Here is a 201,938-nt window from a genome sequence, read left to right on the forward strand (position 1 = left end):
AATTAGAGGGAACACTGCCTGGGCCATAGCTGTAACTGAATTGGGAGGGTGGAGGAAGAGACAAATGTCCCTGGACCCCTGAAGAGGAGAAGGCCCACAAGCTTACTCTTCACTTTCTTCCTCCCACCTTTCCAAAGAAGGCAGCAAGGAGATTGGGGTGGTGGTGGTGGCAGCGGCTCATCTGCACTTTTTGCCTCAGGGTCCACTCCAACCTGGCTACACCCCCTGACTATGAACTTGGTCCCGACAATGAGGGAGGCTCATTGCACGCAGGACAGGGCCTTCTCAGTCATGGCCCCCAGACATTGGAATGCTCTCCCCATGGACATCCACTCCCCAGTCTCCATCACAGTTCTTAGAAAGCCAGTAACCTCTTGGCTTTTTACCCAGGCTTTTAAATGAGTGGGGTTTTTTTGCCACTGTCTTGTATCTTATGGTTACTGTACATATTTTTTTAAACTTTTAGTTAGACTTGTATTGTTATATTCCATTTTAATGCTTATTGTGTCATTTGTATGGTTTTATAGTTTAAATGTTTTGTGAACCGCCTTGAGATTCTTTTAATGAAAGGCGGTATAGAAATTTAACTATTATTATTATTATTATTATGACATTTATATCCCGCTCTTCCTCCAAGGAGCCCAGAGTGGTGTACTACACACTTGAGTTTCTCTTTCACAACAACCCTGTGAAGTAGGTTAGGCTGAGAGAGAAGTGACTGGCCCAGAGTCACCCAGCTAGTTTTATGGCTGAATGGGGATTTGAACTCAGGTCTCCCCGGTCCTAGTCCAGCACTCTAACCACTACACCATGCTGACAGACAGACAGACAGACAGATAGATAGATAGATAGATAGATAGATAGATAGATAGATAGATAGATAGAAATATACTGACAATACTCATGCCCCGAGAGTAGACCCCATTCTCTGTGCTGCTTTGTATTTCCTTCCCTCCACCTTATCCCCTCTCATCTACAACTCCAGGGTCAACTAAAAGCTAGCCTATACAGGGGTGCCCCTTCCATGAGGCAGGGCAAGGGTGTCACCTCATCTGCAGACACAAGTGGACACTAGTGCTGCCCTCTGCTACTGTGAGCGCCACACCACAGGCTTTCTTGCTGCCAAGTGCCACTATCCTCCTTCACCCGCACTGGAGCATGCTTTTTTCATTTCCATCTCCTTCCCTGCTGGGCATGCTTCTTCTTTCCTCAGTATGACTTGGGGATGCTTCCAGCGGCAGCTGGTGGGCCACTGTGCGAAACAGGATGCTGGAGTCACTAGATGGGCCTTGGGCCTGATCCAGCAGGGCTGTTCTTATGTTCTTATGCTGAGCATCTGCCCAAAGATGGGGCTGGGGTGCATTTGATTTATCTGTCATAGTTCTATGCCACCCTATTTCCAAATCTCACGGCAATTAACAATTTAACCAAACACCGAAAAGCTAAAAAAAATCATGCAAAAACATTAAAATTACCATAAATAAAACCTTAAAACATCAAACAAAAAGGCCTGATAAAAAAAGGTATGTTTTCAAAAGCTGTTCAAAAACAGCCAGAGAGGGATATTGTCTATCTCTGGCAGTAATGTGTCTGGGACCATCCCTGACCTATATAAACAAGAATATTACATGGAAAAGCTATTCCTGGAGTGTACGTATCATTTCAGACTGCAGATGACGGAGTGCGTGCTTTAAAGCTTCTGCTTAAAAACACCACAATCTTTGTACACAGAAAACTAATCAAGGAGAGGTTCTAGCCACGCCTTCCTCCTGACATGCTAGTTTTCTCTGTTGCAGGGATCTCTCCCTACCCCATGGGAGAGCAACCAACCTTGTAATCCTCCTGACTTGCAGTCTGAAGTAATATAGTCCAGAAACAGCAGCTGACATCCTGACTAAACTACTCAGTAGAAGACCAATGAAAATTAAGTAGTCCTTTCGAGAAGGGGTTCCCAACCTGTCCAAAAAAATCCAAAAAAATGTGCAGGCTTGACTGAAGGTTTGGTTCCTGTCCAGATGGAACCGGGGTGGGGTTCGGTTCAATCCTGAACCCCTGAACCTCCAGACCAAACCCCCAAACCTTTGGACTGGTCTGCACATCCCTAACCTGTGGTACTAACCTGTGTTACTGTGGTTACTGAACTTCAACTCCCATCACTCCCAGGTTGGGAACCCCTGCTTTAGAGCAACATAGTGGCCACATTCACATGCAACTTTCAGGAACGCACGTTATGCGGGGGGAAATGGACCTGCAGTTTCCCTCCCCGGACTCTGATGTGTACCTTTGGTTTGAATAAGATTGTGCCACCTTTACCTCTGGTTTTGCAGTGCCAGCATTATGTCTGAATGCTGGCACCAGAGCACCAGACCCCTGCTAACTGGAAAAAGAGGCACCTTTTACTGTGGTGATTCTCTTTATTTAGCAGAGGGAGAGCAACTGGCACTATCCATCCCCAGCACAGTACTTCCAGTGACTGTTGCTGGTGTCTGTCTTATGTTTCGTTTTAGAATGTGAGCCCTTTGGGACAGGGAGCCATCTTATTTATTTATTATTTCTCTGTGTAAACTGCCCTGAGCTATTTTTGGAAGGGCGGTATAGAAATAGAAATTATTATTATTATTATTATTTCCCCTTCTGCAACTGGAGTTGAGGGAGGAAGCTCCTTCCTCACTCTGGCTGCTATTGGCTGCTGGGGCTGTCCTTCAGTAAAGGAGGCGGCCCCAGCAGCCAGTTCTCCCTCCTCTCTGCAGTCAGTGGCACAGCAGAGATGCAGCTGTCTGTTTCGCCTGAATTCAGATAGGAGAGTGAAGGAAGGGGAGATGCAGAACTGTGGGTTCACTAGACCCACATCTAATGGAACTACGGATCCATGTTATGTCTGAAAGTGGCCAGTCTGGAACATAAGAACAGCCCAGCTGGATCAGGCCCAAGGCCCATCTAGTCCAGCATCCTGTTTCACACAGTGGCCTACCAGATGCCGCTGGATAGGGTTGTGCATTTTGTTTTTTTCCTGTTTTGTTTTTCGCCCAAATCCGAAACACCCCCATTTTGTTCTTTGTTTGAAATTGCAAAATCCGAATCCGAAACATTTTGGATTTTTAAAAATGGCCCCAGGGCAAAACTAGTGGGTGGGGGTGGTAGTGCCCAGTGGGTGGAAGCTACCACCAACATTTCAGAGGAACTGGGCAAAGGGCTGATTTTTGGTGAATTTTTGAAGTTTACGACTTTTCCCATAGGGAATAATGGAGGTTTCAGCAAAAGTATACTTTCATGTTGGGGGGAAGGGGTGGCCCAGAGCAGAGTTGGGTGGGTGGTAGTGCCCAGTGGGGGTAAGGAAGCTGCCAGAATTATTTCAAAGGAATTGGGCAGAGGGTTGATTTGTAAAGATCTAATGGAGTTGACGCATCTTTAAGGTTCTTCCCATAGGGAATGATGGAGGTTTCAGCAGCCCCATAACTGCACTTGGGGGGCACCAGGGTGGCCCAGAGCGAGTGGTAGTGTAGAGCACAGAGGGTGCCAACCACCCCCATGTTGTTTTTGAGATGTTTTGAGTGTAGATTCTCTAGTAGCATATGAGAATGGATTCATGGTTTGTTGTTGAAAATCTCATATGCTATCAGAGAATCTACACTCAGAACACCTCAGAAACAACAGAACCCAGCACCCCATGGGTTAGCAACCCATGGCGGTGGTTGGCACCCTATGTGCACTACAACACCACTCACTCCCGGCTACCCCTGTGTGTCCCCCAGGTGGAGTTATGGGTCTGCTGAAATCTCCATTATTCCCTATGGGGAAAAACCTTAAAGATGTGTAAACTCCAACAATTCCTAAGAAATCAGCCCTTTGCCCTATTCCTTTGGAATCTGGGTTGTGGCAGGCACCCTTTGGGGCAACCCAACCCACTGTTTTGCCCCTCAGACCTCCTTTCTGCCCCAAAGACATGTAAACTTCAGAAATTCTTTTTAAAAATCAGTCCTTTTCCCAATTCCTTTGGAATCTGGGTGGCAGCAGGCACCCATTGGGTGCTACCACCTGACCCACTCTTCTGCCCCCAAAGCCCCCTTTCTGCCCTGAATCCACCCCAAATAACATCAACATCACACATCAACAACAGCAGAGCTTTGCAAAGAACCAGGCAGATTTCCAAAGGTCATGCACATCCACCCCCCCCCCCAGAAATGTAATTGATCTACACACAACAGTGTGAAAGAACAATGAAATGCACACTGCCCCATGCAGTGTGCACACTGCCCCACTGGCCAATGGAGGTAAATGCACACTGCCCCACTGGCCAATGAGGGTAAATTTTACCCTTAAATTTCCTTGAAAGGAATAAGGAGCCAATTGCCAGCAGATCAACCCATGCTTTCGCTGGCCAATCTGCAGGCTGGAAGGACTGGAAATTCAAACAGATGTCAAAACTCAAAATGGAGAGTGAAGGAGAAAGACTTTTCACGATTTCAAAATGGAGTTCCAAAACAGCTGAAACAACAAAATGTTTTGTATCCGAAAAAGGGATGTTTTGTTTTGGCTACAAAATGTTCTGTTTTGAGCATTGGGTGTTTTGTTTTGGCTACAAAACAGCCGAAATGGCCTGTTTTGTGCACAAAACATTTTGTATCCGAAACAAAACGCACATCCCTACCGCTGGAAGCCAACAGGCAGGAGTTGCGGGCATGCCCTCTCTCCTGCTGTTACTCCCCTGCAACTAGTACTCAGAGGCATCCTGCCTTTGAGGCTGGAGGTGGCCTATAGCCCTCCAACTAGTAGCCGCTGATGTAAAAGTGGAAGTTAGCCACTTTAACCTTGTGATCTGCTACTCATGTAGATTGATCCAAAGAGCAGATGCAACGTGAACCTTGGTTAGATTCACAATGGATATGTCTCGAATTCCTCCCCACCCACTCCCACTCTTCCGAATGCCATTTGCAGCTTGCTGAACTAGTACTAGAATATACCAGCATCTGCATCAAGTCAAATGTGGCATTAGACTGACATCACACAAGTGTTAATATTGGCAGAAATAGCATAGAATCATCATAACCTTTCAGAGAACCAGTTACATATAGTAGTCCTGCTTGTGGGCAAATATTCGTTATGACAGGCACAGGAGAGCCAGTTGGACTACCTTGCTAAGCCATCATTATTTGATTTTGAAAATGCTTTTTGGTCAGAACAAATAAAGGATTTATGCAACTCACAAAATCCTCTTCATATGTAGACTGGCAAATATATAGAACAGTTGCATATTCTATCACCTATCATTGTGAACCGTCTTTCTGACTAAATTCATGCCTTACCCTCCAGGCACCTTTTGTGTGCTGTGCCTTATTGGTCTCTGTTCACTGCTTGAGTCACCATATAACCTGGATGATTATAGGTTATGGACTTCCATTATAGAGACTAATCTGTGCTGCGATCCTGACTTGTAAAGGCTTGAACATCGTAGGTTTCATGCCTCACCACATCCATACAAGTTCATATTGGCTCAATAAAAGAAGAAGAGTCGTGTGTCAAACGGTACTAACTGAACTTAGCCACTCCTCCAGAACTGCAATTTTCTAGCAGAACAAATAGAGCATGACTGGTCCATTCCAGTTTGGAAGCAAACCATTGGCTCAACAAGATCAGTGTTACCAGAGTATGGGCTGTTACTCATGACCATTTGAATGTCAGTTGGAGGCCAGCTAAGATTGGGAGCAAGGCAGAACACGGAGGCAGAATCTCCACTGGCACCCATGTACATGTCTCTTTATGTACACTCTTACATGGTCACTCAGTTCCCTAAGACTTATCCCATTGTCTTATCTTAAATGACCTTTCTGGTTAGCCCACTTAGGTTCCCCGCCTTAGATGAGGTTAGCAGATCGAGTGCTCCACTAACGCCATTTGACTGAGCAACCTCCTGGCCAGGGTGGATTTGATTTAAATCAAATCGATTTAAATCACAATTTAAATCACTAGTCAGTAAGACTAGATTTAAATCATGGTTTTTTACATAAAGACTCATTCTTGCTGGTATAATCTTAATATTTACAACCAGATGAAGATTTCATTTTTGGTCCTCTTCTAGATAGGAAAATTGCCCAGAATAATCTTACAGAAACCTCTGGAAGAGCATGACATTGTGAATGGATTAATGGAATTCATTTACCAAAAAATTTAAACATTGCATATATACAGCCTCATGCTACATATTTAAGAGCTAATCCTTATTTCACGATGAATACTTTTGGACTATAATGTTTCACCATTTGCAAAGGACTCAAAGAAAAAGATGTCTCTTACTTCAGGGGTTCTCAAACTTGGGTCCCCGGATATTGTTAGACTCCAACTCCCATATCTCTCCCCTCCAACAATGGCATTTATAATGTATAATGTATCTAAAATGTATCTATATAATGTATCTAAAATAGAAAACTATCTTTAGATAGATTTTTTCCCCTCAAAAAGCATTTTATTTTTTAAAAAAATCAATTTAAATCCAAAAAATCTTATTTAAATAAATCTGATTTTTTTATTTTTTATTTTTATCCACCCTGCTCCTGGCACAGGGGTCTCCCCAGAATAACACGTGCACTTGTGTGGAGCATCCTGGAACTTCCAGGGGCCAGGTGGCCCCCGATCCCCGCAACTCCAACCAGCTCCGTGACGGTAGTTGTGTGGGCGGCCAATCTGGCCTTCCAGGGCGAGCGCTCTGCTTGTGTGTGGGGAGAGCAGGCTAAGCCCGCTCTCCCCACACACTATCATGAGGCGCTTCACTTTGATAGTGTGAAGCGCGTCACTAAGTCAGACCGTTGATCCATCTAGCTCAGTATTATCTGCACAGACTGGCAGCGGCTTCTCCAAGGTTGCAGGCTGGAATCTCTCTCAGCCCTATCTTGGAGATGCTGCCAGGGAGGGAAATTGAAACTTTCTGCATGCTAACATGCAGGTGCTCTTCCCAAGGTGGCCTCATCCCCTAAGGGGAATATCTTACAGTGCTCACACATGTAGTCTCCCATTCATATGCAACCAGGGTAGAACCTGCTTAGCAAAGGGGACAAGTCTTGCTTGCTACCACATAGTTATTCAATAGCATTATAGTACCTTCTGTTTAATTTCAACCTTAATTTCACTGATAATTCTGCACAGAAATTTTGCCTTCCCTTCCAGCCCACTATCTTCTAAAGCCAACATCTTTAGACAATTCTCTTTCTGAAGCCAAGACAAACGTGGGTACCCCCAGATGTTGCTGGGCTTCAACTCCCATATCCCCCCCCCACCAAATGCCATTGTTGGAGGGGAGAGATATGGGAGTTGGAGTCTAACAATATCCGGGGACCCAAGTTTGAGAACCCCTGAAGTAAGAGACATCTTTTTCTTTGAGTCCTTTGCAAATGGTGAAACATAATTTACTGCTGCTATTATTGCTCTCATGTTCAGATCTTAGGCACAGCTAGTCTCCAATGCAGCTCCAGAGGGGGGCAAGCAGCCCCTTGACAAGTAATTTCCCCCCAATCCTCCGCACCCCCATTCTGTTTCAGTAATCTAATGTGTGGGACACAGCTTGCCCACCCATAAATGCAAGTGGCCACTTCTGTGCCCCCCTCAATTTGTTTCTGGTGCTGCCACTGTCCACAACTTTGGATGCAATGGTATTAAGCATTTTTTAAAAAATTATTACAAAGAACCATCAGTTTGCTGTTTTCTCATACTTAAAACATTTTAGCAAGATGTGGCTGACATTCAAACTAAGTTACTCAATATTACTACACAAGAGTTACTCTAAAGGACTATTTAAAGGACTGTTTAACTTAATAGGACTATTAGGTAATTTAGTTACAATGTTAGTCACGGAGGCTCTACACACGATTGGTGTGTAGAGCTGGGAGGGGTTTGGTGCGGAGAGCGGGTCAAGCCCGCTCTCCCCGCACATGAGCGACTAGCCCGCCCTGGGCGACCAGATCAGCTGCCCACACGATTACCGGCGCCATCAAGGAGCCAGTAGGGGTAGCAGGGATCCGTCCAGCCCCCGGCAGTTCCAGAACACCCCATGCAAGTGCACAGAGCATTCTGGGGAGCCCCCCCATGCCAGGAGGCTTGTTGTAGCCTCCCAGGCGGGGGTCTCCTCATTAGCTTCCACAACGCAGAGCCGCGCCGAGATTCAAAATCAAGAAAATGGGGTTAGCCGAGCACTAGCCACCGTTGAATCACCGGGCTCACCCGAGAGCCCAGTGGTTCTCACAATGGAGGGAAACTGGGCTGGGCTCCCTTAGCCCATTTTCCATCATGTGAATAGCCTCACTGCTTCTAAAGGCCAATTCACAAAAGCAAAACAACACAGTGAAAATTATAATATAAGGAAAGGAGAAAAAGGAATAATCTAGCCAGTGGGAAAAAGCATTTCACCGGCTAGAGAGGGTGAGAGGCTGCCACACACTCATTCCCAGTGTCATCCATACTCCCTGCACTGGTGTGATTATACAGGGGGAAGGGGCATGGCCAACTTAGTGGAAGAGCTTCTGCTTTACATGCAGAAGGTTCCAGGTTCAATCCCTGGCACCTCCAGATAGGGTTGCGGGGGCGGGGGGATCCTGCTTGAAACCTTGGAGAGCTGTTGCCAGTCAGTGTTGACAATACTGAGCTAGATGGACCAATGATCGGACTCCATATAAAATTTCTATTTTACTTCCTATTTTCCTATGACTGTCCGTTCTAGACTCAGAAATCAATTTATCTATCATATTTGTATACCGCCTGACATATGCATCCCTAGGCAGTGTACATAAAATGCAATAAATATGAAAACAGGATAAATGATTAAAACTATGATTTAAATTAACTGAAATTAATTAATAGCTTGAGAAAACAGGCACATCTTGAGGGTCTTTTTAAAAATATCCAGAGATTGAGAAACTCTTATTTTAACAGGGAATGCATTCCAGAGCCCTGGGGCAGCCACAGAGAAGGCCTGGTCCCAAGTAGCCACCAAACAGGCCAGTGGTAGCCATAACTGGACCTCCACAGATGATTGTAATAGGTGGGAGGGTTCATGACAAAGAGGATCTTTCACCTCTAAAGATCCTGCAGAATTAAAACACTAGCAGCAGCCTCCAATACACAAGTCATTTTCACAAGGCATTCCCAAATGGCAAAAATTGCGACAGAGTAGGTATACTGATTTGATAGGACAGATGGAAAAAAGATAGGGACTATCCATGGTAAATAGTCTTTCTTGGAATGTATGTTCTGGTTCACACAATCATTTGCATCTAGGTTTAATGTGGGTTACTCACATTAGCATAATTGTGTGAACCCACAAGGCAGGAATCTCAGATTCATTCTGGGCCATAAACCACTTCATTGTGGGTTCACAGAATCATGCTAATGTTGGTAACCCACATTAAATCTAGATTCTAACTATTGTGTAACAACACCTATGTTTTGGCAAGTCTCTTGGGAGACTGGGTGCTGTGGGTTGATTTCAAAGAATGTACACTGTAATGGGCATGGAGAAGACAGTCTTTCCTGTATAGTGGGCCAAACCAGCAATCCTTTCTCCCACAATGCAGTTTGCTGCATCACTCTGCTGGTGGACCACTTTGTCTTGTTAATTCATAAAACCTGGGCTGATCAATTATGTCTAGCACTGCACACTACTGGAGTAAAAAACAGTCCCAGATGTTCTCCTGGCTCCTCTTCATGAACAAATCAAACCCAATTACAAGAATTATTCCAGAGGGGAATTTTTTCCTTATTTGCATTGTCTGCTAACTCAATGTCATAATTGATAAATTAAATATTAGCATAACACTTTGGAAAGTATGAACAATTACAAATTTCATCATCTGGTGGCATGATATACAGCAAGAACAAAAAGAAGGAGTTTCCCACTATGAAAATGTACGCATGTCCAAACATTAATGTATTCTTGCACAATCCCCAAGGGCCTTCACCAAATCTCTTCCTTATTGTTTTAAGGCTCTGGAGGAGGGTGAGGAGGAGAGGATTTTAAGGACATGGAGACATTTCTCCAAAGCAAAAATTCTCTCCAAATTTTTGGAGTCCTCCCAAGAAGAAATTTCAAACGATTTTCTCAGCTTCTTTCTCCACGTCCTATCTTAGCCCATATCCTTACTTGGTGGGGGCCTGCCGAGTTATGCATGTTGCAATATTTAGCAGCTGCCGCCACCAAAGAATGACTAAGATGGGGGAATAACCAATGTACCTATCAGACAGCATAACCAGGCTAATAATAATAAACCAATCACTAGCTGGGAGAGAGAGGGCGTAGTGGCACTTCCATGCTCCAATGCTGGCCATGCCCTGTGTCTACATCAGAAGCCAGGGCAACAATGAATGAAGTGTACTCTCTCCATGGAGTAATCTTTGGAGAACATTCCTAACCATTTTCATTTCCATTCTTCTGACAACATGGATGCAATTGTATAGTAGTGTTTGTGTTTTGAGAACTCTTCAAAGCTTTTAAGACACCATTGCAAATGGGGCCACTGCAGACTTAATGATCTGGAGAAGAAAAGCATGATAACATACTGGAAGGTGATAGCATTGCAATACTTTCAGCTGTTTTCCATTTGTTGGGGTGTAGACCTTGTCTAAAATCACAATGAATATTCCTCCCCCCAGATAGTACTGACCACCCCAGCTGGTTCATGTAATGGGGGTGGGGGGAGATTTCTGAGATGCTTTTTTTGAAAATGCTGTTAGTATGTCCGCATATGCACTAGCAAGCACTCCCATGCCTTCCGCTTCTCCTTGTGTGCGTAGATAATAAATATTGCTGAATGTGTTTAACTTTGCAGCTCTTCTATAATGAGCACAACCAGATCCACTCTGCGATTAAAATCCTTCCCCTCCACCGCCAAGAAGAAACAGTTGTGGGGCATACACTGGCATACTTGCTTCAAGCCTGTGCAGGATAGGCTTTTAAAGAATAACGGGATGGAGTATACAGCAGGCAGCAAGGTGTCAATAGTGGGGTGGAGGTTCAGAATCCTTTGTGTGAGTATTGGGGTATGTCAGGCTTCCTCTTGGTCTGCAGCAGCTCCAGGGCGGGCTCGGCTGTAGCTGAGGGGATTGCCGCTGTCTCTGGAGTCGGGTGAAGAACTGGAAGAAAGGGAGTCGGGGGAGAGGAACTGGAAGTGGGGGGAGGGCCAAAATCTCACAAGAGCTTAGGAGCTCATAAGGTGGGCCCCTGGACTCTCCCAAGGCATATGGAGCTGCCAGGAGGTATTTAAATGCCATTGGCATTGCCAAGCCAATGATGAAGCAGCCATGGGGTGTGTGGCAGCGACTGTGGGGTCGTAACTGACTCACCAGAGGGCACACAGAGTCAAGCCAGCTGCTGTTTCGGGGCGACGAGGACCCAAGTGAATAAACCTCCCCACTCCCCTGCTTCCTGAGTCAAAGCCACCCTGAGAAATCAAATCAAATCAAATCAATAATCAATCCTCTGTTGCCTGCTGAGGCTGCATTAAGCCTACTGGGAGGAAGAAGCATCCCCAGAGGGTGGCGGGTAGCGTGGAACCAACCCAAGCCACTTACCAGGTATTACTCATGCTATTGTTTTAAGCTGTGAAACATTAATGGGCGTGCAGCACTGGAAGAGCTAAGCATAAACATTCACATTTATAGTTAGAAAGGTTCCAAGACTTTGCAAGGCTTTTGCTCATTTGGCAGCAACCTTTGCCCTAGGTTAGAACATAAAACGTAGCATCGTAAGAGTCCAAATTTACACTGTACAGGAGCCTATGAGTGAGGCTCAATGAGGTAAAAAGCCCCTGGATGGCTGTAGTAGCTAGTGACTCCGACAACTGCTACAGTCACCTTTGTAAGGTCTCTTTTCAGCCTTATCTTAGCAGTGCTAATAGAGGCCAAGCGATGGGCAGGTGGCGACAGCACTAAAAGAGGGCTGCAATGGGTTCTCTGTAGGTCTCCATCGTAGCTGTTGGCTCCCCTAGCTACTGCAGTCATCTTGCGGCATCTCATCATGTTCACGGTCTCCCTTCTTCTCGTACACATGCAGGAAATGGAAAAGGCTCCAGCCCAGTAGTGCACATGCCTTGAATTTACAAGGCCCCAGGTTCAGCTTTTGGCCAAGCTAGGTGCTATTTTAATTATGATGCTGGAATGCTTGCTTTTTCCTTATGTAAATATCACGCATGGAGGGTGGGGTGGGGTGTGTGATCCAGATTGCATTATGGTGGGGGTAGGAGGATTTAAACATGTCACCCCACTGTGGTCCCATCCAGGCTGCTCATCTGCATGTGCTAGTGGTCTTGGAGAAAAGCCTGCCATTGGAGTCAATGGATGTTAAAAAGACCTTAAGTAGCAAAGCTGGAGAAGACCTCTAACTGGGACCTTGGACCTCCCCTGCAAGTCTTAGCAGACAGTACCAGGGCAGATAAACAAATGAAGACCCAACTTGGTATAAGGCAGCTTTATATGATCAATGATGTGACACCAGTGATCATATATCATCATTGATCATCATACATAATCCACTTTGGGGATGGAGCCAAGATGGAGCCACTCTGGGAAGAGCAGAAGGTTCCAAGTCCACCCCCCCCGTCATCTCCAAGATAGGGCTGAGAGAGATTCCTGCCCACAAGCTTGGAGAAGCTGCTGGCCAGTCTGTGTAGACAATACTGAGCTAGATGGACCTATGGTCTGACTCAGCTTCCTATGTTCCTACATGCAAAAGGCTAACTTGTGGCATAAGCTTTGGTAGGCAACAAGCAGCTTCTTCAGATGCCCATCTTGCATCTCTGATGGTTTTGTTATTGGAGGTTTCAAGATGTTGAAAAGAATGAGTACTTCTCCATCCATTTGACACAGCCGGAAGATGAGACGCCAGAGTAAGACTCACCCAAAGGTAAACTGCAAGCAAGATTAGTCCATAATTGGAATGGCAGATATCAAGCTCACATATGAGATGCCTCTAAATTCCAGTTGCAGGGAAGTAGCAGTAGGAGAGAGGGCATGCCCTCACCTCTTGCCTGTGTGGCTTCTCAGAGGCATCTGGTGGGCCACTGTGTGAAACAGGATGCTAGACTAGTGGGCCTTGGGGCTGATCCACCAGGGTTTGTCTTATGAGATCCTGTTCCATTTGCAAATGAATTATTTACGGATCCAGTGAATCCTACTCTTCTGCACCCACCCACCTACCCCACCATCCCGCCACCTACATCACACACATCTCATTGGTTTATGTACTGGGTATGACCCAGTACATTAAATGCCTGACCTTGGAAATGTTTCACAAAGGATCAGTTTTTCCAGCAGTGTCTGGAAGCAAGAGTTGCTCATTAAAGGACTTGAAGCAGAAACATGCCACTGATAAATAGCCATAAAGCAGGCTTAATCATTCAGCCTGCTGTTTTGCCAGATGCTTTGAGCCCTAGTTTAGCAGTGGCTGCAGCACAGAGGAGGACCTAAAAGTTCATGATATTATTGTGGGAGCTGCTCTCTCCACAAACACGGAATCATGGAAAGTATGCAAGGAATGGGACATGTGATGGGTATATGCTCGAGTCACACCAAACACAGGAGAGCCTTGACGTGCAGCTGAAATGCAAGCCTAAGAGAGCAACAGTTCACAGCCATTCCTGTTGCTAACATGAGGACGCTCCGGATAGGTCTGTGCTCCACATGACTGTCAGCCCAATGCTGAACACTGCCAAGAGGAGCTGATCACAGAAGAGTTCGCAGCTCAGTTTTACATGCTGACTTTAAAGAGAAGCGTGGGGGTTGCACCTATAGCTACTGACAATTGTCTACAAGACAGACAGTACTTTTGCCTGCTCTTGGCTCAGTGTCAGAAGCATGGGAAGCAGGTCCCAGCAAAATACAGGCCCCTGTTTTTTGCCTTCTTATAACACTACCAAAGCCATGTGGACTGCCTGCAATGGTTCAGGAATTAATTACAGCCTAGACCATAGGCCAAAGGCAGCAGCCTATGTGGGTACACAACTGAGTGTGTTCCAAATTGATTTTGGAATGTTTTCTGGGAGGCCAGCCAAGGCTTGAGAGGGGGAAGGGGTTGGCAAGAAAGAGGCACTGCATCTGTCAGTTTCCTCTCAAAAAGTTGGCTTCAGTAGGAACAGAGGAAGCTGCCTAATACCGAGTCAGACCATTGGCCCATCTAGTTCAGTATTATCTACACCAGGCCTGCTCAGCTTAGCCCTGCCCAGCTGTTTTTGGACTACAAGTCCCATAATCCCCAGCCACAGTGGCCCATAGCCAGGGATTATGGGAGTTGTAGGACAACCTCTGCAGGAGGGCCAAAGTTGAGCAGCCCTGGTCTACACAGACTGAGAGCACCTTCTCCAGGTTACAGGCAGGAGTCTCTCCTAGACCTATCTTGGGGGTGCCAGGGAGGGAACTAGGAACCTTCTGCATGCAAACATGCTCTTCCCATAGCCGGCCTGATCCCCCTAGAGAAATATCTTATAGTGCTCACATGTCTCCCATTCAAATGCAAACCAGGCAGACCCTGCTTAGCAAAGGGGGACAATTAATGTATAGAGGGAAGTGTAGAACTGGCGTTTTGGGTGGTATGTAAATGTATTAATTAAACAAACAAACAAACAAACAATGTAGCATGGGGTACCCAACCTGTTGCTGTTCCCAATCACAATAAATAAAATAGCTGGGGGTAATGAGAGTTATAGTTCCGCAACATCTAGAATGCCACAGGTTGGGAACCTCTGATCTAGCATATAGAGACCATGTTCCATTCCTCGCCTGCTTTCCTACCACTGTGTAGTAACTCTTTCCGACAAGTTATTCAGTTGTTTATGCTAAAGACAAGCTGGAATTTAGCCTTTAAGCCCACCACATCCTGAGGTCTGAGTCATAATGTACATATTAAATTACCAATAATATTACATGACCACTTTCTGTATCTCTTTGAGAGGACAGTAGTTCTGGGGTGCATTAATTGGGTTCCGGCTACTTTTGGAGGAGAGATCACTGGAGGTTTACGACTTCCAGGGGTGTAGATCACCCTTTGTGGAGTACCCACCCACCCCCCACACAAATTTTCTTCTTCCTCCCCCTCAAAATTAAGTGAGGACTTGCTCCTCAAGCTTTCCCTCAGTCTGCACCAGTCTTTGTCATACTGTGTGCATTTAAATGCATATGCATGAGATGGAGTTGCAATAGCAGGGGACTCCTACAAATCAGCAACAGATCACATCTGTTCCCAGAGAGCAAATTCTGTATATAGCAATAGCAATAGCAATAGCACTTACATTTATATACCGCTCTATAGCTGGAAGCTCTCTAAGCGGTTTACAATGATTTAGCATATTTCCCCCAACATTCTGGGTACTCATTTTACCGACCTCAGAAGGATGGAAGGCTGAGTCAACCTTGAGCCCCTGGTCAGGATCGAACTTGTAACCTTCTGGTTACAGGGCGGCAGTTTTACCACTGCACCACCAGGGGCTCTTATATCAAGGTACTTCAGCTCTCCACCCAGCTTCCTCGTTCCAGACTCTCTAAAATGTGGTTTGTGTCCGTCTCCCACCTGCTGTTTCATTTTTCACTGGCCAAAGACACATGCACACCCCTGGCTGTGGGGTGTGTGTGTGTGTGTGTGTGTGTGTGTGTGTGTGTGTGTGTGCGCGCGCGCGCGCGCACTGGGTGTGTGTGTGTGTGTGTGATGAGCCATCATACACACTCATATCAACTCCTCTCTCATCCTCTCCCATCAGGTGCAGATATTTCGACTCTTGATGGCTTCCGCATCAGGGCCCTTCAGGGCCGTTAAATGCTTCATTCGGAAACATCCTCTGGCCTCCTGGACTATTAGCCAGTTATCTTCCTAAGAACAGAGTTGGCCAGCTAGACAGTCATGTTCATAGACTCAAATTCATTACAATAGTTTGACAGGAGGAACATAGGAAGCTGCCTTATTCTGAGTCAGGTTCATCTAGTTTAGGACAATCTTTACTGACTGCCAGTAGCTCTCCAAGATTTCAGTCAAGGATTTCTCAAAGCCCTACCTGGAGATGCTGAGGACTGAACCTGGGGCCTTTGGCATGCAAAGCAGATGCTCTACCACTGAGCTAAGGCTCCATCAAAAAAACAGAATTGGGGTGAAGTTTAAACCCAGAGGCAGGGAAGTTTAAAGTAGAAACCATTGCTTTCTCTGTCATTAAGAAAAATGCAGGCGAATCAGATTAAAAGGGGGGAGGGACCTTAGGCTACATCAGGCTGTAGTTTCCATTCTGCATAGCTAAAGCCTATGTTAAGACCCGCATTTTGCAGTTTGTTCTTCCATTTAACTCAGGAATTTCTCCCTCCCCCTCCCCTGGACTCCCTCCACATAATTTCACCAATCTGCTAAAAACCCTTTCCCCCTCTCCCAGTGCTTGCAACTGCAAATACTCAGAGCAGTCCATACCCAACAGCTGTCAAACTCCCCTTCAATGAGTTTTGAAAAATGCCACTCGACACATCAAGGGAAAGTGATGGGGCATAACAGGCTTTTTTCAAAAGCCGCTGGAAATAAAGGATTATTTTAAGTCGGACATAAATCGGGCTAAGCCAGAATGCACAGGCTCAATTCAGGGGTGGGGGTGGGTGGGACAGAGTTCTGTCTGTACTGGTCCCTGATAGCCCGAAGTGACTTTGAAGTAAAGGCGGCTGATTTGTGGACTCGCACTCTTCATCCCGAAGGAGATTCAAACCAAAAGCCATGTGTGTAAAGCCTCCAGGCTGGGAAGATTCCCCCTTTCACTCAACACAGTTTGTGGCTCAGCATAAACTGCATCAGCAAAACAAGCCACTCTTTCTGCAACTCTTACTAGGGCAACCCTCCGCCCTTTGCCTCCCATAATCTCATGTCCTGAAATTAAAACAAAAATCACTTACACAAAGTATATAGTCGCACGCAGTAAGTATCCCAGTCTTGCAGTTCTGTGAAGTTGTTACATTTCTCTTCGAGGAATGTGCACATCCCCTCTAGAAGGGCTGACACACACAGAGTCAGGGGTTAGAGCAGGGATGGGCAAATTTGGCCTTGAACTACAGCTTCCACCATCCTCGGCCACAATTTGTTGTGGCCAGGAATGATGAGAGTTGTAGTTTAACAACAGATGGAGGGCCAAATTTGCTCACCCGGGGTTGGACTTAACCTGAATGCCCATGCTCGGTTATGAAATTCACTTGGTGATCATGGTAGCAAACATTCTCAGCCTATTCTATCTCACAGGACTGTTGTGCAAGGAAAAGGGTGTGCATGCCAGCTCCTTGGAGGAAGGCTAGCATTCAAGTGCAATAACTAAAACAAACAAACAAACAAACTTGAAAATTTATATTTAATTTCTTTTTACATTTATAATCCACTCTTCCTCCAAGGAGCCCAGAGTAGTGAACATGGTTGTGTTTCTTTTCACAACAGCCCTGTGAGGTAGGTTAGGATGAGAGATGGTGTCTGGCCCAGAGTCACCCAGTGAGTTTCATGGCTGAATGACATTTGAACTCAGGTCTCCTCAGTCCTAGTCCAACACTTTAACCACTACACCACACCGATTCTATATAAATTAGCTACTCTAGCCAAAGCAATGCAGGTAGCCTGTCTTCCCTACCTCACCCCCAAGTTGCATGGGGAAAGGACTTTGTGTGACTAATGGTGAAATGAACCTACTCTGAGTATATTGCAGAATATAAAATGGATTTTATATTTCTGTTTCTTTTGATCATCTGGGAAATCCCTTATTTGTCTTCTAAAAGTGGCATAAGCATCCATACTGTATCAATGTGTTTAGCGCTGCAGTTGTTTACAGGGTCACTCAGAAAACAGGCCTGAAGTGCATAGAAGAACTGCGTTTCATCAACACAGAAGTAGCGAGCAAAACCAGTTGTACAGATTTCAAGAGGCTTAATTTGCCAAGTGTCTTCAGTTTGCCAAATACAACAAGCTTCACAATGGAAATCATTTAGGATCAGTGGCATTTGAGAGGATGCATAACAGAAAGGGGGGGAAACATGCAAACAATACTCAAAGAGCAGAACTGTTTAACTTTTCCACGTTCTCATTTCCCAAAGTCCACGTTGCTCTCCTGGCCTCACCCAAACTCCACATAAAATCTTCATGTGAACTGCAGAATGTGTAGAAGGCCCTTGAGTTGGAACTAATAGTTTAAAATTGTTCCCCCTTCATATAAAAGTCAGCTCATCAAGCACCAGCCATACTTCAGAAATGGGTACTAACCTAGCAAATTCTTTTGAACCCTGGCAAGAAATCAATGTACTTACACCAGCATTCTTCATGGTGAGGCCTTGGACCCAGTAACAGTTTCCACTGATTCTAAGCACTTTTCCCAGTGCTGGTGGGGCTCCTTTAAGGGCAATCGAGCCCCCTTACCATCTTTGAAGACATGCATACAATACAGGGAAGTGTAGTCCTTTCCAATGCTTTCCCCACAGAGCTCTATGGGAAATGTGCTGGGAAGGACTACATCTCCCAGAGCTCTGTGCACATCTTTCAAGATGGCAATGGGACTCATATCTCTTAAGGGGCCGCCCTGGTGCTGGGAAAAGCACCACACCTGGGAAATGGCCATCACAGTGAAGGTTTGTTGCCCAAATGGCCCCTCTTGAAAAACAGGGACAGTCACAGATGGACTTAAACCTCAAAATGCACCTCTGTCACAATACAAAAGACTGGCCAAATCTCTGTGGCAGAATAGGATACAATTTTTGTCCCCAAATTGACCCATGGCTTGCTGAAGTTTAGCACACCACATTAAAACATTGATCAATGTTCCATATTTGATGAACAGAACACACAATCTTTACATAACCTGATCTTAATAACAGCAATGCAAGCCTTTTATAGCAGAATAGGTATCTGATAGGATATAGCTACTTACCTCCCCCACCGCGCCCCGCCAAGAAAACACTTGCTTTTGAAAGATACCTTCTGTGTAAGAGAAGTAGCAGTTTAGTATGTCTGCCTGCCCATATTTTAGTACTTTTCTTTACTGGAATCATGCAGGATAGTTGTGCCAATTAGGGCAATTTAATGCAGGTGCCTTATGTTCCCAGAACTGTCTACAGACTGGAACCAAAGGAACATGAAGATCCCAAACTGGAGGTGTTTCCTGAGAACAGACTGTGACAAGTGATGCTTGAGGGAGTTTGGACACATTGGTCAAAAGACTAAGAATGTGATCCAGTTAAGGAAAAAAGGAAAGGAAAGGTTGTGCCATCAAGTCAGTGTTAACTCCTGGCAATGACAAAACCATGTGCTTTTCTTGGTAGAATTCAGGAGTGGTTTATCATTGCCTTCTCCTGCGCAGTGTGAGATGATGAAAGGGATCAGCACCTTTCTATATTGCTGCTGCCTGATATAGGAGTTTCCCAATTCTGGGAAACACACCAGCAGGGATTTAAACCAACAGCCTCCTGCTCTCTAGGCAGGTTGCTTCCCCGCTGCACCATTAGGTGGCTGATCCAGTTAAAATGAAGTTTTATTAATCTCAGTGAAAGAATTATGGAGCCTGAGCCTATGCACATTTGCTTAGAAGTATGTTTCACTGTATTCAGTGGGGTTTAATCCCAGGGAAGTGTGTGTAGGGTTACAGCATTTGCTTCACTGTCTCCCCAACTGAAATAATAGGTCTGGGCCTGGCCAATGCCTGGGTGGGAGACCACTTGGGAATCCCACTTACACAATGAAGCTATGCCCATGACCAGGAGAAATCGGGCTAAGGGAACCTAGCCTGATTTCTCCTGGTCGTTTGCTGCAATGGGAGCTGTGCGGCTCCTGGCAGCAAACCTCCAAGAATACCCCCCCCCCTTAGACAAGGTTAGTGGAGTGCGTGTTCTGCGAACCCCGTTTACCTGATTGTGAGTTGCAGCAGCTCGGCTCCGTGCCGTGGTGACTCACGAGGAGACCCCCCACCGGAAGGCTAAAAGAAGCCTCCTAGCCTGAGGGATCTCCCCAGGATGCCCCACACACTCATGTGTGGCATCCTGGGACTTCCGGAAGCCCGGAAGCCCCCAATCTCCACCGCCCCTACCGGCTCCATGACAGAGCCAGTAATTGTGTGGGCAGCCGATTCAGCTGCCCAGGGTTGGCTCCCGGCTCATCTGCAGGGAGAGCAGGCTAAGACTGCTCTCCCCACAAAGCCCAGTTAGGCTCTCCACACTGCTCGTGTGGAGAGCCTCCTTGAGTTTAAGGGTAGAAGAAAGGTATGATATCAATGACTGTGCTAATCTAGGATCATAATAAAGATTATGGGTCGATAACAATGACAGAACCAAGCAGCTTGGGAGCAAGGTTCCTGAAGAAGAATAGATGGGCATATGAACCTGCCGGGTTTCGAAACTCCTTCTATATCAGGTACTCCTGCCTTCATTGAGGAGAGCTGGTCTTGTGGTAGCAAGCATGACTTGTCCCAGTAGCTAAGCAGGGTCTGCCCTGGTTGCATATAAATGGGAGACTTGATGTGTGAGCTCTGCAAGATATTCCCCTCAGGGGATGAAGCCGCTCTGGGAAGAGCATCAAGGTTCCAAGTTCCCTCCCTGGCTTCTCCAAGATAGGGCTGAGAGACATTCCTGCCTGTAACCTTGGAGAAGCCATTGCCAGTCTGTGAAGACAATACTGAGCTAGACCAACCAATTTTCTGACTCAATATATGGCAGTTTCCTATGTTGCTATGTTGAGGCAGGTAGAGCCTTTGCAGTTCTGAGGTTTGGACTCAGGAATGCTGATATTCTTTTGACTCCCTGTGAAGTTCTTTTTATTCGATCAGGCCCTTTAGAGGCAGATTTCTTATATAATGTTGTAATTGGACTCATCTCTCTTTCTGCTGCTACTGTTTTATGTTGCTTTTATACATTTGTTGCCCTCATTTTTCTTTCATTACTTGTATGAAGAGGTTTTACCATCGCTCAGCACCTCACCTAAGGGACGGCCGCTGTACTTGGGTTCCTCCCTTTCTGCCCTTGGGATAGTGAAAAAGTCCTGCAATTCTGGATGGGAGGGAATAAGAAGTGCACAGCTAGGTAATGGTCCCCCAGTTGCCAGAAGTCAGAGATCACGATGGGATAGAAGTTGATGAGAGCAGCCACAGTAACCTAATGGGAACTTGGGTCTTGGTGGAAAGATATGTGACCTCAGAAGAATACCTTCTGTATGTGAAGGTAGAGGCAGCCCGCATGTAAGAGGCCTTTTATTATGTACATAAACTACTTTGGGGGTTCTTCTGGAGCAAAAGAAATGATGGAAATGTAAGCAAAGACATTAGTCTGGACCCTGTCCAATAAAATGTTCAAAACCTTCCTCCCTTCACCCTCACACCCTCTTCTCCAAAAGCCACTCTAAAAATATCAGGAGACCCTCCAGAGCAGCTCTCCACAGGTCCAGCAGGGCAAGGCAGCGGGAATCAGGAGCTCAATGAAAAAGCTGTTGGACTCGCAGTCAGGAGCCTACCCCACTCCTTGCTTGAGCTTAAGCTGGCTCCAGTCCAAAGCAGAAGCCAGATTGTAGTCAGATTGTAGGGAGGCCTCAAGTCACTAGGTGAACACCTCTGGTGCTGGAGTTCAGCCCTGGCATGGCATCTGCTCTTGGGGCTATTGAGGGGGGGGTCTAGGGTCAGAAGAGGAGCCCCAAAGGGGACACCAGGTCCCCATAGCTGTAGGGCTCCTCCACAGAGGTTGACTACAGAAGGGGCAACAAAATCTAGTTTCTCAGGGTCCATTGGATCAAGGGGCTTTCATCAAAGCCCTGGTCTTGACTGGGATGTGTTCCCTTCAGAGAGTGTCTTCTTCTGGTTGGAATTCAGGTAGGGATGTGCATGAAGCGGTCCGGAGGCCATTCTAAAGGCCTCCGAACCAGTTCGAAGGTGGTGCCTGCTCGAAGGTTCAACGCTGGGGGGGGAGGTGCCTCTTTAAGGGTGGGGGAAGGTGCATTTACCCCTTCCGCCGCTTTTCCCTCGCTGGCGCTCCATTTTTAGCGAACTCCATGGTGCGGCAGCATACCTCCCTGCCGCCCCTTCCCCCGTTCTTGGCCAGAAGTATTGCCTGCGCGTGCACCCATCGTAAGGCACCCCTACTGGCATTGAACTGCACCTCTGTGGTTCCATGCACATCACTAAATCCAGCGGGGATTCTGACAGCAGCCTCCAAAGCTATCACTAGAAGGAGAACTCCAGCAAGTGCTACTCTCCTTGAAAAAGTGGATCTTGAGCATGCGTACAGATCTCTTTGGGTTCCGGCCACATTATGATTTTAATTATTTGTGTCCAGTTTTAGTGCAAAAAGACTCTTAAGTGGCCTATAACAGTAAAAGAAAAAAGAATAATAAAAATCTTGCCATTATAATCTGGAGATTAATGCAGCAACAAGTGAAATAAAATAAAATCAGAATATCTCCTCTACACATACGGTATAGGTGTTGCCTCCCCCATTTTAAGATAAATGTTCTGCCAAGTTGTTTGAAAAAAGAAAGCTCTATTCATTTGACCTTTCAGTGTTTTCATTTAGTTATTACAATCCTAAAATAAACTGTTGCACAATTTTGCAGGGTTTGTCTCCATGGCATAGATAGAATTGAGCTCAGTGGGGTGACTTATTTTTTAAAATGCATTTTACTAAAGAATATTCATTTTACAAACAAAAATTAAAAAGCAATCAATTTTTCTCCAAGCAGACGATTTTCAGTTACAACTTCACATTTTCACTTCATAAAATAAATACTGAACTGAATCCTAATGGTCTCTTATGTAACGTTTTGCAGAATCAACATAAGAAAGAAACAATAACCATGTTTCGAGGAAAATCATCAGCATAAAAAAGATTACTTGTCTCTTTAATTTGATTTGAAATCTTATCCTAAACTAAACTTTCCCAAGACTCAAACCATTATTTAACAGTTGTCAGTGCCTACTCTTCCATTTTAATGCTTATTTGTGATTACTAGAAGCAAACTGTCAGCAAAACAGATGCAGAGGACATTTTGAATGATGAAGGATGTCCTTGCTCATTCATAAGCAAGGACATTTGGAGTTTTGAGTGAATGCATTATTTATTAGGAATTGACTGGCTTTGAACAGTTCCTTGTACTTAAGGGTCTCTGTGTTTCAGACAGACAGTATTCCAACATTTTCTAAAAGCACAAGTAGGGAAGCAGCCAGAGCAGGGCCAAGGATGCATGGCTACATCTGTGTGAGAGGACAAATTCATATACTGTACTGCAAAGAGTAAGTCAGCCTAGTAATGTTGCATTTGCACAATTAGAGTAAGTTGCACAAATGCAAAATTTGCAGAGATTGTGCTGCACATGAGTAAGCCCATTATTTCCAATTGCAAATTGCAGAAACACACCATTACTAGGTTGGCGTGTTCTTGTGCCATACGTGAGCTAATGTTCTAATGCTGGTTGTATAGCACTATTATCTGCTGTATTGTTTATATTATCTGCATTTATTGTAAGCCAGACTGTGAGGCCTGTGGCTTTAAAGGCAGGATGATAGATCGCTAAGTGCACTGGAATCCAGAAGGAGTGAAACTGGGGGCATCATGGTTGACATCTGGACTACTGCAGCACCATTATTTCGGAAGAGTTCAGCTCACACATCTCCACCACTTATGCAGAAGGGTGAGGAAATTTTGACCACCTCCCTTCCCCCAGGAATGCCCTGTGCCACCCAAAATATATATCCCTGAAGGTTGTGCAGCCTGTGGGGACATTTTCAGGTGGCCCAGAGTGCTTCCATGGGAAGGGGAGGTCAGTGCTCCTCCCTTGGCATAAGCAGTGGTGCAGAATACTCTTCAGAAACACTGGTGCTACACTGGTGTTGCACCAATGAAGGAACAGAATTGGGAAAATCCACTCATTCCTAGGTGTGAGGCTGTTAAAAAGATACAAGGTTATCTGGGTTATGAGCTGGCAACCTTACACCTTGGGGCTATTAACATGACCACACAGGCAGGTGATTGGGTGGGTTGTAGGGGAAGGCAGGGTTCAACCTACCTTACCCCAGATGATCAATGTTAGTTGCTTTGGCACGCAAGCTGCACGCCCACATGACCTGCGCTGCCGGGATCAGTGCAGGTCATTATCCATGCTGCTCCCAGCAGCGTGGATCGACAGAGGCCAGGACTTGTTTTCTCAGCCTCCAGATATCCCACAAGGCACTGTGCAATGATTGCAATGCCTTGGGGGATTACCCCATTAGATGGGCACTCGAGGCGCCCATCTCTATCTCCTCGGGCTCCACGGAGCCCGAGGAGACACATGATCCCAGCAGCTGAGTTAAAGGAGCGCTTGGGAGTGGGGTTAGGCTGGGTGGGAGCAACCGGATCTGCACGGATCCTGGCTCTCCACACAAGCAGCCTAATCCAGGCTGTATTGTTTATATTTTCTGCTTTTATTGAATGCTAGATTGTAAGGTCTGTGGCTTTAAAGGCAGGGTAAATATGGACCTTCATGTGGAATATTTTGCTTACTGCCATCGTATTCTTTACTGATCTCCATTATTTAAAATGTCCAGAGAGACAATTATGCTGATGCAAATAGCTGGTTATGTATTGCTGTCAGCTCAGTGATGACCTTTTTTTCATAATGATGCAGGTACTTGGTAAAAAAGCTTCTTATCCTAATGAGTTGTACCGCATGAGGGTTAGGACAATAAGGTTGAGCCTATATCTGCTAATAAGACAAGCAGAGGAAATATCTGTATAGTCAGCATCAACACATAATGTAGTGTTGCATACCTCCTCTGACAGCTGAAAAGAACCTTCTAGAAGAGAGCGCATTCCCTACAAGGCATGCCTGGAATTGATAATACCTGTGCACTAACTATGAATTAGGGTATTTCATCATAAGCACAGTCTCTTGAGCAGTGAAAAGCAGTATCACTTTTTTTTTGGAAAGAAAACAGGCTGCAACCCTATGCATTAATATGTAATAATAAATATGCAATGGAACCCTTGGGAATAAGACTTATTAAACTTAATAAAGCTTACTTCTGAGCAAGCATGCATATTTATTTATTATTATTATTTTCATACCACCCTTTATCCTAAGACCCTAGGGCAGTTGTTAACAAGGTAAAAACAATAATAAATCTTCACTTTTACAAGCTGATAAAAACAAAACAAAATGCCAGGCCAGCTAAGTTAAAAAGAGAGCTGGGGGCCACTCACTGGCCAAAAGTCTGTATAAAGAGTGTGGTCTTGAGTTTCCTCTGAAAAGCTGGAATCAAGCTGCACTTTGAGGGCAAAGAGGAAAAAGCATTTTTGAAAAACATTTAAATGTTTGGGAGTTTGACTTCATGAATTTCCATTCGTTATTAAAAGGGGGGGGGGAAGAATCACAGCGCAACTAATTTTACAAGTCTCCAGAGGCAGCTGAAAGGTTACCATCCAATCAGCCGCTGAATATTTGCTTGGTTTGCCTTATGAGGAAGTATGCATTTGAAAGTTGAAGCTTTTAGGAGCCCAGCACTGTTTCTGGCAAATATAAATACACAGCATCAAACACAAATCTAAAGTATGATTAGGAGTGACTGTCTAAAGTGGCAAAGCATATTTATTCGCAATTGTGCTTTTTTAAATACATAGCACATAAGCAGCTCAGAGCACGCTCAGCTAAGCAGTGGTGCTGTACAGCTTCCATCAATTTCAATAAGGATGATATGGGTTTCTTTAGTTGTTACTGTGGATTGTCACAAGACTGACCTCTGCTGGAAAGACCTTTTTTTGTTTCATGAAGTATCATGCAAAATAAAGCCAAAATAACATACCTAGAGTCACTGAGATAGAGATTAAAAAATCATTCCTTCTAGCCTCAATCTGCAGGTCCAGAACCAAAAGATCTCCATTTTTTCAGGGGCAGGAAAGCTAGTATTACATGGGAAATTACCAAACATGAGACTTGCTGGCCAGCAACCATGTGATGGTTGGACCATGTGACGGTCTCTGCTTACATCGTGTTCTTTATGAATCAGCATTATAACTAAGCAACTGATGGAACTTCGTAATGGGTCATCATTTAGCACCAGCTCTCCAAAGATGCCCGGATAGTACTGAGGACACCTGGAAACAAACAAGATAAAGAAAGCCGGCAGAAGAGGGGCTGCTCAGAGATTGCCTTTCGCCACCAGATGATTTTAGAGACCAAACCAGCCCTGTTTTCCTGTGATTAGTTTTAGCAAGGCCAAGCAGTGCATGAGAAACGCAGAAAAGTCAACTTACTATTATTATATTGCACCTAAAGTTTTTGAGATGTTGTACAAGGCTTTACAAACCAACACAGTACCTGCCTGCCGGGTTACAGTCTAGAAGTGACATATTGACATTCTGCCTAGGCAGGCCAACTACAGCAAAAGGGGTTCAACAGGACATTCCCCCTCATTATTATCCATTACATACCTGTTAGCGACGGAAAAATGGTTCTGAAACAAAGACCTGAAAACCATGAAAGATTTATTGCCTGAAATGTTTTAGACATGGCAATTTGGGTACGTGCAAAACATACATTTACAGTCCAAAATCTATTCTGCACAGCAGTCACATTGCCCAAATCTTGTGCCTCACCTTTCATTATGATTGCATCCTATATACAGTACCTCTACTTTTATAAGGGGGGAAAGACCCATCACATGCAGCTTAAACACCCACAATGCAAGTTTCTGTAGTGGTATGAACCCTGCCCTGACTTCCTTGGAGAAAGGGCAGGATAAAGTAGTTACAATAGTACAGTAATTGCATTTCTTGGCATCAGTAGTGTCAGGGGCACTAAGGAACCTGAGCCTATCACTCAGTCATGTTCTCCCGGCAGTATCAATAACAACAGATATTCTAGTGGGGACAAAAGGGAGGTGGAAAAGAGGCAGAATCAGCAGCATCACAATCAGATTATATTGTAGCCTTGGGTTCTCTGCAGCAAATGCAGGACTGGAAGGTTTTGGGATTTATGTGCATGTATCTACATGGTCTTTGTTCTTGCCTCTGATGTATTATATGCATATCTGCATGCTTGTGCAAGTGTTTATAATGTTCGTGTCAATTATCAGTGCTGTAGACTGATTGGTCAGTTTGTATTTCTTACGGGATGCTTGAAACTATTATTTTTCTGTTAGGATGATCTTTCACTCAGAGTACAACTGTTGTTTATAATCTGGTAATAGTTAAGTAATAAACCTTAGTAACTTTGTTCAATAACAAGCCAAAATTTCTGCTCTGTTACACTCCGCTGCAGAAGGCAAATACCGAAAGCACCTGCAACAGAATAGCTCCAAGTGGGCGATCTTCTTACTCCCCTCCCCACCCCAAACAATATCTACAGAAGCCTACATGCACAAGAGATAATGCACAGCTCTCAACAGATAAAGCAATCCAGGCACACACTCCAGGCTGTGACAAACAATTCATACACACACGCATGCAAGTATGCAAGACAGGAAACACCAGAATACATTTTTTCTATCTACCCCACAAACCAAAATATATCTCCACAAGTGGTGTGGCAATATATACTCAAGACCACAGGCTGAACATGTGCATTTCAAAGTCCCTTTCTGAAATGAGTGGCTGACATCCAGAGGAATGAACTGCATGCGGAATGAGCACAGTTGAGCTAGGGCAAGAATGTGGCTTTGTTGCGCTAAAAATTGAGATTTGCAGAATTGTGCCATAGCACTATTGTGCAAATGTTCCCAAACGAGGCATGCTGCAGATGCACAACTGTTATACAACAGCAAGCAGTCTTGTAGTTGTGCAGAACTAGTCTGGAAGGCAATGTCCAGACTTAGTGCAACCAGCTAGAGCAGCATTCTTCTTTGCGAGGCCTGGGAGCCAATGGCAGCTCCCAACAACTGTGAGTGCAGCTTAGTGATGTACAAACAGGTTCGACGTCTAATGTGTTCAATGCTGAACCTGTTCAGTTTGACTGTTCATGGTTGAACTGAACCATCCCCTGTTCGGTCCGACCCTGGACTGAATTGCCCCCCGGCTGTTTGCAGATTTATTTATTTTTTTAGTATGTTGTAAATTTAAAAAAAAATTTTTTTTAGAACTTACCCTCTCCGGGGGATTTGCTCTAGGTGGTGGTTGTGGGTCTGCAGGGGTTCCCCTTCCCCCCATTGGCCTCTTTGCTTCCCAAACCGTTTGGTCGGCCTTCCCCCTCCGGCGTGGTGGCCATTTTGGAGGCCGCAGCGCCTGCACAACCGGCCTCCAAAATGGCCTGCCATGCAGAGGCTGATCGCACAGGCACAGCGGCCGCCAGAATGGCTGCCATGCCAGAGGGGGACGGCTAGCCAAACAGGCCTGTTGGGGAGGCAAGGAGACTGGCGGGGGGAAGGGGGAAACCCCGCGGACCTACCATCACCTAGTGCAAGTCCCTTGGAGAGGGTAAGTTTTTTTTTAAAAAAAGATTTACAAAAATAAAAATCATGACCCCCGCCCCCCGAACCGAACTAAATCAGGATGGGGGTTTGCGGGGGTGCCGGACCGAACTGGCCCGGTCCAGATTCTAACCGGGCCAGCCAGTTCCGTGCACACCCCAGTGCAGCTCTCTGATGAATTGTATATTAGGCCTGTACAAGCAGTGCTGTGCCTTGCTGAGTGCCAGTGAGGCTCCTAAGACAAAAGGAGCCCTGTTGAGGCCCAGCACCATCCTGGAAGGAGCGCACAGAGCACTAGGAAGGGTAGTTCTTCTCAACGCTTCTCTCATACAATTCTATGGGGAAAGGATGTGGAGGACTACACTCCCCAATACTCCACGCATGCCTTCCAAGATGGTATGGAGGCTCAATAGACACTTTCTTTAAAGGAGCCCCACTGGCCTTGGAGAAAGCACAGCACTGCCTGGGAGGGCAGTATGGTGGGAAATGGATATCCTACTGAAGGGTTTTTCAATGTGGCCCCAGCTTGAAAAATAGTAAAGATCACTGAACTAGAGCAACAGCTTGGCGCTAGCGCAACTTTCTCCTCCATGCATTATGCTGCTCTGGATGTCGGCCAATGTTCAGTCTCAGGCACGTAACTGAGAAGAGAAGCTTTCTGCCCCTTGTTGAAATCAGTTGTACAACATTTAGCTGGCTATCTGATCTACAGAGAGCCAGGCAGAACAAGATCCAGTGTTTCAAGTTCATTCAAGTATTTATACACCCTTCAGAAGTTCAACAGTGCTTAGCATACACAGTTTACCCTTCTCTTAAGGCTAACACTTTTCCAACTCATAAAATGACAATCAAAGCAGTAGTTATTACATGCCGTTAGCCAACCTTGACTTTGTGTGGGGGTTTTTAAAAAAAGACAATAGATTAAAAAAAATAAAATACTGACAATGGCTCAGCATAGCAGTTTGCTGCCCCAATTCTCTTCCCCGTTTAAAGACATTTCAGTAATTTCAGGATTTCCAGCTATTCCTGTTGTACAAATTTGATCATTATCAAGATGTGGTTCATTCATAGCCTTACATCCGAAAACTTCTTGTTCTTTGAAATGGTTGGAAAGGCCTTTTCAATGCCCACGCCAACAGTGTTGGTTTCTGTTTACTCTTTTCTGGAAACAAAACTGCTTCACTTTCAGAAGTAGGAAATCGCTTCTTGTAGACATCAGGATAAGATTTCTGGAACTAGAAAAGAAATGCATTGGAATTTGTAAACTGATGTCTTCTGGCTATTTAAAATCATTCAAACAGAACAGCCTCTGACTACAATTTTAAAAATTGTGCTTTTTATTTCATTAATCTTTTGTTTTGCCAAACGTTTCAGCAGAGCAGCTTAATTAACTTTTAAGTACTTACCATATATACTCGAGTATAAGCCTATCCGAATATAAGCCGAGGTACCTAATTTTACCTAAGAAACCAAAAAACTGATTGACTCGAGTATAAGCCTAGGGTGGGAAATGCAGCAGCTACTGGTGAGTTTCAATAATCAAAATAAATGCCAATAAAATTACATTAATTGAGACATCAGTGGGGTATATTGTGACTAGTATGTACTTTATTACAGGGGGACATTTTAGCACGGGCAGATAGATGACTCGAGTATAAGCTGAGGCTGATTTTTTCAGCACATTTTGGGTGCTGAAAAATTCGGCTTATACTCGAGTATATACGGTAAGCTGTTTTTAGTGTCTGTATCTCTAGCAATACAACACACTTAAATTCACCATGCTACTTGATTTTGTTTCTAAATATAGGCTTTGTTCACATTATCATGGTGATCTTGGTTAAAGAGTTTACCAGGATCACTGAGCCTTGTGGAGCTGATTGTGAGAACCCAGAATTTCTGAGCAATCCTGGTCAAACTGCTGTAGTTAACCCACATTTAACCAGGATAGATATCTTCAGACAGATGATTTCAGATCCTAGTTATCTATCCTGGTTATATGCGGGTTAACCACAGCAGTTTGACCAGGATTACCTGGAAATTCTGGGTTCTCACAATCAGCTCCGCAAGGTTCAGCGCTGATCCTGGTTAACTCTTTAACCAGGATTGTTGTGATTTTGTGAATGCAGCCATGGAAAGACTACTGCACCAGTCCAAAGGCTTCCCACATTTTCACTTTCCTCAAGCAGCAATGAAAAACACACATCTGGATCTAAGTCATGAAAGACAATCGTTTGGGGTTTTTTAGGGTTATGAAAGAAAAGAAAGAAAGAAAGAAAGAAAGAAAGAAAGAAAGAAAGAAAGAAAGAAAGAGAACTGGCATAGCATTTGTGCTAGCCAGTTACACTTTTATGGGTATAGAGCCCCTACTTTATAATAAAAATAGCTTATACCTGTGGTTCTCAATACTTTTATTTGGGAGCTCCATACTCTTGTAAACCAGAAGCCCATAAAATAGCTATTATACTTGGATCCAGTAACGATTTATGAAAGAAAAATACCAGAAGCCTCTGGGCTACATTGCTGCTGCTACTGATATATAAGGGGACTATACTGACTCATTTCCAATTCTGCTTGAGAAGCTGGGGAATGAGGGAAGCTTCCATTGGGATCTGATTTCCTAGACAGGATAAGGCTGAGCTGATACACATGACTTAGAGAGAGCTTGGTCTACATTTGACACTTCGTTTGTTTCCTTTTAGGTGCCAAATACTTTTTGTTTTCAGTTGCCCAGGCCTTTTGCAGCAAGAGTGTCCATGACAATGTTTTCTTTCACAGACTTCATGCTTTTGGTGTGGTACTTTCACATACGGAAATATTTACACATGTAGTAAGTTTAATCTCCCAGTCACAGCTTAACACACCCCAGTGCTACAAATATTTACAAATGTTTAGTCCCATGACAACCTTTGATGAGTCTGCAGCATCAAGAGCCACAAAGATATGCAAAAGTACACTTAAAGGGGGGAGAGAGAGAGAGAGAGAGAGAGAGAGAGAGAGGCGGGGGAGAGAATAGAAAAAGCAAATATGATCAGAAGACTATTATCCCATGGCAGGTATGTATCTAGATACATCAGGCGATGAGGACATGACAAACAATCTGTTTCAAAAATATACAGGTTGTAGAGACAACTTTCAAGAGGAAGCTTTACAATTTCCTTTACCCGTTTCAACTTCTTCTTCTTTTCTTTGATGGAGGTTTTTGTATCCGTTATTATTTCTTCCAATAAACCCACCAGTGGTTCTTGACAGCTGTTGGTTCTTTGATGTTCAAATTCATCAGTGCTGATTTGGTGACAGAATGATGGAGCCGGCAGAGTTGTATCAGTATCAGCTCCAGGATATTTTATCTGCATTAAGCACATAGGAGTAATCACCTTAAGTGGCACAGCGGGGAAATGTTGACTAACGAGCAGAAGATTGCCGGTTTGAATCCCCGCTGGTACTATATCGGGCATCAGAGATATAGGAAGATGCTGAAAGGCATCATCTCATACTGCACGGGAGGAGGCAAAGGTAAACCCCTCCTGTATTCTACCAAAAGAAAACCACAGGGTTCTGTGAGCGCCAGGAATCAAAATCAACTTGACGGCACACAAGGTGGTCCAGTCCAGTCCTTCAAGCACATAGGAAGCTGCCTTATATCATCAGACCATTGCTCCATTTAGCTCAGTATCATCTGTACCGACTGGCAGGTGGCTCTCCAAGGTTTCAGGCAAGAGTACCTCCCAGCCCTACCTGGAGATGCCAGGGACTGAACCTGGGACATGCAAGCAGATGCTCTACCACTGAGCTACGGTCCCATCCCCTAAGGCAGGGGTAGGCAACCTTGGCTCTCCAGCTGTTGCTGAACTACAACTCCCATCTTCCTCAGCCTGTGGCTGAGTTGTAGTTCAGCAACAGCTGGAGAGCCAAGGTTGCCTACCCCTGCCCTAAGGGGAATATCTTACAGCAGACAAGGCTCACATGTAGTCATCCATTCAAATGCAAATCAAAGCAAACCCTGTTGAGCAAAAGGGACAATTTATGCTTACAATCACAAGACTGGCTCTCCACCCCACATGGGAGGTATGCAGAGAAGAAACGCAGATTTTGCATTCCAGCATAAAACAATCCACGCAAGCATTTTTCCATGGCTAATAAACATTTTGAGATGAGATCCAGAGACAAAGCCCTTCTTCAAGTGTCACAGTTATCTGCTGTCTTTCCTTGCCTTGCCCTGCCCACCTGCTACCTTTGGGAAATGATTTCCTTTCCCAAAGAGTACCTGCCTCTGTCTCTGCCTTTCCTCCTCCTGTTACTTGTTTCTAACCTCAGCTGAGGGTTTTATTCTCTTTTGTGATGTGTTGATGTTGAATCATTAATGTTAGTCTTTAGAATGATTATTGTAAACCACATAGGGAACATTGTTGAAAACTGGGATATAAATGTCGAAATAATAAATAAAGACTAGGTGATCATCCACAGAGCATCTGTGCAGTAGTACACTCCCCTTCCCCCCAAGCGCTCCCGCCCCCAGCTTTTACCCCAGTCTCTGTTCCCCGATGCCCGCCCACTTCTTCCCCCACACTCCCTGCCAGGCCCCTTCTCCCCCCCAGGCCACTTTCCCACCCACTCCCCGGCCGCGGTTCATGGTTTCTGCAGCCGCTTCATCACTGAAGCTGCCCGCCACGCCCTCCTCGCTGCAGCGGGACCCACTGATTTGTAGAAAGCACAACTGAAAATCATACAGAAAAATCTATTCTTAAAACAGCCACACCCTCAAGCTTCCAGGAGAACCTCTTAAAGAAGTCTAGCAGCAACACAGATAGAAATAATGTCTGGCAAGAAAATACTTAAGAACAATTCTGTAAGAGCAATGTCAAGCTACTTGTTCATTGACTTTTTGTTCATGAATAATTTATTTAGTTTTAAGAAGGTGGTAAAAGTTGCTTACCTGTGATCTTTTGGTGGTCGAGTATCATTTACAATGTGGGCTTTTGTGACTGTGCAATAGTTCCTGTGGAAGGATTCACAAGCTCCACAAAGCACTCAGAAGCTCCGCCCTTCATGCATGGAACACGCTCAGTATCTTTGGCACCAGAGCACTCTATCTCTCAGTTCCTGAATGGCCACTGTGTCAACTGGAGTTCTTCTGTCACGAAGCAGGTAACTAGGTAAGTACATCTGTCAGGTGGGGAGGTTGGGTGGATGTTGTGAATGATACCAGACCACCAAAAGATCAAAAATTACAGATAAGCGACCTGTTTTATCTTTGTGGTGGTCCAGTCCAGTATCCTTCACAACATGGGCGATTAGTGAGCTCCCATATAAGGTTGTATAGTTCCTTTGGATAAGAGCTATTGTACCTCCGCTAGTAGCCACCTAATGGCACAGCGAGGAAATGACTTGACTAGCAAGCCAAAGGTTGCCGGTTTCAAATCTCCACTGGTATGTTTCCCAGACTATGGGAACTATGACTATGGGAACTACCAGACTATGTTTCCCAGACTATGGCAAACACCTATAGAGGGCAGCAGCAAGACAGGAAGATGCTGAAAGGCATCATGTTGTGCTGCACAGGAGATGGCAACGGTAAACCCCTCCTGTATTCTACCAAAAACAACCACAAGGCTCTGTGGTCGCCAGGAGTCGACACCGACTCGGCGGCACACTTTACCTTACCTCCGCTAGTAGAGTAGGGGTTGCAGGGGTGTTTTCTATTTCCAGAAGTGGGAGGGAAGGGTGTGCAACCAGTGGCGAGGATACTTAACACGAAGGCATCAAATGTGATATGACGCCAAGGTGCTAGGAAAGGGGCGAGCCGGACAGGCAGAACTGAATTTCCAAAGGCCAAGGTGACTGACTGGGAAGTCAAAGGCTCCATTTAGATTGGTCCTCGTTTTCGGGTGTTATGTCTGTTTTTGTGGGATAGATCACCTTTGAGAGTGTTGGAATGGTTTGCAATATTCCTTGTGCTCTGATCAGTTGTATTGGAATTTAGGTTCGCCATACTTCCTAAACCTTTGTGAATATGATTGTGGGGTAGAAGCAGTAGTAAAGGTTCTAGCCGTGAATTTGGATTCCCCCCCCCCCGCCCATATGCTACATTGTTTTGTAGGCTTCGGCACTGAATAAGCCTTCTCCATCAAAAGGGAGATCCTCTATTTTGCCCCGCACATCCTGCTGGAGAGAGGAGGAATGTAGCCAGGCATGCCAATGGAGGGAGATTGCATTGGCTACTGCAGGGGCTTAACAAGGCTGGAGTGGGCCCAGAGACAAAATTTTAAAATGGGCCCCTCGCTGATACACACACACACACACACACACACACACTTCACAATATATAGTCATGTGACTTGCCTCTGGGGGGCCCTTTGAGGTGTGGGGGCCCCCAGGCAGCTGCTTCCCCTTGCCTAATGGTAGTTACGCCCCTGGGCTACTGTGTGGGACTCTGTTGCTGTAAGATGTTTCACAGTACTTAAGACTTTGATGCATTATGTCAGCTGATTTAGAAAGCAGTTCTCTAAATCTTGTCTGGATTGCTTCAGGAGCATTTTTATGTCATCTCTGAAGCTCTTCTACACTGAGTAATAGTACTTGGCCATGCAAGCCATATAATTCACTATTTTCATAGAATGAAAAGAGGAGGCATAATTGTTGCGACCAATGGAGTCCAGCTTCCTGCCTTCCTTGTCAATTGGGTAAGAGTGTTTTCGGCTGGAACTATTGCACAGTCCACTGCAACTGAATTAGGTGGAGGGTGTTTAAAAAGGAATTTGCAGTTTTCCTCCTGCACCCAGTATCCTTCACAATACTTGACTTCTTGGGATGGTGACTTAAGTTCTAGGTGACTTAAGTTCTAGGCCAAACACTTTGGCCATCTCTGTTACCCGAGATGGTAACAGAGATTATAAGACTTTGTCTCCTCAAGAGATATCAGGTTGTTTGATACATTATCATCAGGAGAAGGGTCTGATGGGTTCTCTGTTAGCATGGAGTCATCATTCGATTCAGAAGTGGAAGTGTAGTCATCATCTGAATTTTGTTTGTCAGGCACAGAAGGCACTTCTAGAAGAGTTGGGGGGATAGTAGGCTGCTCAAGTAGAGTAGGAGGTTGGACTGGACTAGCAGGCGGTTCTGCCAGAGGCTGTGAAACTGAGGGAGGATCCAGAGGGTGCTTGAAGCTGGGCCGGTGTAGAGGGTGACTGACGGGTCAGTGTTGAAGATGCAGCCATGGTTGGCTTGTGCAAAGTTGTTGATTTATTTATTTGATTTCTATACCGCCCTTCTAAAAATGGCTCAGGGCGGTTTACACACAGAAATAACAAATAAATAAGATGGATTCTGTCCCCAAAGGGCTCACAATCTAAAAAGAAATATAAGATAGACACCAGCAACAGTCACTGGAGGTACTGTGCTGGGGGTGGATAGGGCCATGTCGATGTTGATGATGTCAACGTCACTGAAGTTTTGCAGTATTTTGGTTGTGGCGAGGAATTGCCTTCTCTGTTTTTGTGATTCTTGTGATGCTTATAATAGGTCTCCTTTGGGAGATCCCAAGGTTTTTTGAAAGCACCATGCTCAGCCTCCTCCAGGGGAGACTTAGAAGCTAAGCTCTGCTTCAACAATGCTGAGGTCAATGACGTCGATGGCATTGGGGTTGAAGGGCATAAAACAGTTTCATATAATGCAGCCCTCAAGCATAACTCCCTGCTCCTCCTAGTTTGCTTAGAAAAGCATAAGCAAATCTTGCTGGCGTGAATGTTGTAGTCCTCTCTGAGGTAAAGGAGTCAAAGGTCATGCCTATTGGAGGAGGGCAATGTCCTGTCACAGAAGGAACACTGCTTGAAAGTTTTTCTAGAGTCCATTAGACCAAGAAAGGCAGATAAAACTGAGATGCAAAGAGTACTCAAAAACTACCCAAAGTTCAATAAAACCAAGTAAGCAAACATATAAACTTTTGTTTTCCAGGAGCCAAGGATGACTGAGGAGCGAATCCCGAGGGAAGCACATGCAATGGATGTCAGAAAGGAACTGAGACTCAGAGCACTCTGGCGCCAAAGATACGGAGCACACTCCACATGTGAAAGGCAGAGCTTCAGAGCACTTTGATGAGCTTGTGAATCCTTCCACAGGGACTATTATGACTATTGCAAAGGCCCACGTTGTGGAGGATACTGGACCACCACAAAGATGTTGTATCATGAACAACACTTTTATCCTACAGCCCCACCTGGACCCTTTGGAGATGAGCTATGCGATCCTCTACTGCAGCTCTCAAAGCAGAAGGAATATTTAAGATCTCTTGATAGTTGTCCATCAAGAATGACACTAGTTTAGTAGCTAGTAGCTCATTTAAGTCCACTTCATCCTTGGAACAAAGAATACAGCGAGAAAAAGCTTGAACCATCTGAAACAGATGAAATAGATCAGAAAAAATTATGGTAACATATGCCAACATTACATTATATACAGTACTTCCTTGTTAGTTTGCTAATGCTGTTGATGGCCTTGTAATGTGGGAAACCAAGTAGTTAATTTACTTTGTGCTATCTGTTTTTAAAAGGTAACATGCAGTACACAGCTCAAAATATTTCCCAGAACCTTCTGCACATACAAGTATATTCTTATTCTAAAGGACTGCCAACTACAATATGAATCTGCCTTGTTATTAAAGAGCTTCTTCCGTGGTTCTTCTCTGGGTGCCCCCACCTTCAGAGTTTAGGCAGGTGGCAACTGGGGCTTTCTGTGGCGGCACCCACATGTGGAATACCCTCCCCAGAAATGTTTTCCAGTCATCTTCCCTGTTGCATTTTAGGCACCAAGTCAAAACTATTTTATTTGTCTAGGCTTTTAATAACTAATAATGATATTGGTTTTAATGCAGTCATGGCATTTTACTGTATTGTAATGTTGTTATCAGCAGAGCACTGCTCTGATTTTTAGCCTGCTTACTGAAGGGAAGGTTATGAGATCACCATGTCTCTGAGTGTGTCCATGACTACTCCTAATAACATTTGTGTTTACAGTCTAATGCAAACCAAATTCACAGCACATGGGAGAGAGAACTAGAGGAGCCCAACTAGGGCACCTTTTTGCTGATCTTGTTTCAAGAGGGCGGCCACTCAGAGTATAAGAATCATCCCTCTATATCCCATGTGCAGACAGTAGGATTAAAAACACACAATCAACAGCTCATGGAAGGAGATCCTAAGGTTCACCAATGGGGATATTTTGTTCACACACCCCACCTCTACCTCCCCCACTGTATTAAACAGGATTCTAGTTCTGCTGCACTGTAAGCAGCTGAGAGAGACAGCCAAAAGGATTGTGGGGGGAAATTAGTGGGAGAAGCTGTAGCTACCAAGTCTTTACTGATTAAGAAATTTAGGAGCTGTATATAATGTCAAAATCCAGGTTGCAACCTGGTTTAACTCTGAATTCAAATTATAGCCGGGCGGGGGGGGGGGGGGGAATAAATCTTCAAGCCATGCCCTATATTAAACTGAATGCTGCTATTTTCTAAACATGTGGATCGCAACAAAGGAAAGTCTCCCCCAAAGCCAAGTCAAAAGTTTTTCAAAGTCTGATTAGATCTCTCCATTCCAGACAAATGCATACCAGTATTCTTGTGCCTACTGCATCGCAGAGAGGGGGCAGATCCTTATTTACGCTGATTCTAGCCATCATAGTCATCAGTAGATGTAGTTTTCGACGATTTTCCGGTGGCAAAAGGATGCAGCAAACTTGTAGTGCTTCAATGGCCAGTTTCTCTTTCTGTTGAAGACCTAGTTCAGAACGTTTTAAAAAACCTTATTTCAGTATAAGGCACTCCATATAGCTTATTTTGAAAGGAAAAAAGCAGCTTAATGTCCCCTCGTTGTGGCCAGGAACTATGCTGCCAGAACTACCAACACAAACTGTGATGGAAAGGGGAAAAACAGGTGGAAGAAGTAGTCTCAAGATTCAGATTCACCTGCCATAATCACCAAGCAGGTTTTGGGTATGTTTACTCATCTCTTTCTCAGGAAGCTGAGAACTAGAATACTACTATGCAGAAGAGTTGCAAGGACAAACTGTGGTAGAAGTCCTGCACCTGCGTCATATCACCAACATGAATGTATTCCACACTTGTATAAGCTAGTGGAAGGAAGGTTCCAGCATAAGGACTGAACAGGTGGGCCTCCTTACTCGCAGATTCATTATCTGTGGTTTAGCATATCCGTGGTCAGGGATATGACACCCAACCTTGGCATACGTGGGGCGGGAAATGAAAAAACACACATTTTAGTGGGGGAGGGGGAAAGACCATTTTCAGCCAATTTGGGGCACAATGTGATTCATGGGGAGCAGCAGACAGGTAAGGAGCTTCCCCCCACCCACCCACCCCCGGCGGAAATCGGCTGGTTTGGGGGCATTTTCAGCCTAAAATGGCCAATAGGGAATGGAACCCCTGCAAACCCATAGGAATCAATGCTTCCTTATTCATGGTTTCTGTATCCACGGAACAGAACCCTCGCAAATAAGGAGCTCCACCTATATACTGCTCACACAGTGATAAATTATGAAAATAAAATAGATTACAAGTGTTGATTGTCTGAGGAAAACAAACTGATGTAATTCTCTGCCTTGCTCTGATGTTACACTAAATAAATACTTTTCAATAGGAACTTGAGATTATCATGCTTCCCCTTTCCTGCCAAATTATTTTTTTAAAGAAAGTGCTACTGTGAAAGTTCATACCCGAGTCATCACAACCATACTGTCATCTGAGAGTTGAGTAACCCCAAACAGGAACAATTTATTGATTCAGTTTATATTCTGCCCTTCCTCCAAGGAATCTAGGGTGGGCACATGAATTTTATATACACCAAAACCTTGTTAAACAGAAACTGACTCTCATCTTTCAATTGACTGTCTATATACGAGTACCCCAGCCATGTGGAATCTCTGAATGAGCATCAGATGCAGCAGATAGAAATCAGAAAGTGTCTACCAAGGAAAATCACTATGGTGAATTTCAGGCTTTAAGTTCAGCTGGGCTCCAATGCACTTGTAGCAAACAGCTAAAGCAGAAAAAGAAAGTTGGATGCAGGTGTAATGCTACCAATCTCTTAACCATGGTTAATGAGCTGGGGACTCTCTACTACATTCCCTTGACATAGTTCATAATTCCCCTAAGCATAGTTCACAATTAGGGATGTACCTTAACTATGGCTAATTTATTTATTTATTTAGTCTATCAAATTTGTACACCGCCCCAAACTTCCGTCTCTGGGTGCTTAACAACAGCATAACACAAATTAAAAACATATACAAAAAACTTAAAACAATTTAACAATTTAAAAATAAACCAGTGATTAAAACCTAAAAAAAAATTAGGAAGCTGAGAAAGCTTAGGAGAAAAGATGGGTTTTCAAGTGTTTTTTGAAAATTGCCAGAGATGGGGAGGATCGTGTCTCAGCAGGGAGTGCATTCCACAATCTCGGGGCAGCGACCGAGAAGGCCCATCTCTGTGTAGCCACCAAACCAGTTGGTGGTAACTGGAGACGGACCTCCTCAGATGACCTCAATGGGCAGTGGGACTCGTAGTCAAGAAGAAGCTCTCTTAGATACCCAGAGCTTAAGCCATTTAGGGCTTTACAAGTTATAACTAGCACTTTGTCTCTTGTCCAGAAACCTATTGGCAGCCAGTGTAGTTCCATCAGCAAAGGACTAATGTGGTCTCTCCAAGATGACCCAGAGACCAACCTGGCTGCTGCGTTCTGAACCAACTGAAGTTTCCGGACTACGTACAGAGGCAGCCCCACGTAGAACGCATTACAGAAGTCAAGTCTGGAGGTTACCAACAGATTTACCACTGTTTTGAGTTCATTGATCTAAAGAAACAGGCGCAGCTGGCGTATCAGCTGGAGCTGATAGAAACCACCCCTGGCCACCGCCTCAACCTGAGAAACCAGGGAGAGGTGTGAATCCAGAAGTACTCCTAGACTGCAAACCTGTTCCTTTTGGGGAAGTGTGACCCTATCTAGAACAGGCAGATCAAAATCGTCTCTAGAGTTCTGACCCCGCACAATAAGTACCTCCATCTTATCTGGATTCAGCTTCAGTTTATTCTCCCTCATCCAGCCCATTACTACTTCCAGGCAGGCATTCAGGGAGGATATGCCAGCTCCTGAAGAAGCTGACATGGAAAAATAGATCTGGGTGTCATCAGCATACTGGTAACGGCCAGCTCCAAATCCCGATGATCTCTCCCAGCGGTTTCATGTAGATGTTAAAAAGCATTGGAGAAAGTACAGAGCCTTGAGGGACACCATACCTAAGCTCAGATTTCAAAGAGCAACAATCTCCAGTCGACACCATCTGGAATCTATCCGAGAAGTAGGAGCGGAACCATTGTAAAACAGTGCCTCCCACCTCCAACACCCTCAGGTGTTCCAGGAGGATACTATGGTCAATAGTATTGAAAGCAGCCGAGAGATCCAAAAGGACCAACAAAGTCACACTTCCTCTGTCGATTCCCAATTGGAGATCATCCATCAGGCCGACCAAGGCAGTCTCCACCCCATTGCCCGCCCGAAAGTCAGTTTGAAATGGGTCTAGATAATCAGTTTCCTCCAAGACTGACTAGAGCTGAGAGGCCACCACCCTCTCAATTACCTTGCCCAGCCATGGGAGGTTGGAAACAGGCCTATAATTGCTCAATTCTGAGGGATCTAATGCAGGCTTTTTTAGAAGAGGTCTAATGATTGCCTCCTTAAGACAAGAAGGCATCCTGCCCTCTCTCAGAGAAGCATTTATGATTTCCACCAGGCCTCCTACAACAGCCTCCCTGCTAGATAGAACAAGCCATGTTGAACAAGGGTCAAGAGAACAAGTGGTAGGCCTCACTGCTCCAAGCAGCTTGTCCACATCCTCAGCAGTCACAAACTGAAACCGATCCAGTCAAATCACATAAGAGGAGTTGTTGGGCACCTCCAGTTCGGACATCAAAATAACTGTGGAGTCTCCATCTAGGTTGGCCCAAATCAGAGAGATTTATTTGCGAAAAACTCTTTAAAACACATCGCAGCAGGTAACTGATGACTCCAAATTCTGGTTCAAGGGAGGGGGAGCAAATACCAGTCCCCTCACAACCCTGAACAACTCCACTGGACATGAACTCACAGAGGCAATACGGGCAGAAAAGAACCACCTCTTTGCCGCATGTATTGCCTGAGGACAGATCTTTAGATGTGCTCTATGTCGCAATCTGTCAGATTCGAGTCTTTCTCCACTTGCGCTCCAGTCGCCTACCTTGCCGCTTCAGCCCCCGTAGATCTTCTGTATACCAAGAAGCCAAATTTGAAGAGGGTCGGAGGGGACGGTTGGGAGCAATCGTGTCTACTGCCCTGGTGAGCAAGCTGTTCCAATTCTCAACCAGGGCATCAACAGGATCACCTGCAAAGCCAACACTGAATCCCTCTAAGGCTTCTAGGAATCTTACTGGATCCAATAACCTCTTCGGGCGGACCATTCTATTAGGACCCTCGCCCCTGCGGAGGTGGGAAGTGGTTGTTAGTCCAAGCTTAACCAGATGGTGGTCCATCCACGACAATGGGGAAATCACAGGGGTCCCCACCCACGGAACACCACCCTGATCAGAGTAAAAGACCAAATAAAGCGTATGACCTGCAATATGCATCGGTCCAGAGACCACATGGGATAGGCCCATAGTTGTCATGGCCGCTATGAACTCCTGAGCTACCCTGGACAGATTGGTCCCGAAGTGAACACTGTAGTCTCCCAGCACCAAGAGTCTGGGAAACTCCAACATGAGTTCCGTGACCAAGTCCATGAGCTCAGTAAGGGATTCCGCTGGGCAGTGGGGCAATCGGTACACCAACAGAAGTCCCAATCTATCCCTGGTCCCCAAACTCAAGTACACACAGTCAATATGGTCTGATACCCTAACAGGGTCCCTGGTAAGGTAGATGTTATCCTTATAGACCACAGCCACTCCACCTCCCCGCCCACATCCCCTCACCTGCTCCTCTACAGAATATCCTGGAGGGAGAAGCTGGAACCAGACTGCACCACTAGCCTCCCCCAACCAAGTCTCGGTAATACATACCAGGTCAGCCCCTTCATCCATGATCAAATCATGGAGAAGTTCAAGTTTATTTTGGACCGAACTGGCATTACAGAGGAGCAGAGTAAGGCTATGTAGGTTGTTGGCAGAGCTCCCCGAGGTCAAAGAGCTGGCAGAACAGCTGGAAGGGGAGACAGCTATTAAATTTCTCATTACCCTTCCCCTGGAATGGCCTGCTGACCTGCCAGTGTTACTTCTTCCATTCTCCAACACCATCAGGATAGCTGCCCCATAGTCAATGAAGGCACCCCTGTCCCCCCATCTCCAGACGAACCCAAACACATTACAACAATTTCAACCCAAGTCCAAATCAGCTTAAAACTGATTAAACAGAAGCCCTTGCCCTGTTCTCCCTTGAAGTGGCTCCCCCAAAGGGATCCCCTTTGATGTCGCCCCTTCAGTGGTGATCCTGCTGGTGACGGTCCCGCCGCCACAAGGAGCCTTCCTATAAAGCCAAAAACTGAGCAGGTAACCCAAGGAACAGCTGAGTCACTCAAGGGCTGGTCCCACTCCTGCCCATACTTCTCAAAGATGTTACCCTGAGGCTGCAGCTCCACAGGGGAAGCAGAAGCAGGCAGGCAACAGTAGAAGGAACCCCAGCAACCACCTGGTTTCTCACTCCAGGCAGCACTGGGTGGGAAGTGGAAGTCCTCTCTGCTGGGCTTCTAACACCAGAAAGATAACCATGATTTGCAAGTCAGTTCAAACTCTGATTATTATGATGGGAAACTACAGGTTACTCACCAGTAACATAGGTTCTTCTAGTGGTCATCTGTACTTTTACACAAATGGGCTATGTGCCTGTGCAGAGACCACATCGGAATCTAACAAGCTTGATTTCTCCTGCTTTGGCAGGAACCCCGCCCCCAGCCGCTATATGCAGCTGCACCACTCCTCATCCCCTCAGTCACAGAGTCAAGTTTCAGTGACCCAAGCGGGGAGGACGGTAGGGTGTGTAGATGACCACTAGAAGAACCAATGTTACAGGTGAGTAACCTGTAGTTCTTTGACGTGGTCTCTGTCTTCTAAACAAATGGGCGCATAACAAGCAAGCACCCAAGGAGGAGGGGGAAACCTAGAGGCAAGAGTTAAACAATCGGGAATATTTTTATTTCAGGACAAGCATATTAACCAAAAATGGACTGCAGGACACTCCTGCCAAATACATCATCATTACGTGCTCTCACATCAATAGCATAATGCTGCATAAACGAATGGGGTGAAGCCCAAGTAGCTGCCTGACAAATAGTATCCAATGGTACCGCCCGATCAAAGGCCACAGAGCCCTCAATGGACCGGACCTAACAGAGTTAGCCTTTACGGTAGAAGGCAATTGTTTCTGTGCCAGCTGGTAACACAATTCAATAGTGGAAACTATCTACCTAGACATGGACTGAGCCGACACCTGAAGTCCCTTTCGAGGCCCATCATACAGGATAAACAAAGAGGGACACTTCCTCCATTCAGCAGATCTCTGTACGTAAAAGGACAGAGCCCTATGCACATCCAAACGGTGTAACCGCCTCTCCGCATGCGATGAAGGATTTTGAAAGAACACAGGTAAAATGAGTGGAGATAAACGGTAAAACATGTACACCACTTTAGGCAGGAACTTGACATCTGTCCTGAGTACAACCTTGTCCTTATGGAACTGCAGGTATGGATGGTCAGCCCACAGGGCCCGCAACTCACTAACCCTCCTGGCGGAGGTAACTGCCACCAAAAAGGTGACCTTCCAAGTCAATAGACGATGGTCAATAGAAGCCAGAGGCTCAAAGGGTGGCATGAGAAGACCAGCCAAAACTACAGACAGATCCCAGGCCAGGGCCATAATAGGGTCATCTGGATACAAGTGTGTCAGACCTTTTAGGAAACCTTTAACCACCGGCTCTTTGAACCAAGAGGCCCGGTCCAAGGGAGAATGTGCTACAATGGCAGCCAAATATACTCTAATGGAAGCAAGCTTCAACCCAGACTCTTTAAGAGACAGAAGATAGTTACAAATGTCTTGAACAGACGGGTTATCTACATCAAACCCATGAAGGCCAACAAAGGACCTTGTGATCATAGGACATTCGCGTGGACGGCTTCCTAGCCACCAGGATAGGCCTAATCCAACAGATTGCTGAGCTGAAAGACTCACGATGCTCGCTGAAGCGTGGACGAAGAAAGACAGAAGGGATGAGGAGTGGCGCAGCCGTATATAGCGGCTAGGGGCGGGGTTTCCGCTCAAACAGGAGAAATCAAGCTTGTTAGATTCTGACGTGGTCTCTGTGCAGGAACATAGCCCATTTGTGTAGAAGACAGAGACCACGTCGAAGAACCAGGTTAGTATTAACCATGTTTAGCACAAGGGCATTTCGATGGTTTTTAAAAATCTAAACTTCTATGATTCCTTAAATATTGATATCCTTAAATATTAAATATTCCTTAAATACTGAAAAACTTGGCAAGGGAGGAAGAGGGAGCACATGAGTCTGTGGTCTTCCCTCAGTCTCATAATCATGGCTTAACAAGTCAGCAACATTATATTTATATAAGGCTAAAGTCAGTAGGAGGAATATGTAAAGTTAATATTCACTGCAGAACCATTATGGCAAAATAAAATGATGGGCACATATTGATGTGTCAAAAACACTCTTATTTATGTCTATAGGATATGCTAGAGGACTTCTTTATTACCAAAGATAAAAATTGCAGGATGTTAAAGCACATTCCATTCTACAAATAGCATTTAGGTGTACAGTTAAAGTGCTTTCTAGCAGGCTTTCAGCACTGTACTCCATAAATCTAAATCAGTTCTGTAAAGAGAGAAGTTAATTTCAGCCTCAATGAGCTGTCAACATCAATGGATTTACCATAAAAACGCAGTTGTTGTATCTAATGCATGCAGCTTTAGAAATTATAGATACACTTTTCATCTACATCCTTTATATTTCTTGTTCTTATTATAGCCCATAAAAGTTCTAATTGATGGAGAGGGAAAGCCAAACTATACTTTAATTGCATGAGAAATAAAATCTAACTTCTTAAATGCACCATCATAAATAATATTATAGCAAACATATGATCTTTATTTATGACCTGTTTTCTCATAAAATATCTCAACCTTTGTTCCGAGAGCCAAATGATTAATGCTATTGAGGGTCAATCCATGAACTTGCCCTACTGCACTGATGGGCCCCTAGCCCACCTCAGCCCCAGTGAATCCTGGAAATACCTAGGCAGTACCGTTCCCTCTAAGCCGTGCGGCTGCAAGTGCACACACAGACTTCATCCCTTGCACAGCGATCCCAAAGAGCCACTCACTGGCCCTCTTGCCGCCACTGTGGCTGCTGCTCCCAACCAAATCCCCTGGTCCTTGCCACTTGCTTTGTGGCTGCTGCTCCTGCCTGCGCTGCCTTTCGCTGTTGCTTGTTTTCCCACCCTCCACCTTCGCGGCTCTGCTCTCTCCCCCTCCACCTTCGCCTTTCGGAGCCCACATGGCGGCAGCAGCAAACAGGCGAGGGGACTCGGAGTGGAGGCTGGAGCCGATTCCCCTGATCTTGCCCTCCACCTTCGCCTTTCCCCTGATGCATTTCTGGCTTGTGGTGCTGGGCGTTGTGGGGTGGGGAGCTGTGTGGAAGGTGGTGCTGCAGTGCGGTGGCAGAACTCCCCCTCTGCAGGGACAAGCGATGGGAGGTGTGATGGTGAGAGGGGGTGGGCGGCTGGGGTTGTGATTGGGAAGCTGGTGGCTATGCCAGGCTCCACAAAAGCCTGTCCCTCTGCAAGTGGAACATCATGTTGCCGCAGAATTAAGATGAGCCTTCTTGCCTTGCCTCTTCCCCCACCCCCCGTGATTGAAATGGAAATCTTGATTTGGGAAGAGATGCTGATGCAGGTCCCGGGAAGTTAGGAGCGTGGGGTGGGGGTGGGCGGTCATGAGTGGGGTTGGATGACATTAAGTAGCACCATAAAATAAAGATGAAATCACTGCCCGAAAACAAGAAGCCTGGGAAGCTCTCGCGTAAGATTGCTGGTTCTCAATACAGTCCACATGGGTTGCAAAACAGGCGTGGTTGGTTATCCTCTGGTATCCCTTTGCCTGCCTGCCTCCCTCCCTGCCCTTTGCTCTGAATATTCACTCTGCTGCCCTCCATCTCTTTGCACCAAGCGGCTGGGAGGAGGAGATGGCTCAGGCTTTCTCCCCCCGCCCCCCCGACTCTTAATACCTCAACACGTTTGTGCAAAAAGATACTAGTCTTGGGGAAGGGTGGGTTGGGTAGGGCAATTACCCCTGGCAGTCTGGTGCTTTCTGAGGATGATGTTTATTAAAATGACTCACTTTTCCAAGCCCCTTCTCATTTAATCGATATGGCAAGTATGGGTGTGTAATTGTGGGTGTGCTTGTGTCTCTTGGAAAGCAATTATTTTTGAAAGCATGATTCTGCATGCATGATGCTGCTGCCACGTGGGCTTCAAAGCGAAGGCGGAGCGGGGAGAGCAGAGCAGCGAAGGTGGAGGGAGGGAAGACAGGCAACGGGGAAAGGTGCGGGGAGGGGGGGAGAGCAGCAGCCGCGGACCAGGGAATTCGGTCTGGCCAAGGGCTTTATCCCAGTTTTTCCAGGTTACGCTTGTCCAGACTGGCACAGTGTCTTCCCTTCCTTTCCCATTGTGTGTTCCTTCTCTCTCTCTTGCTCCCCAATCCCTTTTTGCCTCCTTTGCTCCCTCTTCCTTCATGTATTGTGTGACAGCCATTAATTTCTCACCCCCTCTTGTATCGTTTCAAATCTTTGGTGCTGCAAAGATTGCCAAATAATGTTGTTCGCACTGCGCTTCTGTAACCAAAGAGTCTAGGCTCCTACATGCCAGCATGATCCGACATCCCTGCTTTTATTCCCAGTTTGTGTTCATTGCCTCCATGCACACATAGCCTCTCACCGGTGATCTCTTTAAATTCTCTTTACTATCTCTTATACATTTCCTCTAACCTAACATAATATTCTCTCTTTAAATTCCCTTTAAATCAATATTTGTATTAAATCAAATATCCTCTTGGGATTTTAACTACACATGAATGTGGTCCATTCATTTGTTACTAGGGTGCCCAGTGTGTCAGGGTAATGTTGATGCTCTACCATTATACATGCAATAATAATTTAAAAAGAAATATATATAATGACTAAAATTATTACATTTCTATAGAATAAAGTGTGAACAGCATTCTTCATTTCAGATTAGTTATGCGAGAGTATCTAATGGTTTAAATCCAATGTTATGTTTACACTATACTGCAAATGTATGACTGGGAGGCTATTTTAAGAAATATTTATTAAGGAAATTACCACCCACATACACTTCCTTGGCTTTTCATTTTACGATGTTTGAACTGATTGCTGAATGTACATTTCTGACTTTTATAGGGGTTTATTAGAGGCACATATATATATTGAGACAAATGGACTCTGTGTGTGTGTGTGTGTGTGTGTTGTATCTATAGTGACACATAATAATGCACATGTGCACACATTGCTTTGATACTGCCACTCAGAACAAAACCCATTCCACTCATGGCTGAAAAAAATTAGAGGGAACACTGCTAGGCAGTGATCTTCACTATTTTTCCAGCGAGAGTCACTCTGGCAACCCCCCCCCCCCAAAAAACCCCCTTCAGTGTGAGAGCCACTCAGTACTACACTGACCTCTGCGCTGTGATTTCCCCAGCAGGCCAGGGGGGTGGGGGTCTTTAAGAGAAATTGAGTCCTGTTGAGCTCCAGCTGCAGAGCTTTAGGGAAAGTGCTGGAAAGGACTACATTTCCCAGTGTTCCAAATGCACCTTCCCAGATTTCACTAAGGCTCAACAACGCTCCGACTCGCTTATATGGCTGTGTGTGCCCCCCGCCCAGCACTAGGAAATGCACAGCATTGCACGGTGGGCACAGTTGCCTCTCATGGTGCCAGGGGTGTGTGCACAGTGTGGCATATTCAACTTTGGCTGAAGTTTTGCACAGGCCTAATAAACCATTCATCAAGGAGCCACACTTAGGGATGATGAAGTCACCATTGGCTGCTGGGCCTGGCAGTGTGAGGAACTGACCTAGAGTCTAGACAATGCACAGCCCACAGCCTGTAAAACAAGAAATACAACTGAGGGGACTGGCTGCAGCTCTTGCCCTAGCTTCTCAGACAGAAACCTGGTCTAGAGTGACTGTAATGGCTCAAACCACTTGCAAAGATAATTAGCAGTTGCCTATAGCAGTGTTCTTCATTGCAGGGGCCAGGGGCCACCCCCATCAACCCTAAGTGTAGCCCCCCTGGGTCACTGTGACGCTTCAGCCAAAGCGGAATACTCTGGCACCAAGCAGAGATGACCATTCTCATGCCCAGCACCACAGGGACTTCTTTGAGGGAAACACACCATCTTGGAAGGTGTGTACAGTGGCGATTATCTTATATTTAGCAGGAGGAGAGCATCTGGCCCTATCCAACCCCAGCACAGCATGCCTCCAGTGACTGTTGTTGGTATCTGCCTTATGTTTCTTTTTAGACTGTGAGCCCTTTGGGGACAGGGAACCATCTTATGTATTATTTATTATTTGTTTTCTATGTAAACCACTTTGAGAACTTTGGTTGGTATAAATATTTGCTGTTGTCGTTGTAGTTCAGAGCACTAGGAAGTGTAGCCTTTCCCAGTGCTTCCCCCCCCCCCGAGAGGTCTCAAGAGAGGGCTCCATCTCTCTAAGTGTCCTCCCAGCACTGAGAAAAGCACAGTATTGTGTGGAGGTCAGCACAGTGAGAATTGCCTCTCACACGGAAGGGGATTTTGGCAAAGTAGCCCCCGCTTGAAAAATAGTGAAGATCACTGGCCTATAGGCAATGTGGTACCCAGATGGGAGGGGACATCACTCAGCAGTAGAGTACATGCTTAGCATGCAGAAGGTCTCAGGTTCAATCTCAAGTCTCGCAAGTTTTAAAAGACTGTCTGGCATTAGGGGTGGGAAAGACCCCGCTCCGAAACCCTAGAAAGCTACCGCCACTCTGCAGTCAGTACTGAACTAGATGAATCAATGGTCTGATTCAAGATAAGGCAGCTTCATAGGATCTCGGATGTAGCACTGCTTACTATTGGCATTGGAGGGGATTAGCCCAGGACAGAGATGTTGAACAAGTGCTGTTTGCAGCAAATTCAGCTGCATAGGCTACATGCATAGGGCCAACTTAGAATTGCCAAACCAGTCTCACAATGGCAAGCAAAACCAACAACAGGAGCCAAGGATTTTCCATTTCATTGTGCAATATAGCTATTTGGCATAGTTTGCTGTTCAATAAAATTAGCAGAAAACAAGGGCTGACATACAGAGCAAGGATGCACGAGTGCCGAGGGAGAGGAGCCTAACAGAACTTGCCAACTAACTGCACAGGCACAACAGCAATTGTCCATGCCATCACCTTCCCCAGGAAGCCCTCTGTGCCACCTGAAAATAGGGCTGTGCAACCCTCAAGGACATATTTTCGAGTGGCACAAAGGGCTTCCTGGGGAAGGGGAGGGCGTCAACGATTGCCACTTCCCTGTTGCTGTTAGTTGGGAAGTTCTGTTGGGCTCCTCTCTCACTACACAGGTGCATCCCAGCTCTGTACATCAGCCAAGCACTTTCAAACACCAGAGGAGATGTTTAAGATGATCTCTAACTGGAAAAAGGGGCATCTTTTAAAGTAGTGGCTCTCTTTTATCTAGTGAGGGGAGAGCAACTGTCCCTGACCAGTTCAGCGCAGCATCTCTCCAGTGGCTGTTGGCTGGAGTCTCCCTTGTATCTCTTTTTAGATTGTGAACCCCTTGGGACAGGAAGTCATATTTGCTGCTTTGAGAACTCTTGTTGCTGTTGAAAAGTGGTATATAAACATATTTTATATTTTTCATTTTGGGCAGCCAGTGCCACCACCAAGCTGCGTTTGCCAATACATTTAATAATGGGATCTTCATTTCTTTAGCTAGAGTTTCAAGAACATCATATTCCAAATCAGGGTGCTTCATTACAAAGCCCAGGAGCCAGTGGCGGCTCCCACTGACCCGAAGTGCAGCTCCCTGACGAAAGTGCAGCTCCCTGACGGAAGTCATATTTGCTGCTTTGAGAACTCTTGTTGCTGTTGAAAAGTGGTATATAAACATATTTTATATTTTTCATTTTGGGCAGCCAGTGCCACCACCAAGCTGCGTTTGCCAATACATTTAATAATGGGATCTTCATTTCTTTAGCTAGAGTTTCAAGAACATCATATTCCAAATCAGGGTGCTTCATTACAAAGCCCAGGAGCCAGTGGCGGCTCCCACTGACCCGAAGTGCAGCTCCCTGACGAAGTGTTTATTAGGCCTGGGCAAAGCTTCAGCCAAAGCCAAATATTCCACACAGCTCCCTCTACACCATGCAGAGCGACTATACCCACCACGCAGTGCTGTGCTTTCCCCAGGACTGGTGGGGCCCCTTTAAGGGGAACAGAGCACTCGTGAGCCCCAGCGCCACCTTGGAAGGTGAACATGGAGCGCTGGGAAGTACAGTCCTTCCCAGTGCTTTCTCTAAAGAGCTCTATGGGGAAAGTGCTGGGAAGAAGGATTAACTTCCCACCAGTCCCACTAATTGCATATTTTAATAAGAGGGCGCAAGCACGGTTTGTTTTATTTTATTTCTTTAAGGTATTTTTATACCGCTCAAAACTCATGTATCTGGGTGCCTGCAGCATTACTCTGTTGCAGCATTACTCTGGAACTCTTCCAAAGCACTGGGATTACATTGGTGCTTCTCACGTAGTGCCAGTGCTTTATTAATCTGGATGTAAGGCCATGAATCTAGTGGCCAGAGACGACAGTTGCAGACTTAAATCACAAATCAAATAAAATCCCTGAGCCCATTCAGATGACTGGGTAGGAGGAGAGGCGGGCAGGAGGAAGCCTGCACTCCACTTACCTCCCCCACGGACATTTTTGAAGTCTTTGGCGTGCCGCCACGCGGCCAGACAATCTGTGCTGCTCCGCTGAAGTGCAGAGCTCCAGAGGCCAGGACAACGCATCCCGGCCTCCGGGTATCCCACAACGCACCTCACACTAAGCAGGTTGTATTAGGAGATTCCTGCAGGAGGCAGGTGCACTGGGCACCCGTCTCTGTGACCACACGGGCTGCAAGCATCCCACACTGTCACATGACCACGGTGCCTGGGTTAAGGGAGCACTGGCTGAAAGCCGGGCCAAAATGCCAGGCTAGGCGGTGCTACCCTGCCGGGACTGGGCCTGAGCTCAGCAGTTCCCACACACAACTTAACCCAGGCTCGGCTTCCCTAGAACAGCCTCACTATGTACATGTGAAAAGATGCCAAAAGAAAGCAGTTAAGGCTATCAGCATGGATCTGATTTACATTTCCATCTGTTCACATTGTATTTGAGATTAAGGCCAATACGCTTCTGACTTCAGTGTGACCTAATTGCCTGACAGTCCTATCCTTGCCTACTGAAAGCCTTACAGGATGCTGGTAATTTCTGACGAGCACAAAATGATCCATCATCTGCTACAATAAAGCTATGCTTTCAGTTGGGAGTTGCAGCCAATAGGCAAGTTCTTGCTTTCTGCTGCAGAACGATTATTCTGTCGTCACTGATATGTTGATTATTCCATCATCATTTTGAATTGGATCAAAATCATTGAAAATTTAGCAACAGATACAATATGGTTTACTGCTAGTCACCACCTTGTAGCATAACTTACCTAGCACACTGACAAAGACATCAAAAAACTGAAATGTTAGAAGAGGCTCTTTCATATGGCCATAGTAATCTGCTATGGTTCTGAAGACATCTCTTTCAAATCCTGAGTAAGTCGGCTGTTTCACATCTGGATACCTGGGCCCTAGGGACATACAGAGAGAGAATTAACTCATGGGTTGTGCTGACTGCAGAAACATCACCAAGAGCATTTCTACTTGGGGAGGGGCCATAACTCAGTGGTAGAACAACTGCTTTGCATGCCTAAAGTTCAGTCCCCTGCATTCCCAGGGACGGATGGGGAAAAGCTCCTGCCTGAAACCTTACAGAGTCATCATTATTTGGAGCAGTCAGTACTGAGCGAGATGGACCAGTGGACTCAATCAGTATAGGTCAGCTTCATGTGTATTCAGTAAAGAGGAATTGCCAGCAAAATGACACACAGCATGTAAAAATATCTGGCTAGTAGTAGTGGAATGTGAAGCTGTCAATTAACTTCGGTTTGTGCCCTTCTAAAGTTCCCATTTTCTTACTACCACCCTCCTGAGGTAGTTTTAGAGACTACTCAGTTATTTTCAAGACAGTGTTGCATTTCCCAAAGACACAATTCAAATGTGCAGACATTGCTAAGGTGCAGTCCTCTCACTCAGAAGGTACACAGGGACCACCCTTTTGAAAGTATCCCTGCAACATAATTTCTCGCCCTAGAAAGCCCTGATCCATAACATGTATCCCTGAAGGAAATGAGTGAGGGGTGGTGGGCACTTCCTCTACATCTCTTTTTCCTCTAGGTTGGCAATGGGAGACATCCTTCAGTTGACATCCTTCAGGGAAAGAGATTTCATTCAGGGGCCTCTAGTTCATTATTCCTAACATAAGCTTCCCACATGGAGGGAGATGCTTAGACAGCTTCCCTCTGCTCATTCCAAGTTGGTATTCTTGCCCGAGGATACTGCATATTCGAATCAGCTATGAGTGACTGCTGAGAAATGTGATACAGTACAATGTACAACATGGAGGACAAAGTGGCTTCCAATGGTGGAGGAGATACCCTACTGCACAAGGAGGTCATTCACACAATCAAAAACTGTGTGCTACCCAGGTTTAGGAGCTGTGTGTGCTCGCAATTTTCGGTTGTGTGGAAGCAAGGTAAGAGGAAAACCTACTTCCACACAACCAAAAATTGGGAGCACACACAGTTCCCAAACCAGGTAGAACAACGTTTTTGACTGTGTGAATGACCTCAAGGTATCAGTAACTGTTGAACAACAATATTCCCAAATAAGCAGTAACTGTGCAACAAGGCAAACCACAAGCACTCTCACACTCAAGTAATTTGCTCAGATTTTCCAGCCCTCTAACTTGACAACTCCTGAGAACACAGAAACATTCTAAGCCATTTCATTATCAAATCCAGAGTAGGCTGAACTGCTTCCAGATGTACTAGGAGTAAGTGCCTACCCAACACAGTGAGACTATTCATACGCATGTGCAAAACCGGGCTAAGGAAGCCCAGACCGGTTTTGCACACTCGTGTGAACCGCTGGGATCGGGCCCGACTCCAGTGGCACCACGGCAGCAAACCCTCCTATGGAGCCATGCTTTAAAATGAGGTTAAGGGAGCATGTGTTCCCTTAACCCTGTTATTCTGCTGGCAGTCTCAGGGAGCGTGGGGAATCCCTATAATGCACTGCACACTCACACAGTGCATTATTTGAGCTCTGTGGGGGAGGGGAGGAGCGAATCAGGGCAGCACATCCCAGCACCCCATCTGGTGCTCGTCTGGGAGGGCGATCCGCCCGCCCAGGGATGGCAGAATGATTGTCTGCAGGGAGGTAAGGACTTTCGGGCTTCCTCCCCACAAACCAGGTATCCCTTTCTCACTGCTCATGAGAAAGGGCTCAGTATGTGCCTACAACAAAGCCAGCTCTTCCTTGATTGGGCTGTGACCACTCTGCCTCCTCAAACCCATGGCTTAGGAGGAAGCAAAGTAGTAGCTAAGACACCCTACCTGAAAGATACAGAGAACAAACAGATTTTAATTGGGTCTCTTGGAGCTATTTAGGTAAAAGCTATGAAATGGGAGCAATGGTGCTTTCCCCACAGACACTAGGAACTAGAGAGAGAAAACTTCTTGACTCTACCTCTAGGATGTTTACCTTGACTTTGTTTTGCACTGCTAATTAACGTCACAACTCTGAGATCAATTGGAAGACGTCTACTTAGTGTATCTTTTTCACAACAACATGGCTTCCAGTTCCTAGGCTTGAATGAAGCTGGCATGGGGTCCTGGTGTGGACTGGCCAACTCTCAGGTGACCTTGGATTCCCAATGTTATCGCATAGAGTGAGAATAAAGCTATTACAGTGACTCCCATGCTGCAGAAAATACTGGCAAAAGAGGCCCACTTACTTACTGCACTGAGATCAACCCAATACTTACAGTTTGCCAGACACTTCATTGCCGACAGCACCCAGTGAGGCAGCTCCTCTGCATTTAATATAGATTAAACAACAAAAAGTTGCATTTAATATAGATTAAACAACAAAAAGTTAGCTATATCAGCATGGACTGTACACAAAACAGAGAGATGAATTTGCGAGATACAGTAAAAACCCAGGGTGTATTTTACATGCACATCAGGCTACCCCAACAATTCAGCCTAACTTCTTCAGTCAGGGAAGTATCCACAAACCATTCAATTGCCCCTTTAGTCTTAAGCTACAAAAAATAGAATTGGGATCCGTATGTGGTTCTCTGTGGACAGGAATATGCACCTTGCATCTCTGAACAGTTTGCACACTGGCTGCTGCTCACTTCTGTACTAAGAGATGCCATGTATTAATTATTATTGTTGTTGTTGTTTAGTCAGACAGGTGTTATTGACTGCCATCCCAGGTCCTTGGTAAGGACTCGATGTCTGGATAAAACAAACCAGTCAATAACACCTGTGGGTACAGGGAAGCGCTGTCGCCCGTGTCCCGCACCCCCCTGCTCCAATAATGCGTTGTGCAAGTGCGCGGTGTGTTATTGGGATCCCCCCTCCCCCTGAGTGTGCTAGCCAGGTGTGCAAGCAGCCACGGCTGACACACGAGCAGAAAAATGAGGTTAAGCGAGAGCGCGCTCCCTCAACCTCATTTTAAAGGGAGGCTACATAGGCGGGTTTCACACGCACGTGCAAAACTGGGCTGGGCTCCTGTAGCCCAGTTTTGCACGCGCATGTGAATAGCCTCAATGTGTCCCCAATGAGTCTTTTTTAAAGGCAGGTACATATATAATATATGTATAATATATGTATATATAATAAATATGGTCAAGCTCTCAAAGAGGAGGAGAGGAGAGCTGGTCTTGTGGTAGCAAGCATGACTTGTCCCTGTAGCTAAGCAGGGTCTGCCCTGGTTGCATCTGAATGGGAGACTTGATGTGTGAGCACTGCAAGATATTTCCCTGCCTGTAACCTTGGAGAAGCCGCTGCCAGTCTGTGAAGACAATACTGAGCTAGATAGACCAATGGTCTGACTCAGTATATGGCAGGTTCCTATGTTCCTATGTAAATGACTTCTCCCATTGTGTGGAGTTTCTTTAGTTCAGTAGCTCTGAGCTTCTCCAGCTGTGCTGGTCCTTAAAATCCTTTCTAAACACTCAGTTTGCCCACAAAGATGATGATTTAACTCATCCTCCCATCCAATGATACCTAATTGCATTCGGTTCTGTTCAGCCCTTTCCCTTGCCATTCGTTTCCACTCTGTCAGCATTCCAGTTTTAAGCTCCTTGGGATAAGGACTGCTGGTTTCTGCTAGTTACTCTGTTAAATATACTTAAAGGAGCCATGTCCACTCCTGGTGCTTTGTCCCCTGGGCACCTTTTTAAACATCTTTTCAGCATCAGGCTAAAATTGTTTTATTTACCAAGGTTTGGTGGGTTTTAATTCACAAATGGTTCTAGTTTTCTTGGTGCTGCTGCTTTTTAATCAAAATGAGACTATTGAGGTTTTAGTTTGAGCTTGTTTTTTTATTTTGTTTTTTAAATACTATGTAAGCCACGTTGGACACCAGTTTAATGTAAAGGCAGGAAACCTGACTTTTAACTAAACACATACATTTTGAAGATATCCGTTGATGGTCTGAAGTCATTTTATTTCTCCTCTGGGGAGAGTGGTCAACATTAGAGCAGCGTACCACCAGTGCTCCTAATATCTTGTGGCACACAGCCCTAGCCTCTGGGCTGTTGTGTCCTCACCCTGAAGAGTAGGCACCTTTTGCACAAGAGCGCAAATACTTTCCAGAGCTAACTTGCACTCTAGAATAGGGATGTGTAGAACCGGTTCACTTGCAAACTTGACTGGTTTGGGTGGTCTGATTGCAAACCGCTTCAAGCTGGTTCATAGAGCCAACTGGCCTATCTGATCAGTTCAACCAAAACTGTTTGCTTTGGTGCAGCTCGGTCCAAATTTGAACCGAATTCGGACTGAATCGTGCCAAATGGTGCGTGCACACCCTTACTCCAGAAATGCTCTATTAGAGCGAAAACACGTTGCTGAGGATCAAGTGACATGTTCCTGCTATAACAGAGCACTTCCAAAACTTGGCTGAGCTCCAGAAAGTCAATCACTTTATTACAGTCAATGGCCACAAACAAAAAACAAAGACAACAACCCAGACCAGACAATTCACTAACTAATTTTCCATACCTATAAATTTTCTCTACACATTAACTCCATATACATAACTAACTCCACAACCCAACTACTACATATCTTACAGGCTGCTGCACAGAATTTAGCCACCTTCAGTTTAATTTCCGAGTTCTGCCCAGAGAGCAGAGAAGTGGCATAATAGGCTTCAGAGTGACCAGGACAAGATGATGACAAGATGACAGAAGAGGGGAAATGGAAGAATTTCTTCTCTCTGGATAAAAAGTATGATTGAGAAGAATACAACTGATTCCACCACTCGTGAGTTGCATGGACAGACTCTTTCATGATATGGGATTGTTTTAAACTTCCCAGACAGCACTGCAGAGGGTAAAACATTCCAGTGTGCCAAAGGAAAAGCCCTTCTGTGGCTAGGAACTGTCAGCTGATAGCGCAAGAAAGTATTTATGCTCTTGTGCAGAAGTACCCATGTACTGGAGAGAGCACACAGCAATGCACTGCTTGCCCCTGGACGTTAGGAGAACCAGTGCTGTGTTGATCTGGATGTCGGCCACTATACTTTAGATGGCTTCTATCACAGAGTACGGTCAGACATATTGTCAAACCATTGTACAAATGATCTTGGGAGCACACGTACTCTCTCCTCCCTCGCACAATTCCCACCTTCTATTTCTGGCCTATGACAAACCTTAGTTCAAAAATAAGAATCAGAAGGAAGGAATCTCAGCACTTTTGTACTCAGGATGCCTCAGAGTACCAGTTGCAGGGGAGTAACAGCAGGAGAGAGGGCATGTCCTCAACTCTTGCTGTAGGCTTCCAGCGGCATCTGGTGGGCCACTGTGTGAAACAGGATGCTGGACTAGATGGGCCTTGGGCCTGATCCAGCAGGGCTGTTCTTATGCTGCAAAGTGCACACAAAACCTGAAGTTTCTTGATTCTCACTCATGTCATGCCAAATAATGGTCTAGCATTACACTGAACAGATCAAGGATCTCATCACCACTGAATTATCAGATTAAGCAGCAAAAATACTGGGGAACAGTGTTTCCTCTGAGGCATGTGCATGTGCATGCACACACAAGTTTTAAGAAATGTTCACTCAGTTAATTTTGGATCCCACTCAGACTGAATCAGAAAGGCCCCATTTTGAATGTACGTGCGCACGCACTGCTTTGATACTGCTGCCCAGAACAAAACACATTCTGCGCAGAGATGAAAAAAAATAAATAGAGGGAACACTGCTGGGGATGGGGAGGACATTTATAGCAAGAGATAAATGAATCACTTACTTGATTTATCTTCCAAAATGACAACTCCCTGCTTGTTGACATGATATACATTCTGGATTATGTGCTTTGGATTCACAAGTTTAGTGTCCAGCATGTCATCCAAAGAATCCAAGCCTAACACTTTTTGCAAGCTGTATAAAATTAATATATATATTTATGTATATACTTAGATCAAAAGCATAGTGAGTTGGAGGAGAACAACAAATTACAATAAGCAGTTCATATTTTCATTGAAATGCTGTGACATAAGACTGATGGAATATGGTTTTAATTTGCATTGTAAGCTGCTTTGACATAATAGTGGCTTACAATGCAATAGTGGCCTGCGGGGGGGCAGCAGCAACTCCACTAAAACATAGAAACGGGCACCGTAACTGGCTTACATACCAAGCAGTGAACTACACCTTCAAGAGGGATGCAGGCGTGCTGCTTCCGTAGCACTCAGCAGAGCATCAGCGGTCCTAGCAAAAGCAGGAGAGACTCCTGGCTGTTCTCACGAGCAGCCAGGACAGATCTAAGGAAGTCAAGCCCGGGCTTCGCGGCCCTTGAGAACTGCCGGGTGCTGTGTGGCTCCCGGCAGCAGACCCAGCCATGAAGCCTGGCTGTTAGAGGTTAAGGGAGCTCCCTTAACTCTGTTTAACTGACTGTGGGACGCCAACCATTGTCGTGGGGGAGGGGGGAGGGATACCCACAAAGGGGAGCATTGTGGGATTTCTGGGGGCTGGGATGACACCATGAGTCCCAGCTCCCGCGAGTTCACACTGCCTGGGGCAGCAATGGATCAGCTGGGCGTGCCCAGCAACTGGGACCCAGTTGTCTGCAGGAGAGATAAGCTTCTGTAGTCTTTCTCCCTGTGCACCCTCCCGCCTGGGTCCCTGATCGTGAGAAAGGGCCCTGTGTGTCACTGATGCTGCAACTACTCTCAGCAGCGATAATGCACAGCGCCATTCACATGGAGGCTTGCCAGCCTTTGCTGGGATCACTGATGCACTACGGAGTGCCGTGAAAGCAGCAAGGCCGCAGCCCTCTCGGATGCGTGGCTCACTGCGTAGTACGTAAGCCAGTGTGGCTATTCTCATGATCCTCTTCAGGGTAGGAGGAGCAGCTGGGCTGCGTTCGGGAGCCCTGCACACTCCCAATTGACAATTGTGAGAATTCTACAATCAGGGTGTGTGTGGCGGGGGTCGGGGAGAAATGATCACCTGCAAGCTGGGTATGAAGGTGGGAGACGTGTGGAGTGCTTTCCCTTCTCTCTTGCTCTGGAACTGGATACAAGTTCTGGACTCACTGCTGCCACCAGCGTTCATATCCAGCTTGCAGACTACCATTTCCCCCTTCTCCTACCTTGATTGTAGAATTCTAGCAATCACCAATAGGGTGTGTACAGGCTCCCATACCCAGCCTTGCTGCTCCTCCAAACCAAATAAGGATAATGAGAACTGGCCCACTGTATGCAGCAGACACAATGACAACTACATGCTCAGTGGCTTGCAGTCTTTCCCTGAGGTTTAAAGGCGGGGGGGACACTCATGGAGGAGACAGTCTAAAGAGAGAGAGAAGAGCCTCAATCATTTCCCTTCCAGCATTTTTAAAAATGCACCCCCACTAGTTGCTGTTCCATATATATATATATAGAGAGAGAGAGAGAGAGAGAGAGAGAGAGATACACACATACACACACACACACAACTATATATAAATATATAGTTTTATAACTATATATCTATATCTATGAGAGAGTGTGTTATATAGTTATTTATATTCAGCGTGGCCTAATACTCCTCTGAAACTGTTCATACCCCACTTCTCCACACAGTTGCTCCATTTTTTTAAAAAGGGAGCAATCAAATAAAAATATGCATAGTATTGAAGAATAATAAACATTTTATAACTTATTCATACTAACACTGAAATGGTCCTGATGCACAAAGAACAGAGATTTCTCACTAAATAACTTTTCTCTTCACACTGCATCTACCCAAGCTTCCTGTCACTTCTTTTCTGTAGGTACATGCACATATATTTTTTCCAGTGTGCTTTTTGTCGTGCTCTTGAACAGTCGTACTATACACCACTTGTACCGTCTGGATTTTTCAAAATGGTGGTTGTTTTTGGCCAGATTATTACAGGGAACTTCATACTCAGGATGACCAGGCCTCAAAGCAAGACAGCATCTATGATGTCACAGCATAGCCAACTAGAATTTTTAAGCCCGCTAAAATAACGGGCGCTAGTACCTTTTTTTGTTGTTGTTTCCTTTAACCTTCTCCTTCTCTCTCGCCCTCCTTTCCTTCCTTTCCCCCCCTTTTTCTCTCTCTCTCTTTCATTCCTTCCTTTTCTCTCCCTCTTCCACTCTCTCCTTTCCTTACTTTCTTCTCTCTCCCTCTCCCTCCTTTCCTTCCTTTCTTCCACCTCTTCTCACTCCCATCTTTCTGTTTTCTTTCTCTTTTCTTTTCTTTCTTTAACGGGCTCGCTCTTTGGGGCTGGCTGCTCCTCCCTCCCTTCTGTTTTTTTTTGGTCCTTCTCCCTCCCTCCTTTCTCCTTTTTCTTTCTTCTTCCTTCATTACTTCTCTCTTTCTTTTCCTCCCTCCCTCCTTGTTTCTTTTGTCCTTTTCCCTCCCTTCTCTCTCTTTTCTCTCCTTCCTTCTTTCCGTCTTTCTATTGTCCTGTCTCCCTCCCTCCCTCCCTGCTCTCTCTCTCTTTGCCTTCCTCCCTCAGTCCTCCCGATCCCTGCTGCCGTCTCTGCCTTCTCCGTAGTCCGTTCTGCGCCCGCCGTTTTTCTCCTCTCTGTGGCCGGCGCTAGAAGGAGGAGGAGCCCGCCCACGAGTAGCTCTCTCTCGGGGCCGCCCGCTTCATCGTCAGTCTGCCTGCTGCGCTTCCTCCTTTTGGGAGCGCTTTTAGCTCCTCCAGCCGTTGCCTGCTCCCGGGACCTCCATGGCCGGCTGTGGTGGGTTCCCTCTCTCCCCGCCACCCACTTCCTCTTCCCATGCCGCCGCCCATCGTCACCCCGCCAGTCCTCTTTCCCCCGCCCGGCTTCGCCTCCCGTTCCCTCCGTCTCTGGCGGGGCCGAGTGTGGCCGCCGCCGCCAGTGGGCCCAGTCCGCCGCCAGCGGGCCAGGCCCAGTCCTCTCCCCGCCGCCGCCACCATTGGCCCCAGTCACCCAGCAGCGGCCACCGCCGCCAGTGGGCCCAGTCTTGCGGCCACTCAGCCATACCCGCCACCGCTGCCTCTGCCCTCCCCGATCCCAGCTTCTCCCTCCCCGTAGTTCCTTCTTGGCCTGCTGCTCCCTCAACATGGCCACCGTGTCCCTGCGGCCGTATCTTTCTCAGACGTTCTGGGCATGCGCCCCGCGCATGCCCAGAACGGCCAAGAAAGACACGGGCAGGGACACGGGCGCAGATTCAAGCTCTTTATTATAGAGGATGTGGCTGCTGCCTGTTTTGGGGTCGTGGCCATATAGGAATTTCAAGCCTTGATTTCAACTGCATATGAGCAGATTTCAACACACACACAAAAGTGACTTCTAATCACATTTTGGTTAGAACTGAATGATTTTTTTTTTTTTTTTAAATGGAGACATCCCCATTTAACATATTTACTTTAAAACAGAAGGGTTCACACAATAAACTTACTGTGACAATGTCATGGATTTCCATATCTCTTCTAGATTTGCCTCCGATAATTGACGGCGGTGAACAAGTCTGCATGTCGGTACTTCTCCAATTGCTATACTGTGACGTTTGAACCACATTTCAGAATTCTACAGCAGAAGAAAGAAAGCTAACAATTTTCACGTGTAATTTTATTCTTTATTAAATACACTGCTCTATAGCAATAATATACTGGCTCCAATCCAGATACAGTGGGTTTAAATTAAGTCCCACTGAAAGCAATTAGACAAGTTTAGTACAATCACAGATTCTCGTTCACCCATTACTTTTCCAAACAAAAATGCAAATAAGGTAATATTCTTGATTTACTGTAATTTATTTCCTTCCAAAAACCACCTTAAGTGGTACAGCAGGGAAATGCTTGACTAACAACCCCAGCACAGTACCTCCAGTGACTGTTGCTGGTGTTTATCTTATGTTTCTTTTAGACTGTGAGCCCTTTGGGGACAGGGATCCATCTTATTCATTTATTATTTCTCTGTGTAAACCTCCCTGAGCCATTTTTGGAAGGGCGGTATAGAAATCGAATAAATAATAAATAATAAAAATAATAACAAGCAGAAAGTTGCCGGTTCGAATCCCTGCTGGTGTGTTTTCCCAACACATATATTGGGCAGCAGAGATATAGGAAGATGCTGAAAGGCATCATCTCATACTGCGCAGGAGGAAGCAATGGTAAACCCCTCCTGTATTCTACCAAAGAAAACCACAGGGCTCTGGGGGTGCCAGGAATTGAAATTGACTTGATGGCACACTATATTTTACTATTTCCTTCCAAAGAATTAGCTGTCCTTACAACGAATCAATATGTATGTGAGTGGAAATCTTACCAAGACAATGGGTTTCACTGGAATGTGTTCCTGGAAACTATCTCTTTCAAGGTCATTCCAGTTTGGAAATTTAACAATTTCTTTTCGGTATGAAGATCGTTTAGGATATGGTTTCAATGGTGAGAAGGGAGGAAACCTAAGATTAAAAAGAACATTTTTTTAAACCTTCATGAAGTTCACCTTGTGAATCTTGAAAAGAACTCTCACCAACACATTTGTGTTTTATTGCTGTAACTCAGCTGTTCAATGGATATTTACACATGAACATAGCAACCCTAGGAACAAGTAGGTGATTCTAACTGGTTGCCTCCAGTAGGGATGTGCATGAACAGCTCGTGCACAGGCTGGCAAGGCGGAAGAGGTTCCCTTAAAGAGCCAGTAAGCAGGTCCTTACCTGCTCCGCTGCTGCCCCACCGTTTTTTCCTGGGTGCAGCACTCACCCTAGCAACGGCTGCACGGAGCTGTGGTCTACAGCCTACATGAGCAGTGTCGATACATACATGGCATCCATGCATACACAGGCACCATTTGAGTGGTCAGCACAGTGTTGACATGAACCACATGCACAGCGAACCACATGCACATAAATGTGCGTGCCAACACTGCGCGTGTAGGCTATAGGAACAGAACTGCAGCCCCGTGCAGCTGTTGCTAAGGTGAGTGCATCCTGCCCCCGCCCCCGGAAAAATGGTGAGGCGGCAGCGGAGCAGGTAAGGATCTGCTTACTGGCTCCTTAAGGGAACCACTCCCTGCCCCGCAGATCCAGTCTGGCTGTGTCTGCCCAAGCCAATTCGGTACTTCCCAAAGGAGGCGCCAAACGGACTTGTGCACATTCATAACCTCCAGGCTCAGAGGCAGGATGCCTCTGAAAACCAGTTGCAGGGGAGCGGGCATGCCTTCATCTCTTGCCTATGGGCTTCCCAGAGGCATCAGGTGGGCCACTGTGAGAAACAGGATGCTAGACTAGATAGGCCTTCAGTCTGGGCTGGGAAGGCTTTTCTTATGTTCTTATGCCAGAAGCTAGTTTGTTCTCCTAAAGAACAATCTTGTATTCTATCTAGCAACCTTTCATGTTTTGTTAATTACAGGTTTGTCTCTAAGGGGATCCTATTGTCAGTGTGTGGGGTGGGGTGCGAAATAAGGGGAGGAAAAGAGGAGGAGAAAAACTGAGTTGTTCCTGAATAAAGATCAGTTAATCTTGGTGGCGACCCAGAACCGGGCTTTCTCTGTGGCTGCCCCAGGGCTTTGGAATATGCTACCTGATTAAATAAGAGCATCTCCTTCTGTTTTCAAAAAGACCCTCAAGACTCACCTGTTCTCTCAGGCTTTTAATTAGAATTAATTTTAATACCGTTTCCCCGAAATAAGACCTACCCTGAAAGTAAGACCTAGCAGTAATTTCTGATGTACCGCTAATTGCCCTAGTGCTAAAATTAATATAAGACACTGTCTTATTTTTGGGGAAACACGGTAGTGTGTTTTAATAATTGTTTTTTGCTACTTTTTTTTTTAACTGTCTATCTGCTTCATGCAACTGTTTTTATTGTTTTGTGTATTTTAATCTGTGTAGATTTTTAAATATTGTTTTAGATTTTGTACATTACCTAGAGATGTACATATCAGGCGGTATATAAAAAAAAGATGAACAAACACTAGCTGACATGCGCCCCTAGTTCACCGCCACCTTCTCCCCCCGCCCCTTTTTTGCCTGCCCCGTCTCCCCACCCCACTCGTCTTCTTCTCCTGCCACCCACAGCCGCCTTCTTCTTGTTCCATGCCCACCCCCATCTCCTTCTTTTGCACCACCCAGTCAACCATCCGGCTCTGCCTTCTGGCGGCCTGCTTGCCTGCCAGCCAGCCAACCACCAGTCGCAGCCCGCCCATTTTCTTTGGCCAGCCAGCCCCCACCACCACCGCCATATTCTTTCTCTGGCCTGTCCCGTGGCTATCCGGCAGCTCTCCAAACTCTTGCGAGAGCTGCCACACATTGTATTAGCCACGGGTATGTCTGCTTTGTGTTTACAAGGGAGGCAGCTATAAAACAAATGTCTATTTGCATTCTTAATTATGTGAAGATGGGGGAATGTAAAATACTCAACTGCTCAACTTTTAGTTCTGTCTTGCAAGCAAGAAACTACATCAAACAATTAAATGCTTTTGAAAGGATGGCCATCACATAGCCTGCCCCTCTGGCAGTAGGTAACAGGGTTATCCATGCACTCCACTTCCGATTCTTTTCAACATTCTTCTCACAGCACCATCAAGCCATCATAGCCACAGGGTGACTTGGCTACTGTCCCTGTAGGTTACCCCCCAGTTTCTTTCATGCTTTTTCCTGGGCTGTTGAACAGTTTGTCACCTAACCCCTTCCGTCTGACCTCCACTAACATTTAGGTGGTTAAATGATATAATTTTAATTGATTGAATAGTTACTTTATTAAATATCCACACCCCTAGTGCTTACAGATTTACATATCTGCTCTTAAACAAAACAGTTCATAAGAGAATGTTATGCTTTGACCCAGGATCAAGTCCAAGCATATTCCCAGCAGATACCTTCCATCCTCTTTTCTACAGCAATAAACATGGGAAGAATGAGACAAAGTGCAGACTTTCAGACTTCACGTCTTGCAGTTTGAATAAACTTCCATTACTACATAGGTATCAGAAGTCAATATGGTTTGAATGAGTGTCAAAAGAACTCTAGTCTGTAATTATAATTGAAAATAAAATACAAACTTGTTACACAATAATACAATGGTCCACTAGAGGGTGCTCCAATATATTAACTGCTGAAATTTCACAACGATGAAATACAGTGTTGTGGCATATAGTTTAGATCTTTGAAATTGCACATTGGAGTTTCATACATTTGTCACTAGCAAACATTTTACAGTACAAGTTATTGCTCTACAGGATAACCATACAAGATTCTAGAGTCTTTGCAAAAGCTGCATGGTTGATGTTCATCTGCTAAATAGTAAACACCAGCCAGGGCATTTTGTGGTGAATTCTGATCACTTTTCAGAAATTCGAAAAGCAGGGGGTGATGGGCTATACTCCTGTATAATCTCCCAAGAGCACTGACAAGACCTGTCCCAACACTGGTGCACTGGGAAGCCTAGTCCCCCCTCTCCAAAACACACACACTCTCTCTCTCTCCTTACAGTATTTATCTGAAGAGGAAAATAGCATAAAAGTAGTAGAGCTTGTCTGCATTACTGGAAGGCTGTAGCCTCCCGGGCATGGGGGTCTCTCCAGGATGAGGAACAAGCAGCCTCCCGGGCTCAGGGGTCTCTCCATAATGCCCTGTGTACTTGCGCGGGGCATCCTAGAACTTCCGGGGGCCACGCAGCCCCCAATTCCTGCAGCCCCCCACCGGCTCCCTGACAGTGCCAGCAGGCGTGTGGGCGGCTGATCTGGCCGCCCAGGGTTGCCTCTTGATCATCTCTAGGGAGAGCGGGCTAAGCCTGCTCTCCTCGCAGAACCCCCTCCGGAGCTTCACATTGATCATGTGAAGCACCTTACTATAAGTATGTGTTTCAGGAAGTGGGTGGAGGAGAAGCTTCTCACTGCATCATCGGCAGGGCAGAACTTCTGGGTGTACTCTCAGGACACTGTACAGAGCGTCCTTTTTCTTTAATGTGAACAGGGCTCTAGTTTATTTATTTATTATTTCTCTATGTAAACTGCTTAGGAAACTTTTGTTGAAAAGCAGTATATAAATATTTATTGTTGTTGTTTCATCTTTTCTGAAGGGAAATTGAGAGCTAGAAGGCTGGTTTCCTTGTAGTTCAAGAATTTTAAGCTGAAATCATATTTGAATAAAACCATGTTTCTCATGTGATACAGCCAAGTGCTCTTCTTAAGGTACTAATTTTTTATTTAGCAAGCAAGGCTGTGAAAAACATTTTATTTAGACAGTAGAAAGGCATGCCATTACTGTGACTTGGTTATTGCTCCAGGCCTAGCTACCAACATCCCTCAAGATACCATCTTCTTCCCCTCCCCAACCCACCTATTTCCCATTCAACTGAAAGCCTTATTCACACATCATGTTCAATGTATGTACAATTTAGGTGCACTGTACACATGTTGAGATGTGTACAGATGAACAGTTATTCACACATAATGTTGAATTTCTATACAACAGTACACTTCCTATCTGTACTCAACATTTTGGGGGTCTCTGTTCCCAGATTCATTTTAAAAGTGCACATTTGTATAGTCATCAATACAAAAACACATACAGTATATACCTCAGAAGAACTGGATGCTTCAGGTGAAGGCCCCAGTTCTACAACATTTCTAGCTATACCCTGCAGTCCCATAATATTCATGAAATTATTTCGCAAAAACTGCATGACCTTTCTCAGACTTTTAATTAAAACTAATTTTAAAATGATTAATTGTTTTATTCTGTAAATTGTTTTTACTCTGTGAAAGTGTTTTAATTGTTCACTTGTTTGTTTTATTTTTATACTGTAACTTGGATTATGTACACCACTGATATATATAGATAGATAGAGATCTATATCAGGCAGTATATAAATATGATGGATGGACGGAGGACAAAACAATGAGGGGTCACCACTGAGCATGTTCCAAGCAGAGTATTGTTCTGACCCTGTCAGCCACAGCAGCACACTCACTAATCATGAAATAAAACAATTTGAATGTCACTGAAGCCAAGGTAAACACCAAGATGGTGACAAACTCTTTTAAAGTGTTTAGAGCTCCTTGCATGCAAAGATGACAAAGTAAGAAATCAAGACTGGAGGAGCCAGCATGAAGAATCAGGTAGTAGTACCGGAGGCCCTTATTAGCCACAGTTTTGTGGATTATGGTTTCATGTATGCATGGATGGGTCTTAGAGACCCAGTTTCTTTATCCAAAGCATGAAATATAGGCAATTTTTGCCTATCCATGGTTCCTGAATGGCCAGAAATGACTTCCAATGTCAACTCCAGCCGCCATTTTGAAACACAGAGCCATTTTGTTGCCTTTTTTTTTAGTGTCAATGAAAAATAAGAGGATTTGGGGACTATTACTGTAGAACAAGGTACTATGCTTTTCTTCTCGTATTTCTGTCCCTCCCCCGCTTTTAAAGCATTTTTTTAAGCTCAAGGAACCTAACCCCCAATCCCCATAGGGTTACAGTCCCTTTATTTGTGCTTGGGTTATCCACGGAAATGGGCAGGAATGGAACCCTGGCAAATAACGAGGGCCACCTGTAATCACATGTACTCATAGAGAGGAACCTCTTAGCAATGTTAGTTTAAGAAACCTGTTTCCTTCATGCCAGGAACTATTGCTGGCAGGCTACTGAACTAACTACAGTCACAGCAATTTTAATTTTAAAATGGTACAAAATTATGCATAACAAAATGACGTACATCATCCTAACATTATCAGTCCTGAACAGAGCCACACAAGGAGCAGTCTTTCCCAATAATACCAAAGGTCAAACCTGGGTCAGAATCTGCTCAGAGTCCCAGAGAATCAAGAGAATCTTTTCAGATGCCACATTTCCCACAAGTACAGTGGTCCCTCTACTTACGAAATTAATCCGTTCCGAATGCACATTTGTAAGTCGAAAAATTCGTAAGTTGAAAAGCGGTTTCCCATAGGAATGCATTGGGAACGGATTAATGCGTTCCGGAGCCTAGAAAAAAGACCCAGACCCCCAGTAAGGCTTGCAAACTGCACAGGAACATTTCTTTTCAAGAATAAACAGGCAGTAAACAGGCAGGCAAGTCAAGGAAACCGCATGTAAAATTTGTAAGTCGAGGAAACCCCATCTAAAAATTTGTAAGTCGAGGAAACCCCATCTAAAAATTTGTAAGTCGAAAAAACCGCATCTAAAACCGGATCTAAAACTGCCGTTTGTAACTCGAAAAATACTTATGTCGAGTAGTTTGTAAGTCGAGGGACCACTGTAGTCCTGAGTAAGCAACAAACCTAATTACAGATTCTTTCCCATAATATTTTGCTTTAAGTGAAGCTAAAGCAAAAACTAGCCTGTTAGAGGCTAGTACCTCTTACTGTAAGAGGCTAGTAGAGGCTATACCCCTGCTAAATTGGCAAAGAGGCACCTTTTAACATGGTGATTCTCTTTATTTAGCAGGGGTGAGAGTAACTGGCCCTATCCACCCCCAGCACAGTACCTCCAGTGATTGTTACTGGTGTTTATCTTATGTTTCTTTTTAGACTGTGAGTCCTTTAAGGACAGGGATCCATCTTATTTGTTATTTCTCTGTGTAAACTGCTCTGAGCCATTTTTGGAAGGGCGGTATAGAAATCAGATAAATAAATAAATAAATAAAGAGGGTCATAGCTCAAAAGCAGAGCACATGATCTACAAGTGGAAGGTGCACGTGATTTCATGTAGCAAGGCTAGAAAATACTAAGGATGTGCACAGAACCGGTTCTGTGCACTCCCAGGAGGGTGGGGGAGATTGCTTAAAGGGGCAGAGAAGGCGCTACCCACCTGCCAGCCCGCCCCGCCACTTTTCCCCTACCAGTGCTCTTCTAAAAAGCGGGTGCGCAGGGCTGCAGCGTACCTGCTTGCAGCCGGGATCACCGTCACCACACAAATGGCTGCTGATCCTGTAGCGACGCTGCATGGTGTTGATCCTGTGGCAACGCTGCGTGGCGTGGCAATGCTGATCCCAGTGGCAAGCAGGCACGCTGCATCCCTGCACACCCACTTTTTGGAAGAGCGCACGTGAGAGGAAAATGGTGGGGCTGGCAGATAGGCAGTGCCCACCTTCCCTGCCCTTTAAAGCGACCCCCCGCCCCTTCTGAACCAGTTCAAACATCGCTTGCCGGAACCAGTTTGCGCTTCTAGAATGGAGCACCAAACGGTTCCATACACATCCCTAGAGAATACCTGTCAGTCAGAACAGAAATTTCTGTCTAAGTGCACCAATTTTATATTATTATTATTATTATTATTATTATTATCATCATCATCATCATCATCAACATTTTATATCCTGCTCTTCCTCCAAGGAGTCCAGAGCGGTGTACTACATACTTGAGTTTCTCTTTCACAACAACCCTGTGAAGTAGGTTAGGCTGAGAGAGAGGTGACTGGCCCAGAGTCACCCAGCTAGTATCATGGCTGAATGGGGATCTGAATTCGGGTCTACCCGGTCCTAGTCCAGCACGCTAACCACTACACCACACTGGCTCACTTCTTCTGTTCTCTGCTGGGAATTTTTTGGAGTTGAACAGCAGTTTAGGGGCAAAGGGCTGCTAGAATGGAATTAAGATTCCTTAGGGTTAAATAACTGGCTCACCAGATGAGATCTCATATAAGTGCGTAAGTAGTGCTTTTAAAAAAAACTATTAACTATACTGAGCGGACAGAGTGAAAACAGGTGGCAACTGACAGAAAATGTATATACTTATACCTTTCAGTTACACTTCCATTTATCAGAACACCAGCTTAATTTTACAAAAAATGCAAGAATTGCTGTGGATATACAAGTTTACAAATTCTAAAGCTGGCTTGTTATTCTGATTTACCCAGATAATCCTCTTATTGGGTGATTTACCTATATAAGTGACTGTTGTCCTCAAAATCTTCTTTGCCCCATCTCCCTTTGATATCTTCAATAACATGATTCTTCAGGAACTTTTTAAGGAGCTGAACGGTTTGAGTACGAGTTACTTCTGGGCTAAAATTCTGGTTGTGCCTTAGCAGACTGTGTAGCCAATCCACGGCTTCTGAAGCGGTGAAGCAATGCTCATAGCTTTTGAAGTGACAACGATGCTTGCGTAATGGCATCCCACCTCGAAAGTGCTCAATAGTCTCATTCCACTAAGAAGAAAGCAGATAATGACAAAAACCTTTGCTAAGCATTATGTTAATAAGGTTAAAGGCGTGATGAAGATCTAGCTGCACCAATATGTTGATTAGAACAAGCAACCTGTAAGCAAAGATTTGGTGTGTTGTTCTAGTCCTATTCAAACATTACGTCTGCGCACTCATACATGTTTTTGTGTGAATGGCTGTACCTGCTTTCATTTCAAGAGTGAAACTGAGCACAGATCCCTCAAATGCAGGGTACAGATAAGAAGTGTGCTGCTATACCTATGTTCAACATCATGTGTACAGAACTGTACCTGCTTACATTCTATACAGATTATGACTGAAAATGTAATATTCAGCTTTCTGCACTTCGTCATTTTCCTACGTGTTTTCTTATGGTCTCCTCGGAGCATCTTGTGGTTTTCCTCAGAGCTCCCATTCCCATAGCTTCTTCCTTTCCCCTCTATCCTGTGTTCTTTGTCTCCCCCGCCCCCCCAAACACCACACAGCTCAACCCCAGCCAAACCAATCTCTCTCACATCAGCTATCCCAGGGATTCTCAAACTTTTTGATATTGTGACCCTCTAAATCAGGGATCTAAATGTTGGGTCCACAGATGCTATTGGACTTCAACTCCCATAATCCCCAACCAAAGGCCACGGGGGCTGGGGATTATGGGAGCTGAAGTCCAATACCATCTGGGGGCCCAACATTGAGAATCCCTGCTCTAAATAATACTTAGAGCTATGCGATCTCCCCCAGTACTAGCTCAGCATTGTCTACACAGACTGGCAGCGGCTTCTCCTAGGTTACAGGCAGGAGTCTCTCTCAGGCCTATCTGGAGTTGCTGGGGAGAGAACCTGGAACCTTCTGCATGCATTATGCAGGTACTCTTCCCAGAGTGGCTCCATCCCCTAAGAAGAATATCTTACAGTGCTCGCATATAGTCTCCCATTCAAATACAAACCAGGGTGGACCCTGCTTAGCAAATGGGACAATTCATGCTTGCTCCCACAAGACCAGCTCTCTTCCCAGAGCCCCGAAATACATTGCTAAAGTCAAGCAATGTGTTCCCAGGCTAGCAAAGCAGTCCCAGAGCGCAGGCAAGCTCTGGAATGTAGTTGTGCTCTTGCACAAGAGTGGAAGAGTCCCCTCACTTGAGAAGCATGGCAGACTAGAGCAGGGGCTGGTGCTTCACTGATGTTAGGAGCACAAACCTTAGCTAGTCAGGATGTCCACCACTGATTTGATTAGCTAGAGGTAAGTAAAGCACGTTTATCTTTTAAATAAGGATGAGCTTGTTGGCGCCTACTTATTTTTTTAAAGCCTGGGTTTTGTGTTTGAGACTGCCAATCTAATTTTGGGCTTGAAGTTATTTTCACAAAGTATTTGTTTGTAGGGGAACATTCCCCTGGTCCATCAACCAAAGAAGGGCCACTGCTGTGCCCGCCCTTGGCTATGAGAGAAGCAGAGGAGCCAAGTGATTGTCGGCGTCTGTCTCCATCTGCCCCTCCCATGGTCCCCGACTGTCTCCATACCTTGTACATGTCAGGTAAGGCCTCTGCCCTCCTGAAGGTACCTGGGGTTGTTTGAGACCCCCTGGGGGAGCCCAACCCCCTGTTTTGAGAAACCCCAACTGTAAGGACTGTGGGCTGGCCGCCACAGCAATCCTCAGGCATGGCATTTGATATGTCACAAAACTAATATTCTGGCAATTGATAAGGGGCCACAATTCCAGGAAAACTGGTGGAAAGAACAGCTGCCGTTTCCCTGTCATCTAGCCAGATCAGGAATGATAAAGCACACTCTGGGAAGGTCTGCCATAATTGCACAGTGCCAATTGATGTGAATTCTCCTGGGTTTCCCCCCCAAACTGCATCAGAACTATTGAACAAGCTGCTTCCAGTAACTTCTGAACAGCTCCAACATCTTTCAGAAGTGGAGGCAGTTCTTTTAATTTGGTTGAAATTTGTATGACAAGGTAAGGATAACATTTAGTTGCAAGGGACACCATCCACTTAGCATATGGATAGCCATAATTGGTGAAAGGGGTGTGTGATTTGCCCAGAAAAAAATTGCCAGGGATGTCGTGATGGCCACCAGCATTAATGATTTTAAGCAGAGCTTAGCTGAATTCATGGAGGACAAGTCAGTCATTGGCTACTAGTCCTGATGGCTGCCGGCTACCCACATGTTCACAGCAGGATACCTCTGAATACCAGTTGCAGAGGAGCAGCAGCTGGAGAGGGGGCATGCCTCCTTCTCCTGGTTGTGTGGCTTCCCAAGGCATCTGGAGGGCTACTGTGTGAAACAGGGTGCTGAGCTAGATAGGCATTAGGCCTGATACTTTCCCCCAAAAGGCCCATGGATAGTGCTTGCTTACTTCAGGCGCAGGCAGCACCACACAAGAAGCAGACAAGCAGGTGATACCTGTGTATCTTCAGGGGTCAAGAAATGTTGGCTCTATTCAGCAGCCAGACAAAAAGCTTTTACTCATTGAGCTATATTGATACATTACTCATCAGGATTTTTTCACTCGCCACAGACAAGTAGACTAGTGGATTTCCTGAGCCCTGTGATTCTTGATGAATCTGTAAAGTCACACACCTTCAGGCTTTTCTACACACATCCAGAAGCTTTTCCTTTTAATGAAAAGCTGAGGGTTGGGTTTTGTTTTTGCTTTTTAACCACAAGAAACCATTACAAACTGCAGTAACTAGCAATTATACTGCATGCATTCTCAGTGCAAGTTTCCCTGCAAGTTACAAACATTTCAAAGCAGAATATTTAAGAAAAAATCATCCCACGAAGGGTAAAGGGATGGGAATGGAGGGGAACAGATGTATCTTCTTGACAAGAGGTTGGTGGGGTTGGGTGAATCATTTTTTTAAAAAAATCTTAATCACACGTAACATAATCTTGGGACTGCCCCAATTTAACATTAAATGCTAAATTTATTGTTAGCAATTTATATTCAGGTGTTTAAGCAGTGGCTAGTTTTTGACCTTCCTCCACCAAGTCTGTGTGTGTACCAGCAATTCTAACAAAGACAAGAGCTTGATTCAGACGACATTCAGACCTGGATACAGGCCCTTCAAATGCATGGTACAGACAGGAAGTGTACTTCTGTACCTGCACTTAGCATAAAATGTGAATGACTGTACCTGTGTACAGATCTGTACCTCTGTACACTCATTGTACAAGTGTTGAACATAACAAGCAAATGGGCCTTTGCTTCTGAGGAGAGGGTTGATAGGAGGACGTGCTTGTGCACACAGAGAGGGGAGCTGGTCTTGTGGTAGCAAGCATGACTTGTCCCCTTAGCTAAGCAGGGTCTGCCCTGGTTGCATTTGAGTGGGAGACCACATGTGAGTACTGTAAGATATTCCCCCTTAGGGGATGAAGCCACTCTGGGAAGAGCATCAAGGTTCCAAGTTCCCTCCCTGGCTTCTCCAAGATAGGGCTGAGAGAGATTCCTGCCTGCAACCTTGGAGAAGCCGCTGACAGTCTGGGTAGACAATACTGAGCTAGATGGACCAATGGTCTGACTCAGTATACAGCAGCTTGCTATGTTCCACACTTCTGTGCGCATGTAAGCGCTATAGTATAGAATCTTCTCCTCTCCAAGATAGCTCCGCCTTTGGTTTCAAGAATCTGCTGCTGGCACCCTTGAGCAGAATGCTTTTCAGCAATCTTCCCAGCGCTGCTAGACTGGGCGGGCTGAGACTGTACGTGATAATGGCAGGCAGGTAGGTCAGGAGGGCTTGAGATGCCGGCACTTGAGCGAAGCTGTCTCTCGCCGGACCCTCCGCTGCAACTTGGGGACCAGCAAAGTTCCCAAACGCGGAAAGACCACAGGAGGAGGGGACACGCCACCCGCCACAGTTGTGTTCCCTCCATGGTCTTAGAAGGGGCAATCCCCCAGTAATAGCATCCAAGATGTCACCATGAGGGTTGCTAATCGTCCAGGAGTAACCTGGCGTCTCCAGGAATCAGCATCCATCTCCAGATGATTATTGGAGCTCCTGAGGATGTTAATAGATTGATGATGTGAAAACTATTAGAAAAATCCTCCAGGAATAGCTTAAGTCGGGGTTGGCAACCCGAACTCCCGCGGTGACTCTGCGCATGTATGGCAAACAGTCAGAGACCCCATTAACAGCAAAGGCGGCGCTGACTATTTGAACTTTTGGACGAAATGCTCGGCAGGGAGGGGAGTAGCATCCTGGCTACCAGACCATCCTCACGAATCCCCCTCGCCAAGTTCCCAGTCTCCAAACTAATCTCTTCCTGTAAGGCTTCGCTGGAGGCTGGCACAGCCGGACCCTATTTCCAGTAAGGGCCTATTGGGTAATATCAAGGCAAGGGTATCCCCGAGCATGTGCAGAGCGCACCTTGCCCCAATATATATAAGGGAGGACGGCTAGAAGTGCAGACACAACTCATACAGTGGACGGAGCCCCAGCACTCAAGCGTGATCTCTTCCGAGCCACCGGTTACTTACCAGCCGAGTCGCCCGATAGGGCCCAGGCCCCACAAGTCGGGGTTCCATGGGCCGCCACGACACAGCGACACTCATAACAGCGGCCTGTTTCCACGGCGACCGGCGCACAAGCTACAGCACCCCTTCCAGGCAAAAGTTTGAATCGGAAGCGAGAAAATTCTGATTGGGCCGAGTTTTGGTCACGCGGTTCTTTGGAAGCATCCGATTGGAGGCGGCTCTTTAAAGAACGCATCTTAACCTCTCCCCTCCCTAACGGGTTAAGGGGGGCGGGGAATAAAATATAGGTCCGCCTCCGGCACATGTTCTTTCCACCCCCCCAAAGTGATTGGCTACCTGAAAGAGATTCCCGCTGTGTGTAAGCACCCCGTGTTTTACGTAGGAGGCGATAGTGACCAATGAGCTTCCATTTCCTCACTCCATTGCTTGGCAACGGCTGCGAGGAGGGAGAAGACAACAGAATAACGAGCGTGTGACGTATCGGAGAACTCGGACTATCCCTATTTGCTTGCGGGCGGGCCAGTTCTGAAGGGCAGCCCCTTTAGCCTGCTGCAGTAAAAAAGAAGACTAACTAATTTATTTTGCTGTCACCACCAGTGATATAGTTGCAGAATTGCAGGAGCTCTCCCTGACAGCCCCCATGGCCATACCCACCCCAACAGCCAGAGAAGCCCAGGAGTACCAGCGCTCCGTCCCTGTGTGTCCCTACCCCCCCCCCCCCGCCCCACACCACCACTGGATCGCCTGCATGAAATGTCCTCGGTAGGTATATGCACACCTACTGGTGCATAGGAAGAGAGGAGTAAAACTCATGTAAACCGAGCAGGCGACTAGCTATGAAATGTAATATGCATTGTCACAGACAAATGGTGGTGAACTGCAACGCCCATCATCCACAGACAATGTATTGTGGCTGGGAATGATGAGACTTGTAGTTCAGCACCATCGTCAGGAGGACCACAGTTAAGGTACTCCTGATGACACTATAATGGAAGGAATTCGTTTTCTCCAAGCTTTCACTACACAGCACTCCACTCGCAGCTGTCGCAGGAGTTCCGCTGCCAAATCCTGGACATGCAACAGCTAAGAGAATTAATTATATAGATTTTCAGTTTTAACTAGCTTTAGTAGTTCAACCAAATGGCATGAGAACAGTGGCCTAGATCCACACATCCTCTTGTAATTCCTCTCACACAAGCCCTGCTCCATTTCTACCAGTTACCTCACTCTTCTGCTGCAGCCTTCTGCACCATAGAAAATGCCACTGCAGAGAGTTTTCCAACCCACACCAGTGGTTTTTAGAGGCGCTAGAACAGAAGAAAATTCACTTGCACTTTTTAAGATCCAGGTCAGTTTTGCTGCCACCTCACTTTAAAAAACCACACACACACACACACACACACTTCCATGCCATAAGAAATCTTAAAGTTACACAACAATTTTTCCAGACTTCAGAATCAGTCTTTAATATGGTTCAGTTTGTATAAAACACATTAATTGTTTTTACAGTATATGTATTAACAATGAGGTCTATAGCCCACATAGATCATTCAGGAAATTGTATTCCATCAGTTAAAAGTAGACTGCAGTCCTGGTAAGTCGTGACATTCATTAAAACAAATGTATCTTTGTCAGTGTTCAAAGTACTGTAGTATACTTATCAGACACACTTCATATTCATAATGAATATTTGTGCACAGAGTGCCATTAAGTATTCATTTCTTTGATACATTGGGGGGAAAGTCTATGTACAAGGTTGCTAAAAACTGCAGTCAGTGGTTTTTAAGCAGTAGGTTTACCCTTCTTCCTACATAAAGATTAAATCCCAAATAATTTATAATAAAAATACATATTTTCCTTTTGTTTTGGAAAGTCATATACAAAACACATAGTGTGCTGTGCACCAAAGCATCTTGATTGTCAAGTACTACAAGTCAGAAAAACACATGCGTGTTTCTGGCAGAGTGCTTTATTCAGCTTTGTTTTTGCTAATCCCATTTTTCATAACCTTTGGCGGTCTTTGGCCTCTTGTATAAGCATGGTACCAAAAATGCAGAAACAGGATTAAAAACAAAAAGCCATATAACCAGATGATGAACATGAAGATTGGATACTGATAAGGGCAATTATCCATGAAGTAGATTTGTCCTATGTGGATGGTAACCATTAAGAACTGGATCTGTAACAAAAGAGGATGAAAAATAATCAGTCATAGCATACAGATAAAAAAGGTAAGGCAGTGTGAGGAGGAATTAGAAAGAAAGGAGATGCCCAAAGCTGGGAGCTCTTGTCCTTCACTCCTGAAAACACCATTAATGGCCTGAGATAACAGTAATTTGTAAATCTTATGTTATTTGTTTATTTTTAATACTGTAAACTGTATTTGGGGGCCTTTTGTCAAGGCAGAGAGATGGCATAAAAATGCAACAAACAAATATTTCCCTATAAAGCAGTAAGGATAGTCCTACAAAACTAGACAGCTTGTCCAAAGCAGAAAAATATTAATAAGCAGTGTTCTAATAACTTCAGGTTGCAGTTACCTGTAACTTTGGTTCTTCTAGTGGTCAATGGGCTATGCGCCTGCACAGAGATCTCGTCGGAACCTAACAAGCTCAATTCTCCTGCTTTGGATGGGAACCCTGCCCACAGCCACTATATGCAGCTGCACCTCTCCTCATCACAGTCACAGAGTCTGGCTTCAGGAGACTCTGCGGGGAGGATGGGAGGGTGTGTAACAGGACAGATGACCACTAGAAGAACCAAAGTTCCAAGTAAGCAACCTGTAGTTATTCAACGTGGTCTCTGTCTTTCACACCAATGTGCGCATAACAAGCTAGCACCCAAGGAGGGAAGAAACAGAAACAATATGTAATCTGCCAGAATTATTTATTTCAGAAACAAGTACATCAACTGAAAATGGATGGCAGGACACTCCTGCCAAATACAACATTATTTTGTGCCCCAGCATCAATAGCATAATGGCGGATAAACGAGTGGAGCAAAGCCCAAGTAGCCTTGGATGACTGCATCCAAGGGGACTGCACGATCAAAGGCAACAGAGGCCGCCACGGACCTGACCGAGTGCGCCTTAACTGCTTATGAGCCAATTTATAACAAAGCTCAATTGTCGAAACTATCCACCTGGATATAGATTGAGCAGAAACTTGGAGACCTTTACGTGGCCCATCATACAGAACAAACAGAGAAGCAGTTTTTCTCCACCCAGCAGACCTCTGGACATAGAAGGATAATACACTCCTAACATCCAAACGATGTAATGTATGCTCTGCATCAGAGGAAGGGTTGTGGAAAAATACAGGCAGAGTGAGTGGGAAAGAACAATGAAACAGGGAGACCACCTTAGGAAGGAATTGGACATCCAGCCTGAGCACAACCTTGTCCTTTTGAAATTGAAGGTATGGCAGATCAACCCTCAGGGCCCGCAATTCACTCACCCTCCTGTTTTGCCACCTGTACAGCCTCGTGGAGGAATACCTTATCTGGATTATGCTTGTCCTGTGGCAGAAGATCCAGAAAGGGAGCCACTTTTCCCCACAGAAAGTGGTTATAATGGGCATTTTAGGCCTGATACTTGGCTACCCTTAAGTGGAGAGCTGAGGCCTAGTAAAGCCTCCTCCCGAAGGAGTTTTCTGCCCTCCTTCTCACCCGGTGCCAACTGGCTGTGGCCACTGGTCTTTTGCAGAGATGCTTCTATGATGATAGAATTAGGGGTGGGATGATTCTTTAGAAAGGCCGTATCATCCTGCAGCTGCACCCTATAAAAATTCTCCAAGCAACTATTAGGTTGAGACAGAGTCGCTGGCTTCTTCCAATGACCTCGCATGACCCCCAACAATGCAGAGTTAAGGGGTAAAGTGGCCGGTGCCTTGGCCTCCACATTGATAAGGCTAAACAATGGGTCCAATTCCCCTTTCTGTTGCGTACTGAGGTTCACGCCCAGGGCCGAAGCCATGCAGGCCACATATGCAGAGTACTGCTTAAGGTCCCCCGATGGAGAAACAGGCTTAGAATCCGACTGTATGTCCAGAGGAGACGAGCCCCAGGAAACACCCTCCGATTCTGGAGAGCTAGGATCACTCTCAAAGTCAGACTTGGGAGAAGCCAAAGAATCCTTGGTCAAGGCTGCCAAAACTGTAGGGGATTCCGGCTTGCTTCCCCTATCATCCAATACCGAGGCAGGAAGCTCTGCAGGCTGCACCTGGGCAGGCAGCAAAGTTTGTTGCAGAACAGGAGCTGTAGAGGGTGAGTCATGCCACACAGGCCGATCTCAAGGGGAGCCTTTTGGGAAGAGAGAGCGCAGCCTCTCTTTGGAGTGTGCGGGGGGCTCATGCCAGACCCGAACATTTCCAGGTCTCCCATATGCGGGACCATCCGGGTATTGAGGGACATAATGGGGCCTAGCATAGTCCGAATAGTCCAAATGATAGTCTACTTGGTATCGCCCATAAGACCCTGAGTCCCGGCACCAAGCACCATAAGAGGGCTCAACCTCATCCAAGGGCAAACTGTGCTCCAGTACACAGCACCGATCCGCATACATGGGCTCACGATGGTCCTAGTCCCGATCCTGTCTGTAATCAGAAGAGCGGTCTTCCAAGTCCCAACAGGAGCTTCAATCCCTAGGAGGGAGATGCTCCTGGCGCCGTCAAGGGGAAAAACGACACTGAGGCAACCACAGTGCATCTTCTGCAGACTTGTCCAGTGAATAGGCTTCCTCCACAGATGAAGTGTATCCAGGCTTATCCATCGCCACCGACTGTTCGCTACTCAAGCGGGCACGATCAGGTGTCATGTCAAATGAATTCCCAGCCAGTGGTGAGCTAGGCTGAACAGAAACTGAAGACTTCGGTACTGGAGGGGCTGACACCCCTGTTGATCGATCCAGGGACGTGTGATCCCATCCCAAATTCAACTTAGGCTTCTTGGCCAACAGGCCCTCTGACGTAGAAACCGACACAGCCTTCTTCTTCGGTATAGGAGGGAGGTGTTGACCCGCTGGCAAACTACGATGTAACTTCGACGCCTTCTACTTTTTCGGTATCGACGCCGAAGGAACCGGAGAAGGTTCTGGCACTGCTGGAACAGGAGACTTAGGGAAGTCATCAGAGCACACCAACCCACTCTCAACTGTAGAGGGGTTAGCAATGGGAGACGCCGAAACCGGTACTGAGACCAGGTTTTCAACCTCTACAGGAGCGGATTCTGAGTGCTCTGACTGTACCGAAGAAGCCATTTTAATGGATTGCTTCAATGCTAAGGCTTCCGAGGACCAGAGAGCCAAGTCCCACAGGGCTGCGCGCAGATGAGAAGCCCTATTCTTGTAAGCCTGCTTCGTAAACCTCTGGCAATGAAGACAGGTCTAGACAATGTGAGATTCCTCCAGGCACAAAAGACACTCAGTATGAGTATCGGGGGAAGGGACCTTAGATCCGCAACGAACACATTTCTTGAAGTTCATCGTGCTCAGCATAAACGGCGTAGGCCGACCAGCCACCAAGCTCCGTCCCAGCCAGGATCGGAGCTCCAAAAAAGGGGAAAACCCATTAAAAAAACAAAATGCCAAGGAAAAAATGCTACTAAGTGAAAAATAAGAAAGAAATAAGAAAGAAAGCAGGAAGAAAACAACAAGGGGATGGATTATAATCCTACTCGTTGCCAAGCTGCAGATTCCACAATGCTGACTGAAGCGCAGACGACGAAAGACTGAGGTGATGAGGAGTGGCGCAGCCGCATATAGCGGCTGGGGGTGGGGTTCCTGCCCAAAGCAGGAGAATTGAGCTTGTTAGGTTCCGACGAGGTCTCTGTGCAGACACATAGCCCATTGGTGTAGAAGTACAGATGACCACTAAAAGAACTGCTGGAATAAAGGTGGAGCTAGAGAGATATATCACTTCTGGGTGAATTACAGGGTGTCTATACTCTGTCTAATGCATTAAATCAGTCACCAGCTATATCATCTCACTGGAACCTACAGCACTTGATAGGGGGCTCAACTGTTGAGACTGTATGAGAAAATAGAAGGGATTTCATCTTCTTGTTCACAGCTAGTTACCAGGAGCTTTCCCAGACAGCAGGCTTTACCACGGGTTTTCCAAGAGGTTTTAGTGAGAGTTCAAAGTTGCCCAAAAAAAACCGATGGAAAAAGGGAGGGTTTTTTTTACCCTGAATATAAATCAGGCTGCACTCTTAACACCTGATGAAAAACCCGAATTGTGTGTGAAGTACTCCCTGATAGCTTGCATGGACTTTGGGGTAAGTTTGACTGATATGTGAATGCGCACCTACATTCCGGAAGGGATGCGAACAAAAAGCCGGATGTGAAAAACTTCCAGGTGGAAAAAACCAACAAAACATTTTTCATCCCTTACAAGCTGATTTGCTAAAAAAAAAAGAGGGGGGGGCGGGACTCTTGGTCATGAACAAAATCAACACAAATGAAAGGATCACCCAACTAGACTTTTGAAGATGACTCCTTAAAGAAATAGTCCACATTAATTAATTATTTTATTTATTCAATTTATATGCCGCTCTTCCTGAAGGGCGGTTTACATTAAAATCAAACACACAGAATAACGCAATTAAAACCAAGAAACATTTAAACCAGATTAAATCTCATTAGTCAAAGTTAAAACTAGATATTAAAGCCAGGCTGAAGAGATAGGTCTTTAAGGCTCTCCTGAAGACCTCCAAGGAAGACAGTCTTCTTATATCCATGGGGAGTGCATCCCACAATTCAAGGGCAGCAAGTGAGAAGGCCCAATCCCAGTGTCAGGCCTTCCTGTCGGCTCCCAGTGGGGTGGGACACTTACCCAGCTGAGAGACAGACGAATCAACAGCCCGGATGAGCTCGACCCAGTACAAAACTGGAGGCGCCCATTCTTGGAGGCAAGGGAGGACAACGAAGCTGGGAGGGCACCTGGGCCAGAGTGGCCCGATGGGCCATTGCCTGGCTACAGCCAGGAGCTGGTGAGCCATGCCCCTCTGCAACATCCCGGTGTGATGATGTGGGGAGAGGGGGTATGGCCCTGGATAGCAGCCTGTTTAAAGGCTGTCAGGCAGAATGAAAGAGGGCTGAAACAGTGGGTTGGGGAATGGTCAGGAAAGGCGACAGCTGATTACATTGTATATAATCAATATTGAAGCTATATAATCGGCCTTGGGCTAGTGATGAAGAGGCCAGTGGAAATGGAGGGTGGCAGCCTGTATGGGCTCCTGGTGAGGATCAGGGCATTCCCTCTCCCTGTCAGGTGAAGGAGGACCAGGGTGCTGCTTGAAATCCCCTTCCTAACCTTCTGGGGCCTGTGTGCTCTCTGGTGTAAGAGACCTGCCAAGGAGGAGAGCCACACCCTGGTTGCCACCAGATGAAATGGTGGAACTTGAAGATGGATTCCTCCTGAGGATCTCAATGAGTGGTGGGGATCTTGTAGAAAAAGGTGTTATCTCAGGTAACCCAGACCGAAACAATTTAAAGCTTTAAAAGGTAATAACCAGCACTTTGTTCCGTACTTTACCCAGAAACATATTGGCAGCTAGTGCAACTTTTTAAGAGCAGGCATAACGTGGTCTCTCTGGAATACCCCAGAAATCAATCTGGCTGCTGCATTTTGAACTGAAGTTTCCGAACTGTGCACAGAAGCAGTCCTACACAGAGCACATTGCAGTAGACCAGCCTGGAAGTTACCAGCTAGTGTACCATTGTTTTCAAGTCATTCTCCTCAAGGAATGGGCAAAATTGTTGAATCAATCACAGCTGGTAAAAAGTATGCCTGGTCACAGCCTCAACCTGAGACAACAGAGTAAGACCTGGATCCAAGAGCACTCCCAAGCTATGAACCTGTTCTTTCTGGGGGGAATGTAAACTTGTCTAGCACAGGAAGATCTAATTCATCCCTCAAATTCTGATCCCCCACAATGAGCACCTCTGGCTTGCTTGGATTCAGCTTCCATTTATTATCCCCCATCCAGCCCATTACTACCTGTAAGCAGGCATTTAAGGGGCTAATGCCATTTCCTTATATCTATGACAAGGAGAAATAGATTTCAGTGTCATCAGCATATTGATAACACCCAACACCAGATTCCCTGATGACCTCATCCTATGGTTTCATGTAGATGTTAAAAGATATTGGTGCCAGAATTGAGCGGAACCACTGTGAGACCAATCTTAACCAGGAAGTGGTCTGTCTATGACAATGGGGAAACTACAGGAGACCTAGCCATAGAACACCCCCCTGATCTGAGCAAAAGACCAAATCCAGCATGTGACCAAAAACATATGTAAGTGCTATGAGCTGCAGCAGGCAAGCTAGTCCCAAAGTGGACGCTGAAATCACCCAGCAGCAAAAGCCTGGGTGACTCCAACACCAACTCCGCAACCAGCTCTATCAGTTTTGTCAGCTCAGTGAAGGAGTCTGTTTAGCAACAGGGTGGATGGTACACAACAGAATCCTCAATCTATCCCGAGTCCCCAACCTAAGGTACACACACTCAAAATAAGTAAATTCTCTCACAGGAATCCTGATAAGGGAGATGTTATTTTTATGGTCCATAGCTACTCCCCCAGCCCTCGCCACCCACTTCTCCTAACCTGATCAGCAGCAAAGTACCCTGGGGGAAAAGGCTGGCCCACACAGGACCACTACCCTCCCCCAACCAAGTCTCAGTTACACAGGCCAGGTCATCTCCTTCATCCACAATCAAATCGTGTATGATTTCAATCTTATTTTGAAACAACCTAGCATTACAAAGGAGCATGGTTAGGTTCAGTGGGGAGATAGAACTACGCCCCGAGGCCTGAGCACTGACAGGGCAGCCAGAAAGGAAAACAGTAATAAATTACTGGACTCCCTTCCCCTGTAACGGCATGCTGGCCTGCAAATACCCAATCCTCTATTCTGCACCACTACTGAAATAGCTGCCCCAACCTCATCGAAAGCGTACCCTGCTCTATCCTTAACAAGAGAGCCGAGACACATCCCAGTAAACAGCCTGGAACAATCCACTAAAACAAAACCAAAAAAATCTAAAAACTAAAAATTTATTTCATTATGGACTCAGCAAAAACAATCCATAGGAGATGCTTGCATCTTAACTCAATCTCTTTTTGTAATATGAAAAGGAGATTTATTTATTGACCAATTTGGTCTGGATTATAATTTTGGATGAATTATGGACTTTGACATCATTTCTAACCTGTCGCATAAAGAAGCTTTGGTTATTACTTGTCCAATAAACTTGAGTAGTCTTCAATAATGAATTTTTTTTTAAGGGTACTAGGCTGTTCACCTGTTAGGTAGGGATGTGCACAAACTGGTTTGGCGCCTCCTTGGGGAGCATCAAACGGCTCGGGCACCTGCAGCCAAACCAGTTCGGTGGGCTGTTCCCTTGAGAAGCAGGTCCTTACCTGCTCTGCTGCCATCCGGCTACTTTTCCAGGCACGGTGCTCTCTCTACCAAAGGCACTAGTCTGCAGGTCTCAGGTGCACAAGTCTTACTACCCCAGAATGAGACACTGCACAAGTGTGGATATACTACAGAACAGTACCCCCACCCGGAGTTCCTTCTAACAGGGATCCCCAGATGTTGTTGACTACAACTCCCAGAATCCCCAACTGCAATGACTTTGCTTGGGGATTATGGGAATCGTAGTTAGCAACATCTGTGAAGCCCTGTTAGAGGGAACACTGTCCCCATCCCCCAAAATGAACTCCTTTTGGAGATGTACCCCAAGATGAAAGTCAGGAGAGAACATGGCTCAGTGGCAGAGCATGTGCTTTGCATACAGAAGGTGCCAGATTCAATCCTTGGCATCCTCAGTTAAAAGGATGGCAGGGCTGGAAAAGACCTCTGTCGGCAGTATTGCCGGCCCACAATACTGGGTGAGAGGCAGGGGCCTAGCAAGGTTGGAGGTGACATTAGGAGTGACCCTAGGTCCTCCGGTCTTGAAAATGGGCCCTCCCCAGTGGCCATGCCCCTGACGCTGATGTGAGGAAGAGAAAGCAAGCACGCAGCTGGCGAACAAAGCCCTAGCAGCTGGGAGAGGTGGGCGGGAGGCATGTCTGCCACGCCCCTTGCCCTGGTGCCAGAAGCACTCTGGAATCAAGCGGTGTGGCTGGCGTGATATCACCCCTGGTAAGATTATCTGACTAATGGTCTGAGCAGCTTCCCAAAAGCCCTGGTCCAGGCAGAACTTATTTTCTATAGACATGTTGCCAAAGTGAACCTGAGCAGGTATTACAAGTCCTTTTAAATAAATGTTGCATAAAACAAGGGGGCAGGTATAGTTAGATGCATCTAGTCCCCACTGAAACCAAATGATATGTGAACACCCATGCGCTTCAGACTAATTCATGGACTTACTTGTCTAACTTGTTCTGGATTGTGCCCATTATGCATGAGTCTGGTTTTAACAGTTTTTAAAAAATTATTTCTTGTTTACACAGTCAGACAGGTGTTATTGACTGGTTTGTTTTATCCAGACATCAAGTTCTTCCCAAGGACCTGGGATGGCTGGATTTTATCATCAATACTGTTGGTTATTATAGATATCGTCGCATTATTATTATTACTATTATATCTATATCCCACTCTTCCTCCAAGGAGCCCAGAGTGGTGTACTACATACTTGGGTTTCTACTCACAACAACCCTGTGAAGTAGGTTAGGCTGAGAGAGAAGTGACTGGCCCAGAGTCACCCAGCTAGTACCATGGCTGAATGGGGATTTGAACCCAGGTCTCCCCGGTCCTGGTCCAGCACTCTAACCACTATACCACGCTTATGCTTTTGTTTTTAAAGTTCACCGCTGTCAATTTTTGGATATGACAAAATGCTTGCAGTGATCCTAGCCTGTCTCAAGATTCTAAGGATCAAAGCAAATAAGAACCAGCCTACTGAAAGAGTAAAAGTCGTCTAGCTCAGCATCCTGTTTCCCACGGAGGTAATGCTTCTGGAAAGCCCACCAGCAGAGCATAAAACAAGGGCAGACACCGTTGCCCTCCAGCTGACGACTTTTACTCTGTTTCAGCAGGCTGGTTCTTATTTTCTTTGATCCTTAGAATCTTGAGACACGCTAGGATCACTGCAAGCATTTTGTCTTACCCCAAAATTGACAGTGGTAAACTTTAAAAACAAAAGCATAAGAAAATATCTGTTTAAACCAGACTCATACATAATGGGCACAACTCCAATCTACCCCAGACATAGTCAGGGATAATGGGGGCTGTAGTCCAACAGCAGGTGGAGGGCCAAAGCTGTGAAGCCCTGGCATAAAATCAATACCCCTGCTAAATGAATAAAGAGACACCTTTTAGAGCAGTGTTTCTCTTATATTTAGTAAAGGGAGAGCAACTGGTCCTATCCAACCCCAGCATAGCATCCCTCCAGTGGCTGTTGCTGGTATCTGTGCCTTATGTTTCTTTTTAGATTGTGAGCCCTTTGAGGACAGGGGACCATCTTATTTATGTATTATTTATTTTTCTATGTAAATTGCTTTGAGAACTTTGGTCGAAGAGCGGTATATAAATATCTGTAGCAACAGCGGCAGCCCCACTGTTCTCTTCCACCCACCTCCATATAAAAACTAGCATTCAGATCCACACTGGCTGTGAATGAAGGTTGTAGTCTGATATTGTCACTAATAAATACCAGGGCCGACAAGGACCTGCCCTCCATGAAGTAACAAGGTTGTGTTTACCTGTAACCACTGTTGAACGTACCAGCTGATTAAGCTACTTGGTACATATCAGACCATTGGTTCATCTGGCCCAATATGTTCTATACTGATCTGCAATAGCTACCCAAAGTCAGGCTGAAGCCTTTTGCAACTTTGTTTACCCAAGAGACTTTTAACTGGATACCAGGGACTGAAGCTGGGACCTTCTGTGTTCAAGTCTTTAACTGAGCTTGTGGTTCTTCTTTCCAGCTATCCAACCACCACTGGGTTCTTCTGAAGTTAAAGCTAAAAACTAAAAAAGCTAGAAACTTATTGAAAAATCTCCAGGCCCAAGTGAGAACATAGCTTGCAATCTAAAAGCCATTGGGACAATGATGTTTACCTTATAAAACTGAAAAGATTCCTTTGCGCACTTGGAAATAGTCCAATATAAATTACAGAATATTTAATCCACTATCAACATTTGCAGCAAGTGGATGTGGTCTTCTCTTTTGGAAAAGCCAAACTAAATGGTAGCGGTAAAGGAACGGGAGTGGTGAGGGAGTATATAATTTGTTCAGCAAGCTTCTAAAGACCTCTTATAGCATACGGGCTAGTTACATAAGCATATATTTACCGTATGCACCTCCGAGGTTCAATGGTTGACATCCAGCACAGCATAATGTGAGTGGTGCTGATCCACCAGCACTGCTGAAGGTGCACAGTAAAGCACTGGCAGTGTTGCACTCTTGTGCAAGAGTGCAAAAACTTCAATTAGCGTGCCTACACTCTGGAAGCACTAGTTAGATCAGAAACACACCACTGATGGTCAAGTGACATACTTCCAATCTAACAAGCACTTCTGGAGTTCAGGCCCAGTAATCGAACTATTTGTGCAAAAGCGCAACACCCGCAGTGCAAGCAGACTGGCAAAGCCCACATTGTGCTGCACTGGATGTCAGCCAGTAAATATAATCTAACCCTAATATCTTATATTTTCCCCTGATCATGTTCTCAAAGCTACTCACCAACTGCAGGGTTGTCAAATATTTTTTCCACCACAGGTACTTATGAAAAGCTGGTCCCAGTGTGCAAAGCCCATAGTAGCTGTACATGGCTATGTGCACGATGCAGTTCAACATGCCATGGAATGTCCCTAAACCACCTGTGGGGAACAAGATCAAGACTGAGTCAGTTGTGCACTCACCCAACGTACAACCAAAGAGCAACATAACCAAGACAGAGAGATGAGCTGTGAAAGGCCAAAACTTGAAGCCACCTTAGGTAACACAGTGGTGCAGTTATCGTTAAAGGCACACACACAGTTCTGTGACTCAGAAGCTCCATGCAACTTCTGTAGCATACATACGGTTCAATTGCAGCACTAGTACATTAGCACAAAGGAGACACTCTATAAGGGACTTGTAGTGGCATCAGTACATGTGGGAAGTCCTCCACATGCATTAAAATCACAGTGGTGGCCTCTGTTTCACAGAAGTATTTCATCAATAGACACAGCAACATACCACATGTCCCAAATACAAATCCTTTTATACAACCAACGCTGAGTGGGAAGACTGCAGGTTTTCAAGGATTTAAAAGTTTTAATTCACATCCAGTAATCAATCCAGGGGCTGGCAATAAACAAACAAAGAGTCAGCTCAAACTGCTACCTTGAAAATTATATCTCAAGTCCACAGATTGGAGCTATACACAATATGTTGCAACTAAAATCAGCCTAACTTGTACATCTTCAGATAAGGTGAATGTCAAAACATGCTCTGAAGGTCTTTGCCCAGTTTAGAATAGGGCTCTTCTGAGATTGTTATCTTCAGATGTCAACACCTGAACCAGTTTTTGGAAAAATTCAACATAGAAACTTGGAATAGGGCCAGGCTTATTTTCATTTTCAGGCTTCTTACTTTGTTGGCAACATATTTTTAAGTATTTCTCAACTCTCTCCCCACCCTCATTTCTACGAGAATACTAGTATTTTAATAATAGCCTGTGGAATGATCATTTCCCACCCCATTCAGCCTAACTTGCAGAGTCATGAACTTAAAACTATTCAACAGTGCTTTATTTAAAAAACACTATTTTCTATGTCAAGTAAATTAAGTATCTTTTTGTAAGAGGATTATATACTGTTGAAAGTCGTAGCTTTTGCTTGAGTCTCTTAATAGGATATGATCTAAGATGCAATTTCTTTTTATTTGATTGATTGATTAAGTGCCGTCAAGTCAGTGCTGACTCTTAGCAACCACATAGATAGATTCTCTCCAGGATGATCTGTCTTCAACTTGGCCCTTTAAGGTCTCTCAGTGGTGCATTCATTACTGTCGTAACCAAGTCCATCCACCTTGATGCTGGTCACCCTCTTCTTCTCTCCAACTTTCCCCAACATTATGGAGTTCTCAAGAGAGCTGGGTTTTCGCATAATGTGTCTGAAGAATGATCGTTTGAGCCTGGTCATTTGTGCCTTGAGTAAAAATTCTGGATTGATTTGTTCTATGATCCATTTGTTTGTTTCCTGGCTGTTCATGGTATACTCAAAAGTCTTCCCCAGCACCAAAGTTCAAACGTGTCAATACTTTTTCTATCTTGCTTCTTCAAAAGTCCAGCTTTCGCATCCATAGAGTGTCACAGGGAAAACCATTATCCGAATGATTCTAATCTTTGTAGGTATAGACACATCACAGCATCTAAATATCCTTTCCAAGCCCTTCATTGCAACCCTACCAGGTGCTAGTCTGCGGCATATTTCTTGACTGATGGATCCTTTACTGTTGATAGTCGATCCTAAAAGGAAGAAGCTATCCACTACTTCAGTGTCTTCATTGTCAATTCTTAGGCTGGTTGCTGTAACTGTTGTCATTAGTTTGGTCTTCCTTACGTTTAGTCGTAGTCCCATTTTGTCACTGTGCTCCTTGACTTTCATTACTAGAGCTTGCAGATCATCCGCATTCTCAGCTATCAGCGTAGTGTCATCAGCGTGGTGCAGGTTATTGATATTTCTTCCTCCAACTTTAAAACCAAGATCACTTCTTCCAATCCAGCTTCTCTCAGTATATGTTGAGCATATAAATTGAATAAAGAAGGAGAAATTATACAGCCTTGTCTTACTCCTTTGCCAATCTGGAACCAGTCTGTTTCACCATGTTCCGCCTGGAATGTGGCTTCCTGTCCTGTGTATAGGTTTCTCATTAGAATAATGAGATGTTCTGGAAAACCTATTTTCCTGTGGATATTCCACAACTTGACATGGTCAACGCAATCAAAGGATTTTCTGTAATCAATAAAGCACATATTGACTTCTTTCTGGTATCTTTTGGCTTTCTCAATTATCCAGCGTGCATCAGCAATGTCTCTCGTTCCTTGGCCTTTTCTGAAATCAGCTTGAACATCTGGCATTTCCCTTTCCACGTAGGGCTCTAATCTGTGTTGGATGAACCTGAGCATTATTTTGCTAGCATGTGAAATTAAGGATATTGTGTGATGGTTTGCGCAATCTGTTAGTTCTCCTTTCTTTGGTATGGATATGTAGACTGACCTCTTCCAATCTGTTGGCAACTGTGTTGTTCTCCAAATTTGCTGGTATAGTTTGGTTAGAGCCTTGACTGATTCTTCTTCTGTTGCCTGCCACATTTCTGTAGCTATTCCATCAATTCCTGTAGCTTTCTGACTTGGCAATGACCGGAGTGTTGATCTAACTTCATCTTCCCGTACTAGAGGTTCTTGCAAGTAGGGAATATCTTCTAAAGCAGTGTTTCTCAATGTTTTTGGAGTCATGGACCAGTACATTATTCGTGCACAGTTTCCCAGACCAACAGTTAGTAAGGGGGTCATCCCCCCCCACCCCCACCCCCAGGCACCCCCTCAAAAAAACGGGCAGCTCTCTGGAGCTCATTTCCAGGCAGCCATCACTGCTGGATAATGTTCATTTCAAGGAAGCGAAATGAACGTTATCCAGCAGCGAGTCCTGCCTGGAAATGAGCTCAAGAGAGCTCTTGGCGGCCCCCGCCGGCCCAAAATTTGTTTTTTAGGGGAGAGGTGATTTTTATTAGTGATACCTCATGGACCGGTACCCAACTCCTTGAGGACCGGTGCTGGTCCGCGGACCGGTGGTTGAGAAACACTGTTCTAAAGTATCTTGGATGTTGACGTCCCTGCTGTACAGATTTTCAGTATACTCCTTCCATCTCTGTTTGATCATCTCTGAATCAGTTACTATCTGTCCTTTGGCATCCCTTAACATAACAATTTGAGGTTGGAACCTCCTTCTGAGTTCAGAGATCTTTTGGAAAACTTGCCTTGTTTTTCCAACCTCAAGGTCTTTACAAATGTCTTTGTAGTACTGCTCCTTGTCTCTTCTAACAGATTTCTGAAATTCCCTATTAAGTTCCATCCTGAGGTCTTTGTCTTTCTTGACTTTGGCTTCTCTCCTCTTCTTGGCAATTTCCACCGTCTGTTCTGACATCCATTTTGCTTTCTTTTGTCTCTTGGTCTTTGGCAGTCTCTTTTCACATTCATCCTTAACTTCTTTGATTTAATTCTACAGTTCCTCTGGTTCCCTATCTATGAGGTTCAGAACTTCAAAGCGGTTTCTGATGTTCTCCTTGAAAATTGTGGGTACATTCTTAAGATTATATTGTGGAAGCTGGATAGCTCAGTTTTTCTGCTTTAGCTTTACTTGGAACTTGCACATGAGGAGTTCATGATCTGTTCCACAATTGGCCCCCAGCACGTCTTTGCTGTTATAACGGAGCTATTCCTCTTCCTTGCACCAGTAATGTAATCAATTTGATTTCTTTGTACTGCATCTGGTGATGTCCATGTGTATAGGCACCACTTTGGTTGTTTGAAGATTGTATTAGCAATGAAGAGATCATTGGCTTGGCAAAAACTAATAAATCATTCTCCTGCTTCATTTCTGTTTCCTAGGCCATACAGTCAGACTGTGTTTTCCTCCTTACCATTTCCAACTTTGGCATTCCAGTCTCCAGCCACCAGAATCACATCTTGCTTGCATGTTCTGTCAATTTCAGACTGAACTCTAGTATAAAACTCATCAACTTCCTCTTCTTCTGCATCAGTTGTTGGGACATAGATTTGAAAAACTGTCATGTTAAAGGGTTGTCCACGAAATCTAATTAATATGAGCTGTTCACTGACCGCATTGTACCCAAGTACTGTCATTGCTGTATACTTCCTGATTATGAAAGCAACACCGTTCCTTCTTTGTTTTCCGTGTCCTGAGTAGTAAATGCTATGATTTTCTGAGTGAAAGTGTCCCATTCCAGTCCATTTTAATTCACTGATTCCCAAGATGTCAATCTGTAGTTGATTCATTTCATCTTTCATTGTCTCGAGTTTTCCCATGTTCATGCTTCTTACATTCCACGTTCCCACTGTAATTCTGTCTTTGCAGCTTTGGATTCTCTTTTCCTGCATGGCAACAACAGCCGCTAGACGTCCAAAAAGCTTTAATCTAACCGCATCATAAACACCACCGGTACTCAGAGATCCTCAGCTCTTCCTCAGTGGCATGCTGAGTACCACCCAACTTGGGCCCATTATCCGGCACTACATTGACAATCATTCTGTCTTGTCTATCCATGTGGTTTTCTTGGTAAAATACAGGAGTGGTTTAGCATTGCCTTCTCCCGTGCAGTATGAAATGATGCCATTGTCGTTGTCACTGAAGTGATTGTCCGCCTCCAGCACCTTTCTATATCGCTGCTGCCCAATATAGGCGCCTGCTTGCTTTAGCTGAGCAGCTGTGATGACCTTCACGCTTTGGGTGACCCTGCTGCGAGTATACCTCCCAGCATACTTCACTCATCCCTCCCACGAACACACCCCATCCCCCACCATGATGAGGCAGCATAGCAGGACTTGGCAGGGTGTGTGTGGTTTTTTCATTCAAAAAGTCTTTAATAAAAAGTATATTTTGAAAAAGGTATTCTGCACTTCTCATTTCAGGAAATGCACATATAGGTTTATCAGGAAAAAGCAAAGAGGATAAAAATAAATTGGTACAGACATAGGAAGTAACTTGCCTAAGAAGCAAGAGACGGCTGGTTCAAATACCTGCTGGTATGTTTCCCAGACTATGGGCAACACCTATATCAGGCAACAGCAATATAGGAAGGTGCTGAAAGGCATCATTTCACACTGTGCAGGAGATGGCAATGGTAAACCCCTCCTGTATTCTACCAAAGCCAACCACAGGGCTCTGTGGTCGCCACGAGTCGACACAACTTTACCTTTACAGACATAGTATTGACTGGAAAGATTAAAGCAGGTAGTAGTGAAACAATATGCAATAGTAAATACTTCATACATTTGTTTCGAGGGTTGATTTTTTTAAAACAAGTTTTGTGTTTTTTTACAAATACAAATTTTGTTTACTTATATACTATTATTATTAAAGTTAAATAAGTTTTATCAATAATTTTAAAAAGATACCAAGAAGTGACAATTCAGTGCATACAGAACTGGCATGAATCCAAACAGATCGTTACGTGTGCTAGAAATTTTTCTGCAGAAAATTTTCTGGAAAATCTTCCAATACTTTACGTTTTCATGGATATTTTTCCATTTCTAAAATTTCTACTTGACTACTTGAAAAACTTTTGAAATACGATGGGAAATTAATATGGTGGAGTGTTGTTTTTATAAAAACCCTGTTTAAATAGGTCATGACATGTCAAATCAGGTCACAATCTATTTAGGACATCAGGGACATTTTCATAGCAAGTTCTTTCTTTCTTTCTTTCTTTTTTGAGGGAAAAACAATGCAAATTTTATGCAAATAGAAAAAATTTACATGAGGAAAATTTCTGGAAAAATTTCCAGTTTAGATTTTTCTGGAAAAACAACATCTCTGATATGCTTGTTTGGGGTCCTGCTCAGAGTTGAGAGGTACAGCAGCTCCTGGTTACAAAACTAGATTACCAAGAACTCCCATGTATTTACTGGCAACAAGTTAATTAAGTAGCTTTCATCATTATGCCTGACAAGGCTGTCTATTTTTGACATTAACATTATGTGCCGAATGGATGGTACACCACACTCGTGGGAATCACAGTTCTGGTTCAAGAGCATCTGTGCCTGTAGTTAATAATAATAATAATAATAATAATAATAATAATAATAATAATAATAATAATAATAATAATTTCTTGTTTACACAGTCAGACAGGTGTTATTGACTGGTTTGTTTTATCCAGACATCAAGTCCTTCCCAAGGACCTGGGATGCCAGAATTTTATTGTCAATGGTTATAGATATCGTCGCAGAATATAGGCTGTTCCCAGTAAAGCCGCTTTTTGTAATTGGCTGATGGTGATTTCTGTGGCCCCTATGGTGTTGAGGTGCTCTTCAAGGTCTTTTGGGACTGCACCCAGGGCGCCAATTACCACTGGGATTATTTTGGTCTTCTTCTGCCACAGCCTTTCAATTTCAATTTGTAGATCTTTGTATTTGGTGATTTTTTCTATTTCTTTTTCTTCTATTCTGCTATCCCCTGGTATTGCTATGTCGATTATTTTGACTTGTGTTTCTTTCTTCTCGACTACAGTGATATCTGGTGTATTGTGTGGCAGATGTTTGTCTGTTTGTAGTTGGAAGTCCCATAATATTTTTACATCTTCATTTTCTTCAACTTTTTCAATTTTATGGTCCCACCAATTCTTGGCTACAGGTAGCTTGTATTTTTTGCAGATGTTCCAGTGTATCATCCCTGCTACCTTGTCATGCCTTTGTTTGTAGTCAGTCTGTGCGATCTTCTTACAACAGCTGATTAGGTGGTCCACTGTTTCATCTGCTTCTTTACAAAGGCGGCACTTGGTGTTTGTGGTTGATTTTTCGACTTTTGCTCTTATTGCATTTGATCTTAGTGCCTGTTCTTGTGCAGCCAGTATTAAACCCTCTGTTTCTTTCTTCAAGTAACCATTCTTAAGCCTTTGCCAGGTCTTGGTGATGTCTGATTTTCCACTTATATTGTGTGAATATTGACCATGCAGGGGCTTATTTCTCAATTTTTCTGCTCGGTTCTTGACTTGTTCTTTCTTGTAGGCCTGTTTTGTTCCATTGGTGTTGAATAGTTTCGCGTTCTTGACCATTTGAAGTGCATCTTCTTCACTGTCCTTTATATATTCTTCAAGGCCTCTTTTCTCCTCCTCTACTGTTTGATGGACTTGCAGCATTCCTCTTCCACCTGAGCTGCGAGGGAGGTAGAGCCTATCGACATCACTGCGGGGGTGCAGAGCATGATTGATGGTCATGATTTTCCTGGTCTTACGATCTAGCGTCTCCAGCTCTGAATGGGTCCAGTCTATTATTCCTGCACTGTATCTGATAACAGGTATAGCCCAGGTGTTTATGGCTTGTATGAGGTTCCCGCCATTGAGTTTGGACTTGAGGATTTTTCTGACTCTCCTGATGTATTCACTTCCAATTCTTCTTTTAACTTCAGTGTGTGCAATGTTATCAGCCTGGAGAATGCCCAAGTATTTGTAAGGGTCTTTCTCTTCCAGGTTCTTGATCTTGCTTCCATTGGGCAGTTCTATTCCTTCTGTTTTTGTTATTTTCCCTCTGTTCATTATTAATGCAGCACACTTGTCTAGTCCAAACTCCATTGCTATATCGCTACTGAATATACGGACAGTATTTAGCAGTGATTCGATTTCTGACTGGGACTTTCCATACAACTTCAGATCGTCCATGTACAGCAGATGGTTGATTTTACTGGATGTTTTAGATGTTTGGTATCCGAGGCTTGTTTTGTTTAGTATTTGTGAAAGTGGAGTCATGGCGATTACAAACAATAGAGGGGATAGTGAGTCCCCTTGGAAAATGCCTCTTCTAATGCTAACCTGTCCAAGTGTCTCGCCATTGATTGTTAACTGTGTACTCCACATGCTCATTGCTTTTTTAATAAATATCTGAATGTTTTTGCTGACACCAGTTGTTCCTAAACATTTAAGTATCCATGTGTGAGGCAATGAATCGAAGGCTTTCTTGTAGTCAATCCATGCAACACTTAGATTTGTTTTTCTTCTCTTGCAGTTTTCTAAAATCATTTTGTCAATCAGCAGCTGGTCTTTTGTGCCTCTGTTGTTCGGCCAATTTCCTTTCTGTTCAACTGGAAGCTGTTTGTTAGTTAATAAGTGTTGCATCACTTCATCTGCTATTATTCCAGTTAATAATTTGAACATGGTTGGCAGGCAGGTCTATAATTACTTGGAACTGCACCTTTTGCTGGGTCTTTCATAATGAGATGAGTTTTCCCAGTTGTTAGCCATTGTTCAATATCACCGCCTTTCATAATGTGATTGAACTGTTTTGATAGTTGTTTATGAAGGCTTGTTAGGTGTTTAAGCCAGAAGCCATGCAGTTCATCGTCGCCTTGAGCAGTCCAATTTTTAATTTTCTTTGCTCTTTCACTTATTAATTCTGGTGTTATTATTAGATCTTGCATTTGTTGGTTACATTTTTGACCTCTTTCATCCAGCCTGCTTTTTTATTATAATCTATTGGATTGTCCCATAATTTCCCCCAGAATTGCACTGTTTCTTCTTTATTTGGTGTTTCTACGTTTCTTGCCGTTTCTCCTTCTATGCTTTGGTAGAAACGTCTCTGATTCGACTGGAATTGGAGATTCTGCCTGTGTTGTGTAATTCTGGCTTCATATCTGCTAATCTTCTTTGACACTGCTGTTATTTGCTGCTTTATTATTTCCAGGACTTCTCTAATTTTCCTTGAATCTAGGTGGTATTTTTGGATCAGATACTGTTTGGTGTTTTCATTCTTCAGCTTCTTGTCTTTCATATCTTTCAATTTACTAGCATCTGATCTAAGCCTGGAGATTTTATTTTCTAATCTAATCTTCCATTTAGGTGATGTACTATTTTCTTTTTTTACAGGTCCACTGATCTTATATCCGAGCTCTTGTGTTGTTATTGTTGCTGCACTGTACATTAGTTGGTTTGTTTCTTGCAAATTATTGGTTGTTATTTCTGCAAGTGCAGCATAGACATCTTTTAATGCCTGAGCAAGTTGTTTTTTGGCAACTGTTTTTAGAGCTGGAAGTCGAACCCTGGTGGTTGTTTGGTTCATGTGCTCAGTTATTTTTTGCTTTAGTTCTTGTTGCTTTTCTGTTAAATGGCATTCGGGTTTTTGAGGTGAAGGCAAAGGGGAGGTTTCCTGGTTTTGATTTTGAAACAGTTCAGCAACAGTGGCATCCTCTATTTCCAACACCTCCTCCACCTGAGCCTGAGCAACCTCTTCAGTTGGTGGTAATTCTTCTTCCATATCTTGATCCTGTGTTGCTCTTTGCAGTTCTTCCAGCTCTACTCCTGTGAATACTTTGTTTCTTATTATGAATCTTCTCTGGTCTGCTAGCCTTTGTTTTGTTATTTCTGTATCTGGATGCTTCTCTTTCCAAATTTGGTACATTCTTTTTAAATAACCTCTTTTTTAATAATAATAATAATAATAATAATAATAATAATAATAATAATAATAATAATAATAATAATTATTATTATTACTTCTTGTTTACACAGTCAGACAGGTGTTATTGACTGGTTTGTTTTATCCAGACATCGAGTCCTCCCCAAGGACCTTGGATGCCAGAATTTTATTGTCAATGGTTATAGATATCGTCGCAGAATATAGGCTGTTCCCAGTAAAGCCGCTTTTTGTAATTGGCTGATGGTGATTTCTGTGGCCCCTATGGTGCTGAGGTGCTCTTCAAGGTCTTTTGGAACTGCACCCAGGGCGCCAATTACCACTGGGATTATTTTGGTCTTTTTCTGCCACAGCCTTTCAATTTCAATTTGTAGATCTTTGTATTTGGTGATTTTTTCTATTTCTTTTTCTTCTATTTTGCTATCCCCTGGTATTGCTATGTCTTCAGTGTGCGCAATGTTATCAGCCTGGAGAATGCCCAGGTATTTTTATTTATTTATTTATTTATTTATTTATTTATTTATTTATTTAACACATTTCTATACCGCCCTAACCCAAGAACATTTGTAATGTTCTTTCTCTTCCAGGTTCTTGATGTTGCTTCCATTGGGCAGTTCTATTCCTTCTGTTTTTGTTATTTTTCCTCTGTTCATTATTAATGTAGCACACTTGTCTAGTCCAAACTCCATTGCTATCATCATCATCATCATCATCATCATCATCATCATCATCATCATCAATATAATAATAATCCAAACATACCCCACCTTTCTCCACAAGTTACTTGTCAGCTTAACCCAAGAAATTAACAGCAACCAAACAGCAGCAATAAGAGTAGCAAGATACCAGCACAGTGTAGTAGTCAGAGTGTTAGCCTAGGACCAGAAAGACCTGAGTTTGAATCCCCATTCAACCATGAAACTCACTGGGTGACTCTGAGCCAGTTACGTATCTCTCAGCCTAACCTGCCTCATAGGGTTGTTGTGAGGATAAAAATAACAAACTCCTCTGAGCTCCTCGGAGGAAAAGTGGAATATAAGTGTAAACATAAATAAAAAATGAAATGAAATAAAAGATCAAGGTCCGCTCCAGAGGGAAGGTAGGTGCCCTCAAAGAGTTTGCCCCCTAATTCTGTTTCATAAATATAATATGTGGGACCCAGCTCCTCCACCCGTAAATGTGCCCGCTCTGTACCCTCACTGAATCCCCCCCCCGTGCACCACTGAGCAAGCGATAGAGGGCGTGCCAAACAAATGACAATAGGAGCAAATCACAAATCAAAGGAAGTCAGAGAAGTCTTCCTGCAATATAAGTCTCGTTAGCTTGCACTTAAACACTGGCAGGGAGAACACTGACTTCAGCTCAAATTCCACCAAGGAAATTCTACAAAGTGTGTGCCACCAGAACAGGGCCTCTCACATCTCTATACAATTAGAACTCAAGGTGCGTCATTCTTCCACAGCTCTGAGATGTGGCCCAACAATCCTGAGCTTAGCACAATAAAAGCCATATCCAACACACCAAAGTGATGACAATATAAGCACAGCTCTTTGTTGCTCAATATGCTGGCCAGTTGAAAACCAGAAATGCAGTTTACAGAAAGCCACAGATAGAGCTGGTGTGCAAAAAGTGCTTGAGGGATATGCATTTGCATGAAGCTATTGAGCAGCAATATCCAAACTAGTCAAGCAGGGGAAACCTGCCCTATAAGCACCTTGCATAATTCCTTGAAGTTCAGGGAATATTTTTCCCAGTTCCAGCAGTCATGACCATGAGCAGAAGTTGTCACCCCAGCCTCTTCTATAATGAGGTCATACCATTTCAACACATAGTCACATTTTATAACACCCTCACATAAATCTCTCTCCACTGAAGCTAGAAATCAAGGGATAAATATCCTCCAGCATTTAGCAGATGATTAAAGGTTAATTATCACCCCACCCCCACAACTCATTTACATATGGGCTTATAGTGATATTAGCTCTCACAAAAAAGTGGCTACTTCAGATATATGATATGACAGGTAAGAAGGCCACACATATCAGGCCTGTAAGTAAGCACAAGAATGAGTATACTTGCTTTTTCTGGTGTAAGTAGCATGCAGAGGGAGAAACCAGATTGGGACTGGGGCAGGGCATGGGGGCGGGCTCCAGTTCCTGAAGCCCTCCCAATCCAGATTAACCCATAGGATTAATGCAGTCCAAATCCAGATTAACCTATGGAATTCTCTGCCATAAGACGTGGTGACAGCCAACAGCCCCGACAGCTTTAAGGGCTTAGATAAATTCATGGAGGACAAGTCTATCAATGGCTACTAGTCTGAGGGCTATAGGCCACTTCCAGCCTCAAAGGCAAGATGCCTCTAAATACCAGCTGCAGGGGAGAAAGGGCATGCCCTCACCTCTTGCCTGTGGGCTTCCCAGAGGCAACTGGTGAGCCACTGTGTGAAACAGGATGCTGGATTAGATAGACCTTGGGCCTAATTCAGCAAGGCTGCTCTTATGTTCAGATCACCCCTGCATGCTCCAGTCAACAGGCTTTTTTTCTGTGCATTATTTTTAGTTCTCCCCCCCCCTTTTAAACTGCTCATTATCAAGCATTTCTCTCTCACTGATTTGAAGCTTCATCAAACCTAAGACCTCTATGGAAGAGGGTTTGCTCCTACAGAACCTCTTGCCACCAGCTGTTTATAGAAGGAAGCAATCCTGATTGCAGCAGCATTGATCTAAAACGACACTTTTCGTTTTTTCAAGCTTGCAACCCAAATTAGCAGTTAGTGAGGCGAGTTTCACGATCACTGAGACCCGCCAGATGGGGTTAGGAGGAGAGAGCAGGCTTAGCCCCCTCTCCCCGCAGACGAGCAAGCCTGCAGCCCTGGGTGGCTGGATCGGCCGCCCACATGACTGCCGGCTCCGTCACAGAACCGGCGGGGGCTGCGGGGATCGGGGGCCAGGCGGCCCTCGGAAGCTCCAGGATGCCCTGTGGCGACACATGAGCAGAACGCCGAGGTTCATGGAGCACTCTCTCTGTTAACCTCAGCCAATGGGAGGGGTCGTTTTGGCGGTTTGCTGCCGGGGTCTGCGTGGCTCCCGTGGCAGCACACGATCGCCTCACTGTGTTCTTTAACTCTCTTGAAATTTTTGACCTCTCAAAATGAAGAAAAATATTTTTTCTCTTTTCTGCACCTTTAAAACAGCGAAAGATCCATCAAGGAATGGACTTCAAAACAAGTTAATTAATGCAAAGCTATCTTACTCAAAAGTCATTCCAAGACTTTTCCATTTCTGTTTACAGCATCTCCATCAGAAAGAGCAGCTCGTCACAAGCATTTGGATTAAGGGAAATGGGTATTAGGCAGCATTATGCTAATCATTTTTTTAAAGGCAAAAAAAAGGGGGGGGGGAAGAAGAAGCCCTCAGGAAGTCCAAGAGATAATAAATGTTAAAGGAAAACACTGCAACTACTTCCAGGGATAAACAAAGAGAATATTTAATTTGAAGCAACACAATATAGCTTTGGGAAGTACACTCAAAGCACTAGGGCAAACTTAACGGATTTCTCTCCCTCTCCCACTTGCACATGTGCACACACATGCACACGCACACACCCAGGCTAGGGCACTCATCCTAAATCTTCACCTTTGCCCTCCCTTCTTCTGCCTGCCACATTTGCTGTGGCATTATAGCTTTGGGGTCAGAGTGATTTGATTTTCATATGTGAATGCATACAATGAGGCTTTACTCGTGAGCAGCCAAGACCAGGCTTGGCTGCCTATGGGAACCGCTGGGAGGCAGTGTGCCTCCTGGTGGTGTCTTGGCAGCAAACTTGGCTAGGAAGCCAGGCTCTTAAACGAGGTGGGATTCTCAGAGGCTGGGACTTAAGAGTGTTCTGCCCTGCTCTGCACTGCACCGAGGAAGGTTGATTGTATGGGAGGGCCGAGCAAGCTCCCACCACGCTTACAAGGATCGTCTTGGGGGAAGGCAAAGTTTGGGAAGCCTTCCCCCTGCCCGCCCAGTAGGTCATGTGAATGGCCCCATAGTGAGTGAGTGTGTGTGTGTGTGTGTGTGTGTGTGTGTGTGTTACACACACACAAATAAACTAGAATAGGGTAGCAGATTAATGCAAAATAAAGCATGACTCAAATAAAAGAATTTGTTGATAATGAGCACATGACGAGCCATGGTGATGCTCCCCAAACATTTCAGCTTTACCTCCCACTACATATTTTGAACCTTAAAAAAAAAGAAAAATAGCAATCAGAAGCCACTAAAGTTTTGCATGGAACAGATTTGTGAGGAACTGCTAAAACAGCAAACATTAAAGATGGGAAGTGAGGGTCAAGGTTCATTCATTCAAATGTTTTGCATTTATTATTATGACTAATAATATAGTTTGAGACCGTGTGAGTGCACAGTGCATTCTGGATGTCCCCCCAGTGGCAAGTGGGTGCCCATCAGTGCTTCAGCGCCAACTACAAGCAGCTGGCACTGACCCATGGAGCCGGGTCTCACAATCAGTGAGAACCCGTTTTTGTGAGTGCGCGGGGAGAGCGGGCCGCCCACATGATTGCCAGCTCCATGACGGAGCCGGCGGGGGCTGATTGGCCCCCAGAAGCTCCAGCATGCCCTGTGCAAGTGCGCAGGGCATGCTAGTGAGACCCCCAGAGCCGGGAGGCGGCTTTTCGCCTCCCCTCCAGGGGTCTCCTCGTGAGGAGCCGCGGAGCCACGCCATGGCTACTCACGATCGGGAAGCCTGGGTTTGCAGAGCGCTCGCTCTGCAAACCCAGGCTAAGGGGAGGGCTACAAAAGCAGGATAGCCGCTTGTAAGCCACTGGGCTCGCCTGTGAGCCTGGTGGTTTACATGATCAGCAAAAATCGGGCTGGGCTGATTGTGAGAATAGCTCCATGATCTAGTAAATGTGGTTATGGGAACGCTTGCTCCCTTAACATCATTTAAGAGGCAGGCTCCCTCGGTGGGTTTGCTTCTGACGTGCCACCAGGAGCCAGTTAGCTCCTGCAGGTTCCCGGGGCAGCCAAGCCTAGGCTTTGCTGCTTATGAGAACAGCCTTGGAATCTAGTAAGAAAACTCAACCGCTGTAGTAATTCACTTTCTACAGAATCCTTATATCATTTGGCTTTTTCTCTTGAAAAGGCTATTCCCACAATCGCCCCAAAGCGGGCTAAGGGAGCACAGCCTGTTTGGGGGTGATCGTGTGATCCAACGGGAGCTGCGCAGGTCCTGGCAGCTGCCCTCTTTAAATCCCCCTCCCCTTAAATGAGGTTAATGGAGCAACCTTGGTTTTTTGCTTGTGTGTCGCTACGGCACACGGTGACACACAAGTAGACCCCCAAGCGGGAGGCTGCAAGCAACCTCCCAGGCTCGGGGGTCTCTCCAGAATGCCCTGCGTACTTGCGTGGGGCATCGTGTAACTTCCGGGGGCCACGTGGCCCCCAATCCCCGCAGCCCCACGACGGAGCTGGAAGCTGTGTGGGCGGCCTATCCGGTCACCCAGCTACAAGCAGCAGCTTGTCTGTGGGGAAAGTCAGCCCGCTCTCCCTGCAGAACCCTGTCAGGCGCTTCACACGTGTCATGTGAAGCACCTCAATATCATCTAGTTAAAGCCTCGTCTCCAATTTACTCATCCTTTCACCAGCAGAGGAAGACAAAGCACACGAGAGGTCATTCACAGAGTCAAAAACTGTGTTCTACTTAGGTTTGGGTGCTGTGTGCCCTCCCAATTTTCAGTTGTGTGGAAGCAAGATGGGAGGAAAACCCGAGTAGAAGTTATTGTGTGGAAGTAAGATAGGTGGTAAAGCTACCCATGTTTTCCTCTTACTTTGCTTTCCACACAGTCACTTCTACCCAGGTTTTCCTCCAACCTTGCATCCACACACAACTGAAAATTGGGAGCACACACACTTCCAAAACCTGGGTAGAACACTGTTTTTGATTGTGTGAATGACTTCAGCATCTAACACACCTAACTGGGAAAAGTTCGCATACACATCCATAGTTTTAGACAATTAGCCCATATACGGAAATTGTATTAACACTATTATTTAGAAAGCAAAGTTTACTGTTAAAACTTGTTATTTGAACTCTTGACTACCTGGAGCAAATTTGACACCGAACCACCAGGTCCAAGGCATGATTGAGTGATGAAAGACATGCAGGAAAGTAACTTGGCCATTTTTCTTTCGGAGGACAAAGAAGACCTGAAATAATTTAAACAGATCTTACTGCAAGTCACATTTAAAGGTAACTGCATGCTAGCTGCATGCACTGCAACAGACTGTTCAATATGGTGCACTTAAGGATCCATTATCTCTTGGCTCTCATTGTACAAACGAAGAAGAAGAACGACAAACAGATTTAAAAACTGCTTAGAACCTAAAAGCCACGTGAGCCATCATGAGCAGAACTTCAGGAGTCAAACTCAATATAGAAACCAAGTTTACTGAAAGACAAAAGCGTCCCAGGTGCGTTAATTTTGCCTAGGGCCAAACTAAATGTGATTGGAGAGATCCATGATTACCATCTCCTGTGTTTTGTTTCACCTGAAAGCAGCCATGTGGGGATGCTAATTTGATGGGACAAGTGTCACTGGGGGCAAGGCTCAAATCACAAGGTGGAGGGCAGGCCCCTTAGCCACTGAGGGCTCAAACGACAGGGGGCCCAGCCCCCTTAGCTATGAAGGGCACCATTTGGCTAAAACTGGAGAAGTTAGGGGAGGATGTTGTGTTTTCAGAGGCCCCTCCCCCTCATAATTTGAGCACTGACTGAAGAAAAGGTATTAAACCCTTCCCTCCCATGTCATTTTCCTGATTTAGATTGCTTTGCCCTACAGGAAAAGGCAGACGGACAACATACAAATAGCAGCTTTGGGAAAGGGGAAGATTCAGATTGGGGAAACAGTGCAGGGTGTTTTTCACACAGCAGGCTTTACCATGAGTTTACTGCAAGGCTTTATTGAGAGTTCAAAGTTGCCCCCCAAAAACTAATTGAAAAAGTGGATTGTTTTACCCTGGATATAAATCAGGCTATGCTCGAATGTGCAATGGAAAACCTGAATTGCGTGTGAAGTGCTCCCTGATATCTCGTAGGGACTTCAGGGTAAATCTAGCCAATATGTGAATGTACACCCTCCATTCCAGAGAAGATGGGAGCTAAAAGCCCTGTGTGAAAAACGTCCAGGAGATTAAATATTGGTTCACTCCACCACACCACACCTTGAACCACCTCTTTGATCAAATTAACATGTCATGAGCTGCTCTTAAGTAACAGAAAACTACAGGATATCTTAACCACAGATCTCCTGCATCACACCCAATTTTTTTTTTTAATTTATTTTATAAAACATTTTTATACCACCCAAAACCTACACTTCTGGGCATTTTACAACAAAAACAGAAAAGTTAAAACATTAGTTAAAACAGATAAATGACAACAAAAAGCTAAAACATTACAACAATTTAATTGAGTTCTTATCTCTTGGTCTACCTTTTCAAAGTTCTGTGTAGCTTAAATGAAGCTTTCAGTGGTTCCTCATCTTGTCAAGGATGAGGCCCACATCTACTTCGCTTTAGCAATGCGGCAGCACCAACCAAGCTAGTCACAGGTTCCAAGCAGCTTCTCAGTACATTCTCAATACATTTCCCAAGAGTCATTCTGGGATTTCTCCAGTTCAGACAATATGAGGAGAACAGAAAATAGCCTTTCAAACCTCCATCCTTAAAATGGGATTAATTCAAACTTGGGGGGCCCCCTTCAACAGATTTCAGAACCTGAATACTGATGGCATTTCCCCAGTGCAGATAGCATTTTGGACAACCACGAGGGCTGCATATAGAACAGCAGTATTTCATACCATCTGCTACAGAAAGACAGTGCTATTCACATTTATAAATACAATGAATATTTATATACCATTTTCCGAGCCAGCCCGGTTCAGCCAGTCCGAGTTTGAACCAGACCTGCCCCAGTTCTAAGAACCAGTTTGTGGGCCGGTTCGGGGATACTTGTAAAAAGTAAAGGGGGCATCCCTAATCACTATTCTAAAGGCACCAGTGAGGGGGTTGGCAGGAGAAAGGGACCGCCAGAGGTGGTGAAGTGGAGACACTGGAGGCAGTGGGGAACAATTGTGGGGGCTCCTCTAAGTCCCCCGCCAGCCTCTTGAATGATAGCCCAGACTGGCTGCAGCCCAGTTCGAGCCTCCATGCACGCGTGGAGGCCATTTTCATGACCTCCACACATGCGCGGAGGCCATGTGCGTCATCACACAATTTGCACGGTGATGCAAATGGCCTCCGCACATGCACAGAGGTCACAACATAGCCTCCACACATGTGCAGAGGCCCAAACCAGGATGCAGCTGGCCCAGGCTGTCATTCAGGAGGCTGGCAGGGGGCTTGGAGAAGCCCCCACCACCCTCCACCACCTCTGATGTCTCTGCCCCCTCCTTGCTGCCTCCACTAAAGGTACAGAGGACTCTTTCTCTTGCCACCCCCCCCCGGTGCCTTTAGGAGAGGGATTAAGGATGCCCCCTTTCCTTGTAAAAGGGAATCGTCAAGGATTCCCCTTTACAGGTATCCCCAAACCGGCCCGGCCCAATGGTGAAACCATACTGGACCCAGTTTTCCCGAACTCAAACCGGGCCAGGTCAGTTCAAATTCGGGCCAGATTCAAACTGAATCAACCGAACAGCTGGCTCGCACATTCCTACCTACCACCCAAGTCAATTGCACCATGTTATAAGTTTATATCCACCCAGTGAAATTAACGCATGCTTCTTCCACTGAACAAGAATACACAATACATGCAGTACAACCTAAAACATAGAATCTATTGTATTCCTCTTTTCATATGAAATTCTGTAATCAAATACTCACAGTGTCTAGCAATTCAATAAATTTGGAGAAGTAATACAACCAGCAAACGTTAACCATCTGCAAATAACAAAAAAAATTTTTTGATTCAACACAAATGTAATCATCTTCAACCCAAACCTCATTTTTGATAAACTTGATGAAGTTCTTCAAACCGTAAAGTCAAACTGAAATACAGAATCTTTGTAAAGAAGCTTAAATTAAATCCCATCACCATTTTATTTTATCTCATTTAACATATTTGTATATCGCCTGTAACAATCAATTAAAAATATTTACATACATTAAAACCGTTGAAACTAGAAAAGCCTGACTGAACAGGTGTGTCATCAGTGATCTTCTGAAGGCTATCAGAGATGATGCAGCTGTTACTTCACAGCCCTGGGGCAACTACAGAAAAGGTTCGCTGCTGAGTCGCCAGCCAAAAAGCCAATAGTAACTGTAAATGAACCTCCTCCTGACTACCATAGTTGGCAGCAAGGTTCATGACCAGGAAGGCGTTCTCTTAGATACCCTGTGCCCAAGCCGTTAAGGGATTCCAAGCAGAAGGAGAGACAATTCCAGAGAAGCACCAAGGCAGGGTGGGGGAGGGAGGGGAGAGATGGATTCATACAATACACAATGCGGCTTTTGTTTCCTCTCCATACTGACTAGAAGTAGTGTTTGAAGCTTCCAGGAGTTTAAAAGACAGCTTGCATTGTGAAGTGGGGAAGAAGCTGTAAGAGACAACACAAAGCAAAGCTGCTCCACATGTGTGCGAAAGGCATCCTGAGTGCTCTTGCCAGTTGTGTGTGTAAAAGGCCTACAGAGGGCCCATACACTCTTGCTCATGCCAGTTATGGTCAGTCACACTTTTCATCACACACACACACACACACACCCCTCTCATCTGCAACTCTTCTGTGCAGACGATACAGTGAAGTGACCAGATGCATTCCTGGAACTTAATGCAGCAAAACAAATGCCATTACATTACTCACTCTTAGAGCCATAGGTGAACTGGAATAGTCCACAATGTCACAGCCAAATGAATAGCCTGTGGCCCAGCCAGACATGAGAAACTGTAAGGCAAAAAGGGAAAGTATTTAGCTAAATGACATGGAAGGACATATTTCAATCCGCACGAGTAAACATTTTACAGTGAAGATAAGCCAGTGGCTAATTATAAACAAGTAGATCATTTTAATGAAAGGGTGCACAACTTTGGCCCTCCAGCTGTTGTTGGACTACAATGCCCATCATTCCTATCAGCTGAAGATAATGGGAGTTGTAGTCCAACAGCAGCTGGAAGGCTAACGTTGTGCAGCCCTGGTCTAATGTGTGGATGGCAGGCCACCCACCCACTCACACTATCCATGAGGATGAGTGCTATGGCCAACCACTAGGAGATGGTCCTCATGACCAACAATGTCAGGTAGGAGGCAATTTTCATTAAGGAGGTGAATGCAAAGATAGTAAGGGAAGGCATTAAAGAAATTACGAGTGGGAATGACTGAGAAAAAGAATTACGGCAAGTAGTATTCAAGGAGGAGAGGAAAATATAGTCAAGAACCAAGATAGAGGAAGAGTGAACCCTACAGAAACTCCTTCAGTTACAGCTGCTACAGCCCCAAACAGTACATAAGGTCTGAAGGATTTCATGCCAAAGTCCAACTCAGAGATCCTTCTGTACAGTTGCAGGCTGCGTGGATACTGCTGTGCATAAGGATCTCCTCAAAGAAATGGCCAAATGCTATCAAAGTCAACAGTAGTAACCTCCACTTGAAGAGTGTGTCTGGAATCAATTTCACAGCAGATGACCTTCACTGTCAAGGTGACCATGCAAATCATTTGCACTTTAGATGCTGAGTGTTGGAGGTTCTTCCCTCTTCATGCAGGAGGCAATCCAAAATAATGATATGTGTGTGGAATCCTAGTTCTCTACATGGGCTGCCTTTGCTGGTATAAACTGGAGTAAACAGGAGAGGAGAGCTGGTCTTGTGGTAGCAAGCACGACTTGTCCCCATGGCTAAGCAGGGTCTGCCCTGGTTGCATATGAATGGGAGACTTGATGTGTGAGCACTGCAAGATATTCCCCCTCAGGGGATGGAGCCGCTCTGGGAAGAGCAGAAGGTTTCAAGTTCCCTCCCTGGCTTCTCCAAGATAGGGCTGAGAGAGATTCCTGCCTGCAACCTTGGAGAAGCCGCTGCCAGTCTGTGAAGACAATACTGAGCTAGATAGACCAATGGTCTGACTCAGTATATGGCAGTTTCCTATGTTCCTATGAGTATAAACTGGAGTATAAACTTTAGAAACAAGAACATGTTACAGCAGTTTTTACAACCGCTCTTAAGTAAACATGTTCTGTGCTTGCTTGTGTTAGCTAGACTTGGATGTTCCAATGTTTACCTTACTTGATGTGGGGATTTCTACACCTAGGATATCACACTATACCGTACACAGAGGGCTGCAGAAGGAAGGGGGAGAATTCAGCAAAATCACCCTCCCCTGCGGTGCATGCAAAATGTTTCAGTGCATACAACATTAGAACTTAAGAAGAGTCTTGCTGGATCCCCTCAAGGCCTAGCTAGTCCAGCATCACATTTCCCGCAGTGGCCCATCAGTTCCCTCTGGGAAACCAGGAGATGTTGGCATGCCCCCCACCGCCTCTTTCCAGTGCCACTGCCCCTCTGCAACTGGTATTCAGAGGCAACATTAGCCTGGTTGTTGGCCTGTGATCTTTGTGACAGATTAAGCACCCTGCATAGAACATCAGCAGCAAGAACAACCCAGAAGTAAATTATTATGTTTTTGCAATTCACAATGAACTAGGGATTCCTCCAACTTACCAAACCGGAAATTGCCAAGGGAAGCCATGCAATTCACCTTGGAGACGTGTGTGTTATTTTTAAAACAAATTTAGTGGTATTTAGCCTTAATGTCAGATTTGCCCTCCAGCTCATTATGGAGGCGTCATGTGAATTTATGTTGCCGATTTGGCAGAAGTAACTGAAACTCCAACACAAAGGAGAAAAGATGAACCTTCAAGTAGGTTTATCGCCCTTGAAAGACTAGTTCATGTTAGGGATATTTTAGTAAGCAGAACTGTATAGAGAAGCTCCCAGCAATACTGGGCAAACTTCATATTTTGACCACCTGTGTGTATGGGGAGTTGTGAGAACTGGAGTGCCAGCTTCACAGCTAATCATACCTGTGTATGTATCCAATAGAAAAATCCCTATATTAATTCTTATATATAAATCCCTAACAATATGCAGGCACGTATTCCAATACTTGATCTCTGTGTCATATCCAGGCACAGTAAATTAATCTTGCACTGTCCTTAAGAACCTTCCTGCCTACAGACTCCTCTTGGGCTAAGAGAAACCTTGTTGCTGATTTGTGTTAAGAACTCTGCCCGAGAGCTCTATATAACATTTTTGTGCCCACAGGGAGGGAGAGGCCTGCCCCACAACTGCATCTCTTCTTCACAATAATAGTGGCGAGTGGGAGTGCTAGTGAAGAACCATCACCAAAGGAATACTGTATCTAACTGGAGTATGTATCACAAAACCACATGTGAAACACTATTAGGCTGGTTACTATTTTGTTGTTGAAAATATACTCCATATAGAAGTAATATTACCAGAGCACATGGGAAGGATTCTAGTTCTTCCCACCACCCCTTCCCTCAAGAGTCTAGATCAGGGTGGTCAAAGAGAGACTCTCTAGTTGTGGTACTATTTATTTTTTCGTTGGTTGGTATGAATGATTTTTATAGTCCAATTTCTATACCAACTTCATTAAAACTCATCCCAAGGCGGTTTACAAAAATTAAAATATAATAAAACTTCATAAAAGTCACATTGAAACATTAAAACCAGTTAAAACAATAAGACCACCATTAAAACACCAAAAAGCAACAGCCTCAAAAGGGACAGGCAGAACAGCAGGAGAGCTGGGAAACCTGACACCCTCTAAGAGGTAAAAAGCCTGAACAAATTTTTTTAAAAAGTCTTTTGCTGCTTTTGAAAAGCAGCCACAGACGTCAAAGAGTGGACATTCACTGGGAGAGCATTCCAGAGTCTAGGAACAACAACAGAGATGGCACTGTCCTGATTGCACCAAAACTCCCATCATCCCTAGCCATAATCAGATGTAGCTGTGGATGATGGAAGTCGGAATCCAAGAACTGCTTGAGAGCTGCGGGTTGGCTATCCCTGCCTGGTTCAGATAAGAGACTAGAATAAACTTCTTCCTCCCCAGGGGTTTGGCCAGGATGGTAGAGTGGTTAGAGTGTTAGACTAGAACCATAGAGGCTCAAGTTCAAATCCCCATTCAGCCATGAAACTGACTGGGTGACTCTGCATCAGTTACTAATCTCTCAGTTTCACCTACCTCACAGAGTTGTTGTTAGGGGTGTGCGTGGAACCATTTTTGGCGGTTTAGTTAGAATTCAAACTGAACCACTGGTCTGCAAACCGGTTCAGTCGAATTGGCCGCAGCCTCGGTCTGTTCAATCAAACCTGGGTTAAACCGCTTCCAACTGGTTTGAGGGGCTATGCTTGTAAAGGGGAATCCTGTGAAGATTCCCCTTTACAAACAAAGGGGAATCTTATCTTTAAAAGGTTTCAAAGGGTGGCTGGGGGAGCAGTGAGATGGCACCTTACCAGCACCAGCAGCTCCTCTAAACCCCAGGGCTCCTCCCAGCAGCATGGCTCACATACTGTATCGGCAGTGCAGTTCCAGCCTCCACCAAGGCCATTTGGGTGGCCTCCATGGAAGTGCGGAAGCCATTTGCATGATCACACAAATGGCCTCTGCGCATCCGCAGAGGCTGGAACTGCACCATCGCCATGCGGGCCGCACAGCTGGGAGGAGCATTGGGGTTTATAGGAGCTGCCACTGGTGGCAGTAAGATGCCCTCTTGCCACTACCTCCAGTTGCTCTTAGAAACTTTTTTAAGGTAGAGTTCCCCTTTGTTGGTCCTCACTGGATTCCCCTTTACAAGCATCGCCTGTTGAACCGGGTTGAACTGGTCCGTAATAGACCATTCCCAGTTCGGTTCAAACTGGGACTAGCCATCATTTTTTGAGGCCAGTTCAGTTCGAGTTCCAACTGGCTGACCCAGGCCAGTTTGAATCGGACCAGTTCTGCACACTCTTAGTTATAAGGATAAACAAAACCATGTATACCACACTGGGATCCTTGGAGGAAGAGCAGAATATAATAAAAATAAGTTGGATATGCCTGTTCTGCTCTTTCTGATTGCCCATAGTTATGTTCAGCACCCACTCCCACTGCAGGAGAATGCAATGTACTTGTGGTTTCAAGGACAGAAACCTGAATACATAAGTTCACATAGTGACTTAAGCATAGGTGCAATTTCTGATCTGGAGAATATTTCCATACTTCTGTGTTTCAATCTCTCTACACCATGTTCCCATTATTATTATTATTTTTAAACAACTCAAAACTCCGAAACTGCACACCTAACTAGCAGAACTAATTACTACTCTATGCTCAGGCAGTACTTACTTCATAAGTCATATAGACTGAAAGAGCCACTACACCAAAGTTGTATAAAAACATTATTTGCCTCAGATCAAAAGCTTTTCTGTTCTCCATGAGTTTTGGCCCCAAAGTAGTGACAAAATAGATATAAGCAGCAATAATAAGTGTCTGTGGAATAGGTGAAGACATGAGCAGGTAGCCATCAACTCGCGGATCTGGAAGAGGAAAAAAAGCATCTTAATGACTACTGCATTCAAAACCAACTATCAAGGATCTTCTTTATCTAGAATCAGTTGCATGTTTTAACCAGGTCTTCAGCTGTTAATGGTATGAATGCATTTACTGTTCAGTGCCTTTTTTTTGCATCACAGAAGAAAAATTTAATGTCTTTTTTTACTTTGCAAAAAATAAAAATAAAAATTGCAAGAACCATTGCACACAATGCAAAAAGCCCAAACCCATAATTCACACTGAAAGCGTTTTGTATGACATAATGCCCATATTATAGCTTGTGAAGGAGCTGTAGCGCAATGGTAGCGCACATGCTTTGCTTGCAGAAGATTCCAGGGTTCCTGTATTTTATGTCCTACCTAAAATACACAAACCAGATTGCCCCATCAAGGGTCGGCCCATAGTCTCTGGTTATAATTCAGTCCTTGAGCCACTGTCCATTTATGTTGATCATCATTTAAAACCGTTTGTTGGACAGATTACCTCCTATATCAAGGACACAAGGGACTTCATTTGCAAGCTTGAAGGAATATTTTTATCTGACCAAGCCATTCTGGTGACCCTAGATGTGGTGTCTTTGTATACCAGTATACCTCTGGAACAGGCACGCGAAGTTGTGGCATCTCTATTACCTACGCGATCTGACCCCAATCCCCCCACGTACTTCCTTCTAGAACTAGTGGACCTAATTTTTGAGAAGAGCTTCTTTAGGTTTCAAGAACGGTTCTATAGCCAGATTAAAGGTTTAGCTATGGGCTGCACATTGGCACCTAGTGTAGCTTGTTTGTTCATGGCAATGCTGGAGGATCAGTGGATTCTAAATCAGAGGGCTAATCCTTTTTATGAAGATTTGGAGGTATACAAGCGTTATATTGATGATGTCTTTATTGTGTTCAAGAACAGGGACAGACGTATGGAATTTGTTAATTGGTTGAACTGTCTGCATTCAGACATTAAATTTACCAACCATTGGGATGTTTATCAAGTTCCTTGTCTAGATATCTGGGTTCGGGTGGGGCCCGGGAGACAACTCATATTTGCCCCGTTTAAGAAACCTTTACATAAGAACGCTTATTTACACTTCAGATCCCATCATCCCAGACATCTCAAGCAAGGTTTGCAGTATGGCCAGTTTTTACGTATCAGACGTAACTCTACTTGGGATGTAGATTTTGAGAGGGAGGCTGAGATTCTTGAACAACAACTGATCCAGAGAGGATACCCCCCGGGAGTGGTTCAAAGTGCCAGAGTGACTTTGATTCATGAATGACATTGATTCATGAAGTTTGTTTTTCTCCACAAGGACAAGCAGTGGGCTTTATCTCTGATCCAGGTCAGCTTATTTATGGAAGCATGCTCAACGGGTTCTCTGCTATCAGCACGTTTGTGATTTTACATCTTCACCTCTGTGCGGACGGTATTGAGCAATTCGCCATTGAGGACGTCCACACCTTTTTTTGAGACCACGTCTGACGAAGTGCTTTTGTCATCTGCCACTTCCATTCTGATTTTGATACTTGACTTTGCCTATGTCATCCTGCAGGCCAATTTTTGCCTGGCTCAGTTACAGCTCCTTCCTTAACTTTTGACTGTTATTGCACTGCCTTTGTTTATGTATTCTGCATTATGAGAAGCCACATTGTGTATTGTTTATTCATGTTATGGATCATTTATTACTGACTTATTTCTGAATATATATTTCTAGTGTTTATTTATATTTTCATTGTTTGGTCATTATTATCTGCATTTGTTTGTGGTTTTTTTGTAGACACGGTGGGATTTCCCCTTTCCCCTCTTTGTTGCTCGCTTGAAACCAAGCAGCGCACCCCATTTCAGAGCAAATACCGGCCAGCGCTGTGTATGCAGCATGGCCGGGAGCTGAACTCCCTGCTAGGAGAGCAGCTCTTGGCCATGCTGTGAATGCCACGCTGCCGGTATTTGCCCTGATACAGGGCGCGCAGCCCCATTTCAGAGCGGAGCCGTGCCCCCTGCATCAGGTGCAGGGGGCACGGGGCTTGCTTACCCCCCCCCGGCAAGCACACATGGTGGCAGTGGGCAGCTGCAGCAGCTACTGTGGGTGCTGCCGCCAAAGCCGAGCACGCAGGCAGTCTGCGAGGCTGCCCGCCACTTGCTGGCACAGCGGGGCCCCTCCAAGTGCAGGGCCTGGGGCTACCACCCCTGTCGCACCGCCCTAAGGTCAGGCCTGGGGCTGGGAAAGACTCCTATTTGAAACCCCAGAGAGCCACTGTCTGTCCATCTGCAGACAAAACTGTACCAGATGGACAAAGAGTCTGGCTCAGTCTAAGGCAACTTCATATGATCTTGTTTTCATGATATCAATGTGGCAGTCACACATTTCTGAAATCATTTTCTAGCAAGATATTAATTTTCAAAACAGCTATTCTACCTTCCTGGAAGAGTTTGCAATAGGCCATTTCCTTCAGTCATTTGACATTTTGTGGGATTAGGACTGTGCCACTGTTTAAAAATAGGTCTTCCAAATTATATGTTATGTATCCCCAGTGACTAGTTCTCCCAGATACTGTGCTACTACATTACTCAGAAACAGTAGTTTTGGTTCCTTTCTGTACTGCACATCACAAAAATGCAGTAGTCTTCATTCTGATCTTATGACTGAACATATCTCTAGATAAAATTCACATTTCAAAACTTCAGGAAGAGAGGCTTTAGGTATGATAGCATCATATCATCAGAATATAAACTAATCGTGGACACAAAATCTCCTAGTTTTAACCCAGAAGATTATCACACTTCCTGACCATCAGAGCTTCAGTTTTAATAGCAAGTAGGGGGCAAGCAGAATGTTTCCAGTTCGAATCCCCGCTGGTACTGTATCGGGCAGCAGTGATATAGGAAGATGCTGAAAGGCATCATCTCATACTGCACCGGAGGAGGCAATGGTAAACCCCTCCTGTATTCTGCCAAAGAAAACCACAGGGCTCTGTGGGCACCAGGAGTCGAAATCGACTTGATGGCACTCTTTACCTTAGTGGGCATCTATGCCTTCTGCTTCACTGTGGATTAAAAGTTTTCGTAGCTTTGATGATTACTTACTAAAGGGTTCTCTGGTTTATCACAAGCTAACTTTCCTTGTAGGACGTAGCCCTGTTTATTTTATTTTGAGGTTGTTTCTATTGAACTTTTATGATTGTTTTATCTTGTTAACCACCCTGGGGTCTTAGGACAAAGGGCGGTAGAACAATATAAATAATAAATAAAATTGCTAACACATCTATAAATTGTTTTCCAAAGTCAAGTTTCTGAAGAATATGAACAAAGACTGCCATTCTACCTGATCAGAGGTTCTTCCAGCACAAAATACCAGCAAGAGCCAATTGCTCTGCCACCCTCTCTTCATCTGAGATCAAGTTTATTATGCTGCTACATACAGCTACATCGGTTGATCTAAAGGGTGCACCCCAGGGTCTCTTCTCTTATGCTCCTGCAAAAGATGCTGGGCACTAGGGCTGTGCAATCCTTCAGGTGTCTATTTGGGTTCAGCCCACTCTGACCCCCTGCAGCCTTCCACCAGTGCTCTGGTGCAACCAAAATGGGGTAAAAGCAAAGCAAACTCAGATTAACCCTTTGTTCCCTCAAACCCTGACTTTGGACTCTACAACCCTCATTCCCTAGTCTAAAACTTCTTACTAGGACCAGCAGGGGACAGGAGAAAAACCTCTGTTTCTCCTTTTTGGACCCTGCCATGAGGGAGCAAGCAGCCACTTTATGTGGCTTAACTTTTTAAAAGGATGTCTTCCTTTTTTTCTATTCCCATGGAATCCAGGGAATGGTGCAGGTGTCCTGAGATTTGTAGTCTTTTCTGAGATTGCAGCAATGACCACACAAAAAAATACTACAAAGCCCAGAAGCACCTGCATCTTTCCCTTGACTCCATGGGAATAGATAAAGAAAAAGAAAAACATCCTTTTAAATTCAAACCACAGAAGGCGGTCGCTTGCTCCCTCATGGCAGGAAGCAATCAGGAAGAAGACAGATTTTAATTCTGTCCCCTGCTGGTTCTGGTAAGTAGTTTTAGGGTTCCTCAAGAGGAAGACACACTCATTAGGTAGGTCAACACACCTGCTCGTTTTCATAACATTTGTCGTAGCTTCTCCAAGGTTGCAGGCAGGAATCTCTCTCAGCCCTATCTTGGAGATGCCAGGGAGGGACCTTGAAACCTTCTGCTCTCACCAGAGCAGCTCCATCCCCTGAGGGGAATATCTTACAGTGCTCACACTTCTAGTCTCCCTTTCTTATGCAACTAGGATGGGCCCTGCTTAGCTAAGGGGACAAGTCATGCTTGCTACCACAAGACCAGCTCTCCTCCCAACACCGACTGGCAGCAGCTCTCTGAGGTTTCAGGCAGGAGTCTTTTCCAGCCCTACTTGGAGATGCCAGGGATCAGACCTGGGATCTTCTGCATGCAAAGCACATGTTCTACCACTGAGCTACAACCCCATCCCCGAAGGGGAATACCTTACAGCAGAGAGTGCTCACATGTAGTCACCCATCCAAATTGAAACCATGGTGGACCCTGCTTAGCAAAGGAGACACTTCTTGCTCCCTACTGCATGACTGGCGTAGTCCCCTCATTATGTATCCCATCAGCAATGCCAGCTATTAGCACCCAACTTGTTACTTTTTGAGATATTAGTACCTTCTTAAAGGAGAATTAATGTTCCAGCCCCAACACAGCATCCCTCCAGTGGCTATTGCTGGTGTCTGTCTTATGCTTCTTATTTAAGATTATGAGCCCTTTGGGGAAAGGGAGCCATCTTTATTTATACCTGTGTAAACTGCTTGGGGAACTTTTGATGAAAAGCGGTACCTGTATATAAATATTCGCCATATTCGTATGTGTAATGTGCCCATGATATTCCCACATATTCATCTGAACAGACCAGGATGCCCCTCATCCCAGCCTACGCATTTCCAAATACACAAATGCTCGTACTTCCACATGGATGGGAAAGCCATCAAGTTAATGGAGATCATTTTGCTTTTAAAAAAACAACAACTCACCAGCATGTTTAATCCATTCATCGTAAAGTGATACAGCCTTCTGCGTCAGATTACTAAGTGCCATTTTCACTGAGGTAAGTAGGATTTAGGATTTCTCCTGAGGTAAAACAAATGAGAGAGGTTATTATCATCTGTGAAGAAAAGGAGAGTGATGTCCTTTTCAGAGTTGCCTCTGGAAGTTTTACGAGAGGAAGGCTGCTGTCATATCTAAGTTAACATTCGCAGACAGTGCGCATTCGCTAGGTCAGGGTTTCTTAACCTTGGGCCCCCAGATGTTGTTGGACTACAACTTCCAGAATCCCCAGCCACAAAGGCCATGTCTGGGGATTCTGGGAATTGTAGTCCAACAACGTCTGTGGGCCCAAGGTTAAGAAACCCTGCACTAGGTCACAGTAAGGTCCAGGGGCCAATGGAGGCTCCCATTAACTCTAAGTGTGGCTAATTGCTTATTGGGCCTGTGTGAAGTTTCACCCAAAGCTGAATTCTCTGTACAGTCCCCCTGGCACTATGTGGAGATGACCATTCTCACCATGCAGTGCTACGTTTTGCCCAGTGATGGGGGGCTACATAAAAGGGAAACAGAGTCTTCTTCTGCCCCTGCACCACCTTGGAAGGCACATACAGAGTGCTGCCAAGGGTAGCCCTTCCCAGTGCTTTCCTCCTAGAGCTCTTAAGAGAGGGTGCCCTTTAAGAGAAATGGCCCTCCCAGCATGGAGAAACCTGCAGTACTGTGTGGTCAGCACAATGGGAAATAGATCTCACACTGGAGGTTTTTTGCCAAAATGGCCTCCGCTTAAAAAATAGTGAAGATCACGGAGCTAGGTGAACGATTTCCTAGTTTATGAAATCCATACCTCATTGTGTAGTGTAGCTGCATTAGATTTTCACCCCAGCATCTCCCACAAAACATACCCCTAAATAGGAGGGCCCATTAAGTTTTTCACACCTGGCTTGTAGTCCGCATCTCCTCTGGAATGGAGGTGTGTGTTCACATAAGAACAGCCCTGCTGGATCAGGCCCATGGCCCATCTAGTCCAGCATCCTGTTTCACACAGTGGCCCACCAGATGCCGCTGGAAGCCTACAGGCAGGCATTGAGAGCATGCCCTCCCTCCTGCTGTGATTCCCCTGCAACTGGTACTCAGAGACATCCTGCCTTTGAGGCTGGAGGTGGCCTATAGCCCTCTGACTAGGAGCCAATGATAGACCTCTCCTCCATGAAGTTATTCAAACTGCTCTTAAAGCCATCCAAGTTGTTGGCTGTCATCACATCTTGTGACATATCGGCCAAATTTACCCTGAAGTTCTTGCCAGCTATCAGGAGCACTTCACACACAATTTGGGTTTTGATTTGTGTGTTAAGAGTGTAGCCTGATATTATGGGATATCAAGGTTTAAAGTCCTCTGTAATCTTAACATGTACAGGTGAAACTCGAAAAATTAGAATATCGTGCAAAAGTTCATTAATTTCAGTAATGCAAATTAAAAGGTGAAACTGATATATGAGATAGACGCATTACATGCAAAGCGAGATAAGTCAAGCCTTAATTTGTTATAATTGTGATGATCATGGCGTACAGCTTATGAGAACCCCAAATCCACAATCCCAGAAAATTAGAATATTACATAAAACCAATAAAACAAGGATTGTCAATAGAACAATATCGGACCTCTGAAAAGTATAAGCATGCATATGTATTCAATACTTGGTTTGGGCCCCTTTTGCAGCAATTACTGCCTCAATGCAGCGTGGCATGGATGCTATCAGCCTGTGGCACTGCTGAGGTGTTATGGAAGACCAGGATGCTTCAATAGCGGCCTTCAGCTCTTCTGCATTGTTTGGTCTCATGTCTCTCATCCTTCTCTTGGCAATGCCCCATAGATTCTCTATGGGGTTCAGGTCAGGCGAGTTTGCTGGCCAATCAAACACAGTAATCCTATGGTCATTGAACCAGGTTTTGGTACTTTTGGCAGTGTGGGCAGGTGCCAAGTCCTGCTGGAAAATGAAGTCAGCATCCCCATACAGCTCGTCTGCGGAAGGAAGCATGAAGTGCTCCAAAATCTCCTGATAGACGGCTGCGTTGGCGCTGGACTTAATGAAGCACAGTGGACCAACACCAGCAGATGACATGGCTCCCCAAATCAACACAGACTGTGGAAACTTCACACTGGACTTCAAGCATCTTGCATTGTGTGCCTCTCCATTCTTCCTCCAGACTCTGGGTCCTTGGTTTCCAAATGAGATGCAAAAGTTGCTCTCATCAGAAAAGAGGACTTTGGACCACTGAGCAACAGACCAGTTCTTTTTTTCTTGAGCCCAGGTAAGACGCTTCTGACGTTGTTTGTTGTTCAGGAGCGGCTTGACAAGAGGAATACGACATTTGAAGCCCATGTCCAGGATCCGTCTGTGTGTGGTGGCTCTTGATGCACTAACTCCAGCCTCAGTCCACTCCTTGTGAAAGTCCCCAACACTTTTGAATGGCCTTTTCCTGACAATCCTCTCCAGGCTGCGGTCATCCCTGCTGCTTGTGCACCTTTTTCTTCCACACTTTTCCCTTCCACATAACTTTCTATTAATGTGCTTTGATACAGCACTTTGGGAACATCCAACTTCCTTTGCAATTACCTTTTGAGGCTTTCCCTCCTTATGGAGGGTGTCAATGATGGTTTTCTGCACAACTGTCAAGTCAGCAGTCTTTCCCATGATTGTGATTCCTAATGAACCAGACTGAGAGACCACTTAAAAAGCAGGGATTCTCAAACTTGGGTCCTCAGGTGTTATTGGACTTCAACTCCCATAATCCCCAGCCTCAGTGGCCTTTGGTTGGGGATTATGGGAGTTGAAGTCCAATAACACCTGAGGACCCAAGTTTGAGAATCACTGATTTAAAGGCTCAGGAACCCTTTGCAGGTGTTATGGATTGATTAGCTGATTGGAGTGGGACACCTGGAGCCTAGACTGTTGAACCTTTTCACAATATTCTAATTTTCTGGGATTGTGGATTTGGGGTTCTCATGAGCTGTACGCCATGATCATCACAATTATAACAAATTAAGGCTTGACTTATCTCGCTTTGCATGTAATGCGTCTATCTCATATATCAGTTTCACCTTTTAATTTGCATTACTGAAATTAATAAACTTTTGCACGATATTCTAATTTTTCGAGTTTCACCTGTATACCATGTTTGGTGCAAATCAGTTAGGCAGTTCACAAGGTAGCCCACTTTCATGCATCCACCATCTTGAAATGGGGTGGATGACGTCCTCACAAAATATGCCACTGAGGTTTCCCTATGTGGCACTACAACTGTACCAAATTGGGTCCAAACTGGTCCAGTCATTGCAAAGTTGTTAGGGGGACACATACACACATGGACGGATGAACAAACAGACAGATACACAGCAAGGTGATTTAATAAGATTGCTTTGCATGAGGAAAGTAGATTAAAAATTGCAATATGCAACTGCTGGAGAAAAAGCATTGAAGGTGGTATGTACTGTTGGCTCTCATGGGTAGAGTCTTTACACTATCATCTCTGGTAAATAGGTACAGGAAGTCCCCAACTTACAAATGGGTTGTGTTCCAAAAGTTCACTGGAACTTGTAAGTCGGGTGTTTGGAACTTCATTTTCCCATAGAATCAATGTTAGAAATTGTGGTTAGGTTCCAGGCTAGCCCACAGAAGCCAATTTAAACCATTGATTGATTGATTGATTGATTAAGTGCCATCAAATCGCTGTTGACTCTTAGCAGCCACCAACTTAAATTTAAATCATGGTGGCTGGGGCTGGGGAGTTTGGGGGCCGCGCTGCTCCCGGAAGCTCCAGCATGCCCTGCGCAAGTGTGAAAGGCATGCTGGAGGGACCCCTGAGCCGGGAGGCTGCTTTTGAGCCTCCCAGCCGGGCGGTCTACTCGTGAGTTGCTGCACTGTGGCAACACACGAGTAAAAAAACCGGGTTTGCAGAGCGCTCACTCCGCAAACCTGGTTTAAGGGCGGGGCAATGTAGCTGGTTCCCCGCTTAGGAACCACCAGGCTCGCAGCTGAGCCTGGTGGTTCACACGATGGGAGAAAATCGGGCTAGCCTCCGCTAGCCCAATTTTCTCCTATTGTGTGAATAGCCTCATAATATAGTTGAAATGCTATACATCTGCAATTTAAAATAGTAGAAAACAATACTGTTGCCATGTTAGTAATGAATAAGAAATACAGTTTATTAAACTTACAGGAGCTGCTTGTTACCCGTGGTTTTGCAGATCGCAGTTTCATGGATGGGTGAATGGATAGATTTTAGAGACCCAGTCTCTTTATCCGCAGCATGAAATATAGGCAGTTTTCACCTATCTATAGTTCCTGTGTGGCCAGAAATGACTTGATGTCATTTCTGGCTGCCATTTAGAAGCACAGAGCCATTTTGTGGCTCTTTTTTGTAAATAAATAACAACCACCAAAAATAAGGATTAAGGGGGCATTCCTGGAGACCCAGGGAACAAGGTACTATGCTTTTCTACCCTTATTTCTGCTGCCTTCCTGCTTTTTTAACTTTTTTAAAAAAAGAGTAAGGAACCTACCCCCTGGATTCCCGTAGGGATAAGGTTTCTTTATTTGCAGTTTTCATATTTGCGTGAATAGGTGGGAACAAACCCCCCGCAAATAACGAGGGCCACCTGTACTTCGAATGCTGGTATTGGAGGAAAGGCAGGTTCATTTGAGGGGGAAATTCACAGTAGGTAGATGGGAGATTTTTCTGGAGATTCTGAAGGGGAGCCGGGCATTTTGTGGGGAGCCCCACACCAGACGCTTTCTGAACACGGCTTCCCACCAGCACGGTGAACTGCTATCCAGTCACTGCAGCGGCTGCCGCCTCCCCTGCTTCCTTTGCTTTGCACGCTGAGAGAACTTCCTTTCCATGGGCTGCGGCCAAAGCACCTGTGCACACATGGCTGCAAGAATAGGAAAAGGGCACACAAAGCAGGCGGCGCCAACTTGCTGCTCTGGAGAGAGCGAGCGGTGGCTTTCTGAAAGCATTTGGCTTGGGGGTGCTGCTGCTGAAGCACTTGAAGAGCAATTCCAATGCTGGAGTGCGCGTGGCTGCAAGAAAAGGACACGCGTGTACAAAATGGAGGACGCACTGACAGCCCAAACACAGCCCTCTGCTATGAAGAGGGGGCTTGGGGCTCCCTTCAACCACTGGGTTCTGGGCAGCCATGAGGTGGGGCATGACTGATTAGCAGCTTGGACGAGTGTGCACAACCTACCTGTTGTTTTTGGAGAGCAAGCTGCTGGCTATTAGAGAAGGAACATACTGTATTGAGCAGCACCATAGCCAAGTGCAGTGAGAAAGGGACATTTAAGTCTGTAATACAGGAGGCTGTGCCGTGCTGACACCCCATTCCCATTCGTATGCCAGGATTTCTGTACTGTAGAGCTTGGTTCATAAGTATGGACGATCATCATTTGTATGTTGGGGAGTACCTGTATAGATGCTTTTTATTGTTTCAAAGCACTCTTTGATCAGATACCATAATTGGATGGCCACAATTAGTGCATTCAGCAAAGGTAGTAATTATGCCATACCACGTTCCACTCTTGACCACTGTGTGTCTTCAACCTTAATGATATCCTTTCTGTGTCAGATGCAGACACCAAAATATTGCAGGTCAATTACCCAACTTCTTTCCACAGCACTCTTTGATCAGATACCATAATTGGATGGCCATAATTAGTGCATTCAGCAAAGGTAGTAATTATGTCATACCACATTCCACTCTTGACCACTGTGTGTCTTCAACCTTAATGATATCATCTCTGTGTCAGATGCAGACACCAAAAGGTTGCAAGTCAATTACCCAACTTCTTCCCATAGCACAGATTAAGTGCACTTCTTGGAACTGTTGCTATGCCTACCTGTTCAGGATGGTTCTGCATCTCCGAGTTATACTGGGACAAGTGGGGAAAATTGTTGCAAGAATTCCAAGTACTTTATGCTATTTTGCAGAAGGGAAGGATTTGCCCTAACTGGGCAAATAGCATTTTTTTTTAATGTGGTGGCTTAAACACTGACGAGGAATCAGATATCCCTGCACTAAGTAGGCTTCCTCAGATGTAAATCACATTGATTTCAAAAGCTCTTAATCACAAATTAAGGGTGCAAGGTTTGCAGTCCATGGGGGAAATTCTAGGGGCAGAATCCCAAGAGGTTATGCATTTTGAGAAGTGCTGGGCAAGAACAGAGTTGTGTCAAGGTGAGGAGCAAGAGCAGCATAGGGAGGCTACATGCAGAATGTGAATGGGAGGAGGGTGGGGTGAACTGAGCATTGTACTGCCCACTCCCAGATCCCCTCTACACCCTTCCCCAACAAACTCTCTCTCACTCACCTCGCATGTGGGACCATCCAATCAGTGTGTCCCATTCAAACAGCTGTCAATACAGCTAACCTTCAACAGGCCCCTGTAGCATGTGCCTACTGCCAGCTAACAATCAACTGACCTACCCACAGAGCCCAAGCATACCTTGCACCTGCCCACCTATCAACCCCTCCTACTCTCATGCACTGCTCGCTCTCTCTCTCTCTCTCTCTCTCTCTCTCTCTCTCTCTCTCTCTCTCTCACACACACACACACACACACACACACCCATATGAAGAGTGGGCTGCAGCACTGTCTTCTTTTCATGCATTCTCTGTCCCCTCTTCACAGGCCTTCTGCACAAGGAGTCTGCACATAGAGTGTGACCAAGGGAGAGGGGGAGTGCATGAAGAGAACTGGGGGTCCTCCTCCCATGGCCTACTGTGAGGGAGACCGAACTTCTTGTTATCTCATACCTCCACTTGAAGGCTAGCCTGTCTACTACGACCATTTGGAGGAAGATAACCCTTTGTTAGGGATGACTTCCTACACGGTGTGAGAAAGCCAGCCAGCAGCTCAATCTTCGCAGAGTCTACCTCTCTGTGTACAGCCACCAAGACAGAGAGGAAGTACATGAAGAGAAAACAACACAGGTGGGTGGAAGACACTCTTGGGCTCTGTAGGTGAGCAGGCTGGTTAGCTAGCTGGCACTGGGCACATGCGTCACGGGCATCTTGACAAGGATCAGCTGTGCTGGTGGCTGTCTAGATGGGCATGTTGATTGGACGGCAGTGGCAGCTGGTGACTCCTGAAACTGGGTGGGCACCAGGCAGGGCAGGTGGTAGGCAGAGCCAAAGTGGGTGGCACAGAGGTGGAGCAAAAAACAACAACTAACTAATAGAAAGTAAAGGTAAAGTTGTGCTGTCGAGTCGGTGTCGACTCCTGGCAACCACAGAGCCATGTGGGGGTTTTTTTTGATAGAATACAGGAGGGGATTACCATTGCCTCCTCCCACGTAATTTGAGACGATGCCTTTCAGCATCTTCCTGTATCGCTGCTGCCCGATATAGGAGTTTCCCATAGTCTGGAAAACATACCAGTAGGGATTCGAATCAGCAACCTCTTGCTCCCTAGGCAAGTTACTTGCCCGCTGTGCCATTAGGTGGCTTGGGCATATAGAAGTGGATACCAAAAAACACCCCCACCTCTCTTCCCAGCAGCTCCCTGAAAGGTTGCTTTTGGGGGTTGTAGGAACCTTGGGAACAAGTTGGGATGGGACATGGGAAGATGAAAGGGACACTCCATACCAATGCAGGGATATTTCACAAATGAAATGGTATGTTTATTAGGTATGTTTATTTCCAACCTACTGTGTATTAGCAATATGCCCTTCACAGTGACAACCAGCTCCTGCAATAAGATAAAAGTCTAAGGACAAAACACACAAATACATTATTTGCACAAATTGGAGGAGGAGCGCTGTTCCAAAAAGAAGAGGAATGCCAGTTCCTTTTAGGTCTTTGATAAAAACCAATGTTCCACAGGAGCAATTTCCCTAACTCTTAAGGGCATGTCTACACTACACATTTTAAGCCAGATTCAAACCTGCTTAATCATTATGGTCCCTCACCACCCAGGCGCTGGGAGCTGCAGTTCTTTGATGAAAGGATTCTAATAAAGGCTTCTCAGCATTTGCACAAAATTGCAGTTCCCATTGTTGTTGTTTTTTGGAGGGTTGGGAGGCCCAAAATGATGAAAGCTGTTTCAAACTAGTTTAAATGTTTCCCTTTTGGAATATGATCACCATAGCACAACCCACCACATAACCCTTCTCATTCACTAGCCAAATTACTCTCTATCTCTCTTAAACAAGCCTCCATCAATTCAAGATCTACTGTGGAAGGTAAAAGCAAAATAGGTGTGTGATCTCTTTTTTAATGCAAATAGAGAAGACCTTAATGATGTCTGAATAAACAGAACAGGACTGTTAAGGAGGCAGGAGAGAACAATATGCAACTCAAAGGGGGAAAACATTCCTCTAGTCTTCAGAAGGGAACTATCAAATTTGGGCTAACAGGTTGAAAGATTTACTACAATTTAATTAGGAAACGTAGGAATCCTCAAGACCAACAGTTGCTAAATGTTAAATATTGTTTTTGCAGTTATAAACACTACAAAGCAAAGCTAGCCATCCACCATTTTAAGTAGATGGAAATGATACATTTTGAGTGGGGGGGTGGGAAGCAAAGCTGGCATATTTATTCATAGGGATAGAAGGAGCTTTTGAAAAGGGTTCATGCAATTGATATTTACTTTAGGAACATCTTGCAAACATAGCAACTGCCCTGAGGAGTAGCTTGGTTTCTGATCATAAGAAAAATGAGCTGAAGTATACAAATACAAATACAAATACAAGTATACAAATACAAATAAGCTGAAGCACATTCATTCAGGGCAGACAGGGAGACAAATTTCAAGGGTACAAGAAATATACTCACCACCACAACCACCACTCAAATGTTGTCTAGTCCTATATTAACAATGGAGATTGTTTCTTTGCTGAACTGAACATCTTATTCTCAAGTCTATTCCTCACACAACGCAGGAGGAACTGTTCCTACAAGCACTGCAGTGCTAAACAAAATGACAATTCCTGCTCTTTTTGTCTTGCCTCTCTCTAAATAGACAGCTCTCCCCTCTGGCTACTCTGATTGGCTGACAGGGTAGTCAGTCCACATGATGCCTCCTATCAGGTCATTTCAACTTCTGCCCACTTTATGAAAACAAAGACAGGCCTTTTCATTGGCTGCTGCTTCATTAATATTTAAATGAAGAGGGAACACTGTTCAGTCTTTTCAATAGGAGCCTGCTACCGATGCCCACTCTATGTAAACATTGCTGGGCTGGCAAGCTGCAGGCAGGGAAGTGTAGAGGGCAGCCACACACAAAGAGGCAGCGAGTTATCAAAAATGATGGTGGCATTGAAATTTTGGGAGGGCTCTGCCCACTTTGCCCTAAGTGAAGAGCCTCCCCTGTTGGATGGTCCCCCTGTGAGGTGAGCAAGAGAGCTTGTGAGGGAAGGGAATGGAGGGGGCCAGGAACTGCTGGTGTATATGCACAGAGAGCGAGAGAGAGATTGCAGAGGAGCCTGATGCCAGCAACTGCTTAGCAGGTCAGAGTAAGACAGCATGTGGGTGGCTGAGCTAGGTGTGGCAATTAAATTCCCACCAACCAGTTCAATCAATCAATCAATCTTTACCATTACGGTCCAAGACCAGACCACAAGAAAAAATATGAGAATACTAATATCAATAAAATACAATACACAACCAGCCCAATACAATATCCCAGTGTCACCAGATAAACAACCTGCATACTTGGTGTATAATAATAATAATTAATGAAGAAAATGATGAAGATGAAGAAGCAGCAGCTTTATTTGTTAGCTGTCCCATAACAAATTGTTCTCTGGGCAGCTCACAACAAAGGATGAAAACAAAATAAAAACACATAACACAAATTAAATCATAACAGACAAAAAAGAAGAAGAAAATACAAAATACAATACAAAGCAGCTTAAAAACTCATTTTAAAATTAGTTAAAAATCAGATCAAATCTGAAAACCAGAATTTAAAAGGCCTTGGTGAACAAAATGTCTTTACCTGGTTCTAAAATAATGAAGTGACAAAGCCAGGCGAACCTCACTGGTAAGGCTATTCCATAAACGAGTTGCTACCACCGAAAAGGCCCTCTCCCTTGTAGCTACCAACCTCACCTTGTTTGGCAGGGGTACCCAGAGGAGGGCCTCCGAAGAAGATCTTAAGGTTCAGATAGAGACATATGGGGCAAGGCGCTCTCTTAGGTAACCCGGTTGCAAGCCATTTAGGGCTTTGAAGTTTAATGGAGGATTAATTGAGAGATTAAGATTAATTGAGGATTTAACCTCTTGCTTACTTATATTACAAGCCATGGTGCTGGATATGGCAACTTTATAAATCATTTACAATTAAATTTCTAGGTGCCGTGGCAAACTGGCACCTGGATTTGTCCAGCACTGCCCTAAAGTGTATCAAGGGAACGGATGAGATAAATGAGAATATTGGCTCAGTAAACAAGACAAGACCACCTTGACATGCAGGATATTATAACCCTTCAAAGTGTGTTCTTTTTCATGGGTTTTGAAAAGCAACTCAGTCTTACGAACTCCAACTTTACCAAGGGTTGGGAGAAACACAGTGGCCAACTCTGGAAGACAAAACACACTTTTCTAATTCCTGGTTAAGCGCCAGAAGAACAGGCAGTTCTCCACTTGTATCCACTATCCTCACCTCCCCATTTTGGACACACAGATAATGGCAAGGACAAGCCATGCCAATTTTTAAAAAGCACTCGGTAGCCAAAACAAAATGCAAAAGGCAATTGCCTAGCAACATTCAAGTGTGTAAGGGACTGAACGCTTTCCTGGGGAAAAGCAAGCAAACTGTGCCAGCAGTCAAAACTAGACCAGTCAGCCATGGTTTTAGCCCTGCAAAACCGGATAACTGAGCAATGAGGCATCTTTTAAAGTGGCGATTCTCTTTTATATAGCAAAGGGAGAGCAACTGGCCCTATCCGGCCCCATGTTAGCACTAACCCCCCTTTTCAGCTCAAACTACACTTAAGGGTCTCCCAGGCAGAAACAGGAATTTTTGGTCCAAATTGGCAACAGGGACTAAAGAGAAAAATGAATTTTGACATGGAATATAGGAGAAGGACAGCCTACATGACCCACTCTCTGCTTAAGGACAAGGACTGAATTCAAGGACAAGTTCTTTGAGTAGAGCAAATGCCTGGAGAAGACTGTGAAGGAAATTAACTGCAACAGCAACTAGGAATGGTATGCATTTGCTGAAATACTCTTGGTCAGTTAATTGTGTCATCACAGAAACTAGCTCTAAGTCAGACTAATTTCCCCTTCCCAAGCCCAAGCAAGATGTCCTATTTTTTGATTGGCCTCAAGCCCTGAGGACTAGAGACCAGTGATTAGATCACACCCTTAACATAATAGGTGCAAAAGAGACATCCAAGGTGCATGGCACTGCATCACGCTTGGCAAGATTGATCTTCCTTTTCCCAACCCCTCGCGGAATGGGAGGCGAGTTGAACGCTATTCAATTCTTTTATTTTATCCACTCATTTTGTGGGTATAACTCTCCCCACCCCAGACTAGTATTTTGTTCAGCTCACAAATTCAATTCAGCATTGTTCAGCTTGGTACGGTTCGCCAACCTACCCATCGCAAATCCTCCATGGCCATATGCTTAAATACCAAGACATGAGAGGTGGTTGCAGTGAAGCAAAAAATCTTAGAGCCGGGTCTCACGATCAGTGAGACCTGGTTTGTGCAGCAGAGCGGGGAGAGAGGGCTAAGCCCGCTCTCCCCGCACACGAGCAGGGAGGGAGCCCCGGGAAGCCGTATCGGCTGCCCACACGACCGTCGGCTCCATGACGGAGCTGGCGGGAGCTGGGGAAGCTCCAGCATGCCCTGCGCGAGCACACAGGGCATGCTGGCGAGAACCCCAGAGCCGGGAGGCAGCTTTTTGCCTCCCCTCCGGGGGTCTCCTCATGAGTAACCACGGTGCGGAGCCGCAGCATGGCTACTCATGATTTTAAAAACCCAGGTTTGCGGAGCGCTTGCTCCGCAAACCCAGTTTTAGGGGAGGGGTACTTAGGCGGGTTAACCTCCTGGGAGCCACTGGGCTCGCTTGTGAGCCCGGTGGCTCCCATGATCAGGCAAAATTGGGCTAGGCTCCCCAAGCCTGATTTTGCCTGATCGTGGGAATAGCTCCTTACTGTTCCAAGAACATTGGTCGGCAACAACATCCTTCAGATACATGGAGAACTGAAGCAACACCCATCATCTAGCTCAATGTTTCCCAACCAGCGTTCCTCCAAACATTGCTGAATTACAACTCCCATCATCCCCAGCTACAATTTCCTGTGGCTGGAAATGCTGGGAGTTGTAGTTCATCAACATCTAGAGGAACCCTGGTTTGGAACCACCAACCCAGCTGAAGAAGCAGTTGGAGCTCAATACTGAGCACACTTCCAATTAACTTTTAACAAGGTATTGTATCATGAACAGTTACAGTACTACAAGTTTCCTTTTGAAATCCTGCAACACCTTCCAGTCCATTTAAAAAGCTATCTGTCGCACAATACATCAACAAGGATGCTATACAGAAAGTTGAGCGAGATTAAATCTGGCAGTACTTGTGTGACAAAATGAGGTGGTTGTTTCTTGCAAGGATTCTTAACCACACACCCCACCCCCAGCAATCCACCAGAACGTCGTAGGATGTTAATAAACATTAAAGCTGCTGTGGACTGGGCAATATTTCTCAACAGAATATTGGCAAAGAGCAGGGGTTGTTGCTACTGGCAAAGGAGAGACAAGTGGTTAAGGATTAAGAAATCAAGTAGGAACATGACTCAAGAGATATGGGGGAAGGAGCTAATCGATGAAAGGAGGGGAAGAGCAACTAATGGACAAGTGACAAATAGTGGACTAAGCACAGCGGGGAAATGCTTGACTAAGAAGCAGAAGCTTGCCGGTTCAAATCCCAGCTGCTATGACCGCATACTGCACGGGAGAAGGCAATGGTAAACCCCTCCTGTATTCTACCAAAGAAAGCCACAGGGCTCTGTGGGTGGCAGGAGTCAGAATCGACTTGATGCCAAAATACGGAGAGCCGAATGGGCCACGCTGGTGATGACCAAGACTGGCGGGGGGAGAGGGAACCTTCATGGACACACACACCCATGGCCTAGAGAAAACACCCTGAAAGGGGCTAAAGATTTTTTAAAAATAATTTATTTGTGGGGGGAGGGAATCACGAACCTCCCTGGACCAAATCGAACCAGGGGGGGGGTTTCGAAGGGGTGCCGGACCGAAGTGGTCCGGTCAGGTTCGAGTCCGGTTCAGACTCAAACCAAACTGGGCCAGCCGGTTCCGTGCACATCCCTAGCTGGAAGTAGCAGTACCAGTACTGTGACCAAGTTCAATTTGTTTCAAAAACGGAGTACACCAGTTGGGACATAACCACTTTTATAGGACACCTCACAAAATGTCCTCAATCCACCAGACATCAGAGAATGATGCTGAAACAAGGACTTGCATATAACAGGTGCAGTTACAACTTACTAAACATTTGGATATGAACACTGCTGGAAGGCAGATGATGAGAAGGATGAAACCTTTCAGATCTCTTACCCAAACTTCTTGTTTCTATGTAACATGACAGAGGCAGCTGCCTGCAATCCTGAAACTAAAACAGAGCCCCAGATCATCCATTCCCTGATGAACAAAGTATAAGCCACTGGATGTCTCTGAGAAGGGAGGAAGGGAGAGGACAACTACTTGTCCTGAAACAGAAACTGTGGGTGCTCAGTTGCTTACAGAGTCTGCAGCTAGAAGCACAGAGAAATAACAGCCAGGATCAGAACATTACTCATGCCAGTTAATGACATCTGAAGAGGGTATCAAAGGAAACTTCACAACCATGCAGGAAGGTGCAAAGTATTTCATTTTTAGAATAATGGAGGGTGATTGTTCAAGGGTAGCAAAAGAAATGAGTTACATTCTTGAATGGCCCACATAAGAGATAGTTGCCATTCTTTATCCTACTTTATTTTTTACACAAATGGACAATATATATAGAGAGGTTTTATATATGCACACAAGCTAGGAAAGAATTTAAAATATTGCTTGTGGGGAAGGCCTCTCAATTGGCCTTCAACCACCAGGCAAAAACCATTTTTTAATAAACAGGCCTTCGTCTCACAGGGTCTTTAGTCCCTCTGGCTGTTGAGCCTTCTAAAACTGTTGGATTTGTTTGAGTTATTGAACATAAGGACAGCCCTGCTGGATCAGGCACAAGGCTGGATCTAGTCTAGCATCCTGTTTCACACAGTGGCCCACCAGATGCCTCTGGGGAGCCCACAGGCAAGAGGTATGTGCATGCCCTCTATCCTGCTGTTGCTCCCCTGCAACTGGTATTGAGAGGCATTGTGCCTCTGAGGCTGGAGATGGCCCACAGCCACCAGACTAGTAGTCATTGATAGACCTGTCCACCATGAATCTGTCTAATCCCCTTTTTAAGCCATCCAAGCTGGTGTCCATCACCACATCCCATGGCAAAGAATTCCATAGATTAATTATGCGCTGTGTGAAAAAGTACTTCCTCTTGTCGGTCCTAAATTCCCCAACCTTCAGTTTCATGGGGTGACCCCCTGGTTCTAGTTTTCTGAGAGAGGGAGAAAAATTTCTCTCTGTCTACCCTCTTCACTCCATGCATAATTTTATACACTCTGATCATGTCTCCCCTTAGTCGCCTCTTTTCTAAGGTAAAGAGCCTCAGATGCTGTAGCACATTTCCAGTTCTACAATATCCTTCTTAAGATACGGTGATTCCTAGCATGGAATTAGCTTTTTTCACAGCTGCCACACACTGAGATGACACTTTCAATAAGCTGTCCACCACAATCCGAAAATCTCTTTCCTGGTCAGTCACCAACAGCTCAGATCCCATCAGCATAGATGAGAAGCTGGTGTTTTTTGCCCCAATATGCATCACTTTACACTTGCTTACACTGAACCACATTTGCCATTTTGTCACCCAGTCCCACAGTTTGGAGAGATCTTTTTGGAGTTCTTCAAAATCCGCTGTGGATTTCACTACCCTAAATAGTTTAGTGTCATCTGCAAATCTGGCCACTTCACTGGTCACCCCAACTTCTAGATCGTTTATGAACAAGTTAAAGAGTACTGATCCCAGTACCAATCCCTGGGTGACACCACTTCCTACTACCTCCATTGAGAAAACTGTCCATTTTATTCCTACTCTGTTTCCTGTCCTTCAACCAGTTACTGATCCACACATGAACCTGTCCCCTTATTCCAGGACTGCTAAGTTTACTCAAGAGCCTTTGGTGGGGAACTTTATCAAAAGCTTTTTGGAAGTCCAAGTATACTGTGTCAACTGGATCACCTTGTTGCTTGTTGTTCTTGGTAGGAAGCCACTTTGAGCTTTTTGCTTTTTGCTTTTTAACAGAAAGGTGAGGTAGGTATATATTTTATTTTAATACTGACAATTTTAGAAGTTGCCAAACTAGCCTTCATGATTCATTTAAAAGATTTTTAAAAGGCATAATCAAATAGTTCAGTTCTCTACTTGGGTTGAATATCCAAGTTCAACCTCTGCTTTAAATACATTCTTAACATGAGTACCTGAAGATCAGACACCAGGCATGATGATGATGATGATGATGATGATGATTACATTTATATCCCGCTCTTCCTCCAAGGAGCCCAGAGCGGTGTACTACATACTTGAGTTTCTCGTCACAACAACCCTGTGAAGTAGGTTAGGCTAAGAGAGAAGTGACTGGCCCAGAGTCATCCAGTGAGTTTCATGGCTGAGTGGGGATTTGAACTCGGGTTTCCCCGGTCCTAGTCCAACACTCTAGCCACTATACCACACTGGCTCTGATCTGATATGAGACAGACGATAAGGAAAAACAGCTGAGCACTCCTTTCATGTCCCTCTCCCCATAATAACAGGGTGCGGAGTTACTATGAAGATCATTGTGCTAGAAGTTAAGCTACAGAGTGTACCATTGTACAGATATTTAGTGGGTTTTTAAATAGGATAAGTGCTAATGCTGCAATTCTGAGACAACCTGATTGCTTAGTAAGAGAGATTTGGAGTTTTCAAGAAGCACCCACATCCATTTGGCTGTTTATTAGAGACAGCAGTCATTGTGAGCCTGTCATGAAAAAACAAGCTCAGATTGCAACTGATACCACCTGTCTCCAAGTAGTTCCCAAGCCTCCCACCTACCGTACCAAAGGAGTCTCAATGTGTCTTACCTGGACCCCAAACTCTTCCTATCTGCCAAACCTACCAAAGACCTTCCTTTCAGCAGGGATAGCTAAATGAATTCACTGTGTTCAGAGACAGTATTCATTCTAATCTGTATAAATAATTCTCTAAGGCGTACCCGTGACTAATCCCATGTGTGGCAGCTCTCGCAAGAGTTCACAAGCAGCTGCCAGGAGTTGTGAAAGTTGACGAGGGAGGGAGGGAGACTGAGGAGGAGGTGCCATTGCGAGCTGAGGACAGCCGAGCAGATGTCAAAAATGGGGCCGCTGGCCTCCTCACAAGGACAACGAGAGCTGGCGGGCAAAGGGAGGTAGAGAAGGCAGTGGTGCCACTGCAAGCAGCCGGGAAGCCTACAAAAATGGGCCGTGGGCCTCCTTGCAAGGACGACGAGAGCTGGTGGGGGGGAGTTGATGAGGAGGCGGCAGTGGTACCACTGCAAGCGGCTGAGCAGGCTATGGGGGAATTGGTAGGTTCCTTCCTTCTGTCTATGGCACTGTAGAGCCATGCATCAAAAGAACCATGCACTAAGAGCCATGCATTGGTAGAGCAGACATCTATGTCTGAGCAGATGGCGAAAACGGGGCCGCTGGCTTCCTTGCGAGGAGGACGAGAGATGGCGGGCGGAGGGAGGCAGAGAAGGTGGCAACGCCACTGCAAGCGGCCGAGAAGCCGACAAAAATGGGCCGCTGGCCTCCTCTCCTCGCAGGATGAGAGCTGGCGGGGGGAGGTTGAGGAGGCGGCGGCAGCAGCACCACTGCGAGCAGCCGAGCAGGCAGTGAAAACAGGGCGGTCAGCCTCCTCACGAGGATGAGAGCTGCCGGTGGAAAGGGTGCCAAGGGAGACTGGTTGAGCCCTGAAATTGAGGGGGAGGAAGAGAGAACTAGGGATGCAAATGTTCCGAGCCTGGATCAGCAAGTACCCAATGACTATGTATAATAGGTCTGTTGGCTTCATATCCTGTCAGTGTTCTGTTCGGAGGATTGTGGCTGCCAAATGCTAGCAGCAAAATGCTGGAAGGACCCCTGGTCAGTGGTGCAGCCAACACTGGTCAAGAGACGACAAAAACTCCTCACCCCTCACCCAGGGGCACCCCCTTGTCCTCGTCCTCCCACACCCAGCCAGCGAACAAAGTGCTAGGAGAGAAAGCAAGCACCCAGCCAGCCCTGGCAAGAAGCGAGAGTGAGGCTGCACAGCTCCCCTTCCAGGTGCTGGCCACACTCATCGTGTTTATTTATTATTTATTTAACATATCCATATACCGCCCCAAACGCAAGTCTCTGGGCAGTTTACAACAAAACAATAAAAACAAGTAAAAAAGGTTAAAACATTACAACCATTTAAAACTTAAAACAGTGTTAAACCTTAAAACAATGTTCAAACTATTTAAAATTGCCAAACTATTAAAACAGTATCTAATCAAAAGCCTGGGTGAAGAAACGTTGGACACGGATGCAGGAGTGTGTGGCTGCCACGTGCATGTACTCTCCCCAGGCAGCAGGGGGAGAGGCTGGTGGCCCCCAGACCTCTAGCAAGCTCCCTATGCCCCGCCCCTGGTGCGACTCAGCACAACTGTGCAACATCTGAAATGCGGAAGTTGTACAGTAGCACTCCTATGCCCTATATATATATATATATATATATACACACACACACACACACACACACACACACACACACACACATACATATATACACATATATACACATATATTCTTTGAAAATGCATGTCTCACTCAGACCTCTCCCAATTCATTCATCCCTTTAATTGTCCTTTGGGGGAAAAACAGCATTATTCTTCTACTCTAGAACCGCAACACACCCCACCAAAAAAGACAGACAAGTCCTCATTTTTCTCATCTGTCATGAAGCCCTGTATATACGGTGGGAAAAGGAGGGGGGATGCACGTCCCTGGTGAGTTCCATACATTGTGCGATACTATAGCATCAGAGCTCTGCCCAGGTTTTCAGAAGAGAGTTGCTATGCAAACTTAGTTGGGTGGCGTAGAAGACAACTACCATAAATGTTACTTAAGTTCCTCTTGCTAACGTTTTAATTAACTCCATCACCTAGCAACATGCAATGAACCATAAAAAGAGCACAAGCTATGCAACTATTTGCTCTTACCTTAACAGCTCAAACTTAGAAATTAGAACTAGATGTATGGTTTTTATTGCAGGGCACTTGACTTTCAGATGAAGTAGTATTGGCCCTTCAGCATGGAAAACATAGGGACATAATTACAGACTTGCCAAAACAACCTTTAATAAAGAAAATAATTTCAGGGGAGTGTGTAACACGTACTTTCCCCCCAAAATGAATTATTTTCCCTTTCTTTGGAGGTTATTTAGGTACACCTGTAGTTCCTCACACCAAACATTTTTCCATGCTGGAGGGCCAACAGAAATGCATCTTAAAGTCAACCTATGATGTCAGCATCAAAATGAAAGGATGTTAAAAAAAAAAGAAGCAGCAGCAGCAGCAGCTTTGAATAATGCATGTATTATGTGGACTAATGCATTATTTTCTGCCTGCATTGCTTCTGTAAATTCACATCCAGCTGTTGCCTAGGGTCGTGAGGGTGCTATTGTGTACCCCTCCCCCTTGAATTAAAACTTGGAACCATCAGTCACTCGCTGTGACATTTTTAATGACTTTTTTGTGGATAAAATCTCTCCTATCCAAGACAAGCTGGATTCTACAGTTACTTCAGAGTCAATATTGGAGGTGTCCAGCAACTCCTTTTATGATATTAGACAGGATCATTTTGAGTTTGTGACTCCTAAGGAAGTGGACAAACTGCTTCGGACTGTGAATCCTACAACCTGTTCTCTTGACCCTTGCCCAACTTGGCTTATCTCATCTGGTAACAATATTATCAAAGAGAGTCTGGTAAATATTATAAATGCTTTTCTGAGGGAGGGCAGGATGCCTCCTTGTCTTAAGGAGGCTATTATTAGACCACTTGTGAAGACACTTGGTTAGCTAATTACAGACCTGTTTCTAATCTTCCATGGTGGGACAAGGTGACTGAGCAGGTGGTGGCATCTGAGCTCCAGGCAGTTTTGAATGATGCAGATTATCTAGACCCATTTCAAACGGGCTTTCATGTGGGCTATGGGGTTGAGACTGCCTTGGTCAGCCTGACGGATGATCTCCAATTGGCTATTGACAGAGGGAGTGTGACTCTGCTAAGCCTTTTGGATCTCTCTGCAGCTTTCGATACCAGCTGGAAGGGGTGGGAGAGAGCAGGTAAGCACCTGCTTTCCTTTGTCTTAAAGTTCCCTTCCCAGTTTCCTTGGGAGTGCTCGAACCACGCTTCGAACCACGGTTCGAGCACATCCCTAATTTGTGTAAGGCACAGGACTCTCATAAATACCGTGAAATGCATTTCCAGGTCTCCAAATAAAGTAAGAGTTTAAATCCTAAATATTACTAAACGGAACCATTCCTCTATTCCTCCTGTCTGGTATAGTCTTGCTTTACTGACTGGAACAGTCTCTTTCAAATGCTGCAGTTGACATACCTGGCCAAGTTCCCCACTAGACTGGAATCATGGATGAAATATAGAAGTAGTAGTATACATATTTATATATTGCTTTTCAACAAAAGTTTTCAAAATTGTTTACATAATAAAATAAATAAGATAATTCCCGATCCCCAAAGGACTCACAGTCTAAGAAAACACAAGGGAGACATGAGCAACAGCCACTAGAGGGATGCGGTGCTGAGGCTGAACGGGGCCAGTTGCTCTCCGCCTGCTAAATCTAAGAGAATCGCCACTGTGAATCAGGTGCCTCTTTGCTCAGTGGACTGATGTTAGCTGAAATACACAGAGAGCTGGGTCTCACGATCAGTGAGACCCGGTTTGGGGAGCTAAGCAAGGAGAGCAGGCTAACCCCACTCTCCCTGCACACAAGCAGGGCGGGAGCCCTGGGCGGCCGGATGGGCCACTCACACGATTGCTCGCTTTGTTACGGAGTCGGCAGGGGCTAGGGAGTTTGGGGCCACGCGGCCCCCCAGAAGCTCCAGTATGCCCTGCACGAGCGCATATTGGAGACCCCCGGAGCTGGGAGGTGGCTTTTCGCCTCCCCTCCGGGGCTCTACTCATGAGTAGCCATGGCGCAGAGCCACAGCACAGCTACTCACAATCAGAAAAACCAGGTTTGCATAGCACTTGCTTAGTACTTAGGTGGTACTTAGGCAAGTTAACCGCCGGGAGGCAGCCGGGCTCGAATGCGAGCCCAGTGGCTCCCACGATCATCCGAAATCGGGCTAGGCTCCCCTAGCCTGATTTCAGATGATCGTGGGAATAGCCTCAGAGGCTGTTCTCATGCACAGCCTAAACTGGGCTGGCGATGCCCTGCCCGGGTTAGGCTGTGCATGAGAACCACCAGGATTGGGCTTGATCCTGGAGGACCAGGCGATGGCTTTTAAGCCCAGCTGTTAGCTGAGGTTAAGGGAACGAGTGCTCCCTTAGCCGTGGCTACCTGCTCATGTGTGAGCCGGGCTACTACTTCCTGGCCACACACAGAGATGGGCGCCTAGAGCACCTGTCTCTTGGGGTAATCCCCCAATCTGAATGTTTTTAAATGGTTTCCACAGTTCGTCTTATTTATTGTTGTGGTATTTATTTCTGTGAACTGCCAAGAGCCTTTGTAGTCAGGCGGTATATTAAATAAATAAATACATATATACATACATATATACAGGGAGAAAGAAAGAAAGAAAGAAAGAAAGAAAGAAAGAAAGAAAGAAAGAAAGAAAGAAAGAAAGAAAGAGCATTGTGGGATTCATGGAGGCCGGGATGACTAGTCCCAGCCTCTGTTTACCAGCGCTTCTGGGAGCAGCGTGGAGATTTATCTGTGCAGCTCTTGGCAGCGCTGGCCATGTAGGTGTGCAGCTTGCGTGCTGCCCAGACTCTGAGTGATTGTCTGGGGGGAGGTAGGTTGAACCCTGCCTTCCCCCACTGCCTGCCCACAGTCATGTGAACAGCCCTGCAGTATCACCTTTTGTTTAACTAGCTTAACTGGGGCACCCAAGAAACCATTCAGCCACCTCCATAGTACCATTATGATCAACAGCAGACCCATTTCATTCAGAAACAGACCTTTGTTTTAAAAAGAACAACAACACACTGATCCCCTTCTCACCCACTCAAATGTACAGCAGTGTGGAAGCTACTTCCCTTTGGGGCAACACACAAGGAGAAGTCTGGGGAACTTCGAAGAGAACAGAAAGGAACACAAACTCTGGCAAAAGAAATGCAAGGTGACAATAAGGGAGGCAAAAAGAGAGTTTGAGGAACATTTAGCCAAAAGTATCAAGGGGAATAACAAAAACTTCTTTAAGTACATCAGAAGCAGGAAACCTGCCAGGGAGGCAGTTGGACCATTAGACAATGAGGGAGTGAAAGGGATTATTAAGGAGGATATGGAGGTTGCAGAGAAGCTGAATGAGTTCTTTGCATCTGTCTTCACAGCAGAGGATACTGAGCATATACCTGCTCCTGAACCAGGCTTTTTAGGGATGGAGGCTAGAGAGCTGAGTCGGATAGAAGTGACAAGGGATGATGTTCTAAACTGTCTGGAAAAACTGAAAGCTAACAAATCACCAGGGCCGGATGGCATCCATCCAAGAGTCCTCAAAGAACTCAAACGTGAAATTGCCGACCTCCTTGCCAAAATATTTAACTTATCCCTGAAATCGGGCTCTGTGCCAAAGGACTGGAGAGTAGCAAATGTAACACCGATTTTCAAAAAGGGATCCAGGGGAGATCCAGGAAATTACAGGCCAGTTAGTCTAACGTCCGTTCCAGGCAAATTGATGGAAAGCATCCTCAAGGATAAAATTGTAAAGCACCTAGAAGAACAGGCCCTGCTGGGAGTGAGCCAGCATGGCTTCCACAAAGGTAAATCTTGCCTCACCAATCTTTTGGACTTCTTTGAGAGTGTCAACAAGTGTGTGGATCAAGGTGATCCAGTTGACATAGTCTACCTGGACTTCCAAAAAGCTTTTGACAAAGTTCCTCATCAAAGACTCCCAAGGAAACTTAGCTGTCATGGGATAAAGGGACAAGTACATGTGTGGATTGCTAACTGGTTGAAGGACAGGAAAGAGAGGGTAGGTATAAATTGAGAGTTTTCACAATGGAGGGAAGTAAGAAGTGGGGTCCCCCAGGGATCTGTACTGGGACCGGTGCTTTTTAATTTATTCATAAATGATCTAGAAGCAGGGGTAAGCAGCGATGTGGCCAAATTTGCAGATGATACCAAACTCTTTCGGGTAGTGAAATCCCAAACGGATTGTGAGCAGCTCCAAAAGGATCTCTCCAAACTGGGGGAGTAGGCGACAAAATGGCAAATGCGGTTCAATGTTGAAAGTGTAAAGTGATGCACACTGGGACAAAAAACCCCAACTTCAAGTATACGCTGATGGGATCCGAGCAGGAGAGGGATCTTGGGGTTGTGGTGGACAGCTCGTTGAAAGTGTCGACTCAATGTGCGGCAGCTGAGAAAAAGGCAAATTCCATGCTAGGGATGATTAGGAAGGGGATTGAAAATAAAACGGCTAACATTATAATGCCCTTATACAAAACTATGGTGCGACCACACTTGGAGTACTGCGTACAATTCTGGTCACCACATCTTAAAAAGGACATTGTTGAACTGGAGAAGGTACAGAAGAGGGCAACCAAGATGATCAGGGGCCTAGAGCACCTTTCTTATGAGGCAAGACTTCAACACCTGGGGCTTTTTAGTTTAGAAAAAAAAGATGACTGCGGGGAGACATGATAGAGGTCTATAAAATCATGCATGGTGTGGAGAAAGTGGAGAGAGAGAGATTCTTTCCCCTCTCACACAACACTAGAACCAGGGGTCACTCCATGAAATTGATTGCCAGGAGGTCTAGGACCAACAAACGGAAGTACTTTTTCACACAATGCGTGATCCACTTGTGGAACTCTCTGCCACAGGACGTGGTGACAGCCAACAACCTGGATGGCTTTAAGAGGGGTTTGGATGACTTCATGGAGGAGAGGTCTATCAATGGCTACTAGTCGGAGGGCTGTGGGCCACCTCCAGCCTCAAGGGCAGGGTGCCTCTGAGTACCAGTTGCAGGGGGGTAATGGCAGGAGAGAGGGCACGTCCTCAACTCCTGTCTGTGGCTTCCAGCGGCATCTGGTGGGCCACTGTGCAAAACAGGATGCTGGACTAGATGGGCCTTGGGCCTGATCCAGCAGGGCTGTTCTTATGTTCTTATATGTTCTAACTAAGACCCAGATTATCTGCCCTGCCACCACAAGTCGAATATTTAAACCACAGGAAAGAATTGCACACACAATAAGCTTGTTCACATGACCACTTGGGGGTGGGTTGGAGAGCTCCTAGCCCATTAGAAGTGCATGACAAGAATCTGTTTGGGTCAGCAAAACCAGGAAACATGATTAAGCCAAATGCAGCATCCATTGTTGAAATCGGGACCTGCAAGCCTTGCCTCTCCATGGAAATCCTCAGAGACCTTGAATACCTTCTCAGCATGCCTTGTGCTGCCAGCAGCTTCGTGACATTAGTGGCTGCCCTCTGATCGACCACAAAGAAGCAGAAGGCGGACCCAGTCCTACTGAAGCTGCTCTAGCTTCAGGGTCACAGAATGTGTTTTGCAGTGTGGAATGTCCATAGAGGGAAGTCCCTGTAGCCACAGCTCCCTATTTTTTCCATGCAAGGGAAGGTCTGTTGGGTCTCAGTGGCTGGGCAGAAGAGGTGAGTTCCCATAACTAGAGAAACAAGGTAGAAGAGCTCTCCTCTCCTCCTACCTCAGTTAAGAGCAGAGCAGGAAAGCTGGGTTACCCTGCTTTGAACAACCTCAGCTGGAGAGATATTTGTAAGGCCACATGATAATACAAACCAGGGTAGCCTGCCTCCTACCCTGATTTTGATGACTGTGTGAACCAGCCTAAAGTGTGCATGTGTAGGCGGCATAGCACAGTAACTAAATACAAAGAACTGAGCAAATAACCCATAGGCTGGCAACATTTGCAAAGACTTAACTAACTATTCAGGCATCCTTGCAGAGATCTGCCTTCAGAAGTCTTCATTTTTTTAACAATAGATTTATTGGCTGGGCAGACAATCTCTAACATTTGAACCAGCTCTTTCCCTCCATCCCTGCATGGCCCTCCATGGACCAAGCAGCACATCTGCCACCAGCCAACAATTATGGGGAAAATCCATTAAAACAGCTAAATTTAACAAACTTGAGTGCCCATCAGAAGAGCTTCAAAGAACTCTTTAGGCAGAAGTAGTTTTATTTCAATTACTGGTGGCTGCCCAACAGACTCCCCTTATCTGTTTCCCCACTTACTGAAGTGTACACATTTGCAGTACACTTTGGTCAGCAATGGTCATTCTCAGGAATGGTGAGCATTCACAGTTTCTCTTTACCAATCGCCTTGCAAAAGAATGAGGAGTAAAACTATTGTCTCCAAGATGTGATCTCCAGGTTGCAAAACAAATAATGTGGACAGCAGCTTATAGGGGTGGATAACGTTTCTTATCAATACGACATGGGGAATATTTACAAAGGGTGCACATAACTTCTCAGATTCAGGGCACATTTTACACTGAATTACACAATTCCATACGATTGCACAATTAAAGCCTGGGTTTTGCTAGAGGAGGGTGGATCTGAATTTATATCCCTGTGCCATCTCTTAATGATCTGCTTGAGATCAGAAGCCTGTTATCTCCTGACCTGGCTGTTCTATATCTAACCTAAGAGCTGGTACAAGCTTACTAGAAAAGGGCTACAGGAAGCTGTCCGCAATAGTCAACATTTGCTTTCATTTGGAGACACTTGGTTAAAAGGTTATGCTATGGCTTCCCAGAACATGGTTGTCCTAGCAATAGGTGATGGAATTATCAGTTAAGGAACTGGGATTTTCCCTGGAAGTTCGAGTTGGTACTGATACACAGGGGTCCATGATCTTGGCCTGTGCTTTGTCACCAAGCACGGAATTGCCCAGACCCCAGAGCTTGCTTCCCCTTCCTCACTTTGCCCCAAGCACCTCCGGGTGTGGGGGTTATCAGTACCCTTTTCACCAACCTGGCCCCTCACTGGGAGCCCAGGTCTCCAGCCTCACTCTGTCCATCCTCATCCTCAGCACAGCCCAGTTTAAATAGCCCAGTGAACTCTCTACATCCTCACGGCCAAATTTCATTCTCATTTGCTCCTCCTGCTCCATCTCAGAGTGTCTTCTGTACTCCCAAACCATTCCCCACCTCTCCCGGTCCCTCTTGACTGTTGCATTTGGGCAGTGTTATTGAGGCCCAGAAGTCCTGCTTGCTCTCTCCGTCTCCAGCTCATGCTGAAGCCCTGTGACCTCAACCAAGTCATCAGTGGAACATTCTGGATGGTTGACTACAGGTGAGCTCTCCTGTGCCAGCAATGCAGGCTCTGGACAAAAAGGAAGGTAGGTGGCTTGCTCGTGGTTTTCCAAGCACCTTGGCAACACAGCACCAAACAAACCTCAGCTTTCCTCCCAATATCAGAGCTGTTTCACTCACCCTTTCAGCTGTGCTTTAATAGGTCAACACAGAATGTGAACATTGCTTGCCACAGCATACCAAACAAGAGTATTTGTTCACCATTCTTCTCCAAATTGATTTGTTTTTTTTTGCAAATCCACCTGTGTAACAAAGAGGCATCTTTCGTGATGCTCTTAAACTTAGCAGGGGGAGAGCAACTGGCCCAATTCACCCCCAGCACAGCATCCCTCCAGTGTCTGTTGCAGGTTTCTATCTTGTGTTTATTTTAGACTGTGAGCCCTTTTGGGACGGGGAACCATCTTATTTATTATTTTTCTATGTAAACCACTTTGAGAACTTTGTTGAAAAGCGGTATATAAATGTTTGCAGTAATTTTAACATGAATTCTGACAGCAGCTTGTGAAATATCATGGGATGTACATATCTTAGGCAATGATTAATATATTTTAGATAGATAGATAGATAGATATGGCTAGGATAGGAGAATTGGTCTTGTGGTAGCAAGCATGAATTGCTACTTCTGGCAAGCAGAGCCCACCTTGGTTTGCATTTGAAAGGGTGACTACATATGAGCTTTGTAGGATATTCTCCTTAGGGGATGGGGCCATAACTCAGAGGAAGAGTATCTGCATGATTGTATGCAGGAGGTCCCAGCTTCATCCCCAGGTAGGGCTGGGAGATACTCTTGCCTGAAACTTTGGAGAACCACTGCCAGTCAGTGTAGACAATACTGAGCAAGTTGGACCAATGGTCTGACTCCATATAAAACAGCTTCCTATATAATATTTGTTTCATTTTCATTCTCCAAGAGAAAGTTCTCTGAACAATCCAACCAAGTTGTACTATCTGAGCGCTCTGTGTATTTGCCTTTGATAAGAAGAAACACTGTGCCAGTAAGAAGCAGCCAGAAACTTCATTCAAGTACAAGAACATGCTACCTTTTCCAACACGTACTACCTGCTTCTCACCCAATACTACTACGGTCACACATGGCAATATCTGATTAACATCCGTGTCTGTGGTTTTTGACCCTCACTGCCAGCACTTTTAGAATGCCACTTTTTGCTAGAATTCCATCCTTTTCCGTTGTGGCCCCTTGGCTTTGGAACACCCTCCCTGAAGGGCTTCACCATGTTCCCTCCCTCAGTGTTTTTAAAAAACAACTGAAAACACATCTTTTTAAAGAGGCTTTTTAATGTTTCATCTCTCTTTATATCTGGTAGGTTTTCATAGTTCTCAAGGATGTTTATAAAGGTAAAGTGTGCCATCAAGTCAGTTTCGACTCCTGGCGACCACAGAGCCCTGTGGTTGTCTTTGGTAGAATACAGGAGGGGTTTACCATCGCTTCCTCCTGCACAGTATGAGATGATGCCTTTCAGCATCTTCCTATATCGCTGCTGCCCGATGTAGTACCAGCGGGGATTCGAACTGGCAACCTTCTGCTTCTACTCAAGCATTTCCCTGCTGCGCCACTTAATGTGGCTCAAGAATGTTTATGCCAACTGATAATATATTCTGCTTTCCCCACAGCTGTGTGACTGTATCATCAGTTGATGTTTAAAAAACAGCTGTACAAGTCACCCAATGGGATTGCTGCATCTCAAAGGTCTGGTGAGCTGCCCTCTTGATAGTGCTTGCCAGAACTGTGAGGGGGAAGAACTGGATGTGATGCACAAGCACATCCAAGCCCCCAAAGCAGTGATGTGATGGTCTAGGGAAGCAACACAGAAACTCCTTCCGTGGACATTTTAAAAGAGCAAGCAAAAGCCATGTATGAAAGCTGGGGGCACTGCGCTAGGGTACAGCATCTCTAAGGGCGCACATGCAAGCCTCACCCACCACCCACTGTCCACCGTTTCAGTGTTTGTCTGCAAAGACATACGCTGTACTCTTGGAACGATTCTTCACAGAAGCCTGTGGATAGCAGAGTGCAGGACAAGAGCACATCAGAATAGGGTGGGGCTTGCATGCATCATCTCGGGAGTCCACAAATACAGCATGTGCCGTTTCGGTAACTCCTGAGTAGGGCTCAAATGAAGACATAATCATGTGCAACACTACAGCACAGCCACTGCAATTAGGCTGGACTAGCTGATCTTCTTTTCCAACTCGAGTGCATCTGCAAGAAGTATAAATGCCAGGAGCATCAGTGAAATCCTAGGCCAGTGGTTCCCAACCAGGGTTCCTCCAGATGTTGCTGAACTACAACTCCCAGAATCCCCAGCCACAATTTATTGTGGTTGGGGGTGCTGGGGGTTGTAGTTCAGCAACATCTGGAGGAACACTGGTTGGGAACCACTGTCATAGGCCCTTGTTTCCTGACTGAGAAACAAAGCCCATTACATGAACTCATCCGGACTTCTTATTTACTTCACAAAATCCCTCCTTCCACACTCAGTTGCAAATGACACCTGAAAAGCTTTTTCCTCCTGATGCAGAGGTAGGTGTGCATACACATTTTTAAAAATGGGTTTCAGAAAAGTCTATTTTTTAAAACCTTTACGTTCATAATCTCCCCAGTTTGACTGGAACTTAAGTCATTATGGTCTAATGGTTTATTTCCTTGCCCACAAGCTTGGCTTGATAACCCAGTTTTTAAATTCTGAGGTCACAGAACTCCACAGACTTGGTCAAGCCACATTTGACCAACATGCACTGATAACAAGACTCCTTTGTTCTGGTTAGCATAGAGTGCTAATAAATACTCTTCCAGTATGGTTATAAATGCCCTTCCAGCATGGTTTGAGCTGCTTCTGGAAACCTGATGCTGAAGAATTTCCATTTCTCATAGTAAGGCCTCTGAAGATGTGCTTAGAATTCATATTCAGGGTTTTTTGTTGGGGTTTTTTGGCTAAGTGCCTTGATATTGCCATTGACATGCTTGCTAGGCTCTGTCATTTGATATGCTACTTCTGAAGTGATCTAATTTAACACAGTACCAAAGAAACATCACGCCAAGTACAAATATCATATTTCAGATGACATGCTGCACGCATTTCATTTGCTAACACCAAAGAGTAAGCCATAAATTGAATGATCAAGAGACAGGCACTAGAAGGAAGACAACCTCCAACACAGAACTGATAGTGAAAAAGAGGTATTTCAGTGGCATAGAACTGCAGTTGCAACTCACTTTAAAAGGAAAGAATTATCCATTTTGGATGACAGCTCACATAAATTATCTCTTTGGGAACTGCATTTTATGTTTTTTCTAAAAGGATCTCATGGATGCTTACACATAGAAACATTGCATGCAATATAGTTATCCATGTATCTCTTCCCAAGTTGAATTGTTGAACCACACTAAACAGAAGACCGAGTATAAAGCCATGTGGGAAAAGTTAAAGTTCCTACACAAAGTTTCCTTGCATTGGCATTTGTGATCACTAGAACAAAACAGCCACCAACAAGGGTACTGGACACCTTTCAATTCTGCTTTTCTACCCTTATAGGTAGAAAAATCTTCTATTACCCAATAGAAGATGACGCTGATTTTTTTTTTTTTAAAAAACACCTTTAAAATAGAGCTTAAATACAGGTTATTGATTATTATAAATGGGACAGCACTCTGAATTTAAGATGACCCTCCAATTTCTAACATCAAAGAACTTGGAAAAAAACTAATCTTGGATTCAGGTAAATACAGTAAGTAAATTCATAGGCACACTTACTTGAGTGCAGGTCCTGCTGAACTCGGTAGGACTTGCTTCTAAGTAACATACACAGGTTTACGCTACAAGTCAAAAGAAGCAATTCAAGTTGAAAAAGCCTATTGCGCATGCTGGGAAGAGGAACACGATTCTAGAGAGCCATCACTTTATAATCAAGGCAGTGGTCCAAGCAGACAGGTTTAAAAAGGTGTATTCTAGAATGAAATGCCACACATAGTAATCACTAAGCTTTCAGTACCAAAAAAAATAAAATAATAATCAGGATTGTGTGTATTCTGTGATTTTGCATAAGCACAGAAAAGCCAAGTATTTGCTCTTGGTTTCGGAATTCAGCACTTTGAGAATCACAGCCTTCTTTTAAAATATCAGGTTTCTAGCCCTTATGACTAAGAAGACAGTCTCTGAAGCCAGAACAGGCTCTGTATCATTTCCAGCAGTCAGTGCTTTGGTGCCCTGCCTGGCTCATCCCCTCTTCCAATGAGTAACAGAAGCACAACTATATCACATTTAAGAATGCAAATATGCACATTTCATATAAGTCACAGAGTTAAGCTTCTCTTGGTACTTCAATTCAAACACTGTGTAGCAATAGCTTCAATAATCCACTTTCATTGCTAGCTGCAATTTTGATCTCAGTAGTGTTTTAAAATTGCAGCCACACGAGGCTCTTAATCCCAGAAGATGCAGGGCAAGGACAAGAATGGAGTGCCTGCCAGGCACTGTATGGAAGGGAGATGCAAGCATGAAGCTGCTCCTCCCACCTTCCCCTGAATCTGAAGAACCAGCAGGGAGGGAGCAGGAGGAAGAGCAGTTTTCGCTGGCAACTCTGGATAGCCCAGTCACAGCAGAGTTCAAGCAAACTCTGAGCTGGAGATCTGGTCTTGTGGTAGCAAGCATGAATTGTCCCCTTTGCCTACCAGGGTCCAGCCTGGTTTGCATTTGAATGAGAGACTACATGTGAGCTCTGCAAGATACTGCCCTCCATGGATGGGGCCAGGGGCCGTTCTGGGAATAGTACCTGCATGCTTGCATGCAGAAGGTTTCAATTTCCCTTCCTGGCATCTCCAAGATAGAGCTGAGAGAGACTTCTGCCTGTAACCTTAGAGGAGCTGCTGCCAGACTCTCTAGACCAGGGATTCTCAACATTGGGTCCCCAGATGTTTGTTACTGGACTTCAACTCCCATAATCCCCAACCAAAGGCCACTGGGGCTGGGGATTATGGGAGTTGAGGTCCAATAACATCTGGAGGCCCAACGTTGAGAAGCCATGGTCTAGACAGTATTGAACTAGATGGACCAATGGTCTGACTCGGTAGAAGGAAGCCTCCTATGTTTCCTATATTTAAGCCAATGGGGTGACCATTGCTATCAGAGATGAGACTCCACCTCCAGAATGATCAGAAACTCAGAAAACCCATTTTATGTGGAAAGAGGGGTTGTTGTACAGAGACTGGAAGGGGGTGCTTGGAAGCAAGGAACTAGCTGGTTGTGCCTAAGAAATTCAGAAAGGGCCTTTGGAGGCTGGTCCATGAAACCACCTTCACTGGCATGCAGACTATCTCAGAGCTTTTATTGACCAAACTTACATTAGAATGCGAAGGACTTTTGTAAATCATGCAATTTTGTAAATCAGCGTGTGGGGAAGGCAGATCTAATAGGCCCGACCCATCCCTCCTCCAAAGGAAATCAATATACTTTAACTTTGATTTGATTTGCATCCAGATGGACGGATGCTCAAATGGTTGCTGAAGTTCTAGCATCCCTCTTTTCAATAAATGTCATCCCAGAGGAGATTCTGATAGATCAAGGGACTGTGTTCCTGTCTGAACTTATGCAGAAGCTATGGAGAATATGGGGAAATCAATCACGTCAAGAGTGTGGCCCACACCAACCCCAACCGGACTAATAGTCTAGTTGAGCATTTTCACAGAACTTGGAAATACCTTCTGCACCCTCATGTGTACAAAAATCCATGGGACTGGGATAAAAAGTTACCACACCTACTATCCACATACCAAGAAGTTCCCCAATAGTCCATTGGATTTAGTCGCTTCTATTTTTTGTTTGGCAGGTACCTCCATAATCCCTTAAGTGTCATGCGCCAGGCTTGGGAGGGGCTTGTGCACACTGGACACTACTCCATTGTGGAGTATGTCCAAAACCTTCAGAACACTAGTCAGGAAGCAATGGCCCTTGCCAATGCCAGTATTAAGAATGTCCCAAACCAGCAGAAGGCATGGTATGACCAACGTGCAAAAGAACACATTTTCTAAGAAGGGGACAAAGTCATGGTGCTCAAACACCTTAAGAGTCATAAACTGGACACTGCCTGGGAGGGACCATATCCAGTAAAGAAGCAGGTTGGAAATGTCAGTTACCTGATAGAGTTCCCTGGCTTGGGGCTAAAACCTAAACTCTTATCATGTAAACATGCTGAAGTCGTATTTTGACAGGGTGAGTGACTTGCAAGTAACTGGAGAGGGGGGAATCCCCTGACTCAAGAGGCGCCACACCTTCACTCAATGGACACTGGGGACCACAAACCTATATAAGCTGCCCCCTACATGCTATGGGGAAACAAGCACAGGATATAGCTTGAGAAATTAAAGAGAAATTAATTCATGGTTTTTAAAAACAATTGAAAACACATCTTTTAAAAAGAGGCTTTTACATGTGTCATCTCTGTTTATATTTGGTAGGTTCTTTAGTTTTTACAGTTCTCAATTTTTGGCTTTTAAAATAACTTTTAATTTGAAACTTTTTTTAAATTGTAATTTTAAATGTGGTTTTAGCCTGGTCTTTTAACTTATCTAACTTAAATCTGGTTAACTATTAGTCTTATTTTGCATTGTATCTTTTCATTAGTGTAGTGATCCTCCCTAAGCAGCAGTGTACTAGAGGGGTGGGTATAAATATTTTAAACAAACATACAAACATACATGCTGGAAATGATAGTTGCAGAATCTTCCATAAGCCCCTGGGCTGCTCCAGTAGTCCTGGTCCCCAAACCAGACAAGTCTTCACTTTTATGTAGATTACAGGCTTCTCAACAAAATCACTAAACTAAATGCATATCCAATGCCCAGAATAGATGAATTAGTGGACAAAATGGGCTCAGCCAAGTTCCTGACAGTAATGGATCTTACAAAAGGATACAGGCACGTAGAATTGGACCTAGATGCTCAGACTAAATCAGCTTTTACCACACATTGGTTTATTTCAATTTAGAGTCCTTCCACTCATTCTACAAAACAGCCCACGATTTTCCAGCATATGATTAATAACCTAAATGGATTAAGTGACTCTGCACTTGCATTTTTAGATGATGTGGCAGTCTTCAGTTATTCCTGGCAGGCTCACTTGGAACATGTACGAAGAGTTCTGCAGCATATAAAGGGGGCAGGTTTAACTACCAAAGCAGCCAAGTGTCAGATAGACTTATATAAACTTGTCTACCTGCGCCATCGAGTGGGCCAAGGGAACATCAAGCCTGTAACCTCCAAGACTGAAGCCATTGTAAACTGGGACCCACTCAAAACCAAGCAGTAGGTCTGGGTATTTACGGGACTTATTAACTATTCATTTTATTGCCCAGTTCAGCCAGCTAGCTGCGCTCCTCATGGATCTGTGTAGGAAACACCTAACAGACAAGGTAGTCTGGACTGAGGAATGCCAGAGAGCCTCTGATGCCCTTAAAGCCCAAGTTGTTTCCTACCAGCCCATCTGACAAGAGCCTGATATCAACAAGCCTTTAATACTGTACACGGATGCTTCAGACAGAGGCTTGGTAGCTGTGCTAACTCAAGAGGGGCTGGACAAAAAATGCTGCCCCATGGCTCTGCAAAAAGTTGGTCCCTAGGGAGGAGCATCTGGCTACAAGTGAAAAGGAATGCTGGCTGTTGTCTCTGGGCCATTGGTTCCAAATCATGTTTCCTCCAGATGTTGCTGAATTACAATTCTCATCATCCTCAGCTAAAATTTATTGTGGCTGGGGATGCTGGGAGTTGTAGTTCAGCAACATCTGGAGGAACCCTGGTTGGGAACCACTGGTCTGGGCTTTGGATAAGCTACAACCATACCTATGCGGAAGGAAATTCACCTGGAGAACAGACCACTCGCCCCTCTGCTGGCTACAAAGTGCCAAGATGAAGGATTGCAAACTTATGCATTGGAGCTTAGCCCTCCAGGACTATGATTGTGTCACAGAACATACTAAAGGGAAAGAGAATGTGGTCGTGCATACCCTCTCCCGTGACTGACTGGGACATGGGCCTCCCACTGGAAACAGGGAGGCGGAAGATGGGCCATTGGCTCAGGAATTCTTACTGTTTCTCCCTGCTTACCCTGATGTTTACTATATGCCTTAGAATACTTAAACAATGTAACTGTCTACTCCTTGTTTACCATGAGGCTTCACTATATGAGTTAGAATCTTTAGACAATGTAAGTAGGCTTAGTTGGTGCATGTCAAGAGAGTCTTTAGTGAACCTGGTTGATTCTGTGGTGGCTGGTTTTGTGGGGTAAAACCAACCCACCTGCCCCCCGATTCAAGCCAGAAGGCAGGTGTCAAGGAACCATATGCACACATAAAATCTCTATGGGCTACCTGAGCTAAAGGTTTGCAGCAGAAGGGTACTGTCAAGGAACCGCATGCATGATGGGAGTTAGCCTCCATCATTTTGAAGTGAGAGCATCACATCACAGCATCCACCGGATCTGCCATTCACTAATCACCTAATCCTGTCTAGCACACAAGAAATTGACACTTTGCACCTCAACTACCCTGTGGAGAGGTGACTGTACATTCTTTTAACTACAGACAGGTGTCAGTCACACAGTTGCCTCTACTCACCAGGGCATCTCAACTCCTTATTGGCTGAAGAGCTGTCAACCTGAGCCCTCATGACATACCTCTGATTGGCAGAAGGTTATGCTTCCAGGTGTGTTGCCTAAGCAACTCTTTAAAAAGTTGTGTGTTGCCTATGTTAAGTGTCAGCTACTTCCATCTACTGACTGAACCGAACCATTCTCCATCAAGATATGCAAGTGTTTTGCTTTAGACTTTAGATTGTGTTAGGAGTTAGAAATGACTTCTGCTTTATTTTCCCAATGCCCACTTGCTCTCCTACCCATCTTGTTTCCTGTAGTTTAATCAAGAAATCTTTTAGAGACAACAATCTCACCTCTTGTGTGTGTTGCTCAGAGACTCTGGTTGCAGTTCCCCAATGAGCTGACCGCTTGGCTGAGCTACTTCAAGGAAAACTTAACTGAAGGGGAGAACCAAGCCAGGCTCCTGCTCTGTGGAGACAGAGGGGATCCTCCAAAGGTTGGTTCAGACCCAAACTTGAGTTCTCTATGGAAGCAGAGAGTGGTGGGAGTGGAGCAGCGGTGAGTGTGTTAGACTGCCCAAATGCTAGAGATGTGCACAAAACATGATTTGGACACAGAATTGCAGCACATCCCTTTAACACAGAGGGTTTATACATCCCTTTTGACATGGAGGAGAGCAGGACCATACCTGCTCCTCTGACACTTCCGTAATCATGGCAGCCATCCCAGCTATAATCGTGCACCAGCAGGGCTCTCCTTCAGCTGCCCCTGAATGATGCCAGCACAAATATGGCTGCCAGCATCGTGCAGGGAAGCGCCACTGGCATACGATGTTAGGTGGGGGTGGGGCACCGCAATTAAGGAAGAGGTGGCAGGCGGCATAGGAGCAGTTATGGACCTGCTCTCCTCCTTGTTAAAGGGGATGTGTAAGCCCTCTGTGTGAAGGGGATGTGCTGCGATTCCATGTCCAAATCGTGTTGCATGGACATCCCTACCAAACCCCAGTGGATTTCTTTATAGGTACATTCGTGGAAAAAAGGTTGGGAACCCATATCAAACAACAGTTCCTTGGGAGCAACACTAAGCAACCAATCCTATGAATGTTTACTTAGAATTAAGCCCTCTTAAAAATGTTCATTAAGACTTATTTCCAGGCTTATGCGCAGAAACGCAATCATAGAGACGGACTTATGTTGGACCCATTTTACAATATTCTCAGTTTTCTTTGGATCTAGGAGCCTGCCCAAAAATTTAGGAGACAGATAATGGGTACTTGACAGGATTACTGGACTTTAGTGACAGACACTGTGGAGGTGGAAAGTAAACAGGCTTCTCTTTATCCCCTACACAAGCAACATACTTAGAACAGAAACAGAACTGCCTGAGACAAGTACAGATTTTTTATTAAATAACTCAGCCTCTGAATATCCTAGACTAGGTGCCACAGTTAAATTTCTAGGTGTCTGCCACTGGGGATTTGTCAAGCCCTGGGCCAGAGAACATCAGTTAAAACACTTGCTTTTTACACCTCAGTCCAATCCTAAGTGTGCTTATGCCCAAGTTAGAATGTGTGAGACTGAAGTCTAAAAAGTTAAAGCCCTGCACATTATTGGTGCCAAATATGAATGCTGTCAATCCAGGAATGAAGTTATGCACACATCCCAGATCTTTCCAGCGCAGGGGGTTCCCAACCTTTTAAAAAACAAATATACCTCTGTCACAAACCTTGAGCTCAGGTACCCTGCAGAGGGCGGGGGGAGTGGGGGTAGAGAGAGAGAGCATGCACATATGTATGTGTACACACACACACACACTCTTAATGTTATAGTTATGAGACCGGCTACTACAGTCATTGGCTTACATCCCAAATAAGTTAGTCATAATAGTCTTATTAAAATTAATCAGTCAAGTTTACTTGTCCTAACAATTTCAAGGAGAGTATTCAGTGCTAACTTTCTGAACCCTGTCAGTCAGGCTGAGGGGAGAGGTACACTGAGCTTCAGCACAGAGCCAACCAATCAGGAACAGAGGAGGAGGGTCTTCATTCTCCTCCCTCCTTTCAGCATCAGACACATCCTTGAGGTCACACAGGCTTGACTTCAAGCTGGTGATTCTCAGATGGGGAACAAATAATGCAGCTGCAATACGGGGAGGCAGGAGGGCTCTGAGCACCCCTTGGGAGCCCTTCAAGTACCCCTTTGGGATACTAGGGTCAGAGGTTCACTTAGATAATTTTATAGCCTGGACCTAAAGGCCTTTGGACCCATCCACCCTCCTGCAAGTTAAGCTTCATCCCCCTATACACACATATACACGCCGTGACACACACAGAGTAATTTTAACATGTGGGTTCTTGAGGGCACAAACAGCAACTGAACTCACAAAAATGTAAGACTATAGAACAGGTATATTCATGCAAATATGCAGTCGCAGAAACATTTCAACACGCAATTTAACATATTCCCATGCCACATATTTCTTTCCCCACTCCGTCCTCTGTCTCTAAAGCACCTGGCACAGGTCATAATCACACTCGGCCGCCCGGCACAGTGCGGGTCAGCAGTGACCACACCACCCAGGACAGACTAAAGAGGATTTGGGGGGACCCAGGAGGTATGGAGGCCCTGGACCTTGGGCCCCAAAGTTCAGGGGTAAGAACACCACCGACTAGAAGGCTCTCCACACAAGCAGTGTGGAGAGCCGGAAGGGGTTTGGCCAGGAGATCAGGCTCGACCCACTCTCTGCACGCGAGCATCCAGCCCTCCCTGGGCAGCTGGATTGGCCACCCACACGATTATTGGCTCCGTCACGAAGCCAGTCAGGGCAGTGGGGATCGGGGGCCACCTGGCTCCCAGAAATCCCAGAATGCCCCACATGAGTGCATGGGGCATTCTGGGGAGTCCTACGACACGGGGAAGCTTGTTGTAGCACCGTGACAGCACACGATAGTTGAAATGGGGTTAGCGGAACACTCACTCCGCTAACCTCACTGAAGCGGGGGAATTAAGCGGGCCTATCGCCGGGAGCCGCATGGCTCCTGGCAGTTCACATGTGCACAGGAAACCGGGCTGGGGTCCCTTAGCCCAGTTTCCTGTGCACATGAGAATTAGCCTCTAGGATTAGTCAGATTACTCAGTTGCAGCAAAAAACAGGTTCTCTTCTTGTAGCACCTGAAAGACTAATGGATTTTATATGGAATACATTTTTGAAGTTTAGAGTCCACAAAATTCCATGCCGCATAAATCTGTTTGTTTTTGAGGTGCTACAAGGCTGATTTATACTACCTTTTTATCTACCCTCAGACCACACATCCACCTCCCCAAGACTGCCTAGGCTCAAAGTCCAGGGCTGATTACCTGAATAGGCTAGCTAGCATGAATGGAATCAGTATTTAATTCCACCCACATCTTTTGCATAATGCAACTCAACGTGCCATACAGTCCCAAGCAGCCTCCCATCCTGGGTACTGACCAGACCCACATCAGCTCAGCTTCAGCAAAGCTGCCATATCATATGCCTTCAGACCACATCACATCACAATATTCACAGAGCAGGTCAAGTCCATTTTGTTACAGCTTTAAAGACAACTCAAGACTTATTAAAAAAATATAGGGCTAAGTGGTGGGAAGGGGAAAGGAATAGAACGTGCAGAGTTATACAGCTGCTGGCTTGCCCAGAACTATTTGGTTTGAATGAATGTTCCAGGAAGCACTCTGCCTCTGAGCTGCATATATCTAAAGTGTTTTTAATAGCTCAGCTGGTGTTATTCAGTATAAATGTTCCTGACAAATAATCCACACCTCCAGGGATAGGAAGGCATGTTTTCACATACTAAGACAGTACCTAGTCAGTATCGCACATCCCCATCTTCAAGGGGTTGCCCCCCTCTGCAAGATTTGTTGTGTTTTGGCAGTGGGACTCTGCACCTTTGATAGTAGCATGGTAGGCAGGTGCTCCTTCCCGATCATTGGCTTGCCATGGGAACCTGAATTAACCTCTTAAATATGTGCCTACCATACAGATGATTAAGGCACAAGAGATTCTATTGGAGGCTGAGGGGGCAGGGGAGAGTAGCCAATCCTATATAATAAAGCCCTAGTGTGTGCACCCGTGTCTCTGGTGTCTGCACCCGTGTCTCCCTCGGCCGTTCTGGGCATGCGTGGTGCGCGTGCGCAGAAGAACCGAGGGAGACAAGGACGCAGGCGCCGGCCGCCATGTTGGCCGGTTGGTCAGCCCGGCTGCGGGGAGGCCAGAGGCGGTGGCAGGTCCGGCCCGGCCCCGAGGAGGCCAGAGGTGGCGGCAACAGGACCGGCCAGGCCGCGGGGAGGGCAGAGGCGGCAGCGGTGGGCGGAACTCTTGGCGGTGGGGAGGAACCGGCCCAGCCGCGGCGAGGCCAGAGGCGGCGGCGGGTACAGCCCAACCGCGGGGAGGGGGAAGACGGTGACGGCGGATCCAACCCGACTGCCGGGAGGGGAAAGACGGCGGGGGCGGATCCGGCCCGACCGCAGGAAGGACGGAGACGGCGGCAGTCAGCCCGGCCCAGAAAGGGGAGGCCGGCGGTGGCGGGGGCCCAGGCCCGGCCGGTGAGGTGGTGGCGGCCCTGGATACTGGGGCGGAAGGTGCGGGGAGAAGGCTACTAGCGCCCGTTATTTTAACAGGCTGAAAGATACTAGTACATACAGAATTACCAACAGGAGGTGACACTAGATACGAATACAAATATTTATATACTGCTTTTCAACAAAAAGTTCCCAAAGCAGTTTAGAAAGAAAGAAGGAAGGAAGGAAGGAAGGAAGGAAGGAAGGAAGGAAGGAAGGAAGACTCTCTGTCCCCAGAGGCCTCACAATCCAAAAAAGAAGCATAAGTCAGACACCAGCAACCGCCATTGGAGGGATACTGTGCTGGGGCTGGATAGGACCAGTCACTCTCCCCTTGCTAAATAAAAAGAATCACCACTTTTAAAAGGTGCCTCTTTGCTCTTAGCTCAGTCAGCAGGGGGCATAAGCATATATGATCCATGAGCATATCAAGAAACTCTTAAGTCATAGTGAAGGACTGTGTATCCTGCCGCTTCCCTCCTTCAGTCTATGGATTTTGCAGAACCAGAAGGAAAACTATCAATCTAGCCCAGGCCCCTCACTATTATAGACCAGCCACCTCCCAGACTGTCACAGATCAACTAATCCAGGGGTTCAGAAACTTGGATTCCCAAGGCTTTACTGCAAGTTCTAAAAAACAAAGTAAAAAGTGGATTTTTTTTACCCCAGATATAAATCAGGCTACACTCTAATTTGCAATGAAAACCCTAAATAAAGCACCTAAAAAGTGCTCTCCAGTAGTTTGCAGGGGCTTTGGGGTAAATTTGGCAGATATTATGTGAACACACACCCTCTATTCTGGAAGAGATACGAACTAAAAGCTGGGTGTGAAAAACTTCCAGGTAACATAAGCAAGTCACGCCACATGTTACAGACAACAGTAATCCTCTATTCTCCCAAGGTTCTTAAGCCAATTTGCCCGGGGATGGGGGTGGGGTGGGGAATACCTTCCTAGTTCCTCAAATACAATAGCCAGACCTTGTGCACCAGCAGACCATATCAGATTGCGATTTCCCTGAACCACTTAGGGCCTCTGCACATTCCAGGGGTTTTTTTCAGGTGTAACCTGAATGTAAATGTAACAGAAAGCATAAATGTAACCAAAAGGTTTTCGACAACATAATGCAGCCTTCATACTGGTGAACCTTGAGCCTGAACTGGTTGTAGCTTGCCACAGGACAAACCTACATATGTAGAAAGCCTATAGCATCTAGCTGTTCAGGATGAATGCCTTTGCAACACCTCTGTGAGATGGACAGTTGCCTCTCCTTCACAGGGCATTTTCAGACAGCAGTGTTCCCTCTAAGGCATGTGTGCACAGGAATACGCTCACAGGTTTTTTGATGTCCACTTAGTTAATTTTAGATCCCGCTCAGAAACACTGCCTTGATAATGCCCAGAACAAAACTCATTCCACACACCGACGGCGAAAAAAGAGAGAGAGAACACTGCCAGACAGCCATCTGTCAAAGGTGCTCTAGCAGTCTCCTGCACTGATCAGGGGGTTGGATTCGAATGCCTTCAAGGTCTCCTCCACCTCTAAGCATTCAATGATTCCTTTCCATTATCTTTGGCAAGAGGCCTGCCCAGGGCCAACCAACAATTTTATGGCTGATCAGCTAGAAGGAACACATGCAATACCCAGACTACGACACTGGACTTCCAAATCTTTGGGGAGAGGTAGGAGAGATAAATCCAATAAATCTAAATATAGGATTAGAAGGAGATGAAAGAGAAATGGATCCACAGTTACAGAAAAAGGACAGGACCGCCTGTAAAAAGCACAAGCGATTCTTTATTTCAGGAGAGATGAAAGGCAAGGTAAGCGGTGGGGGGCGGGGGGAATGCCAGCAGCTGGACAAACAGCACTCAGCAGACCATTTTATTATTCCTATTGTTACAGTTAAGTAATTTGAGTTCTACGCATTCAGCTTGGTGAAGCTGGTCAAATGGGTGGTCAGCAAACACCACTTAACAAATGCTTGTGGAATTTTTCCAAGCCTGTCTCATTAATGAGTGTTCCTTCAAGCTATTCAACTTGCCAGGCCATATCAGTTAATATTTTCTAGCCGTTCTTACAGCACATTCCCCACCCCTCATGTAAATTGCAGCACCTGGAGTTAGCCTCATATTAAGGGGCAGAAATTTAACCCTTGGGGGCAGGTAGATCTCTCAAGCACACTGGCTGGGAGAGACATCTCTAACCGAGAAATTTGCTTCATAGGAAGCTGCCATAGACCAAGTCAGATCATTGGTCCATCTAGTTCAGTATTGTCTGCACTGATTGGGAGCAGCTCTTCAAGGTTTCAGACAGGAGTCTTTTCCAGCTCCACCTGTAGCTGTCAGGGACTGAACCTGGGACCTTCTGCATACAAAGCAAATTCTCCACCACTGAGCTATGGCCACATTGCCCCCTCCCAAACATAAGGAGCTGTGTTATACTAAGTCAGGCTGCTGTTGCATCTAGCTCAGTATTGTCTACACTGACTGGCAGTAGCTTCTCCAGGGTTGCAGGCAGGGATCTTGCCCAGACCTACCTGGAGATGCCAGAGATTGAACCTGGAACCTTCTACCTGGAAGCTCTAACACTGGGCTACACACACACACACACACACACACACACACACCAGCAAAAGACAAAGCAAAATAAAAATAAAAATTCACCTGGCTTAACTTATCACCCATATTCTTGTTTGATCAGTCACAACCCCCACAGTTTATCCTTGTGGTATGGAGTAGTTCAAGAGAACCACCCTTTTCCCAGGAGATAGGATCACTGATCTGGTACCTTGCACAACACAGAAAATGGCAATTCCCATAGCAATTCAACGGTTCCACTCCTTGCTCTCCCATCCTTACTGCCTACTTGTTTTTACAAGAACAGACTCGTCTTAAGCCTGGGAGAGAGTTTTCACGGGGCCACAGGAAGGGGCCTCATATCCAGTCAGACCACTGGTCCATCGAGCTCAGTACTGTCTACACAGACTGGCAGTGGACTCTCCAAGGTGGCAGGCAGCAGGCTCCCCCAGCCCCATCTTGGAGATGCCAGGGAGGCAACCCGGAACCCTCTGCAGGCAAGCATGCAGGTGCTCTTCCCAGAGCAGCCCCATCCCCTCAGGGGAATATTTTACAGTGCTCACATATGTAGTGTGAGATAATAATAACCTATTCCCCAATTAGGGAACAGGATATTACAGGCTTAACGAAGGCAGGAGGGAAAAGACGGGGAAAGCGGACTAATTGCAAGTCAAGAAGTTAAACACAAGGACTTCGAAGCGCAGTAGCGCGCCACGAGCAAACAAACCACGCCGGTTTCCTCTCGCCTCCCCGGATGGGCAAACAATCATCGGGAGGGCGAGACGCAGACGAGCTCAAAGGGTAGGAGGCGGCTTCCGTTTGTAGGTCAGGCGGCTGGGAACACCTTTGCGTCCCTTTCCATCGGGCCTCGTTTTTAATCCGATCAGGCAGTTCCCATGTATGAAAGGCGGTCCCAGGCAACCATCAAAACAGCAATCAAAACAATTGCCGGCAGCGGCCAAGCGACCGCAAGGCGAGCAGCACAAAGACCCCGTCCCAGGTAGCGGTCGGACCCCGTTGCTGGTTTATCTACCTGACCTAAGAGCTCGAAACTGGGGTCGAGGCGCTTCACGTGCAAAAGACTAGGAGAAAAGGCCAAGCTGTCACCGGTGGCGGGTGCGTGTCACAGCAGAGCAGCTCCACACGCCAACCCACCCCTCCTTCTTTGGACACCAGGAGAATTCAGGGTTGCCAGGCCAAGCGCCAACAGGAGGGACCAGAGACGGCGAGAAGGAGGTCTTCGCGCTCGGGCTGCAACAGAAGGGCTCTTAGCCATGGGCCAATACGGGAGAGAGCTCTCTAACATACCAGCCCGGCGTGACATCCCAGATCCCGCCGCCTCTCCAGCTCGCGAGCCTGCGGCTGCCTCGCCTCTTGTTGCTGCTGCCCCCCTCAGCCGCGCTCTCGCTCGCTCTCTCCACCTCCTCTCCCACTGCCCCCGCCAACCGCGCATCCCTCCGCTCAGTCGCAGCCCACTCTGCCCAGCCTTCCACTCTTCCACCAGCCTCCCAGCAAGCCCGCCCAGGAGAGCAGGTGGCTCTGCTCCGTGCCACTCAGGCTTCCCAAAGCGGAAAGTTCCCGGGAAGTTGGTGATGCCGCCAGTTATCCAACCACGGCCAAGGGAAAGAAGCGCCTGCGCCGCGGAAGGTCTCTCAGGCAAGCGAGAGGCACTCACCTTCCGCCGACGAGCCGAGCCCAGTCTGGCCCCTGGTGCTGAACCCGTCCGCCAGAAAAGGGAAGCGGCTCCGGGTCTCTCCCCGCGTGGCGCGGCCCAGCCCAGCCCTGCGCCTGCCCTCGCGGCTAGCCGCTGGCAGAATCCGCCCATGGGATTGGCCGGAGCAAGCAATGAGTCACTTTTCCCTCACGTGACTCTACGGGGTGCCCCCCCCCCGCACACCGCCCCCGGCCCCCGACAGACCTGCCGCAGCTGCAAATCAGGTGGCGGTGGAAGAGTGCCCTTCCCTCGGGTTCAGGGTGGAGACTGGAGAAAGTTCACCTGGAAGGGGCTGTTTAAGCGGGGAGCAGCATCGCCTAGGCGGGTCGCATAATCGTACTGGGCTGAATCTCTTTGCCGCACATTGGTGTACATTCTGTAGTTAGACAGAGAACGCTGGTAGACTCTACAGCCCCATATTCCAGGGGCGGGGGTGGGCGGGCGAGGATGATATCCGGGGTAGGGTTGCCAATCCTCCAGGATTGGCCTGGAGTCTCTAGCAATCGGCATCATGCTCCAGGTAACCACTGCAAGCAATTCTGGAGATTTTAGTGGCTTGGTGTTCTGAAAAATACGGGGAGTGTGGAGGGAATGTCCAGAACAGCTTCATTCAGAATTGGCAGCCCTGATCCAGTACAACCCCCTCACCCATCATGTGCCCTATTTATGCTCTAATAATATTTATTATTATTTATTTATCAATCATATTTTATACCACCAGATATGTACCTCTCTAGGCAGTGTACACAAAAATTTAGAAGTTAATTATTCTTAATATAGTATAATATTCAGATTAAAATACATGACACAATAAAAACAATAGCATAAAACAGTTATTAAAAATTATTAAAATTCTAATTAAGAAACTGTGAGAACAGGAGAGTCTTGAAGTTCCTTCTGAAAACAAAAAAAAGAAGGGAATGCTCTTATGAGAATATATGAGAATATACTCATCAGGTAGTATATTCCAAAGCCCCAGGGCAGCCATAAAGAAAGCCCGGTCCTGGATTGCAACCAAACGAGCCGGTGACAACCGTAACCAGACCTCTCCAGAAAATCATAACAGGTGGCAGGATTTATGACCAAAGAGGTGCTCTCAAAAAGCCTGGACCCAAGCCATTAAGGCAGCACCATGTGCATTACAGTAGTCAAACCTGGAGGTAACCAGCACATGTACCACTGTTTTAAAGTCATTCACCTCTAGAAATGGACGTAGCTGACATATCAGCCAAAGCTGATAAAAAGTGCACCTGGCCACTGCCTCAACCTGAGAAACAAGGGGAGCTTTGGGTCCAGGAGCACTCCCGAGCTACATACCTGATCTTTCAGGGGGAGTGTAACCCCATCCAGAACAGGCAGATCTAAACCATCTCTCGGGTCCAGACCCCCGCATAGTCAGTACCTCTGTCTAATTTGGATTCAACTTTTTGTTATCCCTCATGCAGCCCATAACTGCCTCCAGGCAGGCATTTAGAGAAGATATGCCATTTCCTGATGAGGTCGACATGGAGAATTAGATCTTGGTGTCATCAGCATATTGATAACAGACACCCTGCATCAAACCTCCTGAGGATCTCTCCCAGCAGTTTCATGTAGATGTTAATGAGCATTGGAGACAATATATGGAGCCTTGTGGAACTCCACACTTCAATTCTCGCTTTGCAGAACAACAGTCTCCAAGTGACACCATCTGGAATCGACCAGAGAGGTTGGAGCGGAATCACTGTAAAACAGTGCCACCCAATCCCACCTCCCTTAGGTGGTGCAGAAGGATACTATAGTTGATGGTATCCAAAGCCGCAGAGAGATCCAAAAGGATTAACAGAGTCATACTCCCTCTGTCGATAGCCAGTTGGAGATCATTAATTTATTATTATTATTATGTTTATGTTTATCGACTGGATTTGGTACTTTAATTATTGGGCCCTTTCCGAGGGTCTGGGATAACTAAAGAAAAATTAAAGATAGTGTCGTAGTATTCATGCTGTCCCGAGTAGTGTGGGCTTCTGTAGCTGCTGTGTTATAATTATATCGATGCCCAAGGTGTCAAGATGGTGTTCAAGTTCTTTTGGTACTGCACCAAGGACACCAACAACAATTGGAACCACTGTTTTCTTTTTCCAGAGCCACTCAATTTCAATCTGAAGGTCCTTGTATTTAGTTATTTTCTCCAGTTGTTTTTTGCCAACTTGTCTATCCCCTGGGATTGCAATATCAATTATCAGAACCCGATTCTTCTTGATGACTGTCAGATCTGGAGTATTGTGTGCTAAATGCCTATCAGTTTGTATTCTAAAATCCCAAAGGATTTTTACCTCCTCATTTTCTGTGACCTTCTCAATTGGATGATTCCACCAATTCTTGCTTCCTGGCAATTTGTAATTCTTGCAAAAGTTCCAGTAGATCATCACAGCAACTTTATTGTGTCTTTCCTTATAATCAGTGTGCACGATTTTCTTACAACAACATACAAGGTGCTCAACCGTCTCATCCGCTTCCTTCCATAACCAACACTTATTGTCTTTCTGGGTCTTATCAATTTTGCTTTTATAACATTTGTTCGTAGTGATTGTTCCTGGGCTGCAAAAATGAGACCTTCAGTTTCTTTTTCAGTGTCCCCTTCTTTAACCACTGCTATGTTATGCTATTGTTGATTTTCAATTGTATGTCATTAAAGAACTGACCATGCAATGGTTTGTTGTGCCATTTTTCTCAGTGATTCATCATCTGCTGTTTTTTGTATTCATCCTTTGATTCCTTATTTATTCCTAATTATAATAATTATAACATATATATATATATATATATATATATATATATATATATATATATATATAAAAATTATCAGAACCCGGTTCTTCTCAGTGATTGACAATTATTATTATATCATTATCATCTCAAAACTGGACTGATAGTAACTACTGTTCCATAGCAGTTAGTGTCAGACTAAGGAGACCCAGATTCAAAACTCCACTAAGTTGCAGCACTCACAAAGTGCTCTTGGGCCAGTCATCACAAGGTTGTTGTGATGATAAAGTGGAAAAGGGGAGGACTGTCAGCCACCATGTTGGGATGGTTTCAGTTCATAGCAGAATGTATACCTTTCTTAATCAGAGCTGCCAATGTATCATTTGTATCTCTGCTGCCCATTCTTTTCCTTATAAAAATGGTCTGCTCCTCCGGCTTCTTTTTAAATTTCTCAACCTTCTTCTCTCTCTCCGTGTGCCTTCTCAGATTGGGAGTTTGGTGACCAACAGAAGCCATAGATCACGGTCCCTAGAATTAATGGTGTGCATGGAACTGGCTGGCCCGGTTTGGTTCAAGTCTGGACTGGACTCAGACCAGACCAGCCAAGTGCAGTCCAGCCCCCATCGAAACCACCCCCATGGTCCGGTCCGGTCCGGGGCGGGTCTGCGAATTAAAATTTTTTTTAAAAAGAAAACTTTAAACACCTGTAGCCCCTTTTGGGGGCTTCCTGTAGGCCATGGGTGTGTGTGTGTGTGTGTCTGCAAAGATTCCACCTCCCCCCACCGGCACCCGCGGCAGGGTAAATGCAGTATTTTTGGCCCTTTCGGGCCTCCATAAAGATGCGTGGTGGCCATTTTGGCTACCGCCGTGCATACATACATGGCCTCTGTGAGGCCTGGCATGGTTTTTTCCAAAATGGCCACTGCGCATGCACAAATGACCTCTGCAAGGCCGGAGACCATGCCAGGCCTCACAGAGGCCATGTATGCATGTTCAGCAGCGGCCAAAATGGCTGCCGTGTGCCTTTACAGAGGCCTGAAAGGGCCAAAAATACTGCATTTACCTGGCCACAGCGGTGATTTGAGAGGCTGGTGGGGGGATGGGGAACTTTTGTGGCTCCTCTCCCCCCACGGCCTACAGGAAGGGGCTACAAAGGGGCCCAAAGGGGCTACAGGTATTTAAAATCTTTTTTAAAAAATTTTTTAATTCACAGACCTGTCCAGAGGTTTGGTTCCGGTCCAGACGGAACTGGGGAGAGGGGTGGTTCAACCCCTGAACCTCCTGACTGAACCACTGGACTGATCCGCACATCCCTACCTAGAACTGTGGATATCTTCTGTGTCCATTTCTAGCTATTCTTTCAGGTCATCTGTCCATCCATCCCTTCCCTTCTTCCTCCTTCCTCTTCATCTTTTTCCTGCTAGCTTCCCTTCTAGGGTTAGTTGTGGTATTTGATATTTTACTCCTCCGAGGATATATCCACAATATTCCAGTTTACTCTCGATTGTATTATTTGTTTATGTGATTTTGCTTTTCGAAGTACTTCTTCATTTGTTGTTCTGCTGGTTCATTTAATCTTGAGTATTCTTCTGAGACACCACATCTCAAAGGCTTCCAGTTTTTATGTGTTTCTTTCTTGATGGCCCAGGTTTCACATCCATACAGGAAAAGAGAACAGATATAGCATTTCACCATTCTGATTCTGAGTTGCAAATCTAGTTTACTCTCACAGAGGAAGATCTTCATTTAGTTAAGTTTTGTTCTTTCTTGTCCTATGCGTCTTTGTATTTCTTTTGTTTGGTCGTTATCACGATAAAGATTTTTCTCTAGATACAGTAACAGTAGTTCCTACTGGATCTAGATTTTTGTTATTGCATGCATTTTACTTATGCCCATTATTTTAGTCTTTTTTAGCCTACTTTATTATTTATTTATTTATTCATTCATTCATTCAATTTCTATACCGCCCTTCCAAACATGGCTCAGGGCGGTTTACACAGAGAAATAATAAATAAATAAGCTGTATCCCTGTCCCAAAGGGCTCACAATCTAAAAAGAAACATAAGATAGACACCAGCAACAGTCATTGGAGATACTGTGCTGAGGGTGGATAGGGTCAGTTACTTAGGCTTATGATACCACCCGGATTTCTGTGTGTGTGTCCATGAGTCCGTGTCTGTGTCCGTCCATGTGTCCCCCTCTATCAACTTCGCAACGCCTGGACCAATATGAACCAAATTGGCTACAGTTGTAGGGACACACAGGGACACCTCAATGGCATAGTTTGTGATGATGTCATCCACCTCAATTCACGATGGCGGACAGGTAAACATTTGAGGTGCAAGTGGGCTAACTTGTGAACCACTTAACCAATTTGAACCAAATTTGCTACAGCTGTAGGGACACATAGGGATGCCCAAATGGCATGGTTTGTGATGCTGTCATCCACTCCAATTCCTGATGGTGGCCGCATGAACATCTGAGGCGCAAGTGGGCTAATTTGTGGACTATCTAACCAATTTAAACCAAATTAGGTACAGTTGCAGTCAGTGATAAACAGGGACACCTCAACAGCATAGTTTATGATGATGTCATCCACCCCGATACAAGATGGTGGACAGGTAACTTTTGAGGCACAAGTGAGCTAACTTGTGAACCACTTAACTGATTTGAACCAAATTTGCTACAGCTGTAGGGACACATAGGGATGCCCAAATGGCATGGTGTGTGATGCTGTCATCCACTCCAATTCCTGACGGTGGCTGCATGAACATCTGAGGTGCAAGTGGGCTAATTTGTGGACTATCTAACCAATTTAAACCAAATTAGGTACAGTTGCAGTGAGTGACACACAGGGACACCTCAATGGCATAGTTTGTGATTATGTCATCCACCCCAGTCCAAGATAGCGGATGTGTAAACTTTTGAGGTTCAAGAGATCTAACTTGTGGACCTCTATTTAAATTTGAACAAAATTTAGCCTAGTTGTAGAGACATGAAAGGAAAGTAGGCTGATTAGTTCTTACTAGAACAACTTGTTTCATTTATTTTAAGCCCCATTTCTTCACTTTTTGTTGCTTTTTCTATGACTAGGTTTTGTAGATCTTCCTGGAAAGTAGCTAAAATGACTGTGTCGTCAGTATATCTTAGGCTGTTAATGTTGACACCATTAACTTTCATTCCCTCATCCCTTTCGACTAAGGCTTCTTGTATTATTTTCTCCTAACAGAGATTAAAGAGTATGGGACCGAGGATGCATCCTTGTCTGTCTCCTCTTTTAATGTCTATCCAGTCTGTTTCTTCTTCTCCAATTTTTGTTTTTGTTTTTTGGATCCAATATGCATCCTTTATAACGTTAATATCCCTTATATTGAGTCCTATTCTATATATTCTATAAGTAAAGGTAAAGTATGCCATTGAGTCATTGTCGACTCCTGGTGACCACACGGCACTGCGGTTGTCTTTTGTAGAATACAGGAGGCGTTTACCATTGCCGCCTCCTGCGCAGTATGAGATGATGCCTTTCAGCATCTTCCTATATTGCTGCTGCTCAATATAGGTGTTTCCCATAGTCTGGTACCTGCTCTTCACATAGTCTGGGAAACATACCAGTGGGGATTCAAACCAGCAACCTCTGGCTTCCTAATCAAGTCATTTCCCTGCTGCGCCATTAGGTGGCATATATTCTATAAGTACGGAGGTACTTATTGTGCGCGGTCAGAACTCAGGAGACAATTTTGATCTGCCAGTTCTGGATGGGGTCACACTCCCCTGGAAGGAACAGGTATGCTGTCTGGGGGTGCTTCTAGATCAGAACCTCTTCCTGAGGTTCAGGTGGTGGCCAGAGGTGCTTTCTATCAGCTTCGGCTGATATGCCATCTGCATCCATTTTTTGATATGAACAACCTCAGAACAGTGGTACATATGCTGATAACCTCCATACTGGACTTCTGCAATGCGCTTTATGTGGGGCTGCCTTTGTACGTAGTCCGGAAACTGCAGTTGGTACAGAATAGGGTGGCCAGGTTGGCTGCTGATAAATTTCCAGGCAAAATACAAGATACTAGTAATTACCTATATTATCTTCATACTTTTAATAGCTTGTATCCATTGTTGGTGCCTAGATTTGCATAATGTTCTCGTTTCATAATGATTATTCTATGTGAGTAAATTTTATAGCCCTCATTAGCAAATTTGTTTCTTAAGATGATTTCTACTCCATTATTATGAGCCACTTCTCCCGAGTACCAAATGGTATGCTTGTCTTTTAAAATTATTCCTGAGTTAGTCCATCTTACGTCACTAACTCCCAAGGTATCAGTTCCTATCTCCTCCATTTCTTTTATGACACTGTGCATTTTTCTTCCTTGCTAAAGGCTACAGACATTCCAGGCACCAATTTTGGTCTTTCCACAGATTCTTAGCACCCCTTGGCCATTTAAGGCCTGACAGAGACTAGGGGCCATGGTTCTTAATGTGTCAATCATGGTTTGCTGGTACACATGGGAATTAATGCAATGGTTTTCCATTGCTTTCTGCATCACAGTACTACAGCCACTTATGTCACTCCAACCATGCCTGTAGCTTCCTAGCTCTGAACTCGTCCGTCATCATTTGTCTTTGGCCTCAGGCTAGTACTGATAGGTGCTGCTGCCTGCCTTCAGGGATGTTTAGACTTCCCAGTCTTGAGTAGCTGCTCTTAGCATGGAGCCGACACGAACTCTACCTGTCTCCCCAGGCAGGGGTCCCTTTGATGGGTACTCACAGCTAGGACCAGCTGCACCCATGTTTTTAATAGAGGTCTGCTCCTCTGAAGACTCATCTGCATGGAGACACCATTGGGATGTACAATCCTCTTCCGCTGGTTTATCCGCTGGTCTTCGCAGAGGTCCATTTGCATCCAGGTCTGATTAGATCTGGAAGGTCCCAGGGAGCACAGCAAGGATGTGGACTTGACTCGCCCCCTCCTTAGTCTTGAAAAAATTCAAGGGTGGCTCCAGAGGAAGTGCCTCTTCAGATGTTTGCCCTGCCCACCTGCCCCCCCCCATTTCTGGTTCCAAAATCTAAAGTGGGATACAGCTCACACATAAATGTACTTTGCCTTTTCTGTACCCCCTCACTTTTTTCCTGTTGCCTCTATTGATAAAATCTAATCTTTCAACCCAGTTTAAAATGTTAGTTGCAGTTAAGGCCAGCCAAAAGAAGCAGGTTTTGAGGGTGCATTTAAGGATTACCAGTGTGGGGGCTGTCAGGTCTCAAGTAAGGAATTCCTTAAATATGGTCTTGCTACTGAGAAGACATTATCCCTGAAGGCAGAAACTGTGTTACCAGCAGCAGGCCAGAAAGCAGGCCTTTGATGGAGTCCTTTAAGGCCAGACAGATATGAATGGACACAGGAGGTACCTTAAGGCCACATAGGGCCTTAAAATTAACAGCCAGTTCTTAAAGTGGGCCAGGAAATGAACTGGTAGCCCATATAACTGAGCTAAAACAGGTAATAAGCATTCTCGACTACTCACCTCTGCCAGCATTTTGTACCAGCTGAAATTTCAAGGCCATTGGCCATTGGCAGCCCTATATAGAATGCTTTCCTATAGTGTACTCTGTCTGTGACCAGTGCATGGTTTACAATAGTGTAGCTATAATTGGACAAGGGGAGTCAACTGTCCCAGGGCCACTGTGGGAGTCCAAGCGAGGGAAAAGAAAAAGTACCCAGCTGGCAAACAAACCACTGGCCAGCTAGGAGTGGGTGAGGGGCCTTGAGTCTGCGCCCCGGTGTCAGCCATGTCCCTACACCGACATGCTTTTGGTGCTAGGGGTGTGAGCAGCACAGCGTGCAGTGGGCGGCTACCACAAAGGCAAGTGGTGGCCTACCTCAGGGCTGCTGCCAGCTTCCATATTGTTTTTCCATAGTTAGGTCTGATTTTTCTAGATAGGTCCACAGCTGGCAAATCAATCAAAGCTGATAAAAGGTGCACTTGGTCATTGCTGTCACTCAAGCATCCAGGGTCAATGCTGGATCTAGGCATCATCATCATCCTTTATTAAGTCAAAGACTAGAAAAAGTGTTGTGCTGCATTCAGGATCACCCTAAACTGCAAAGTTGTGCAAATTAGATATAATCCTTAATCCACATTAATTGCATTTCCAACTATCAGCACCTCCCTCTTGCCTGGATTACCTTTTCAGAGTTTCCATTGCCTCACTAGGATTACCTAATCAGTCTCATCCAGGGTGGAAAGGGCATTACCCAATCTATCACCTTACCCCATATATTGGGAGAGATAATATCTTGGGACATTTGATCAATCAGGGCACCTTTTAAATCAAAAGTTATTTTTAAAACTTGATTAATTAGATTTTAAAAAACAATGCAGTCTTATGGTCCAGTTACAGCAACTTAGAGTAAGACCCCTACACTGGCAATGGGTGGTGCTGGAAGAGGTGTGGAATATTTTCCTCACAACTCCATAAATTAGATTAAGCTGAGAGAGAAGCCCTATTCAGATATTACGTTGTAGAGATGTGCACAAATCAGATTCTACAATTTGATTCGAGCTCAAATTGAATAGCAGAATCATCAAATTGATTCATTGAAAACAGCCAACTTGTTTGGCTGTCTCAAGAAATCACCCTCGAATCATTTGAATTGATTCAGGTGATTTGAGTACCATTTTGAGGCCTGTTTTTTCTGGGGAGAGATGGGGAAACAGGTGTACAAATAGCACTGTTTTTCCAGTGGTCTACTAATTGGGGGCGGCGGGTAGATTGGAATTAGCACATCGGCCCACCTCAGAGGATTGGTCTACTGGATAGACCTATCCTCTGAGGCAGGCTGACATGCTAAGTCCAGAGCAGAGTGCTGGTCTACCCATTGACCTTAATTGCTAGACCAGCTCTCCCCAGAAAATAGTGCCATTTTGAGGCAGATTTTTGCAGCTCTCTCTGGGAATGCAGACCTCAAAATGGTGCTTGAATCACCCAAACCGATTTGAGTCAAATCAAGGGTGATTCTCTTCAACCCCAAATCAGTCCCTTTATTTTGAGGGTGATTCAATTCAAGATTGAATCACTGAATCGCCCCTGATTCTACCCAGATTGGTTAGAGGTCAAATCGAATTGCACACCCCTATTATGCTGTACATGAATTCAGGTGTCTGATGGATGACCTATACCAGGGAATCGACAGAGGGAGTGTGACTCTGTTGATTCTCTTGGATCTCTCAGCGGCGTTCGATACCATAAACCATGATATCCTTCTGGGTCGCCTGGTGGAGTTGGGGATAGGAGACACTGCTCTGCAGTGGTTCCACTCCTATCTCTCGGGCAGATCCCAGATGGTGGAGCTTGGTGACAGTTGCTCTTCTCAACGAGAGCTGTTATATGGAGTCCCTCAGGGCTCCATTCTGTCACCAATGCTTTTCAATATTTACATGAAACCACTGGGTGAGGTCATCAGGAGATTTGGTGCTGGGTGTTATCAGTATCTACTTCTCTCTTTCATCTGCTTCATCAGGAAATGGCGTTCATTCCCTAAATGAACAGGCAGTAATGGGCTGGATGAGGGATAAAAAATTGAAGCTGAATCCAAGCAAGACTGAGGTGCTCATTGTAGGGGCTCAGAATCTGAGGGATGAGTTAGATCTCCCTGTGCTGGATGGGGTTGCACTCCCCCAGAAGGAGCAGGTACTCAGCTTGGGGGTACTCCTGGATCCAGGCCTCACTCTAGTATCTCAGGTGGAGGCTGTGGCCAAGAGTGCTTTTTATCAGCTTCGGCTGATTTGACAGCTGCGTCCATTCCTACAGGAGGATGACCTCAGAACAGTGGTGCACCAGCTGGTAACCTCCAGGCTTGACTACTGTAATGCGCTCTATGTGGGGCTGCCTTTGTACATAGTTCAGAAACTTCAGTTAGTTTAAAATGCGGCAGCAAGGCTAGTCTCCGGGGCAACCTGGAGAGACCATATTATGCCTGTTTTGAAACAGCTGCACTGGCTGCCAATATGTTTCCGAGCAAAATACAGAGTGCTGGTTATTACCTTTAAAGCCCTGAATGGCTTAGGTCCAGGTTACCTTAGAGAGCGCCTTATTTGGTCTGATCCCCACCGCATGCTAAGATCATTTGAGGAGGTCCGGCTCCAGTTGCCACCAGCTCATCTGGTGGTGACCCAGAGGCGGGCCTTCTCTGTAGCTGTTCCTGGACTGTGGAATGCACTCCCTGCAGACATCTGTGATTTGAATTCTTTATTGGAATTTAGGAGAGCCCTAAAGACCTACCTGTTCGGCCTGGCCTTCCAGTGCTCTTAAATTGTTTTAAAGGGTCTTTGTTGTTTGTGAACTGTCCTGAGCTATTTTGTAAGGGCGGTCTAAAAATCGAATAAATAAATAATATCAGGTTAGATTTTGCTGTAAGATCTCCTCCTTAGATCAGGGATGCACAGCAAAAGAACACATCATGTGGCAGTGTGTTCCACAATTTAATTATGTGCTGTGTAGTACTTCCCTTTGTCGGTCCTAAATTTCCTGGCAATCAGTTTCACGGGATGACCCCTGGTTCTGATGCTGGGAGAAAAAATTATCTCTCTCCACACATAATTTTATAGACCTCTATCATGTCTCCCCTCAGTTGCCTTTTTTCTAAAAAGCCCCAGATCTTGTAGCTTTATCAGGGGCATCAAGAGGCATGGAGCTGGGGGCTCAGTTCAGTGTGCCCACTCTAGAGGGCCCCATGATGTTACCCAAGGGAAAATAAGGCCCCTTTTCTATTTCCAAAATGGCTGGGTTTACGGTTCTGAAGCTGGGCACATATGTAGCCCAATACGGCAGAAATCTGTGTATTTTATTTCAAGGAAAATGGTCAATACCATGATATTTAACGATTTTTTTTCCTGCTGCAGTAAAGCTGCCAGAAAAAGCTAACTCTATCCGGAGAGTACTTCATACCTAATGAAAGAACTGTTACACCTGAAAAAACAACAACTTTTTTAAACAAACGCACTATGCTCAAGTTGGTTTGTGAGCCACAAGATAGTTTTAATTTTTTCTCTTACAAATGCACTCTATGTCCAAGTTGGTTTTGTGTTTGAAGTGTGGAGCAAGGGACACATGTTGTGTCCCAGTTAGTTTGTGATAGTCAAGAAGCTATGTGAATCCACTGGGGCTTGTGTAATCTTTTCTTTTTCTTTTTCTTTTGGCAAATGCAATCTGGCCCAGACTTATGGGTTTCTGGTAAAATGTATGTATGTATGTTTGTATGTGTGTGTATAGGATGCTTATTTGGGGTGGGGGAGGCATGCGCTCATTAGGTCCAGGGTGCAAAATTACCTAGCTGCATCTCTGAGCCTTGCTTCATAAGGAAGATGTTCTAGGCCACTGATCATCTTGGTTGCCCTCGTCTGAACCTTTTCCAGTTCTATAATGTCCTTTTTGAGATTCATGACCAAACTGTATACAGTATTCTAAATGTGGCTGCACCATAGATTTGTATAAGGGGATTATAATACTAGCCACTGTTCTCTCTAACTGTTTTCATCTGTGTGGAGAATTAGATTTGTTCTGGGCAGCAGTATCAAGGCACTGTGCGTGCACATGTATTCAGGGTGGGGCCTTCCTAATTCAACCTGAGTGGGATCTAAAATTAACTGAGCAAACATCAAAAAATGTGTGTGAGCACACGCACATGCACACACCTTAGAGGGAACACTGATACTAGCAGTTTTATTTTCAACCCCCTTCCTAACAATCCCAAATGAGGAAAAGGGGTCTGCCAGCAGAGAAAAGCTGTGAGAGGACCTCCTACATGAGCCCATGGAGAGGATCTGTCCAAACACAAATGAATGAGAGGCCTGCAGGGGTGACAACCACAATCCTACCAGCATCTGGTGCCCAAAGGCAGGGTTAGAGCCATGCCCCTTTCCCTCTCCTTCTTCAGAAAGCTGGTGGGATGCCCAGGGTCAGTGAAGGAGCAGGGTATCAATTTCCTGCTCCAGCAAGAAGTTGTCCAGTGAATGAGGGGAGGAAAGAGCAAGCCTGCATCTATGCTGGAGGGCCGACGGCAGACTGTATGAGGAGGGCAGGACAAAAAGGAAGACCCTGGGACCATGATGGAACACACTCCATCTGGGGGACAGCAAACAAGCAGAGTGCTGAAAACTACTGCTGTGTCTTGTATAGGCTGGAACAAACAGAATTTGCCATTGAGATTGTGGCTGTTGCAGGATATAATTTCCAGTAAGAGAATAAGAATATCTTTGCCTCTGTAGAAGAGCACACGCTCAAAATGCATCAGGCCTAATGGAAGAGAATTATCAACTTGTTCAGCATCTTTGGGCTTTCCTTCCGTCCTTTCCCTGCTGGCTTTCTGGTGCTGCATCATCCCCCTCTGCCACTGCCTTTTTCCTTTTTTAATCTTGTATCTCCCATGTCATTTATGGGTCCAGGGCCACCTCAAGGACCATTTGATGTAGAGCTGCCCCCTAGGGAGAGGAGGGCATGACAGGCTATTTTAATCTGTTCTCTGTCCCTCTGCAACCACCCATTGCCTCCCAAAAATGTGTCTGTGAGAGTTTGCTAATCTTAGGGACATAGTTTCGGGGGGGGGGGGAATTGAGGACAGCAGAGAGAAGAGAGGATAGGCAAAAATCACCCCTCTCTCCTCAATCACCTTCCTAACAATCCTCTCTCCTTTGTGTGAGCAGACCTACTTCCGTGAACTGAAGATTAGTCTGGGATGCTGCTACAGAAATATACAGGCACTGCAGGCAGCAAAGAAGCTGTTCTTTTCTACCCACATTGCTTCTGCAAATTCACATCCAACTGAGTTGTCTAGGTTTGTGAGAGGGCTAGTATGTACCCCCTCTCCTTTGAATTTAAACTTTGAGCCATTGGTTACTCACTGTGACATTTTTAATGATTTTTTTTTGCAGATAAAATCTTTCACATTCAGGCTGAGCTGGATTCCACCATTACTGCAGAGTTTATTGTGGAGGTGTCCAGTAACTGCTCTTATGGGATTAGATTGGATCATTTTCAGTTTGTGACTCCTGAGGAAGTGGACAAACTGCTTCGGACTGTGTGTCCTACAACCTGTTCTTTTGACCTTTGCCCAACTTGGCTTATCTCAGCAGAGAGGGTCTGGTAAATATTATAAATGTTTCTCTGAGGGAGGGCAGGATGCCTCCTTGTCTTAAGGAGGCTATTATTAGACAACATTTGAAGAAAGTTGCACTGGATCACTCAGAGTTAGCTAATTACAGACCTGTTTCTAATCTTCCATGGTTGGGCAAGGTGATTGAGTGGGTGATGGTGTTGTGAGCTACACCTGATTTCACACTCTGTATCTGCTCAGAAGGAAAGAGGCAAAGTCACATCGTACACAAACTGATTTGGTTCTAGGAGACGGTGATCATGTAGGATCTGGGTGCGCAAACAGAGAAAGAGGAAGACAGACTCAGAAAATTCAATGGAAAGTTTATTATAGAAAGTTGCTCATCAGGATAAAATTCAAACAGGTCATCCAAATGAAATACGTTTCCAATGTGCCTAGCTATCATGTGTGTGCAATCAATAATTACAGCTGTCTAACGAATCCTAATAGAACATTTAGAGAGAAACAGGGAGAGAAGAAGGAAGGAAGGGCTTAGGAAAGGGATGGCAGTGATTAGCAGGAAGGAGGGAAGGAGGAGCAGGCTGAGCTGTTCGTTGAATAGGCATCTCGCCAGGTTCACGAAGAAGGCTTCAAAGGATATATTTGTTGCTGGGGCTTGAGAATGATGCAGGCTTCAAGCAGGCAGGCAGGCTGGTGGTAGATGCTCAGACCAGAGCAAGGCAGAGCGAGAGAGCACCATGGCTGGGTAGTATTGACTTCTCACTGTGCAGCAGAGGTCACAGACAGTCCCTGTCCATGGAAAGAATTCCTGCTCTAGCCCCGCAGCTTGAACAGCGAACTCCAGCATCGCTCTTGAGCAAAGATCTGCTGGTTAGGCAAAGCTTGCTGATTTGCCATGTCCAGAGACCCCCTTCTATAGCAGCTGGCTCCTATAGACCTGCACTAGGAGTTCTTTCAAGATAGCAGTTTCAGTCAAGGATCTCCTAAGTGTCAGTCACACTTATCATAAAACTTCCAACTCATGACAGCACTTTTTCTTTGTTAGACCAGTTCATAGCAGCGTCCTCTGCATACTGTCTTTTTGTTGTCAGGAAGCAATTTGTTCCTCTATTCGTTCTCCAAACACCTGCATTTCTTAAGTGGTTGGTCTGTCTTTACCTAAGAGGCAGGCTGCTAGCGCCTCTTGCTCCTCAGTAACAGCAAAGGGGTACATGTTTGAGGCTAGATAATCAATGCATTTGACAAAGGCAAAACAGGATAAGGTGACATCAACACGGTAAGCATTCTGTCAGAGGAAGTAAGGGATTAGCTTTCAGCTTGTCTTCTAGGAGTTAATCAATTCACTCAGAGTTGAGGAAGGCCTTGCATCAGTGTTTCTCTCAGTGGAATTGCTGGCAAAGACAAGCTTCGCCTGACCCGCTTCGCTATGGGTTCTAGTCTAATATGAGTGGCTTGGGCCATAACAGAAGGCAGTGTAAATGGAGGTCGAATTGCTGGAAGAATATTTTTCAATGAGGTACTGAAGCACCAGGCATTGGTCGGTTGTGGATCGACCCTCCTTGAAGCCAGCTTGATCCTCTGCAAGCAGATTTTCTTGGTCTATCCAGTCATTAAGATTCCCATGTAGATTTCTGGCACAGAGCTTGCTGATGGTTTTGAGCAGGCTGATGGGCCTATAGTTAGCAGGGTCATCCTTTCTTTTTAAATATGGGGATGATGATCGCTAGCCCCCTGTCTTTGGGAATATGGCCATGAGAGTCAATATAAGTAAAAAGCGAGGCCAAAACTGGAGCCCACCATTCTATATTATTTTTTAAAAGCTCTGGTGGCCTTCCCTGCTCTGGTTTGGGATATGAGGGATTCATTCTTCTGGTTTGGGAATTTGTCCTCTCAAATGCAAGATGGTTGTTGACATAATGGCTGAGGTAATGATCTACAACCTACAGCCACCTAATGGCACAATAGGGACATAATCTGCCTAGAGAGCAGGACACTGTTGTTTCGAACCCTGCTGGTGTGTTTCCCAGAATATGGGAAACTCCTATATCAGGCAGCAACAATATAGGAAGGTGCTGAAAGGCATAATTTCATACTGCATGGGAGATGGCAATGGTAAACCTCTCCTGTATTCTACCAAGAAAACCACATGGCTCTGTGGTCGACAAGTTGACACCGACTCAACGGCACAACCAAACAACCAAACAACCAAGTATTGTAGATATCTCTTAAGACTGGTCATTGTGTAACTGAAAAAGCTGCTAGGATAAGATATAATGATTGCCAACCCAATGCAACTTCACAATCTGACATTTTAACAATTGTCCTTGCATTTGCAGCATCAATGTATGTACTGGGCTAGTCATCTGAGACCCTCTCAGATGGTAGAGTTAAAGTTATTTGTAACTTTGCAATGATTCTTCAGAAGTAGCAGAAGGAGTTAGAGACAAATCATGGAAAGCCAACATAGTTTAGTGGCGAGAGTGTTGGACTAGGATAGGGAAGACCCAAGTTCAAATCCCTGTTCAGCCATGAAACTCACTAGGTTACTCTAGGCCAATCATTGATCTCTCAGCCTGTCCTACCTCACAGGGTTGTTGTGAGGATAAACATATACATGTATACCACTCTGCACTCCTTGGGATATAGGAGTGGGATATAAACGTTTTTTAAAAAGAGGAATATACATGTATAAATAAAATAAAATAAAATAAAATATGCAGTACTCTGACTAGCCAAGGACAGTGCAGTCTAATGGTCCCACTATACCAGCAGCCTGCTAACATCAACATTATAATGACATAGCATAATCAGGATCCTATGAATTCTCAGCAATGTTGAAAAGGCAAAGAGAGCACTTTAAAAAAAAAAAAAAAAGGCATAGCAGCACTGTCAGGCACACCTTTAGCATCCATAGCAGCACTACCAACACACATTTATAATGATCCTGAATCTGTGACATCCCTAATTGAAGAGACAGCCCTGGCTTCATCCTCTGACTTGGAGGAGTCCTGCCAGCCCACACAGTGATAACCCAGCACCACCAGAGCCAGTGCTTCAAAAGGGGCCTTTAAACAGCAGAGCTTTTCCAGGAAAGGGAAGGGACGAGTCCACCCTACCTTGGGCAGCGACATTTTTTTAAAAAATGGTATTCCATTCCAAGCAGCTGCTGGAGCAACATCCCCCTTATGCTGTTATATCCAGCTTTCTTGCAGTCCTGCCTGGAGCAGTCCAAGGTCTTGAACTCTTTCCCTTGAACTGCTGAAATCTGTGCGTCGGCTGGATCCCTGCCTCCACAGAGTCCCTGGCCTGGCCTAGAACAGAGAAACACTAATCATGGTAGGCTGCACTACCAATATCACTCTATCAGCCAAGAATGATAGGAGCCAATCCAGACACAAAGCCGTGAAAATGTCTATGTGATATCACTTCCTTCATTATACACACGATACACAATTCTACAGACGTAAAGACACCATAGTATGCTCAAAAGTGTCAACAACTTCCATTTATACAGCATGAGCCAAGTAAATTGATTCTGCACATCTATGAAGACTTTGAATCTCGTTATACTATGCATACATTGCAAAAAAAGTCCCCAAGGAGTTATTCACACATGCCTTCTTGCCACGGGGTATTTGAAGAGCTTTGCAGCAGATTTGCAAGATGTTTAACTTGGGGGATTAAATGGACAATTCACATAGGGTCAGCTTCTCTCCACAATCCCTGGCAGATCTTTTTTCTGTGCTTTCTCACCGGCTTGCTCCGGGTTTTTCCTCCAACCAATTACAAATCACATAACAGAGGAGGAGGTGAGAGAGCTTTTAGTTAGTTTGACAGCTACGGAAGAATGGAAGAACGGTATGACAAGCTGCCAAAAGCTGGAACAAACAGCAGAACGCTTAACTGTTGCCTTTGTGAGTGACTGCCTTCATCATCTCATGTCCCTGCCGCACCCCCCAGACCATTTAAGAGGCAGGGAAGTTTAATGCAGAAATCAGTGCTTTCTCTCTATCATGAAGAAAATTGCAGGCTAATGGAATCAGCTCAGACAAAAAGGGTTCAGGTTACATCCATTCTGCATATCTAAAGCCTTTGTAAAACATAGGAAGACCCACATTTTGCATTTTGTGCTTGTGTTTAACTCAGGGATTTCTTCCTCCTCCTTGCCTTCTGGACTCCCTCCACAGAATTTCACCAATCTGCTACAACCCCCTCCCCCCCGCCCCGTGCTTGCAATTGTAAATCAATTAGAGCAGACCATACCAAACACAGCTGTCAAACTCCCCTTTGTTGAGTTTTGAAAAACACTGGATTACTGGCATGGCCACTGCACACAACACGGGAGAAGTGGCGGGGCATAACAGAAGCCTCGGGTTTTCCCCCCAAAAGCTGCTGAAACTGGAGGATTTTTTAAAGCTACACATACTTCGGGCTAAGCCAGAATGCGCAGCCTCAATTTGGGGGAAACAGTCTGTACTGGTCCCTGACAGCCCACAGGGGCTTCAGGGTAAATGCAGCTAATATGTGGACCGGCACACTCCATTCTGGAGGAGGTTTGATGCCCTGTGTGTAAAACCTCCTGGACAGATTGCACAGTTAGCTCTATGGCTATTTGGTAGAAGTTATATGTGGATAATCTCTGGGAGAAGGATTCAGGCCCTGCTGGAGGAGACAACACTCCCCTAAGGGGAAGAAGTTTTTTTGCCAGGAATGGGGAAGGGAGGCACCAGGACAAGTAGCAATGGGAGCTACAACTTCTCCTTCACAGGGGAGAAAAACCCCTCAGTAATTATCCCTAATGGCTCACTGGCATAGGGCACTGACAGAGGAAGTAGCTAGTGGGAATTCCAGTCCTGTAAGGGCAATGGAACATAGGAAGCTGCCTTATACTAAGTCAGACCATTGGTCCATCTTAGCTCTGTATTCTCTATACTGACTGGTAGTGGTTCTCCAAGGTTACAGGCAGGAGTTTCTCCCTGGAGATGCCAGGAAGAGGACTTGGAAGCATGCAAATGCTCTTCCACTTGGCTACGGCCCCATTTCCTCCTGCAGATGTTAGCATACAACTTCCATTATGGGAATTGCGGTCCAGAAACAGCTGGAGGGCCAAAGTTGTGAACCAGGGGTCATCCCATGAAACTGATTGCCAGAGAATTTAGAACCAACAAAAGGAAGTACTTTTTTCACCTAGCACTTAATTAAAGTGTGGAACCCTCTGCCACGGGATGTAGTGATGGCCACCAGCCTGGATAGCTTTAAAAGGGGCTTAGACACAGAGGACATGTCTATCAATGGCTCTTAGTCTTGATGGCTATAGGCTACCACTAGGCTCAGAGGCAGATGTCTCTGAATACCAGAGGGAATGCAGGGAAGCAACAGTAGAGAGAGGGTGTGCCTTCATTGCATGCCTTCTCAGATGCAACTGGTGGGCCACTGTGTGAAATGTAAAAAGGTTGCTGTACTCGATGGGCCTTGGGCCCGATCCAGCAGGGTTGTCCTTATGTTCTTATGTTATGCAGCCCTGCCCTATAGGGATATCTTACAGTATTCACATGTAGTCTTCCATCAAAATGCAAACCAGGGCAGACCCTGCTTAGCAAACAGGACAATTCATGCTCACTGCCACAAGACTAGATGGCCAACTGGAGTTTCTTCATCTATTGTTGGACTACAACTCCCATCATTTCCAGCCACAGTTGCTGCTGAAGATGATGGGAAGTGCAGGCCAACAGCTGCTGGAGGGCATCAGGCTGGCCACCCCTGTGCTAGGGGGAACTGTGGTATTAAGGCAAAAGTCACCATTAAAGGTCATTAAGGTATGCCCAGCCAGAAACAATCATGTCAGAGGCACACAACAGGAGAGGACCAGATGAAGTCTCACAACATCCCTCTAACCATCCAGCCACAGGAAAAAAAAACCAAAAACTAATAGGCCATTTATCATCTCCCAGTCACCCAACGTACAGATCCAGCCATAACCAATCAATACTTTAACTGGGGGAGAGCCTATATGATGTGGGTTTTCCCACCAAAGTCCTCTTCCAAACAGATAGAAAATCATCAGCTAGCATCAGAGGGGCTAAGCCTACTGGGAAGAATATTAACTTGAGCCAAATGTTGAAAATACAATAAAAAGCCATGCCCTAGTATCTGCCTTCAATAGTCCTGCTTCTAACCACAGAACTACATTGGGACCAGTGTTCCCTGTAAGAGGGATTCCCAGATGTTGTTGACTACAACTCTCACAATCCCCAGCCAAAGGCCATTGCATCTGGAGATGCTGGGAGTTGAAACACTGATTGGGACATACTCTGCCACCTGAAACAAACCTCAGGAATTTTGAACTCCATTGTGTAATCATTTTGAATGTCTAAACGTTAATATTAACATTTGTGTTAATATTATGTGGTATGGTACCATGTTTTCACCAAGCTGTTTTTATTTTTTTAAAAACAGAGATGTGCTGAAATCCGATTCAGTGTCTGAATTGTGGGTACCATCCCTTTAAAACCAAGGGCTTACATAGCCCCTTTAAAGCGGAGGATAGCAGGTCCATACATGCTCCTACACCGCTCACCGCCACTTCCATAATGGTGGCGCTCCCCTCAGCTATGACCGTGTGCCAGTGGGGCATCTCCCAGCTGCCCCTGCATGATGCCGGCATGCACATGGCCTCCATGCATGGTGTGGTCAGCAGCCCAGGGCCCGGATTTAGCCTGCTGAGACTTTTTTGCTGGCATCCAGATAGGAACATCTTGCAGCAACAGCAGGAACTGTGAAGAGCTCTTGGACTGTCCCAAGGCCAAACAGCAGCAGCAGCTCAATAACTGGCCACCTGAGACCAGATGAGATGCATGTGGCACTGATGGATCAAGGAGTGAGTGGGTTAGTTGCTGCTGCCTGAGCAGCAGCAGCAACAATGGATGGAGTGGGTTGGAACAGTGGCAGCAGCAGCATCAGGCAGGCACAGGCAGAACACACCCCAGAAAGGCAGAGGGTCACTCTTTCGGTTAGTCCCCTCTTCTCTGAAGGGGTCCATTCTCTCCAGAAATGGCCTCACCATGCCATCTTATACATGTCCACTCAGAAACATGTCCCATGGTGCACTCAGCAAGGCTTACTCCCAAGTAAGCAAACATGCCTGGGACTGCAGCCTGAAAACAGCAGCAACAGAGAGAGGAGAGCACTTGGCATTTTGCGGGGGCTGGCATGCACTCCAGGTGCCCCACGGACTGAGCAGAGACAGGGCCTACTTTGTGGTCACTATTCTAAGTTGAAAAAGAATAAGAATGTGGGTGCCTTGACGGAGAGAAAATTATCCACAAGTAGCAAACATTTGATTTCATATCGCTAATGACTTTTAATGTCATAATTAATGTGCTGAAAATTGACCTGGGCCTCTGCACACCAAGTCATGGTTGGTTCTGGCCCATGGAGGCATTTGAGTCATGCATATATCTATGTAAACTGCTTCGGGGATTTGTGCTGTAAAACGGTATATGGATATTCAGCGTAGTATCTCAATATTCACCCCTGCTCTATATGTACATTACTTTGTATAACTTGTTTGTTTGTTTTTTAATTATCTTCTGCTTTTTGCTAAGTACAGAACTGTCTGTATTTAGGACCGGGAAGCTAAGAACCTGCACACCACTGCCCCATATAGCAGCTAGCTGAGCTACAGCAGCCTTACAAGCTATGGAGTTCTCAGGTGCTGGACTGAGAGTCCAGTCAGACTTCATTGGTTCCTCCCAGGATAGGAAAGATACAAAGGCTTCATGACTGGGCTCGGGCTTTGCCTCCATTTCAAAGTCTCCTTGATTCTGGTTCCTGGTGGGCTTAATCCCTGGCTTTGGCTCTGACTTCAGCTTGTCTTGGTTCGCTCCTGCTTCTTGTTTCCCTGCTCAGCTTTAACCTTCGGCTTCACCTCTGACTCATGGCTTGTTTGTCTCTTGATCCTGGTCCCTGGTTTATCTACTGACTAAGCCTTGGTTTCAGCACTGACTCCCAGCTTGCTTCCTGGCACCAGTTCTTTGCTGTTTGGGGTTGCCAGGACCCGAGGTTGGGACTGGGAGATTAGGGTTGCCAGGACCCGAGGTTGGGACTGGGAGATTAGTGTTTAAATATAAAGATGTTAAAATAAACAATATATTTGTGATCCTTTTGATTTGTTTTAAACCATCTATCTATCTATCTATCTATCTATCTATCTATCTATCTATCTATTTTGCTGCCACGACCAAATTAAATCCTAGTTTGGGTTTCTAACACTAACTTTTGTACTGAGCCTGAGAGGTAACATGGGGAGAAGTTTATAGACACAGTTGAAACAGTTTTAAAATTCCAAACCAAAGAAAATAACTTTATTCTTGTACAATAGATTCAGTGGTTTCTTATTCACTACAATGTAGAGTCAAACAGTAATTGTTTCTGAGACAAAGTAACAACAACCTTAGATCTGGCAAGACTGTACACCACTTCTTATATTTAAAACTTGTATTCAAACTCAGGTATAAGATTGTGTCGGTACATCAATAAAGGCTTTATTTTCACATTTCTGAGGAAACTGTTTAGCAATAACAAGCTTCTTTATACTTTCAACAACTTTACTGGGATACAACCTCCCTGGCTGTAAATCCTGTGTAATTAAATATAACATCCCGCCATTTGGGAGCGGTGCACCTAGATAATTTTGATGGTGCCTCTAGGAGTGGTGCTTACTAGGTAATTACTAGGTAATTTTGGAGCCTGGACCTAAAGGCCTTTGGAGCCCTCCTGCCTCCTGCCTGGTGCAAGTTAAGCATCATCCCCCGCTACACACACACACACACACACACACACACACACACACACACACCATGACACACACTGAGGCTATTCTCACAACCGCAGGAAAGCAGGCTAAGGGGCTTGGAGCACCTTCGTTATGAGGCTAAGCTACAACATCTGGGGCTCTTTACCTTGGAAAAGAGGTGACTAAGGGGAGAGATGATCGAGGTGTATAAAATTACTCATGGAGTGGAGAGGGTGGACAGAGAGAAATCTTTCTCCCTCTCTCACAACACTAGAACCAGGGCTCACCCCATGAAACTGAAGGTCGGGGAATTTAGGAGCAACAAGAGAAAGTACTATTTCACACAGCACATAACTAATCTATGGAATTCCTTGCCATGGGATGTGGTGATGGCCACCAGCTTGGTTGGCTTTAAGAGGGGTTTGGATAACTTCATGGAGGAGAGGTCTATCAATGGCTACTAGTCAGAGGACTATAGGCCACCTCCAGCCTCAAAGGCAGGATGCCTCTGAGTACCAGTTGCAGGGAAGTAATAGCAGGAGAGAGGGCATGCCCTCAGCTCCTGCCTGTAGGCTCCCAGTGGCATCTGGTGAGCCACTGTGTGAAACAGGATGCTGGACAAGATGGGCCTTGTGCCTGATCCAGCAGGGCTTTTCTTATGTTATGTCCACAAACTTGATCCCCAAAGTCTGGGTGGAAGAACACGAGTAGCCAGTGGCTTGCCCTACAAAGGTCATGCCTGGTGTGTAAAACCTACCCACCAACCTCCCAATTCCACCCTCAGTCCCGCTCTAGAGACCCTAACCAGAAGGAAATACAAAAGCAAGGTGGAAATTTATTTATTTATTTAGCACATTTCTATACTGCCCCAAATGCAAATATCAGATTTGACAGAATTTGAAATATTAATAACTAAAAATGACAAACACTTACTGGGTTTGATATATAAGTTGTTAATGAAATATGGCTCAGAATCAGAACAAGTTAAAGACTGTATGATTAAATGGAGGCAGAATATGAATAAAACAATTGACAAGGAAAAAACAAGGGGAACACGGGTAACAGGCAAAAACTATATAACAAAACCCATGTATAAAGACAAAGGCAACGATAACAGAGGCCCAACGCAGGTAGTGACCAGATCACTACCTGCGATGGGCCTCTGTTATCATTGCCTTTGTCTTTATACATGGGTTTTTTATATAGTTAAAACAATTGAAATGGGAATATAAATGGAAAGTGAATATTAAATTTACAGCGAATAATACCTTAAGAGAAAATTGTAACAAAATGTATTGCCATTGGTATATTACTCCAATGATGATTTCAAAGATAGACAATAAATATCCCGGAAATTGTTGGAAGTGTATGAATCAGTTGGGAACCTTTTATCACATGTGGTGGACATGCACTAAAGCTCAGAAATTTTGGAAGTTAATTCATAGTAAGATGCAACAAATGTTTAAATTATATTTTCATTTTTCTCCAGAGATTTTTATGTTAAATATTACTAAACCTTATATACTTGCAGAATCTATGGAATTGTCCTTATGTATGATAACTGTGGCTAGAATTCTTCATAATTCTTATTGGAAAACTCATTTGTTACCGACGTTATAGGAGTGGCATCTTAAACTTGGGGAATATGATTCAATGGCTAGGATTGGCTCATATATAAAAAATAAATCAGAAGATAAATTTGGCTTTATTTGGGAACCCTTTATACATTATAATTTGTCACAGGGTCGGATACCTCATCCAAAATCTGGATTTTCCCTGATAATGAATTCTTGAGCGAGTCTACTTTAATCATGATACTGCTTAATTTTGATATTTAGATATCCAGTTGGGTGTTTTTTTCCGAATATTTGGGATTGGTGGTTGAAAGATCTAATTAGAATACGTGTGGTTAGGAGGAGAAGTTGATATGATTGAGTGTTGTTTTCCGGTTTGATGTACAAAACATATATGAGATGTTATCTACTATACTCATTTACTCTTATTTTTCTATATTCTATATTCTGTACTCTGTACTCTTTTTATATTAATAAAAAATTAAAAAGGAATAAAGTGGGGGAAGAAAGCCCCGCCCCAGGTTGCCACCAAACAAACCTGTGGCAACAGTAACCGGACCTCTCCTGAAGATGGTAATAGGTGGCAGGGTTCATGACAAAGAAGATACTCTCTTAAGAACCCTGGGCCCAAGCGATTAAGAGCTTTATAGGTAATAACCAGCACTTTGTGTTTTGCCTGGAAACATATTGGCAGCCAGTGCAGTTCTTTTAAGATCAGTGTTATGTGGTCCCTCCCTTCAGGATGTCTCAGAGACCAATCTGGCTGACACATTCTGTGCCAATTGTGGTTTCCAGACTATTTTTATGGCCCAGGCCACTCATATTGGACTAGAATCCATAACTCAGCGGGTCAGGCGGAGGCCTGTGTATGTTTGCCAGCAATTCCATTGGGAGAAACACTGATGCAAGGCTTTACTCAGCTCTGAGTGAAATGATTAACTCCTAGGAGACAAGCTGAAAGCTAATCCCTTACTTCCTCTGACAGAATGCTTACCATGTTGATGTCATCTATCTTGTTTTGCCTTAGTCAAATGCATTGATTAACTAGCCTAAAACTAGCTTTTGCTGTTACTTTGAACATTCTTTTTTATAATTACACACTAGGTAGATGTACACAAGAAGTAATTTAATTGCTGTCTCACACATATAGCTTAGCTTCCTCCTTCTTAAACAATCCCTTTTGACATTTTAACCCTCTTTGGAGCAAGAGCTGCCAGGAGCCTGCCTCTTAGGCAAAGACAGACCAACCACTTAAGAAATGAAGATGTTTGGAGAACGAATAGAGGAACAAATTGCTTCCTGAAAATAAAAAGACAGTATGCAGAGGATGCTGCTATGAACTGGTCTAACAAAGAAAAAGTTTTTTCATGAGAGAGAAGTTTTATGATAAGAGTGACTGACACTTAGGAGATCCTTGACTGAAATTGCTATCTTGAAAGAACTCCTGGAGCAGGTCTGTAGGAGCCAGCTGCTATAAAAAGGGGTCTCTGGACATGGCAAATCAGCAAGCTTTGCCTAACCAGCAGATCTTTGCTCAAGAGCAATCCTGGAGTTCGCTGTTCAAGCTGCGGGACTAGAGCAGGAATTCTTTCCATGGACAGGGACTGTCTGTGACCTCTGCTGCACAGTGAGAAGTCAATACTACCCAGCCATGGTGCTCTCTCGCTCTGCCTTGCTCTGGTCTGAGCATCTACCACCAGCCTGCCTGCCTGCTTGAAGCCTGCATCGTTCTCAAGCCCCAGCAACGAACAAGTCCTTTGAAGCCTTCTTCGTGAACCTGGCGAGATGCCTATTCAATGAACAGCTCAGCCTGCTCCTCCTTCCCTCCTTCCTGCTAATCACTGCCATCCCTTTCCTAAGCCCTCCCTTCCTTCTTCTCTCTCTGTTTCTCTCTAAATGTTCTATTAGGATTCGTTAGACAGCTGTAATTATTGATTGCACACACATGTGATAGCTAGGCACATTGCACTATAACTTGAATTGAAAACATGTTTAATTTGGATGACCTGTTTGAATCTTATCCTGATGGGCAACTTTCTATAAAGAAATCCATTGAACGTTCTGAGTGTGTCTTCCTCTTTCTCTGTTTGTGTGCCCAGATCCTACATGGTCACCATCTCCAAGAAACAATTCAGTTTGTGTATGATGTGACTTTTCCTCTTTCCCTCTGAGCATATACAGCTTGCAAAACCAGCTATAGCTCACAACACTATGTACAAAGGCAGCCCCATGTAGAGTGCATTACAGTAGTCAAGCCTGGAGGTTACCAGCACATGTACCACTGTTATAAGGTCATTTACCTCTAGAAATGGACATAGCTGGTGTATCAGCTGAAGTGGATAAAAGCACTCCTGGCCACTGTCTCAACCTGAGAAACCAGAGAGAGCTTTGGGTCTAGGAGCACTCCCAAGCTACATACCTGATCTTTCAGGGTGAGTGTAACCCCATCCAGAACAGGCCCATCTAAACCATCTCTCAAGTCCCAACCCCCTACAGTCAGTACCTCCATCTTATTTGGATTCAACTTCAGTTTGTTATCCCTCATCCAGCCCATTACTGCCTTCAGGCAGGCATTTAGGGAAGTATGCCATTTCCTGATGAGTTCAACATGGAGAAATAGATCTGGATGTCATCAGCATATTGATAACACCCTGCACCAAACCTGATTACCTCTCCCAGCAGTTTCATGTAGATGTTAAAGAGCATTAGAGACAGTACGGAGCCTTGTGAAACTCCACATTTTAGTTCTCACTTTGCAGAACAGTCTCCAAGTGACACCACCCGGAATCTATGAGAGAGGTAGGAATGGAACCACTGTAAAACAGTGCCACCCAATCCCACCTCCCTCTGGCAATCTAGAAGTATACCATGGTTGATGGTATCAAAAGCTGCAGAGAAATCCAAAAGGATCAGCAGAGTTACATTCCCTCTGTCGATAGCCAGTGGAGATCATCCATAAGGCTGACCAAGGCAATCTCAACCCCATAGCCCAGTTTGAAATGGGTCTAGATAATGAGCATCATCCAAAACTACCTGGAGCTGAGAGGCAACCACCCACTCAATCACCTTGCCCAACCATGGAAGATTAGAAACAGGTCTGTAATTAGCTAACTCCAAGGGAATCCAGTGCAGATTTCTTCAAAAGTGGTTTAATAATCGCCTCCCTAAGACAAGGAAGCATCCTGCCCTCCCTCAGAGAAACATTTATAATATTTACCAGACCCTCTTTGATAATATAATTATCAGATGAGATAAGCCAAGTTGGGCAAGGGTCAAGAGAACAGGTTGTAGGACAAACAGTCAGAAGCACTTTGTCCACTTCCTCAGGAGTCACAAACGGAAAATGATCCAATCTAATCCCAAAAGAGCAGTTGCTGGACACAGTAGACTCTACAGTAACTGTAGAATCCAGCTCAGCCTGAATATGAAAGATTTTATCTGCAAAATATCATTTAAAATGTCACAGTGAGTGACCAATGGTTCTAAGTTTAAATAAAAGGGGGAGGGGGTACATACTAGCCCCCTCAGAACCCTAAACAACTCAGTTGGTCATGAATGTCTGGAAGCAATGTGGGCAGAAAAGAATTGCATAGATCTTCAAATGTGCTCTGTGTTGTGCCTGATCAGACTCACGCCAAGTCTCCCTCCACATGTGCTCTAGTCGTCTACCTCACTGTTTCAACTACTGTAGTTCATCTGAATACCATGGGGCTGTCTTTAAAGCAAGTCAGAGAGGATGCTTAGGAGTGATTGTGTCTCCTGCTCTAGTGAACTAATTTTTCCATGTTTGCACCAGGGCATCGACAGAATCACTAGAAGAGCCAACCCTAAACCCTTCCAAGGCATCTTGGAATCCTATTGGATCCAATAGCCGCCTTAGGTGGACCAGTCTAATAGGTCCTTCATCCCTGCAGAGGTGGGTCATGGCTGTAAGTTCTACCTTAACCAGATGGTGATCCATCCATGACAATGGGGAGATAACAGGAGTCCCCACCCACAGAACACCACCCTGATCAACACAAAAGACCAAGTAGAGTGTGTGACCAGCATCAGAGACCAATTGGGATAGGCCCAAGGTCGGCATGGCTGCAATGAACCCTTGAGCTGCACCTGACAACTCAGTCCCAAAATGAACATTCAAGTCCCCCACCACCAACAGCTTGGGCCACTCCTATGCCAACTCAGCAACCAGTTCCGTCAGTTCAATTAAGGACTCCGCTGGGCAGTGTGTCATCAGTATACCAGCAGAAGTCCCAGTCTATCCTTGGTCCCTAGACTTAAGTACACACATTCAATATAGGTCAAATCCCTGACAGGGATCCTGGTAGGGGAGATGGTATTCTTATAGACCACAGCCACCTCCCCAACCCACACCCACATTCTCTCACCTGCTCCACCATGGAGTAACCCTCTGGGATAAGCTGTGTTGGTTTGATTTTGGATGGGTGACTACCTGTGAGTGCTGTTTGCTGTAAAATATTCCCCTTAAGGGATGGAGCCATGAATCAGTGGTAGAGCATCTGCTTTGCATGCAGAAGGTTCCAGGTTCTATCCCTGGCATCTCCAGGTAGGTCTGGGAAAGACTCCTGCCTAAAACTTTGGAGAGCTGCTGCCAATCAAAGTAGACAATACTGAGCTAGATGGTCCAATGATCTGACTTGGTATAAGGCAGCTTCCTGTGTTCCCCCTCTGCTGGTTTTCTGCTGGGCCCTCTATATCCTAACTTCAGACTCCAGCACATCCTCCAGTGGCTGCTTGTGGGGCATCTGTGAACTCCTAGCCAGCCGATGGCAAAGCCCGGCTACAGCCATGTGAGTTTGCTAGGGCAAAGGAAGGGCGTGAGGCCCTAGACACTGACAATATGTTGGCAGAAGAGCTGGCAGGAGTCACTCAAGCGAGGCAAGGGCAGTGCAGAGAAGGAACAAGTCAGAGGTCTCTGAGCTGCCCACTGTTCTAGCAGGAACCCAAGATCTCACAAGATGGAATCTTAGGCCCCAAAAGACTTGCCCAGACTGCAGAGCGCTATTTAAACTGTTGGCTGATGATGAAGTGAAGCTTCACAGAGGGCTGCTAGACCCAAAGACAGCGCGGAGAGGAAAAAAGAGGGAACAAAAAGATAAGGTGGGGGATAAAGTGGAGACAACCAACCCTCTCCCTGAGACCTCTTTGCTCCTATCTGAGGCCACAGCTGTAGAGAGGGAAAAGGCCTTCCCCTGCTCCAAGACTCTCACTGCCCATGACCCAGTTCTGCCAGTGTGCATAAATTACAAAGGTTGTTTAATAACCAAGTTTCCATACGTTAAACCTCAATACACAAAGGTATTGTCATGTCAACATAATGTAAACAGAAGGCTATCATACCTAATGGACTGAGAGTAACAAATCCACTACAGTCAACATACTACACAGGCTATAGTGAGAGTGTACAACACAGTTTCCAAGAAACTGCTGAACTATCTTATCAGCATCTTGTATAGCAAACAGAAGAAGGCTAAAGTTGATCTCAGACCTGGAATCCCACATGAAGAACCTACCTTCCACACATTCTTGCATTGGGCATGATTAATGCAAGGAATGGGCAGTAATTTATTACACACATTTTGCTTCTCCACAAAAAGGAAGGGCACAAAGCTATCTAAACTCTTGTGTGCTGCTATGGACCACAATAGACACCTTTATCTCACCTAGCAATACTGTTAATCTAATTCAGGGGTGGGAATTAGGTAGCTCAGGAGCTAATGGTAGTTCCTGGACTTATCTGAAGTATCTGGGCTTGCTTCTCTTTCTTCTCTTCCTGCCAATACTGCTAATCTGATTGACAGGCTGAGTGAGTAGGGAAATGGGTGTGCCATTTTTAACCTTTTGGTGATCAGGGTTGCTTTTTCTTTCTCTCCCACTAATTTCCCTCCAGTTTTTTCTCTCACAGAGCAGCCTCTCTGACTCCACTCCTATCCTGCAGCAACATCTATTATATTAATTAACAGTTTGGGCCCAGGATACCTGAGGGACCGCCTGCTCCCAAGGGTTACTGCCTGCTTCCTGAGGTCATCTGAGGGGGCTCTGCTCTGGGTGCCGACAATGAGGGAGGCTCGGTTGTTGTGCACGCGGGACAGGGCCTTCTCTGTTGCTGCCCCCAGACTCTGGAATGCTCTCCTGGTGGCTATTCGCTCCTCAGTCTCCATCACAGCTTTTAGAAAGAGTGTAAAATCTTGGCTTTTTGACCAGGCATTTATTTGATTCTCTGCTGCTGCTCTTTATACTCTGTATTGCTTTTATGCTTTGTTTTAAAATTTTAATCAGATTTGTTTAATATTTTTCACTTAATATTTTAATTGTGTCTTTTTTACCATCTTGTGTTTAAATTCTTGCTGTAAACCACCTTGAGATTGTTTAATGAAAGGTGGTATATATAATTTAACAATAGATAGATAGATAGATAATTCTCCTGGGTGTACCTTGGAATGTGCATCCCAGAGCCCAGCTGATTGGCTGGGTGGTGGACGCACCTGATTGGCTGTGGCGCACCCAGGAGGATTGGTTGCCGCAGTGGCGGCCCAGCTGTAGAGGCCAGAGGTGGCGGGCCCGGCCACCGAGGCAAGGCCCAGGAGTGGGGAAAGAAAGTGGCAGGGGGCAGAAGTGGCAGTGGGGAGGAAAGGTGGCTGGGCCCGGAAGCCGAAACTGGGGCAGAAGGGAGGGGGGAAGTAACTGCCGGCCCCAAAGAGCACACAGATGCTCTGTGTGGGGTCGGCTAGTTACCCATTAATTCAGGGGGTTCAAAGTTAAAAACCTTTCTTCTGTCAAAGGCCATATTCTCATGACCAGAACAATCACAGTTAGAGAGTTAACTATGATCAGAGAGCCTCCTGTGATCCCATGGAGCATGTTGTGAGAACCTGGACTTTCCAGGCAATCCCAGTTAAACCGCTGTGGTTAACCAGCATTTAACCAGGATAGATAATCAAGATCTGTTTCAGAAAAGAACAGAACAGAACTTTATTATGGTCATAGACCAATATACAAGAAATACAAACAATGCATCGTGTAAATAAAATTTAAAAAGAAGATAAAAATATATAAGCTACTTATGAAATGCATTGCTAAAGATCAGATTGAGTTTTGCAGATTATAAAACAAAACCTGGCCACTATATTAATAATTTTTTCATCTGGGTTAAAAGTAATAAAAACTTCAAATAAAAATCATCAGAGTGTCCTAAAAACTTAGACAATAAAGGGGAGATTAATCTCAAGTGGGCTTCCTTAAAAAAATCACAATGCAAAATTGAATGTGTACTGGTCTCCACTTGGCCAGAAAAGATCTGTTTCAGTTAAATGCTGGTTAACTGCAGTGATTTAATTGAGATTGCCCATACATTCTGGGTTCTCATTACACACTCTGCAGGAGCGTGTGGGGCATGCCAATTGTGGTTAACTCTTTAACTGTGATTTGATTATTCTGGTTGTGAGAATTTAGCCAGGGTAAAATTTTGTACCAGCTGCAGTGTTGTGATTGGCTTCATCTTCCCAAGCCGCTAGTTTGTGCTGGTAGTTTCTAAGGCTCTGACAAAAAATTATTGTAGTTCTTGGAAGCCTTAATTCTGCCCACCCCAATCTAATCTGAGTCAGGCAGAGGAGTCTGTTCTTTCATAGGGACTCTCCTTCTTTCCTACCAATCTACATACAGTGCAATTCTGTAATAATCTGGAGGCCTATTTCTGTCACCTGTAACACAAAGAATATTTCTATCGCAGCACTGACAAATGCTCTCGGCAGCCCAGGCCACGCCCCTTTGCAACATGTGACATGCAAAAGGGGTGTGGCCTGTGACACTCACCTGGTGACATGCAAAGGGGGCGTGGCCTGGGCTGCTGAGAGCCCGAACGAGCTCTCAGCTTTTCATTTCAGGCAGTGTTGGCTGGCTGATAGGATGTTTCCCCCTCCCTCTCCCTCCAGAGAGGGAGAGGAAAGGAAACATGTTCTATTGGGCAGCCGACGCTGCCTGAAATACCTGGTGAAGAGTTCGCCCGGGCTCTCGGCGGCCCGAGCATGGGAGGGAAAAGTTAGCTCTGGGCTCCTCCAGAGTCCTAGCCACGCCCCCATGCACATGACGTCACATGCACGGGCATATTTCTTGGAGGGGGCTACCGAGCGGGGCTGGACGCATGCCATTGCTCGCCTGGCTCTGCACCTGTACATAGATAAGTCCAAACACCTACGACGGTGACCCAGTGACCTCCATTTTGATGTAAGTCTTTCTCAAGTGGAAATTGGTCTTCACAAAGTAACACTGCTCCACATGCTGCAAAGTCCAAATTATCTTTACAGCCACCTCTACTAGTTTTGGAATATTCACTCAAAGAACCAAGTTCCTGTCAGATACAAAGCTGCTCACTTTGAGTTCGTTCTTTGAGTGAATATTCCAAACCACCCCCAGAATAGAGAGACACTAAGTAGAAGTAAAGACACCACCCCCTGAGCCCATTACAGAGTTGAACTTTCCCACACCATCATGCTCCCTGATATCTGCTTGCCAGCACTAATAACAAGCTCAGTAGGAGCATCGGCTTTATTGGGAAAGCCTGGGAACAGGAGTGCCTTTGACACTACTAGGTTTTGTAGTCATGCACAAACCCCACCACTTGGCAACACTGATAAATTAATCAGTGGGGGGGACGGACGACCAAATAGACTTTACATCTAGGGCACGGGGAGGAGATCTGGTCTTGTGGTAGTGAGCATGAATCATCCCCTTTGCTAAGCAGGGCCTGGCTTGGTTTGCATTAGGATGGGAGACTACATGTGAGTATTGTAAGGTCCCAGGTTCACTCCCTAACATCTTCAGATAGGACTGGGAAAGATTCCTCCTGAAATTTTGGAGAGCTGCTGCCAGCCAGGCAATGTAGCCAATACTTAGCTAGACAGACTGATGATCTGACTTGGTATAGGGCAGCTTCCTATGCTCCTGTGTTCCTATGCTCACTATTTTTCCTAGGGCCAACCTTGGACATTGGTCAATCTCTACAAAAAAGAATAAATAGATACATATCTGACCAAAAAATTGGCAACATTTAGAAACCAATGGAAGGACGCCAGTGGAACCTAATGGAAATTATTCAGGCATAAGTTCCTGCCTGATGAGCTGGAACAAATGCCATTATATTGTAGGGCCTGGCTTTAGATGAAGGTTCTGGGTAGAAGATGAAAGCCAATAAATATATGTAATGTTCAGAGTGGTTTCAGTTTAAGGCAGTGCTTATATCATATGTCCATTATGTAGTTGCACTGCAGTATCCCAGGGACACAATATTGGTGATCTAAAAATCACAATTATACCACAAAGGAACTGGAAAGGGAAACTCCTGTGTGAAACTGCTGAACCAGAACTGATCAGGAGTAGGAGTGTGCAATTCAATTCACCCTCAATTCAATTCAGGTCAAACTGGGGTTGATTAACAAATCCAACCCTGAATCAAATCACCCTCAAAATAGAGGGCCTGATTCGGGGTTGAGGAGGATCACCCCTGATTTGATCCAAATTTATTTGGGTGATCCAAATGCCATTTTTTGGGCCCGTTTTGCTGGGGAAATGGGCCTCAAAATGGCACTTTCCCCCAGGGATAGCTGGTCTACCAAGTAGACCAGCCCTCTGCTCTGGACTTAGCATGTCTGTCTGCCTTGGAGGACTGGTATACTCGGGTAGACCAGTCCTCCTAGGCAGGCTAACACGCTAAGTCCAGAGTAAAGGGCTGGTCTACCCACCGACTCCAATTGGTAGACTAGCTCTCTCTAGAAAAATGGGACTCAAAATGGTGGCCGAATCACTCAAGTCAATTCAAGTGCTTCAAGGTTGATTCACCAATGCAGCCAGCCAAGCCAGCTGTTCTCAACTAATCAATTCGAGTTTTTTGTAATTCAATTTGACCTTGAATCGAATTGCAAAAAATTGATTCATGCACACCCCTCATCAGGAGATTTGATTCTATTTGGGCTTAAGCAAAGATGAGTTTATTCTCATGTTAATTTAGTGCAGGAAGATGTTTTATCACTTATTATGTCTGATGTAAATTATTATTGTACTTATCTAATGGCATGCATTTGCTTCACACCACTGTACTGCTCACATTCCATAGCTGTTAAGTTCCATTGCTCACAGGTCAGAATCCACAGGTCAGAGGAGGAGAGCTGGTCTTGTGGTAGCAAGCATGACTTGTCCCCTTAGCTAAGCAGGGTCCACCCAGTTGCATATGAAAGGGAGAACAGAAGTGTGAGCACTGTAAGATATTCCCCTCAGGGGAGGGAACCACTCTGGGAAGAGCAGAAGGTTTCAGGTTCCCTCCCTGGCTTCTCCAAGATAGGACTGAGAGAGATTCCTGCCTGCAACCTTGGAGAAGCTGCTGCCAGTCTGTGAAGACAATACTGAGCTAGATAGACCAATGGTCTGACTCAGTATATGGCAGCTTCCTATGTTCCTATATTCCATTGTCGATGCTCTAATAGGCCACCATTGTTCCTTTTTCAAGACTTTTGTTAATTGGCTTAGCATAGTCAGAATAATTTACTAGTACTGCTGTTGTGAATCATTGCTGTATTTTTTGCTTACAATTTAACATTACATAATAATGGCCACTTATTACACCTTTACTACACCCTTGCCCTCTGATCTCATATCTACAACTTCTATATTTTGTTATTTTATTCTTCTCTTTCTTTATACGTGTGTGCGTGCGCAAACTGAGAATGATACTTCATGCATCTGATGACGAGGACTGTAGTGCATATACACTTACGGTGAAATAAACGTGTTAGGCTTTAAGGTGCTGCAAGACTCTTTGATGTTTTTGCTGGAGCAGACTAATGGGGCTATCTTGCTAGAATATAGAGTTTATGTACTTCATAGATACAGTCCATTTGTTCATGCTGTTTAAAGGGAATCCTCTCCTCCTGCTGCTGAAAATGAGTTTTAATTGCATTCATTTAGAATCTTTAACTACATCAGCCTCTTCAAACACCCAAATGAACCAGCAGTGTGAGATAGTTTTAAATAAATGATACCTCAAAAATTGAGTATAACAGGCTGATGAGATTATTTATTTTGCAAGACAGGAGAAACTGGTTTTGTTTTAGCCTACAGGAAAAAAAATATTTAAATGAAATAATAAACTATATGGGAGGACAATCATTCCCATCTGTAACAGAGTTCATGATGAAGGCATGCAGTTCATGATGAAGGCAGCAGAGTTCGTAATGAAGGAGGTGCTTTCATAAATACAGCCCAAGCTGTTCAGAGCTGTATAGGTAATAACCAACACTATGTACTTTGCCTAGAAACATGTTGGTAGCCAGTAAAGTTATTTTAGAATAGGAATAGTATGGTCCTCTTTGGGTTGCCCCAGAGACCAACCTGGCTGCTGCATTCTGCACCAATTGTAGTTTCCAAGCTACATACAAAGGCAGCCCAACATACAGCATGTTGCAGTATTTGAGCCTGGAGGTTACCAACTTATGCATCATGGTTTTAAAGTCATTTACCTCAAGAAATGGACATAGCTGGCATATCAGTCGAAGCTGATAAAAAGCACTCCTGACCACTGCCTCAACCTGAGACACCAGGGAGAGGTATGGATCCAGGAGCACTCCCAAATTACAGACTGAGATCATTAACACAATCAACAACTGTGTTCTACCCAGATCTGGGAGCTGTGTGTGCTCCCAACCTTTGGTCGTGTGGAAGCAAGATAAGAGGAAAACCTGGGGAGAAGTGATTGTGTGGAAGCAAGGTAAGAGGAAAACCTGGGTAGAAGTGATTGTGTGGAAGCAAGATAAGAGGAAAACCTGGGTAGAAGTGATTGTGTGGAAGCAAGATAAGAGGAAAACCTGGGTAACTTTTCCCCCTTCTTCACAATGAGGTGATTCTCACGACTGCCAAAAACTGGGCTAAGGGAGCCTAGCCCGCTTTTTGGCAATTGTGTGCTGCAACAGGAGCTGTGCGCCTCCTGGCAGCAAACCCCGCTAATTCCCCTTCCCCTTAGCCAAGGTTAGCAGAGCGAGTGCTCTGCTAACCCGGGTTTTTTGGTTGTGTGTTGCCACAGCGCAGCTCCATGCCATGGCAACACATGAGGAGACCCCTGGCCAAGAGGCTGCAAGCACTCGTGCACTCGTGCAGGGCATTCTGAGACTTACAGGGGCCAGGAGGCCCACCGCCCCAACTGGCTCCATGACAGAGCCAGTAATTGTGTGGGTGGCCGATCGGGCTGCCCAAGGCTAGCCGCATGATCATCTGCGAGGAGAGCAGGTCAAGCCCGCTCTCCCTGTAAAACCTTTTACGGCTCTCCACACTGCTCATCTGGAGAGCCTCATGGATTCCAGTGAAGGTTTCCATGTCACAGTATCAGGCATCGGGATTCCAACCACATTTTAGATTGTGAACCCCTCTGGGAGAGGCACCAACTTTTAGAAAAAATGCTGTAAGCCACTCTGAGCCTATGAGATAGAGGGGGATATTCATCAAATCAATAAACAAACAAATCAGATACCTCTCATGTTGTTGTTTTCAAAGGGAAAACTACATCTTTCATTTCAGGAATCTCAGACATACCTAGTGACTTCATAAGGTACTTTGATTACATTTCAAATTTGACATTTAGATTTGATCTAGAATGGGAGCCAAATAAGGCAAAAGCAGACATGTTGAATTCACAATATTCCCACTGGAGTGAATAGTGATTTATCAACAATCTAGTTTCGAGTGGTTGCATATCATTTTAGAGCAATTCCTATTGGTGTCTGAAACACTAACCTTTGGTTTTCACAAGTATGATTAACAAGAAATGGCTTTAGATTAAATAATAATAATAATCCTGTACTTGGGTCAAGACAAATATCAGAATTCACATTGATCAAAACTCTGTTGACACTGCTCACACTCATAAGTGACTTAAAGAGGTGGTTAAAACATTGTTTTTCATATTGATTGTGCACTCCCTTGAGGTTTGGAGAGATGTGATAATAATTAATAAGACATGAGTAGTGTGTGGTGCTAATTAATGCTACCTTCCCTAAAGGCCAGGGTCCAGTATGCTTATCAAAGAAAGAAAGCAGCAATGATATTGGCAATCTCCATGTAAGGACCAATCCCAAACTTTTATTCAGTAATCTTTACACTGATTCATTGTGTTCATGCAGTAGCATTTCCTGTCTTTGGGACTATCCATGCATCAGGATGCACTCTTCTTCAGTCCTGTCCTGCCTTAGAATGAAGTCTCACTGGACACTGCTTCAACTTTCCTTTAATGGCTAACATCCAGGCTCACACAGCACTGGGGCTCTAGTGCACCATGCTAAATCTCATTTTCTAAAATTCAGTTTGCTGAGAAGAAAACCGAACAGTTTTCAGTTTGCTGAGAAGAAAACCGAACAAATAACATAGCAGTTTTGCTTGAAGATGCAAATTTGTGATAGGTATGGAAGTTAAATTTGATGGTGTCAGTTCCCAAGTACCTCCTATTCACAGGGTTTTTATTTTTATTTTTTAAGTTAGAGTAATTGTCTTGTCAGCTGGAAATTCCACTATCTAAATAGTGTGGTTCCATTACATTCACTATTTTCAGCATACAATGACTGCTTAAACTGAAGTCTTTGATAAGGTGTGTGTTTTTCCATAGAAAAATAACCCTCACCAAATGAGTAGGTTTTGAATGGGCTTTGTTCAAAATCTTTAAGCCTGCTGAGGGAAGAGGGAGGGAGCAGTCCTAAAACTGAAAAATGAAGTATTGTGGACTAGAGAGCATAAGAAAGTTGTGGGGTGGGGGGAGAATTAATGAAGAAAAGAATATTAACTACAAAACCCCCTCAGTAACCCTGAGTTGTGACCAAAACGGGCAGCAACTCCATAAGGCCAGGTGAGGTGGCTGCCTCAGGTGTCGAATGCCACGTCCTGTCTCCCACTGTCACCTCACTTGTCTAACGCTGCTCCTGCCTGTCTCCATTCCCTGACGGGCACTGGCAGCTCCTCACTGGCCCAGCCCTGCCTCCTTGGCTAGTCCAGATGCCACCCACTCCCCATGGATAGAATTCCTTAAGAACTGCCATTCCGTAAGCTTTTAGATGGGGCCTCTCACAAAGAGCAGCTTCAAAGCTAAGATTTACAGACAGTCAGACTTTGAGCACCTCAGCAGTCTTCTCTTCAGGTGGTTCACCACAGACCTTCAGGGTCTCACAGATGTTGTGTGTGCACAGTATGAGGTAGTGTGGAGTGTGCTTCCAGCCACACTAGCTGACTTGTCCTCTGTGCTGTGCCAACAGCATCTCCCTCCCTCCCTCCCTCTCTTTCAGGGGCTGCCTTCAGATGTAATGTGGAATGAATGGACCCACAATTCTGCCTCCTGCCCTGCTCTCTCATCTGCCTTTGGACTTTTGGGAGAGCTGCCTCTCTGCAGTCAGTGAGACTACAGAGAGGTGGGGGAGCTGGCTGTGCAGGCTTCCTCCTTGACAGAAGGACAGTCCGCAGCACAGCCAATCGGGCTGGAGTGAGGGAGAAGTTTCCTCCCTCAACTCCAGTTCTGTGGAGCTGAAGCTGCAGTGCCAGTGTTTCGATGTAACGCTGGCACCACAGAATCAGAGGTAAGGGTGGCAAAACTCCAGTCTGACCAAAGGTTCAGAGTGGAGTTTGAGAAGGGAGACCGCCGGTCCCTTCTCACCTTAACTCCAGTTTTGTCAATTCGGACATGCTTTCTCTCTCTCTCCCCTCCCCTCCCCTTCCCTCCAGCACCAAACGGGGGGGGGGGGGCGGGCAGAGACTAAGAACATCTGAAGACAAAACAGGTAACATGGCAAAGACTGACTGGCTGAAAATCAAGCTCCTTGTGAGACTGCCATTAGAGGCCCCAAACCACTCTTCACAGAATGGTGATTCTCAAGGGATGGGAGGAGGGATCTGCTGAGCAAGGCCCTGAGTGCTTGCCTGTGTTCCACCCCTTGCAGGTAACAACTACTGCCATTTAAGATCCAGCTGAGCCAGGGGCAGGTTGATGGGAGGAGGGATCTGCTGAGCAGGGACTGCATCAAGGGTGGCAAGGGGGGAAGAGGAGCATCTGGTCTGGCAAAGGAGACAGGGGGTTGAGCTGGCAAGGGCCAGAGTCTGTGAGGAGGGTGGGGTATTAGAATTCCAAAACATTGATCTCAGCATGCCATAACCTCTTCTGGCCACTAAAGGCATGATGAGATGTTAATAGGTCTGTCATGGTCAGCTATAGTCAGTTAGAACTGTCCAGTTGTTGTTGAAAGCTGATTGAACCGAACTGAGCCCGGACCGTTGCAGAATGGTTCAGGATTGAGGGGCTTGTAAAGAGGAATTTGGTGATGATTTCCCTTTACAGGAAAGGGGTGGGGGAATTCTGGAAACATTTTCTAAAGGGAGGCTGGGGTGTCAGCAAGAGGGTACTTTTAAAAAGTAGATTAAGGTTTTTATTGGCCTGGTGGGCACCATCACCACCCCTCAAAGCTCTGCTGGCACAGCCCAAGTGTGTGGTGCTCCTTCCAGCAACCTGCTTGCATGGTGGTGCTGCAGTTCTGGCCTCCGTGGAATTACATGGAGGCCAGAACCATGCCGCTGCCACATGGGCAAGTTGCTGGAGGGAGCACAGGACACTTGATCTGCATCGGGGGGGTTTCGAGGGCTGGTGGCGGCTGCCACCAGGCCAGTAAGAACCCTAATCTACTTTTAAAGGTGCCCTCTTGCCACCACTCCCTGGATTCCCTTTAGAAGACTTTTCAAGGATTTCCCCACCCCTTTGCTTGTAAAGGAGAATCTTCATCAGATTCCCCTTTAGAAGCATAGCTCCTCGAACCACCAAACTGGTTCAGTTGAATGGAATGGACTGGCCGATTGGTTTGACTGAACCAGTTCACGGATTAATAGTTCAGTTCGAATTTGGTCCAAATTCAAACCGAACCGCAAATTTTGGTTCCACACCTCTACAGTTGTCCTGCAGGGGGAAAAGCCAGAATCTTGTGTTAAATAAACAAACACAATTTCAAGAAGGTTGCTAAGTCTCCAACATCCCCAGACTTAAGACTCATGAGGCCAGCACCAATGGGGCGTAGCAAGGTTGGTATGGGACTTGCTGGGGAAGTGGGAGGGGGAGAGCAAAGAAAGCTGTTGCCCAGCCCGTGGGCCCCTCTCCTGCATGGGGCCATAGACGTGTACCCACCTTGTTCAGTTAAAGCTATGCTCCTACCAACACTCACTTAACCTATTTGCATCATAAGACACACGTTCAATTATTCATATTATAAATAGTTCTCCTGCTTCCCTCCACCCTTCTGGCTCTTTGCCATTTTTCTTTGCTTTCCTTTTCTCATCCCTCTCTGTTCATTCTTTCCTTCTTTCTGTTTCTCCTCAGGACTATGCACAACATTCTACTGTTTCCCTCTTCATGCGTCCTCCTTATTAGTGCAGAACTGCCTGTTATTTCAGCATTTTTGGCAACAGATGACGGCACCAAATTCCAGAAACAACGTTTGATGAGATGTTATCTTAGCATTGTCAGTGACACAGATCACACCTTTAGAGATTACTGCCGCGGCAGATTATTCTTTATTGTTGTACTGAAAGTAAGTACCAAGGTACCAAAGAAAAATAATTGTGTATATATATTTGCCCTAAACAGCTTGGGCCCAAGGTATTTAAGAGAACGTCTTCTTCTTCATGAACACCACCGCCCACTGAGATCATCTGGAGATGTCCGTCTGCATTTGCCACCAGCTCGACTGGTGGCCACTCAGGGACAGGCCTTCTCCGCTGCTGTCCCGAGGCTTTGATTGGAATGCGCTCCCTAGTGAAATAAGAGCTTCCCCTTCCCTGACAGCTTTTAAAAAGTCTTTAAAGACGCATCTGTTCACCCAGGCTAATATTGTTTTAATGGTTTTAATGCTGTTTTAAAATATTGTTTTAAAAATTTTAAATTGTTGTATTGTTTTAAACTTTTTTTGTTGTTGTTTTAACTAATGTTTTACTTTCTGTTTTTCTGTCGTCGTAAACTGCCCAGAGATGTAAGTTTTGGGCGGTATAAAAATATGTTTATTAATAAATAATAATAATAATTTGGTGTAATCATGCAAGAGAAAATAAATCACAACAAAATGATTGGATGCACAATGTATTGATCCAAATAGCTGGGGGGCGCGCGCGCTCAATTGTGTATTTAAAAGGATTTCCACATGCTCTGCGCTCATATTGCCTTAGCAGATGTCAGTCTAACCAATTCTATGACATTGCATGATTTCTATTATTATTATTATTATTATATTATTATTATTATTATTATTTGTAATTTGTTATGACACAATTTGCTGTTAACAGAATTTCAGGGTTTTCCCTTCTTTTTTGCTGGAGTAAAAACTAATCGTCATGTGGCATGACACAAAGGAGTTTTCCAGATGGGGAGATTTGATTGCACAAGGAAGTGTAAGGAGGATGCCAGCTATAAGGAGGTCACCAGCTGGAGGCACTACAAACTGTCCACATATTGCCTCTTTTTCTGATATTTTCACCCTTTGTTCCATCTGCACAGGGGGTTTCCATGTTGGAATAGTGCGGGTTTCATCTCACCAGTTCCACTTCCCTCTCCACTGCTATCCATCTTCTCTGAAATCCCCCATGATTTCCCCTCCCATTGCTTATACAATGCCTTCATTCCCAATACCACCATCTCATGTGTGGTACCCGCAGATCA

At 45.2% G+C, this 201,938-nt stretch overlaps 2 protein-coding genes across 16 annotated transcripts; both read right to left on the reverse strand.

Annotated features, from left to right (window-relative positions):
* Positions 1-26,437: 26,437 nt before the first annotated feature.
* Positions 26,438-75,286, reverse strand: DEPDC1B (DEP domain containing 1B). The gene is made up of 11 exons (XM_053301319.1): positions 74,981-75,286; positions 70,220-70,485; positions 62,658-62,793; positions 61,789-61,916; positions 58,157-58,287; positions 54,656-54,703; positions 52,218-52,358; positions 37,974-38,140; positions 36,586-36,762; positions 31,535-31,720; positions 26,438-29,608 (listed from the first exon to the last, which is right to left on the reverse strand). Exons 1-11 carry the CDS (start codon positions 75,053-75,055, stop codon positions 29,447-29,449), a joined length of 1,617 nt encoding a protein of 538 aa, XP_053157294.1. The 5' UTR covers positions 75,056-75,286; the 3' UTR covers positions 26,438-29,446.
* A 1,129-nt stretch (positions 75,287-76,415) lies between these two features.
* Positions 76,416-160,325, reverse strand: ELOVL7 (ELOVL fatty acid elongase 7). Of its 15 annotated transcripts, XM_053303971.1 has the most exons (9): positions 159,579-159,822; positions 146,266-146,327; positions 116,777-116,873; positions 111,527-111,717; positions 106,990-107,070; positions 106,013-106,069; positions 103,234-103,339; positions 87,677-87,813; positions 76,416-77,156 (listed from the first exon to the last, which is right to left on the reverse strand). In XM_053303971.1, the coding sequence occupies exons 3-9, from the start codon at positions 116,838-116,840 to the stop codon at positions 76,947-76,949; spliced, it is 846 nt and encodes a 281-aa protein (XP_053159946.1). In that variant the 5' UTR covers positions 116,841-116,873; positions 146,266-146,327; positions 159,579-159,822; the 3' UTR covers positions 76,416-76,946. The 15 variants fall into 15 exon arrangements, with proteins under 15 accessions (XP_053159946.1, XP_053159947.1, XP_053159944.1 ...); XM_053303972.1 differs by lacking the exons at positions 146,266-146,327; positions 159,579-159,822 and adding an exon at positions 160,189-160,325; XM_053303969.1 differs by lacking the exons at positions 146,266-146,327; positions 159,579-159,822 and adding an exon at positions 159,946-160,081.
* Between the last annotated feature and the right edge of the window lie 41,613 nt (positions 160,326-201,938).

The sequence above is a fragment of the Hemicordylus capensis genome, chromosome 2 (genome assembly GCF_027244095.1).
Source record: "Hemicordylus capensis ecotype Gifberg chromosome 2, rHemCap1.1.pri, whole genome shotgun sequence".
NCBI classification, from domain to species: Eukaryota; Metazoa; Chordata; class Lepidosauria; order Squamata; family Cordylidae; genus Hemicordylus; species Hemicordylus capensis.

Excerpts from the sequence above, each read along its gene's own strand:
- DEPDC1B (XM_053301319.1), bottom strand. The coding sequence starts at position 75,055 with ATGAGTGTCGCTGTGTCGTGGCGGCCCATGGAACCCCGACTTGTGGGG. Across the intron at positions 54,704-58,156 it reads CATTTTGGAAGATAAATCAA|AGGAGCTGCCTCACTGGGTG; the intron begins GTAAGTGATTCA and ends TATTAAATGCAG. Across the intron at positions 31,721-36,585 it reads CTCATCTCCAAAGGGTCCAG|ATAAAATATCCTGGAGCTGA; the intron begins GTGGGGCTGTAG and ends TGCTTAATGCAG.
- ELOVL7 (XM_053303972.1), bottom strand. The coding sequence starts at position 116,840 with ATGGCACTTAGTAATCTGACGCAGAAGGCTGTATCACTTTACGATGAA. Across the intron at positions 111,718-116,776 it reads TGAATGGATTAAACATGCTG|ATCCGCGAGTTGATGGCTAC; the intron begins GTGAGTTGTTGT and ends TTCCTCTTCCAG. Across the intron at positions 106,070-106,989 it reads GTTCACCTATGGCTCTAAGA|ATGGTTAACGTTTGCTGGTT; the intron begins GTGAGTAATGTA and ends TGTTATTTGCAG.